This window comes from Pristis pectinata, chromosome 7 (assembly GCF_009764475.1).
Source record: "Pristis pectinata isolate sPriPec2 chromosome 7, sPriPec2.1.pri, whole genome shotgun sequence".
NCBI classification, from domain to species: Eukaryota; Metazoa; Chordata; class Chondrichthyes; order Rhinopristiformes; family Pristidae; genus Pristis; species Pristis pectinata.
The window spans coordinates 41,514,620-41,795,197 of record NC_067411.1 but is presented as its reverse complement, the minus strand read 5'-3'; the positions used below and the strand labels follow the sequence as shown (position 1 = coordinate 41,795,197).

General features: G+C 41.9%; 2 protein-coding genes across 2 annotated transcripts; both read left to right on the top strand.

The window, feature by feature from the left end:
- The first annotated feature begins 67,951 nt into the window (after positions 1-67,951).
- Positions 67,952-254,160, top strand: LOC127572555 (sushi, von Willebrand factor type A, EGF and pentraxin domain-containing protein 1-like). Its single transcript, XM_052019945.1, is given in 57 exon segments — positions 67,952-68,452; positions 83,946-84,201; positions 89,332-89,508; positions 131,284-131,442; positions 133,390-133,569; positions 135,037-135,216; positions 138,049-138,246; positions 139,361-139,479; positions 140,681-140,810; positions 147,519-147,626; positions 148,227-148,358; positions 149,697-149,888; positions 152,563-152,684; positions 153,542-153,653; positions 154,807-155,031; positions 156,853-157,086; positions 160,456-160,617; positions 161,203-161,364; positions 164,423-164,584; positions 164,685-164,770; positions 165,273-165,421; positions 166,367-166,464; positions 166,548-166,612; positions 166,614-166,662; positions 167,812-167,925; positions 169,972-170,123; positions 170,125-170,174; positions 171,740-171,798; positions 171,801-171,878; positions 171,881-171,895; positions 172,713-172,926; positions 174,488-174,661; positions 184,434-184,560; positions 185,522-185,555; positions 185,558-185,644; positions 185,863-186,033; positions 187,204-187,230; positions 187,233-187,360; positions 190,433-190,574; positions 191,354-191,412; positions 191,414-191,443; positions 191,445-191,532; positions 192,122-192,206; positions 195,650-195,841; positions 196,881-197,048; positions 198,481-199,153; positions 201,093-203,941; positions 206,484-206,712; positions 211,539-211,694; positions 214,958-215,021; positions 217,987-218,160; positions 222,660-222,836; positions 228,180-228,350; positions 235,645-235,740; positions 245,449-245,544; positions 246,490-246,583; positions 253,538-254,160. Coding segments are annotated over 57 exon segments (10,965 nt in total). The 3' UTR covers positions 253,572-254,160.
- An 8,580-nt stretch (positions 254,161-262,740) lies between these two features.
- Positions 262,741-275,140, top strand: LOC127572667 (thioredoxin-like). The gene is made up of 5 exons (XM_052020163.1): positions 262,741-262,880; positions 264,852-264,956; positions 267,438-267,497; positions 269,772-269,837; positions 274,931-275,140. Exons 1-5 carry the CDS (start codon positions 262,854-262,856, stop codon positions 274,991-274,993), a joined length of 321 nt encoding a protein of 106 aa, XP_051876123.1. The 5' UTR covers positions 262,741-262,853; the 3' UTR covers positions 274,994-275,140.
- The last annotated feature ends 5,438 nt before the right edge of the window (positions 275,141-280,578 follow it).

Here is a 280,578-nt window from a genome sequence, read left to right as displayed (position 1 = left end):
GGGCTGCTTCAATTAGATTCGGTCATTACTGCCTTGACTTCAGTTGAAATATCTTCTTACGCTGAATCCAGTAGCCTTTGTGTGGAGTCCCACCTGTTTCCTGATTGATGGTGAGTATAGACTTATTTTGGATTGGGAATGCTGGATTATCAGCTTTGCTAGGGGGTGATAACATTGTTTCATTACACATATTTGAGTGCTAGTCAATGCTGCACCTTATTACATAGCAAACTATATTTTGGTGTATTAAATTGTTGACCTAAAAGTCTAATTGGAATTCTTCTACAATTACTGACTGACATGTTTGTGTTTCTGTGCTATTTATTGATTGGAGGTCAAAGGTTTAAGTTGCCAAATTGTAATGGCCATTAATCTATCCTACTTAGAATGAGCTGACAGTGCTGGGGATATTTTTTGACAGAGCTGTGAAAGATCATGAGTCTCTCATCTGTTAAATCAACATTTGCAGCCTATCTGGATGCAGAAGGTGATGCGGTGAACCAGAATAGACACAAACAAAGCAGGCAACAATAAATGAGCTGCTGCAGGTTTAGTTGCCAATGCCACTATTCTTAAAAAGGAAAATCAAAAGTTGAAACACGAAGGTTTTTGTTCCATAGTGCTTCTCACTTCATAAAGTTTTATTTATTATTATTTATACAGCACGGTAACAGGCCCTTCTGGCCCAACGAGTCCACGCCATCCATCTTAAACCCATGTTAACCTACCTGTAAGTCTTTAGAATGTGAGAGTAAACCGGAGCACCTGGAGGAAACCCACGCAGACACGGGGAGAACGTACAAGCTCCTTACAGACAGCAACGGGAATCGAACCCCAATCGCTGGCGCTGTAATAGCATCGTGCTAACCACTACACTACTGTGCCGCCAGTGCAGTGTTTTCAGTGTTTTACAATTAATTCAGTGTTTTACAATGAATGAAGTACTTCTAAAAAGTTATCGAAAGCAGCACTCTTACCTCTCACTCAGAAAGTTGGGGGTTCAAATCCCACTCCAGCTAACCTGGGCTATCCTAGGTTGATGACACTGATGAATGGTCTATCTCCTTCAACACAAAGTGGTTTTCTGTACTGCTACCCCTTAGCTTGAACTTTCACTTTCCAACATTGTTGGAATGCCTGCAATGGTTCCTTGGACCACCCCCACACCCATTCTCCTTCACATCTCATGCAGGTTTTCAGGCTGCCCCACAGAAGTCCTCATCTGACTTCTCTGGGATGGGACAGGTGTGTGAACTCACCCTCTGGGGACTGGCACACTTTCACCTCCACCTGGGCTGCAGTATAGTTGTGTTAGCTGCCATACCATGTGAAGATCCTGCTCCTGAACTACCTATTAATGGGTGCAAGTGTCTCAGGTCGACTGACATGATGTCTCTGAGTGAGGCAGCTCTGCTGCCAAGGGCTGCCCAGATAGTCTTGCTTCTCTATCTGGACTGAGAAAAGTACAAGGGTATGGTCATGGGATGGAGCAGGTGAGAGCAGCATGTTTAAAATATCTGTTTGTAAAGCAGAAGAGACTGTGGGATGAGGGCAGGTGGGGTGTGAGGAGGGTTGGAGATGAGCACACTCCTGTCCTAAATGATCCTCAATCCTCCACTGACCATTGGCCCTCAATAATCTCCAGTCCCCTGCTGACTATTGGCTGTCAATGATCTCCAAACCTCCAATAACAGTCAGCTCTCAATTGTATCCCCTCCTCCAATGACCATTGGCTTTCAATGATCACTGAACCTCCAATAACTATTGGCACTCAATTATATCCAATTCTCCAATGATCACAACCTTTCAGTGATCTCCCAACCTTCCATAATAATTGACGCTGAATTAGCTCCAAATCTCCACTGACCATTGGCTCTGTGACAGCCAAGGTCATGAACATAAGCATCACCCCTTGCCATTCCCTCTGCCGCTCCAGCATGCAGTAGTGACCAGAGAGAGGGGAAAGTGCATATGTGACTGTATGATCACTGTGTGTGTGTGTGTGTGTGTGTGTGTGTGTGTGTGTGTGTGTGTGCACGCGCGCACGTGTGTGTGTGTGAGCATGTGCACGTGTGCGCGCGTGTGTGAGATACCAGCTGTAAGGTTTGAGATGCACTTGTGAGTGTTGGATTGAAGGTATGGATATAGTGGGGCTATTATTGGCAGAGGGCATTCATTGCTGTATCTCTAAACTGGATGTGTCAGACTATTAAACCTCTTCCTGCACAGGGCTATCATTTTGGGTATTTGCCTCCCTTGTCACCTCCTTTCATGGCTCTTGGTATTTTCGTGGGTCCCCTTACATGCAGGAGCTGTCTGCAGGTATGCACCTAGATGTTGAAGTCTGGGTCGGTGAAACAGCCTGCTGCATGTCTATCCTGCCACGAATGCTCTAAGAAACTTCACTCTGAATTCCAGCACTGGTTGCACTGGCCAGTCACCTCCCTTTTAAGAGGTGCAGGAATGCTGCCAATGGCACAGGTTGGTTTTAACTGATGCATTCGACTCCTGGAATCACACTCAACCTGCACTAAGACAACATAGAGATCAATGCCTCCTTATCACACAAGTCCTTAAATAAGGTATAGGCATGAAAATCAGAGTGGCTTCCCTGTATGTGTCCCATTGCAACACAGGCTGTTACATTTCTCACCTGTGTGCTACAAGCTAGTACAATGCCTTTTGGTCTCCTACTTTCTTCACAATTGAAATGGCGAACACTGTAATTTATTAATAAAAATAGAAAATGCTGGAAACACTCAGCAGATCAGACGGTGTCAATGGAAAGAGAAACCAAACCTCAGGTTGAAGACCCCTCATCTGGACTGTTCTGCTGAATGGTCATCAGACTGAAATATTAACTCTATTCCAGATGCTGGCTGACCTGTTGAGTGTTTCCAGCATTTTCTATTTTTATTTTTTGATTTCCAGCATCTGCAGTTTTTGATTTTCAATAATTTATTAGTGTTAAATAAACAACAGGAATAAACAATGTCACGATGCTCTTTAATTGTGATATAAATGGAGCACATTTCCCGTTCATGCCTCATTTTATATTATTTCATGTAGGTCCTATAAATGTGGTGGATACTTGCTTCATCAATGGTGGTTGCACTTGGCTGCTAAACAAGTCCATTGAAACAATGTGCACAAACAGAGCCTTTGCTTTTTATTATCTACAATTTGGAGTCAATCATACAACATACATTTATATAGCTCCTTTAATGTAGCAAAATGTTATCAGGCTAAACTTGATGCTAATTAACAAGAGGAGATATTGGACAGAAGTGACCCAGAGCTTGGTCAAAGTGATAGACCTTAAGGAACATTTTAGGATAGAGAGGTGGAGAACTTTAGGCAAGGAATTCCGGAACTTGGGAAAATGAAAGCCCAGCTGGGGAGATATTCTTGAGAGGAGAGGATATTTTGGGGGTTCCAATGCCTGTGTTTGCTCTCAATTCATGCTTTGCTGGAGAATAGCAAGCCACTTTTATATATACCTAACTGCGAGACCTCTTGCATATTGCTGGCGTGCATAAAACTAGTTCTTTGTTTTATGTTGAAGTTTGAGAACCTTCCTGAAACATGACTGGTACTGAAAGTCAAAGATCTCCAGAGGCTGAAAATCTGAGATGAAGCTGTCTGCTAAAACCACTGGCAGAAATGCAGCTTTGCACAATGTAAATTATCTTATATAACTAGAGTTCCTTTGTCTGGTTAAATTAATGTCTCTGCATTATAATCTTAGCACAAGAGAAACTGAGATACTTTTCTCATTCACAGGACTATGCCACTAACTCAATCACACACAACAATATGTGACGCAAATTAAGAACAATTTCATAAACTGCCTTGCAGGCAACATTCTAATATGCATTCCTTTCTTATTCCTATCTATGTCCCTGCAGAAACCAACCAGAACTCCTAAATATTCATTGTTGCCGTTACTAGCACTAGCTTAGGGATTTATATGCACTATTTGACAATAGAGCACTGGGTGAATTATAAGGGTCCCAACGATGCTCACTTAGTTCATGAAATGGAATAGTAACAGTGTGAATTTGTATTTGAATTTCTCATTTACTGTAGTAAAAGATTTTAAGGTGCCTCACAGAAGTATGAACAAAAAGTTAGCGGCCCATGTTATTCCACCAATGCCTCCACAACCCACAACCTTTCCCAGAAAGGACAAGAAGACCAGATACATGGAACAACACCCCCTCCCAGCTGCACACCATCCTGACTTGGAAAAGTATCCCAGGTCTTTCGCTGTCACTGAGTGTGAGTCCTGGAACCCTCCCCCAAAAGCACTTTGAGGATACCTTCACCTGAAGGACTGCAGCAGTTCAAGAAGGTGGCTCATCACCACCTTCTCAAGGGTAATTCAGATGAGCAATAAATACTAGTTTTGCCAGCCACACACAGATTCTGAAAATGAATCAAAAGAAAAACAAAAACTTGGGACCTTCATAGCTGAAGGCATGACCATTAATGTTGAAACAATGCAAAGATAACCAGCAGCTTGGCCAGAGAGGTAGATTTTAAGGAACAGCTTAATGCAGGAAAAGGAAGTGGAGGCAGAGAGATCAAGCAAGAGAGTTCTGGAGCTTAACACCTCCACAGCTAAAGACATGGACACATATGCAGAACAACTGAATTTTGCGATGCCTGAGAGGCGAGAGATAGAGAACTGTAGTACTCTGGGCATTGTGGAGCTGGAGGGAGGTCATGGAATTGAATGCAAGTATATTTTAAAACCAAGGCATTGCCGAACTAACAGACAATGTTGACATTGATTTAAATGTGCTAGAATCAAAATATAATATTGCATGTGAAATAGAAAATTTTATTTTCATTCACAATGGATTTTCTCTTTAATGCTGCATTAGGAATTGTACAAAAACAACTGGAATAAAAAAAGGGAGTTATAAGAAGCTTATTTGATTTGGCCATTGAGGTAGCGAGTGAGCCATGTGCAGGGTGGAACAACACACTGTATTAGAGCTTCTAACAGCTTGAGGTTTGCAAAGAAACATTAGTACATCAAATCCATGATAATTCAATGGTATAGCATCTTTTTATCCTCTTTTATTTGCCACATCAAAAGAGTGTTATGATTCAAATTTCCAATTTGTAAAAGCCATCTGGGCCAACTGCCTATGTTACATCCTTGCAATTGATATTTCAGCACTTCGTTTTACAAAAACAAACCAACAACTCATGAAGCTAAAATTAAACTTCCATTTCCGGGACAGTTTTATTAAAAGAAAAATAAACTGTTTTTGTTTTTATGCATTGAGAAAGTGCCTAAAAACAGAATTTATTGCATTTCAGTGACATTAAGTGGTTTAAAGACTTGGTGTCAGTGAATTTTTCTGCTTGCAGTCAGACTCTTTCTACCCTCAGGTCATCCAAAATTCTGCCTCCTGTGAATTAAGTTATACCAAATCATCACCCCTACGCTTGCTGATGTTCATTAACACCTAGTTAAGCAAGGTCCCAGTTTAAAAATTGCCACCCTTGTTTTCTAGTCCCTTCATAACTTTACCCCTCCCTATTTTTGTAATTTCATCTAGCCCTGTAACCCGTCAAGATATCTGCACTTCTGACCTCTGGATTGTCCTTGAATTTAATCTCTCCGCCATCAGTTGCCATGCCTCCAGCTGCCAAAGTCTATGGTCTGGAATTTCCTCCCTAACCCTTTCCACTTCTCTTTCTCCCTTTAAGAGGCTCCTTATATCCTACCTCTTTGGCCGTGTTTTTTTGGTCCTCTGCCCTAATATCAACTCATGTGGCTTGATGTCAAATATTGCTGGTTAATCTCTACTGTGAAGTGCCTTGGGGTGTTTCACTGCTTTAAGGTCACAGTATAAATATACATTTTTGTTCTTTTAATCTAAATCACTTGCAGATTTTTTCTAGATGAGTTTTAAACAAAAGATTAGGAAGAAATATGACTAGAAAGGCAATACCTTTTCTGACTGGTTGCTTAAATACACCAAAATATTGACAAATTGTTCCAAGTCTGGGAGACCATTAGAAGGTCAGTTCATAATTACTGGAGAATTTCAAAACGGAAAATAAATTCTTTTAACTACATTGTTTGGTTTTGGAGTGACTATTTAGTTTCTTAAGGCCTGAACACTAAAAGGGCTGATATTTTCAGTGCATTACCAAGGGTGTGCTGCATTGTTGGAGATGCCATCTTTCTGGTGAGATGTTAAACCAAGTTCCTTTCTGCTCTCAGGCTGATGTAAAAGATCTCATGGTCACTGGTCTGATGAAGAGCAAGAGTATCTGGGTCAATATTTTTGCTTTAGTTGTCATCACAAAAGCAGATTACAGGCTTTCCCTGGGCAACAAACAGGTGCCGTTTTTACAGATGTCTATAAGTTGATTTTGTCTGTAAGTAGGAAAATACACAAAAATCACTCAAAATGGTAACCATACCTCCACAGTTTTGTCATGAGTGGCATCAAAAGTACATAAGACTGATGAGAAAGAACAAAAGTGGAGAGAGGTAGATAACTAGTTCTTCCATTCATAGGAATGAACATACACACATAGATCAGACTTCTGAATTTAATAATATTATGGAAGCTCCTTCGTATATACGGCTGTCCATAGGTTGGGTGTTTGCAACCCAGACAGGCATCTATTTGGTTTGAGGGAGATTGCAATGCTCAACTTGGCCACTGCTGTGCCTAAATTAATACAGTGGCTACACTTTAAAAAGTTTCTCATTGGCAGTAAAGTATTTTGGAATTTTGCAAGGTTATGAAAGGTGCTATAGAAATGCAAATCTTTCTCTGACTGCTCCAAGTAGGCAAGTTACCTTCTGAGATAGTCTTGGAGGTACAAAAATACAACTTGTTGGTGTTGATAGAGGATAAATAGGAAGAACTTGCGTTCATATAGTGCCTTGTACAACTTTTGATACACGTTATAAGTGTAAGTACTTCTAATGAAAGGACTACAAGGATTAAATTGTGCACAGCAAGTTTTCACAAACGGTAAAGCAATAAATAGTCAGCCAGTCTGTGTTTTTCAGAAATACTTTTCGAGGGATAAATCTTGGCTCAGAAGAATTCCCCTGTTCTTCTTTGAATGGTGCTATGGTACTTTTTACTTACTCCTGTGTGGGCAGATGGCACCTTGATTTAGCATCTCACTTGAAAAACTGCACCTCTGACAATGGAGCACTCCCTCAGCACTGCCCTGGAGTTTATTCTCAAGCCTTTGGAATGAGTCTGTGAACTCAAGAATCTCGGTCTTGGAGGAGACAGTACAACCCACTGAGTCATAACTGACATAGCTTAAGGTTCTTTAACAAGGGGTATTAAAGCTACCACAAAATTAACATAAGCCAGAGTGCAGAAAGTAATCCATCAAGTTTAGGATGAAGTAATATTGTTATACCAGCTGTGTAGTATTAATAACAGTAACTTATCAGTTTGTGATCATTCAACTTTGAGTGCCCTGATTTAGTTTCTCCACAATATATTTTCACATACTTTTATCACCCATGCGTCAGACTGTTTGCATCAGGATTGACTTCCACCAAGAAATGAATGACAGACTTTAGCAGGTCAAGCTGTGTTGAGGCAAGCATTTTACTGAAAGTGCACAGCCATGGTTCACTGGCAGCTGAGCAGAGATGTGTCAGATTTAGTTTGGATAATGCATTCTCTTCAGCAGTCCCGGACAGCTGACAGCCATTCCCAAAGGGAATATCTGAGGTCAGAGGTTAACTGTCTCAAACTGTCTGCACACTGAACCAACGACCTCGATTTAATGTGTAAAGAAAAGTTGATCGTAAGGCCTCTTTTTTTGGGAATTGTTGCATTTGCAAAATTTCACTATGGGCTGGCTGGTTTATGCAGCGGTGAAGACATTTAGTTTAGCTTTATAAAGAATGAGCAACTTTGTCTGAATCCAGGCTGACAAACTTAAGTGGATCATAAATGGCACCATGATGGGCACTGAAGTTGATTCAGAGCAGCCTGGACCTTCTATGGCTCGATGAATCTGCCTCTGCTCTGCCAATACCACAGCATATTGCCGGAGGGTAATAGAGTTGTGTTTTCCAAGGAAATAGCAGAGCAACACAACTTGGTCAGCAATGCTTGGGTTTCCCTTTCTAAGTACCTCACCTGAAGTAGCTGCACTGCTTACTGTTCTACTTTGGAGACTGCAGTTAGCCTCAGCTTTAAAATCTGACCCTGTTGTGGCACACATGGAAGAATCACTGATACCCAGGAGTCCTTAAGCCTCAGAAAGTGAAGCTAATAAGACAAGGATGCAATGAGTAATCCTGAACACCAATTCCATGTGCACACCTGGCTTGATTCCAAAATAAAATGGTATCTGTTCACAAGTCAAAAATAATCTGTGTTTGTTAGGTAACAAGATATACTTAATATTTAACCAAACTTCTTTTCTATTGGTTAACACTTTGTTCTTCATATATACCAAGAAGGAATGTTGTTTAACATAAAAATTGATCAGCTTGAAAAAGTTTAATTACATGCAATGATGATTAGTTATAGAATGGCAAAGTGATCTGCATTTTATTTACCGTAGTCGGGGAATGGAATGGGCAAGTTGTAGAGCTTGATGCTGCCAGCCAACTGAATCAGTGGCCAAAGCAAACCACTTGTCAGTCTGGAGATGGTTTAGAAGTCCAGCCACTTCTAAACCATCTCCAGACTGACAAATCTTCTCTTTATCACAGAACTGAAAACAGTAAAACAAAAATAATTATAGAGAATGCTGAGCACAACAATCGACCATTCGGCCCAACCACCCCATGCTGTACATGTGTGCCAGACTAGCTTCCTCGTGTAATTCTGCTTCTCACCCCACTAGCATTATCTATTCCTTTCTCTCTCAAGTACTTGTAAGGGGTGCTTCCCCTTAAATAATTTAGTGAAATTTACCGCAATGATTCTCTGTGGCAGTGAGTTCAAGTTGGTAGGTTAATTTGCTGGTGTAAATTACCCCTAGTGTAGGTTGGGTAGGTTGGGGGGGGGGGGGTGGTAGGAGATTCAGAGGGGGGATGATGGACACGTGAGACAGAACAGATTACAGTGAAAAAGGGGAAGGAGTGGGGTTGATGAGTTTGCTCTGAGGGCTGGCGCAGACTCAACTAGACAATTGATCTCCTTCTAAGTCATAAAAATATATGTGAAATGTTCTCCCTTCTCTTTGGATTACTGTACGAGCTGTAGTTTTGGCTTCTCCAACAAATGGCAATATATCCTCTACATCCATCCTATTCAGAATATATCAGGAGTGATGGGGAGACTGATTTTGCTTGTGTGCACTGGAGTCCAAACTAAATTATGTAAAAAGTACTTATAGAGATCAGAACCAAAAGATAAGACAAGATATATTTATTAGTCACGTGTACATCGCAACACACAGTGAAATGCATCTTTTTGCATAGAGTGTTCTGGGGGCAGCCCGCAAGTGTTGCCACGCTTCCAGCACCAACATAGCATGCCCACAACTCCTAACCTGTACATCTTTGGAATGTAGGAAAAAGCCAGAGCACCCGGAGAAAACCCACACAGACATGGGGAGAACGTACAAACTCCTTACAGACAGTGGACGGATTTGAACCCGGGTCGCTGGCGCTGTAAAGCGTTATGCTAACCACTACATTACCGTGCCTGTACCCTAAGCGTTGAGGAGATCACATCATTGTACAGCACTCCAAATGCGATGATATGGAGACCAGAACTGTGCGTGGTAATCCTAGTGTGCTATTTGAGTCAGAAATGTGCATAATGATGCAACTGCAGTCTAACTTAATTTGTTGCCCTAAAGGTACATTGTGATATCATGATCTCTGCTCCCACTAATACTTATTGGAATAGTAGCCTCCCATCTCAGCAGGTCATGGGGTGGGGGAGGATGAGGGCTAGAGGAAATTCAGGTTGCTGTCTTTAAAGACTATCAATAATTTTAACCTTCCAGCTGCAGTCTGGCAGAGCTGTAGGGTAGTGAAGAACTCTCTGCAGGTCTGAGTTCAGTGCAAGATATTGTCTTCACATAGTTCCTTGCAGGAGGTACAGAAGCCTGAAGTCCCACACCACCAGGTTCAGAAACAGTTACTTTCCTACAACTATCAGGTTCTTGAACCGACCTGAACACCTCCTACCTCAGCAATGGAGCACTATAGACCACCCCTTGTATTGCTATGGTCTTGTCTCTGTTTTTTTGGAACAACTGTCTTGTTTTGCATGGTTTTTTCCCTCTTTACTGCCTTGTCTAACTTATGCATAATTTATGTGTTGCCTGAACCTATGTGCCCGTGGTGCTGCTGCAAGCAAGTTTTTCATTGTACCTGTACCTCACCGTACTTGTGCATGTGACAATAAACTTGAATTGTCTTGAGATCTGATGAGACTTTTAAGGAATAGTTTCTATTGGAAGAGCAGGCTGATGAATCTAGAGAATGACACAAAGCTCCTGCAACCCAATGACTCTGACCTTTTGTTCTTCCCCAGATGGAAAATGCAGGAGAGGAAGGTTATCAGGTGTTCATGGGAGAAAATATCTGAAAACTATTTTGAGAGCCGCATGGAAGGAGAAAACAGTGGTCACAAATGCCAACTCCCTCCCATTCCACAGGATTGTTGATCAATGCAGGACCTTTGAACAAGCTGGGACGTTCTGTTGCAGTTGTATAAGTTGATAGTGAGGCCTCACTTGGAGTACTATGTACAGTTTTGGTTGCCCTATTATAGAAAAAAACATGGTTAAACTGGAAAGAGTGCAGAGAAGATTTACAAGGATGTTGCCAGGTCTAGATGGCCTGAATCATAGGGAAAGGTTGGCCAGGATAGGTCTTTATTTCTTGGAACGTAGGAGAATGAGGGGTGACCTTATAGAAGTGTTTAAAATTATGAGAGGCATAGATAAGGTGGACAGTAACAGTCTCTTCCCCAGGGCAGGTGAGTCCAAAATTAGGGGGCATAGCTTTAGGGTGAGAGGGGAAGATTTAAAAGGAACATGAGGGGCAACTTTTTCACGCAGAGGGTGGTGAGTATGTGGAACGAGCTACCAGAGGAGGTGGTTGAGGCAGGTACAATAGTATCATTTAAGAAGCACTTGGATAGGTACATGGATGGGAGGGGCCTGGAGGGATATGGGCTGAACACAGGAAATTGGGACTAGCTGGATGGGCACTGCGGTCAGCATGGACTTGTTGAGCCGAAGGGACTGTATCCTTGCGGCATTGCTCTATGACTCTATGACCTGATGAGAACAAGCAAGATACTAGGCCCCATCTCTGTCTTGTACACTGTGAGCATTGGCACTCTGTAAACACTCTATCTGATTTCCTGCATAAGTCCTGCTTGGCAGTATATTGTCATGCTTAAATGACTCTTCCCTACTTTCTACGTTGGCACTCAGTTGAATAAAACTGACTTGCATGCAAAGTCTTAAATACCCTGTGTCCAAGTCGCCGGGGTGATGGAAGTAGATCCATTACACCAGCTGTCTGATATTACTTAGAAGCCATCCCTCCAACTGTAGCATTGAACCCAACCGTGGAGGCAGTTGTCTGCTTCTGATTCATCACTCGCTTTCATAAAGAAAAATGTTTTAAAAATGGGGATTAATCTCCCCAAATGTTAATTCATATAGCTGACAACCACAACAAAAATATGGGAGTTGCAACCAGATTTTTGAAGCCGATTTATAATTTAAGAGAATCCAGATCGCAGAGACCAGGTTAAGTGCCAGCATTTATCCTGGTCTGACCTTCTCAGGATGATGTCCAGAACAACACAAGGTCTCAGATGAGCCACTGTAGTTTGTGTCAAACAGTGCATCTGTTCAAAAGGAGAGTTCAGATCCCAACAGTCTGGTGATTTGATACATTGGTTTGTGTTCATTCTTCTGAGTCTCCACAATCCTATGCACAAAGACCTAGGCTGATACTTGAGTGCAGCACTAAAGAAGTGCTGCAGTGTTGTAAGAGCAGTATTGGAGATATGCTCTGCGGTTGGCAAGCCAGCATTAAGTGAGTGCTACTCACTTCAGAGTACTGTGGGAATGTTGCACAGTGGATGCTCAATACTGAGGGAGTGAAGCAATGTAGGAGGTCAGTATTGAGGAGAACTCCACAACAGTATGTCAGTACTCAGAGGGTGCCCACTGTCAGCCATCTTTGGGATGAGACAATAATTCAAAACCTTGACTGTCCTCTCAATAAACATCACAAAAACATTTTATTGAGCCACTATTATATCGCTGCTTGTGGGTGCAGGCTGTGTGGAGGTTGATTGTTTTGTTTCCTGCATTGCATTTCCATCACATTATATTATATCCCAACCATTTTACAGCCAATGAAGTACTTTTGAAATGTATTTTACAATCATAACGTAGGAAAAATGGCAGCCAACTGCAGTCCGCAAACTTCCATGGAATGTAATGATTCGACCCCAAGGTTATGCATGAGGGATTTGGTCAACTGTGGAACACTGTGGAGATATTGAGCACTTCCTTGTTCGAATCCCATTCCTAGCAGCATAGAAATCCCACCATTTGCTGACCGAGTTACAAGCAGAACGCCTCGTATATTATGAACACATTTTTGAGGTGTCACCACAGCCAAACCCTCCATGGTCTCACAAAACTGACCTCCTTCCATCAGCCACACCATGTGATGGGAACACATGGAGAGATTTCCATCTTTGTTGTCTGAGTGGCTAGGCCAGCGGCAGGAGCAAAGTCAAGCCCTGACAAAGTGGAGGGTTTCACAAATGATGTGAAGGCAAATAAAACTGCCAAATGCAAAAGTGGTTGAATCTGGCCTGCCAACAAAAACCCACCTCCTCACCAACTCCACTAACAGCTTTACAAGGAAGAACAATATTGTTGCTTGAAATATAGAATCATCTCAATCAGCAACTTAAAAGGTCACAGAAGCACGGTTGCAGTTTGAACCAAGCACGGGGTCACTATTCTTATTTCTAATTTACCCTTAGCAATGTATCCTGCCACCAACGGAGCTTCAATGGCGCAGATATGTATCTGGAAGTTTGGGGAATAGCCTTCTTGGAACTCCCGCCAGTGGCAATAACATCAGGTATTGCACTGTTTGCCTGGGATTTTCTGTCCACCAATGGATGTAAACCACATAACATGGTAGTAGATGGATGCCACTCAGACCTTTGAGTCAATGCCATTTCTCTGTAAGAGTAACACACCCTATCCCACTATTTCACCCTTTCCCAGAAACCCAACAATCTTTTTCCTCCAAGTACAGATCCAATTTGCCTTTGAAACCCATGGATTAATCTGCCTCCACCACCATGCCAGTGAACACGTTCCTGATGCTAACCAGTCGCTCTGTAAAAAAAGTTGTCTTTGGTTCATTTCCCAATCATCTTAAATCTCTGTTGTCTTGTTCTTGACCTGAAATGAGAACAGTTTCTGGCTAGGTTCCTCATTATTTTGAACAATCCTGGAAGATTACAATCATTGCTACTGTGTCCCTTTCTCCTTTCAGTCTTCTCCGCTCTAATGAGAACCATCCCCACTTCTCCAGACTTTCCCCATTATATAGGCCCCTTAACCTGGAAACCATTCTGATAAAGCTTTTCTGCAACCTCTCCAAAGTCTTCACATCCAACCTAAAGTACAGTGCCTGAAATGGACACAGTAGTCCAGTTGTGGCCAACCCAGTGTTTTGTAAAGATTCAACAAAACTTCCTCAGAACATAGAAGATAGAACAGTACAGGAACAGGCCCTTCGACCCATGATGTTGTGGCAAACTAATTAAGCAAATGCTTCTGTACTCTCTCTTTTTATTTATGAAACACATAATCCCATGTGCTTTTAAGCACTTAACTACCACCATCGATAATTCAGGCACATATATTCCCCTTAAAATTAAAGGCTATGTGCTTAAATCCCCAAACACAGACTTGACCACGAATGTCAATGTTAACAACACTACTATACTGAGGAAGTATTGCACTTAAAGTTGCTGTTTTGGATGAGTCATAAAACCAAGATGCCATCTGCCCTCATAGGTGGCCATGCAAGTTCCCAGAGCATTATTTCAAAGAAGACTGAGGAACTTGTCCCATTGTTCCAATTAATATTTATCCTTCACTCCGCAACACAAAACCAGATTATCTCGATGTTTTATATTTCTCTTTTTGGAAGTTTTCTGTGAACAGACTGGCTGTTGCTCTTCCTACACTGCAAAAGTTTAAATATCTCATTGGGTGTAAAATAGTTTGGGGTATCCTGCAATGTTGGAAAGCATTACAGGAATCTAGATCTTTTCTTTCTGGCCCTGACAACATTCCCCATTCTCTTCAGCAATCAGCTGCATTAAATGTTAGAGCAATACTCTTGTTTTTTTTTTGCTGAATGATGTACAAGACGGTTTTTATCAAGATGCAAACATCCTCAGCAACCAATGTCACTTCAGCCTTTACTATTTGCGGGTTTTGATAATTAATTGCAAATATAGGGCCAGAATTTAGCCAAACTGCTGAATGAGCAAAATCCATTGTTTTCCAGACTTGGTCTCACACATTAACTTTCCATGGGATTTGCATGGCAAGTTACTGCAGGTGTGGGTCAGAATCAGGGCAACACATTCCATGAGGCATCTGGGAACCTTATGGGGAGGACAAGCAGCGACTTATCTCCTCAACCAACCAGGCTGACGATTTGTTAACGGTCAGGGTTTGAATGAGGGAATGTCAATTAGAGTAGTGAAGTTAATGTCAACTTATTCCAGAAAGCAAAATAAAAAAAAGCATACACATTGATTTTGTTTAAGTCTCCAACAGAAGGTAAGAGCTGAGGAACTGAGACTCCACATTTATAAAATCTAATATTTGGGGGTTGAGAAGTTGTTTGGAAGTAATTAAGACTTGCTGTACATAGAATGGAATTCACATGCACTCACGTTTTGTGGCATAGTCCTTGATTTTTTTTTATTGATTCATTCACTGGATTTGGACATTGCCCACAAGGCTGGAATTTCATGCCTGTCACTAACTTCCCTTGAACTGAGAGGCTTGCTCGATGTTTTCAGTGGGCAGTTAAAAGTTAACCACAATGCAGTAGGTTCAGCATTACATATGGACCAGATCAGGTAAGGCTAGCAGAGTTCCTTCCCTAAAGAGCATAAGTGAACCAGATGGGTTTTTATGACAAACCAGTAGTTTCAAGGTCATCATTAGTGATAGTAGCTTTTTCATTCCATGTTATTTAACTGGCTGAATTCAAATTCCCCAGCTTCTATACTGGGATTTGAACTCAAGCTTCTGGTCAGTAGATCACACTTCTGATTTACCAGTCCACTTATTTAGTCACTTTGCTACAGCATTATATCCACTACGTTAATAATGAAACATAACAATCTTAAGTTCATATGAATAGACCTTTGCAATCAGTGCTGGGTATGAACTTCCTCCCAGATTTTGACTACTTGATACATACTAACTGTTCTGCCTTCTTTCCTAAATCCATGGCATGAAAATTCCTGTTTCAAAGCAACAGAGATCAGAGAATTACAATGCACAAGGCAGTCACTGGGTCCTTCATGGTCATGTTGACCAACAATGAGATATTGAGACCCTTCCCACCTCTTGGCCCCGAGCTTTGCATTTTACAGTAAACATCTGCTCAGGTACGAAATTAAAACCTAATCCGACCATGGCCAATATGAACAGACCAGAGCATGAGAGCTTATAATGTTTTCCATACCCATCCAACCCAGCGGCATTTGCAGAAACGCAGATGAAAGACTTGCTATGCTGCAAGCACATTGTTATGGATCAAGAACAGAGGACACATAGGATAATAATAAGCATCCAGAGCTGGATGGTATACTGAGCCATATCCACATGGCACAGCCTGACCAAACACAGACTCAAAGGTTCTATCAGAATGTACCCAGTCCAATAAAAACTCAACATGTATCATCGGATCCCACAACCTCAGCCGAGACAGTCAGGCACCATTGTACACCTCTCTCAATGCTCATCCAGCTGTGTTTCCAATGTACAGGGTTTCTGCTTCCAATATCCTTTCTGGCAGAGAATTTGAGATCCCCACCACTCTCTGGCTGAAATAAAATTCCTCACCTTCCTTCTAATCCTTCTACCAATTACCTTAAATCTAACCCCTCATGTTACTGACCTCACTGCCAAGGGAAACTGGCCTTTTCTGTTAACCCTGTCTCCAACTCACATAGTTTTATTCACCTCAGTTAAATTTCTTCTAAGTGCTTTCTTTTCTGAAGAAAATAAGCCTGGCCAATCTCTGGTCACAACTAAAGTTCTCCAGCCCCTGCAACATCTTTGTTAGTCTGCATCCTCTCTGGTACATTTTGCCCTGCAGTGATCAAAGATATTAAGATGAAGCTTCTTCCTACAATGCATAGCCTGAGCGAGCCTTACTGTCAGCCCTTAAAAGGCAGAACATGCTACAATTTTACAAGCTGAATTTATCAATAGCAATGATGAGAAGAGCTTGGCAGAGGACTGAGTGGACATGTGTGATAATTAAAATGTATGATTCCCTTTTAAGCTGTCTTCTTGCAGTTTATGATCCCCTTTCTTTGCAATTCATCAATTATGTAACTGACTCAAGGCTGAAGTTGTTTTGCTTAACCATATTAAGCCATACACTTTCTTTACTTTCCAAGCCCTTAATTCTGTAAAATTGTAACAATCACTCCTTGAAATGTTGATCTGTTCATTGTCTACTGCCTACTAAGCACCAGAACTAGGTGATTCCATATGAATCACTGGAACCAAACTTAACAGGATGTAAGGGCTTAATCTAAGTCAGTATCGAGTGCTCATCCAGAAGTCTCTGACTTTGCACCTGATACTCAACTTCCTATATTGCTGAGTGGAAACTCTGAATGAGTCCATAGAAGGCCTAATGCATGTTGTGCTAATTAAAGCTCATGCCAAAAGCAGTGTACTTTAATTAGCCTGAGGTTCTGTATTTCAGCACCAAGCCAACAGATCATTCATCGTACCCTTCAATATACAAATCAGGACCAAGAATATCAGGAACTAAGAATATTGGGTCAACATCAAACATTCTTATTGGCCGAGGTTTTGCGATTGAGAATGATGGCTGATCTGTCACCGTTCACTGCCTTTCCGCTGCAAAATTGACACAACTTTTGGAGTACATGCATGCTCAGTTAATTACGGAAATACAGAAGCTGCTGTCAATGATTTCCCATTCTCCACAGGGAGCCGCCTTTCCTGGGGCAATCAGAGGAAGTCAGTGATCTGACAAGAACTTTCATGGCAAATATCGATGACGTGAACATCAGGTATTTAGGGTCTATTTTCAGTGTAAAAACACCTGAAAATTTTATGCTTTGTTGTAAATGGTGTAACAAAACTCTTAATGGCAGACTAAGCCATAATTACTATTTAGCAAGCTCCCTAGTCCAATGTAAACCAGTTTTATAATTGTGGATTTCATTTCAAAATATTGTGGATTTTATAATAATGGTTTATTATTTTACATAAAGTTTGTTTATTATATTTCAGCAGCTGCCTCCATCTTGAGTATATTACATGTTCTGAAAGTGTTTAGTGCTTACTTCTGGGAACACTCATTTGGTCAGTTATCTGACAAAGGGTCTTCGACCTGAAACACTAACTCTGCTTCTGTCTCCACAGATACTGCCTGGCCTGCTGAGTGTTTCCAGCATTTTCTGTTTTTGTTTCAGATTTCCAGCATCTGCGATTTCTTGATTTTCAATGCTTATCTCTTCCTGCTTTTCTGCCTGCAAGAACACTTCAATGTGGTTCGCTACTTACGTGCTGACTTCACCAGAGAATCCCATTGAATTGATACCCGACAGTGGTAGATGACAAGGCCCATGCCACGGAGATAGTTGGGTATCAGTGGGGGCATTTCTTCAAGGTCAGCATTGACATTACTTCCACACTCTTCCCAAAATCCAAGCTTTTTTTAAACTTTAAACATTTTAGCTTTCTAGAACTTTTCCTTAAATTGCCCTATTTCTATAATTTTGTTAGCAAGGCTTGATGGCTAGAACTTGGAAATTATTCTCCACTCCAATCTTCCTCTTGACAAATTAAGTTTGCCAGTGATACCCCTTGGAGGTAGCGTTACCTGCATGGCACCAGGGCGAGTGATATCTTGAGGCACCTGGAGAGGTATTTCTCATAGTTCTCATTGCTCTCTTTCATGGGCCATTGGCACTCATTCTAGACAAGAAGGAGGTAGGAAGGGCAATAAACCAGTATTCTAGCAAAAAGGGGTAAATAGGGAGGAAGCAAAGGCTTAGGATGGTGATAGTAGGGGTTGAAAGTGTTTGGGAAGGTTCTACAAGAAATGAAAGAAGCTTAAGTATGTATGAAAGGGAAAGGGAGTGCATAAGACAAACTAAGGAGACTGGAAATAAAAGTTAGAAAAACCCATCATCTTGTTGAATGGCTGAACAGGCTTGAGGGGCCATCTGACATATTCATGCTTCTATTTTTTATGTTCTTGCAACAGATTTTATAGAGTATGTGTAAAAAGTTGGCTTGATAGTATAGAGAGCAGAGCTGCTATTGAGGATTAGTTACAACATTTGCACACAGTGTTTGTAATAAAACAGTGGAATTGGATGTAATGGTATTCCATGAGCAACCAGATGTCAACAACAGAAGAAGCAGGGCTGGGAATTAAACACTGCAGGATGGAATGTAATTAGAGAATATCGAGAGAGAAACAGGAGAGAGGAGAAGTAACTGCACATATTAGAGAAAACAGAATGGCAGTTTAAGAAAATGGGGCATATTCATCAATGAGTGAAATAGAATGCACAGAGTGAGAAAACAAATGCCAAGTTGATGACTAATTGTGGGTTTATCCTGAGATCCCTGCCATCAGAGAAGCCTGTCTCCAGCCAATCCATTCACTCCACACAATGCCACAAAATTATTTAGTGCAAAAGTAACGGGCCCCAATGTCATGTTGTCTGTAGTGCTGAATACTTGCACTCCAGCACTGACCACACCTCTAGTCATACTTCCAGTGCAGTTGTAACACCTGCCCTGCAATATTGAAAATTTGCTCAGATATGCCCCATTCACAAAATGCAGGATGGCCAATCTGCCTATTTATTGCCCTTTCTGTCTGTTCTCAATCATCAGCAAAGTAAATGGAAGATGCTGCTATCAGTGCTATCAACTGGCACCTAATTACCAATAACCCTCTCAACCGTGCTCCGTCTGGGCTCTACCAGAACCTCTCAGCTCCGGACATCATCATGGCCTTGGTCCAATCATGGACCACAGAGCTGAATTCCAGAGGCAAGGTGAGAGTGATTCCCCTTGATATCAAAGCAGTATTTGACAGAGTGTGGCTACAAGGAGTCCTGGTAAAACTAAAGTCAAGGGACAATGGGACTCAATGGAAAAATGTCTCCTCTGGCTGGAATCCAACCTTGCCTTAATATTGGTGGTTGTGGTCTAGGAAGGTCCATCCTCAGATGTTGCTGCAGGGGTTTCTCAGGACAACTATCTTCCAGTGCCAGCTGTCTTCTTTAGATAATGAAGCAGCTCTTGCCTACAGAGAACATCAACTAACTCTTGTCTAGGCTCAGGATGATAAGTGGCAAGGAATAGTTATATCACTAAAATGACAGGCAATGACTATCTTCATCAAGAGATTCATGATATCACTGAATCCATCATCAACAACATCTTGGGGGATCACCGTTGGTCAGGAAATTAATTGGAGCAGTCACATAAATATTGTGGTCACCGGATGAGGTCAGAGGTGGCTTATTCTGCGGAGTGTGACTCACATCCTGATTCCACAAAGTCCACCATCCACACATCAGAAGTCATGGGTGTGATGGAATATTCTGTCTGGATGCATGCTGCTCCAACAACAGAAGTTCACCATAATTCAGGGCAAATAGGAGTGGCCTACTCACCACCCTAAAAATTCACTCTCCCAACCATGGGCACGATGCTACAGATCATAGAACAGTACAGAACAGGAAAAGGCCCTTCTGCTCATGATATCTGTGCCGACCATGATGCCAAATTAAACTACTCCCATCTGCCTACACATAATCTGTATCCCTCTATCCTTTGCCTGTTAAAGTCTCTGTCCAAACACCTCTTATCTGTTTCCACCACTTCCCCTGGCAGCACATTCCAGGCACCTACCACTCTCTGTTTCCCTTGCAAATATCCTTTAAACTTTCCCCCTCATCTTAAACCTGTGCCCTCTAGTATTTTACATTTCCACTCTTGAGAAAAAGATTGTGACTACCTACCCTATCTATGCCTCTCGTTATTTTATATACTTCTATCAGGTCGCCCCTCAGCCTTCAGTGCTTCAGGGAAAAAAATCCAAGTTTGACCAACCTCCTCTTATAGCTGATATTCTCTAATCCTGGCAGTGTATCATCCATAAAATCCATGCAGCACCCTGTAATGTGGTGCAGCAAAGACCCATGAACAGGACAGCACAGTGGCACAGTGGTTAGCAATGATGTCTCAAAGATCCGAAGACCTGGGTTCATCCTGACCCAGGGTGTTGTCTGTGTGGAGTTTGCATGTTTTCCCTGTGAATGTGTGGATTTTGTTCGGGTGTTCTGGTTTCCTCCCACACAGCAAGATATGCTGGTTGATTGAGTAATTTGCCACTGTAAATTGTCCCTAGTGTGCAGGTAGGTGGCAGGAGAAATGGGGGGAGGGGCAATGTTGATGGGGATGTGGGAGAAAAAGTGGGATTGGTGTAGATGAGTGCTTAATGGTCAGTGCAGATGCAAGGGGTCAAATGGCCTCTTTCTGTGCTGCATGAATCTATGACTCTTTAACTATTCAAGATCTGTTGGACAGTGCCCAGTAAATCTGTGATCTCAGATCCAGATTAGTTTATTGTCACATAGACCAGGGTGCAATGAAATTCCTTGTTTGTGTAAAGCTCACAGAGTAAACAGAATACATGGTAATAATGAATGCAACAATAAATACATGAGCGCAAAACAACAAAACGGTGCAAAGAATCTAAGGCAGTCCAAAGTAGTGCAATAAAATACTGAAGTGACAATAATGGAATTATTAAGAATTATCAAGAAGTCAAATTAAGGGTTCAAGAACATGGCAGCACCAGCAGGAAGGGGATGTGAAAGAAGTGATTGGTTTATAAGTCTGATAGCAGTGGGGAAGAAACTGTGCTTGTCTGGTTGACCTGGTCTTTCAAGCTCCTGTTTCTTTTTCCAGAAGATAGAAGAGAGAAAAAGGAATGGCCAGGGTGGCAGGCATCCTTGATGATTCTACCACGAAAAGGGACAAGGAGACCATGAACGGGAAGATCCTCTCTATGTTATATAGCATCCTGACCCAGAAGTATATTGGCTATTCCTTTATCATCACTGGAATCATGGAACTCCCAAGTTGACTCCACTGTGGGTATTCCTTCACTAGAAGGACTGCAGTGGTTCAAGGCATCTCACCACCTCCTTCCCTGGGGAAGTTAGGGATGGGAAACAAATGCTGGAGTTGCCAGTGTTAACCACATCCTGTTAATGAGGACTTCTTCAAAAAACATCAATTTCTCATATTTATAATACTGGATGTTAGTTAGAGAAGAAAATATACAAACAAAAAAGAGAAATAATTAATAAAGATGAAGTAGTAATTAAGGAGGTTTGGAACCACTCCAACATTAGTTGGTCAGAGGAAACAGGTAAAGGAATGGAGGTCCTATGATTTGCATAGAATCCCTTTCCAATATGCAAGGTCCAACAAAGAAGGATTGAATATGGTGTCCAGTAATAGGGAAAGAACCAGTGCAGATATGGAGGATAAAGGAGTAGAACATCTCAGTGAAAGTGACCTTAACATAGTAGTTGGTAGAGTCTGGGAAGGGCCAACAGTGATCATTCAAAGATACCACACTATTCTTCCAATTCCTGCCCCCCCCCCACCCCACCCCACCAGTTGACCACAAGCACAGACTACTGAAAGGCATGATCAGAACTGCAGAACAGTTTATTTACCGAATCTTCACAACCTTCCAACACATTCTCAATTCAAGTATTGCCATCCGGTTTATAATATTGCAGAGGTTTATTTACAGAGCACAAGATTAAATTTGATGACTGTGTAGCCTCTGTTCACAGTCACAAAGTCACTGTGCTAGGCTTCTAATGATAGAACAAAAAAGTTTAGAAATGGCTTCCTTGTTCATAATTATGTCATTCCTCTATGGATGCTTCTGTAAAGGACCCTCAAAACAAACCAGTCTACATTCAACCTGGAATAAAAACAGAAAGTGTTGCAAGTACTCAGCTGGCTAGGCAGCATCTGTGAAGAGAGAAACAGAAGTAATGCTTCTGATCAAGGACCTGTGGTCAGAACTGGAAAAGTGAGAAAATAAGTTGCAGAGAAGGGGAGAGACACAGGGAATGCCGGTGATAGGTGGAGACTAAGGTTGTCCAGGTGACGTAATGCTTTCGGAGCTGTCCGATGAGCAGGTGAATGAGGGCAGGTAAAGAGAAAAAAAGTCCATTAGCCTATGCTGGAACTGTTTTGTTTCTCTCTGCTAACAATAGAGAAAATTAAACCTGATTGAGACATTGTGGATGAAAACAGACACGAGAAAAAATTTCAAGGTAAGGATCAAGGACTTCACTGAGTGTAGAGAGAGGCGAAGGTGAATACAAAGGAAATTTTAAAAAATACAAAGTTAATGATAAAATTAAATGGGCCCTTTAAACAGCACGGGAACAGGCCCATTAAGAGGTAAAGATAAGCAAGATAGCACAATAGCAGAAATGCCAAATAATTATTCTTGGGCTTTCCTAAGAGTAATCAGAAAGAACAGCTGCTAATACATGGACACACTTTCCACTAACTGTTGCAATTGGTAACAAAAACAGAAATTGAAAACCAATAAACCATAAATGCTAGAAATCTAAAATAATAATGGAAAATGTTGGAAATTCTCAGAAGTTGGGTAGCAATTGTGGAAAGAGAAATGGTTATTATTTCAGGTCAGAGAACTCTTCTCAGAATTGGGAAAGTTAGTTTTGAGTTGCAGAGAGGTTTGGGGAGGTTTGGGCAGGACAAAGGAAATATCTCTGATAGGGTGATGCCAGGGTTGCTGTGGTAATATGTCGTTTACAGATGTGTTTGGTTGATAGGTTAATGACATTGTGTGTGTGTGAGAGAGAGAGGGGGGGAGAGAGAGAGGGGGTAGAGAGAGAGGGGGAGAGAGGGGGAAGAGAGGGGGGAGAGGGGGGAGAGAGGGGGAGAGAGAGAAGGGGGGAAGGGGGAGGGGAGGGAAGGGGAGAGAGGGAGGGGAGAGAGAGGAAGAGAGGGGGAGAGAGAGTGGGGGCAAGGGGGAGGAGGGAGAGGGGGAGGAGGGAGAGGGAGGCGGAGAGAGATGGGGGGAGAGAGAGGGGGCGGTGAAAGGGGGGGAGAGAGATATCTCGCTGTTCCTGAGACATAAAACCAATAGGAGGTGACTGAAAATATCCAGCAGATCAGACGGCATCTGTGGACTGAGTGAAATTGAGTTATTAATAATATGAGTGATCTTACCACAGAACTGAAAAAGCAAGTTATTAGAAATTGGTGAATGCAATGTTGGGCTCTAAAGGTTGCAACAAATTCAGACAAAAGAAGAGGTTCTGCTCCTCAAGCTTGCATTACCTTTGTTGCAACAGTGCAGGAGGGCACAGACAGATGGGTCAGAGTAGGAAAAGGATGGAGAAAGAAGGTGATTGGCCACTGGAAGCTCAGGGTTGCTCCTGCAGACTAAACGAAGGTACTCTGCCAAGCAGTCACCCAACTTGGTTTGGCTTCTCCAGTGTAGAAGAGACTACATTGTGAACACCAAAATGCAGTACACTGGATTAGAAGAAGTGCCAGTGAATCGCTGCTTTACTTGAGAGATCAATTTGGGTCCCTGGATGATGGGAAGGGACAAGGTAAAAGGGCAGGTGTTGCATTCTCTGTGGTTGTCTGGGCATGTGCCAGGACACTTGCTGGTGTGCTGGGCATTTTTAGCATTGTCCTTTTTGTCCCAAGTCACAGCAATAACTCTGACCTGCGTTTCACAGGTCTCCTTTTCCCTTGTCTTTCTCTGCCACTGACTACCCTCATTGCTCTATCAACAAGACTGCTCCATAAATAATAGAAACACCTTGGCAACAATGGCCTCACTCCATTAGCGATATTCCCTTTCTCCTATCCAACCCTCCCCCCACCACCTCTGCAACTTAAAACTAATTGCCTAATTTTCTTAGTTCTGATTGGGGTTTTTGACTAGAAATGTTAACTGCTTCTCTTTCCGCACATGCTGCCTGACCTGCTGAATTTTCTAGCATTCTCCCATTTTATTATTGGTAACAAAGATAAATCTTCAGACTCGTTCCATAGTTTGCCTGTCTTGGTCATTGTGTATTGGGCGCTGCCACTGGTCTCAGAGATTACCTCACCTCTCTGACCAACCGTGCTCTTGTTTCATGTGGAAGTGTAGTCACAGTGCCATCTTGTGTTTTATTGCCACCACATTACAATATATTAAACCAAAGCTTGGGTTAAAGAACATACAACTGAAGGAATGAAAAGATATTGCTAGAGCCTGATAGATTTTCAGCCCAAGGTTTTCAAGGAAGTAATTGGGGATGCTTTACCAACAACCTTTCAAAGCTTTCTCGATTTGAGGATTGCCCCTTTAGTTTGGAAAATTCACCAATGTAAAAATGACTGAAGAAAAGCACGAGAGAGAAAAATCAAGAAACTCCAGTCCTGTTATCTGTTGCGGAAGGTTAGTAAGGTCCATTATTAAAGGACTGAGGGAGTGACAGACGATTTCCAAAAATGTGAGCTATTAATGAGAGCAACATTGGTTTGTAAGGGGCCAGTTATATCTAAATTAAGTTTTTGATGAGGCGACTGAAGAAGTGGACAGGGCATGTCAAGAGGTGTAGATTCCATAAACTTCCAAAAGGATTCCTTAAAATTCTACTTAAAACTGTTAACAAAGTTAAGCTTATGAAATTGAAGGTAAATTATGGTGTGGTGTGGTGAAAAGTTAACCATTTTGCACTCCAGTTAGAAGGAAGTAACTAACACAAACCCACAAGCATCCCTGCTGGAGCCTCAGCTATTCAGTGCATTGATTAATGGCTTTGGTAGAGAATCATATAACCACTTCTGTCGATGACACAAGGAATGGTGATAGAATATATAGTGCAGACAAGGGAATGTAATAATACAGACATTGATAGACTGAGTGTGCAAATCCCTGGTGGATGGATTTCATAACTGGCAAATGTGAGGTCATCGATACTGGTTCAAGCAAAGGTAAATCCAAACATCACTTAACTGGTGAAAAGCCAGCAGCAGTGGAGGCTGCAGAGATTCACAAGGTACGTACTCAGTTACTAATATGGAACAGCAGGTAAAAATAGATTGTTCAGAAGTCTATTCAGAATGGGTAAACTCAAGGGCTAGTATATAAAAGGAAGTTTTGTTTCAGCTGTGGTACTCCATTCTTATTTATTCATTCATGGCTTGTTGACATCCACAAGTAATAGTCCCTTAAGTGGAGTGGCTTGTTGGGTCATCTCAGAGACTAGTTATGGGTCAATCTGGATCTGGAGTCACACGTGGGCCAGACCAGGGAGGGAAACAGATATCCTGTGCTGAAGAACACCGGTGCTGGATTTTTATGAAAATGCAATCGTTTCATGTCATCGTGACTGATACCAGATTTTTTAATCCAGTTCTTTGTACGTAAATTCCCAGGACTCAAGTGGGATTCAAACTCACAAACCCATCCTGATACCAATATTATGAAATGATCATCAAACAGCTCTGGAACTTGCTCCCAAGGAAGGATAGATTACCCTTGGAAGAAGAGGAGATTCACCTGAGAATCCCTCATGCAACACAGGAAATGCAGCATTTGTCCTTTTATTTCTTTCCTTCCCACCATCCAGGGATCCAAACAGTCTTTCCAGGTGAAGCAGCATTTCACACGATCTCTTCTAATCTGGCATACTGCATTTGATGTTCACAATGTGGTCTCCTCTATATTGGATAAACCAAGCGTAGATTGGGTGATCTCCACATGGAACACCTGCGTTCATTCTACAGGAGTGACCCTGACCTTCCTGTTTCCTGCCATTGTAGTTCATGATCCCACTCTCACTCTGATCTATAGAGACAGAGCAATTCAGCAAAGATACAGGCCCTTCAGCCCAACGAGTCCATGCCAACCATGGTGTCCACCCAGCTAGTCCCAATTTCCTGCATTTGACCCATATCCCTCTAAGCCCCTCCCCTCCATGTACCTATCCAAGTCCTTCTTAAATGATACTATTGCACCTGCCTCAACTACTTCCTCTAGCAGCTCATATTCACCACCCTCTTGTGCGAAAAAGTTGCCCCTCAGGTCCCTTTTAAATCTTTTCCCTCTCACCCTGAATCTATGCCCCTTAGTGTTGGACTCCCCTACCCTGGGGAAAAGACTGTTACCCTCCACCTTATCTATGCCCCTCATGATTTTATAAATTTCTATAAGAGCACCCCTCATTCTCCTACGCCCCGAGGAATAAAGACCTAGCCTGGCCAACCGCATCTTTATAACCACATCTGTGGCCTCCTAAGCTGTTAAACATGGGTCAATGCAACCTTGTGGAACAGCATTTCATTTTCCATCTAGTCACATTCCAGCCTTCTGGACTCAGTACAGAATTCTCCAATTTTAGGTAACTCACTCTTTCTTTCTGTATCAGAACTGATCACTTCTGCCTGTCAGCATTTTGGCTCAGTTCATTTCTTCCTATGAAGTAGTTGGGCTAATTGGCTGCATCCTACAATCTTACTCTTAGCAGCACATTACACAAAGAAACATAATGGGCTTTCAGCTTCAACCCACTTGGTCTTACCTGTCAGAGATATTCCCTTCCTTCTATCCATCCCTCTCCTACCTTCTCTCTTACTGAAAACTAACTTGTTTGCTCTATTTTACAGTTCTGATGAAGAGTCCCAGACCTGAAATATTAGCTGTTTCTCTTTCTACAAATGCTGAATTTTTCCAGCATTTTCTGTTTTAATCTAGGTAAGTCCCCGGGGCCTGACGGAATATTCCCCAGGCTGCTTCATGAGGCTAGGGAGGAGATGCCTGAACCATTGGCTAGGATCTTTGAGTCCTCGTTGTCCATGGGAATGGTACCGGAGGATGGCGAATGTTGTCCCCTTATTCAAAAAAGGTAGTAGGGATAGTCCAGGGAATTACAGACCAGTGAGCCTTACGTCTGTGGTGGGTAAGCTGCTAGAAAGGATTCTAAGAGATAGGATCTATGATCATTTAGAGAATCATGGACTGATTAAGGACAGCATGGATTTGTGAAGGGAAGATCTTGCCTCATAAGCCTGATAGGGTTCTTTGAGTAAGGTACGAGGAAGATTGATGAGGGTAGTGCAGTAGATGTGGTCTACATGGATTTTAGTAAGGCGTTTGACAAGGTTCCGCATGGTAGGCTTCTTCAGAAGTTCAGAGGCCAAGGGATCCAGGGATGTTGGCCGTGTGGATCCAGAGTGGACAGCCAGTTCCTCTTTCCCAGGGCACCAATGCTCAATACAAGAGGGCATGGCTTTAAGGTAATTGGGGGGGGGGGGGGGAATTCAAGGGAGACGTCAGAGGGAGGTTTTTCACCCAGAGAGTGGTTGGTGCATGGAATGCGCTGCCTGGGGTGGTGGTGGAGGCTGATACGTTGGGCAAGTTCAAGAGATTGTTAGATAAGCATATGGAGGAATTTAAGATAGAAGGATACATGGGAGGAAGGGGTTAGATAGTCTTAGGAGTGGTTTGAAGGTCGGCACAGCATGGTGAGCCGAAGGGCCTGTTTTGTGCTGTATTGTTCTATGGTTCTATGGTCACCAGAATGAGGTGAGGGCCAACAAGTTAATTTATAAAACAATATAAACTAGGCATTTGATCCATGGGATGTAGAAGGTGAGGGTAATTTGATTGGAGTTTAAGGATTTAAAACAAAATTATTAGGATAGAGGGAGAAAAACTCACATTGATGCTGAGATCAAATGGACACAATCTTAAAGTCAAAGCCAGGTCTTCTGGGGAACACATCTTTAAACAAAGCAACAGGGTTTGATTCAATTAAAATATTAACCCTGAGGTCAACAGATTTTCATTGGTCAAGGTAATGGAGGGAAATGGAGCCAAGCCAAATGGATGCAATTAGGTTATAGATTAATGATGTCACTAAATGATAGGAGTATCTCAAGGAGCTGAATGTCCTTTGCCCTGTTCCTGATACGAGATGATATGGATGGATGAAGATACTGGGAGAATTGTCTGGAGGATAAAGGTCTGCTCCCCAAATAGTTTGCTTTGAGCTTAGTTAATTTCCAACCAGTTCAATGTTGACTCTATTCTTGGTGAGGGTTTGCTGTTACATTTCAAGAGCCTTATGGCACCAGCACAGGCTTCAGTGCAAAGCAATGACCTATCAGTGGACCTGGTTATGTTAGTGATCAGTGGTGAGGATTTGTCTATTTTCTCTCTTCGATTCACTACCAAAGCATTTTTCAACCATTGGAATCCTTTCAATGTGTGGTCATAACTTAAAGTGGCAAATATATCAGCCAATTTGCACACAGCATGATATAATCATCAGCAATTTGCTAAAGCCAGATTGTCTACTTTCTGCAGGTCTGAATGAAGTAAAAAATGTTGGTGGGAAGACTGGGGGCAACACGCTGATCTTGTTTGTCAGCGCTCTGGGATCTGGTGCAGTGAATATCCACCTAAGAGGGAGGTAGCAGCAGGAAAGAATGGAACAATGGAGGCAAGAGAGAGATGAAGTGGGGAGAGGGAGAGGGAGAGGCAAGGGGAAGGAAAAAGGGGGAGAGGGAGAAGAAGAGAGGGAGGGAGAAATAGAGGGGAGGGAAAGGGAGGGAGAAATTGGTACATTATTGTCACTCATACTGAGGCACATTGAAAAACATTGATTTGCATGCCATCCATACTTCATCACATCAGTACATCAAGGGAGTACAAGGGAAAACAATAACAGAATGCAGAATATAGTGTTTCAGTTACAGAAAAAGTGCAGAGCAGGTAGACAATAAGGTGCAAGGTCATGATGAGGCACATCGTTAGGTCAAGAGTCCATCTTATCGTACAAGGGGTACATCAAAGAGTCTTATAACAGTAGGATAGAAGCTGTCTGTGAGACTGATGGGACGTGCTTTCAGGCTTTTGTATTTTCTGCCAGATGGGATGGGAGAGAAAACATCCGAGGTGGGTGAGGCCTTTGATTACGTTGGCTGCTTTTCCGAGGCAGCGAGAAGCGTAGACAGAGTCCGTGGAGGGCAACCTGGTCTTTGGTGATGTGCTGTGTCCCCAGCTCTCCGAAGTTTCTTGCGATTTTGGGCAGAGCAGTTGCCATACCAAGCTGTGATGCCTCCGGATAGGAATGGCGGGGGGGGGGGGGGGGGGGGGGAGAAAGGGAGAGAGACAGAGAGAGACACAGTAAAAGTACAAGAGAATGCCAGCAAGGACTGAAAGCAAAGGTAAGGGCCATGGAGAGAGCAGAAATGAAGGAGAGTGAAAGTGAGAGAGTGAAAGTGGGAGCCTGGGAGCCAAAGACAGTGGAAGTGAAAAACAGGAAAAGAAAACGAGAGAGACTGAAAATAAGAGAAAGGGAGAGAAGGACAGCAAGATTGAAGGTCAATGACAAAGAGTGAAAAGAAGAGAGCGTGAAAGAGTGAGAGAGCGGGGAAGAGAAAGATACAGAGAGTGAGAGTGAAACTGACAGGAAAACAGAGACACAGAGACGCTGTCGGAGAGCATAGCCAGCCGATGAGGTAGTTTGAGAGTGTGACTGTGTGAGAGTTCAAGCACAAGAGCAAGTCAGAGGTGTGCAAATGGAAAAGAAAGGGAGAGAAAGACAACGTGAGTGGGCATGAGAAAAGACAAGTGAGCAGCAGGGAAGGAATGAATAAGGAACTTAACTATTTTCCATTCAAAGGGGACAAATAGCTTTTAATGTCAGGTCACAGCGCACAGTGCACCAGTTCTGAAGATTTGTACGGAGACCACAAGATGGAGACATATCACACCAAAAGAGTTAGGGTCTTGCAGGTAATGTTGACACATGGAGCAAACTGCACAGGGATTGTGCATCCGTTGTAGAAACTGCACTATGTTCACATCCTCAGTGAAGGTACAAATTGGATGTTTGCATTTGAGACAGCCGATTGGTGGCAGTGGTTTCTGATGGTGATTTACCCCAATGACTTAAGCAAAAACAGAAAATGCTGGAAACATTCAGCAGGTCAGGCAGAGTCTGTGGAAAGAAAAACAGAGTTAATGTTTCAGGTCAAACTGGAAAAGAGAGAAAAGCAGGAGAAAACTAATTTGTATTTCTCTCCTTCCCAGTTCGACCTGAATCGTTAACTCTGGAATTTAATCCCTTGCAAGGCAATGCATTTTGGGAAGTCATTTAAGCATTTACCATAGCTTCCACATCCTTCCTATAATGAGGCGACCAGAACAGAACACAATACTCCAAGATAGGCTGGTTTTGTTTCCCTGGAGCAAAGGAGGGTAAAGGGTGACTTGATAGAGGTATATAAAATTATAAGAGGCATAGATAGGGTAGATAGTATCTTTTTCCCATGGTAGGGGCGTCAAGAGGGGCATAGGTTTAAAGTGAGAGGAAGGAGTTTTAAAGAGATTTGAGGGGAAAGATTTTACACAGAGAGTGGTCAATATCTGGAACTTGCTGCCAAAGGAGGTGATGGAATCTGATACAATCACTGTTTAAGAGACATGTAGACATACACTTAAATAGGCAAGGCATGGAAGGATATGGATCCTTGCAGCACACAGGCCTTCAATCTGAAAAACAACCATCCACTACCACCCTCTGACTCCTTCCACCAAGCCAATTTTGTATCCAAATGGCTAGATCACCCTGGATTCCCTGCAATCTAACAACCTTCCAGACCAGTCTAGCATGTAGGATCTTGTCAAAGGTTTAGCTTATGATGATATTGAGTGAACTCATTCTAGAGTCCTAAACTTAAGTCAAGACCTTAAGTCTTATTATAAATGTCTACTAGTATTCTCACTTTAGGGAGATTATACTGTATCAACTTATATTTCAAAATTTACTTGACTACTTTAGTCTCTTTTCTGAAGAGGTTTATCTGTCAATAATCACTATTCCAAGCAGTGGGTTCCCCCCTCCCAACCAAGGAGGAGATACTTCCTGCTAACAAAGCAGATTAAATACAGTCATTTGATCTTAAATGGAGCACATCTTATTTTGAGGAGTAAATTCTAACAGTGATTATAATTCTATAAAGGATTTGCAAAACACACACACAATTCTTACAAACTAGAAAAACATACCAATGAATTGTGGACAAACAAGTCATCTGTCGTAGAAAGAATGCTCTGGGAAGAGGTCCTTCTTGGACCAAGGCTGAGAAGTGGATTCACTATCTTCATCTCTGTAACTCCTAATAACCCCTACTACCTTCCAATATTTATATCACTTTTTAATCAATCATCTAGTAATTTAATCTGCAAGCAATATTTCATAATTGCATTGATCAGGTCAATTGGATGGAGCATCTTGATTGGGTTAACAGGGACAATGTTGTTTCTCCTGATTAGATCACAGTCTCAGTTGGGTCAACATGGACAGTATTGTTTCTCTTGATCAGGTCAAGAGGATGAGCAAAGAGTACCAGTTAGGTATTTAAACTATTTAACGATAAACATCTTGAACCTTGGACAGTTTCTTCTGCTGTGCTAAAATGCTGCGGTTAGCAATAAGCATCCTGGGCCTGGACAGTGAGAATCCATCACATGCTAAAGGTCATGTAGACAATGCCAGCCTCCCTGCCTTCATCAGTCTTCCTGGTCACCTTTTCAAAAAAATTGTCTTGTAGGATATTTTATCATCCACTTGAACGAGCAGACAGAAGCTCATCTTAATGTATCATCTGCACCAAAGTGTAAAATGAAGTATTATTCCAGGACCTGTAAAAAACTCTTGCCCAATAAGCATGGCCATTTGGATCCCTTCCCTTTGTACAAAGAGCAGGGGCTATGGGAGTGCATCTGAGTATAGGTCAGGGAGACTACAGGGTCCACCTGAAGAAGTCAGCCTGAACGCTACCCAAATTGGCCCAGGGTAGGAATTCCAAGAGCTTTACAGACAGATTTCCAGAGCTTAGGGCCCAGGCATCTGTGGGCTTGGCTGCCAATGGAGGAACAATCTAGGGATGATCCAGAGAGAAAAAGAGAAGGTAGCATTTCTATGAAATTTGTCACAACCTCAGCAGGTCCCAACAAGCTTTATAACAAATGAAAAATATAGTAAATATATTATTGTAATAAAAGCATTAATGAAAAAATATAATTATTGTTGCAAAATAGGAATCAGCATCGACAATTTGTGCACAGCAAGCTCCCAAAGACATGAAGTGATCATCTACAGACAGTCTGCCCTTTGGATACATATTGCCTGGGACATTGTGAAGAACTCTGCTTTTCAGCTTAATCTCTGGGGATTGTTATGTCCACCAGAGAGCACAGTTGAGCCTGTGGTGTAAGGTCTCAATTATAAGATAGCACCTTTGGCAATGAAGCCCTCCCTCAGCACCTTACAGGCACATCTGCTTGGATCTTTGTGCTCAAGTGCTGAAGGTAGGACCAGAAACCTGAACTTACTGACCCAGAAAGAGAGAATTATCCACTGAGCCACACAGGCCATCACTGGAGGAACTCAGTGATGTCAGGAAGTTGTAAACTAGGCTAAGATTGGAGAGACTGATACTGGACAAGGGATTTAAAAACAAAAATGAAAATTTCAAGGCTCTCTCCACAGCCCTGTCTAGGTGAAATGTGGGATAAAGAGAGTGAAGTAAATGGATGCTAGGCAGTTTCTGTATCAACTCACTTGTTAATAGATATTCATTGTAATCCATTGTAAGGTACACTAAATGGTCAGGAAGATGACATCAAGCAGTAGCACACTGTGTTCCCTTGTAAAAAAGAAATCAGAGAAGGTTTAGTTGTCCCTCAGGAACAATAGATTTGTCTCTTGTTGCACGGCACATTGCTTACTTTCTGAGGTCTCATCCTGCTGAGAAACTGGGTCACAGAGCACTTGTTTTTTTACAGCACTGTCAGATCTAAAGTTGGACTGTATTTCTGATCATTTCCAGGTGATGTCACATCCTTAACAAAACTGGTCTGTGCAGTTTGCATCAGAACCCTCGCCACTGAGTCCAGAAAGCAGCCAACATAATCAAGGACCTATCCCACCCGGGTTATCCTCCCTTCTTCCCTCTCCCATCGAGCACAAGATTCAAAAGCTTGAAAACACATACCACCAGACTCAAGGACAGCTTCTATCCTGTTGTTATCAAACTCTTGAACAGAACTCTCATACGCTAATGATGAATTCTTGATCTCCTAATTTACCTCATGGCACTTACACTTTATTTGTTTACCTGCACTGCACTTTCTCTGTAGCTGCTGCACTATATTCTGCAGAGACACAAAAGATTCTACAGATGCTGGAATCTGGTGCAACACACACAAAAAGGAATAAACAGTCGATGTTCAGGGTTGAGACCCTTCATCAGGACTGGAAAGGAAGAGGGCAGAGGCCAGAATAAGAAGGTTGGGGGAGGGGCACAAGCTGGCAGGTGATAGGTGAGTCCAGGTGAGAGGCTTTTTGTGTGTGTTGCACTATATTCGTCATTCTGCTTTCTTTTTACTACCTCAATGTAATTATGTATGGCATGATCTACCTGAATGGCAGGCAACAAAGTTTTCACTGTATCTCGATGCATGTGACAATAATAAACCAATACCAATAAGTGCATGCTGCACCTCCCTCTGTCAGCACCACACCTCTGATCCTTTTCTGACTGAAATTGGATGTTTCACATTGTTCAAGCGACTGTTGAATAATGGTAGAAAATATACAAGGAAGCCAAGCTGCTAAAACCCCCAAGGATACACAAATTAGGGGGTCCCCATTCTGACCAGCTTTGAGCAATACATCTGATGGACTTGTACTCCAGCGGTCAAAGTATTTGTGCAATCATCTTTCCTTGCCCCCTCATTTATTTATGTCCCTTTACTTTGTGCATCTTGTAGTGATCCCTGCCTTACTGATCATCCCTTGAGCCACTCATGGTGCAGAACTTAGTCAAGGCAATGGGTCGAGTGGGATACATATGCTGAAGGGCTTCTTGTTTCCCCTCCCCGCCTCCGAGTTTTCCCTCACCCCCAGGACACATCAGCGCCTCCTCTTCCTCAGAAGGCTAAGGAAATTCGGCATGTCCCCATTGACTTTCACCAATTGTTATAGATGCACGATAGAGAGCATCCTATCTGGATGCATTATAGCTTGGTCTGGCAACTGCTCTGCCCAGGACCGCAAGAAATTGCAGAGAGTTGTGGACGCAGCTCAGTCCATCATGAAAACCAGCGTCCCCTCTATAATCTCTGTCTACACTTCCTGCTGCCTTGGGAAAGCAGCCAATGTAATCAAAGACCCCTCCCACCAGGCAGAAGATACAAAAGCTTGAAAACACATACCACCAGGCTCAAGGACAACTTCTATCCTGCTGTTATAAGACTCTTGAATGGACCTCTTTTATGTTAAAGATGAACTCTTGACCTCACAATCTACCTCGTCATGGCCCTTGCACCTTATTGACTACCTGCACTATACCTTCAACTTAGGAGGCCATTCAGCTCATTGAGTCTATCCTGACCCTCATCAATACCATTCCCCCACTTATTTCCTTCTAAAGTATTCTCTCTCCCTTGCCCAGTGACACTGCCCTGATTCTGCCACCACCCACCTACACCAGTTGTCATTCACAGTAGCTAGTTAACCTGTCAGTGGGTCTTTGGGAGGTGGGAGGAAATCCAAGCACCTGGGGAACCTGTGTGGTCAGAGAGAGAGGGTGTGAACTTCAGACAGATAAGATATCTTTATTAGTCACATGTACATTGAAACACACAGTGAAATACATCTTTTGCGTTGAGTGTTCTGGGGGCAGCCCGCAAGTCTCGCCATACTTCCGGTGCCAACATAGTATGCCCACAACTTCCTAACCCGTAGGTGTTTGGAATGTGGGAGGAAACCGGAACACCCAGACAAAACCCACGCAGACACAGGGAGAATGTACAAGCTCCTTACAGACAGCGGCGGGAATTAAACCCGGGTCGCTGTCTCTGTAAAACGTTATGCTAGCCGCTACACTACTGCGCACTGGAGGTCAGGATCAAACCTGGATCACTGGAGCCATGAGGTAGCAATGCTGACAGCTGTACCACCCTTATTAAACAGGGCAGGATAAATAAAAAATAAGCATCAGTTTTGCACTGACAAAAAGCAATGCAGTCGATAGTCCTGGTCTTATGCAGTGACAGTCAAAATCATTTGGCACAAGAGCATTCTGACAACAGTGAGAAGCAGAAATAGAATTTGCAACTTGCCCCCTTGACCATCTCTAACAGGATCATGGCCGTGTCAGGTCTGGTCCTTGGTTCCCTCTGTTACCAGTAATCTGTTGATCTTATCTGTTGGGAGGAGAGAAGTCCAAAGAGTCACAACACTCCTCACCCTTGTCCCAAATGGCCGGCCCCTTATCCTAAGGATAAACCTTGGTTAGATCATGGGGATTCAGTCATTATGTTCCACTCAGCAGCCAACCCTTCTGCACACACAATTTTATATTAAACATGACTTTTAAAAAAAACCTTTAATCCCTTGTTGCACACTCTAACAATACAGAAAAGGAAAAGGCAGAAAAGCCTTTCCTTGAAGCCATGGCTCCAGAACACTGAGTGGTCTGTCCATGTCTGTACTGGTCTAGAAGTGGGTCTGCCAATGTCAGACAATGCCAGCTGCTGCGATCCATTGGTTTACGGACTTCAACTTACATCTGGTAAGAATTAGCTGGTTTATGTCTGAACCAGAGCTTCCTTGCCAGAGGAGAAGGTGAAGATATATATACGGGCAGGGCTGGAATTTCATAGAACATAGAACAGTGCAGCACAGGAACATGCCCTTCAGCACACCATATCTGTGTCAACCATTATACCAACTTAAACCACACACCTGCCTGCATATGTCTCTATCCCTCAATTCTCTGTCTGTTCATGTGCCAGTCTTAATGACTCTTAAACATTGCTGTTGTACCTGCTTCCATCACCTCCCCTGGCAGCGCATTCCAGACACTTACCACGCCGTGTAAAAAACTTGCCTGAACATCTTGTTTAAGATTTCACCCTCTCGTCTTAAAGCTATGCCCTCTATTATTTGACATTTCTATTCTGGGAAAAAGACTCTGACCCTCTGCCCTATCTATGCTGCATATAATTTTAGAAATTTCTATCAGGTCTCCCCTCAGCCTCCGACATTCCAGAGAAAACAATCTAAGTTCGTCTAACATCTCCTTGTAGCTAGTACTCTCTAATCCAGGCAACATCCTGGTGAACCACTTTTGCACCCTCCCCAAAGCCTCCACATCCTTCCTGTAATGGAGCAACCAGAACTGCACACAATACTCTATTTCAAGAAGGTTAATTTGAAAAAAAAGTTAGATCCTTGTTGAGAGTGTTCTATAAAAAGGAGTACTATAGGAAAAGGTAGTGGGCACTTTCCAGCACATGTACACCTGAGCACTTGGAAACAGAGTACAAACACGGTGCACATACATCTACTGCAGGTATGTACTATGCACAAACCACAAACAGCACCAGCTGCAAGTGCATGCACCACCCGTGCAGAAAGACATGCACATGTATTACTGGTGCTCACATTATTAACGTGCATTTACGCACATCTGCATGCACTGCATACATGCACTTACATTGTACATGCACTGTGTACATCCATGTAGGCATGCACACACATACATACATGTATGCACACACTAAACCAAAATCACCCAATCATATCCAGTAGCACTGGACATTACAGTTTCCAGTGGCAGGTGAGTTGGTAACCAGAGGACACGAACTTAAAGTACATAAGAACATAAGAAATAGGAGCAGGAGTAGGCCATCTGGCCCATTGAGCCTGTTCTGCCATTCAGTAAGATCACGACTGATCCGGTCATGGGCTCAGATCCACCTGTCTGCCTTTTCCCCATAATCCTTAATTCCCCTATGATGCAAAAATCTATCTAACTGTGTCTTAAATATACTTAATGAGGTAGTCTCTACTGCTTCCCTGGGCAGAGAATTCCACAGATTCACTTCTCTCTGGGAAAAGTAATTTCTCCTCATCTCCGTCCTAAACCTATTCCCCCGAATCTTGAGGCTATGTCCCATAGTCTAGTCTCACCTACCAGTGGAAACAACCTTCCTGCCTCTATCTTATCTATCCCTTTCATAATTTTATATGCTTCTATAAGATCCCCTCTCATTCTTCTGAATTCCAGCGAGTATAGTCCCAGGTGACTCAATCTCTCCTCATAGGCTAACCCCTCATCTCCAGAATCAACCATGTGAACCTCCTCTGCACTACCTCCAAAGCCAGTATATTTTTCCTCAAGTAAGGAGACCAGAAATGCACATGCACTCCGGGTGCAGCCTCACCAGTACCCTGCACAGTTGCAGCTTAACCTCCCTGTTCTTAAATTCAATGAAGGTCAACATTCCGTTTGCCTTCCTGATAACCTGTTGCACCTGCAAACCAACCTTTTGCGATTCATACACAAGTGCTACCAAGTCCCTCTGCACAACAGCATGCTGCAATCTTTCACCATTTAAATAATAATCTGGTTTTCTATGTTTCCTTCCAAAGTGGATGACCTCGCATTTACCAACATTGTACTCCATCTGCCAGACCCTTGCCCACTCACTTAACCTATCTATATCTCTCTGCAGACTCTCCGCATCCTCTGCACAATTTGCTTTTCCACTCAATTTAGTGTCATCAGCAAACTTAGATACACTATACTCAGTCCCCTCTTCCAAATCATTAATGTATATCGTGAACAGTTGCAGGCACAGCACCAACGCCTGCGGCACCCCACTCACCACTGATTGCCAACAAGAGAAGCACTCAGTTATCCCAACTCTCTGCCTTCTATTGGTTAACCAGTCCTCTATCCATACTAATACTTTACTCCCAACTCCATGCATCCTTATCTTATGGATAAGTCTTTCATGCGACACCTTTATCGAATGCCTTCTGGAAATCCAAGTATACAACATCCACCTGTTCCCCTCTATCCACTGCGCTCATTATATCCTCAAAGAACTCCAGTAAGTTTGCCAAACAGGACCTTCCCTTCTTGAATCCATGCTGTGTCTGCCTGATGGCACCACTTCTATCCAGATGTCTCACTATTTCTTCCTTAATGATAGCTTCAAGCATTTTCCCGACAACAGGCATTAAGCTAACTGGCCTATAGTTACCTATCTTTTGTCTACATCCTTTTTTAAACAGTGACAATGTCAAACTGTCTTCCAATCTGCCAGGACCAGCCCAGAATCCAGAGAGTTTTGGTAAATTATCACAAACGCCTATACTATAACTTCTGCCATTTCTTTCAGTACCCTGGGACACATCCCATCAGGACCAGGGGACTTGTCTACCTTTAGGCTCAATAGTTTGCTCATCACTACCTCTTTAGTGACAGCAATTGTATTGAGGTCCTCACCTCCTATTGGATCCATAACATCTCTCTTTGGCATGTTAGACGTGTCCCCCACCATGAAGACCGAGACAAAATAGTCATTCAAGGCCTTGGCTATTTTCACATTGTCCAATATTAATTCCCCTTTCTCATCTTCCAAGGGACAGACTTTCACTTTAGCCACCCTTTTCCACTTTATGTAATTATAAAAACTTTTACTATTGTTTTTATATTTTGTACTAGCTTACTTTTATGATTTATCTTCCCTTTCATAAGGAAGGGAAGCTTGCTTAGTAGTTCTTTGTTCCTATTTAAAGTTTTCTTTATCTTCCCGTTTCCCACTACTCTGGGTGACTTTGTATGCATGAGCTTTTAGCTTGATGTCCTCTCATATTTCCTTAGTTATCTAAGGCTGGCTCTCCCCTCATTACTGTCCTTGCTTTTAACTGGAATATACTTTTGTTGAGCACTGTGAAAAATCTCTTTGCTCCTCACTGTCCCACCATATAGCCTGTGTTTCCAGTCTACGCTAGCCAACTCCTCCCTCATCCCATTGTAGTCTCCCTTGTTTAGGCATAATATACTGGTTTTAGATCGAACTATTGCACCCTCTATTTGAATGAGAAATTCAGTCATACTATGATCGCTCTTTCCAAGAGGATCCCTAGCTACAAGATCGTTAATTTTAACTGTCTCTTTGCACAGGACCAGATCTAAGATAACATTTTCCCTTGTAAGTTCACATGATGTTCAAGAAAGCTACCATGGATGCATTCTATGAAGTCCTCCTCAAGACTGCCTCAGCCAACTTGATTTGCCCAATCTATGTGGAAGTTTAAGTCCCCCATGACAACTGCTGTTCCATTCTTACATGCATTCAATATTTCTTGGTTTATTGCCTGTTCCACTGTAATGTTATTATTCGGTGGCCTATAGATAACTCCCACCGGTGAATTTTTTGCCTTTATTATTCCTAATCTCTACCCAGATGGACTCGATAATCTCCTCCTTAGATCTAAGATAACATTTTCCCTTGTAAATTCACATGATGTTCAAGAAAGCTACCATGGATGCATTCTATGAAGTCCTCCTCAAGACTGCCTCAGCCAACTTGATTTGCCCAATCTATGTGGAAGTTTAAGTCCCCCATGACAACTGCTGTTCCATTCTTACATGCATTCAATATTTCTTGGTTTATTGCCTGTTCCACTGTAATGTTATTATTCGGTGGCCTATAGATAACTCCCACCAGTGAATTTTTTGCCTTTATTATTCCTAATCTCTACCCAGATGGACTCGATAATCTCCTCCTTAGATCTTATATCGTCTCTCACTATTGCCCTGATCTTATTCTTAATTAAGAGTGATACCCCTCCTCCCTTACCTTCCTGCCTATCCTTCCATATTACCTGATACGCTTGGATATTTAATTCCCACTCATCTCCACCCTGTAACCATGTTTGTTATGTATTCTGTAATGGCCACTAAATCATACCCCTTTGTACTGATTTGTGCCACAAGTTCACTGACCTTGTTTCGAATACTATGGGCATTGAGATAAAGTGCCCTTACACTCATTGTGTTTTTAGAATCTAGTAACCTTTGTGTCCTTTGCATTTGACTTTTCTGTATTCCACTCTTATTTTACTCTTTTCTAACTCCTACTCTGGTCTCTGCTTTGCTTCCCTCTGTCTTTCTGCTTGGATTCCCATCCCCCGCCATATTAGTTTAAACAAATAGTAATTGGCAAAAGATTAAGAACGCGGAGGACAAGGTTTTTTTAATGCATCAAGTTATATTGATCTGGGCTTTGCTGCCTGAAAAAGCAATGGAAGCAGTTTCACTGCTCAACTACAAAATGGAACTGGGTAACTAATGGAACTAGGTGAATAATGGAACTGGGTAAACTCTTGCAAAGGAGACATTTGCAGGAGCTGAGAGATTAAGACTAATTGGAAAGCTTTCTGAAAGAGCCAGCACGGGCAGGGCTGGTCAAATGGTCTCTTGTGCGGTGTGATTCTAAGATTAGAACACAATCATGCAAGACAAAAAGTGCATTGTAAAGGCAGTGGGTTAATGTTAAACCCATTAAAATGTTGAAAAGGGGATTTGAAGGAATTGCTTTGTATGTTCACCCATTGATGTAATAGCAGGAACAAAATATTCTAAACAATATGTTTTATTTTAAAATTCCCCTTTCAGTCACAGTGTAAGAAGGGATATATAGTTGTCCACATTGTGCTCCTGACAACATTCGTTTAGTCTGAGTGGGAAAGATACAGAGTCACAAGTCAGTTAGAGCTGCCAGACAGGTAGCCGAGACCATTAAGTAATGTAGATAAAGCTTTGGATTTCATTTCTACAGAGACGAAATTCAGAAACAGAGAAGCTATGTTACATTTCTTTTATACCTTGGCTCTGGTTTCCATATTGTAAGAAAGATGTGAAAGTGAAAATGCAAAAAGGGTTTACAAGAATGACAACAGAACAGAGAGTACAATCATCAAGCAACACTGAGCAAAAGAGTCTCTTTTCACTAGAAAATGAGAGACCAAGATTGTAGGTATAAGAAGATATTTCCAATTGTAAGAGAGACTACAACCAGGATCCATAAATTCAATGAAGAATTCAAAAAAATATCATTAGCCAATGAGTTCCAAGAATGAAGAATTCACTACTGCAGTTAGTGGTTGAGGTGAATAACAGAGGTGAATTAAAGAGGATTGATCATCTGGGTTGAATGGCCATTTTCTTTTCTGTATATATTGTGCCATGCAGTGTAGTTTGATATGTTACCAAGTCACAAGGCATTACAGTGACTACATATACTTTCTTTTAAACTGTCCTGTATGTAAAGCTTTCTTGGTATGCTGTTACACAAGGCTTGCATCCCTCTTGAATATAATGCAGGACTGGAGTGAACTATCTCCATGTCTAACAACTATACGTGACACAATGGGAGATTTCTTCACCAGCACAGCCATGTCTTTATTAGCACTGGACCTAAACATGGTCTTGTCTGCACCCTTTCATCCATAAACAGGGAAAAGATAAAGGTCCTGGTATCTTTTTTTATTTATTCACAAGTTGTGGATGCCACTGGCAATGACAGTATTTGTTGTCAATCTTCATTTGCCCTGAGCTAACAGAGTTAAGAATCAATTACACTTTCTGAAGTCATCTACAGACCAGACCAAGAAAAGATAATAGATGTCCCCTTGACCACCAGCGAAAGGAACAGGGGCACAGACGGATCCACCACCCCCCCCAGCCAGCGACACCACCAGCCTCGCCGCAAGGGGCCCCGCACCCAGGGGGAGACCACTCCCAATATCTGAGCCTGGAATCTGTGAGGCATTTCACCAAAGCTGTGGGCATGAGGGCCCAGGACAAATAAAAATGGACTGTGTGAGTGGTACTGAACTCCAAAAGAGCCATAGAGATAAAACTGGCATCTCTAAACGTGCGCAGTGTGAAGAGCACTGCGCGATGTGTTAACGCCTTGCAGTTCCTCGCCAAGGTAAAGGCAGATGTGACTTTCTTGCAAGAGTGCGGGCTGCCACACCTTCACAACTATCGGAGGTGGTCGTGATGGTGGTCCCACGGACTGTCGGTATGGTCGGGGGGCAATGATTGTCGTGCTTCCGGCCTGGGGATTCTGATGCGGGGGGGGGGGGTGGGGGGGCGGCAACTTCTCAATCACCAAGGTCAGAGAGGTGGTGGGGGGGGGGGGCGGATCCTCATGGCAGATGTGATGTACCGGAACACTCCGCTCCAGTTAATTAATGTGTACGCCTCGCCCATGCAGAGTGAGCGGCTGGCTGTCCTCCAGCAGCTCCCACCGCTGCCGGCAACGTCCCAGCCGGTCGTTCTGGCAGGTGACTTCAACTGCATCATTCATGTGGCTGGACGATCCAGCAGTGCCGACAGCAGACTGGACAGCACCTCTGGACTGGTGGAAACGGTAAAGGGTGCCAAGTTGCTCGACGCCTTCAGCACCCCTGCAGGCAGAGCACAGCCACAACACACCTGGTCAAGATCGGATGGCTCAGCCCGGTCCCGGATCGACTTCCTCTGGGTCGGAGCCAATCACAGTCAGATCCACTGATGTCACGCCGGTGTTCTTCCCTGACCACCGTCTCCTTCGGGCCTCCTGTCACCTATAGGAGTACCAGAAGGCAGGCATGGGGACGTGGAAGTTGAACGTCAAGCTGCTGACCCCAGAAAGCATTGAGGAACTAAAGAGGGATTACGCAGGTTGGAGAACCGTGAAAGCCCTCTTTGACTCCCCTGTGCACTGGTGGGAAGCGATAAAGGAGAACATCAAGAGGTCCTTCATCCGCAGGGGGGTCCAGAAAGCAAAACAGAGTCAGAGGGAACTGTGCCAACTCCAGACAGACCTGCAGCAACTCCTCCTTCTGCAGTCGAGGGGGGTGGATGTGAGGGAGGAACTCAGAGGTGAAGGGCCGGCAAGCCCAGCTCCACGCCTCCAAATCCTCCAAGATTATCTTCTGAGCCAGGGTTCGCTCCGTGGAGCAGGATGAGACGTGCTCACGTTTCTTCTTCCAAAAGGTGCACAGGGGGAGCTCTGTGATTGACAGCCTTAAGGAAGAGGACGGCTCAATAACAGCCTCGCAGATGGACCTATTAAGGGTTAGGGTTAGGGTTAGGGACCCTGCAGATCCTTCTATGCCAGTCTGTACAACAAAAGGCCACAGACAGCACCACCTCCCAGAACTTCCTGTCCGCTATCACGGAGGTCTTAGATGACAGCAAGCGGGAGAGTCTGGACGAACCACTGACCCTGGAGGGGCTGACTGTCTCCGTCCGTTCCTTTGATTCGAATAAAACTCCCGGAAGCGATGGCTTACCGGTGGAGTTGTACTCGGCTCTATGGGACTGGATGGGCCCGGACCTGCTGGAAGTGTACAATACTATGCTTCTGGCTGGCAGCATTTCAGAATCCATGAGGAAGGGCACCATTACCCTCATCTACAAGCAGAAGGGGGAGAGAGGGGACATTAGAAATTGGAGACCCATCTCACTATTGAATGTGGATTATAAGATCCTGTCCAAGGCCATCGCCAACAGGGTCAAATCTGCTCTGGAACAGGTGATCCACCCGGACCAAACCTGAGCTGTACCTCGCAGGAAGATCTTTGACAGCCTCACGCTGCTCAGGGACACCATCGCCTACGTGCAGGATAGAGGGGTGAACACCTGCCTGGTCAGCTTGGACCAGGAGAAGGCCTTCGACAGGATATCACACACGTATACGTTGGACGTGCTCTCCAAAATGGGGAGGGAATCAGGAATTGGATCCAACTGCTCTACACAGACGTCCGTAGCACAGTCCAAATCAATGGGTGGGAAACAGGCAGCTTCCCCATCAAGTCTGGAGTCAGGCAGGGCTGCCCTCTCTCTCCTGTCTTGTTTGTCTGCTGTATAGAACCCTTTTCCGAATCCATCAGGAAGGACGAGAGCACCAGAGGGGTGACATTGCCAGGCAGTGGGGGCACCCAGGTGAAAACCTCCCTGGATATGGACAACGTCACCGTCTTCTGCTCAGACCCAAGGTCAGTTCGCAGATTGATCAGCATCTGCGACCAGTTTGAGTTGGCATCAGGGGCCAGAGTCAACCTCGCGAAGAGCGAGGCCATGCTCTTTGGCAACTGGCCCGAGAAATCCAACGTCCCCTTCACCATCAGGCCTGACTACCCGAAGGTGCTGGGGATCTCGTTCAGAGGAGCTGGGGCATGCAACAAAAATTGGTGGGAGCGGATTAGGAAGGTGAAGCAGAAACTGGGACTGTGGGAACGGTGCTCCCTATTGATAACTGGGAAGAACTTGGACATCAGGTGTGAGGTGCTCTCAGGGCTGCTATACTTGACGCAGGTGTGGCCTGTTCCTCACTCCTCCGGCTTGGAAATCACCCATGCCATCTTCCGGTTCGTCTGGGGATCCAAGGTGGAGCGGGTCTGAGGGATCACCATGCACAAGTCCCTGGACAATGAGGTTAAAGGTGTCCCCAATGTCGCCCTCCTCCTGATGACCACCTTCGTCTGTGGCTGCATCAGACTGTGTGTGGAACCCAAGTACGTGAGCACCAAGTGTCACTACGTACCGAGGTTCTACCTGTCCCTGCTGTTGCAAAGGATGGGCCTGGCCCCGTGGCCACACAACGTCCCAGTCAGCTGGACACTGCCGCACTACCTGTCCTTCGTGGAGAAGTTCTTCCAGACCAACACCTTTGACCACAAGTCCATCAGGCAGTGGTCAGCACGGAACATCCTGCAGACACTGCAGGAGAAGGATTCGATGGATACTGTGGGGTGGTTCCCTGAGCAGGCTCTCCAGACCATCTGGCAGAACGCCTCATCACCAGAACTCACCAACAAGAACCAAGACTTTGCTTGGCTGGCGGTGAGAAGGGCGCTCCCAGTCAGATCCTTCCTGCATGTTCAGAACCTCACTCCCAGCACACGCTGCCCCCCGGGAGGACTGCGCTGGGGACGAGATGGTCGCCCACCTCTTTGCGGGCTGTGGGTTTGAAAGGAGGGTATGGCGAAAGATGCAAGGGTCCTTGTCACGGTTCATCACCAGCAGCTGAGTAACAGAGGATTCTCTGATCTACGGGCTGTTCCTGGGGACACACACAGAGACAGACATCAACTGCTGCTGGAAGGTCATCAACTCGGTGAAAGATGCCCTTTGGTCTGCCCGAAACTTGTTGGTCTTCCAGCACTGTGAGATGTCTGTAGGGGAATGCTGCTGACTGGCACGTTCCAAGCTGCAGGAGTACGTGCTGAGGGACGCACTGAAGCTGGGTGCAGCCAACGCAAAGGCTCGGTGGGGAAGGACTACAGTTTAGGGTTCTTCTGCCTCTGGAGAGGGAGGGGCGGGGTCAGGTGAGAAAGCCCCTAAATGTTGTAAATACAGGACTGGGTAGCCCCCAGGGAGCCACATGTGTGGCATCGGTGCTGTTTCTTATGTAAAAAGGTAACACGAATGAATGATCTGTACAAGAATGTAAAGGCTTGCACTGTTTTATAATTGTATATAGTTGGTCTTTTATTATGAATAAAGTTTATTTTGGACTAAAAAAAACTATTACTGGCTTTCCTTACATTCCAAATGTATGTAATTACTTGAAATTCCTTGAATGGAAAGACATTCAGCAGACTGGGTCAAACTCTCTTGAGTTCATGAGAGTTGATCTCATTAACACAATAGACATAAGATTGATGTTTCCTTGACTGGAATGTCCCGAACTGGGGGACACAGTCTCAAAATAAGGGATCAGCCATTTAAGACTGTGATGAGAAAAAACTCCTTCACCCAGAAGTCAGTGAACTCTTGGAATTCAGTCACTGTCCATACCAAGACAGAAATTGATACATTTTTGTATATTAAGGGTATCAAGAGATATTGGGCTAGTGGTGCTGAGGTAAAAGATCATTCATAATCTTACTGAATGAAGGAACAGGATGGATGGGCCAAAGAGCCTACACCTGCATCAATTGTTATGTTTTCATGTCCTTAACTTGTCCATGAGATGCAAAATTCTCAGGGTATAAACACAACAAGCAAGACAGCCTATGAGCTAATAATCAAAAGCTAATTCTCACCTTCTGAAAATCAGTGGTGAATTTCTTCTATTTCTATTATTTTTATAATCTGTTATTCTCAAATGTGATATTATTCTAATTTATTATCATGATTTATCTTGTGTAAACATCATTCTCTAACCTATTCTCCAAATGTTATTTCTGCAACTGAACATTTTCCATCTGTTTTTAGAAGTGGATGCAGTGCAATGTGTTGCAATGAAATTCATTTAATCAAGGAGGAGAAAGTGAGACAGATGATCCACTCAATGAAGTCTCCGCAATGTGATACAGCAGATAAATCTACTCGGAATGAATTAGAAATTTCCAGCCTGCTTCTAAAACAATTCCCATCTGATTTGTTCTGTTTCTTGTCTAACTGCAGATTAGCCAGGATGTGGTATATAATCTAAACAATGGCTGGAAGTTAGATTCCAAAACTCCATGCCAACATGCCTTGCCTTAGTAATGGAAAGAATAATGTAGACAATAACAGACAAATGGAAAAAGTATCAGTAGCAGGTCGTGGTGTATATTTTCCTCTGAACTTGAAAAATAGCTAGAAACTGGGTCATAAAGTGATGGTTCTCTCTGTGACCTTGACCTGAAAACAGTTGAGATAATGGCAGCCATATATTGTCATGGAACTATAGATTTTGCATTACTGGTGTCAAAGCATATTGAACCACAGCAGTCAATTTGGATTCATATAGTTTCTGTACCATGACAGGATGCATAATATATTTTCCTTTAAATGGATCTGTTGTTTTTGATATCCAGAGGTTATGCTCCCTAATTCAAGGCCAAGGTCAAATCCAGGCCACCAGATAACTGAAAGAGATGCATGATGTATTCCCTAAATTGTTGAAAGAAGAAAAACAAAATCTTAGTCCTGGCTCATTAGAATCCTAAGACGTACATTCAAGTCCCATTCCAAATACCTGAGCACAAAAAGCTGGCTGACACTCAAATGGCAGTACTGAGGGAGTGCTGTCATTCAGATGTGAGACTAATTTGAGGCTGTTTTTACTAAAGTAAAAGATGCTGATGCATTATTTTGAAGAGCAGGGGTTCTCTTTGGTTTCCTGGAGATTATGTGTCCCTCAATTAAGTTATCTGGTCATTGTCACATTTCCACTGCTCACTGAGTCATCGAGTCATATGGCACAGAAACAAGTCCTTCAATTCATCATATCCATGCTGACCAGCAAGCACCCAGCTACACTTACCAGCACTTGATCCACTGCCTTCTTTGCCATGGCAAATCAAGTGCTTAACTAGATAATTCTTAAATGTTGTGAGGGTACCTGCCTCCACCGTCCACTCAGGCAGTGCATTCCAGATTCCAACCACCCTCTTCCTCCAATCCCCCCCAAACCTTTTACCCTTACTCTGAGCTTATGCCCTCTAGTTTTAGACACCTCTACTATGGTGAGAAGTTTCTGATTATTTACCCTATCCATATCCCTCATAATTTTGTATATCTCTATCAGGTCTTCCCTCAGCCTCCTCCACTCCCAGGCTATGCGGTCTCTCCTTGTAATCGAAATGTTCCATCACAGGCAAGGTCCTGGTGAATCTACTCTGTACCTTCTCCAGTACAATAATGTCTTTCCTTTATGTGAATTTACTATGGGTAAATCAGCTTTTGTGTTTCCTACAATGCAACAAATATTACACCTGAAATACTTCTTTGACTGCAAACACCTTGGAACATACTAAGATCATGGTAGACACTGTATAAATGAAAACTTTCTATGTTTTATGGGCATATAATCATTTCACAACTAGCCAGTGCTACTTTATAGAACAGATACTCTTCTCTGGACATATGCCAAGTCGCACTGTTACATTAAATAATTTTACAATCAATCTATTGTTCAAAAGGAAAAAAAATCAAAATGATGATTGTAACAACAAGGTGAGCTGACAATCAAATGTCAGTACCGAGGGAGTGCTGCATTGGTAAAAGTGAGAAACAAGATTTCTAATGAATCAAAATTCTGGTGCAAACCTCCTCTCAGATCCTCCGATAGGTTGGAGTGCACGTTACCATCTATTTATAGAATAACTTTATTGACCACAGTTGGCTCAAGTAACTGGCTGGATTATAGAGTAAGAGAAAGGTCTTTCTGCAATCATAAGCAGCTTTGGTGAGACCACACTTGGAGCTTGGCGTGGAGTTTTCATCTCCTCTGAGAAGGAAGTACTTTGCTGCAACATTGTTTTCAAGCTTGATTCCTGAGATAAGTTTTGTTCTTTCTGCATCTCTTATTTCCCTCTATCTTTTTCCTTTCTTCCTTCTTTTTTCCATGGGGGACTCATGTTGGAGAATATCCACCCAGTTTGGCCTCAATTCAATCAAACGCAGATGAAACGTTGAACCATACTTAACTTGGGGTGGGGGAAGGAGGAGAGGAACGCAGTGGAGGAGACTTCCTGAGCCTTTGCATACATATTGGAGGAATCATGTCAGGTGATTCCCATACCATTTTCATGATTGTTACTTGCTAATTGTCTCTCGACTTTTGTATTCCCTTGCACCCTGTGAGATCTTTGCAAACAAAACTTGTTAACAATATTGTCTAATTAACAGTGTTGTTGGTTCAGGTTTCAGAGGGTACAAGAGAGTACAAACATCAAGAGTGACAAGCCTTAGAGGGTTTTGAACATGATTGGAGGACTGGTCAGCTGCTACACACCCAGCAAAGATGAGGATAAATTCCCAAATCTTCTACTTGCAGAGCACAGCTGTGTACCAGGAGGGGTAATTACTCTGCAACATGATACTTTGAAGGAAGTTCCCTGTGTGGACAGTCGATTACAAAATGTACCCAATGGGAGAGTTGTGAAAGATCACTGATCTGATAAAAACCCACAAAGCAAATAGGTGCCGTTCATGTCACTGATGTGAATATACATCTTTTCACTTTCTCAATAGAAGCAATCTGCACAAGGGAATATATGTTGTACATTCATGAGAACTTCTGCAAAGCAGGTTAAGGTGAACTGGGAGTGAGTCCTATGTAACTGGTGGTCAAAACCAAATGGCTTACCAACCAAATCCAACTTTCAGATTTGTAAAGGTACAGTATTGCCTAACTAAAAACAAAATGCACCCTAATAAATAAAGTATTGGATAAAGGAATTTGAAAGAGTGGATTTAACATTTCATTATAAACATTTCACATTAAACAATTGTTCCTACCACCACTGACTGAACAGTATAACATCTGCAAGGTTCAGACACCTACCAAGGCTTTTTGAACAATATCTCCTTGAAACTTTCTGACTATTAGGAGGACAAGCCGGTTGGCTCATGGGAATATTATCACCCACAAGTTCTCCTCTGAGTTACACACCATCCTGAAAGAAATATTTTACTATTCCTTCGTTATGGCCAGATCTAAATCCTAGAACTTACTGTGAACAGCAATGTGGGCGTAACTTCACTGCAAGGACTGGTTGGACTGGCACAGTTCATAGAGCCAGTTTTCCAATGCCAGCTTAGAATGCTGGCCTTGCCAGCTTCAGTCATAACTCATGCGATTGAATAAAACCTTTCGTAAAAATCCACTGGGTCACTTCAAAGCTTGAAAACTTCAGTGAATTTCACTCCTTGACTGCAATTGACGTAACGTTGCTATTTAATGCAATGGTGTTCACAGATGATATTGACAAAACAATCATGGAGACACTTTGGGGCAGGACTTGTTTTGAGAAATGCTTCAATAATTGATTGTTTGCATGCAATTATAATAATTTTAAGCTGTTTTTTATCTTTGATCAAAACATATTTACTACACATGTTTATTTTACACATGGTTCCAATTAAATACAATATATATTTGCTTGTGATGGAGCAGTGTGGGCATGCATTCCTCTGGCCTGTGTTAAGAATGAAAATGATATCATAAGCAGGAACATAAAAGTTGAATGATTTGCAATGCGTCACAAAGGACTGAGAAACATACTTGGAACTGTAAATATGACAAGATGGTGGCACAGTGGCATAGCCAGTGAAGCTGCTGCCTCACAGCTCCAGCAACCCCAGTTCAGTTCCGACTTCTAGTGCTGTCTGTGCGGAGCAAGCTTGTTCTCCCTGGGGCTGCATGCGTTTCTTCCAGGTGCTCCGGTTTCCTCCTACATCCCAAGGATGTGCAGGTTGGTATGTTAATTTGCCACTGTAAATTGCCTGTATATGTAGGTGAGTGGTAGAATATGGGGTCGGTTGATGTGAATGTGCAGAGCACAAAACAGGATTAGTGCCGGATTAATGTAAATGGGTGTTTGGCAGTAAGTACAGACTTGATGGGCTGAAGGGCCTGTTTCTGGTCAATAAATTTATTGATCAGCTGCTTGTAGATTAGCAAATGAGTTTCAATTTAGATAAATGTGTGATCGTTCATTTTGAAAGAAAGAATAAGAGGGTTGCAAATACCCAGGAAAATAATGGGGGAGATGAGCCAGTGGATTTCCGAGTACAGATGCATAAAATACTAAAGAAAGTGGAGCAAGTTAGTGAGGGCGTAAACAACAAACCAGGGTTCAGTTCTAGAAAGAGATTTGAAATCTCAGAAATAACGTTGAACTTGTTTTGAATTCAGAGACCACATTGGGAGCATTGTGCATTGCAGCAGGAGAGAGGCACGACAAGTATTGGTCATCCGTTGTACTCAATTACAGACATTCAATTTCAATTTTTTTGATTCATTTTTCAGGATATGGATGTCATAGCTAAAGCCAGCCCATATCTCATCCCTGATTGTCCTCGAGAAAGTGTTGGTGTTCAACCTTCTTGAATCCCTGCAGTCCTTCCAGTGAAGTGTCTATTACTGTGCTATTTGTGAGTTCGAGGACTCAGGCTGAGAAACAATAAAGGGTCAGCAATATATTTCCAAGTCAGGTCTGTATTTGGAAGGAACTTACACAAGGCAGTATTCCCATGTGCCAGTTGCCTTTATCCTTCTTTGTGGTAGAGATTGGAACTTTGGAAGGTACTGTTGAAGTTGCCTTGGCATGTAACTGCAGTGCATTTTGCAGATGGTACATACTCCAACAAGTGAGCTCTGATGGGGAGAGACTGAACGTTTGGAATGGTGGATGAGGTTCATTCAATTTTATTGCTTTGTCTTATATACTGTTGAATCTCTTGGAAGTTGTTGAAGCTGCATTCATCCAGGTAAGTGGAGAGTTTTCCACAACAACCCAGACTTATGCTTTATAATTGGTGGAAAGGCTTTGAAGTTTCAGGAGGCGAGTCATCTACTATAGCTTATTCAGCCTCTGCCCTGCTCTTGTAGCTACGGTACCATCCACTCAACACTTCAGGTTGAACATTGCTGCAGATCCTTTAGCCTACGAGCACTACCACAATTAGAGTCAGAGCAGGAAAAAGATCTTAAATCTCAATGCACAGAAAATTTGGAATATGGTTGGTGAATTAATAGCACAAGTAGAAATAAATGGGTTCAGTGCAACAGCTGTTATTGGAGACATGGTTGTCAAATGACCAGGGTTGGAAATTAAAGGAGTTTGTACGTTCTCCCTGTGTCTGCGTGGGTTTCCTCCGGGTGCTCTGGTTTCCTCCCAGATTCCAGAGATGTATGGCAGGGCAGCATGGGCTTAAATGGGTGGCACGGACTCATTGGGACTGAAGGGCCTGTTACCATGCTGTATAAGTAAAGTTTAATAAAGTTTAAACATTTCAGAATATTCAACTTTTAGAAAATGTAGACAAAATGACTAAAGGAGGAGGGGTGGCCTTTATAATAAATTATGAGATAAAGGCAGCAGAAAGAAAGGATCTTAGCTCAGAAAATCTAGAAGCAGGATCAGTTTGTGTGCAGCTAAGAAACAGCAAGAGGCAGAAAACATCAGTGGGACTTTAAGCCATGTAAAGACGATGCAAGCCAAATTAGCAGTAGTGTGGAAAATGAATTCATGGAGTACATAAGAGATGGTCTGAGAAACCAAAAAGAGAACAGACTGTGTTAGACCTGGTGCTGTGCAATGAAAAGTCATTAATTAATGATAAGTGGCATCACGGTAGAGTAGTGGTTAGCATAACACTATTACAGCACCAGCAATCGAGGTTCAGTTCCCGCCACTTTCTGTAAGGAGTTTGTACATTCTCCCCAAGGCTGCATGTGTTTCCTCCGCGTGCTCCAGTTTCCTCTCACATTCTAAAGACATACGGGTTAGTAGGTTAACATGGGTGTAAGTGGGCAGCGCGGGCTCTTTGGGCCAGAAGGGCCCGTTGCCGTGCTGTATAAATAAAGTTTTTTTTAAGAATCTAGTAGTTAAAGGATCTTTAGTGAAGAGTGATCGCATCACAACAGAATTCTATATCAGGGTTGAAAGATCAAGGCCTCAGATCTAACAAGGTAGGTCATGAAGATATAAGACCTGTGTTGCCTGCGGTGGATTGGGGAAATTACATTAAAATGGTATGACAGTAAAAAGTCATGGCTAATATTTTAAAAATTAATTCCTAACTTACAACAAATATATATCTTTAAGGCACAATTGGGAAATTGGTCTAACTGTGAATCTCAGTAGAAGTTATATGTCATACTAGATCAAAGGAGAAGGCTTATAAAGTTGCCAAGAGCAGCAGTGAGGCTAAATATTGAAAAAATTCAGAATACAGGAAAGGAGCATAAAGAAATTGGTAAGGTAAGTGAAAATAGAACACAAGAGTAATCCGGTAAGGGACACAAGAATAGATTATAAATCCTTCTGAGAAATTAAATAGAAATGTTTTGTGTCTGTCTTCAGAGAAAAGACATTGAAAAGTTCCCAGGAATAGGGGTGTAACAATAGGCCAAGAGTGAATGAAGACCTGAAAGAAATTAGCATGAGATGAAGCGATAATATTAGGGATTCATGAATCGCCATTACCAAGACTATCTCTTTTTAATTCTAGATTGACTTTAGCAGAATCAATTCTATATAATGAAAAAGGATATGGAGACACAAAAGGGGCAAAAAAAATTACTGCAATGATATTAAATCCATAAATTAACACTTAAGAGTCTGGGACTCTTTTCACTTTTCTCGGGAACGTTGAGCAGTGACCTCATGATGGGATCAGCTGGGATAAAGGATTAACAGGTTGGATAGACTAGACTTGTATTCCCTTGAGAATGAGAGATTAAGGGCTGATCTAAGGGAGGTGTTTCTAAAGTATCTGATAAACTGGATAGAGGGAAGTTATTTCCTCTGGTGCGAGGGGTCTAGAACAAGGGCCATAACGGTAAAATGCAAGTCTGCCCATTCGGGGCGGAACCAGACAACAGTTCTTCACACAAGGGACAGTGGAACCCTGGCACCCTCTCCCCAAAAATCTTACTGAATCTGGAGGTTAACTGAAAATTTCAGAACCGAGGTTGATAGATTATCGTCACACAAGAGAATTAACGATTGCAAAATCAGGTCAGGCAAATGAGAAACAGATCAGCTGTGATCTAATTATATCTGAATGGTTTCCTATTCCTTCATGTTGCAGTAATTTTTAAGTTGTTGATGATTGTTTGGGAGTGTTTCTACAGGAATGCAACACATTTTTATTCTTGCTGGGATGCGCTGACTGTGGCAAGGACAAGCAAGGCCTGGTAGACTAAACAACTGATCCTCTTGCAAAAGAATGGGCAGCATTAGAGTTCTGGAAACAGTAAGGCTGAGTTCTGTATCTCTACAATGGTGTCTGTTGGGCTCCTGTATCCTGGTTTTGTCAAATGAGCGAGTTCCTCTCTGAACTGTGCATGTTTAGCAAGAAAAACCCACCCCAACTTGAAAATATTCCAGTTGCTCCATTAATCTAACTCTTCGCAGCCTCCAAAGTCTTAAAATCAGCAGAACGTTACTCTGACAGATGATTTGGGGGGGGGGGGGGGGGGGGTGCGGGCAGGTGGATGTGTGGAGATGTTGGAGGGAGGTGTTAGAATTATTGAACCAAAACTCTTTTGAGACATGCTTCAGGTAAGAGATTATTCACCCAGAAGATGAAAAAACAGGGTGAGAAGGAGAGAAGGAAAGGAAACTATTAAGCACTTCCAATGCTTAGGAACTAGAGACTTCTGACATTGGGACTTCATTTTAAGTTTTAAATGTCATGGAGGGTTTGAAAGGGTGAAGAAAGAAAAGCCACTTCTTGGTAAATTGGTTTATTTTTGTCACATGTACTGAGGTATAGTGAAAAACTTTGTTTTGCATGCCATCCATACAGATCAATTTATCAGACCAGTACTTCAAGGTAACACAAGGGAAAACAATAACAGAATGCAGAATATAGTGTTACAGTTACAGAGAAAGTGCAGTGCAGGCAGACAATAAGCTGCAAGGCCATGATGAGGAAGATTGTGAGGTCAAGAGTCCATTTTATTGTACTAGGGGACTGTTGTTATAGTCTTATAACAGCAGGATAGAAGCTGTCCTTGAGCCTGGTGGTTTGTGCTTTCAGGCTTAGTTAGAGTCATCGTCATACAGTCATGCAGCACAGAAGCAGGCCCTTTGGCCCATCATGTCTACACTGACCGTTGCACCTATCTATACTACTCCCATTTACCCACATATGGTCCATAGCCTTCTATGTCTTTGGGATTCAAGTGCTGCCTTGGCAATTCAAGTTATTGAATAATTGGTGATTCTTTGCAAAACTAAAACCCTATTTAGCAACCAAAGTGCTTGGATTGTGAAATACAGAGTAAAGAAATTATAATAGAACGTAGTCTGACTTTGCCTGTACCTAATTCCTTGTTAGCACAATCCAAATCCACGCCATTGTAACCCTCTTTCCAACAAACCCTGCATATTCCCCATGGAACAAATATTCATCAAACTCTATTTTAAATCACCCAAAACAGTTGAATGTTTTTCTACAGAATTAACAAGGATCCGTGACTTTGAAACATTTTATTCCCAAACCAGTAATCTAGATGATGGATTAGAGTTTACAGAGAGAATGAAGCATTCCCCTGTTTCTCATTAAGCTGAGAGTTCTGTGGTCAAGGGCTGTCAGTGCAGAAATAGGGTACGCAAGGTCAGAATTAATTCAGGCAAGTCCAGAGATTAGAAGATATTTCGATCTATCATACTGGGAGAAACAGCAGCAATGGCTGCACAGTTTCCTGTAAGGTTCAAATCAAAACGATGGTAATATCTGGCTGGGCTGAGTGCTGAAGGCAAGTATGGACCCAGATACTCAGTGGGTACAATGATTCAGAGCTGTTTGGATGTGCAGCATGACTGCAGTCTGAGCAGAGAAGTACAGACCTGGTCTTGTGGAACATCCTTCACTCAGGATCTCCCACTGTGCTTTACAATCATTGACGTAACAAATGTGGCAACTATCTTGTACATAGTAAGATCCCATAATCAACAATGAAGCTAATAAGCGAAGTATGGACTGAATTTAACGATATTGACTTGGAGATAAATATTGATTAGGTAGCCGGGGTCTTTCCCTTCCTTTTTCTAATCCAAAATAGGGCCACAGTAATTTGTTCCACCCCCAAGGCAGCAGGCGGTACCTCGGTTTAACATCTCCTCCACCAGTGTAGCAGTCAGTAACACCTTGTGCTCCAGTCCTTAGAGTGAGCATCCAACCCACTAACTACAGACTCCGAGGTGAGTGCAGGAGAACCAGCCCAGTGTTGAATGGTGAAACAGGTAGAACAGATGTTTATCTTGCATGATGGTTTAGGGAGTACTTATGCAGAAGTGATTGAATAAAACAGGATAAAAGCCTCAGCAAGGCAGGACTGTACCTGATGAGTGAGAGGAATAGTCTCTCCTGAGTCACAGCCTCTCTTCACATTATTGTCACAAACCAGCAACAAAAGAAACACACTGAGCATGATTTAGTGTTAAAAACTATTTTATTAATCACTACTTATGATAACATGTAAAATAAAAGTAAAAATGTTAGTATGTTAGAATTCAAAAATGTTAAACCTTGAACGTTAACCCCAAAACTAAACTCGTCGTGTGTGTGTGGGTGGCAAAGTCCAAAACTCCCAGTTCCGGAATGGTTCTTAAAGTTCAGTTCCGCAAGCCATAAGGTGAAACATGAGCAAGGGCTTCTTCAACAACCACCGTTGTCTGAAGATAAGATGTAGATGTAGAAAAACATAGAGAGAGTACATACGAAATCCAAATGTTCCACAATGGAACTCAAACGACACTCCAGTGTTTACTCGGTAGTGACTTCCTCACCCCGAAAAGCATCTGAACCGTGGTCGTCCACACACAAATACCTGTTTCCTTCTACAGGTCAGCAACAAAGTGAACTCCACCGGATTACTTCCAACTTCCATACATGGACTTCAGTGGCAAACACAGTTATTGTTTCTCATCCATCGATAGAGAAAACAAGCAGGCTGGTGTCTCTCTCCCTTCTCTCTCTCTCTCCTTCTTCTTCTTCTAACCTCTTCAACAACGTCATTACGTCCTTTATCTTCTATTGACGTAAACACGCCCCACACACACATACACACACACTCTCTATCTTAAAGGGACTTTCACTGAGTCCGTAACACCTCCCACCTAAAAAAAAATTTTCCTAAGAAAATTTTAACCGCGCATACAGTTAGTAATGTTAATAATTATCATGCTACACAACTACAGACTATCAGATTAGTACAGATACATGTTTCCCATTTAACATCGAGAAAGACAATCAGCAATCACATTATCTTTGCCTTTAATGTGAGTTATCATGAGATCAAACTCTTGCAAAATTAAACTCCAGTTTAACAGCCTTCTGTTCTTGTTTTTGACTCGGCTCAGAAACACCAATGGGTTATGATCTGTATACACAGTCAATGGTTTCTGAGCGGTGCAAACATATACACTGAAATGTTGCAAGGCTAAAACAAGCGACAGTAATTCTTTCTCTATAGTGGAATAATTCTTTTGATGCTCATTAAATTTCTTTGAAAAGTAAGCTACAGGATGGTCAATATCATCAAGGTCACCCTTCTGCAACAACACAGCTCCTGCAGCTTCATCACTGGCATCTACTGCTAATGAAAATGGCTTTTCAAAGTCAGGTGTTTTGAGCACAGGATGGTAGCATAAAATGGCTTTCAGCTTCTCAAATGCTTCTTGACAAGAATCTATCCTTGACAAGGATAAAAGCCTCAGCAAGGCAGGACTGTACCTGATGAGTGAGAGGAATAGTCTCTCCTGAGTCACAGCCTCTCTTCACATTATGAATGAGTCACAGAGCAGAAACAGGCCCTTCAGCCCACCAGGTCTGTACTGACCATCAATTCCCATTTACACTAATTCTATATTCATTTCATTTTTTTTATTCTCCCCACATTCTCATCAACTCCCCCCAGATTCTATCACTAACCCATACACTAGGGTCAATTTACAGTGACCAGTTAACCTACCAGCCCGCATGTCTTTAGGATATGGGAGGAAACCAGAGGACACCCATGTGGTCACAGGGAGAATGCGCAAACTCCCCACAGATAGCACCCAAGGTCAGGATTGAACCTGGGTCTCAGCGACTGTGAGGCAGCTGTTCCGTTAGCTGCACCACTGTGCCCCCAGTGCTGAGTTAATGGTTTATTTACCTTTCAAAGTTTCTGGCATGCAGGCCAGAAATTCTTGACAAGAGCACTCTTTGCATACTTGAAGCAAAGTAAAAATAAGATTAAGGTTATTGCATCGTGCAAAAACATCTTGCATATAATTCTTATAATTATACTGTAATAAGAAATACTCTGCTATGCCTCATTTTTGACTGTAATGGAGCAGAGTTGCATATCGCAAAGGCAGAACAATGATTGTGTGGATTTAATACAATGGTGAAGTAATCCTAACAGCCCTTTGTGGCTGTGAAAGAATGACAGAAATGTGTGTTTAAATACTATATACATGCTGAAAGCACAGCCCCTTGCATACGTTGCTCCTTCTCTTTAAGAAGAAACAGGGCCAATTAAAACCAGATTGAAGAATGTACCAGTTCTAATGGTTACTTCCCTTTGAGCCTGCTTGTCTAAAGGGCTAAATTAATAAGTTACACAACATGTTCAAAATTGGCATAGATCCATGTACAATACAATGTATAAACCTGTGTCAAATTTTGCAATGCTGTCCTTTTATATATCTAAAATATTTAAATTTGAGTTTCATTTCAAAATTTCATTCAATGCTTTACTACCCAAGTTTATTTCTACCTTGTTTCCAGATGAAGTCTTTCTAGCTTCAACTTTGTCATCCTTTGGGTGAGGTGTTAAACTAAAGACCAGTCTCCGAGCCTCTCGAGGGAGTTAAACATGGCTCTATGATATTGAGCAGGGGAGATCTCACCAACTTCCTGGCACATTAGTTGCCACTCAACCAATGCCACTATACCAGATTATCAAGTCATTATCACGTTGGTGTTTGGGATTCCTTGCTGTTTGCAGATTGGTTGTGAATTTCCTACTTTAGTGGCTGTTAAGGGCTTTGAGCAGTCCTGCAGACTTAAAAGGCTGCTAAAGAAATGCATGTCTTTCTTTTTCTTGTACAGATTTACCAAGTGCACAGAGGAAAAGATTCTAGACTGTTTGCAAGACTTCCTTGAAAGAATGCAACCCCAAACCTCTGAGCATCCATGACCAAAGGCCACTCAAAGTGGGGAAAGAACATTTGAGATGGTATTGAGGACTTTGAGTCCAAGCATCAGAAACACGCAAAGCCCAAAAGAAGCATACCACCTCATGAATCACCCACCCATCTATCCCATTTAGCATCTCCTGCCCCACATGTGGCAAAACCCACAGGGCCAACAACGACCTCATCAATCACCTCTGAACTATCAGAGCAAGACACAAAAAGCTGGAGGAACTCAGCATCTTCAGTGTCTTGTGTCTGACCCGCTGAGTTCCTTCAGCTTTTTGTGCCTTGCCCCAAATCCCAGCATCTGCAGTCTCTTGTGTCTCCTCTGAACTATCAGAACTGGAGTCAAAACTAGTCGTCCTTGATCCTGAGTGATTATCTAAGAAAAATAGTTTTTTCACCTACATCCCCCACCCTCCTCAGAGGTTTTAGCCCCTTCACACCACAGTGTTATACCTCAGGACCCCAACCCTGCACTTAACTGAAAGATGGGGGTGGGCAACAAAGCATTGCCCAAATTTTCAGCAGCTCCTTTCCACTCTGATGGTTAGCTGTGGCACAGTAACAGGTCTTGCCAGATCAAATGACCATATCTTTGTCATGAATGGGTGGGAACTCCCTGAAATCAGAGTTTTTCTGCAGGAAACACACAGGCAGTCAGAATCTCCTGTAAAGGAGTGTTCACCAGAAACAGCGTTCATGCATGGGTCAACCCACAAAACACTGGAGGAATTCAGCAGGTCAGGCAGCATCTGTGGAGGGAAATGGACATTCGACTTTTTGGGTCGAGGTCCTTCATCTGGACCCAAAACGTTCATTTCCCTCCACAGATGCTGCCTGACCTGCTGAATTCCTCCAGCATCTTGTGTGTTGTTCCAGATTCCAGCATCTGCAGTCTTTTGTGTCTCCATTCATACGTGGGTGCCTCGCTTAGCACATAGGGTGCATCCCCAGAATGGGAGCACTAATAGAATCAGTGCTAATGGCATCCATTATGGTATATATAGAATAATGCATTACTGACACTGTTGCTGAGCCAGGAACTCAGTGCAGACTCCTACCCTCCCCACTGGTCTGCCAGAAACCTTGCCCAAGGCCCTGCCTTCCTCTGGATCTCCCCCAGCAATGAATCATCCCACAGTTTGGTGACTGTGAGGGCTGGTGTTGGGCGGGCCACAATGAGGGATGGGGCTCAGGCCTTGATGAGCACAGACCACTGCTGGGGATTGACAGTGACTACTGCATGTGTTCCCAGATTCCCTGGATCCTACACTCTCCCTCACCATCACCTATGGTGAAGGCTGCTCTCTCCTCCTCAGTTAGTTTGGCTGCACAACTCTCGTCCAGCCAGAGGTTTGTCTGTGGTAACAAGCTCAACAGCCAGCGACTGTGGGTGCTAATGGAATAGAGTCAAGACCTTAAAATAAGAAATAGAAGCAGGAATAGGCCATTCAGACCACATGTTTGCTTCAATAAGATCACAATGAACCTTTTATCTCTGTGGCACTTTCCTGCACTAACCTCATATCCTTTGATTCCACTAATATCAAAAAATCAATCGTTCTGATTATATCCAAGAATCGGTGACTGAGCCTCTACAGCCCTCTTTCGTGGAACATTCTAAAGATTCACCAGCCTCAAGGTGAACAAAAGTCTTCCCATTTTGGTCTTGAATTCTCTATCCCTGAGTAAAGTTTGTTCCTTAGTTCCAGACACCCTTTCCTGGGGAGAGATCATCCCTGCATCATCCCAGTCAAAACCCGTAAGATCACCTATTACGAGAGTTTAGGCCTAGTCTGTTTAATTTCTCCTCAGACAATAAACCCAGTATCCCAGGAATCAATCTAGTGAACTTCTGTTGTACTCCCTCTATATCATGTATATCCTTCCTTAGGCAGTGTGACTAGACCTGTGCACAATATTCCAGATGCAGTCTCTTCAGGGTCCCATATAATTGGAGCAAGATGTCTCTACTCTTATACTCAAACCTTCTTACTACAAAGACCCACTGAACCGTACAGAGAACGTGGTGAACACGGCAAATGTGCATGTTCACACCTGGGCACATGCACGTGCCTGTCAGTCAGTCGCTCAGCGGATCGATTGTGAGAATGTGGCAAGTATGCATGCACGAGCCAGTATGCATGCACGCACCTGCCAGTCGGTCGCTCCACAAAGCGATGAGGCTCTCCTATGTGCAGAACGTTACTTTTGGTGTGGGACTTTGGGGTCTCATGCACTTTTTGTCTCCGTCGGCCTTCTCGTTGATCTCCAAATGTAAGTTGCTTAGTTTTTTTACTTTGGTTAACGTGACTCAGTAAAAATGTTTATTCTACTGCACCATTGTCATTCTTGCTTCATGCATATGTAACACCCACATACCATTTGTCTCCTCATTTCTTGCTGTTCCTGGTATTGAATTTCAGTAATTCATCTACAAGGGCATACTTTTCAATTATGCACCATTTAAACAATACTCTACCCATCTTGTTTCTTACCCCATACTTTTCCAGATTAAGTTTTATCTGCATGCCAATTCCTGTCTATATCTCTCTGAAGACTCCCTGCATCCTCTTCACAGCCACACTGCCGTCTAAATAAGCATTAAATCGATCAACTTTTGAATACCAAGGGAATCAATGGATATGGGAATCAGGACAGAAAGTGGAGATAAGGTACAGGATCAGCTAGAAATGTGTTGAATGATGGAACAAGCTTTCAAGGGGCTGTGTGACCTCTCCCTACTTCTGTTCCTGAAGTAAAAACAAGATATAAGTTAAGATATCTTTATTAGTCACATGTACATCGAAACACAGTGAAATACACCTTTTGCGTCGAGTGTTCTGGGGACAGCCCGCAAATGTCGCCACGCTTCCGGCGCCAACATAGCATGCCCACAACTTCCTAACCCTTACTTCTTTAGAATGTGGGAGGAAACCAGAGCACCCAGAGGAAACCCACACAGACACGGGGAGAAAGTACCAGCTCCTTACAGACAGTGGCCAGAATTGAACCCAGGTCGCTAACCACTACTCTACCATGAAGCATCTGTATAGATATTTATTCAACTGATACAGGACAAAACTGGAAACAATAGAAGGTTAGATATTTTTGTATTATACCTTGCTAGAACTGTGAGCTGATAATGACTCATCGAGCATCTGGGACTGCCATAGAAAATGGGACCAACATTCCGTACCAGAAACCACTGAGATTTGCTATTATTCCTTCAAGGGTTGTGAAGTGTTGCTGGAAAAGCCAACATTATTGCCCTATTTGTCCTTGAACTTATTCATCCTGAATCAACCAATCTGATATATAGCTTATGTCAAACATTGGTCATAATGGGTAAAATTAACAGATTTTCTTTCCTGCAAGATACTCATGGACCAGATGAGTTTTTAGGTTAATCCAGTGATCTCAGTTATTTACTTATTGCAACACAGAAGGAGGCCACTTGGTCCACTGGGTCCATGCTGACTCCCAGAAGGGCAATCTCATTAGTCTCATTCCTTCTTCTTCCCTGTAGCCCTGTATTTTATCACTTTTGCATACCCATTAATGCCTCTAGGATACTACTTTTCAAGGCCAACTGATGCTCATGTATTTAAGGATTGATTTAGAAATGGAGAAGGAAGCAGAGGAATGGTGGAGAAGAGGACTGGGCGAATTTGAGAGAAAACAGGAGCAGAAAGACAAACGAGTGGCAGAAAAGGAAGTCTGGATGGAGAGAGACAAAAGGTAGACAGAGAGGTACAGTTATAGAAAAGGAATTCAACAAAATATTAAAAACTTCTCTGAAGGATTGCCGCCTGCAGCAATAAGCCTCTACAGTTTCAATTGTTCAGTCTCCATGATTGTGTTTCATGTCAGGACCATAAATCATCTCACTTAAAGGGTCTTTACACTGTGAAGCAAGTTTGATTCGTATTTACTGCTGCTCTTTACTGTTTCTTGATACCCACAGGCAGGGGCAAGCTGCTATTTTTGCAAACTTAACCGCTTAGGAGCATAAATTGTCCAGTGATTCATGGAGATTCTCTACTTATAACCTAATTCTCCCTGACCATAGGTTGCTGGGTGCTTTTATTAATCTTCAATAATGTAAGGTGGAAATATAGAACTTGCTGCTGTTTTTTCAGCAATTATGTGCTGTTTTACCTCATGTCTTTCAGGAAATGTTTAATGCTAAGTTTCCTTAAAGCTGAAGCCAGGATTTATTATCCTAGTCAGATCCACCTTTTCCCAAGCCGCTTTTGATACAGCATTGAGAATGGAAACCCAAACTGAGAGGAAATTTGGGAGGATTCAGATACTTGCCTTCTTAATGAGGTTGCCATTAATTGTGTTCACTTAAAGTGTTGTGACTATTCATGACTCTTTTAAGCATAGCTGTCTTAATCAAGGAGGTGCTCACTTAAAATCAGCCAGGTTTCTGATAAGTGGTGAACTAGGATATGGAAGGTCAGGGCACTGCAATGATAATGCCAATGAATGCAATAGAAAAATTATTAGATCACCCTTTGCTGGAGATAGCTATTGCCTGACACTCTGTGCATGTCTGGGTGTTGTCCAGATCCTGCTGCATGCAGGTATGGGCTGCTTCATTTGGTGAGGACTTGAGAATGGAATTGAACATTGTGCGATCATCAGTGAACGTCCCCACTTATAGTGGAGGAAGGTCATTGCAACTACAACTTTTGATACAAAATTCTCTTCTTTGTTTACAACCCTCCTTTGCTCCTCCCAACTCTGTGATTTCCTCCCACCCTACAACTCATCAGATACCTGCGCTCCTTGAATTCAAACCTCTTAATCTTCCCTGAATTTAATCCCTTATCAACAGGCAGGGAAGGTCCTAAATCTTTGAATTCCCTGCCTGGAGTCCTTTGCCTCTCAACCTCTTTTACTGCTTTTACAAACTCCCTAAAACCAATGTTGTAACTGCCTTCTTATCTTCTTTTGTGGTACCATGACACTTTCTTGCATGTAATGAAGTACCCGGGACATTTTTGCCACATTAGATGTGTTATTTCAATGAGAGTTATATTGTTATTTTCACTGCTAATGTGACAAGTGATTCCAAGCACTAGGGAGTTTCCCTTCGATTCCTATTAAGTAACATTTTATTGAGATCAATTGTTTGGACCAAGACTGTTATGAGATCTGGAGCTGTGTGGTAAAGGCAGAACACAAATCAGACAAGGGTAACCCAGGTTATTGGTGAGTAAGCAGAGTTTGATTGCCCTGTTGACAATATTTTCTTTCACTTAGGTAATGACTGGGAGGAGATGGTAAATAGGGCAGTCATTGACAGGACTGAATTTGTCCTCACTCTGTGCACATGCATACCTGGGCAATTTTCAAAAATTTTGGGGTCAATGCCAGTGTTATAGCTATATCAAAATAGCATGGCTAGAGGTGTGACTAGTTCTGGAGTACAAGACTTCAGCACTGCAGCCGGAATACTGACCTGGCCCACAGCCTTTGCTGTATCGAGTGATCTCAGCCACTTCTTTTTTTATTCCAAAATAAACTTTATTCATAATAAAAGACAAACTATGTACAATAATAAAACAGTGCAAGCCTTTACATTCTTGTACAGATCAATCCTTAGTGTTACCTTTTTATATAAAAAACACAGCACTGATGCCATTTGTGTGGCTCCCTGGGGGCTACCCAGTCCCGTATTTACAATATTTAAGGGGCTTTCTCGCCTGACCCTGCCCCTCTCTCTCCAGTGGCAGAAGAACCCTAAACTGTAGTCCTTCCCCAACGAGCCCTTGCGTTGGCTGCACCCAGCTTCAGTGCGTCCCTCAGCACGTACTCCTGCAGCCTGGAATGTGCCAGTCGGCAGCATTCCCCTACGGACATCTCAACCACTTCTTGATGTCATGCAGACTGAATTGAATTGGTTGTGTTGGCAGGGACCTCAGGAGAAAACCGAAATGGATCATTCCTTTGTCACTTATGGGTGAGGGTGGCTGTGAATACTTTAGCCTTCTTCTTTGCACTGTTGTGCTGTGTCCCATCATCACTGAGGATGGGAATGTTAATGGAGCCTCGTCCTCCATTTGACTGTTTAAATGTCCACCACCTCTGAAGGATCACAGAGCTTTGATCTGGCAGGGGGATCTCTTTGCTCCATCTTCACCTGCTGCTGTTAAAGACGCAAGCAGTCCTTACAGCTGGTGCATCTGGTGCTGCTGCTGGCACTCTGTTCCACACTCCTCACTCAGCGAAGATCAGCTTGTTGTTGATAAAGTGAGGGACATGCTGGGTTGTAAGATTATGGACTGCAGTGATACAGAATTCTGCTCATAGCTATGGCACTCAGTGCTTCATAGATTAACTAATGGTTAGGGTACAATGCAAGAAAATGAAACTTGCCCATTATTCATCCAAGTGAGTAGTGTGCTTCAGCTTCATTTTCACACCTTATCTCTCCTAGTGCTTAATGTCCACTGATTTATTGATCTTGGCCTTGTTATACTCAATAACTGAGTATCCACAGCCCTCTGATTTAAGAGAACAATAAGGATTCAGAGCAATGATGTTTCTCCTCACCTAAGTCTTAAACATTTATAACCTGAAATTCTGCCTTCTATTCTCCTAATAGGGGAATGTCCATTATTCATTCCAAGTGGGTATTATTCAAAAGCCTTTGGGCCCTAAACGCATTGTAAAGCAGTTTCAGAAAAAGTGGCAACATTGGAAGAAGAGGCTGACTGTTGTGGTTATTGTGGTAGAGTTGATGTTATTTGAAGGGAAAAGCCATTGTGATGTGGTGAGAGGAAGACTTCTCTCAAGTTCTATCCCTCTGCAACAAAGCAGTGTCCAGGTTGATTCAGTCTAAATTAAACACTAAATAAAACATAACTATTCTTTAAAAAGGTCGGGATACAAAAGCTCCCCAGAATAGAAGTTTGTCCTCCATTGTAAGCACCAAGCATTCAATGCAATAACACCTGCACAATGCAGTCCACTTCTGAAATTCAATTCCATTGAAGTCAATGGGCTGAATGGCCTTTTACTGCCCTGTATTATTCCATGAGTTGCAGATCTGCCAAAACTCAGCAAGAGTCAGGCAAGAAGAGTCCAGTTGGTTGTCGGTGCCTCCACTATCATTGCACTTCACAAACTAGTGTTCTATCTGACAAGTTATTCAATCCAGGTCAAAGACATTAAAAAAAGGAAATTGATTTATTCACTACCTTTCATAGTGTCTCACAGCCAGCTGAACTCACTGCTATAATGTAGAAAACATGATGGTCAATTTGCACACTGCAAGTTCATGCAAACACCCAAATGGTAAGGTCCAGATAATCATTAAGTAGTATTACCTATTAACTGTTGTCCAGGACACCAGAAAGAATTCCCCTGCTCTCCTTCCAAATAGTACCTGAAGTAGCAGATGGGGCCCAGTTTAACGTCTCAGTTGAAACCAGAATGCAGTGCCTGAGGGAGTGGTGGAGGTAGATGCTCACAACATTTAGGAAATGTCTAGATGCGCACTTGAATCGGCAAGGCATAGAAGGCTACGGATTAAGTACTGGTAAATAGGATTAGTAAATTGGGTGCACAATGATTATCATGTACAAGGTAGGCCGAAGGGCCTGCTTCTGTGCTGGTCAGCTCTATGATTCTAACCTCAGCATTTCTGGTAGTGTAACATTCCCTCAGTACAGTACTTAATGGCAGGCTAAACCTTTTCACTCTGGTCTCTGGCTGGGGGAAGGGGAAGGCTCAGTTTAATATCTCTGAAAGACAACAGTTTTAACAATGACATATGCATTCAGTACTGCTCTGATGTCAGTGTGGATTATTTTGTGCTCGCGAAAGGAATTTGAACCAAGAAACTTCTGACTGCATGTTTGGTCCCTAATAGCATTATTTTGAAGTAAGGCAGGGGAGTCACCACTGGTGTCTTGGCCAATATTCTTCCTTTAATCAACTCCACAGAAACAGATGGCCTGGTCATTACCATATTATTGTTTGTGGGAGCTTGCTGTGTGCGTCCAGGTTAGGTGCTTCGTACATTAAGTGAGTGACCACACTTCAGGAGTACTAAACTGAGTGTAAGGGGCTGTGGGATGTCCTGAAAGGTATGCAATAGCGGCAGTTGTAATGCAAGTTGATTTGGAAAGATGCTGACTGAAATCCCTTTGAAAGTAATAACAGACCACAGAGATGTTTAACAATTCTTGCCAAATGCAATGGGTTAGCAGCTGATATGGCTTTTACCCAACTCTTCCCTCATCCAGTCCCTTAAGCTGCCTGCTAATATGTATAGGGTAAAAGTTATACTGAGAAATAAAACATGTTTTGAAAAGGTTGCTTAAAGTGTCTGCATTTATGGAATGTGTCAATCTACTGTGTTCTTTATCCCCTGGATAGACTGGGAGTTGGAGACTCGGGGGTGGGGTTGGTGGAAGTATTCAGTTTGTTCATCGAGGCTAAATTTAGTTTAAATTAAAAATTATATATTTTTAGTTGCTCTGCTGAAATACTCTGGAAGAAGTACTACTGTTCAAAGGAAAACCAAGTCAATTAAACAATTGCATTTGAAAAGTGCCCAGAGTGTTTTCAATTAAAATGGCACTCTCGGTATCTGGTTTTGCCAGACATATGGGATCAATCAGGAAGTTTGTGCTGATGTTTTCTTTGGGAAATGCTGATAGCTCGACGCATGTGTAGCAGCGACAAGGAATCTCAGTTACTCCAGCCGTACTTATTTTTAAAAAAACCCGCCCTCTCCTTTACTGCTTCAGTGTCAGAGTCATAAAGACACTTAGAGTTTCATCCTATCAGGACCTGACTCCTTGTGCCGATCTCCTGAGAAAGTGAGGGTATAAGAGACGATATCGAGAGAGAGAGGGAGATTACTTTGTCTGAATCTTTTTGCAGAAGAAACTGTACAAAAAGCCTGAGGAGCTCTGCAAAGACTGAATTACAACTCTTATCTTACACTTACCTGCGTTTATTTCTGTTGCATAATGCAGCAGGCTGTAGTCCTCTCCTTACTACTGCATGCCGCCTGCTGCTTAGGCGCTTACGTCCCATTCACTTTCCAGAGGAGGCCTTTCATAGGAAGCACCTATGATCTGAAGGAGCGCCGCAATGCCTTGGACACAGGCACCAACCGGGTGCTCAAGCTGGGTGCCATCTTCAAACGAAACGTACGTAAGCTGAGAGAGAAGAGCAGCAACCTGGACTTAGTTTTCCTGGTGGACGAGTCCTCCAGTGTGGGCAACACCAACTTCGTCAATGAGCTGAAGTTCGTCAAGAAGCTGCTGTCGGACTTCCCCGTAGTACCATCTGCCACTCGGGTGGCAATAGTGACCTTCTCCTCCAAGAACAATGTGGTGCCCAGGGTCGACTACATCTCTGCCCCTCAGTACCACCAGCACAAGTGTTCTCTGCTGAATGAGGAAATCCCCGCCATCAACTACAGGGAGGTGGGACCTTCACAAAGGGAGCCATTCCAGCAAGCAGCAGTAAGGCACTCTCTAGTTTACCATTCATTCTCAGATAGGACAGTGGAGCTAATCTATTGATCAAGAGACAAGAGAGAATTGTAAAAGTGTATAGTAGTTGGTTGAGATGTAAAGGGTCCATCAGAATTGTAGTGGATGAGGGAATGGCCCTTCCATTCAAGAATTGAATAGTTTTCACAGAAATGTTGGTGATTTTATCTCAGGGTTCAGAAGCGTGAAATATTTGAAACTACGTGTGTTATTGTGGAAACATTTTAATTCCAATCTCAGTAGCTGTATGTTAAATCACACTGAGTCCCTTTCACCAATCACCCCTTGCTCACTGACTTGGATTGACTTACTCAGTCATAGTAACCCCTCCAGTTCTCCACCTCTATCTTTCTCCTTTTAACACCTCCCTCTTTGACCAAAGGTTTGGTCACCTGCCCTAATATTTGTGTCAAACTTATTTTGGTAACATTTCTAGGAAGGCGCCAGGGACATTTTACTATGCATGTTGTGATTAATGTGTTATTAATATTGGCTTGTATGAGCATTTTGTGCAACACATTAGTTTGTATGTTCAGTAGAACAGATGTCTAAAGTGCTGGCCTGTTCCCAGTGGCTGCACGAGGCTGATTTAGGACAGTCTGATAATCAAAAGTTGTGTGCTGCCTCACAATCACTTAAATTGCCTGACCAGGAGGATCATTGCAAATCTATTAGACAGACCCAGAGTAGAATGTAATACACAGGCAAGACCAACTCTCCCAGCTGCTGAATGCTTAACTGAAGTGAAATATAAGTCTGAACCTCTAAGTGGGGTTTACACAGTTATCAATAAATTGAAGTTGTTTGGAGTAATATTAGAAGAGAAAAGGATATACCCAATGTGAAACTGATGAAAGAATTTTACCTGTGGCTTAGGAGTAGCATGCTAGACTCTGTATTAGAAGGTTGCTGAGCCAAACCTCAGTCTAGAGATCTGGGCACAATATCTAGGCTGACACCCAGCACAGAGGTTGAGTTAATTGTCAGAGGTGTTGTTGCTTGAATACAATGCTAAATTGTCTCCTCTCTTAAGTGGTTTTAAAAGATCCTAAGGGAGCAGAATATTTTTCCTGGATTTTAAACTGGAGAAACTGGCATTTCCGTCTTTGTAACAATAATGCTATTTCAGTAGCTAAGAACTATGAGACAGCCCAAAATTGTGAATGGTACTTTATGAGTCCATAGCTTTAGTTATATTTTGATTAGTAGATGGAAATCAAGTGTAGCACTTAATCAAATAAATTTGACCGGAGAACTCCCTGCTGTCCTTGAAATAGTGGCATGAGATCATTGGTATCCATCACAGGGGATGACAGAGGTCTTAGTCAAACCTCTCATACAGTGGCACATTCATTTTTGCATTGGAATATCGCCATTAGTTGTGTGGGCAAGTGTCTAAAGTGGGTTTAGAACCTGCAACATTCTGAGTCAAGGCAAGACACCATCCATTGACCCACAACCAACGTTGGAGTTGTTGTATTCTCACCAATGTTACTCCATGGAAGGGAGATGGAATAAGCATTAAAGCGCAGATGCAGTTATGTTAAGTGGCATGACTGACCAGAACTTTGTAGACAATGCACCCACAATTTACTGGTGTGAGCTCCTACAGAGCAAGGGTGTCACTTAGGATTGAATAGGAGGAGGCCATTCAGTCCTTCAAGCCACTTCTACTAAGCAGTTAGATCAGTGCTCATCTGTAACCTAGTGCCATCTAGCTAATATTGGTGCAGTAATCCTTAATATTCTCGTCTGACATAAATCAACCCATTGACCCCCAGAGCTTGACAACTTTAGGCAGAGAGAGATCCAGATTTTCTTAACCCTTTGTATGAAGAATTGCATCCCAACATCACTTTCAAACTACACCCTCACACCCATTGTTCTGAATTTCCCTTTTCTCATTTGCAACTTCACACCCATTGGGAATACTTCTATGTGATTTCTTTTTGTGTCAACAAAGCATTGACTTTATTGAATGTTCGTAACTTGGAGCATAGATTCACAAAATTTCCCCCTCCATATGCATCATTATTAATATGAGTGGAAAGCAGAGTATTTTCAACCATCCATAGCATGTAGGAGAGAGGTGAAGTAACTCAAAAGACGCTGGAGGGTTTTCACTGCACTATACTTAACAAAGGCACTCACTCTTAACCTCAAGGACAAAGGAATAACCTTTAAAAACATTTCAGTCTTTCTCCAAGTCAAATAGCAAATATAGCCTCCCCTCCTTGGACTCTGTCTTTACCTCTCATTGTCTTGGTGAAGCAGCCACAGCATAATCAAAGACCCCACCCACCTGGGACATTCTCTCTTCTCTCCTCTTCCATCAGGTAGAAGATACAGGAGCCTGAGGGCACGTACCACCAGACTTAAGGACAGCTTCTATCCCACTGTGATAAGACCATTGAACGGTTCCCTTATACAATGAGATGGACTATGACCTCACGATCTACCTTGTTGTGACCTTGCACCTTATTGCACTACACTTTTTCTGTAGCTGTGACACTGTACTCTGTACTGTTATTGTTTTTACCTGTACTACATCAATGCACTCTGTACTAACTCAATGTAACTGCACTGTGCAATGAATTGACCTGTACGATCAGTTTGTAAGACAAGCTTTTCACTCTACCTTGGTACAAGTGACAATAATAAACCAATACCAATACCAATATGAGAGGGCTGGCAAAATGTAAACATGATTTTATATTAACTCATTTATGGGATGCAGTATCACTGCCAGCCTGTCCCATTGATCTCATTGGAACATGTACAGTTCTTATGGGGTTCAACAGGTTAGGTGTTTCCTTGGCTTGCCTCCTTGAACCAGAGGTCACAGGCCAAAACTAAGGGTCAGTTACTCAGGACTGACATATCTTTACCCAGTGAGTGGTGAATGTTTGAAAATATCTCCCTGGGAAGACCTTGGAGATTCAGTCATTGAGTAAATTCAGGAGAGACTAATGGATTTTTAAATATTAATGGTCAGTGCATGAAAGTGATGCTGAGGTAAAAGATCTGCCATGATCTTATGGAAGGTGGAACAAGCATGAAGTGGCAAAGAAACCACTCCTTCTTCTATTTCTTATGTACTTATGTCAAACCTGATGCCCTATAAAAGATGATATTGTGCTGCCTCCTTGAATGTGATGAAGGTACCTCCATAATGCTATTATGCAGGGAGTTCCAAAGTTAAGGCAGCAATGATAACGGAATGACGATATTTGTCCAAGTTAGGATAGTGAGTGACTTGGGGTGCACCAATTCTTCTAGATGGTTGTGGTCATGGGGTTTGGAAGGTATGTGGGAATAGATATTATTTTCATAGCTATTGTAACATTTATAAGTATATCTCTACAGTCAACCTGAGGATCATAGAGTCATACAGCAAAGTAACAGGCCCTTTGGCCCACTGTGTCTATGCAGGCCATCAAATCCCTATCTAAACTAGTCTCCTTCACCTGCACTTGGTCCATAGCTTCCTATGCCTTGGCCATTCAAGTGCCTGTCCAGATGCTTCTTAAGTGTTGTGGGATTGCCTACCCCCACCACCCGCTCAAGCAATGCGTTCCAGATTCCACAGATTCTGGGGGAACTTTCTGGGGGAGAGAGGGTGGGGCAGGGGAGGGGGGGAGAGAGGGGGAAAAGAAAGAAGAAAGAGAGAGAGAGAGAGAGAGAGAGAGAGAGAGAGAGAACGAGATGGTTTTCTTCCGTGCTTGACTTTATATATATAATCAACTCACTGCCGGAAGTAAGTTTTTCATTGCATCTGTGCATATATGTACTTGGGCATGTGTCAATAAACTCAACTTTGACTGTGACTTTGACTTTCATGAATAATAAGTTGTAAAGCCCTATTTCCATTGACTTTGTCTAACCACATTGGATGCCTGGGTCCAAATGTCCTCATTTTCAAATCTCACCCCTTTCTTTTCCTTTCCCCAAGAACGTCCCAAGTTTTATTATTGTCCCAGCAGCAATGGTTTATTTTTCATCCATATCCCCTCCACTTGTTCCAGACTAGGCTAATGTCATACCTCTCTGATTCAAGGAACATGCTCTTCAACCATACTTTCCTACCCCCTCTTTGCTCTCTCCCACCAGTTCACACTAGAGTTGTCATCTTGTAAAGCACGCAGATATTACACAATTTTCAAATAAAAATGTAGTGGCAGAATGTCGGGATAAACTTGAGAACAGTCCCAAATTGCTTTGTGCTCCATTCCTATCTCCTTTTCAAGTAGTAGAGTTTCTCAATGCATAATGTTTTACTATGTTCCATCTCCAAGAAATGGGAATTCCATCCCAAGATTAGGTAAGACCAGAAATCTGGGAGTTGAGAATCATAGACTAAATTGACCAATTTACCACTGAAGTAATTACAGATTGGAGAATTAGTGCTAATAGTGTTGTTTCTCCCCCCGTAAATGTATTTCACTTCAAGCACACTTTCCTCCAGAGACTGGTGAGTGCACTCAGATCAGTAACAACTTTGTGAAGACTGATATGTTTAATACATCCTTGCACTGAATGAAATCAATGTTCTGTCTCCAAGGATTTATTTTTGTCATTAGCTCTAGATGGACTGATGCACATTGAGGTCTAACTCACACTCAGCCCTGTTCACCCATCATCTGACCTACATCGACTCACGGTCCAGCAAATTCTCATTGTTGATTATGAATTCCTCCATGACTTCACTCTTCCTTATCGATGTAATCACCTCTGGCTCCAATGCCCTCTGAATCCTCTGTCCCCTCCATTTATGGTCTCTGGCACACCCTGGCTTTTCTTTGCTCTACCATTAGTGGCCAAGTCTTCAGCTGTCTCAGCTCTCAACCCTAAATGCCATCATGAAATCTCTCTACCCCTGCACATCTTCACGTTTACAACACTCCTTAAAAGCTACCTCCTTGAACTTTTAGTCACCTGTCCTGACTTTCCTTCTGTGGCCTTTTGTCCATTTCTGTTTGATAATTGCCACTTGTGAATTGGCTTGTGACATTTAGCTACATTAAACACATTTTTTATTCCTTTTTGGGACGTGCTATCACTGGCAAAGACAACATTTATTGCCCATTCTTAATGCCCTTGAGCAAGTGCTGTTGCAGTCCTACTGGTGAAGGTGTTCCAAAGGTGATATTTTGCAGAGGTTTCCAGGATTAAGACCTGGCAAGAATGAGTATATTTCCAAGTTAGGATGGTTACGACTTGGAAGAGAACCTGCTGGTGATGGTGTTCCCATGCACTTGCTGCCTTTGTTCTCCTTGGTGGTAGAGGTCACAGGTGTGGGAGGTACTGTCAGAGTAGCCTCTGAGGCATGAATCTTACTTGCCACTTCTTAGCCCATGCTGGAATATCATCTGCATCTCACTGCATGCAAGCATGGGTCGCATCATTTGCTGAGGAGTTGCAAATGGAATTGTACATCATGCATTCATGAGCAAACATACCCCCTTCTGACTTTAAAAAGGCCACTGATGAAGCAGCTGGAGATGGTTGGGTCCAGGACACTGACTTGAGAAACTCCGAAGATGATGAGCTGGGGTTGGAATGATTGACATCCAACAACCACAGCCATTTTGTCTTGTGCACAGCATGGCTTCAATCCACTCAGTATTTCCTCCTTGATGCCATTGACTAGGGCTCCCTGATGCCATAAAACCATGTCAAATGCTGCCTTAAAACCATGGGCAATTACTCTCACCTCACATCTGGAAAAAAAATGGCATCAGAGAAAGGTGACTTTTTGTGTGCAGCTTTGCACTGTACTGCTGCTGCAAAACTGCTGCAAAGCAACTAATTTCACGTCATATAAGACAATGATAATAAACCTGATTCTGGTTCTTTGATTCTGATTCAGCTCTTTGGTCCACGATTGATCTAAGTAAGCTTTTTAGAAGCAAGCTGTCAATTTTCAGTACTGTACAGCTCACTCAGAAAGTGGTACTTACCTTAAAGAAGCATCAATACAATTAATTTTTTGCATTTTTAGTATATCCACTATGGATAGTCTTCCCATAGTTACAATATGTGCAGCTTCCAATCACACAATCAGGCAATCTCACAGTACAGAAGGAGGACATCTGGCCCATTGTGCTTGTACCAGCTTGTTGAAAGAGTGGCCCAGTTAATCAGAGTTCTCCATTCATTCCATAGGCTCCTGCAGACATTTTCTTTCCAAGTAGACAAAAAGAGTGCAAGTCCATTTGTTGGCAAGAGCATAAACAGACATCGTCAATAGTAGACAGCAACCAAGAAAACTTATAAGAAATTCAGAAGAAACTGCTTCACCTTGGCCATGGTAGAATGCAGAACTCTTTCCCACAGGGAATAATTGAGGTCATTAGAATACATGGGTGGTTTGGGCTGAATGGCCTGTGAATGGGCTGTAGATTCTATGCAAAGATGTATTTGTACAATTCCTTTTTCAATGTTACCACTAAGTCTGCTTCCACCATTATATCAGGCAGTGCACTCCAAATGACAATGGCTTACTGTATTAAAATAAAAGGCTTCCACAAATTCCCTCTGGCCCTACGCAGAACATTTGGATTCCATCTCACCCGCAGAAGTGAAGAACATCCACCTCATTACGTGTGTTGCTTCAACCAGACGTGTTGCAGTTACTAGCAAAGTTTCAATGTAACTGGGTCATTTCCTGTGGGAGGGTAAAATTCAGAAACTTTGTAGAAAATCAAAATTCTAGGCAATTTCTCTAAGCAATCTGGCAGAACTGTTGCTTCAACATCACATTCCACTTAATTTGTTTCTCACTCATTGCATTTAATGATATATCCACACGTCCATCTTAGAATCCATTTCATTCCAAAGAGTGCTTTGTCATTGCTATCTGTAAATCCTAAAAATCTTCAGCCCTGAGAACTACCTCACTGTACCAGGATAAGAAAATTTAATTATAAACTGATATCATAGATGATTTTAGGTATTAGATGTAAGACATGATTCACAATTCTGGCATTCATACCTTGTGAATGAAGCATGATCACAGCTGTTTGCTTCAGTTTCTATGTTGGAACTCATTATTCCAACATCAGCTCCATGTGTTCCATACTGTGCAGATGCTGGTTATTAGCAAGCACCTATTTTAGGGTAAATACATTTCTTCATGGTCTTATGTCTAATGACTAGAATCTTTTATTTTAATTTTGACCAACTGACTAATAAGAGTTTAAAAGTCAGTGAAACAGATAAAGGTTATTATACCAATAAATACATTGCTTGCTCAGAGTTCAATCTTCACCATCCTTTTTCTGTATTTCTCAAGTGCTTTATCCTTTGAACTAACTTATACTGTTTGCTTTAATTATCATATACGATGATATATTCTTTTTATTGCTGCTCTAAACGTTCTCATTTTCTGCCACAGTGGGCAGCCTTCCTGGGCAATTTTGCCACATCCCTTTATAACCTTGAGATGTCAATAAGACTTGACGTCAAGAGTTTGCTGTTTTCCAGTGGAGGTGATGATCAACCACAACGAGTTCTGAGAAGGTAAATGAGCAGAAACTGCTTCGCAAGGCAGGAGGATCAGTGACCAAACAAGACAGTAGGAAGATGGCTGTCAAAAGATCCAGTTGGGAGATGAGGCAATTTTTTTAAAGCAATGAGTTATGATCTGGACTTAAAGGACAGTGGAACCAGATTCAAAAGGGAATTGAATGAATAGGTGCAGGGTTAGAGCAAAGAGTAGAGGAGTGGAATTAATTGGAGAGATTCAAAGAGCCAGCATGGAGATAATGGGCCAAATGTGTTGCAAGATTCTGTAATTCCATGACACTCTCATTTGATCTGTCTGCCTGCACTACATTTTCTCTGTAACTGTAACACTATATTCTACATTCTGTTATTGCTTTTCCCTTGTACTACCACGATGTACTGATGTGATGAAATGATCTGTATGGATGGCATGCAAAACAAAGTTTTTGACTGTACCTTGGTACATGTGACAAGAATAAACCAATTACCAATTACTCCCAGCAATTTTGCACCTTTGCTCTATAGTTCTGCTCCCTCACAGGGATGTAATACTCCAAAATAATTGGACTGACAATAGCTTATACAGCAGTGAATTCCATTACAAGTTGTTGACTGACCACAGGTGTGGCTATGGCTTTAGCTTACAATACAACCGTGGCCAGAATTCAAAATGTTCATCAGCCATGAAGTAATTCAGGCCATTGCAAGACAACAGAAGGTGTTTTATAGTTATAAGTTTTTCCTCATTAGGTTTGCTGATGTTTTCAAGGAGTTGAAGTTTAGCACTCATATTGTTCACCATTGTAGTAGATATATCTCAAGTAAAACACTTGCAGCTGTGAAAACTGTCACACACTTCAACATATGTCTCACTGCTTTTTCAACAAGTACAAAAGGTTAAAGTTCACTTGTTTACCATTACAAATACAAGGAGGAATTTCTATATTCGGAAGGTCGATCTCAGAGGGCTGTGGAAGCTCCATCAATGAATGTACGCAAGACTGAGATCCACAGATATTTGGATGTTGAGGCAATCATGGAATATGGGATTCAGGGAGGAAAATGGAGCTAAGTTTGTGGATCTACTTGAATGGCATTGACGTGGACCATAAGGTCTATTCTTACTCCTATCACTTATTACCTTCTGCCCTTGTCAATAGTAGCATTACATATCCAATTAAAAGTCATGTGCAATTTTCCACATCTGGTCATTGCTACTTAAAGGTAAATTGGACAATACTTGCTAGAGAGCAACAATGCACCTTCTTGTGATTTGTAAATGGACCAAGTTATCTTTTTGTGTATTCTTTTCACTTAATATAAGCAATATGCTGATAAATTTACTCTGTATAACTTGGCTTTCTTTTCTGATTGACGTATTGCATGATTTTTTTCGGTTAAAATACCTTCTTGTGTTTCAACTCTTTGCTCTCACATTAATTATTTTACACTTTTGCCACATTGAGATCCATTTGCCCAACTGCTTAGTAGATTTCACCAGTGAAATTTCTATTCACATAACCCCTTTACAAAACATCTCAAAGCACTTCACGAGAGCATTACCTAAGAAATTGACTGAGCTACATAGGGCAATATTAGAACAGGGGACCAAAAGATGGGTTAAAGGGTTAGTATTTAAAGAGCACATTAAAGATAGATGAGTGGAAAGGGAAAGGGATGTGTAGGGAGGATCTCCAGACTTTAAGGCCTTGGCAGCTGAAGGCAACAGACATTGAAACAGAGTTACTAAACCTGGAGATGACCAAGAAGTCAAGAGGAGCCAAGCTATCTTGAGCCTTATATAGCAGTGAGGGATGGGAAGGGGTGAGACCATGGGGGGATTTCAATTGTTCTCAATTGCACTAGCCTGATTCATCCACGTTCACATCCAAGAAAGCAATCATCTGTCTATTTCCGAAGTCTGGTGCTGGGCATGCAAATGATGCAGCCTGCCTAATGTAGCTGACCAAATGTAACTAGCCTCACAGCTCCAGCAACTCAGGTTCAATCCTGACCTCTGGTGATGTCTGTGTGGAGTTTGCAGGTTCTCACTGTGGCCATGTGGATTTCCCTCGGGTATTCGGGTTCCCTCCCACATCCTAAAGGTACACAGGAAGGTTAAATGACTGCTGAAAATTACCCCCAATGTAAATAGTTGGGTGGTAGGAGAGGGCAAATAAGAGGGAATAAGTTACAGGGAAATAGTTGGGGGATCATGATGGATGAGGTTACTCTGAGAGTGAGCGAGCCAGCCAGGACTCGATGACCCAAATGGCTTCTTTCTGTGGCATAAGGAAATATGGGAACTCCAATGATTAATGTGTCACAATACACACACTCCTCACCCAATCCAGAAACCAAACCAAAGTAGGATGAAATGATCCAAATAGCCTTTTTCATCCAAAGTTCACTCATGATCCCTCCCTTAACAGTGTGGTGGAAAATACGGCATAGATGGTGATGTGAAAATCATCAGTGTTAACATCAACCAATCATTTGGTCATTGCCACAATGATTTGTGTGGGATCTTGCTGTGCAACAATTGCCCACCCACCTCCATTTTTTCACATTTACAGGATTTCACAAGTATTTCTTTTAGCAAGAAATCCTGGGTTGGTGAAGGCTGCAGTATAATCACAAGTCTTTCTTCCTCTTCAACATCTGACAACACTTGTTCGTGGTAATGTTAAACTGCCAGCAGACGAGAATACACTCAGTGCTGGATACTTGTAGGAAGTGTGCTCCTGTGGGAATGTCTGGAAAATATAGACTCTGAAAGAAAAAAAACGATCTAAAACCTCAAAGATGTACAAGCCCAGCTCCAACAAAACCCATCATTTTGTTTTGAATCCATGTCATTCTGTATTTTTTTTTGTTCTCTGTTTTGATATTTCTCTTTCCTTACATCCTTATTACATAACTTGTACCGCTCCCTAAGGGTGTCAACACTACGGTCCTTCTGACTCAGCCTCTGCAAAGCTATCATCAATACCTTTTACCCTTGATTCAACAGCTACCAGCCCATCTCCACCCAGACCTCCAGTATTAAGCTGATCTATCGCAAAGGATACAGTCTGAATCCCTTCAGTCCTGTCAAAATCACAAAGAATTGATGGTGACTGCAGTTCACAATCCCTCTGTTCCCCTGATTGCTACACATTTTTCCTACATTAGAGCAGTGACTACACTTCAGTGGTTGTAAAGTGGCTGAAAGGGACGTGAAAGGGGCTGAATCAATGCAAGGCTTTCTGGAAGATCAAAACAGGCAGGGCACTCTCTTCATTACCAGTCCCTCTTTTGTTCAACTACAGAAAGAAACTATTCCCGGGGGTAAGAGGATCGTTAACCACAGATTTATGATAATTGGCAAAGGAAATGGAGGCAAGATCAGGAAAATTTTCTTCATCCAGCTAGCTATTGTGTTCTGGAATGCACTGCCTGAAAGAGTGGTGGAAACAGATTCAAGAGCAGTTTTCAAAAGGGGAGTTGGATAAATACTTAAGTGGACAAAAATTTTGCAGGGCTATGAAGAGAGGAACTAACTGGTGACTCTTTTACAGGCACAAGTGCACAGATGGTCTTCTTCTCCATTGTGAAGTAAATAAATCACAAAATCCAATCAGCGTCAATTTAAAACTGCCTGCCTTCTTGTGTAACATCAATTAACAATGATACTTGTGCATAGTTTAATATGCCCTCCTATACAGCACTGGTTGACATTCATTTTGAATGATTTAGTAGAGCAAAGTTTTGTCATTAAATCATTCTGATTTATTGTCAACCATTAACCTTCACAGCATACCAAGCACTACACTCCTGTTGTATTTCATTCCAAAAACATTTAGGACTGTTGGTTCAGAAAGCAGTATTTAGAAAATGTGGTCTTGTTTACAGTCAAGGGGTCAATCGTGTCAATCACAGTGACAGCAAACTCAATGACTGTTCAAGAAACACAGTAATGAATGCCATCAGGTTAACTGATGACAGACAGCAGTCGTGGCTACAAACAAATAATTGAGTTCCAAAAATACAGTTCCTCCAGGATAAAATACAAGGAAATATAATGGTTGCCATGATTTGCCATGAAAGAAAGGAAAGAGGGAAGAAAGGCAGGTTTGCATTTATTGGCCAGAAATTCCATTGAGCTGAATTTTGGAATACGATGAGCTCTTATTTCGGAATGGCATTTCAGTGCTGTCAAGGGAATGAATTTCTAGAGATTAATGTCTTTCATAAATTCAGGATACCCCAAAGCACTTTACAGCCAATGACGTATTTCTGAAGTGTAGTCACTGTTTTAATGTGGGAAATGTGCCAGCCAATAACTACACAACAATGTCCCACAGATAATAATGTGGAAATTGGACGGATTTTTTGCAATATTGGTTGTGGGGTCAATATTGGCTGGCACAATATTGGCTGGTTTTATCTTGAGACCTTTTCTGTCTACTTGAGCAGGCAAATAGTGTCTCACTTCAACATGTCATTCAAAAGGCAGCACCTTCAGCAGTTCAGGACTCCCTCAGGATTCCACAGAAATCATCCTGGGGTTTGTGCTCAGATCTCTGCTGTGGGACATGAATCCACAACCTTCTGAGTCAGAGGAAGGTAAGAGAGAGCAATTGCCAATAAAATGACCTCCAAACAGTAGGATCACTTAAGCTTCTCTCACATTAAACCAATAAGAAAACTGAAACACATCATTCAATCCATGCCCTGCACTCATAGCCACTTGGAGTAGCGCAAAGGGCGCAGCTAGTAGGGCTGCTCCCCCCAGCTTCAGCAACCCAGGTTCAATCCTGACCTCGAGTACTGTCTGTGTGGAGTTTGCACGTTCTCCCCATGTATGTATGGGTTTTCTTTGGATGCTCCAGTTTCCTCCCACATCCCAAAGATGTAGAATAGATTCATTGGTCTGAGTAAATTGCCTCCAGTGTATAGGTGAATGGTAGAACCTGGGGTTGGGGGGGAGTTGATGGGAATGTGGGGAGAATTAAAAAATGGGAATAATGTAAATGGGTTCATGGTGATTGACTTTGACTTCGTGAGGTGAAGGAGGTATAAAGAGCATTTGAGTCTCTGGGCCTGTACTCGATGGAGTTCAGAATGATGAGGGTGGACCTCATCGAAACCTACCAAATACTGAAAGGCCTGGGTAGACTGGACGTGGAGAGGATGTTTCCATTAGTAGGAGAGTCTAGGATCTGAGGGCACAGCCTCAGAACAAAGGGAAATCCCTTTGGAATTGAGATGAGGAGGAATTTCTTCAGCCAGAGGGTGGTGCATTTATAGAATTCGTTACCATGGAGGGCTGTGGAGGCCAAGTCATTGGGTGTATTTAAGGCAGAGACTGATAGGTTTTTGGTTGGTAAGGGGGTTAAGGGTTGCAGGGAGAAGGCGGGAGAATGGGATTGAGAAAAGAAATCAGCCATGATTGAATGGCTGAGCAGACTCGATGGGCAGAATGGGCATGGCCTAATTCTGCTCCTATATCTTATGGTCTTATGGTGTTAGGACCTGTTTCCATGTTATATTACTCTATGCCTATTCCTATGGTATAATGAATGGAGGAATTTCTATCCATGGATTACAATAAGAATGCTCTTTGTGCAAGAGGAGGGTCTACAGGTCTGTGTAAATAAATTTGCCTTCCACTGCTGCATGACAATTTATCTTTAACCTTCTGGTTTTCAACTCCACGTTCACTCTCTAACGTTGTCTGGGACAGGGACGCAGATGCTGACAACCTCTAGTTCTATCTCAGTCAGTGCTCCCAATTCATTCTCAGGAAAGCTCAATTCATGGTTTTTAGCACCTCATACCAAAGTTGAGCATTTGGCTACCCGAAGCATCAGTCACAGTTCAATGGGAAATCCTCTTGCTTCTGAGACAGTGGGAACATTTTGAACACAATAAACAGAGCTGAGGTTTTACCAAGGGAGTCCTACAATCACTGCATTTCAAATGAGACTTTAACGTGAAACACTCTGTCTACTCTCTCAGGTAGGCATAAAATAAATCACATTATTTCAAAGGGGAGTTATCTCTGTTATAACAAACAATCTGAGGGAGGAACTCAGCGGGTCGAGTAGCATCTGTGGAAAGGAATTGTTGACATTTTGGGTCGAAACCCTGCATCAGGTCCTTTCCTCCCACAGGTTCGACCTGCAGAGTTCTTCCAGCAGATTGCTTATTGCTCCAGATTCCAGCATCTGCAGTCTCTTGTGTCTCCAGTTATCTCTGTTGGTCTGGCTAATGCTTATATCCCTCATTAACATCATAAAAAAACAGGTTATCTGTCATTAGCACATTATTGTTTGTGGAATCTTGCTCAAAAGTGACTGCAGCATATCTGACAATACAACGCTGATTATTCTTTGAAGATTACCTCATTGGCTGTAAAATGGCATGGGATGTCCCAAAGCCCAAAAGGCAACTCTTTCTTTTTCTGAGCCCTGCTCCCTCAGGGTGACCTCAGCTGTAGGTTATCTCAATGCCCTGTTTGATCCTGACCCAAGCTCCAAATCCCCATCCAAACTCTTGTCAACTCTGTGACTTCTTTACAATACTAACCTCTCCCTGTGCAAACTAAAGACTACCACCAGTGAATTCAAGTGAACTGAAGACCACTGCCAGTGAATTCAAGTGCACTCGATTTCTCCAGCACCCATCTAAGCAAACTCAGATCCAGAACTGTCGCATCTTCACCCTGACCTGCACAAGATCCCTCACCTTCACCTGCACTGGCTTCCTCCCCCCAGCTGCCAGAATTAAATGATACTGGTTCTCATTTACCAACCTTGCCACACTCACACTCGCTGCAGCCTGGATCAGCAGCCTTTACCAGCATTACATCTTGACCTCTCTTCAGGCTCTTTGCTTGTCCATCAGCTTCCCTCCTCCTCCTCTTCTCCACCAGCTGTAGGAACCCTCAGCTGCTGTAGCCCTGAACCCCTCTATCCCCATCAAACTAAATCTGATCACAACTCCTGGAATCCACAAATGACCCGGCAAGGATTGCTGTTTGTGGAAGTGAATTCCAAATTTCTCTGACCCTTGGCATGTGGAAGTGTCTCCTAACTTCACCCCGAAAGGTCTGGCTCTATTCTGGAGTAATGATTCTTACCCCAGACTCCCCAATCAGTGGGAACACTCTCCCTCTGTCCACCTCATAAGTTCCCGATAATTTCTTGAAAATTTTAATCAAACTTCTAATCATAGGGAATACAACCATAGCTTGTGTAATCCCTCCTCATTAACCCTCGGAATCCAGAAAAGTCTTGATTAAATCTTCACTGCTTTCCCCACATGGCCAATATATTTTTCCTTTGGTGTATTGCTCAGAACTGCTCATAATGCTCTATTTCTGGTCTAAGTGGTGCTTTGCATAATATTAGCATAATTTCTATTCCTTTGAACACCACCCCTCTGGATATAAAATCCTACAATCCTTATCCACATTAGTCTGTGTTATTTTAATTATTTGTGTACATGTGCCCCAAGCCTCTCTGAACCTCCATTGGCTCTAGATCTTTAACACTGCATATTGGGCGGCGCAGTTACACAGCCAGTACAGCCGCTGCCTCGCAGTGCCAGAGACCCAGGTTCAATCCTGACCTTGGGTACTGTCCATGTGGAATATGCACATTATCCCTGTGACTGCATAGCTTTCTTCTGGGTGATCCAGCTTCCTCCCACATCCCACAGACATGCAGGTCAGTGGGTTAAGTGGCCACTGCGAATTAGTCTTGGTGTGTAGATGAGTGGTAAAATCTGGGGGGAGTTGATGAGAATGTGGGGAGAATTTTTAAAAATGGATTAATGGAGGACTAGTGTAAATGGGGGTTTGATAATTGACTCAATGAGCCAAAGGGCCTGTTTCTGTACTGTATATCTCTATGACTCTGTGATGTAAGAAGTTCCCTGTTGTACACTAACCTTCTGCTCTTCGTCCCAGCAAATCCTGCGGCATTCACGGGTGAACTCCACCAAAGTGGTCTTCCTTATCACAGATGGGTACTCCAATGGCGGAGATCCGAGACCAATCGCAGCAGCCTTGCGGGACCTGGGGGTGGAGATCTTCACACTGGGCATCTGGCAGGGCAACATTCGGGAGTTGCATGACATGGCGTCACACCCCAAGGAGGAGCACTGCTACATCCTGCACAGCTTCGCTGAGTTTGAAACTCTGGCTCGAAGGGCTCTTCATGAAGGTAAGTGTCTGCGCCAACTTCAATGCACGACCCAGCATAGAAACACTCAATCTAAATGGTCTATGTCTCCACCAGAACCTAGAAACACTCGGTCCAAGTGGTCTACGACTCCACCAGAGCTTCCTCTACCCTACTTCACCTCTTCCTAACTGCGGATCCTCCTATTCCTTTCTCACCCATGTGTTTATCCTGTTCCCCTTAAACCCAACACTTCTGCCTACCTCAACCAGCCTCCCTGCATTCGTGTAGGGAAGTTTCTACTTAAATTCTGTCTCCCTATTGTGGCCTTCCGTATTTACTCTGCAAGCACTTTCACAGCCTGTCCCCAGTTGGATTCATCAGTGGCATGTTCAACTTCAATAACATCCCTAGGCTGAGTGCACAAGAGGTCTATCCAACTAATAGGGAATAATATCATGTGGTGTCATGCTAGACACCAAGGCAAACCTCTCTCATTGCATTCAGTCAATAAATTACACCATATATGGGAACAAATTTCTCGATTGTTTTTATATTTCTTTTTATAAGTTCATAATTAAACACATATCAGGACATCTTGTCCGACTGCTATAAGGGCAGCAAGTGGCGCAGGAGTTTGTCCTGTTGCCTGACAACTCAAATGGCATAGGTTCAATCCTGACCTCAGGTGCTATCTGTGTGGAGTGTTTCATGTTCTCCCTATGACTGTGTGGGCTTGCTCCGGTTGCTCTGATTTCCTCCACATCTCAAAGGCATGCTGGTAGGTTAATTGGTTGCCACAAATTACCCCTTGGTTTTGTTTGAGGGCAAAAAAAAATTAAAAAAGGGAAAATAACTACAGCCCACAAGGTCTTTGCCAACCACAACGCCACATTAAACTAATTCCATCTGCTTGCACGTGGTCTACATCCCTCCATTCCCTGCCTGTTCATGTGCCTGTCTAAATGCCTCTTAAACATTGCTGTTATTTCTGCTTCCACCACCTCCCCTGGCAGCACGTTCCAGGCACCTACCATTCTCTCTGTAAAAAGCTTGCCTTGTAAAAACTTTCCCCCTCTCACTTTAAAGCTACGCCCTCGAGTATTTGACATTTCCACCCTGGGAAAAAGACTCTAACAATCCTCTCTATTGCCTCTTATAATTTTATATACTTCTATCAACTTGCCCTTCAGTCTCCAATGCTCCAGAAAAAATGATCCAAGTTTGTCCAACCTCTCGTTATAGCTAATACTCTCTAATCCAGACAACATCCTGGTGAACCTCTTTTGCTTCCTCTCAATAGCGTCCGTATCCTTCCTGTAATGCGGCAACGAATACTGCACATAATACTCCATATGTGGCCAAAGAAAAGTTTTATACTGTTGCAACATGACTTGCCAACTTTTGAACAAAATGCCCTGACCATTAATGACAAGTATATTCTTCACCCACTTTACCACCCTATCTACTTGTGTTGCCACTTTCAGGGAGCTATGGACTTGCATCCTAAGATCCCTCTATACATTAATGCTCCTAAGGGTCCTGCCATTTACTCTATACTTTCTCTTACATTGACTTCACAAAGTGCAACACCTCACATTTGTCCAGATTAATTGATGGACATGCCTGAGAGAATGAGTTCTAGGGATACGGAGAATATAAGTTTGCAGACGACACAAGGGTTGGTGATGTTGTGGATAGTGTGGAGGATTGTCGAAGATTGCAGAGGGACATTTATAGGATGCAGAGCTGGGCTGAGAAGTGGCAGATGGAGTTCAATCCGGAGAAGTGTGAGGTGGTACACTTTGGAAGGACAAACACCAAGGCAGAGTACGAGGTAAATTGCAGGATTCTGGGTAGTGTGGAGGAGCAGAGGGATCTGGGGGTTCATATCCACAGATCCCTGAAAGTTGCCTCACAGGTGGATAGGGTAGTTAAGAAATCTTATGGGACGTTAGCATTCATAAGTTGTGGGATCGAGTTTAAGAGCCGCGAGGTAATGATGAAGCTCTACAAAACTCTGGTTAGACCACACTTAGAGTACTGTGTCCAGTTCTGGTCACTTCATTGTAGGAAGGATGTGGAAGCGTTGGAAAGGGTTCAGAGGAGATTTACCAGGATGCTGCCTGGTTTAGAGAGTATACATTATGAGGAGAGACCAAGGGAGCTAGGGCTTTACTCTTTGGAGAGAAGGAGGATGAGAAGAGACATGATAGAGGTATACAAAATATTAAGAGGAATAGACAGAGTGGACATCCAGCGCCTCTTTCCCAGGGCACCAATGCTCAATACAAGAGGGCATGGCTTTAAAGTAATGGGTGGGAAGTTCAAGGGAGATATCAGAGGAGGTTTTTTACCCAGAGAGTGGTTGGGGCGTGGAATGCGCTGCCTGGGGCGGTGGTGAAGGCAGGTACATTAGTCAAATTCAGAGATTGCTAGATAAGCATGTGGAGGAATTTAAAATAGAGGGATATGTGGGAGGAAGGGGTTAGATAGTCTTAGGACTGGGTTTGAAGGTCAGCACAACATGGTGGGCCAAAGGGCCTGTATTGTGCTGTACTGTTCTATGTTCTGTGTTCTAAGGGGAGGGAATGAGAGTTACTGGATTACTCCCCAGAAGCCAACATGGATCTGATGGGCAGAGTGGCCTCCTTTTGTTCCATTGTAGGGATATGGATAGGCTGCATTAAACAATGCAACCTTATCATTCTGGAGTGCCGTCCTTACTCAAATAAACACCCCACATATTGTGACATTGAGGACTATCACTTCTCTAAACTGATTGGGCAGCTCCTCCAAACAGATATGTCAATCATTCATCAATCATCTTATCAGTGTACAATAATAGCTTTTGGAATGTAATATATCGTTTTAAAAATTGACATTAAAATGCTCAAGTAAAGCACAAGTTTGATTATTTGTACTAATTGCTCTGGGTAGCTCTGTCACCTTAGAATCAGAACATGCTGGGCACATCCCACTCCAAAAATTTTAACAATGAACCCACTGAGAGAGTGTGGCAATCTTAGTGGAGCTGACTCTCACATGTAATGTTAAACTAAGGCCACACCTGTTCCTTCATTAAAGATTCCATAGTGTGATTTGAAGACAAATGGGGGACTTCTTCATGTCCCAGGAGAAATATTTACCCTCAATTAATCTTACAAAAGTATGTAATCTGGTTGTTAACTCTTGCTAATTGTGGAGCTTGCTGTGTGCTTATTGGCTGCTGCATTCCCTACAGTGCAACAGTGACTTACACTTTGAAAGTATCTCATTGGTGCAAGTCTTTTTGGGACATGTTTAGTTCATGAGAGGTGCAATAGAATGCAATTTCTTTCTTATGTTACATAATAGACATTCAGTATGTAATGCACTGAAAAAATGAGAATTAATTATGCTTTTGTGTCAATTATCAATTTTCAAAATGATAAAAACCCTTGTGAGTTTTCTAATGTATAATCCTTAATTGGTAACACTTTTAATGTCTCCAGCCCACCGGATTAAGAAAGTGAAAATATATATCTTCTACCACATGCCTTGCCAAGATGGGGAAAGATGTGGCTCTTAACACCAAATCACATTTCGATATACTATCCTTCTCCTTGATCCTTTCTTTTTATTTGACCTTCTTTCTTTGGCCCAGCCTCTTGCCTTTCTTTTAAAAATTCACTTTCTCTTCGACCCACACAAGCACTATAAACAATTTTCTCAGCGGGATTTCTTCAGTGCTTTCCTTTCTCAGGTTGTACACTGAGCCAATTCTCATCCTCAGTGATTTCAGCCTCTATCCAAGTCAGTTTGCTTACCTTCTGGACAGTTTGCTGCCCTCCTACCTGCACCTCACACCCCCCCCCCCCAATTTAATCCTTCCCTCATTATATACTTCCCTATCCAAGTTCCACAGCTACTGCCAAAACTTGACACCTCTCGGTACCTCACATGTATCTCTTAAACACCCAACATTAAGACCTTCAGCCACCCTGCCTGTCTCAGTTCATTTGCTGCTGAAACCCTTATTTGCAGCTGTTCCAGACTCAGCCATTGTAATGCATTCCTGGCCAGTATCCCTGGTTCACTCTCTGTAAATTAGATGCTTTGTCCAAACTTACCCCAAGACAGTCCCATCACCCTTGTGCTTGCTGTCTAACATGCAACTCTGGTTAATCAACATGCTGGTTTTAAAATACTCATCTCTTTTTTCATCAAGCTGGTATCCTTTGTGCTCTTCTAATTGTTGGATCTTAATCACCCCAAATATGTCCGTCCCAATATTGATGGCCATACCATTATACCAAGGCCCTACATTCAGGAGTTCCCTCCATAAACCTCTCCACCCCTCTCTCCTCCTTTAAGAAGCTCCTGAAACCTATCTCCTTAATCAACCTTTCTGTCACCTGTCCTGACATCTTCTTCGGTGGTTTGGTTTCAAATTTTGTTTTATAGTACTTCCATGAAATGCTTAGGACATTTTGAAGGCTTACTAATGTTATATGAATGCAATTTGTTGTTGTAATGGTGATGCCAGTGGCTTGCACGGGATTAAATGCAAGTTCTCAGTTGACCATCTAGCAGGAAAGATCATCCCATTCTCACAACCTGTTCTTCCTACATTTGCATTTTCCAGTTTAAAGCAAAAAGAATGGACAAAATTATACCCAGCCCAAATTCTGTCCAAACCAACTTCTGCAGTTTAAGACAACATGAGCCCATTTCTGAACAGGGCAACTCAGGAGCCAGCACTGTCTCCCACCTCTGAATCAGGTCATGGTTTCAAATCTCATTCCCGAAATGTGTGTACAAGGCTTAGTGCAGTAGTGAGGCAGTGCTGCTCTGTCAAAAGTGCCATCTTTTGGATGAAACATTAAGGCCATGTCTGTCCTTTCATGTGGATTTAACAGTGAGGCAAAAAGCAGGAGAAGTTCCTTGTATCCTGGGCTCACATATGACCCTCATCCAATATTTCTGAAAAACTTGGCTGTTATCCCCAGGCTGTGCACAAACTGGCTGTTATGTTCCTTACACTATAACTGTGACTGCACTTCAGAAGTGCTTCACAGACAGTGAGAAGATTTCACACATACCAAAGTCATTAAAGTTGAAATGGAAAATCACTTTCACAACGATTTCAGCTATCTTTAATATAGAAATAATGCACGTTCTTCTCTGCAGATCTCCCATCTGGGAACTACATCCAGGAATCCCGATCTCGCTGTTCATTCCTCTGTGAGCTGGGCCAGGACTGCTGTGATGTGATGGCGAGCTGTAAGTGTGGCACGAACACAGGCCAGTATGAATGCATCTGCGAGAAAGGCTACTATGGGAAAGGGCTCCAGCACGAGTGCACAGGTAGGAATATCCGTAGCTTCATGGCTTCCAGCCTCCTTTCCCAATGTTTTGCAAAGCACTGGAAGAATCTTTATGTCAGAAAACTGATCTTTTTGATACCCTACTGGAATTAACCATTCAATCTTCTGAATATTTATTTTCTGGACACTTTTTGGAGAAACATCCATATATAGAATTACACAGGCCTCACCAGCTAAACCACTATTATTTAAGCTGCCAATAGAATTTCAATGATCAGCGTTCACCTTGTAGTCAACCAAATTTATTTTTTAAATGTTCTAAATCATATTAAGACAAAAGTTCAGGAATATAAGGAATAGAAGCATGGCTAATCTTTCACTTCAACACTACTTTCTCACTCAGACCCTACATCTTTTGGTTGCTGTCCAAAAATCTATAGGAATGCAGTAAGTCAAGAAGGCAACTCACCACAACCTTCTCAAGGGCAATATGGAAAGGTATGAAATTATAATGGTGGTCATATTCCATGAAAGAAGAAGGAACCCTCTGGTTTGGATAATCTCTTCAACTCAGCATTCACTGAAATAGAAAATTCCAAAAATTCATAAGTCACTATGGAGAAATTTTTTCTCATTTTGTTCTTAACTGTCCTGGTCTGTGTAATCTGGACAGCCTGGTCAAAAGGAACAGCTTCTCCACCTCTACCTTGTTGCTCCTGTTTGTGGTGTTCTGAGGATAGTATTATGTGACCTACTGTGTTCACCACAGCTCATCCAACATAATGTGATAGTCTCTCTGTACTGATCGAACAGCATCTGCAATCAATTTGAGTACCAAGCTAATTTTTCATTTGTGTTTTTCTCTTAAACATTGGGCAGATAAAGTGTTTCATGTTCTGTCAGTACTTTCCCTGGGAAATATATTGATTATCATTGCAAAAATTTTTAATACACGGGGACAGAAAATGTTTAACAATAAAAGTCTAGTTAACATGGAGTGTGCAATAAACTTAATGAACCAGCTGGTCTTTACCTGCCCAATAATTTTACAGGTCTATATACTTACCATGTGTATAGATAAGTCAGAGACTAAAGAAGAGGTTTATCTTGTATATGCATCCTGCAGATAATGGTAACATCTTTCATTGATATAGAGCTTTGAACTAGAAAAATGCCCCAACATGCTTCACAGGAGGATTATCAGTCAAAGGCTGATGATTAGCCACATAAGGAGATAACCAGACAAGTGATGGAAATCTTGATCAAAGAGTGATACTCTAAAGAAGGAAAAAAAATTGGAGAGGATCAGGAGAGAAATTCCAGCTTTTAGGCTCTTGGCAGCTGACAGCATAAATGACACCGAGCCCAGAAATGGAGAAGTGTTGAGATCTCAGAGGTTTGTAGGGCTAAAAGAGGTAACAGAGATAGGTCCAGGTGAGATCTGATAAAAAGGCTGAGAATTTTAAAGTCATGGTGTTGCTTAAACTTTTTTTTGCCAGCAAAGGTCAATAAGTAGGGGAGTGATGGGTGAGCAGGATTCAGTGTGAATTAGGATACAGGCATCAGAATCTGTTTGCAAAAGATGGAACAATGGAGATCAGCCAGGAACGTATTAGAATAGACAGGTCAAGAGGTATTAAGGCAAGCATGAGGATTTCAGCAGCAGATGAGATAAGTCAACATTGTGAAGATGGTGGTATAGATATGAGATCGGAAGCTTAACTGGGTCAATTTCAAACAATTGGCAGGGAGAAGTTTGGAGTCAATACCGAGGGAACAGAGTTGGTGATGGGAACTGATGACTAAGGGTTTTTTTTCCCAGTATTTAGTTGGAGGAAAAGTCTGCCCATCCAATATTGGATGCCAGATCAGCAGTCTGACAGGTTTATTGAATACCATGACACAGGCCAAAATGCTGTAACTGTAGTCAGTAATGAACAGATTAATGCAAAACTCTAACAAAATAAATTGAGCCTTCATTTCAAAATTGTAGTTATAATTTAAAGAATACAGAAAAGATCAAAAACTAAACAATTCATAAGGGCAATACATGCTATTTTGACCTGTGCCACAAATGTTTTATAAAGAATGATGGCCCAAATAATACTAATGATGTATTTAACATAGTTTGAACACTGAATTTTTAAAGGATTATTAATGAAGCTACAGTGCTGCAAATGGAACTCAGAACTTCTTTTGAATACCACTGATTTTAAGGATTTTTTAACGATTTGTGCGATGTAATTATTATTTTGCGGCATTGGGATATATACCAGATTTAACTTTATTTGCTTTGCTTTCTTTCAAAATAAAAGACTCTTTCATCCTTACAATGAATTAATCCTTTGGGAAAGAATACTTGCGGTGAAGCCTTCTGTTGAATCAGCAATTGCTGAATAAAACATTAATTGAGGACAAATGTTCAGGAAAACTAAAATCTCTCATAATAATGAGACCTCACTTTACAATAGCATTACTTAATGGGACTTAACAAATTTTGATTCGATATGTGATGAAAATGATTCTTGATCCAAACAATGACCAAATAAAAACAAAAAATTCTGGAAGCTCTCAGCAAGTCAAGCAGCATCTATTAAAAGAGAAACAGGGTCAACATTTCACACCAATGACTCTTCATCAAAAGCGGGAAAGAGAGAAAACAGGTTAGTTTTAAGGTGGAGAGAACATGGGGTAGGGATGGTTTGGACAAAGGGAGTATGACTGGAAGGGTGAGGTCAGGGTTGCTGCGGGGATATGTTGTAACAGTCATCTAGTTGATGGATTAATGGAAGCAAATGGGGAAAAAATGGAGCAAACCCTATAGGATTAGGACAATTAGAGGGTGAGAATACAGACAAAGGAACATGAAAACATCCAGGGGTGTGAGATAAGTTTGGTAGGTCAGGTTTTACTAGAGAGGAAAGTGGAGCCAATATGGATGACTTGCAGGAATGGCAGATGATCCTTATGGAGAATGTTTGACATACAATGAAGGACAATTAAATGATTCTGATCTAATTGTCATATGACAGAGGAATTGGCTTTGAATGCAAAATCTTTTATCTCTATTTAACATAATATAGTCCAGCCCTTTCTGGCACTTCACTCCCAACATCCACCATCACCGCATCTTCCAAATCTCTCCAAATGGTTCTTCCAACCCACTGCCCCTGCACTTCTTACCCACCCTAGTGTCCCCACATGCCTGTCCCTCCTCCATTGCCCCTGACCTGCAGACCAAACCCCATCCTCCTCTGATCTACCTAAGCCAGCATTAACTGCTGTTACTATGCTGACAGAGAAGAGGGTGAGTAGAGATGGTCAGCCCTGTGTGTTACTGCAGTAAGTTTTGCATCTCATGTACTACCTGTATGTATAAAGCACAATAACATCTTGAACTGACAATAGCTCAGGCAACTGGGGCTTGGTGATTGAATACCAGCCAGCAATAAATATCAAACATTTCATTGCACAGTGTGAAGAAGTGAATGTTTTAACATTTAATAGGCTGCCTGCCCCTTTATGACTTTATAAGGAGGTGAATTTTCTGCAGATCACTCATAATCAGACATTGCCCATACCCTTATTGCCTTATTCTGTCTGTGTTTTATTAGTGCAATGGCTTTGAATTTCCCTTACAATTTGCTATTGGATGTTGGATCAGAATGATTTAGTTGTAGTCTAACACTCTATAAAGAGACTTCTGGTTGATTGATTTATAGGAAGAGTATCTGCAAGCCATAAACCTTTAGGTATGGATTACTGAGGCATTTTCCACTCAGTCACAGTCTCAGGGTAAGGAAATGGCTAATTCAGACTGAAATGGGGAGAAACTAATTTACTTGGATGTAAAACTTTGGAATTCTCTACCCCAGAGGGCTCTGTGCAGTCCAGTGGCTGAGCATTTTCAGGGTGGTATTTCTGGATGTCAAGGGAATCAGAGATAAGGGGAGAGAGCTGGAGAGGATTAGCATGGAACATAACAACCAGTTTGTGCACAGGATTAGCCATGGTCTTAATGAATGGGGGAACAGCAAAGGGGTGGGGAGGGTGGTGTTGCCATTTGGTGTACTCCCACTTCCATTTCTTACATTCTTGTGTTTCTTACATTCCTATTCTTTATCACTTCCAGCTGTCTTGTTCTGGTGGTACTCTCAATGTTCACAATTAGAAAGCTGAAAGAATTGCCTTTAGCCTCAAAAATCCAGGCATTCACTCAGATCAGCTTTCAAGTCTCTACAAAAGTTCAGTGTTAATTTTGGAAAAAATGCAGTAACAGCATCTGATGATCAAATGATGCATGTTAATAGATCTTGAAATATTAGATGAACAAAATTATGCTGTGCCTTTCATATGGTAGTATGTCCCAAGACACACCTCAAAATTTGGTATCAAACCACATGAGGAATTAATGGAACGGAGGCCAAAGGTTGCTCTCCTGGTGCCCAATGACAGGTACACTTCAGAACATGATAATCTTATTTCCTAGGCTGTATTATGAAACAGGAATCTCAACATTCCCTGCACATTGATATGGATACCAATGCAAGTGTGAATGGCAACAAAAGTGTCTGGTCAAATTTCTGAAGTGATACAGTTCACTAGAAGTCTTTGCAATAACATTCCATCCAGAAATAACCAATTTTCATACATAAGTCTCAAAAAAAAAAGCACTGCTCATACTAATTACAATCCAAGACCTCTTATTGCTCCCTGCTACTGGAGGTTTGACAAGTTTGTTGAAGCACAGTGGGGAAGTTTCAGGGATGCTTCACCCACAATCTACCAACATTTATTCCGAAAGTACTCTGAACAATTCACCTTATGTGGGAAAGCTGCATTACTCCACCTTATGAACAGTTTGTAGGAATCAGCCACGAAAACTGACTGCTTCAGGGAAAATCATATCCAGCCAGCCAATGAGCAATCTCCATCTGTCTGGTTTAGCAACTCCAGGTAAATTCAGATTAAGTTAATTGCAGTTAAGTCCAAAATTGCATGTGAAATTCAGGCCTATTTTCATAGCACAGCACCAACTCTGTGCTTTTAGTCAACTTTCTGCACTTTGATCTCATAAGGGTCATTAGAGATACGGGGATGGAAATTCATCTTTGATCACTCCTACACAACAGACAACTTACTGTTGACAGTCTAGTGCACTCCATTCTGCATATTTCATTCCATTTGTCCCAATGAAATACAAATGACACTATGGAGTCATGCAGCATGGAAATGGGCTCTGCAGCCCATGAAGTCTGCGCCAACCATCAACCATCAAGCAACTAATCCTACACTCACCCCATTTTTTTTACATCTTATCAACTCCCCCAAGTTTCTACCACCCACTGCATACTGGGGACAATTTACAGTAGCCAGTTAACCTATCAACACACATATCTTTGGGATGTAGGTGAAATCTGGATCACCCAGAGGAAATCCACACTGTCATGGGGATCTCCAAACTCCACATAGACAGCATCGGAGGTCAGGATTGAATTCAAGACAGTGGAGATGTGAAGCAGCAGCTCTACCAGCTGTGCCACTGTGACACCCCTACAGTGACTGAATGCTTGCTTAGCACCACCAATCAATCTCTAATTCTATCCAGCGGGAGGATTGGATGGGTAAGTAGAATTCAGGTAGAAGATTGGCTGAATGCATAGTGGAGACAATCTAGGTTCAATATAACCTAACCTTGCACTTAATTCTTCCATTCTCAGATCCTAAATCCAGGGATCAATGTCCTGATTATTTTCTGCCTCCTGTACTTCAGGATCTCCCTTGTTTCATCATGGCCAAAACACTGTAGGGTCTTCAAGGTGAAGTCTAACCAGAGCCCATGAGACGCTCTGCCCTGTACCTCATCCAGAGTGTTTAGAAAGAATGAACAACCTACATTTCCTTAGCACCATTCACATTCCTGTCAGGATATACTGAAGAACTTTACAACTGGTTAAGTACTTGGAGAAGTATGGTTAATGTAGGAAAAGCAGCAACTGATTTGTGCGCAGTGAGATCTCACAAAGTGCAATATGATAAAGACTAAATACCTTATTTTCTGCACCTGCATCCACTCCCTGTCCTCCCACCCAAAGTTACCCTTCTGTCACCTTCCACCACAACCGCCTTCACATTTGTGCCAAATTCCATGGGATTTCAGCACTAGAACCATCTCTCTCCCCCCTTTCAGCATTATGTCAGGACTTTTCCCTCCATGATGCCATGGTTCATTCTTCACTCTCCACCAAATCCCACCCCCTTTCTCTCCCAGCAATAGCAGGAGATGCAGCATCTACCCTTTTACTTCTTCCACTCTCATAATCCAGGGATTCAAGTGAAGCAGCCATTCACTTGCACTTCTTCCAATTTACTGTACTGCATTTGATGCTCCTGATGTGGTATCCTCTGCATTGGACAAACCGAAGGCAGATTGAGAGATTGCTTTATAGAATATCTCAATTCAGTTCGCAAAGGTGACCCTGAACTTCCAATTGCCTGTCGTTTTAGTAGTCCATTCCACTGTCATTTTGATCTCTCTGTCTTTGAACTTCTACACTCTTCCAACAAAGCCCAGTGCAGATTCAAGGAACAGCCTCTCATCTTCTGACTTGGTGCCTTTACAGCCCTCAGGACTCAACATTGAGTTCAACAATTTCAGATAATCAGCCTTTCTGAGTTAAATCAGAAAGTCCAGTTCTGTTGAAAGATTATCAACCTGAAATGTTGACTCTGTTTTTCTCTGCACAGCTGTTGTCTGTCCTGCTCAGTACTTCCAGTATTCTTTGTTTTTTTATTTTGAATTTCCAGCATCTGCAGGTTTTCCTCCCAAGTTTATATTTCATCAGTCCAACAATGTTTTTCCTTTTCTCTTCCTCTGTTCTCATTCAACCCTTCTCTTCAAACACATCAGCTGAAATTAACAAACCTTCACCCCCTCTCAATTGACACCATCACAACTTGTGTCTTTCAGTACCTCCTGATCTTCCCTAGCATATAGAGAGAACATACATTTTGTTCTCTCTGCCCCTTTCCTTTCTCTGCTTAAAAGATGTTTAATTTCTAGCTATCTTAATAGATAATCAGCCTGAAGCATCAGCTCTGTTTCTCTCTCCACAGATGCTGCCTGACCTGCTGACCATTTTCAGCATACTCTGTTTCCATTCCAGATTTCCAGCATTTGCAATGTTTTGCTTTACGGAATCAGAAAGAAAGCACAGACCATAAGAAACTGGGTAGTTTGTAAAACTAATGCATAATAGCAAACAACACGACCAATAGGAGATCAAATTATTTAATCAGTCTCAGCTATTTTCATACCATTTTGCAATATGTTTCTCATTTGTTCTATGTTAACTTCCTACTTTTTGTATTTTACATTTATCTACATTAGATTTATTTTTCCATAGTTGTTCCTGCTTATATACCTTGTCTAATATATTCTGTAATCTCACAATTGATTCTTCTAATTCTATTTCCTCTGTTGGGCTTGCACCATGTCTTCTCTTGTGAAGAATTGGAAGAATTAACCATTCCAAATACCTGCTACTTCCTACCAATTCTCAATTTCAACCACATTTGCATCTTGCCCCTCCACTCTGATTGCTATCTTGTTGTTTTGTTTAAGGAGTATTTTTTTACCCTATTTTGTTTAACCTGTGTTGCAAGTTTCCAGGCTTCTCTGCACATTTTAAGGCTGTCTCTGCAACTTCTTGTAATTACTTTGGTGAACTGTCTGTCCTCCAGTGGCTTCTATGTCCCACTGAGTTGGGAGAAAGTCCTTGTTAGATAGGGACACCCCAGTATTTCTCTTTATCTCATCTTTGATTACTTGGTCATTGACCCATTTTAGGGTTAGATTTGTTTTATCTGGACTTATTGGTTTTGGCAGGATATGTATCCTGAATGTTCAGCATAATCATTTTAAACATGTCTCATTGTCTTTCAACCTCCTTGCGTTTCAATCTACTTGTTTCACTTTTTCCCACAGTCCCTTGAATTTAAGCCTTTTTTGAATTGCATACCCAGCTCTTGCTGGTTCTCAGATCATTCAACGTTCAACAGTTGCTATACCCAGTGTTTCTGTGGCTTTATTCTATGTTCATTCTGTGAGAGTAGTATTGGATCAGGGAAAAGTCATAACCCACATCAATGAGGCTTGACCCTAAACCTCTTGGAATTTCTTGGTTTACATTAGATTGATTGGAGCCTCCCATTGAAATAAGGCTTTCAGAGGAGGACTCCACTCATTCGAGGCAAAGTGGCTGGGTGACTGGGGAGAAGAGTTATATCCCAGGATGCTGGAGTGGTGGGGGAGTGGGAGTTGCTGCCTGCATTATCCTTGTGGGTGAAGGAGCATGGTTGACCACCCTGTAGCTGGGTAGAGGGGCTGGGAGGATGGAAGGGAGCAAGTTACCATGGCAACAAGCAAGAAGTCATCAATTCCCTTGAGCTACCAGTTTTCCCAAGAGACTGGAAACCTAGACAAATGGGATTAAATCTAGAAGGCAGGTAAAATATTGGAATATTACAATGAGGGTGTGTACCTCAATTCCTGAGAGGGTTCATTGCCCTGGTTCACCCTGCCCCGAACCTCACCATCCTACTGCAGTTAAAATCAGAATGTACTAAATTGGGGTTGGATGCTAAAATTTCCATCAGCCCATACAATCCAAACTATCCTTTTCTTGTCAGGGTTAAGATTCCCTACATTGCTTCCTTCAGACAGATATTCCCAGCTAAAAATTCTGTATCTAGCAACCAGCAAAATGGAGCAGTTTGTGCTGACTTAAACTGACCAGAACAATTCTTACAGATTACCACACACTGGCCTCACTGATTTTACTGCTTTGCAAGTCATGGCATTCAGCCACCCTGCATATTACCATGCTGCTCCATGTAATCCAACTGAGCCCGTGGACAATCATTGCTGAGCATTCTTAGTTTTTTCTCCTATTGTTGTTCTTGTCTATGTTTAATTAAGCACCAAAGATCTTACTCATTGACAGAGGTTTACCCACATGGACAGACATTGCATTTCTGCAGGCAGTTTTACCTCAAGATAGAATGTTATCACCTGTGAAGTACTTTTGACATATAAAGCATTCCATGACACACCACAGGATCAAATAAAGTGGCAGGTTGATTGGCTGCTGTAAATTTCCCATGTGTAGGTGAGTGGTAGAATCTGGGGGGAGTTGATGGGAATTGGGGGGATGATAGGTTATAGGGAAAGTTAGTCGGGGAATAGGATTGCTTTTATGAGCCAGTATTGACTTGATGAGATGAATGGCCTCCTATGTTGTAAGGAAATATGGAAATATGAAACAAAAATCCTTCAGCCAATTAAAGGTTTTGAGGAGAATATTGAAAGAGGAAAGAAAGATAAGGAGGCAGAGACGTTTAGGAAAATAATTCCAGAGTTTAGGGTAGCTAAACTCAGATAAAGCCATTTCCACTAATGGGAAACCAATAAAATTCAGGAATGCCCAGTAGATGGAATGGGAAGAGTGCAGATATCTCACCATTTAGAGGTTACAGAAACAGTGAATAGATTTGTAAAAAAAAGGGATTGGAACTTAAAACCAGGTGATCTTTAACCAGGAATCAATACTAGTCAGCAAGCATAGGAGTGAAGGGTGAATTGTACTTGGTGCAAGTTAGGACATGGAATGCAAGGTTTTGGATGACCTTGAGTTTACAGAGGGTAGGTTAACAGAGGCTGGACAAGAATGTCCTGGAGTAATATTTGTCTAGAAGTGGAAAGGCAAGAGTTACGGGCAGAGTCAGGTGATTTTATAGAGATGGAAATAGATGATCATTGTGCTAGTGTGGATGTGTGATTCAAGGTTATCTTGAGATAAGCTTGCAACCACACAAGACCAATATTGGAACTGTAGTCCATTGAGTGGATCAAGAGATGTTCTAATTAAGGTGTTTGCAATAATTAGATTAGACTAGAGTAGTTTATTGGCGTATACACCAGGGTGCAATGAAATTCCTTGTTCATGTGAAGCTCACAGAGTAAACAGTACACATGGTAATAATAAATACAACAAACAAACAGCAGAATGGTGCAAAGTATAGTTGCGCCGTCTGAAATAGTGCAAAAACAAATGCTAAAGTGACAATAACAGAATAACCGAGAGCGGTAGAGTTAAGATTACAAGACCGTGTCAGCACCACCGGGAATGGGGTGTGAAAGAGTCTGAAGTGATTGTTAAGTGGGGTAGCCAAGAATAAGGAGGCAAAACAAAATTAATGCCAGGCCATTCAGAGGTGATGACAGCAATCATTCCTTAACACAAAGTGGGGTGGAAATTTGGAACTCTCTCCCCATATAAATTCTTGAGGCTGGGGATCTACTGAAAATATCGTAACTGAGATGAAAAGATTTTTGTTAAGGAAAGCATATTGAAGGTTATAGTGCCAAGGTGACCAGATAGAGGTATAGAACAGATCAGTCAAGATCTAACTGGATGGCAGAGCAGGTTTATGAGGTTCGGTGGTCTCCTGTTCTCATGTCTCAATCTGTCTACCTGCTAAACCCATCAACCTCCTGCTGTAAATCAGAAGGGAGTTACACCTCTGTTCTATCAGACCTCCTGCCTCACCAACAGCACAGTCTGAAAGCCCAAAGTGTGACAAGTGGATTTAGGGGCAATGATGGATTTGGGAATAATATGCATAATGAAAGCACCAAATTCTCATTATTTTCCTATCAGTTGAAAGAAGAGTTAGGCTGCCACCTAGCTGTGGTGGGTGCTAAATCTACCAAGATCCAAGCCACTAGAACTTGCCCTCCTGGTAGGGTCAGTCGTAATGATAAGATTGAGGCAAGGTCCCAGACAAAGTGCAGCCCGGTATAAAATCCTCACTGGCAGAGCAGATGGATGGGACAGAATCAGCTCTCAGCCACTGGGAGGCTGGATGAAGGCTTCAGTGGAAGAGGAAACTCCAGTCATCTTGAACTTGCTTGCTACTGGATGCAAGTGACTTTCCTCCAAACTTTGTGTGTCTGCTGGCGTACTCACCCACATTAAACTCTTTGTGTACTGTCTTCATTCACAGGGAAAGCATTTTTTCTCACCCACAAAGTCCTGTGGCATTGGGAACAAGTGAAGGGCTCCACTGGGAATCGTGTCACAGACCCACATCTAGGAAGTTACCAGAGGCAGGTCATCATGTGCCCCTGGACTGAATGGGAGGGCCTTATAGGCTGCTGTGGCCACAACAAGCAGGCCTTTCGAGGACCACACCTGGTCACCCCATATGGGGAGTAGCTATTACCTTTCTAGTACCACACTAAACCCAAAAGCTGGAAAACCAAATATACAGCAGCATTTGTTGCCTGAAAAGTCTCATGGTACAACATCAATGGCAGTGCTCTCAGTGGGACAAGATGGAGAGAAGAGGGAGGAGAGTAAACCTTCTTTTGGAAGTGAAAACCAACAAGCAGCAGGTAGTTGCTCTTGACTTTGCCACAAATAACCTTCCAGTCAATCATCTGACTGAGCTGCCTGTCGTTATCATTGCCCTCCCCCCCCCCCCACAACTCTGTGCATCCAGCTGGCTGATATTTGTGACCATCATGAATGCATATGAGCCAACTCTTGGTGCTGAAGACAAACAGAAATAATCCTTCCACATCGACCTTGTTAAAGTTCTGTCATCCTTTCCAGAAATGGACAAGGTAATGCTCTATAATGCAAGTTTTCGCAGAGACTCTAACATATGGAAGGGTATCATTGGGAAGGACATTGAGGGCAAGACTAATTTTGATGGTGTTGCTCTCCTCAGCAAATGTGTGAAGCAGAGCCTTAGTGATCACGTACACAATCTTCGGCCAAAGCAACAAACACAGAATAACTCGGCAACACCCCCAATCTAAACAATGGCACCTCGATGTAAGAGACGTTCAAATAACCCACAGCATGAGGGGAGCCACTGATTGCTGTATCGAACACCTCTTGGTGGAATCACTTCCATCAGGATTGCACCAAAACATAGAAATCAACCCAGTTCACAAAGGCAACATCAAAAGACTTTGATTCCCAGTACATCCAGAGAACCTCCAAACACACCTTTGTGAAAAATTGTCCACACATTCACCTGAAATGACAGCACAGATGTTTGAGAAAAAGAAAGCTTTCTGCAACAGGCAAAACCATCCGTCATCCAGTCAGAAGCAAAGGTCTGCCCTTTCGCTTAACCCTGACATTCAAAGGAAGATCTGAGAAATTAAAAGCAATTGATGGGTGGACAAAGCAAAAGAATCCAAGCATTTGCAGATAGACAGGATACCTGTTTTTTTTTGTCTGTAAGGCAAAGATCTGACCTCATCTGGCCACACACCACTGAGATCTGAGGATGGCTGTACCCCTTCTTAAAGACAACAAATTCATCAAAGGGAATCAAGAATTGACTGTGACTGACAACATCACGGACTTCATCCCTCAGCAATCAATCTACACAACTCTTGAAGACTCACCAAGACTGGAGAGGTCCTGAACAACAATTAACTAACATCACCGAAAATGTCTGCCAACTTATCTGTGTCTCCAGGATTGGATTCGTCCTTCACCAGAGGGACCCATGATAAATGTACCTGCAGAAGGGATCACCCTTGACCCCAAACAATCACCACCACGCTGTTGAAGAACTCCATAAGTCCCTTATTTCTATAAGTACTCCAGCTGTGGTTTGCATGTTAATCAGGGAAGAGAGCCAGAAGTATTTATTTCTTCCACAGTCAAAGGGATTTTTGTAAAACTGTCTGCTCCATAATTTTATAACCAAACCATGTGTTGAGTGAGAGTTAACTTGTGCAGGCAGATGAGGCAGAATGAACATTTGGGTTTCTGGTCTCCTTTCTCTACTACTGCAAACTGCACTTTCACTCAGAGTCAGAAAGATTTTGGCTCAGGCCTCAGGACCTCCACACTGTACCACACATCAGCATTTCTGCTGGCTCTGCAGCCTAAACAAATGGTGAGCTGAGCTTAACACAGTCAAACCTGTGCTTTTGATTTCACACAACATGAAAACACTGTGGGTGTTTAGGATTGACAACAACAATCTTTTCTGAAATCCATTTTTATTGCAAAACACCCACATTTATTGCTGTACCAAGAGGTGTGGTGAGCCACCTTCTTAAACCACTAAGGTGGTTTTGGGGAGGGAGTTCCAGGATTTAGAGCCAGCGGTGATGAAGGAATAATAATATATTTCCAAGTCAGGATGGTGGGCAACCTAGAAGGGAACTTGCAAATGGTGGTGCTCCCATGAGCCTGCTAAGCTTGGTGGTCGAGCTCAGGATCTGGGAGGTGTTATTGAGGAAACCACTTGAATTTATGCATTTATTACTGTGACAGCTGTAGCTCTGTGGGTGGGTCTCTCATGCTTGTGGATTCAACTTCTCTTCCAGAATCTGACATAGGGTTGCAAATATGGTACAGTGGTGTAGAGGTTATGTTATATGACTATAAGCAAGAGTCTGGAACAACGTTCAAATCTCACTGTTGTTTTTAAATTCAGTTAATTATGTCATAGTTTAAAAAACCTTTCATTAGGAATCTGAGCCATGAAACCAGCAGATTTTTGCTAAAAAACCCATTCAGTTCATTAGTGTTATGTAGGTAAGGGAATCTATCCTCGTTCCCTGTTCTGGCTTATAAGTGACTCAAGCTCCAAAGCAATACGGACTGATTCTGAAGTGGCCTGGCATTTCATTCAGTGCAATTAGGAATGAGCAATAAATTTTGTCCTTGTCAGTGATGCCCATATCCTGTCAATGAAACCAACAGAAATCAAGGCTGATTTACCAGCGCAGATCTGGGAAGGTGCAGCGGTGTTAGAGGGGATGTCCTACAGATCAGATCATAAACTAAGGCCCAGTCTGCTTCTTGAGCTGGATGTAAAAGATCCAAGTCACTATTTTGAATTAGAGGAGGAAAGTTGTTCCAGACATCTTGTCTCTGAATCAACCCCACTGAAAAAATACAAATTATACTGAGAGACCCTACTTACTGTTAGTTGAAGCTCACTGTGCACGGATTTGCAGCCACATTTCCCACATAGCAACAGTGATCACACTTCAAGAGTACGTAATCGGCCTGTTAAGCACTTGCAATGTTCTGGGGTTGTGAAAAGCTCAATTTAAGTGGTCTTTGTTTTTTTATATATAAATCCCCATAAATGTCTCAAGTGTTTTATGATAACCTTGTCAGAAACCGAGCCATATAAAGGAGACATTAAGACAGGTAACTATAAGCTTGGTCAAAGATTCTATGGAGCCTCTTAGATGATGAGAGAGCGGGGGGAATGCAGAGGGGTTTAGGGAGAAAAGTCTAGAGCTTGGGGCTGCCAATGTAAATTTAGAGTGCAGAGAATACCAGAACTGGTGAAAGGAGAGATCTAGAAGGGCTACCACTATGGGAGTTAAAATTTTAGAACCGTCTTAACTATCTCTGTCCCTATTTGTAGCATTGACCAGTCATGTATCCCGTAGCCTGGAACTAAACATCAAATTTTGCGACACAGGAATTCAGCCGACATAGTCTAAGTCAGTATTTGTGCTCGACATTAACATCCTCCCGCTCCTCATCACCTCACTCTATCAACAGGTCCTCCAGCTTCTCCTTTAGTACATCTTTTCTACTCTTGCCATCGACACCTTACAATGGTGAGTCTCCCACTCTCAGCACTCAGTCACTTAATTGTCTATTGTAAGATTACCCCTAGTGCATAGGTTGAGCAGTAGAATTTGGTGGGGGGGGGCGGTGGGGGGGGGGGGACCATGGATAGAATAAAATGGGATTAGTATAGGCTTAGTGTAAATGGCTGCTTGATGGTTAAGTGGACCAAATGGCCCAGTTCCATGCTATGTGACTGACTTCAATAAATTAGACCATAAACTATAATTATACATAAGCAGAATGATAGAGGCAGTGTTGTAAAGTGGATCAGCCTGCAAAGCTAAAACTTTTCTCACAATGGAGACCTGATTCATTACAATAACCTGTAAGAGGACACAGAACCCATGTAATGCTATGTGTGAGTGTGGATGAGGCAATATCCTTCGCTAAAGACCAGATGTAAATTTTAACTTTACAAATATAATTCATGACATATTTAAATTCTCTATCACCCCTGGAACTGATTAAGCTTCCAGTGTCCAGGCTTTGATCAGCCCCTACCTAAAATGACAATTGACTATTACTCTGATAATAGGAATCTACTTTCCACATTAAAAAGTTTGGACCATCTGAAATAGGTATGTGCCGAAGGCACTCCTTCTCCCTCCCTTTGCATGTCTCTCAGGTCTTCAGCATCATTTTCTCAAGGACAATTTTAGGTGGGAAATAAACACAGGCCTTGCTCAGATTTCCAACAATGAGTAAATAAAAGGTTACACTTAAATTTAATTGGTTATTTTAAATAGTGTATTTTTTTCATTTAAACATACTTTATGGTTAGGTTGGGCAATAAGGCTTATAGGACTGAGGTAAGAAGACATTACTTTATTTAAAAGTTGATGAATCTTTGAAATTCCCTTCTCCAGAGGCTAGGGATACTCCATTGTTGAGGATGGTCAGTGAATCAAAAGGATGTGGGATTGGGCATAACACGATGTGATAAATGGGGGGGCAAGCTCAAAGATGCATATGACGCACTCCTGCTTATATTTCTTTTGCTCTTATGGTACAATGAAGCCCTGTTGAAATTAATGCATCCATGCACTAATACATACCACAGCCATCAGGCAGTGGTGCCTCGGCTGAATGTTGAACTGAGCACTTTTGAGCTTCCAAACTATTCTGGTGATTTCACCCAGCTCTGTCCATGACTTGAGCCTTCTAGATGGTGGAAGGACTTTGAGTCCTTAGAGTGTGAACTATCTGTCAAGGTGGAAACTCCTCTCATCTTTCTGTTACAGCCAAACTCCAATTAAATAAATGCACGTTTGCACTTCGCTGTGCTTTCATAACCATCAGAAAGTTTCTGCAAACTTTCAGAAGTTACAGGCAAAAACGTAATTTAAAGTACCTTAATTCTTTGACTCTTTAACACAAATTTGACACCCAAACAGAATGCAGACCAACCCAAAATGTAAAAATGAAGTGGCAGAGGGATGACCAGTTAGGTCGGCTGATGGACTAAAAGTCCCACCCCAGCACATTCTGCCAGCACAGATATTTTGCAGGGACTTTATTGAAGCTCACTTAAATGAACAATGCTAAATTGTTTCCTTTTTGCCACAGTGTTATCTGATCCCAACCCACAGGAGACTGACTTCAGAATAACACCAATATCAACTCTATTTGTAGTATAAATGAAAATAAATAGTTACAATTCTGTTTATTGTGTGCTCATGGACTTGGCAAGCCTAGTTCAAACAAAATTGCTTCCATTAGTAACTAATCTTCACGCATGCAGAGTGCATAAAGAATTTGGTTTGTTTTTGTAGGAACATTTAATTTTTAATTCTCAGCCATTATCACTACTTAGGACCAACTTATCTTTCTGTTATTAATTCTAAGGAATAGAATTTCATCTTTGCTTATCCCCACAAGTTCAATTCATTATTGCCAAACAAATTCTGTTCCTAGAAATGTACTTTTACAAGCATCAAATCTCATTCCTTCTGATATTAATTACAGTCAGAGATTTGAATTTTTTAAAATTATTTTTCTTTATCACTTTTTCTTTCCCTCCCATCATTTTGTTTCTGTGCACAATTTTACATTGAATTAAATGTTCCAACTTATGCCTTTCTGTTCTAGACTGCAGGGAAGAAACGTATTTTTGCTCAGTGGTGGAAAACCTGTGTGAGCATTGGTCACCAGCTATACTCATTGCCACCCTTTCATTCCACAATGGACAGAACGTGCAGACCCAGATACAACTGGCAGCCAATAATTCCCCACGCATTTGGTGCTGGTGACCGGGCACAAAATGCTTGATCTGATTGGTTGAAGGATTCAACCATGTGGCTTGCCCTGTTCACACCAGCCCCTAATCCTTTGTAGTGGTGATGTTGTTTTCACTGTTAACAATAAATCCAGATTAAATCTGTGGCAAGTACGATTGAAATGGATCATGGAGTCAGATACCTGAAGGAGGCCATTTGCCCTCTCGATTCTGGTGCACGAATTCAGAGAGATGGGTTCAAATCTGACTTTGGTGTTATCTATGTGGAGTTTCCATGTGCTCCACGTGACTGTGTGTGTTTCTCCCAGGGGCTCCAGTTTCCTTCCACATCCCAAAAACATGCTGGTAGGTTAAGCAACTACTGTAGGTTACCCCTTAGTGTAGATAAATAGCAAAAAAAATCAAAGTAGAGTTGATGGGCATGTGGGAGAATAAAATGTAAGGGTACAGGGAAATAAGGAGAACAGGAACTGATGCAATTGCTTTCTTGGGATCCATCATGGACCTGATAGGCTGCATGGCTTCCTCCCATTTGGTAGTAAGTAAAAAAATTGCTACATAGCCCAATCACCGTTCTAACTAAGGTTTGTGTCCTTGTAGGTCAAAGCATTAAGAAGCATAGAAGAACAGGAGCTGGAGTAAACTATTTTTCCTTTGAGCCTGCTCCCCTACTCAAGATGATCATGGCTGATCCTCTGTCTAATTACTATATTCCCATTCTGTCCCCATATTCCTTGAAGTCTTTGTGTCCGGGCATCTATCTATCTCCTTTTTAAATATATTCACTACTTTTACCACCATAGCCTTTGTGGTAGAGAATTCCACAGGTTCACCACTCTGAGTGAAGAAATTGTTCCTCTTCTCAGCCCTAAATGCAATCCCTTGTCCAGAGGCTATGACCCCTTGTTCTAAACATCACAGCCAGGGGAAATATCCTTCCTATACCCAGCCTCATCCAATACTCATCCAAGTACTTTTTAATCAGCTGAGTCCAGATGAAGGGTATGAACACGAAACATCGACTTTCCATTCCTCTCCATAGATGCTACCTGACTTGCTGAGTTCCTCCAGTGCCTCTTGTGTTATTCCAGATACCAGCATCTGCAGTCTCCTGTGTCTCTATTTTTTAATCATGTTGAGGGTTTCTACCACTACCTTATCTACATGTTAAAGACCAACACCTCCTACTGAGTGAAAGATGATTTTCCCAACTCCTTGTTATTTTTTTCATCTATTACCTTACACCTATGCATCTGAGTTTTTGGCCTCATTGCTAAGGGAAATAGGTCCTTCCCATCCATTCTACCCAGATCTCTCTTAAACGTTTCAATTAAATTGCCTCTTTTGCTTAAGTTAAAAGAAAAAAACCAGCCTAACAAGTCTATCCTCATAACCAAAATTCTCTTGCTCTAAAAACAGCCTCTGTACCCTCTCTAGTGCGATCGCATCCTTCCTGGAATGAATGTTGAGATCATCTGTATGTAGCTGACAGCAAGTTACAGGATAGTGATACTTCATCATTTTGATGCTCGACACAACTTTCTACCTACACTCCCGGTGTCAATGAAAAAGTAGCTCTGAGTTGCTTTATATAGGATAGTATGAAAGGAGGCAACAATATAACAGCTGAAAGAACCAGAGGGCCTGAGCGTCACTGGCATGCCTGTGAAGTCTTCCCTGCTGCTTTTATTTCAGAACAGAAGGGGGAAGCTGGGTTGTGTGGTGGGGGGTGGGACTTTAGCCGATTCTAATTCCATGGAAGTTAAGTGGGTGGGCAAGAAGATGACAGTAGGAGTAGAATGTAGGGAAATGTGAAATCATCCATTTTGATGGAAAGGATATGAAAACAGAATTGTTTATAAAAGGTGAGTGACCTGTAAATGTTGGCATGCAGGGGTATTGAGGGTTTTGTCCATGAAGCACAGGAAATTAACTTGAGGGTTAGAGAGTAAATGGTTAAGAACAGGAAGTGCTGAAAATATTCAATGGTTGAGATAGCATCTGTGGAAAGAGAAACAAAATTGATGCTTCTGGTCATCAAAACTGAACTTTCGCTCTCCACAGGTGCTGCCTGACCCATTAAGTATTTCCACCACTCTCTGTTTTTATTCCAGATTTCCAACATTTGCATTATTTGATTGGCAAGGCAAATAGTTTGCCTTTGTTCTGAAGGATTTGGAATTCATGGGCAACTATAGCTTTGAGGTTGGTACTTCATTAAGCACAGTGTCTTGTGATTAGTCACTCTTTGGGCTGTTGTTATTGTCTGTAGAGGCTTGCTGAACCAGTCTGGAGATGTCATTGGAATACACAGTTATGTTGACATGAAATCTCACAGCACAGACAAAGGCCCTTTGGCCCACCAAGCCCATACTGACTGCCAACACCCGTTTACAATAATCCAACACTAATTCCAGACTCCCCCCAGATTCTACCATTCACCTACACACGAGGGCTAATTCACAGTAGCCAATTAACCTACAAACCCACACATCTTTGGGATCTGAGAGGAAGGCAGAGCACCTGGAGGTATCAGGGAGAACATGCAAACTCTGAACGAAGGTCAGGATTGAATCCGGGTTGCTGGAGCTATGAGACAGCAATTCTACTAGAAGCACCACTGTGCCACCCTTGAGCTCTAAATCTGTTCAACTCCTTACCCACAAGATTACATAATGAACCCTGACAGAACAAAAAGGGTGCAACTAAAGTATACTGGAGAATTTCCTGGGATAATAGAGTTGCCCAAAGGGGAAGTTTAGAAGAATGCATTAATTGTCAACCTGAAACATTGACAATTCCCTTCTCCCCACAGAGGCTGCTTGACCCGCTGAGTTCCTCCAGCAGACTGTTTGTTGCTTCAGATTCCAGCATCTGCAGTCTCTTGTGTCACTATTTATATATTCTTGGAACCCCAAAGTTCCTGGGCACCAGAGTAAGCTTCAGGCAATTCTTAAGCATTAAGTAAGGACTTCAAGGCATTGTTCATATCATTATTATTTGATCGAAGAGAAACAGGTTTGAGCATTATCTTGGATCATGTTTGGGCTGATAAATTAAACGTTTATCTTTTCTCCTCTGATGCAAAGGAAGTATAGTCTTCCATAAATAAAATGTTTGCTAATGTAATGTAACAGTGGCCTGTTATGAATTTCTTACAATTATTGTGCAAACACACATGTCAAAATATATACATTTTCTCAAGATAACGATTGACAGTAAACTCCAACAGGGCATCACACTGGGTTGAAATGAACTGGGCAGGACAATATCCGGTACAGAACTGTGTAAGCACATGCATTTGAAGCTGTGTGCTGCCCATTGTTTATAAAGCAGGCTCAACTGTAGCTTTATTTTCCTATTCCCCAACCACTCTTAGTTCGTGTGCTTTAACTTCTCTGAATTTACTGAAATTGTCTGGCTTTTGCCCTTGGCGGTAAAAGCAATAAGCTCTAGTGTGACTTCCGCCAGATGTTTCCAATCCATACCGTCTGCAGGATTGTGTGTTTTGTCTTGGATTCCTGGAATATTGTGAAACGAGGCAGCATGCATTCCAGGGAGCATGATGATTATTTCAAAACTACAATTTTAAACTATGAGTGTAGCTCCACAGCCAGGCAGTAGCACACAGTGAATACTGTAGAGCCCTGAATTTCTCTGAACTTGTATTTACATCGTGCTGATAACGAATAACAATGCTCCAAGGTGCTTATCAGGAATATAATCAGAGATTATCACTAAATGATGTTTGGAGCTTGACCAAAGAGGCAGTTTTTAAGGAGCATCTTAAAGAGGGAGAACATGAGAGAGGAAAAGAGGTCTTGAGAGGGAATTCCATAGCTTAGGAACCCCAGCAGTTGAAGGTATGGCTGCTATTGTAGAGCAATGGAAAATGGGAATGTCCATGTGCCCAGAATAGGCCAAGTGCAGAGATATTGGAGAGGAGTAGAATAGGAGATCATAAAGTGGGATAAAGGAGATTATATTGCATTGTAAATTCTGATTCTAATTCCATCATTAATTGAGGATTGCTCTGGCTTCATTGATATGGTTGACTAGACAAGATTATAGTTCTTTAGAAGTCGTTGGATTTACTTCTGTCTTCTTGCTTTGAACAGAATATGGTATATTGTCTCCTTTAATATATACAATCCAATCATTTACTCATTGAGTTTTTTCACCCTATCACTACATCTGCTTATTAGTTTTGGGACTAAAGGAAAGCAATGTTCTAAAATAATGAGGACCATTGGTAGTTGGGAACTATTGCAAAGACAGTCAGCTTACCAGATTCAAACAACAAATTAAACCATTAAAAAGCTTTCTTTTAATTAATTCACAAGATCTGGGTTTCATTGGATGGACACTGTTTTAATTCCCACCACAAATCATCCTCGTGAAAACTGTGAGCATTCAAATTACAGCATTCTGCATGTGGAAGATACTTTGGAGTTATTGAAGTGTTCCAGGAATAATACTCAGTAAAGATGAAGGAACAACAATATATTTCCAAATCAGGATGGTCTGTGCCTTAGAAGGGAACTTCTAAGATGAAGGTAATGGTGCTTCCATGTGCCTTCTCCTAGCAGTGAGAGTCACATGTTTGGGCGGTACAGTCAAAGAAAACAACTCTGCTTACAATTCTGTCTGTTTCAAACTGAGAAGGTGTTTCCCAGAAGGATGAATCAATAATCCTCTGTGTCTTTATCAGTTCATAGCATTGAATATTCCATTGTCCATTTTAGTGTTTGGCAGAGGTTTTACACAATATTGAAGTGAAGGATTCCTTTTGGGTTCAAAGGAAGCTGGAGAAGTTCAGGATGTATCGAATAAAATTTTATTTTCTGGATTACAAACTATATTGAAATGAGAAATGTTTTACACCGGTTGATTTATTGCATGACACTAAAACCAGGTAAATGCTTATGCAGCCGTTAAAAACTTTGATCACAGCATTCACTTGAGAAGGGTTTCTGATTTCCCTCCATCCAGATGGTGGCTCTGCATCAGAAATATCTACTCTAATCTAATGACATAATGATTATATATTTGTATATTAGTCAGTTTGATTGATGGGGGCAAGGTTCTACACGATTTTGTTCATGTTCCATTGAAAGTTCCAACAAATCCATATTTATTTTTGTCCTTTGTTTATGATTTGAGTGACCCATCTCCAGATTGTAAAATCTCCAAAAATTGATCTCCTTGTCAGCATAAGAACATAAGAAACAGGAGCAGGAGTTGGCCATATGATTCTATGAGCATGCTGCATCACTAAATAAAATCTGATTTTGGCCTCTGTTCCAATTTCCTGTCTTACCCCCATAGCTTTTGACTTCCCAGTAGCTGAGAATTCCAAATTCTATGCTGAAATTTCCAAAGACTCACAACCCTCTAAGAAATTCCTCCTTATCTCCATATTGATAGAAATTATGTGAGTAGTGACTTACAGTTGCATTGTACGTTCTCCTTTCTAATTCCCATATTACATTACCTTTGTGTCATACAGAGGAAGTTGTACGTTAAGGCTGAGAGTGAAATTGGACTCTGGCACTAGTGAGAAATGGCTATAGTTAATCAGCAACTGGTTATACACATGCCTTTTCCTTTCTGCCAACCTCAATGAAAAGAAAGCCGATTATCTTGTGCACCAGCTCAGGAGTATTGTTGCCTCTTACAGTTCTTCACTCAGCATTCTAACTCATTATCATCACATTTAGGGAGAAGCTGCTTCCACTATCCAATCCTTAGATGTGCATATTATTTTCAAACAAACAATCTTGCCCATTACACACCTACAGCTTCAAGGAATGTTCTTACCCACATGCTGTCACAGCATTAGATACAGCACATTATTGATCACCTTGTGCCACATAGTGTACTATCCATACTATAGATGTTATTTACATTACAGAGTAATAATATCATGGCAAATTAATTTGCAACAGTGGAAAATAAACAAGGCTAGACCAAGAGCACATTGTAAAGTAATCCTGGTTGATAATAGAGTAAAGTCACATTTCCAACATTCTTTTTTATTTTGGCTTTCCAGCATCCACAGTATTTTGCTTCTGTATCAATTCAGATTAATATCTTTTTGTCATAAGTGTGACATTATTTTCCAGTTCTCTGCTATCCATTTGTAGGGAATGCTAAAGAAGCAGTATGATAATTTGAAGACAGTGGAGGGTTCAAGAGAAGTAACGGAAGGTAGCATTAGAGGTTGTCAGCAAACATGTGGATGTTGATATTATGTTTCACTGATGATAAACGATTCTTCAGTGTTGAATATTGTGTGCAAGCTTCACTTAACTGTGAAAGGGGGCTTTTAAAAAGTAGATGATTTATTGACACACTTATGTAGTTTCTGCAGGCAAGCAGAATTATGCAAATTGAGGTTTGTGATTACTAACAGAGATGGCCCTGGAGCATGGTGACTCGTTGCAAACTGCTCTCTGCAGATCTATTCATTACTTCTATTATAATCATTCTACTCATTTAAATCTAAATTCTATGACTAAGAATTACTAATAATGTTCTTTTAAATTTACCAACACTTTATTCTGCCTTCTGTTATTGTTTTCCCTTGTACAACCTCAAAGCACTGTTGCAATGAAATGACGATAATAAACCAATTCCATTTGAATGACCAGGAATGGTCACATCATCCAATAACCAGTATAGTTGATACTATAACATGAGATAATGTTCCATACTACAATAACTAAGAACTGTGAAGTTTATTCCATAATTTTTGATGGGAGGAATCACACAATCAGTAGATATTGTGGAACATTCTAAGCAGAGTGTGAGATAGCAATAGAATAGAACTAGCTAGAACAATGAGAAGGAACAATGTCTTGAATATAGTGGCTGCTGTTCCTATTAATGATGGTTATTAGTTAAATATATTTAAATTATCTGAGATCTTTGTACACTTGCTATACTTGTTTTCTTTGGCAGCACTCTTGTCTCTAAATCAAGTTATAGGTTTGTTCCATTCCAGAGACTTAGTACCAAAATCTAGGAGGACATTGAGTGCAGCCCTGAGGGACTGCTGTTGTGTTAAAGAAGCCATCTTTTAATCAAGACCTTAAACCAAGATGCCCTTTAGTGAAAATGAAATTCCCACAGCACAATCTCAAAGCAGAGCTGGGGAATCATCCCAAGTCTTTGGGCCAATATTTAGCTTTCCCTCAATAACATTAAAATGGATTATCTGATCACTTTCAAATTGCATTTTCTGGGATCTTGGATTAATGTTAAATTCAGGTTTTTTGCTATGGGCATATTACCCAGGGTATAAATGCCACGAAAATTAGCTTTTTTTTCAGCAGCAGCACAGTACATCACAAACATAAATTACCAGAAACTTAAATTAACTCTTTGGAGAGAAGGAGGATGAGAGGTGACTTTATAGAGGTGTACAAGATGATAAGGGGCATAGATCGAGTGGACAGTCAGAGACTTTTTCCCAGGGCGAAAATGGCGAACATGAGGGGGCATAATTTTAAGGTGATTGGAGGAAGGTATAAGATGGATGTCAGAGGTAAGTTTTTTAAACAGAGAGTGGCGGGTGCGTGGAACGCACTGCTGGCAGAGGTTGTGGGGGCAGATACATTCAAGAGACTCTTAGATAGCCACATGAATGATAGAGAAATGGAGGGCTATGTGGGAAGGAAGTGTTAGGTAGCTATTAGAACAGGATAAAATGTCGGCACAACATCGTGGGCCGAAGGGCCTGTACTGTGCTGTAATGTTCTATGTTCTGCAACATAAATTATCCATTTATTGCCACGACGCAATAAACAAAAATAACATTACACAACTCAAAAAATACTTCGCTGCCTGGAAAGCACGCTGTGAAAGGTGCAATTGCAATTCACGTCTATTGCAATGCAAATCTTCTTTTCGTTATCCGCACGTTTTGACAAACGTTTCCACCTCTCAACTACATAGCGCGGAGAAGATTGGCAGTGCGAACTCATCACCCAGTAATTAGGTCCCTCCTTCCGGCGGTGGCACTGTAGCGCCTCACTCCCGGCTCCTTGTGAAGAGACCTTTTGTGCACCAACCGACTGCCTCTCTGCTTCCTAAACTCTGAAAAGTTTTGCGGTGCAACTGTACAAAGTCGAAGTGTGATGTATAGAAGTAGGAACAGGGCAAATGGCTTTAACATTGGCACCGGTTCCCATCCCGATATGTCCCGTTGTGGAGGCTGAAGGTTGCACTTGGTCCTGGCTCCCTTCAGTTAGGAGATGTTCGAATCGACGCAAGTTTAGGATGAGTGAAGATCATAGAGCGTGCAAGGTGAGAGGTAGCCGATGGTGGGAATGGGTGGAGGTGTGTGTATAACACAGTTGAGCTTGACAACTTCTCAAGAAGCTCCTTACTTCGTGTAACTGCTTGCATGTGGTGCTGGTGGACATCTGTAAATGACCTGGGTGCGTTCATTGCTGGTGTGTGTGTGTGTGAGTTGACCATCTACAGGGATGGGAGGGGAGATGAAAGGTGGAAGTTTGCCTTTGGTCATCTGTGCTGTGTGTAAGAGTAGTGGCTGCCATTTATACTCATCTCCACCCATTCAGGCCTCTGCTGACTTCAGTGGAGTCCAAGAGCCAATCGCGGGTCGGGTAAAAACACTTGTCAGATGGTTTTACAACTATAGAGCACTGTTTTAAGAGCAGAAAAGGGCTGGAGGAGATTTGCTAGAGGTCTTCACAGTCCTGAAAGTCTTACAGAGTAAATAACAAAAAACAAATTCCATTGATAGCAATCTACCTCACCATGGCCCTTGCATCTTATTTGTCTACCTGCACTGCACTTTCTCTGTAACTGTAACAGTAACAGTATATTCTGCATTCTGTTAATGCCTTTCCCTTTGTGCTACCCCGATATACTTATGTTTGGAATGATCTGTATGGATGGCATGCAAAACAAAGTTTTTTTACTGTATCTCAGTAACTTTGACAATAATTTACCATTACGGTAACCACAAATTTAAAATAATTGGCATTAAAAAACAAAAAGATCATCAATAAAACATATACAGCAAGTTGTGATTAGGAAAAGCATGAAGGTGGTTGAAAAGGTGATGGGAGCTGATTCAACTGGAATGTTCCAAGGGAAATGGATACATATTTGAAGAGGAGACATTTGATGCATTGTGGGGAGGACAGATGAAGTTGGATCACTTTTTCAAAGAGTTAGTACAGGCTGGGTTGAATAGAGTCATAGAGCAATACAGCACTGATACAGGCCCTTCGGCCCAACAAGTCCATGCTGACAACATTGTCCTCCTAGCTGGTAACCAATTTCCTGTGTATGGCCCCTATCCCTCCAGGGCCCCTCCCCTCCATGTACCCATGCAAGTGCTTCTTAAATGATACTATTGTACCTGCCTCAACCACTTCCTTTGGCAGCTCATTCCATATACTCACCACCATCTGCATGAAAAAGTTGCTCCTAAGGCCCCTTTAAATCTTTCCCTTGTCACCCTAAATCTATGCCCCCTGGTTTTGGACTCACCTGCCCTGGGGAAAAGACTGTTACCATCCACCTTATCTATGCCATAACAATTTTAAACACTTCCATAAGGTCACCCCTCATTTTCCTGCGTTCCAAGGAATAAAGAACTGGCCTTGCCAACCTCTCCCTATAGCTCAGACCCTCTAGTCCTGGCAACATCCTCGTAAATCTTTTCTGCACTCTTTCCAGTTTAACCACCTTTCCTATAACAGGGTGACCAAACATGTACACAGTACTCCAAGTGTGGCCTCACCAGCGATGTATACAACTGCAACATAATGTCCCGAATTCTATATACTCAATGTCCTGACTGCTTAAGTCCAGCATGCTAGGCAGGCATGGTAAGGTATCGGTTAGCATTAACGCTTTACAGCGCCAGCGACCCAGGTTCAATTCCGGCCACTCTCTGCAAAGAGTTTGTACGTTCTCCCCGTGTCTGCGTGGGTTTCCTCCGGGTGCTCCGGTTTCCCTCCCACATTCCAAAGACGTACGAGTTAGGAAGTTGTGGGCATGCTATGTTGGCGCTGGAAGCATGGCGACACTTGCAGGCATGCCCCCCAGAACACATACGCAAAAAGATGCATTTCACTGTGTGTTTCGAGTGTATATGTAACTAATAAAGATAGCTTAATAACACCGTTTTCACCACCTGTTTATCAGTGATGCCCTTTCAATGAAAACTATGCACTTGTACTCCTCGATCTCTCTGTTTCATTACACTCCCTAGTGCCCTACCATTCATAGTGTAAGTCCTATACTATGTGTGACTTTCCAAAAATGCATCACCCCACACTTATCTGTATTGAAATCATTTGACACTCCTTGGCCCTCCTTCCCTAACTGATCAAGATGCCCCTGTAATCTTACCAATAACGTTCTTCACTGTCAACAAGACCTCCTAATTTCTTGTCATCTGCCAATTTGTCTGATCAAGCCTTGTGCATTCCACATCCAAATCACTTATATAAGTAACAAATAACAAGGGTCCCAACACCAATCCCTGCGGCACACCACTAGTCACTGGTCTCCATTTCGAGAAATGACTTTCAACCACCGCCCTCTGCTTCCTACCTCCGAGCCAATTTGGCATCCACCTAAATTTTGAATGGCCTCCTCCAATGCAGTAAGATCCTACAAATTTGTTACATTTTGCATACCATTCTGTCAGTGAACATAAGTGGAAAGCTGGTCATAGTCTACTAAAAATGATTCTTCCCTAATGTGTTTAATGATTGCTTCCTGTATTATCTGTCAGGCAGGAATGATATTAATGACGCCTTTCAAATAAATGGGTAACAGTTGACGCTAACTACTTAAAAATACTGGCACTTAAATGTGCAATTTGTTGAAAGCAGTCACAAATGGAGAAATATGTACAATCAATCAAGCTGATGAAATAAACATAGCTTATGCGTTTTTGCTAAATAATGTCAAAGTTGAGGAAGTTTACCCAACTATGTAAAGATATTGAGTAAGCATGTTTACACACAGAGAAGGTGTTAATTTTAACCTTAAATACTGACCAACCTGGCGAAGGGAGTTTGCAGCAACCAACAAGGATAGGACTTGCACCTTAAATTCAAAGCTTTGCCTTTATTTGCTGAAGCTACTCCTGTTAAGATCTCTAATAATGCAATTAAAGTGAGAATAAAAGGTAGGAAAATGTACTTTTGGTACAGTTGGAAAATAGTTGAAGACCTGATGGATGGAGCTGTAGGAGTAGGAGATCATTCAGTTTCTTGAGTGTGTTGCACACACTCATGGACGACATGGTAGTTTGACTTCATCTATCTTCTTTTGTTCCATAACTCGTAACATCCTTTACCAAACAACAAAATCATCAGTCTCAGTTTTGACAGGGTTGGCGTTTCAGGTCGATGGCCTTTAATGGTGAGGGACATTAACTGTGTTCTGTTTTCTGCATTGCTATCTGACTGACTTGAGTGTTTCCCAGCATTTTCTGGTTTTTGTTTCAGCAACAGCATTTTTTGTTTGCTTTTTCGATCCCAAGCCAATTCTGATGTAGTGATGGACACCTGACGGCTGGCCTTGATGCTGTTTCCAGAAGCAGAATTTAAAAAACAATTTGTATAGTTAAATTAAACAATTATTAATACAACATTCAACAGTATTGAAAATCATTTAAATATATTTACTGATGTAAATTATTTTAAAAGCATAACTATTAAGTAAACAAGGGAAACAACTAGTATTCGCTTGCGTTATTAATGAACAGGGCTACACAAGGCGCATCAGTCATTGTTGCCATAAAGCTGAGAGTCCAGATTTTCAGTGAAATTTAAAAACTGAATGTTGGAAAAGCTCCTCAGGCCAGGCAGCATCCGTGGAGAGAGAAGCAGAGTTCATCTTTCAGGTCGAATGGCCTTTCATTAGAACTGAGAAAGTTAGCAATCTATTAAGTTGCAGTGAGAGGTGAAGAGAACAAAAAGAAATGTCTGTGACGTACGATACAGTACCTGTCCTTTTACCTCTTCCCTTGCAACAATCCATGGACCCAAATGCTCCTTCCAGGTGAAGCAATGATTCACTTGTTATAACTTAAAAATTCAGTTCTTTACCAATTTCTTAGGCAGTCCCTTGGGAACCACAGATGATTTGCTTCCACTGTAGTTGACTGTGGGTGGGGGTCCTGACATTCCAGGTCCCGAATTTAAATATTGTGGAGTGGAAGTTGCCTGTGCCTTTTAACCATAAGGTTGCCATTGCTCACCAGACTTGACAGAGTGAGGTCTTGATCCAGTAAGAACAGGGGATCAAGACAACTGAAAGCCAGGCTCAGCTGTTTGGGTAATAATGTTCACATTTTGTGGCATACACTATGCTTGAGAACTAACCAGCATTCCAGAGTGAGCAATTAACAAGTCTTCATCCTCTCACTCTCAGCCAGTTCCTCTATCACTTGTGTCATTCAGTGTCTCTTGCTCTCCGCCCTATCGCAGACATTCCCATTGTTTTCTCTCCACCTGTCCACCTTCTCTACAACCAAAACTTTGATTACTACCTTCTCTCAGTTTTGATGAAGGATCTTCGATCTGAAATGTTACCATTAAATTCATTGATTTCAGATAACCAGTCTTTCCAGTTTGTATCAGAACTATCTACAGCATTAACTGTTCCTCTCTCACAGATGCAGCCTAACCTACTGAATATTTCCAGCATTTTCTGTTTTTGTTTCAGATTTGCAACCTCTTCATTGTTTTGCATTGGGATATGAAAGATAATCTGGCTCGGGTGTCTGGTGTGGGTCTTCTACCCACATCCTCCTGACTTGGATGCGAGTCTGCAATCCACTGAGCCACTAGCTGAAGGAGTTGCAATAAATTGTTATAACTGGCTGTCAGCATTGCTAAGGTAATCAGGTAATGGGGGGGATGGGCACAGTGGTAAGCAGGTAGCATCACCCCGCACCTCCAGTGACCCAGGTTTGATCCTGATCTCCAGTACTGTCTGTGTGGCATTTGCACCGCTCTTTTCTGACTGTGGTGGGTTCCTCCACACTCCCAAAGGTATGCTGGTGAGTAGGCTAATTGGCTACTGTGATTATCCTTTGTGTAGATGGGTTGTAGGAGAATTGGGGAGGGAGGGGGGAGTTGATTATACAGTGGCATGCAAAGTTTGGGCACCCCCGGTCAAAATTTCTGTTACTGTGAATAGCTAAGCGAGTAAAAGATGACCTGATTTCCAAAAGGCATAAAGTTAAAGATGACACATTTCTTTAATACTTTAAGCAAGATTACTTTTTTATTTCCATCTTTACAGTTTCAAAAATAACAAAAAAGGAAAAGGGCCCGAAGCAAAAGTTTGGGCACCCTGCATGGTCAGTACTTAGTAACACCCCCTTTGGCAAGTATCACAGCTTGTAAACGCTTCAGTAGCCAGCTAGAGTCCTTTCAATTCTTGTTTGGGGGATTTTACACCCATTCTTCCTTGCAAAAGGCTTCTAGTTCTGTGAGGTTTCTTCGGCCGTCTTGCATTGCACTGCTCTTTTGAGGTCTGTTCACCAGATTTTCGATGATGTTTAGGTCGGGGGACTGTGAGGACCATGACAAAACCTTCTGCTTGTGCCTCTTGAGATAGTCCATTGTGGATTTTGAAGGTGTATTAGGATCGTTATCCTGTTGTAGAAGCCATCCACTTTTCATCTTCAGCTTTTTTACAGACGGTGTGATGTTTGCTTCCAGAATTTGCTGGTATTTAATTGAATTCATTCTTCCCTCTGCCAGTGAAATGTTCCCTGTGCCACTGGCTGCAACACAAGCCCAAAGCATGATTGTTCCACCGCCGTGCTTAACAGTTGGAGAGGTGTTCTTTTCATGAAATTCTGCACCCTTGTTTCTCCAAACAGACCTTTGCTCGTTGCGGCCAAAAAGTTCTATTTTCACTTCATCAGTTCATAGGACTTGTTTCTAAAATGCATCAGGCTTGTTTAGCTGTTCCTTTGCAAACTTCTGACGCTGAATTTTGTGGTGAGGACACAGGAAAGGTTTTCTTCTGATGACTCTTCCCTGAAGGTCATATTTGTGCAGGTGTCACTGCACAGTAGAACAGTGCACCACCACTCCAGTGTCTGCTAAATCTTCCTAAAGGTCTTTTGCAGTCAAACAGGGGTTTTGATTTGCCTTTCTAGCAATCCTACGAGCAGTTCTCAGAAAGTTTTCTTGGTCTTCCATACCTCAACATGACCTCCACTGTTCCTGTTAACTGCCATTTCTTAATTACTAACTGAGGAAATGGCTACCTGAAAACGCTTTGCTATCTTCTTATAGCCTTCTCCTGCTTTGTGGGCATCATTTATTTTAATTTTCAGAGTGCTAGGTAGCTGCTTAGAGGAGCCCATGGCTGCTGATTGTTGGGACAAGGTTTGAGGAATCGGTATTTATAAAGCTTTGAAATTTGCATCACCTGGTCTTTCCTAACGATGACTGTGAACAATCCATAACCCTAACAAGCTAATGAAGGTCTGAGATCTTGGTAAAAGTTATCTGAGAGCTCAAATCTCTTGGGGTGCCCAAACTTTTCCATGATACTCCTTTCCATTTTTCACTTTAAAATTGTACAAAACAAAAATAATACACTAATCTTGCTTAAAATGTTGAAAAGAATGTTTCGTCTTTAACTTTATGACTTTTGGAGATCAGTTCATCTTCTACTCACTTAACTATTCACAGCAACAGAATTTTTGATCGGGGTGCCCAAACTGTTACATGCCACTGTATGTGTGCGAGGGAATAGTTTGCAGGCAAATAAATTGGCGATTGATGGGATTATTATAAGAGCCAGCATGGATTTGATGGGCTGATTGGCCAAAAAAAGGAAATCACAGCAGACTAAGTGATGTGTGATATCATGTGGCATGAGTGCTTCTGTTAGCATCCCTACCATATTTTGGACTTCATCCCCTCACATTCTCTTGCACGTTCACAGAATTGGTTCCCGACCAATGGCCCAGGGATATAGCTTCATAGGACTCTAGCCTAATATGTTGCACCATCTCATGATCAACAGAAGACCAGAAACAAGGGAGGAAAGTTCTGTCCTGAAGCTGTTCAGTCTCAGTGAGGAGTCTAATTGTTTGTCTACATGTCAGCCAATGTGATGGAATAATGAAGTATGATTTGGTATAGTTCAGATACTGGCCAAACTACTGTTCCACAATAGGTCCCAATACACTGAAAAGCTACACACCAGGATCATGACCACCCAGGAGCACCACAGTGGGACATCAACATATTTCTTTGTTTTGGACAATTTTGTGTTTTTGGTGCTTTGCTTTTCTTCAGTCACAATAAATGAGCCTGAGATCCCAATCTATGGTTTAGTGAAGTAACAGACCCTAAAATACTTAATGCTAAGTCTGTTTTGTCATTTATGTTTAGCGGGGATGCAGAGGGAATAAACAGGAGAAATTCAGAGTTGACAGAGAATTGTTTGCTCTCCCTGTAGGAAATTATTGAGCTTGGACTTGTTCCTGGAAATAAGAGGGAAGCTATTGCGTGCGGATGTGGTCAAATTTGACAAGAGGCATGGTTGATCTTGGCATGATAAGTGATGGCTTTGGCAGGAAAATGTTAAGAGAGGAATTGGCCAGCAGCAGTGCAGTGTGAATCCTAAGTGGCTATCATGACATGAGAGTAACGTTGTAGATTCAGCTGAGGACACAGCAAGAAAGATGGAAAAGAAACAAGATGCCTGTTTATTGATAGGAATAAAGTCATTCACCACCCTAAACATTTACTTCTCTTACTACCTGTAAAACTGCAGTGTGTATCAAGATTCACTACTTCAACTCACGAAGGTATCCTGCACAGCACCTTGGTACCTAAAACAAAAAGGGCACCAGATGCCTATCCAAATCGCATATGATCCTTACTTGAAAATATATTGTCATTACTTCATTATTGTTGTGTCTTAAGAGAGTATTCCCTATCCTAACGGTATTGTGGAGCACTCATGCCACATGGACTGTAATGGACATGGAAGAAGCCTCACCACCATCTTCTCCAGGGCAATTAGGGACAGGCCTTGCCTATGATTCCCATTAATGAAATAAAGAAATTACGCTGGGATCTCTCTGCTGAGTGACAAATGGCTCAACCCTTTTCATTGTCAGATGTCCCTCTCCTGGCAAACATGAGAAGAACATTTCAGAAGACATCCATTGAGGCTGCATATTTCTTGAGCTTTCTCCTAGTTATCCATTGGTCCCTGTACTTTGGCATCTATTCAGAGAACTTCATAGTAACCTGTCTCTATCCTCTGCTATTGTTGCAGCACTGCCACATTATTGACCTGGCCCTGTGCTAATTTCTTTATTATTACTTTGAGTGGAGTGACAAAGGTCGTTAATGTAGCAGCAAGTATAGGGAATGAAACAAATCTATAATTTTACTACTTGAACATTAGAGAAGGGATAATCCATTCATTCTCATGGGTCTGAATGGTCTATTCCCGTTCAACTGGATCAGGGGTGATCTACATTTTAACTCCATCATTTTAGTCCACCGTGATTCTCTTGCCCTTAACATTATAGATCCTCCAAGGAATCCAGAACCTGACTATGCATATTCATAACCAATTGCACGTGTACTAGACATTCAGGTTTGCCTAATGCTGCAATATTCTAACACATCTTGGAGAGACAAGACTGTAGACCGCTCTAAATCTGGAGCAAAAAGCAGAATGCTGGAAGAACTCAGCATGCCAAGCAACATCTGTGGAGACAAAAAGATGGTCAACATTTTGGGTCAAGACCCTGCATCAGTCCTAGCAGGGAAAGTATTACAGTTGTGCATCAGATGAGAAAAGTAATATCTAACCTCTGTGCTGTTTTGACCATTGGGTGTGGGTATTCTGTTACATTGCATGCCTATTACCCACCATTACAACGAAAGACAAAGTGCCCACTTATCAGATTTTAGCCACAGTAACTGACATTGCAAAAAAAAAGTTCTATTGAAAAATGGATTGCTATAATTTTTGATCTGTTCATGTAAAATGTCAAGAGGAAATATCTGCTGTAGTTTGACAAAAGACAATGTCTGTGACAGGTTCTGGAGATTTGCTGGGATTTCCCCTTGTTCATGCATCCTCCACATCCGTTAACACGTTTAACTAGAATGTCTTTTGTGACTGTATTACAACAAACTTTGCATAGCCTTCAAAGCAGATAAATTTTATGTAAATGCTGATCTAATATAGTTTCAGTTGTTATGGGTGTCTGTAAATGTTCGTCTACCTGTTGGTATATGAGTATGTGGAAAAGTAAGCATGTGCATGCATTTTTGTATGGTTACGTATGTGCATGGAAGTCCATGTACATCCACATACATGGATGTGTGTGAATACATGTATACATGAATTGTTTGTGTGCATTTATGTGTGAATAGGTTTTCATGTGTGTGTTTGTAGCTGTAGTCTAGGGAAGCTGTAATGTTAGGTTTGGAACTGAACTGTTGATTCTTTTTTCCCTGATGTTTGCGTTTACTGGCAGTAAATCCCATCTCAAAACTACCACCTTCCCTCCAGGAAAAGCAAAATGTTTGTGCTCCTGTAATTGTCTGAAGTGTTTGTGCAATTATTCACACTGACAGAATTGCAGAGGAATTGTTGTTGCTGTTTCTGTTACCTGATGTCTTGAAATGAATGTCTAGTGAATGCTTTTGGGTCACTAGTCTGAGATTGTTTTGCCTTTGCGATTTGTGGTGGGGATTATCCAACTCTGTCTCTCTCTTGCATTCAGCAAAACTCTTGCTTCTTAATGTCTCCATTATTTCATGGTCTTTTGGACATTTGGTCTGTATGGAAGCTGCAATACACAAGAAGATAAAAGGCTACAGAGAATTGTGGACTTGGCCAGTTCCATTACAGGTACAACTCTCCCCACCATTGAGGACATCTGCAAGAGATGATATCTCAGGAAGGCAGCATCCATCATCAGGGACCCCCCACCATCCGGGCCATGCCCTCTTCTCAATGCTACCATCAGGCAGGAGGTACAGGACCCCGAAGACCCACACCTCAAGGTTCAACAACAACTTCTTCCCCACTGCCATCAGGTTCTTGAACTGTCCTGAAAAACCTTAACACTACCTTGGACTATATTTTTTCCCTCTCTCTCATTATTGCACTAGTTTTATTTTGTTTATTTTGCACACGTGCAAGTTGTATATAATTCATGTTGTTTTAAGTTTATGTGAACTGATGTTTGTCCTTGACCCGTAATGTACTGTGCCACTGTTGCAAAATGCTAATTTTCATGGCACCTATACCATGTGTACGTATGCCTATGACAAGAATAAACTTGAACTTGATTTTCAACAAAGTGATGCATTTTGGTAGGAAAAATCAAGAAAGACAACATAATATAGAAGTGCAACTGGAGCATAACATAATATACTGTAGAAGTGCAACTAAAGGAATATAGCAACTGGGAGAATTGTATATAACTGTATATGGATCCTCAAAGATGATAGGACGGATTAACAAAGTGATTTAAAAGCAAACATGATCCTTAGCTTCCCACCTGTTGAAGACCACTATCATCCCAGTTCCAAAGAAAAGCAAGGTAACATGCCTCAATGACTACCGACCAGTGGTTCTGACATCCACCATCATGAAGTGCTTTGAGAGGCTGGTCATGGCACACATCAACTCCAGCCTCTCAGGCAATCTCGACGCACTACAATTCGCCTATCGCCGAAACAGGTCTACAACGGCTGCCATCTCCCTGGCCCTACACTCAGCTCTGGAGCATCTGGACAGTAAAGACGCCTACGTTAGACAATTGTTTACTGACTACAGCTCTGCCTTCAATACTATAATCCCAAGCAAACTTATCACCAAACTCCGAGACCTAGGACTCAACACCTCCCTCTGTAACTGGATCCTTGACTTTCTAACCAACAGACCGCAATCAGTGAGGATAGGCAGCAATACCTCCGGCACGATTATTCTCAACACTGGTGTCCCACAAGGGTGCATCCTCAGCCCCCTACTCCCTATACACTCATGACTGTGTGGCCAGATTCTTTTCTAACTCCATCTACAAGTTTGCAGATGATACCACCGTCGTAGGCCGTATCTCAAACAGCGATGAGTCAGAGTACAGGAAGGAGATAGAGAGCTTAGTGGAATGGTGTCATGACAACAACCTTTCCCTCAATGTCAACAAAACAAAAGAGCTGGTCATTGACTTCAGGAAAGGGGGTGGTGTACATGCACCTGTCTACATCAATGGTGCTGAGGTCGAGAGGGTTGAGACCTTCAAGTTCCTAGGAGTGAACATCACCAATAGCCTGTCCTGGTCAAATCACGTAGATGCCACGGCCAAGAAAGCTCACCAGTGCCTCTACTTCCTCAGGAGGCTGAAGAAATTTGGTTTGTCCCCTTTGACACTCACCAACTTTTATTGATGCACCATAGAAAGCATCCTATCTGGATGCATCACAGCTTGGTACGGCAACTGCTCTGCCCAGGACCACAAGAAACTGCAGAGAGTTGTGGACACAGCCCAGCACGTCACGGACACCAGCCTCCCCTCCTTGGACTCTGTCTTTACCTCTTGCTGCCTTGGTTAAGCAGCCAGCATAATCAAAGACCCCACCCACCTGGGTCATTCTCTCTTCTCTCCTCTTCCATCAGGTAGAAGATACAGGAGCCTGAAGGCACGTACCACCAGACTTAAGGACAGCTTCTACCCCACTGTGATAAGATCTATTGAACAGTTTCCCTTATACGATGAGATGGACTCTGACCTCACAATCTAACTTGTTGTGACCTTGCACCTTATTGCACTGCACTTCCTCTGTTAGCTGTGACACTTTACTCTGTACTGTTATTGTTTTTACCTGTATACCATTAATGCACTCTGTACTGTGTTAATGAATTGACCTGTACGATCAGTATGCAAGACAAGTTTTTCACTGTACCTCGGTACAAGTGACAATAATTAAACCAATACCAATACCAATAGTTTCATTATCAGAGCCATTTAGTATAAAACTGGGAGCTTATGTTGAAGTCCTATAAAAAGCTAATTCAGCTGTGACTGGAGCATTATGTTCAATACATTATAGGAATGATGTGAATGCCATAGGGAGGATTCAAAACAAGTTGGGTGGAATAGTTCTGGAGGTGAGGAAATTCTGTTACATGGATGAACTGGAAAAGTCAGGATTCTCCTTTGATTAGGGGAAGCTTGGATATGATTTGATAGAAGTGTTCAAAGTCATCGAGTTCAGGCAAAGCAAATGTGAAACGCTCTCTATCTGCTTTGATCCATCCCTTCATTGCTTTGTAATCACTTACGTTCCATTAAAAATAGACCTAATTATTGAGCCTTTCTTTGTGTCAGTATTTCTTCATTCCAGAAACCTTCTAATGAATCTCTGCTGCACCTTCCCTTTGAAGATTTACAGTGCTACTAGGATTAAGAAGCATCAGTTATTGGAGAGACTGAAGAATCTGAGATTGTTATTCTTCTCAGAAGCTTACGGGGAGAAATAGGCTGAAGTCAGTAAACAGGGCAAGGTTGGCAAGTGAACCAATTGCAGACTTGAGGAATTCCTTTATTTCAGCATTTGTTCTAATTTGACAGAAAAGAGTGGCTGAGCAGATTCAATTGTAACATTCAAAAAGGAACTGAATAAATACTTAAACAGTAGAAACCTGCAGGGGCAGGGGGTTGGTTGGAGAGTTCATTCAAAAATAATTGTTCAGCTTCCTGACACAGATCATAAACTTACTGCCATGCACGTTTTTCACTTAGCTCAGTCTCCTGCAATGAAAATGAGCACTACCCTGGCCAGTGGGCATTCTTCACTCCTCTTCCTCACATTCACTCTCAATAGAGTTTTTAAATAGTTTTCATTCTGTCTGTTTGCAAGTACCAGGTTTTGGGTTATTGTTGGGGAGATATTCTGCTATTTCAGCACCTTGGGAAATTAAAACTCCTGTGAGATATTTGAAAATGAGGACCACATATAGTTTATTTCAATAATAAAAACAGAAAATGCTGGAAATACTCAGCAGATCAGGTAGTAGGTATGGAGAGAGGGGCAGAGTTTTCTTCAAGGTGTTTACATTTTTTGGCTCCCTTTTCATCCCATAATGAGTCAGGTAGGCAGGTTACCTCTGCTAAGGCCCCTTTTGTTTTGGGGCTATCATTAATCATATCATTTTATTGTCAATAAATACTATCTATTCGGCAACTGGTGAGTTTGAGCTGGGGCAGGATTACAGGAGGTCAAGCAGCAAACAGTCTTCAGTCTTTAGGAATACCTCCTGATATAAACAATGACAGTGCAGCAAAGGGGGCAGAGAGAACTACATAATACAAATGCGTAAAACCTATCTGACTCATTTAAGGGATTAACTGATGGTAGAACCACCCAATTGCCTCCATTCTGAGTGGGATTTTTGGGGTGAGTTTGTGCATCTATTACTCATCATGATGTAAACTTCTGGTAGGACTGGGTGGACATTCCTCTTGATTTTCCTTCCTTCCTTTTGGAGAGGTTCTATTTAGTAGCTTGTGCACTTATTCCCATGTGTACCATGTCAGTGCTGCACTGTTTCAACTACAAAAAACAGTACTATGGAGCTTCCCTGGAACGTCCAATTCCTATCTAAACACTGAACCTAAATCCAAACAGATTTTCCTGTTCTCCCAAAGTGTTTTGCAGCTAATGAAGTACTTTTGAAATGTGGGAGCCAATTTGCACCTGGCCAGCTCCCACCAGCACTAGTGTGATAATTCCCAGGTACTTTAACTTTTCGAGTATAAGTATCAGTCAGAATACCAGGCATTTCTCTGCTGCTTTGCTTTGAAACTATTCCATGCAATGTTTAGTACCTGCCAGAGAGCAGTAAGGACTTAGTTTAATGACCCATCTGAAAGACACATGATAGTGCAGCACTCTCTCAGTAATACATTCTCTCATAAGGACATGAAAAATAGAAGCCGAAGTAGCCATTAGCCCCCTGTACCTTCTTCACCATCCAATAAAATTATAGTTGATCTTTCACCTTAGTACCATTTTTCTGCATAGCCCATATTCCTTGATTCCCTTATTATATAAAAATTTTACATGGAGTGGGACTTGAATCTGCAACCATCTGACTTGGAGGCAAAAGTGCAACCCACTGAACCATAGCTGACACTAAGCTAAGATGGAGCAACAAATCAAACTCTGCTAAGCATCCATAATTAGCAAACTGAAAATACTGTTCTGCAAAATCGACAACAGTAGTGATTGCAAAATCTCTCCATGGCATTCTTGTTTAAAGGAAGTGAAAACAAAGCCTTTTAGTTGATGAGTAAGGAAAAGTCAGCCAAGGTATTCAGAACGTGTTTAGCTTTCTTTCATTGAACATAACAGAACAAGTATGCATATACAGGCCAAGATTAGGTTCAAACTTAAAAGGATGGCACAAGTGTTCTTATAAAACTGGTCTGGAAGCAATTAAGCAGCAGCTTTGATCAACATGAGACTTTATTTTCAATGCAGAACACCCATGGTTTAACAGATAATCACTGAATGGGGCACTGGGAAAATGTGTTGTTTTTGAGCACTTGTTATTGAAGTCAAACAATTTCAAGCAATCATCAACTTAATATGATTTGGAGTTAATTGGTCCAGAATACTTAAGTCAGATATAAGTGCAATGTGATTTTAAGTGATTTTCCAGAATGAATCTGATGAAATTGTTTATTGGTACATGTCATCTGCAATTTTGTTTAAATACTTAGCAATCAAAGTTAATTGAAGGAATGCAGCAAAAATGAAGAATTACAGCACAGTTCACAACTTAGTGGGGTAAAGAAGAAAGAATGGATTTGCATATACATGCTGTGTTTTATTTTTTTCTGGCTGTCCAAGTTCATAAAATAGAGATATAGTCATTGGTATTATGTAAGAAACAGAGCAGCCAATCTGAGCACAGCAAGCTCCCTGCATTTGATAATGGCCAAATAACTATGAATGATGTTGATTGAGGGAATAAGGGATAAATATTGACCAAGACCTCTTCAAAGTAGTGTCATGTTTCCTTTGAAGTCCACCTCAGAGAGATTTTCAGCTTAACATCTCCACCAAATGTCAATGGTTCTGACATTGTAGCACTTTGTTGGTACTGCACTAAACTGTTGACCTGGATTTTTTCCACATGAAGCAGCAGCAGTTCATTGGTGCAGGAATGCCATATTATAGGATTCTTGGCTACATATATCATTCCCCAATCTGAATCGTTGGGAGTCCAATGAAATGCTTGAACACTTATTTCCTTATAACATGGAGGCCACTCAGCCCGTCGAGTCTATACCAGCTCTCAGAGCAATGCCATCAATCCCATTCCCCGACTTATTTCTCTGTAATTCTCCCTTAGATACCCATTAGGTTCCCTGCAATTTTCCTGTCATTCACCTACACTCGGGGTAATTTACATAGCCAATTGCACTACCAATCAGCACATCTTGGGAATGTAGGAGAAAACCAGAGCACCCAGGAAAAACCCACACTGTCACATGGAGAACGTGCAAACTCCACACAGAGAGAACCAGAGGTGCGGATCATACCTGGGTTGCTGGAGCTAGGAGGCAGCAGCACCAACTGATGCACCAGTATGCCACCCCATTAATTTTCTTACAATTAATACCAAAGACAACTGTGGTTAATTTGAAGCTAACTAATTTTCCCTTTGTTAGCTTGAATTTTGAAGTCAGCAGAGAAGTGACATTTAGGAAAACCTCCACAATGATCTAGAATTCTTTGTGGCGTGAACTTGCACTCTTCCAGTACCTGCTGCTGTTAGGCATCAATTCAACGGGATCTCTGGCACCCAGCTGCTGTAATTCTCATCAAGCAGACTGATCACATTAAATAATTCTCATGGTCTGTAAACCAGGAAGGAAAGACATAATTTTTACCTAATATTTTAAACATATTATGAAAAGATTGGAATATTTGCAAAATTAAGGTACAAACTAAAACTATATCTTTTTCAGAAAAATGTTCATTTTTATTACTTTAAAATCCATTTGGTTTGAAACATTTATGAGGAAATTGTAATTTGGAAATGTTATGTAATATTTTTAAACATTTAATGAAAAGATTGGAGTATTGGCAAGATTAAGGTAGAAACTGAAATATATCTTTTTACAAAATATGTTCATTTTTATTACTTTAATATCCATTTGATTTGAAACATTTATGAGAAAATTGTAATATAGTAACATTAAGTTAGTGTTCTTGCGACAGAGTTTTGTTAAGCTGAAATTACAGTTAAGTACACAATGTAAAAGTTCAAACATACCTCTAGACATCAAATTTTCTGGATAATTTATGACAGGATTAGATTTTAAATACCTGAACTTCTCTGCAGACCACTGTTTTCCCTTGCCTGCACTACAAAACAGCACAGACTGTGAAGGAGTGCTAAATCGCTGCCAGAGGTTACCGCACTAAATATATAAGCATTGAAATTTTGAGTTTGCTGTCAGTTTCACAGTTTAATGACTGTGAGCGCTGATAGTTTTGCTGTCAATTCTGGGCCAATTTTCCTCTAATAAACATTCCTTAATAGAGGTGAAATAAATAGATCTTGACTGAAACGTTTTCAGTCCAGTTTCCTTGGAGAAATGTTTGGAGAAATGTGTACAATCAATTGAACACTAATTCTTTTTCTTGCATTTAATAATAAAAACAGCTGGTAACAATGAAAACAGGACGAGGATTCCAACTGCCTAAGTTAACAAAATCTTGAAGGATATTTATTTTTGTACATGTGTGGTTTGTAATTAAAGCAATTAACATTTTCAATCTGTGTTTCTTTACTCCAGCTTGTCCACCTGGGACCTACAAGTCGGAAGGGAAGCCTGGGGGCATTAGCACCTGCCTCAAATGTCCCGGCGAGCACCGTACCTCCCTACCAGGGAGCACCTCAATCAAGGACTGCATCTGCAAGAAAGGATACAGGCTTGTAGGGCAGGTGTGTCAAGGTGGGTCATGGGGAGGACATGGAATGAAACTTTTCATGAGAATAGCCACCACAGCATCCAGATAATCCTGCACATTAGATCCAAGGTTGCCAGGATTCTCCTGGCAGTCTCCTGGAATTGTACTCTTGGAACACTGCCATCAGATACACCTGGAAAGAAAAGTCTTACTGCAACTGGAGAACATTGTGCTTTTATTTCATTTTCATAGAACATAGAACAATTACAGCACAATTCAGGCCCTTCGGCCCATAAAGCTGTGCCGAACATGTCCCTACCCTAGAAATTATTAGGCTTACCCATAGCCCTCTATTTTACTCAGCTCCATATACCGATCTAACAGTATCTTGAAAGACCCTATAGTGTCAGCCTCCACCATTTCTGGCAGCCCATTCCATGCACTCACCACTGTCTGAGTAAAAAAACTTATCCCTGACATCTCCTCTATATCTGCTCCCCAGCACCTTAAACCTATGTCCTCTTGTGGCCACCATTTCAGCCCTGGGGGAAAACCTCTGACTATCTACCCTATCAATACCTCTCATCATCTCATACACCTCCATCAGGTCCCCCCTCATCCTCCATCTCTCCAAGGAGAAAAGGCCGAGTTCCCTCAACCTGCTTTCATAAGGCATGCTCCGCATCCCAGGCAGCATCCTTGTAAATCTCCTCTGCACCCTCTCTATGGCTTCCACATCTTTCCTGTAGTGAGGCGATCAGAACTGAGCACAGTACTCCAAGTGGGGTCTGACCAGGGACCTATATAGCTGCAACAATACCTCACAGCTCCTAAATTCAATTCCCCGATTGATGAAGGACAATACACCATATGCCTTCTTAACCACAGAGTCAACCTGCGCCGCCACTTTGAGCGTCCTATGGACTCAGACCCCAAGATCCCTCTGGTCCTCCACACTGCCAAGAGTCCTACCATTAAGACTATATTCCGCCAACATATTTGACCTACCAAAATGAACCACGTCACACCTATCTGGGTTGAACTGCATCTGCCACTTCTCAGCCCAACTCTGCATCCTATCTATATCCCTCTGTAACCTCTGACAGCCCTCCAAACTATCCACAACACCCCCAACCTTCGTGTCATCCGCAAACTTACTAACCCACCCCTCCACTTCCTCATCCAGGTCATTTATAAAAGTCACAAATAGTAAGGGTCCCAGTACAGATCCCTGAGGTACACCACTGGTCACCGACCTCCACTCAGAATACGACCCCTCAACAAGACTTTGAAGACTCTGATTTATGAGTGATGGAAATGTGCGGCACAGTGGTGCAACAAGCAGCACTGCTGCCTCATAGCTCCAGCGATCCGAGTTCAATCCTGACTCCCAGTGCTGTCTGCGTGGAGTTTGCACGTCCTCCCTGTGGCCATGTGGGTTTCTTCTGCGTGCTCCAATTTCCTCCCATATACCGAGCAAGTGGGATGGTAGATTAATTGACAACTGTAAATTTTCCCGAGTGTAGGTCCCCTGTGGGTGATAGGGGAAATTGGGTAGGTTGGAGTTGATAGGCATGTGAGAATAGGGTGCAGGGAAAATATGTGGGTAAGTGGGATTGACGGGAAAGCTGGTGGAGACTTGATGGGCCGAATGGTCTCCTCTGAGGAAATACAAGGTAAAACAACGGTTCCACCAACTCTCAAAATTAATCCGGTTGGATTCCCTTTCCAGTGGCTGTGGGAAGTCAGTGTTCCTGCAGGGTAAACCAGTGGTGCATGTGAGTGTGTGAGGAAGTTGGAGGGAGGAGGTCATGTGGCGAAATCTCCAGGAATATATTAAACCACAGGTGAAATGCTAACCAGTAGTGGATGGGTGAAATAAGATAACCTTAGTTTAACCAGCAATGGGTGGTGTAATGTGTTGCATGAAGCAGTGTTTAACTAGCAGTTGATGAGCTAATGTATTAACTTATCTTTATGACCATGAGCAGTGGTCCAGTGCCCAGTGTTGCAGCCACCTCGGAATGGTTACTTCATACAGAACACATGCAATAACCTCTACAATTCTGCATGTGGAATTCGGTGCAGGCTGGGCTTTGACCTCATAGGAACCAGCATTCGCCTGTGTCAATCTAATGGCTTCTGGTCAGGTTCAGACCCCGAATGCAGAGGTAACTATTTAAATAAAGATCTTGTGATAAATTTTGGTTCCTTTCTACTTATTATAATATTTTAGCATTTCAGTTCCATTATTTGCATGATTGGAATGATTGTGTAAATTACAGGATATCTCCTCTTAAAAGGTATCTCAGACAGCTACTGACAACCCTGTAATTTTGCACCATAATAGAGGGGTAGTTTGTACTCCAAACCTGTAATGTGCATGAAAATCCAATTCCTTAACTATATGGCACAGAAGAAGGCCATTGTGCTTGTGCTGGCTCTTTGAAAGAACAATCCAACTAGTCCCCTGCCCTGCTAAGTTTAGTTTTCAAGTTAAATCCAATTCTCTTTTGAAAATCACTATTGGATCTGCTTTCCCTGCTCTTTCAAGCAAAGCTTTCAAAATTTCTTTGCTACACAAAGAAATATTTCATTCTCCACCCCCGAACTTCCCTGGGTTCTTTCCTGAGCCTGTGACCCACAGTTACGCATTGTCCTCCCAGTGGAAACAATTCCTCCCATCAACTCCATGAACACCCCTTCACAATCTTGAATATTTTTCTTTAGTCTTCCTTAACCTTCTCTGAGGAGACATCCCAGTTTCTCTCGTCTTACAGTATAACTTCATCCCCAATAATATCCTAATCAATCTCTGCATCAACACCAAGCTCTTGATGTCTATCCTGAAATGTGTTGCCTGGAATTGGGCATGATACCCTGCTGAAGCGTAACCAGTGATTCTAAGGACATGTTCTTAGACACTGAATTATATTTTGTCAGTCATGACTCAGTGGATAGATTTATCACTCCTGAAGTAGAAGGCTGCAAGCAAAACATATCGAGATGGTCACACCAATGCAGTGCTCAGAAAGTGCTGCACTGTTGGAGGTAGTGTGTTTCAGTTGAGAGATTAAAGTAAGGCCCTGTCTGACCTCCCAGGTGGCTAAATATGATCTTAATGCAGCAGCAGAGCATTCCCTGTTGTGCTGAATATGGTTCAGTGAAGCATATTATCCAGTCATGTTCATTTTGCTGTCCATGGGTGTTTGCTGTGTATAAATCGGCTGCTGCATTTTTTACATTTCTACAGTTACGCTCTGAAAAAGGATTCAATTGTCCTTATGTCATTAAAGATACCATAGAAATACAAGTAGCTTTTCTTTCAAAGTAGTTCAGAAAAAAAAGAGTAAAAATTCATCATGAACTGAGGGGCACAACAGATTGAAATGGATTGACTCCATGTTATATAATGTTCATGATTTTTTTGTTTCATTACAGTCAATGCAATAAGATATCAGGCGCTGAATATAAGGGCCACCAGTCTAATACCGACCGTTTGGTCCCACTGTCCGTGATAAATTTCTACCCCAACTATTTCAGAAATTGCACCTCTTTAAAATAATCCCCATTATTATAGTTTACGTTTTCAAATAGCTCCTAGTTTACTTACTGACTCTCTTCTGCTTTTTGTACAGTTCGCACCTGTCCAAGATTACGTAATCCTGAACATGGATTTATAAACTGCTCAACCCACGACACATCCTACAAGACTGTCTGCCGTGCAACCTGTAAAAAGGGCTATGTATTGGAAGGGAGGTCAAAGCTGACTTGTCTGGCCAACATGATATGGGATGGGAGGGAACCAAAATGTGTTGGTAAGTCCAGTGAACAGTGTATGCTTGTTGGTTTGTGAAGCCATTACTTTTAGTTTGCTGATAATCACTGTATTGTATCCGAATGTAACAACAGGATTTTAATGAATATCTTTGTCAAAAGATGGAGGCCTAGACATTTCTTGGGAGGAACTCCAAAACAAAAACCATTGCTTTGAAGTTGAAAATTGGCTTAACAGTTTTATTCACATTTTACCTGATCTTGACACCCATTGGGAATATCAAGTCCTAACTTTTTAGCAAGATTTCTTATTGCCCTAGCAACTTTTATCCAACATATCTATCCCAACCAACACCCCTAACAATATCAACAGAATGTAACATGCAGAATTCCTCTGTAGTGAGATTTTCAACCTCACTAGCCTGCAAAATAACATTTAATTCACCAAACAACCAGATTTTACTAACCTGGTTTCCCTTGAAACTGTGCTATTTAATGGGCCAACATTCAAAATACATTCTTTCTCCTCACTGAGATCTGTGATCTTCTGTAACCTTAAGTACGTCACAAGCACTTGACTGCCTTTGGGGGTGGTGATCAACTAAATATAGGAAGATATTAATAAACTTGGTCCTCTTGTTTGTAAACGTGTGTTACTTCTATTGATGTAATGATTTGCAGCAGGAAAGATGGGAAGGTTCAACAGTACATGACTTCACAGCATCGATGGAGAAATTCCTATAAACAAAACCCATGCTGAAAGTAGGATCTCAGGTCCTGGGTGATTTCAGAACAAGTGTTTATTGATTATTGTTCTTGATAAGCTAATAAGATAGATATGCTTTCATCACCACAGTCTGATAATTCTTTCTTTCTCCCCTGCAGTGCAATAGTTTAATATCATTCTTACAAATTAATAAGTGTCCTACATTCATATCTATTGTCAGAGCAGAGGCAAAGAACCTTGCCTATAGGAAGGGAAAGTAATGTTAGAATAAAGAAGATAGATCTAGTCTGTCCCTTGGTTACGAATGCCCAACTTGTGGGCACCCATACATACAAATGAGCTCCCATAAATATTATTAAATTCAAATGAAAACCAGTCTTGAAATAAAATCTGTTTACATGTAACCTACCCACAGTAATCAGACATCATTGCCTCTTAAGAACACAGGTTTCCAGTTTCACTGCAGGAGACCACTTAAGAGAGTTGCTTTGGAAATTGATAAGCAATCGCTTCTATTGATACTTGTGCAATGATACATTATTAAACAATGTAACATCCACTGACACTTCAAGTCCATTGAAAACAGTCATTGAGCGTAGGACGTTCTGATTCTGTACCATTGTAACTAGGCAGAGGAAAACAATAAAGAAATGTTCATGTTAATTTGCCCTCATTAACAATGCTATGGAGATATTGTTACCGTATCGAGTTATTTTGTGAATTTTACGATTTATGGACAAAACTGACATGGACGTCTGTAAAAACGGAACTCTTTCGTAACCCTTGGACAGTCTATATGATGAGTGTAATGCAATTTTCTTTCAGGAAGTTATTGAAGTGAAAGATACAGGCATGTATGCTTATTACACTAACAACCTCGCATTAACCCTTTTAATAAAGCAATATTTTTGAATTGAGAAATTCCTGATGACAGTAGCTATCTGATCAGTATGTTAGTAATTTCTTGGTCATTATAACCATGAAAATACTGCCACTAGCAGGTCAACCAGCAAATTACAGCAGAAAACTTGAATGAAGAGGATCAAAGACCATTTGTAGCTAGCATTCCTCCCAGAATGTGACATGCTGCATTCTTGTCACCATCTGCATGTTTGCCAACATCCTGATTTGGAAATCTATTATTTTCTTTTTGCTGTCATTGTGTCTAACTGCTGGAACACTCTATCACATAATACTGTGGGAGTAACTTCACAACTGCTGCCATGGTTCAAGAAAGCAACTCACCATTCATTACCTTCTTAAGATAGACTAGGGTGGGCACTGCACACTGGCAGCACCAACATCTCTTGAGACAGTTTTTAAATGATCTTTGTTTGCACAAAGCACCAGATTGGGAGATGCAGTGGAGACTTTAACAAAATATGATAAGGTATTAATAAACCTGGAGTCAGGGTGTATAATTGTCAAATGAATTTCAAGATAGAGAAATGTGGGTTGTGTATTTTATTAGAAAGAATTGGGAGACCACATACTCCTTAGAAAATGTATCTAACTGAGATTGAGGAATCAAGGGATCGGGAAGAACGGAGAAACACATTATTAGAAGTAGCAACTCCACTGAAAAGGATTATGAAGCCATCATCTATTCATTCAGTAGTAACAGTTCCCAGGATCTGGAAGAGTTTTGCTTACCTTGTGGCATTTCCCTTTCAGAACTTGCAATTAGTTTCAGCACACTTACTTAGGAAAACCTGAGAGTGCAGTTCTGTGAACCTCACAATTGCAACTTTCCCAAACAGCATTAAGGTGGCCCACAAGGTCTTAATCAAAAAGTAAAACAATTTTCACCTCCCGGTCTCCATATAATGAAAAAAGTTAGGGATATTCTAGGGAATGTATAAAAAAGATTTGTAAGCATGACATCAGAGATACTAGTTTATATCTTCCAAGGAGGATTAAACAGGCTGGGATCTTTTCTCTAGGAAAGAGAAGATTGAGGAGTGACCTGAAAGATACTGCTAAGATGACAGGAAGATTTTGATAGGAAAGATGTAAAGAAGATGCTGCTACTTTATTTTGCAAGATTTCCTTATGTTTCAGGCATGATCCAGATTCAAATTATCGTTATTGTTTACGTTAGTTCCTTCTGCACCTTTAAGACCAGTATGTTTTTGCATTTCAACAGAAATCCATTGTCCAGCCATACAAAAGACAGATGATGTGATGGTAGCCCCTCACCTCTGCAGGAAAGCAGCAGTCAAACCAGGGAGTGTGTGTCGTTTGAGCTGTCGCCGTGGTTACAGGCTTTTAGGTGTCATGGAAGAAGTGCGATGCATGAGTAATGGCAAATGGAGTCAGAAACTTCACAAAGCCGTTTGTCGAGGTATCTTTCTACCTTTTTCATCGTACTAAGATAAGAGCTTGATTTTTTGGAATTTTTCATAATATTCACATGAGTAATCAAAACTGTCCTTCGATTTATATTAGTCCATTGTTCCACCGATAACACCATTGCATTGGTGGCTGTGTCTTTAGCTGCCCAGGCCCCACACTCTGCAGTTGCCTCCTCCCCCCACCAACCCCAAGTCTTTCAGCCTTGTTTTCCTCCTAACCTACCTGTGGTTACCTATCGTAATATCACCTTATGAGGGTCGAGGCCAAATTTTTTTCAGTGAAACTCCTTTGAAGCATGTTGGGAGTAATTTGCTCTCTGAAAAGTGCTACTTGAATGCAAATTCTGGCTAGTAACCCTTTGATGAATAATCTTAAGGTTTTATTTTATGAAAAATGCTATATTCTTGTGCTTGTTTTGGAGAAAACGTGGGTTCACATGGAAATGGCAAGAAACAACTGCTAAACTTAAATCTGTGTAGGTCATATAAATGCAAATTGGTTTCACATTGTCTGTTACTAATGAGAGCTTGATATTGTAATGGATTTAAGAGCAGGCTACTTCATTCAATTCATAAAATTTTAAGGTGATTGGCTTAGAGTGAGAATGAACCAAAAGAAGGTTGTTTTAACAACTTTAGTTCTGGTTTACCTTCATTGTTACCGGCTGCAGCTCACGTAATTAATCCCAGTTTATGATCCTTTCATTGGCTCAGTTGGTAACACACTAATCTTTAGGTTAAGAAGTTAGGTCCCACTCCGAGAAGTTGTGCATAAAATCCAGGCTGACATTATATTACATTATCAAGAGAGCAGTGTGGAAGGTAGTGTCTTTTGGAAATGATGTTTAAACAAGGCCCTGTTTGCTCTTCTGGTTAGTATATTATTCCAGTTGATAGGTGAAGGAGGGCAGTTGGAGAGCTTTAGAATGCAATTAAATTGTTCTTGCATGGTGGGGCTGTTCTAATACATTAAAATAAAATGCACAGTAACCAGCAGGTGCCATCCAGTGATCTATTGGTTAAACAACTTTGTGATGTACTTTGGCTACACCATGTTGCTTGAAAGATGGTGATGCTTTTTAATAAAACTGTTTTATTGATTAGATATTGAGGTGCCCCAAATCAGTTGTCCCAAGGAAGTCAAGGTGCAAACGTTAGAACATCAGAAAACAGCAAATGTCACCTGGTTGATACCAGAAGCAAATGATAATTCAGGAGATCAGGTGAGTGCCAAGGTTTCTTTTTTTAGAGGTGAAGTGTTTGGTACCTGGTTTAAGCTTCGTGGATAGTATTCTCATCTTGGAGCCAGAAGGTCTTCAGTATGTAGTTCTTTCTGAGAAAAAGAAAGTTGAGTATAAAATCTGAGCTGAGCATACTGAGGGAGTGCTGCAGTGTCAGAGCTGTCAACTGTCTCTTAATATATTGAACCAAGGGCATCTTTTAAGATAGTTATATAAAAAAAATCCCACATTTACTATTTCATAAAAGTGTGGTGGATGAGGGTGTCCCTGAAAGCCACTTTGATGAGTGAAAAACTGAAAAGAATATAGGTTCAACAAGATAGTGGCATAGCAGTTAGGGCTGTTTCCTCAGGGGTCCAAGGGCCCTGGTTTGATCCTGACCTCGGGTGCTGTCTGTGTGGAGTTTCTATGTTCTCCCAGTGACCACGTGGGTTTAGGCAAAGGAACCTGAGGGGAATTGATGGGCATGTTGATGATGAAAGAGAATAAGTTGCAGAGCTGAGAGAAGAAAGGAAAGAGGGAATGGGACTATTGGAATGCTCTGCTGGGAGCCTGCAAAAACCCAATGGGCCAAATAGCCTCCTGTGTTATAATGTGTAAGTATGCAAGTATATATACTGTAAAATAAATCATATTAATCAACCTTGTTAACTGGAGGATGGGAGTGCAAAGAGATATATCTTTCCTTCCATCTCTTTGCACTCCCATCCTCCAGTTAACAAGGTTTTGAAGTATCATCTAAAGTAACAAGGCCTTGAAGTATCATCTAAAGTACATGGAGTGATCACACAATGTAGGGTTGGTTTTCCTGGAATTTCGGGAGTTAAGTGGTGTCTTCAGAAACGCTTTCAGATTGGTCAGCCAGTCTAAAAATGAAAACCAAGCCATTCAGGAATGACACCTCCACACACAGTTGAAGTTTGGAACTCCGTTCCACAAACACAGGTTGATTTCAGGTCATTTGTTAATTTCAATCTGAGATTGATTGTCCTGTTATATATAAGGTACTAAGGGATTTGGGGAAAAGGCAAGTATGTGGAGTTGGGTCACAGGCTAGCCGTGATCTCATTGCTCAACAGAATATGCTCAAGGAGCCAAATTCTCTTGTTCCTATGTCCTTTATGAAGTTAATTGTTGAATTCACAGGCTCTGTTGATCATTAATCTTTCCCCTCAACTTCAAGGTATTTTTACAAGTTACTCCTGCTGTGATTCCACCCCATCTTTTCCCAATTGGCGAAATCACCATCACATATACAGCAATGGACAAAACTGGGAACAAAGCAAATTGCTCCTTTATTATAAAGGTTATTGGTGAGTAGGCACCGGACATGCTTATTGGTGAGTAGATGCTATTAGTGAATGCTTACACTTGTGATATGACTCCCTTAGTCCTGACCTCTCTGGTTTCATCTGGTCTCCAGTCTCCTTCCTGCTTAGGATAGTGTACGACAGGAAAGGAAGTATGTTATGACTTTGAAGTGATGCTAAATGATTGGGCACCTTGCATAGGTGACTGTTTTCACCCTGACAGGCATTTGGACTGCAGATTTGTTAAACAGCACCAAGTCTGCACTCCATTAAAGACATGCAATGTGCCAAGATTCAAAAATGATAAGGATATGGATTTGTATTCTCTGTCATTCCCAGGAACCTTCCACATCGAGCTGGTAAACATAAACACAGTTTACTGTATTTGACAAAGCTACCAGTAAAGGCAAGTTCAAGGCTTTTCTCTGGACCAATAATAGGGCTAGCATTTATGAGATCAGTACTTAATCTACAGGCCAAGGATAAGAGAGAGATTTCAAACACAACTTGGAAAGCTTTTCTGTGTGGTCCAATATCAGTCAGGGTTGGAGATGACAAATGCAGGGAAACACTTGTCACTGGATGGTTCTCTCACCTGTAATATCCACCCTCCCTTCCCACTGCAGTCTTCCTCATGGCTTCAGCAATACTGATATTGTCATTGCACCTTGATCACCTTTGTCTTTCAGTGGTTCAGCTCCACGTCCTTTAAGTTGTGTCTTAAATCCACCCTATTTTGACATCTCAAGGAGTAGAAATTCATCCTCGGATCCTCGGTCACTAGCTCATAGTAGAGGCATGCACACACTCACGTCTGAGACTGTGCATATGCATTAGTATCCCTAAGGCCTAGTTCTGCCGTAAGTCATCTTCCCACTAGCCCATGACCTGGCTATGTTCAAAACCATGACCAGCCATTACTCACTAAAAGAAGTCATACATAAGCACTTTCATTCCTCAGTATGAAGGTCAGGGGCTGAAATGTCAGGACCCTCACAGCCCCATCACCAACAGACCTGAACATCATGTTACTTTCATGGCCTAGAAACTCAGATGCTATGAGGTTGACATCATTGCCTTGGAACGTGATATGGTAGATAGGAGATGCTAAACTCAAAGAACAAGTCATTGTACACCACCTTCTGGAAGGGCAAAATGGAAGAGGAACGTTGTCTTCAAGTAGTGTGTTTCACTGTCTAGAAAGATGTAGTCAGGCACCTCAACAACTTGGGATCCTCTGACTTGCTCTAAAATGAAACCAACACTCAGTGGTCATCAGCACACACACCCCAAGCCAGGAAGCTATGGCTGAGGCCATGGAGGATTTCTACTCTGACCTTGCAAAAATCCTGACCCACGTCTCAGAGAGAAATAAACTCATCCTCCTAGTGACTTCTTTGTCAGCGTTAAAAAGGATGCAAACCTCTGTAAAGATGTAAGGAAGTTGTGTCATAAGGAGGTAGAGAAGGCTACCTCCACCAGAGTCCTTCTCTTGACAAAATATTTGGAATGTGATCTTGTCCTAAATAACATTCTTTTTTGTCAGGGAGGCAGCACAAGGCCTTATGACCCTGATCCAAGCACTGGAATCTGTTAGATTATGTCATTATCCAAATGGGAGGCCACAAGGAAATCTGTGAAACCTGCACCACAGTAATTACGGATGACTGTTGAATTAACCACTGCCTCATTGTCCTGCTCTCTCTATCAGCCTAACCATGTCATAACAACGGCAACAGAAAAGCTGTCATATAAAAAAATAATGCTGAAGGTTTCAAGATCCCCACAAAGACGCTCTTCTCCAACCGTGCCTCATGAACAGCCTGTCAACTCCTAACCAATGGGATCTATAGAGTGTCCAACACATCTGGACTGCCTTGAAGACTACCATAGTTAGCACCTGAAGAGACTCTTGGCTTCTCCACTAGAAAATACCTGCACCGCTTTGATGAGAACGACCAGGAGAACCACAAGCTAATTAACCACAAATGCAAGGCATTCTTCCATTGAAACTCCTGAAAGCCAAGGTCCAGCAGAAAACCTGTGATCTAAAAGATAGATGATAGAAGATCAAGCAAGGTGCTGCTCACCCCCAATACGTGCGGACTTTTCATCCACATCAAGACCTATGTCCCAAACACCCAAGTTGGGAGGCAGTTCTACTGGAAGGAACACTTCAAAGAATATAACCTTCTATACATGACAAATGTGTCCTTGATGCCATCTCACAGCACGCGACATAAAACTCAGCACGCTCGGGGCTTTAGTGGTACCAGACTGGCAGATTCACTGGGCCAGTGGATGTTATTCCAATCAATACTCCAACACACTTTTAATTCATTTTTCCTTAGATGTTACATAATTGTATAATAAATTTTCTAGTGAACCCAGTGTTTAAAGGGAGCATGGGGAACAGACTCCATGTGTTTAAAGGGAATGTGGGAAACAGAACCCAATGAGATTCAGGGGAGTGTGGAAACGGCCCTGATCAGTTTCAAGGGAGGATGTTAAAGGGAACACAGGAATCAGCACCCAGTGAGCCAGATACTGAACCATTGGGATTTCCGAACAAGGGCATGTTATCAGGGTTTTACTGTCCAGTCTCACCACAACGCAGACCAACAAGGAACCAACTGAAAGGCAACAAGGCCTGGAGAGCAGAGTCTATCCCCCATGAAGTTCTAACACTTGGCAGAGAGAAGCTTAAGAAAAAATAATTGAAAGCCTTGTCTTTCAAATCTGGGAAGAGGAGGATATGCCAGGAACCTCAGATAAATATATCCATGACAATGTTCAAGCAAGGAGAGAAATTCAAAATTACACCAAAAGAGTCTTCCTGCTATCTGCCTCAGGGAAAGTCATTGTCAGAGTCCTCGTCAACTGTCTCCTCCTTGTCATTGAAAAGGTGCTCCCTGAATCATAGTGTGAATGAAATCCAACCAGAGAAAGAGTATATGTGATCTTCACTGCAAAACACAGTGAGCAGTGTCAACAGTGTACATGGCCTATATTGACTTCATAAAAGCCTTTGACTCTGTCAGTTGAGAGGAACCTGGAAGCATCCTTCTTAACTTTGGCTGCCCTAAGAAATTCATCTCTATCCTTCATCTACTACATGAGGGTGAGTAAGCTATGATATTTTTTAAGCAACAGTCCATACCAGAACTAATCTCAGTGCAGGCTGGTATCAAGCACACCTACACACAAGGGGAAGGGAGGGATATGGATCACGTGCAGGCAGATGGCATTAATTTCATTTGGTATCATGGTCGGCAGAGATATTGTGGGCTGAAGGACCTGTTCCTGTGCTGTACTGTTCTATGTTCTCACAATCTTTCTTGCAGCTGTGCTCCACCTCACCTCTAACAAGCTTCCTGGTGGAGTAGACCTAGTCTACAGTACAACTGGAAGACTGTTTAATTTACATTGCCTCCATTCCAGAACTAAAGTCACTACAACTTCATCCAGTGAAACACCGCTTGTGCATGTGCACGTTCAGAGGCCAAGCTCCAAGTCATTGTTGAATCGTTCACTGAAGTGTACAAGAGAATTGGCCTTGCGCTAAGTATCCAAGGAACAAAGATCCTCCATCAACCTGCCTCTGACAATAAAAGTCCATGATAAGACCCTAGAAAAACATAACCTCTTCCATATCTCAGGAGCCAACTCCCATCAAAGGTAGACACCGATGATGAAATTTGCCCGGCTTTGTCCATACATCAAGGTTTCTCCAATTCATTGCAACAACAACCTCACACTCAATGTCAGCAAGACCAAGGAATTGATTGTAAACTTCAGGAAGGGGTAGTCAGTCAGGAAAGCACACATCAGTCCTCATTGCAGGGTCAGCTGTGGAAAGGGTGAGCAGCTTCAAATTCCTGAGCGTCAACATCTCAGAGGATCTGTCCTGGACCCAACATATTGATGCAACCACGAAGAAGGCATGCCAGCGGCTCTACTTCTCTAGGAGTTTGAGGAGATTTGGTATATCACCAAAGACTCTTGCAAATTTCTAAAGATGTCCAATGGAGAGCATTCTGACTGGTTGCATCACTACCTAGTGTGGAGGCTCCAATGCACAGGATCGCAAGAGGCTGCAGAGGGTTGTAGACTCAGCCAGCTCTATCATGGGCACAACCCTCCCCATCATCAAGGATGTGTTCAAGAGGCGATGCCTCGAAGGTGGCATCCATCACCATCCAGGACATACCCTCTTCACATTACTACAATCGGGAAGGAGGTACAGGAGCCTGAAGACCCACACTCAAATGTTTCAGGGACAGCTTCTTCTGCCATCAGATTTCTGAATGGTCCATGAACACTACCTGGTTATCCCTTTTTAATCTGCATTTATTTATTTATTTTGGTAATTTATAGTAATTTTATGTCTTTGCGCTGCATTGTTGCCGCAAAACAACAAATTTCATGTCATCTTAAGTCAGTGATGATAATTCTGATTTGGATTCATCTTTTATACTGCTACTTTTAACTTTAAATCCTTTATTTGGGTCATGATTCTTCTCATTTCCCAGTGCATAAAAACCTTGAAACTGGAATCTGATACATCTGTTTACGATTCTGATAGTTGCTATCATGTGCATCTCACCTGTAGTACAGTGGTTAGTGCTTCTGCCTTTGAAACGAGCTTGTGGTCTCAAGTCCCACTGCAGAGACTTTACAGAAATCTAAGCTGTCATTCCTATTGCATAACTGAGAAAGTGTTGCACTATTGGAGAAATACTAAAGTAAGTGGAAAGCAAAAAATGAGTAAAGGCAACAAACACTGACAATACTCAGCGGATTAGGCAGCATCTGTGGAAAGAGAAACAGAGTTAACATGTCAGGTTGACAACCTTTAGAACAGATTCTGATAGAAGGTTCTTGAACTTTCTGTCTTCACAAAGGCTGCCTGACCTGCTAAGTATCTGCAGAGAAACAGAAGACACTGCAGATGTTGGAATCTGGAGCAACAAAGTGCTGGAGGAACTCAGCGGGTCAGGCAGCATCTGTGGAGGGAAATGGACATTTTGGGTCAAGACCCTTCATCGGGACTGAAAGATAGAGTGGAGATGGCCAGTACAAAGAGGTGAGGGGAAGGGGTGGAGCAAGAGCTGGCAAGTGATAGATAAGATAGCTTTATTAGTCACATGTACATCGAAATACACAGTGAAATGCATCTTCTGTGTAGAGTGATAGGTGGATCCAGGTGAGGAGGGATGATAGATGGAGGAGGGAAGAGTGGAAATAGTGACAGAGGCTGGGAGGTGATAGGTGGAGGTAACAAAGGGCTGCAGATGATGGAATCTGATAGGAGAGGAAGGTGGAGCATGGAACCAAGTGAAGGAGGTGGGGTGGACGATTGGGAGGAGACCCAGTGGGAGGAGTGTGTGGGTGATGGGCAGATGGAGTGCTGGAGGAGGAGAAAGAAGTGGGGTAATTGGGGGGTGGGTTGGGTGTAGGAGGAACTGGGTAGATCGGGAGGAGAGAGAAAAGGGACTGGGGGGGAACAGGTTATCTGAAATAGGAAAATTAAGAATTTCTCCAATTGGAGTATTTGCAGAATTTACTACTGTTACTTCATTAAAGTGACGGTATGTTTGCCTTCTGAACTGACTGTAAAAGATCTTACAGCACTGTTGTAAAAACAAGCAAGGCACTTGGCTGGAGTATTGTGGCTATTATTTAATCCATAGTTACCATCACTTAAGCAGCATTATCTGATCAATCCCGTATTGTGGGATTTGTTTTGTGCAAATTGGCTGCCTGCATTACTGAGGTGTTCCCTCATCCCTCATTTAGTTTCCCCAACAATGCAGCTCATCCTCAGTGGGCCACCAAGTGTAAGAGGTTATTACAGTTCATTTCTGTAGAACATTGGTTTATGATGAACACAATGGAAAAGCAGATAAGTGACATGAAATTGGAAACATGCATTCACAATGTAATCAACCCCTCTGGGACTGAGGCAGAAAGCCCCAACCAGTGTATTCATTGAAATAGAATAACTGCCTCGCCTGGATGCATTCACAGCTGTGATGGCCTCCAGCTCAGTAGCTCCATCTCCTGGATAAACTTAGTAATGACACATGATGAGAATAATTATATTGCTTCATTATGCTGTATTACTTCCCCGGATTAAAAGCCTAAAGTCCAGGACCTAAGTTGCAGTGACAAAACCAAGGCAGTATAAGCAACACTGATCCATTCGGACTTTAACCTGAAATCTTAACTGTTTCTCTTTCCACAGTTGCTGCCTGACCTGCTGAGTTTTTCCAGCATTTTCTGTTTTTATTACTAATCCTTTATAATTCACCGTTGGGCCTCAGGTGAAGTTTTGCAGCAAGATTTGTTCACCACATATTGGGAAAGAAGGAGGGAGAGAGTTCAGAGATTTTATTAAGCTGTTCAAAAGCATGAGGGGTTTTAATACAGTAAACAAAGATATATTGTTCTAGGTGTCAGAAGACTTGGTGACCAGAGGAATCAAAAAGAATTAAGTGAGATGAGGGGAATGTTTTTGTGCACCATTTTTAATATTATGTATAATGCACTGGCTAACCGTGTAATGGAAGAAGCACACACGAGTTTGTTTAGTAACTTCCTTTTGTGCTTTACAAACCACGTAATTTCCACACAACCCTACTTTACTTCTGAGAAGCAGTAAGAAATAGCAGAATTTACTTAGGGGCTGATTTGTTTACATTTCTTTAGATGCTGAACCCCCTGTGATTGACAGGTGCCGCTCACCACCACCCATCCTGACACATGAGGAGACGTATCAGGCCACATGGGAGGAACCACAGTTTTCAGATAATTCAGGTAATGTGATCTGCAGATTTCAGAAATTAGATCAGTTTCATTAAAATTCAAAGTGTACTTATCCAAAGTTAAATAAATACTGTTTGCTTCATCATAGCCGTGCATCAAAGTAGCTATTTCTTAGTATGAAAGAAGCTGTTGGTTCTGAGTTGGGGGTAGGGGGGGAGCTGGAGGAGGGCATTTTCCTCTGTTCATTTAGTAATGACAAAGAAGCCAGCACCTCAGGTCTCTCTCCAGACCACAGTACCATGGGAGGTCAGGGGATGCACTTAGGGCCAGGGCTGGAGGAGGGCAGAGCTATCAGCTTCTAGGGAGCCTTACCGCCACAGACCTTATGGCCTGAAACCCCTTCATCATAAATGCCTCTTCTTACCCCAGGAAGAAATTCTTGGTTAGCTCCTTGATGCAAGCAAGTTATCCCTGCATGTCTGTAGTTCTGTGAAGGGGAGATGATCTGTTCTCCCAGGCTGCGGTCCAGATGGTGAAGACAGGTATCGATCCAAAGATCACATGGATGAACAACCAACCTCATAGGGGCTGCCTTGCCACAAACAGTGAAATGCAGAACTCCATTAATCAGCAGCTTCCATTCACTAATAGGTGCTTCATTAAAGATTAAGAAGACTCATTCAATCGGAGATTTCCTCCCTCGAGGGGAGACAATCGTGCGTTACACTGCAATTGACCCTTCAGGCAATAAGAGGACTTGTGATATCCAGATCATCATCAGAGGTACACAGCAGTGCTATAATTCATGTTGTGAAAAATATAATCATGTTATATTGGTATGGTTACAGTTTTAAGGTAATTCGGAAAACAGCCAAGAGAGAGATGTGAACTTCCTTTCAAAGCAGAGGGTTGCGGAATTTGCTTAAAATGGCAGTGGAACTAAATTCAGTGAAGACTTTCAAAAGGGAAATGAACAAGTACTTGAAGGGGAAAGAATTTGCAAGGTCAGTTGAGGAGGAGCAGGGGAGAAAGGAACAAATTGATGAGCTGTGTTAAATAACCAGCACAGGGTCAATGGGCCAAATAGCCTCTGCTCATTCTGTCAGATTCTGTGATGATTAAATTAAAAAATCTTAACTGGTACAATAACATCCAGAAGCTTGAGATAAAGAAAAAGTGTGAAATTCAATTTTAATGATTGAAATGAGGGTTAGGAACTGGTAGAGAAGATAACAGTGAGTGTTGGATACAACAGTGAGTGTTGGAGTGATTGACTGCTAATGATTGGTCCACTGCTGCACAATTTGTGGTGCTGCCAAAGTTGAATTTTGTCCCTAACTTCATTGCAGAGTATGTGTCATGGAATGGGTGGGATGCAACATACTTAAGGTGACCTTACTAATGAATTCATGTTAAAGGGAATTTTTCCTGTATTCATACATGAATCCACTGGAGTTATTTGGGTCCAGCAGATGTAGGAATGTTGCATGGTTTAGAGGCCAGTGCTGCAAGCCACCCAAATTCTAGCTTTTGTTTATTCATCACTGGCAAGACCAGCATTTATTGCCCATTGTAATTGCCCTGGACGTTGGTGGTGAGCTGCCCTCTTGAACCATTGCAGTCCTTCTGACAAAGGTAATGCCACAATGCTGTTGAATAAGAAGTTACAGGATTTAGGCCTAGCAGCAATGAAGGAACAACATTTTCAAGTCAGGGCGGTATGCGACTAGAGGAGAACCCATAGGTGGTGGTTCTCCTGGTGCCTGAATCCCTTTTCCCTCTTGGTGGGTTTTGGAGGTGCTGTTTGAGGTTGTGGACAACCCACAGCATTGTTATATTTGCCCTTCCTGGTGGTTTTGTCACAGGACAGGGAGCTGCTGTTGAAAAAGCCTTGTCAAGTGGTCACTGTGCATGTTGTGAATTCTACATATAGTGGCCACAATGAGCAATTATTGGAAGAGGTGAATGTTAACGAATCCACTGGCAAGGTAAACTGTTCCTTCGTGATTGTGCCAAGCTTCTTGTGTCGTTACAGCTGAATCCATCCAGGCAAGTGATGTGTAGTCTGGCTAGGATACAATGAGGTCAATCACTTATAATCATACGTGTTTTCCTCAATAGATACTGCTTGTGGAGTACCTTACGTTCCTTTAAACGGAGGCTTCTCCTGTGCTGCTGATGATTTGCGTGTGAATTGTACATTGCACTGCTATGATGGATACGGGCTGGCTGTCGAACCAAGTGAAAGTTACTATTGTGCTCATGATGGCGTGTGGATTCCAGAGCTCTCTTCTGCAAGACCTGATTGCTCCTGTAAGTGACATTGACTATGGAGGACCATGGGTGAGCTTTCCTCCATCAAGTTCTCTTTGAGATTGGTGACACAAATCTGTAAGAATTGTCAGTGTCTGTATCTCAGCAGTTTTGGTAGTGAATGTTTTTCCCATTAGTGGCGGGTTAGAGATCGATTACAAAGCTCAAATGTCATCTGAAATTATTTATTGGGTGAGCTTCACCATCGACTCTGGAACTGATAATTCTGGGAATGGAAGAGAATTAATAATCTCAGACTGCGGTTCTACACATTTTATTGGATGGTGGGGGTTTGGGATTGATTTCGGGAAAAGTCAGCAAGCTCTTGATTTTGTACCCTGGTTTGAAGAAGAGGATAATGTAAAAGAAAGTCTGCAAGAGGAGACTGGAGCTTGGCCAGAGTTGTGGTGAGGAAGCAAGGCGTGTAGAAAGGTGAGGCAGAACTCTGTTCTACTGAGTTCTAACTGCCTGCTTCCTTCTGAATTCTGACAACACCTTATAAGATTTACATTTCCATAATGCTTTTCACAATGACCCAAAGTGTTTCACAGTCAATTATGTACTTTCTTGAAAAGCAGTCATTATTGTAATATAGGAAACAGCAGTCAACCTACGGACAGCAAGCTCCTATTAAACAACAGATTGGATGATTGATTAAGGAATATTGGTCAGAACACCTAGGAGAATTTAACTGTAGTTCTTCACAAAGTGCTGCAGCATCTTCTGTGCCCACACAAGTGAACAAAAGGTGCCTGAGTCCAACATCTTATTAATGCATTTAAGGTGAGAGGGGGAAAGTTCAAAGGAGATGTGCGGGGCAAGTCTTTTACACAGCGATGAGTGCCGGGAATGCTCTGCCTGGGATGGTGGTTGAGGCGAATATGATGGGGGCATTCAAGAAGCTCTTAGATAGGCACATGAATGTGAGGGAACTGGTAGGATATGGACATTGTGTAGGCAGAAGGAATTCATTTAGTTAGGCATTTTATTACTAATGTAATTGGTTCAGCACAACATTGTGTGCCAAAGGGCCTGTTCCTGTGCTGTACTGTTCTATGTTCTATCCCCAACAGTATAGCTCTTCCTCAGTAATGAGGTGGAATGTAAGCCTAGATGTTTGTCTTCAACTTTCTAATGGGCAGCTAGAATCCACAGCTTTCTGTTGTAGAGGCTACCCAGTAAGCCATAGGGGTGTTTCAGAAATTGCCTCTGGTTCATTCTGCATCCATTAATTCCTATTCCTGCTCTCAGTTGGGAGCTAAAAGTCCAAAGAAGAAAATATGGAGATGTAATTGATTATCTTCCTCTTGCTGGCCAACAGCTCATTGAGGGGAAAGTAAATGGTTAATGTCTGACATCTTTGAGACAATTGAGGTCATTGGCTTCCCCACCTGAGATATGTATGTGACTGGTTAAGATGAGAGGGATTGAGACCAGCATGTGAAATTCAGTGTGTGTCTCGTGTAATAGATTGTGAGTATGAAAGTAAAAGTGAGCTTGAAATGAACTGTGAAAACGATTGTGGTGTGAGGTTTGTCTAAGGAGTGTGCTGGTGACTGCAATGGAGACCTGGTTTGAGGGAGGACGAGTGTGAAAATTACTGAGAGTCTCATACAATGGAGTGGAAGACTAACTCTGAAACTGTAGTACAACCAGAATATGAATGTAAAACCATGACTGATTCATATCATCAGTGGCCTTGCCCTTAGCTGCCTAAACTCTAGGTGAAATGCCTCATAATTTTTAACTTCGCTGGCCCCAGATAAACAAATAGATTAGAATTTTTATAAAGTCTTTCACAGCCTTAGGATATCTTAAAGAACCTTGCAGTTCCTAAACTCCTGAAGTTCAGTCGCTGCTATATTGTAGGAAACGTGGCTGCCAAGCTCCCACAAAGAGGAAAGTAACAACAAGGTAATTGGCTAGCAAGTCATCCCTGGTTGGTAGTACTTGGTGTGTTTTGTAGTTACTGGCATCTCTGAATCTTCCTCCCTGTTAGCCCGTTCTTATCAGTAGTAGAAAGATTCTGGAGGAACTCTATTGGGAATAGCTAGAATCTGTGCAGAAGTTGTCTCAGCACTGGTGACGCATGAACATCCAATTCAGCATGGTCTGCAGCTTTTATGTAAATATACATAATATATTATGGTAATCACATTCTGTCCACAGCTAGGTTACACCCAAGTGAAGGACTATTGCTCATCACGTTTAACTCCTGTTTGACACATGGTGATTTTCACTCCAGGTTTCTCCTCTCACCTCCTGGTGAGTTTGGTTCCTTGCTGAGCTGCAGCTCTCCACTCTTGACTCAACCCAGTGACTTTTCCAATTGGCCATAATTAATACAAGATTCTTTGGCAATTCTGCATGTGCACCGGTTGACAGTGGAGGGAATTGCACATGCACTAGATTTTCATCAAACATCCTCCTGGGTACTTTCAGCAGGTATCACAGAATGGTGATCAGGAGCAGGACTGCTCAAGGAAAAGAAGAGCCCTTATACCACAGCTGAGACCTGCAGTATTACAGTAGGCGTGGGTTCCATTGTTGTCCCAAGAGACTAATTGCTTACTGGACATACTTGCTGAGTTATTAGAGGAATGATTTAGAGGCATAATTTGTATTGATATGTGGCCTTTAACGGAATGTTTGACGTCTTTTTGAACCACTGCAGTGAAGCGCCTTGGGAATAATGGCCACAAGAAATTTGAGGTGCAGTACAATGTCAACCGATGTGAAGACTTCACTCTGCTGAACAACTTTGCAAAGGCTTTCAACAACACTATAGCTGAAATGGTAAAACCGTTATTGGTGCTATGTCTTTGAGTGCAGTGTGTTTGAGAGTCTTTTGAATTTCTACCACGGTGCTCAGTTGTTGAGTATGTTAAGAATGGGGAGCAATAGATTTTTGAACATTCAAGTGAGTCAAAGAATCTGGGGATTGGGTACAAAAGTAGACTTTAAGGCATAGGATTGGCCATAATATTGAATGATAGAGCAGGTTCATAGGGCCGTTTGGCCTATTCCTCCCTCCAGCTTTTGCAATCTTATGTTTTCAAAATTACTATCAACAGTTTTCATTTAAATAAAGTACCACATCCCATTGAGTTCCACAGGTATTTTGTCAAACAAAATTTAATGCTAAGCTGGTGAGGAAGAACTAGGGTAGATAGGTAGATTCCAAGGAGTATCTTCAAAGAGGAGAGAGACTTGGAAAGGTTTTGGGAGGGAATGCCAGAGACTAGGCCCAAGGCAGTTGAAAGAACAGCCACGGATTGAGAATGAGGTAAATCAATGATGCACAAGATACCTGAACTGGAAGAAGTCAGAGATCTGGGAGCATTACTGGGCTGGAGGAGATTATAAATACAACGTAATAGTAGGGGGAGCCAGACTCCATCGAGATATTTAAGCACAAGGAAGTGACCTTTGAAATTGAGGCTTTACTGGGGCACTACTGTGCAACAGCTGGTTTCCTACAGCCCTCAAAGCAGACGTACTACCCCACTGTGCATAGATATAACTGGACTTTTATACATGCAGACTGCTTGTTACTGCCTTGAGAGAATAAAACAGGGGTTGGCAGGATTCTAGACATTTCTGATTGCCAAGGTCCTATAGTGATTGTTTTTTCTCTCTTTAAATGTCTTCAGGTTCCATCCCTTTGCGGTGAGGATAATGACATTGAATGTGAAATGGAGGAGTTACCCAAAGTGCAATGCCTGGAGTACAATTATAATTATGAAAATGGTTTTGCCATCATAGGTATTGCATTTGACTTTCATACCATTGTAGTGCAGCATCTGCAAATGAAAATACGTTTGCTATCCAGTTAGCCCCCTCCACTTGAAATACTGAACAGGTCAGATAACATCTCTGGAAGGACGAACACTGTTAACCTTTCAGAGCCAGATGGCAGGTCATTAATCTGTAATGTTAACTTGCTCCACAGATGCTGTCGGACCCAGCTGAGTACTTCCAGTATTATCAGTTTTTATTTCAGATTTCTGGGACCCCAGTAGTTTGCTTTTGTGCACTGTTTTTGTTTGTTGCTTTCAAGTATCTCCTTGAATGTTGGGGGGCAGAGGGAAGGGGAGGCGGAGAAGTTTCGGATGGGGATTTTGGGCCCAGAGTCTAAATATGATATCAGCTTGATTAGGAAACAGAACAGCTGGCAAAGAAGAGAGACAACTTGCAAGTCTGGTTGTACCTGGATGAAGTGAAGCTGCAAGGAAACTTTGTGAATTTCAGGTATAGGACATTAAAAGTTAGCTAGACTGATTTGATGGGAGATGTTGCTAATATGCTTGGATGTATGTTGAAACAGATTGCTCAGGGAGATTACTGGGGCAAGAGGGCTGGGTGATGATAGAATGGTCTTACTGAATGGTGAAACCATCTCAAGAGGCTGAATAGCTTGTTTATGTGCCTTATGTTTATATCAATATAATATTGTGGTTTAGTTAAATATAAGTCGAGTTTGCTTCCTGTTACAATATCTCCTCTCTGCTGCAAACACTCATTGACTTCCTTTTCCCGTGTTATTAAAGAGATTTCTCACAACATTCTGAGAAAAATAACTTTTTATTGCTTCCACTGTTAAGTATTTAAATTTTTTTAAATTTAAAATTTTTTTTAAAATTTTATTTACAGCATGGTAACAGGCCCTTCCAGCCCAACGAGTCCGCACCACCCATTTTAAACCCAATTAACCTACCCGTACGTCTTTGCAATGTGGGAAGAAACCGGAGCGCCCGGAGGAAACCCACGAAGACACGGGAGAACATACAAACTCCTTACAGACAGCGACAGGAATCGAACCCCGATCGCTGACGCTGTGATAGCATCACGCTAACTGCTATGCTACCGTGCCGCCCCTAATTGATCCACACTAACAAGGTATGCATCTTGTCACCAGGGCCAGGCTTATGGGGAGACAATTACGAGCCATTGAATGAAATGGATTACCCTTACGATGAACCGGAGAATTCCCATCGATTACAAAAACGATCAAATAAGCAGGAATTTTTAACTGTGCCTCCTGTGAAGCCACCTCTGAAGACAAAGAGACAATCTAATAGGAGAATTAGCTTCAATGCTCAAGAAATCGATCAAAAGATCAATCTGGTATTTAACATCAGTGGTAAGTACAAAGCTTTAATGATCTGCAACATTTATACATAGTCAGCACAATCATCTAGGATAGTTTGAAGAATCTAGATATTGAACTCAACGAGAATCTTAGGTCCTGATGCTAGGTCTCGACCCGATACGTCAACAATTCCTCCCTCCCCCCCACCCCACAGATGCTGCTCGATCCACTGAGTTCCTCCAGCAGGTTGTTTGTTGCTCCAGATTCAACATCCTGCAGTCTTTTATCTATCCCCATTCAAGTCCACTCTGCCTACCTTACAATGTTTTGCCAACACCATTCAACACTATCATTATGACAGGCAAAAGCACATAGCCGGTTGTGGAAACTCCTTGCGCACAAGACGTGTGCAAAGTGGAATGCAATGGATTTGATTCTATAGTCCAATCATTTTCTTAGGGCAGCACAGTAGCTCAGCAGATAGCGCTGCTGCCCCACAGCTCCTGCAAACCAGATTTGATCCTGATCTCTGGGGCTTGCTCTCTGGAGTTTGCACATTTTCCCTGCAACCATGTGGGTTTCCTCCCACATTCCAAAGATGTGCTGGTTAGTAGGTTATTCGGCTACTGTATATTACGCCTTGTGTAGGTGATTAATAGGAGAATCAGGGTAAAAAAGATGGGCATGCAGAGAGAGTAGCCTACAGGGAAATAAGTGAGGGAATTAGATTACTCTGAGAGCCATCATTAACTCATTGGGACAAATGGTATTGGTTTATTATTGTCACTTGTACCGAGGTACAGTGAAAAACTTGTCTTGCATACCGTTCGTACAGATCAATTCATTACACAGTGCATTGAGGTAATACAGCGTAAAAACAATAACAGAATACAGAGTAAAGTGTCACAGCTACAGGGAAGTGACATAGAATTTAAATTTAAAAGAGTAGAATGATTATAGTAAAAGTAATGAGTAGGTCTGCAGAGAGCAGCTTGCAACGGGTTGCCACGCTCCGGTGCCATCTTGCCATCGGCGTCCTCTTCCATATCAAAAGGAATGAGAGAAATTATCAGCATACATTTGTAAGGATCACACTGATAAAGACTGGTATTTTTATGTCACCACTAATGTGCCTTTCAGGATGTCCCAAAGTATTTTACAGCATTGAAATATTCTTGAAATGTAATTATTTTTGTAATGTGGGAAGCAAGGCAGATAATTTGTGGAGCAAGCTGCCAGAGGAAGTGGTAGAGGCAGGTATAATTATAATGTTTAAAAGACATTTGGACAGGTACATAGTTGGCATGGATGAGTTGGGCTGAAGGGCCTGTTCCCATGCTGCATAACTCTAATTCTATGACTCTAATTTGCTTTTAATAAGCTCTCACAAACAGCAAAATGACAATACCCAGATGATCACTTGTACTGATGCGAGAGAGGGATAAATATTGGTCAGGGCGTCAACAATAACTCACCAGTTTTTCATCAAAATGGCCCCATGGAATCTTTCATCCAGGAGAGGGAATAAATGTCTATTTAGCATCTCATCCAAACAACAAGCATCTCTGATAGCGCAGCACTCGCTACACTGATTGTTCGTATTAGGTTTTTATGCTCAAGTCCCTGAACTGGGTCATGAACCCTTAGACTCTTGACTCAGGAGTGAGTACCTTATTCACCAAGCCACAGCTAACACCACCATGAAGGTATTTACTTTCCCTGATGCTATCAGCACCACTTAGTACCACAGAAACCTAGGAACAGAAGGAAGACCACACTTCTCTGAAGAAGTAACACACTTCGAGGGGAAGCTGAGTTGTGAGAGAACAGGACAGGAATCATGCTTGGATTTTTTTTTTACCCAATTTCCAGCCAGTGTAGCACTGCCAAAAGATCAAAATGACACAGTAGAATCTGATAATCAAAGGCGACTTCTTAGCACCTTGGAACATGTGACAAGCCGGCTGAAAAGAGCATTGGACAATGAACCTCTGTATCAGTTTTCCTTTGGGTCTGAGATGGCCCGGTCAAACAGCAAGTCACTGGAGAGCAACAAAGCAGCCTTATTCTGCAGACCGGGCACTGTGTTAAAGGAGCGCATGTGTGGTAAGAATTTTAGGAGTTTTAATTTGCAGTGAATTAGAAATATTTTAACTTAAAAGGTGTAAATGCTCATTAAATCTTTATGCATTCACTGGACACAGTGTATATTATTAGCGTAATTTCAAATCTTCCCTTTTCCTTTTTGTCTTTCTTCCTTTTTTTCCTTTCTTCTTTCCTTGCCGTTCATCATTTTGATAAGACTTCCAACTCTTCCTAGCTTTTAAGTGACTTTCTCCTTGCTTTGTATTTTTCTATCTTCCATTTATACTGTTGTGGTCAAGGTGCTAAACTCTGCACATTGGCTGGGCTCAGAACCTCACTCACAGTGAATTGTGAAGGTGTTGTGTCAAACCTATGGATAGTATGACCCAGAAATTCGGGCTTGGGCTGTGCTGCCAAAGTTATAGGCCCATATGTTTAACATGTGTCCTGGAGTCATTCCTGCATTGTGATTCTAAATTCATTTCATTTATATGCTCATAGGATAGGGACAAGTCTGGTAAGATGGTGTTTATGCCAAGCCCAAGTTGTCTTGATGGTTTTCATCTACTCTGCAAGACTGAAGCCATATATTTGGAGGGTAGATTCTCTTCACTTAAAGGTCAAAGAAACTCTCAGAGCTTCCATCACACTGATGGTAATATTTTCCATTTACCTGGCTCAGGTGAATCCCATTGAGAGGTCAACTCAATCTTCCAATGAACCAGCTCTAGTATCTGGATGAAGACAGAGAGAACAGTACAGCACATGAACAGGCCCTTCAGCCCACAATGTCTGTGCCATTCATGATGCCAAATTAAACCAAATCCTTTCTGCCTGCACATAGTCCATACCCCTCCATTCATGTGCCTACTTAAAAACCTCTTGATCACCACTACCATATCTACCTCCACCACCACCCCTGGCAGTTCATTCCAGGCACCCACCACTCCCTGTGTAAAAAAAAACTTGCACGCACATCCCCTTTAAACTTGCCCCCTCTCGCCTTAAACCTATGTCCTCTAGTATTCGACATTTCTACCCTGGGGAAAAAGATTCTGGCTGTCTACCCTATTTATGCCTCTCATAATTTAATAAACAATTATCAGGCGTCCCCTCATAGCCAGTGTTCCCACAGAAGCCCAGACAGCACTGGAATCTGCCTCTGCATGGCATTCAGTTGTGAGTGGGGATAAAGGTCAGTGGCAGTTGTCCAGAAGGGAAGCCTACATGGTGAGGGCCAGCTGGTGGGGTGGATGGGGGTCCTGAGTGAGTTATTGGAGAAGAATCATCAAGCATGTGTACTGCCGGTTGCTCTTTCTTGTAACCTGATATCGAAATCCAGACAGAGGCACCCTCTGTGATGTTGGATTTTCATCACTCCACTATGGACAGCTGCATCTTTAGCTATCTAAGCTTGGGAGCTCCCTACCAATGCCCTTCTGCCTCACCCTCCTCTTTTAAGGCCCTCTTTAAAACCTACCTCTGCTAAGCTTTTGATATCCCAATATTTCCCTGTGTAGGTTGATATCAAATTTTATTTAATAATGCTCCTATGTCAAACATTGGTGTTTTAATATGTCAGAGGTTCTCTATAAATGCAGTACTTAGTTATAGGACACATGTAAAGATAACCTGAGAAATCATACTCCTTAAAATGATGAGCCTTTTCTCAAACCTTTGCAACAAGAATTTGTCCCATTATAATTTGCTGCATTTTTATTAATGGAATCCCACAGCAGTCACACAGCATTAAGTACATGTTCTTAATTATTGATATGTTTTATTTTCCTATGCTTTTGTTTTTCCATTAAAAAAGAGCCAGAAAATATTAAGACTGTAATAGGAAGAAACTATCCAGGAGACCTAGAAATCATCAGAAAATAAAAGCAGTTCTGGCAATGTCAGAAAAGTCATCAACTTTAAATGTTAATTCTGTTTCCTTACCACTAATGCTACCTGACTTACTGATTACTTCCAGCATTTTTTTTGTTTCCAAATCAGATTTCCAGCATTTGCAGTTTTGTTTATGCTTTTAGACATCAGAGAAGATGGGCATAAACTTAACTAATCTTTGCCTCACCTGTTAGCATGAGAAGAACCAGTGCTTTTAATGTACATCAGCTCTCTTAGATTAAGGACAAGACTACATTGGAGAGGTGGTCTAGATGTATTGCTAACAAGGGATCCAGGCACGCTTTTGTGCTGTTACCATTTTATGATAACTCGGCACTTTTCAACTGCTTCTGCTATCTAACATTTGTACCCTGAGAATAATAGGAAAGAAAATTAGTACCAACACTCAGTCATGCTCTTGAACCAGAGGAGAACTGCCAGAGCAATTGGGAGTAGTTCAGGCATTCACACCTTTAGCTGAAGGTTCTCAGTGGCCCAGCGACTGGAGTAAATAATGGCTTAGATTGGCCCATTGCCCAGATTGACTACTTGCAGTCCCATGCTTACCTGTGCCAGACCAGTTAGGTTAGACTTGCTGACTGAATCTGTCCTGGCTCTGAAATATGTGGCCCTGATCAGTTACTGGGCCTCAAGTGACATAAGCAGCCATAACCAATCTCTCCCACAAACTTATCTGGAAACCACTGATAGGCAGTAAAACCATGCCTCCAGCATTGCTTTCTGTCAAAGCCATCAAGGATTTTCAGTGCGACTGAATATTCAAGGCATTCATAAACATTTGTGAAATTAACAATAAAAAGATTTTGAAAACGATTAGCTTTTTTTTAAAAAAATAACTAAAAATGTTTAAATAATTAAAAACATTGAAGCAAATGGAAATAATGAAAACAAAATGTAATTTATTCTTACCTATTTTCCCATTAGCCCCATTATCACCAGTTATTTGAATGGGCCCTGGTTTGGCACAGGGTAAGTGCTGTGTCATCTCAGCAAGACCCTGCTCCATGACAGACAATAACCAGAAGATCACTGCTGGGCTCAGCCAGTGAGATCGGGACTCATTTGTGTGCAAGTTCCAAACCTGTCACTATTTACCAGCAAACATTCATTTGGAAAAAGAGACGATAAGGTTTCAAAATGAAATCCAGTCTAATTTATAAGAAAATACTTTGTGGGCTTGTATGCACACAAATGTAATGTTTTTAACAGAAGGCTGTGATTCAAACCAAAACCTCTGGTTGTGAATCTGCTGCAAAACAGGTTTCATACCCCACTCGGAATTCCCTCCCTTTGACTTTAACACTAAGCTTTGCATATAAGAAGGTATAAAACCCAGGATTGCACCTGATTCATTCCAGTTTAGTGATGGCAGGGTAAAATTGTTCCTTATACTGCAGTTCAAATAAATGGACTTAATGTCTTTTGTATGTTGTCTTATGGTCTCTCCCTCTCTCTGCTCTGTGCAAAATCTTATAGTGAACTGCCCTGTGGGGACATTTTACTCACTGGAACACAGGGATTGTGAGAGCTGCTGGATTGGGTCCTATCAGAATTTGGAGGGACAACTGGAATGTAAGATGTGTCCTACTGGAACATCGACCGAGTACATGCACAGCAGGAGCACTGATGAATGCAAGGGTAAGACGCACAGACACTGGCCTAGGTAAACTTTAATAAATGGAACAGAGAACTTTTCCTGCATTGCTGGGAGGCAGGGGAAATTTGAACCCACTAGTAATTCAGTCCAGACACCACATTGCTTTTTTTTAATATTGGAAGTGTCCTAACTCTTAATATAGATACAGAAGTGAAGGAAACCACATTCTTCAGTTTTGCATTGAGCCATCCCTAACCCCTGACTGCTTGAGCCCTACTTTAGTGGCTAAACTGTGGGAGTGTTTGATTTCCAAACACTACAGCTGTCACCATGAATTGTACCAAAACTTACCGATATAAATCAGGTTAAAAAAAATGTTATGTTACATTGAGCTCACAATCTTGAAAGCTGTCATGAAAAAATGAATTTCTGAACCCATTGTAAGACAAATTCAGTTTGCCTTGAGCTCCCTCCAAATAATTAATGAATAGATTGCTTATTTACCCTTTTAAATAATCAAAGAGTAAAACTAAACACAGAAATGTAGATTCTTTCTAAAGTATTTGGAAATAAGATTTTTAAGTTTTATATTCAGCTGTCCACTTTTCTTCACCTTCCTTAATTAGGTCAGTGCAAGCCTGGAACCTACTCTCCAAATGGCCTGGAGACTTGTGAATCATGCCCATTGGGAACCTATCAGCCAGATTATAGTGCAAAGAAGTGCCTTCAGTGTCCAGATAAATTGACCACTGTGAAAAGAGGAGCTATTGAAGTATCTGAATGTGGAGGTAGGTCTCGAGCAATCTTATAGTATTGGCTCTGGCTCAACAGATTGGATTCTTTCAGCTCCGAGTCAGAAGCTTTCAAGTTGAAGTCCCAGTCCAAAGTTTTAAGTGTAAACAAAAACTGAGCTGACTCATCATCAGAGTACCATAGGAATGCTGCACTGTCAGAGTTGCCATCTTTCAGTTGAGCTGACTGACTCTTCAAGTGAATGTAAAAGATCCCATAACATTATTTGAAAGAAACGCACAGAGCGATCCCTGATCCTACGGCCAATGATATCTTAATCAGCATCACAAAAATCTACTACTTAGTTAATCTTGTTGTTATTGTGAGGGCTCCCTATGAACAAGTTGCCTGCCATGCTTCCAACATTACAACAGTGACTATACTTCTTCAATAGTACTTCATTGGCTCTGAAGTATTTGGGATGTCCTAGACTCATGCAAGTGCAATATTAATGCAAGAGTTTATTATAAAGTCTAACAACTTAAAATAGACATTCCCTTTGCTCCACCCATTACCCTCCCCCACCTTCCCTGCCATTTAGACTAATTTGCTATCTCTCTTTTTCAGTTCTGATGAAGGGCTTTTGACATGAAACATTGACTGGTTTCTCTTTCCACAGATGTTGCCTGACCTGCTGAGTTTTTCCAGCATTTTCTGTTTTTCATTTTGGCTTTCCAGCATCTGTACTTTTTTGTTTGATTGCTAAAATAATCATCACATCTGTAAAAGGCAGAATGCCAAATGTTATGAGGATTGAAAGATGTCTAAATTTAGCCAGTAAAGAGGGTCTAGAACTACAAAATCATCAATGCCTCATTTAACCAAGTAGCTAATGACAAAGAAAGGCTTTGTTTCAATGGCATGTAATTTTAATTGTCATTTGTGACTTAACATATTCCCATTGTTTTGTTGATGCCCCAGTGAATAATGGTTACACAATATGAGGTGCTTTCCATCATCCCTGTGCTCAAGGGACTCATCAGCATCCCTACCCCAGGGAAAATCTAAACATGAATCTCAAACAAGATAAAAATTTGATAACTAGGCGTATTGTGTATCTGTGTAAGTATATTTTTAAGAACTGAATGTACCATGTGGTATGGCTTTGTTACATTGTTGTATCAAATACTGCTGTTAGTTGATTATTACTGTCTTCAGTAAAGGATGTTCTATCGATGGCCCTACCTCACTATTCACTAATGCGAACAGCAGCACAGAAGAGCCTACAGATGCTAGACCTAGGTTGAAAGTCCAATGGATGAATGTTAAGCTATACTGCAGTCCCGTTTCACAGGTATTGCATGGTCATCTAAAGCCCTGAGATAATGGGCAAGAGGTCTGATATCATTTCTCACTGGAAGTCTATTGCCTGCCATGTTGGGCAAAGACAAACAAGAAGCATGCAGTTTGTAGACCTTTTGTATTCTTGGATAAAGTAATGAAAACTTGCTGCAACTTAAACACATTATGGACTTTCAGACTCAGAGGACCCAGGTCTCTTACACTCAAATCAGTGGCCCCAGCCTGTCTGCTGCTCCTTAAGAAACCCTCTTCTGTCCTTTATTACCTTCAGACTTCACTATTCCATTGTACACTTGGCCAGCTTCCCTTGTTCTGCCCTCTGTGACTTAAGGTTATCCCAAAGTGTTCTTCCCTCGTCTTAACTCACACCAAGCCCTGTTCAGCAGTCATCCCATCCCAGATGAAGGATCTCAACCTGAAACATCAACTGTCCATTTCCCTCCATCGCTGCCTGACCTGTTGAATTCCTCCAGCATCTTTTATGTTGCTCCCAATTCCAGCATTTGCAGTCTCTTGTGGCTCCATCCCTATCCCTTTTGACCGATATTGACTCTTGGTTAAACAATGCCTCAATTCTAAAGTTATCACCCTTGTTCTCAGATCCCTCCATGGCCCTCATCCTCCCTTATCTCTCTACATTTCTGTCCCAGGTTCCTCAGAAACCACACATGTCTTCAATTCTGTGCTTTTGGTCATTCCCAGATTCTGTTGCTCTGTAATAATCATTTGCACCAAGGCCCTAAGCTCTGGAATTCCTTTCCTACCTTTCCTTCCACCTTAAAATCTACTTCTTTTAAGATGTCAGATTTTGTTTGATTTTGTTGCTTGAGGCATGCTGTTATATTAAAAGTGCTAAATAAATACATCTTGTTATAGTTGCCATGAGACTCTAGAATCAAACGTTAAATTATGCTTTTATTTCATGGGTGTCTTATACATAATATTAGTTGGTGCTTGGAAAACAAGATGAGCTATGAGCATAAAACATTGCCTACAGTTTAGTTTGTGAAAATCCATGATATGTCTTGACATGATAAAGACTTGCTCTTCTATAGCACTTTTCACAACCTCTGGACTCCCCAAGCCCTATGCAGTTGCTGAAGTATGTTTGAAGAGTAGTCACCATTGTAATGCAGGAAATATTGCTACTAATTTGTGCACGAGAGGCTCCCTCAAAAGGCAATGTGATAATGTCCAAATAAGATGATGTTGGTTGAGATATTACTACTGGACTGGACTTCAGGAAGATCTATACTGCTCTTCTGCAATTTATGGGACATTTTGCATCTACATGAGGCACCAGGTGGTTTAAAATCTCATCTGAAAGATGGCACTAATAGGACATGGAACATAGAACAGTAGAACAGAGGAATAAGCCCTTCGGTCCATGATGTCTGTGCCGACTATGATGTTAGTCTAAACTAATCTCATCTGTCTGCACAAGGTCTATATCCATCTAGTCCCTGCCTAATGATGTGTCTGCCTAAATTCCTCTTTAACATTGCTATGGTAAAGATAATGAGGCACTCCCTCACTACTGCACCAGATTGTCAAGCTCATGAAACTGGAGTGGAATTCAGGACCAACTGGCCAAATGATGAAAGTGCTACCTTTGGTACTCGACAGTTGTTTAACCCATAACGGAGTCATAAGGAGAGCAAGAGTACAAGAAGAGGAAATAAAAGTTGTGGTTTCTGTGCAATAAAGTGAGTGTATTAAATTCTGAAACCTTGCCTTTTCCCATATGTATAGTGCCATGTGCTGCAGGTCACGTTTCCCGCTCTGGGATAATGCCCTGCTACCCTTGTCCCAGGGATTACTATCAACCCAACGCAGGGAAGTCGTTCTGTCTGGCCTGTCCATTCTATGGAACAACCACTATCACTGGGGCGACTTCCCGTAGTGATTGCTCTGGTAAGGAGAAAACACACAATTTTTTTGTTAAATGGCAGTGACAGGCATCTAAAATATCTGGAAAACAAATTCTATATAACAACATTTTCTACTTTTCAAGGTTTCAATTCTGGACATATACCAGAAACTGCCAGCCTACTGATACCAACGCCTTTGGAGAGCAGACCAAAATCTAGAGCAAATCAGGTAAAATTTGATTAAAAATATTTAAATGTGAATCACTTTATAAATGTGGTACATAGCATATGATGCAACCTGATATGATAGAGGCATTACATTCCCAAAGACAAATAAAAGGGGAATATCTATCTGAGAGATGGGGAACAAAAATCTTTACACAGTGAGTTTTTAAGATCTGGAATGTACTGTCTGAAAGTGTGATGGATGCAGGTCCTTGTATAACTTTAAGAAATATATAGCAAAAGTATTTGAAGGTAAAAGATTCTCAGGGTTCTGGGCTGAGAGCTGGAGGACATGACCGACTGGATTTTTCTACAAAGAACTAGCAAGTACTCAACAAGCATCATGGCTTCCTTCTCTGATGTACTGATTCTGAAAATATTTTCTCTCAATACCGAAAGCTGATTTTGGAATATGCCCAAGTGTTATTTGAAATTCTTTCATAAATATACCTTTACTGCATAACCTCACAATGGTAAAATTTCCTCTACTGGTTTTGTTTGACTAGTCAGTGCAGAGCACAGGAAGTACCTACCAGGAAGTGCTAGAGCTTGCTCCAGAATCTAATTTTAATTCTAGAAACCTTGTGTTAGTTACATTGATCACAGCCACAAAGTTCTGCGTTTATATTGCACTATCAAAATGTTCCAACGCAAGGTAGGAAATGTGGCATCCCAAGTGTGCACAAGAATCTCCCACAAACAGCAATATGATAATAGCTAGATAATCTGTATATAAACATGTTGACTAAGCAATAAATCTGATAAGGAGATCGTGAAGACCTCTTTGACCTTGGAAGGCAGCAGAACCTCATTTTAATCTCTCTTCTAAAAGGCACTACTTCTGCAAGAGCAGCACTCCCTCAGTTCTGCACATGAAGTGTCAGTTTGTACTTCAAACTCAGGTTCTTGGAGTAGGACTTAGAGCCATAATCTTTTGACAAGACATAGCTGCCCTATCATTTTGAATGCAGTGTATACAACTATTATTGTGAGAGCCTATAAATTAAAAAAATGTAGAAACTACTTTGTTTTCCACATGAAACCAGAAGTATGATATTGTCAAATCCAGACTTGGGTTAATATTGACAAGTCCCATAAAAGCTGCAGCCACAATCCCTATATTTCAGGAAAGGACCACTGACTAAGCAAATGTACCACATGAGAAGTGGGGTAGCATAATGCCGCAGCAGTTAGTGCTTCTTACTCATAGCTTCTGGGGACTGTGTTCGATCCTGACCTGGGGTGTTTTTTGTGGGGAGTTTGCACATTCTCTCCATGACTGTGCGGGTCTCCTTGAGGTGCTCCGATTTCTTCCCATGTCCCAGCGACATGCTGGTTGGTTAGTTTTCTACTGTAAATTAGCTCTTAGTGTAGGTTAATGGCAAAAAGAATTATGGGAGCAAATGAGCATGTTTAAAAGAAAATGAGGTGCAAGGAAATAAGGAGGGGGGAAATTGGACTGATGGGATTGCTCCCCTACGAGCCCACGTGGACTTATTGGGCCAAAAGGCCATCTACTGTGTCATTATAAGACTAAATATTGAAGACCTCAATTTTGGTGAATTGGGGGTAATTATTTTCTTTCTTCTTTTAAATGAAGGAGTTTCAATGATTGCTTCCTGCAGCCATGCCAACATAATGGAAGTTGTGAAAGTATTGGGTCTGGATATGTTTGTGTGTGTCAGCCTGGATTTACTGGTGGGTGTAACATTTCCATACTCCATTCCTCCACACACCACAATCTCGCAAGCATCTCATTTATGTACTGCATTGTGTATTAGGTACCAACTGCGAAACAAATATCAATGAGTGTGCCTCGGACCCCTGCCAGAATAATGCAGCCTGCCAGGGATGGAATTGGAAGGTTTGTGTGTTTGTGTCAGCCTGGTTTTATGGGTAGTCACCTCTCAGGACCTTCTTCTGCTAACATAATGAGAAAGAGTAGATCCCTGCACAGTGTATATATTTGGATACACAAGAGATTCTGCAGATGCTGGAATCATCAAGGGTCTCAGCCCAAAATTTCCCTCCATGGACCTGCTGAGTTCCTCCAGCACTTTGTGTGCATTGTATGTATTAGGATTATTTTTTTCACTAATTACATCAGGAACTTTTTTAATGACAATTGATCACCAGGGTTGCAGCATTCATGGTGCATGAATTAATAAGCAAGTCCAGTGGTGTCTTACCAAAACAGAAGTTTACAAAAGGAATCTCAAGGCAAAGAGGTAACTAGAAAGAATTGCAGCATAGACAGTACTTGAAAGACGCCTGTTGAGCTCACCATGCATATATGCTCCACTTCCTGCAGTAGTCTTTTTAAAAACCTTGCATTCTCTATTTGTTCAATTCATTTACTGCATTTGTTAAAAAGATGTCATCTTTTCTCAGCCATTCCTGTGGCAAAGACTCCATTCTGGGAACTCATCCCAAAAGAAAATTCTCTCCATATTCTGTGTAATAAATCATGACTCCCCACCAAGAAAGAAATGCTTTTTTTCCCTTTTCTCTTTCTGATGGCTTCATTGTTACTTTCATCACACTATGAACTATTACCTGCATAAGCTGTTGAAAATGTTACGCCTTATTGGAATGAGGGGTAACTGAATCTTTAACATCATTCTAGCTTATAATTATTGCCAAGCAGCCTCTTTAGCTCTGAAAGGCTGTGTAGAGCATCATTCCCTCCATTCTATGATAAAGATTATATATTTTTTAAATATTAGAATATTTTAAAAAGTTTTTCTGATATTTCATCTTCTACCTTTATTCCACATGTATATCCTGATGCTGTATTTCACTTTGTGTAAAATGTTAATTAAAATCTTTAATTTTATTTCCTGCTGAGGATTCTTAATTCCAATTGGTTTACTTAACCTGCTAGTTTAACATTGTTCTTAGCTATTAAAGAGTCCTCTTTAAACAGTGATGTTGAAACAGAGAAAATTGGCAGCACATATTCCACTAAATCTTTGTGGGTGGCTTTCTTTGAGATCAATGGCAACCCAAAAAGTCCAGGCAAAAGCTTGTGTTGGTGTCTTCCAGGTCAATTATGTGAAGAAAATCTGAACGAATGCATCTCCCAACCATGCCTTAATGAAGGAAAATGCATTGATGGGATTAATGCTTATTACTGCAAGTGCACTCATGAGTTCAGAGGTAAAATCATATTCAGTCCACTGCACCTTTCAGAAAATAACTCTGAAGAAATAAGCTACAGCCTTTGTTTATTAGTTTATTTAAGGATTGCCCTGTTTTCTAGAATTCTGACATCAATATTATACAGGAAATTTCAGAAGCACCAATTAGGGTGCATTAATGTAGTGACTGGATAGAAATGTATAGCTGAGACATGATTCAGTCCGTCTGGTTCCTGCTGGATCTTGGGCTCCATACTGACTTTTTTTCCATCCAGCATATGCTTCTTTTCCTTTCTCCATCATATTTTTATTTAGTTGTTACTTAAATGCATCTCTGCTATTTGCCCCAGCAACTCCCTATGGCAATGAGTTCCATATTCTCCCCATTCCCTGAGCTAGGAAGTTTCTTCTGTGGGATTATCTTGTGCTTACAGCCCCTAGTTTGATCTCAGCTCGAAACCTCTTCTCCATGTTAACCAGCAAAGCCCTTGGCTTCTTGCCGGAGTAAAGTGGCCCAACCTGTTCAATTTTATGACTTCTCAGTTCTGATTTCATCCTTGTAAATCTAGTTATGTCAATATTCCTCCACCCTTGGAATCCCTTTCTCACTTGACAACTTGACCCATACAAGTTGTCATGAGGATAGGTGAACTGCTGGCATTTTACCTTCTCTGAGGTTATACAATAGAATTCTTGTGTTCATTTTAATTACATAACGGTATATTTTTACTTCATGACTATTCCAGTTTATTCCCGGACAATTGAATTAGCATAATATCTGAATATATAATATATCCCATATACATGGATCTAGAATTGTTGAAATTTGATTGAAAACCTGGCTGGTTCCCTCTTATCTCTTGGGATGGAAAGCTGCCGTCCTCAGCCTTTATATGACTGCAGCTCCACATTACCTGGTTGAACCCTTACCTGCCCCCTTAGGGCCCACCTCCTCATCAGTAACAAGTAGAAGGATGGTCAGTTCCACCCATATCCTGTAAGAGAATAATCAAGTTGGGCTTGGTTAGCTAGACGAGTTCATGTGCTAACAGACTGAGTATGAGTGAGCAAAAAGAATTGATGCTGAAAGAAAGACAGCAGCATCTTTTATGTCCTCTCAAATATCCCACAATGGATTACAATAAATAACTTCTTGAAGTGTAGTCACTGTTTAGAAAATCATTTTTACATAAAACAAACTTCCATGAGAGGATTGTGTTAGAACCAGCTTAAACTGTTTTAGTAGTGTTGTTTAAGGGATAGATATTGTTTAAGATACTGGGGACTACTTAATGCATTAATGTATGAGGAGTATTTGATGGTTTTAATGAGATCCCCTCCTCATCCCCCTGTACTTGATGGAGTTTGGAAGGATGAGGGGGGATCTCATTAAAACCTACCAAATACTGAAAAGTCTGGATAGAGTGGGATGTGGAGAGAATGTTTCCATTAGAAGGAAAGTCTGGGATCCAAGGCACAGCTCAGAATAAAGGGATGTGAATCTGTGGAACTTGTTTGCCACAGAGGGCCATGGAGGCCAAGTCATTGGGTGTATTTAAGAGCAGAAATTGATAGGTTCTTGATTGGTAAGGGAGTTAAGGATTACGGAGGGAAGGCAGGAGAATGGGGTTGACATAAAAAATCAGCCATGATTGAATGGTGGAGCAGGCTCAGTGGGCTGAATGGCCTAATTCTGCTCCTATATCTTATGGTCTTACTCCCATTTTTCTTCAAAATAGTGCCATGGGGTCTTTCATGAAAATCTTAGAAGAATTTCGGTTTAGTGTTTCATCAGAAAAAAAGACATAAATGGAGCACTCCCTTAATCAGCTGAGATCTTTGTGCTCCTGTCTCAGTGGCGGGATTTTAACCCACAACTTTCTGACTCAGAAGATTGCAGCCCCTGAACCATTGCCCACAGTTATAGAGACAAATAAATTCAGAAAATGGGTAATAATCTAGAAATGGTTTTCTGGCACCATCATTAGAGATTCCCTCTACATCTGATTTTGTAAGTTTCAGTTCTTGCTGTAGTTGTTTAAGTATTTCTTTTCCCCCCCCCCAGGAGCCCATTGTGAACAGGATATCGATGAATGCCTTTCAACACCATGCCTCCACAATGGGACATGCCACAACTTGATTGGTGGATTTCATTGTGCGTGCCAGGCCGGTTTCCTGGGTAATACATGTGAGATTAACATCAATGAATGCGCCAGTTTTGCCTTGTCTGAATGGAGGTTCATGCATTGATGGCATCAGTGTCTTCAGGTGAGGATCACTGCCTCACATATTGAGCTGTAATGGATTCTGAGAGGTTAACAGGGCTGGATGCTGAAATTTGTTTTATCTGGTGAGCATAAAGCTGGAGGGATTGTAAACTCAGGATAATGTTCAGCCATTTAGGATTGAGAAGGGGGTATTTATCATCAAAGCATTGTGATCTTTGAAGTTTATCAAACTGGATGTTCAGTCATTAAGTTAGTAGGCATAGATTTCTGTACTCTTGGGGAAATTAAAATATGGAGTGCATCTATATAGTGCCTTGCGCTTCCTTTTCTGGATGATCCAAAAATAAATGTGACATTCTGAACTATAGTCACTGTTGTTAAATGTAGGAATGAAGTGATTAATTTGTGCAGAACAAAGCCCACACTAAAAAAAATATAATAATGACCAAACAATAATTTTATTGATGTTGGCTGATGGATAAGCAGGGCACTGAGGGTTACTTTTTCTTTGAAATGAATAAGGGAAAAATAGTAGTATTTTCCCTGATCGTATTGAACGGCAGAGCAGGCTCAAAGAGCATCATGGCATTCTCCTGTTCCTATTTGTTATGTGATTATTAATTCTTGTTCATTGGTGACTGGGACCTTTTTATTGTTTGTTGTTTGAGTATAACGGGGAATACTTTTGAACATCAGCAGTATTGGACAGATTACAAATTCTCCTTTGCTGAAAAGGATTGAAAAATATCTTTGGAAATCAGGTTGGGTGGAGTTAGATCTCATAGATCTCTTAGCCTCTCCACCTCCCAAAGGTTCTAAAGTTCTTGAGACACACTCACACAGTCATTCTCATTGTTATTTAAAAAGCACACTCTGGCTTGGGCATGGTATGCACAAGAAGTAATCCTGAAGATTGCTCTTCCAATTCTGCATCCTTGTACGTACCTAATTTAATCACCCCTTCTTTAGTGACCTTGCCTTCAGCTACCTCAGTCCTCAGCCATGAAATTCTCCCCATAAACTTCTGTCTTTCCTATTTTCAAGACACCTCTTAGGCCAAATTTTGCTCACTTGGCCTAATATTTCCTCATGTAATTCTCTGTCAAATATTTATTGTTAAGCACCCCTGTGATGCATCCTGTGGCCCTTTTTAACTGTATTAAAGATACTCAAGTGAAACAGGGTTATATATTGAGTTTCAAGCTGTAAATTAAAATTGATGCAAATAATCTAATATGTTTGATTGGGTATTTGCTCATTTTATCCTCCAACAGCTTCACAGTGACTTTGCTACATATGCAACAGCTTTTGCAGATAAGGGCATTTCTACTGTACCTGCAGTTTCGACAGTGGAACAGGAGTTAGCTCATAAACACTTCTTTCTGTTCTTGTTCTCCTGTCACAAATGAGGCATGGCACCGGGAGAAAAGGAAAGGTTAAAGAGCAAAATGATTCACATAGCACTTAGGAAATGTATGACTGACATAAGGATATATGCAGCTTTAGCTGTATCAATGCTGAATGCACCTCAAGGATGCCTTTGTTTTCTATTCATAGATTTTTTTTAAATACTTCTGATTCCTTTTAATTTATTTCTTTACTTAGATGTCAGTGTCCTGTAGGCTACAGTGGCTTGTTCTGTGAAATAGACGTGAATGAATGCGAGTCAATCCATGCCTGAACCAGGGTGTGTGTGTCGACACACTGGACTCGTACATCTGCAAGTGTCCACCCGGCTTCAACGGACCCGATGTGAAATGGGTAAAGTCTTGGGCAGCTCAATTTTATCCGCAATACATTATAATATCAGACCAAAGTTCAATCCAAGTTAACATCATGCATGAGCTGATCCATTGCTATGCTGCAGAGAGATCATGGTGGTTTTGACTTGGATTACAAGTGCAGAGCACACATTATTGAATTGACTGTCCGTTCACATTGCACCCTCATCCGTTTTCAATTATTTCATGTCTCATGGTTCATTACCCTCTTCATGTAAGTTTCAAAGTAAAGAACAGGATCATAGTGATTTATGAAATGGAATGAGGCCCATTGGTGTCTGCTGGCCCAGAAAGCACTATGCAGCCTAATCCCACTTCCCAGCTCTTGGCTTGTATCCTTCTCAGTCATGGCACATGTAGTACTCATCCAGGCCCTTTTTAAGAATGATGAAGGTTTGTGTCTTCACAACCCTACCAAGCAGTGATTTAGATAATACCACCCTCTATCTTCTCATCCTTGTATCATAACCGTAAAACTTACAGTATACCTAGTTATTGATCTATTACCTATCTAGTGCTGTGCACAGTTCTAACATAGGTATCTTTGCTCTAATATTCTACACTAAAGCTGATGGGGAAAGCAGTCCATAAGAAATTATTCCAATTCAGCAGGGTTCTCAAAGATGTAAAGAATAATTGTTTGAAATTGGCATGCCAAAAGCCCTAAATAGGAGCCCCTCAGTTTTATGTATGTTTTAATTCAATTGAGTTGATGTAGTTCTACGTTTGAAATATCGGCTACAGCACCTTTGTTTCCTCACTGCATGTTGCGAGATAATTCTGTCATCTTTCTATAGAGTTATCCTCCAACTTTAACCTGGATTTTGATGTTTCGGGGATCTATGGCTATGTTCTACTGGATAATGGCTTACCAACACTCAGTGCACTTACCTGTGCTTTCTGGATGAAATCTTCTGATACCACGAACTATGGGACTCCAATTTCCTATGCCTTGAATACTGACTGTGACAATGCATTCCTGCTAACAGATTACAATGGTAATTCAACTACGTTAGTAAAAAAAAAAATAATTGCAATTCTTGGTATCATTCACCTAATAGAGAGGGATCTTAAAAGCCTGTTATAATTCAGTCTTTATCTCAAAAACTTGTCCTTTGTAATAAATCTGTACACTGAAGCAAACTTTCTACTCCAAATGGAACCCTTACACAAAGTGTATCTGAGATCAAGAGCCATGAATAAGAAATTATCCACAATGTATAATACTGGTCAACAGTAATCACATGGCTTGTCTACTAATCACACTTTACGCCTTTGAAAAAGTGTAAAGTACCATGTATAGGCTGAAACCATCAGATGGGTTTTCTCATAGGAAGACAAATGCAGAGAAAATAGGAGTTACTGAAATGCAGTGGCTGAGACAGTAAAGTTCACCATAAGGTATTGAAAAGCATCCTAAGAATTTTATAATATGATCTTTAAAATCTCAATAAATAGGATATTTCTAACCCCAAATCTCTAAAATAACCAAGCATCATATATGTTCTGTCTGAAAGTGTTATATAAGACACAATGAAAAATCTCAATTCTTGTTTCAAAACAGTGTTACTGTGTTCTTGAAACTACCATCTATTTTCATTAAAATCATAATCTTTCCATGTTGATATTTTTAAATTGCAATAACCATATTTAATGATTTGAAATATAAAGCTGAATGACTACTGCCAAACATTACTGCTATTAAGTAATATCTTGGATGAAGTAAATATCCACTTTAAAGATGCTTCAACAGTTGAGAATAAGGCTAAGTGCTGAAAACAAAATTATATGCCATAACAGTATTCTCTTTATTAATGGAATAGATTACAGATCATGTTCCTTTGTCACCAACTTAAGGTTCAGAAAACCACTATAATATCATTGTTAATATGCGTTAAACAATTAAATTAACTTAGGAATTGCACTCTTGAATTCTTCTAAAGCTTATAGAAAAGTTCAAAGTATTAAAGGATCAATATGCATTTGGTAGGTAGTTCCTGAATTTTTGACCTTATGATTTTTCCATCACACTCCTGATGTGTCTTATAGATGGTGGAAGGACTTTGGAAAGTTAGGAGATCAGTCACTAAGCACAGAATACCCGGCCTCTGATCTGCTTCTGCTGTTTTTGTTGTATTTATGTGACTTGAATATAAATGATAGGTGGTTAGATTTTCTCATGCTGGAGATGTTGTGAATATTACTTGCCACTTACCAGCCCAGCTTGACTAATGCCCAGGGTCTCCCTTCTTGCAGACACAGACAGCTGGAGGACAATCTGAGGAGTTGTGAATAGAACTAAAATCGTGCAATAATCAGTGAAAATCTCCACTTCTGATCTTGCAATAGAGAGAAAGTTATAGATGAAGCAGCTGAAGTTGGTTGAGCTTAGAAACACTTGCAATATTATATGGATTGACTTACCAAACTGATTTACGAAATCATTTCAAGTAATTTTTCCATGACATTTGTTTCAAGAAGTAATTATTCTGATATATTGATGATATAGTGCAGGTCAAATGGCATTGCCTTCAATGCAGACCTAATTATTCTTTCCCTTTCTCCCAATCAGTTGGGTGTTGTACGTCAACGGCAAGGAGAAGGTAACTGATTGTCCATCAGTTAATGATGGGAAATGGCACCACATTTCCATCACATGGAATAGCACAGGTGGAGCATGGAGAGTTTACATAGATGGAAAAGTGTCTGATGAAGGCAAGGACCTTTCTACTGGAAAAAAGCATCCCAGGTAATACATTGACAGAGCTTCAGTGCAGATGTTTCATTATCAGTTGGTTGCCTTTTCAGAGGTTTAATAAAAAAACTGGAAAATACCCATCTTTATTTGTAAATTGTATTATTTAAGCGTAACAAGTCGTAGAGCTCTTTTGAAATCTAAATGTTAAAAATATTTAAAGTACTAGATTGCTTTAATTCATGTTCTTTGCCTATTCTTGGGGCAAGTTTCATCTGTGTTCCTCCTATTTGTTCGGCCTACAAGATGTTGATAAATTGAAAAGTAAAAATTACAGCCATTCTCATTCTGCTGATGTGATCAAAGTTGCATCCTAACCTGGAAAATCTCAATTTAGATTTACATTCTTTGCAGAATCCTAAACCTCAGATTTGCAATTGGCATCCAAACAATGAGACTGAGGCTGGGGGTTTGTAATATGTCGCTGAACTCTTTCCATTCTGTCACAGTCCTGAGGGATATTTTCAAGTCTTAGCTATTTCAATGATAAAGCAATAGTATGATTTTTAACTTTCTCCCAAAACTTTTCACTTGCATTCCTTGCAAAAAATGGTGATTCCATACCAAACTGATTTTCTTATATAAAGTAGCCTGTGCTTTGCTAGACTGTGTGTCTGAGATAATGGATTCAGAATTGATGATGCACTTTTATTGAGATATCAGTCACACAGTTCAGAAGTTGTCCAATGTACTGTCCTATCTTCTCTAACTAAAACAACAAAACCAAGCCCACACTACATGTAGGCTAACACTGATAGAGAAATGTATCAATGTGTGAGATATACATATTGGCAGTATACTGGAACATGATGGTAAAGTGCTTTTAAAATATGGTTGTAAGAAAAATGTGGGAGTGCAAAGTCTGAAGTATAAGTAGAAAATGTTGCAATTATTTTGCAAATTATTGAATTATGTAGTATAAAGTAACAGAGTTACATTTGATGTCAGTGATCTTCCATCATTTCTGTTTCTCCATAGATTCTGCTGATTTCTGAGTATTTCCAGCACTTCCTAATTCTATTCTCAATAAAAATACAAAGTACTACTTTGTGCTGTGTGTATCTTGCAGTGTGGTGCAGCAGTTTAAAGGGATAGGGAGCACTTTTACTGTTTCAGATCTATGACCACCATTCTTAATTAATTTCTTGGTCATCCAGATTTCCTTGAATACACAATCTTGAATTTTTATCAATAATGATTGATTATATCAATCAAGAGAACTTACTCAAGTCAAAATCCAATAATGTAAAAAGTTACTTCTCCACAGTGCCACAGTTTTGCATCTTCACTGCAATATACCTGCATTCGTATTGTAAATGTAGCTTTAAGTTTATTGGGGCTGCTATTACCTTTAGAAAATTGTCATTTGGTTAATTATAACAACACTGTATTTGCCGTAAAGCCAGTCTGAGTCTGACTGCCACAATAAACCTGACAGTTTCATTGATACTCCCAGCCTCAGTGAGTTTAAATCAACTTTACAATATCAGAAGAACCAAATATACTACACTTACCTTTTCATATGGAATTCCTTCTTTAGCTGGTAGCTATCCCTAAGAAATACAGAAAATGTTCCTTTTAGAGACACAAGAGACCTGCAGATACTGGAATCTGGAGCAAAAAACAAAATGCTTTAGGAACTCAGTGGGTCGAGCAGCATGTGTGGGTATGTGGGAGGGGTGGGGGGAAGTGGGAAAGGAATTGTCAACATTTCAGGTTGAGACCCTGCGTCAGGACAGAGAATGGAGAGGGAAGATAGAGCATAGACTTACATAACATGGAAACAAGCCCTTTGGCCCAACTCGTCCATGCCTATCAAGATGTCTATCCGAGCTAGTCCCATTTGTCTGCATTTGGTGCATTACCCTCTAAACCTTTACCATGTACAAGGTAGCCAATATAAAGAGGAGAGGCAGATGGGTGAGCCTGGGGCCAGTCAATGATAGGTGGACCAAGGAGGGGTGAAGGATGACAGGCAAATGGAGCCAGGTGGAGAAGGGGGAGGGATGGAGTTGGAGATAGCTGCTGGAGAGTGATAAGTGGGAACACAAAGGCAACCAGTGCTGGAATTTGATAAGTAACGAAGGTGATAATGGGAACCATTAGTGGAGAGATGAAGGGCAGATGTAACCAGGAGGAGGGGATCTGATGGATGAAATGAGTGGGTAGTAGGTGGTAGTAGGGTAGGATGAAAATGGGTGATATGGGGGCTAGAGGGGGGCTCATGGGAAAAGGGACAAAAATGAAAGGAACAGAGATGGATTGGAAGGAGAAAGAGAGGAAAACACAGGAGGTAAGGGTTACTTGAAATTGGAAACTCAATGTTCATGCCATTGGTTGTAGACTACCTAGGCAGAATATGAGGTGTTCTAGTTTGCCTTGGGCCTCACTCAGGCAGTGGAGAAGGCTGAGGATGGTCAGGTTGGTGTGGAAATAGGAAGGGGAGTTGAAAATGGCATGCTGCTGGGAACTCGGGATGGACACTGCAGACAGAGCACAAGTGCTCTGCAAACCACGTCACCCAGACTGCACTTTGGGTAGGGAGGCGGAGATGTGGCTAGTGGTGGGATCCTGTTGGAATTGGCGGAAACAAAGGATGATGTGCTGGATGTGGAGGCTAGTAGGGTGAAAAGTGAAGACCAAGGGAACTCTATCTCTGTTCTCTTTGGAGAGAGGGGGATGAGGAAATGCAATAGAGTGCTCCATCAATCACAGCAGAAGAAATGCCACGTTTCCTGAAAAAAGGACATTTCAGATGTCCTGGAATGGAAGGCCTGCTCTTGAGTTCAGATCCAGTGGAGAAGGAGAATCTGGGTGAAAGGGATGGCATCCTTGCAAGAGACAAGATGGGAAGAGGTATAGTCTAAGTAGCTGCGGGGGTCGGTGGGTTTATAGTAAACGTCAGTGGATAGTTTCTTCTACTTAGCACCTTTCACAACCTCAAAACATTCCTGGATGTATAGAAGCCTGAAGTCCCACATGACCAGGTTCAAGAACAGCTACTTCCCTTCAACCACTTGTTCTTGAACCAACCGGAACAACCCTAGTCACTACACTTTAGCAACACTATGTCCACTTTGATCATTTTGCACTAAAATGGACATAGTTTTTTCATTCTAATTCTATTCTTTCTTGTAAAAATTGTGTATAATTTGCGTTTAATTTATGTTTTTCTTGTTAATGCTGCTTATATGATGCTCTGAGCCTGTGATGCTGCTGCAAGTAAGTTTTTCATTGCACTCATGCATACATGTACTTGCGCATACCATATGACAATAAATTTGACTTTGACTTTAACTGTGAATATACTTCATGGTTGCTGTTTTAAGATAGGAAATGAGGCACCAGTTTGCAGGCAGCAGACTCCCAATTTGCAGGCAGCAGACTCCCAATGTTGGTTATGAAATAAGAATCAGAAAGGACACAGGGGAATAACTACCCCCCCGCCCCCCCCCCCCCCCCCATGTCTTCAAAATAGAGCTGTGAGATTTGATATGTCCACCTGAGACAGCAGTAGGTCTTGGTTTAACATCTCGTGGATGAGTCAGCACCTCTGACACCACAGCACTCTCTTGCTGCTGAGCTGAAGTGAATGCCTAAATTTTTGTGTTCGGGTGTCCAGAGTAACAATTGAACCACAACCTTCTGTTGGGGTTAAGAATGGTACTTACTGAGCCACAGCTGACAGCATTCCTTTGGCAGTGTAAAGCAGTTGTTGAACGTGGTTGTTTCTAACCTCCTGCTGAAGCAATAATAATGAAATTAATTGAAGCATGGGAAGTGGTCATCGGAAGGGGATTGAAAAGAGTGGGTTTCATTTGAAACTCTGTGCCATCCCTCAGAACAATTGTGACTTTAGTTTCCCCAAGGACTTTCAATGAAGTGAATAATTAATTGCCAGTTGTTGCCCAGTACTAACATGAATTAATAGATGATTTCAGTTGCATTTCATGAGGAAGCTTTCCCCATGAACCAATAAAAATGGACCAGTGATATGTTGTTTGAAAACAGAAATGCTGGAAGAACTCAGCCAGTCAAGCAGCATCTGTGGAAAGAGAAACTAATCAGCTTTTCAAGTCAGCGATCCTTCGTCCGGACCCTAAACTCTAGCTCTAGCTGAGTTCTTCCAGCATTTCTGCTTATGTTTGTTTTCCATGTATTGTTTAAATACTGAATATGTACAATGAGGAAACAAAGAGGACATGTGAGATTGCTGGTGGCAGATATGCAAAAGGATGTAAAGAGGGCCCTGTTGAGCTGATTGAATTGTGGTGCCACAGCAACAATCTCTCGCTCAGTGTCAGCATATCTAAAGAGCTGATTGTTGACTTCAGGAAGGGGAAGGAGGGTGAACATGCTCCAGTCTACATTGGGAGATCAGCGCCGGAGAGAATCAGCAATTTTAAATTCCTGGGCATTAACATATCAGATGACCTGTCCTGGGCCCAGCACATAGATGCAATCATAAGGAAAGGGCGACAGCGTCTTTACTTTCTCAGGAGGTTAAGGAGGTTAGGCTTGTCACTGAACACTCTTAACAAACATCTACAGATGTACTGTTGAAAGTGTCCTGACTGGTTGTATCATGGTCTGGTACAGCGATTCAAATGCACAGGACATAAGAAGCTGCAGAGAGTAGTGGCCTCTGCCCAATACATCACGGGCACATCCCTCCCCACCACTGGTAGTAGCTACAGGAGGTGCTACCTCAAGAAGGCAACATCTATCATCAGAGATCCCCACCATCCAGGCCATGCCATCTTCTCGCAGCTACCATTGGGCAGGAAGTACAGAAGCCTGAAGTCCCACACCACGAGGTTCAAGAATGGCTACTTCCCTTCAACCATTCGGTTCTTGAACCAGCCAGCACAACCCTAATCACTAGAGTTTAGCAACAGAATTTAAACTAGAATTGTTTAAATTCTGTTGCTAAACTAGAATTGTTGAGACTATTAGGAGTCTCAGGAGACACAGAATCTGTGTCCTCAGGAGACACAGAATAGGAGACACAGAATTGTTGGGGGATGGGATCCGAACTGGAGAGACTGGGGAAGAGGTGTTTGGCTCTCAAATAGAGAAAGCTAGTAGTAGGTACGATAGGCAGGTGATAGAGAAGGGACGGGCTCAGACAGGTTTGAGATGTGTCTATTTTAACGCAAGGAGTATTGTGAACAAGGCAGATGAGCTTGGAGCTTGGATCAATACTTGGAGCTATGATGTGGTGGTCATTACGGAGACTTGGGTGGCTCAGGGACTGGAATGGTTGCTTCAAGTGCCGGGTTTTAGATGTTTCAGAAAGGACAGGGAGGGAGGCAAAAGAGGTGGAGGAGTGGCACTGTTGATCAGAGATAGTGTCATGGCTGTGGAAAAGGTGGACGTCATGGAGGGACTGTGTACTGAGTCTCTGTGGGTGGAGGTTAGGAACAGGAAGGGGTCAATAACTTTACTGGATGTTTTTTATAGGCCGCCCAATAGTAACAGGGATATTGAGGAGCAGATAGGGAAGCAGATCCTAGAAAGGTGCAAGAATAACAGAGTTGTTGTGATAGGGGATTTTAATTTCCCAAACATCGATTGGTATCTCCAGACAGTGAGGGGTTTAGATGGGGTGGAGTTTGTTAAGTGTGTTCAGGAAGGATTCTTGACACAATATGTAGATAGACCTACAAGAGGAGAGGCTCTGCTTGGTTTGGTGTTGGGAAATGAACCTGGTAAGGTGTCAGATCTCTCAGTGGGTGAACATTTTGGTGATAGTGATCATAATTCTATCTCCTTTACGTTAGCACTGGAGAGAGATAGGAACAGACAGACTAGAAAGGCGTTTACTTGGAGTAAAGGGAATTATGAGGCTCTCAGGCAGGAAATTGGAAGATTAAATTGGGAACAGATGTTCTCAGGAAAAAGTACAGAAGAAATGTGGCAAATATTCAGGGGATATTTGTGTGAAGTTTTGCATAGGCATGTTCCAATGAGACAGGGGAGTCACAAGAGGATACAGGAACTGTGGTGTACAAAGGCTATAATAAATCTAGTCAAAAGGAAAATAAAAGCTTACAAAAGGTACAGAGAGCTAGGTAATGTTAGAGATCTGGAAGAGTATAAGGCTAATAGGAAGGAGTTTAAGAAGGAGATTAGGAGAGCCAGAAGGGAGCATGAGAAGGCCTTGGCGGGCAGGATTAAGGAAAACCCCCAAGGCATTCTACAAGTATGTGAAGAGCAAGAGGATAAGATGCGAAAGAATAGGACCTATCAAGTGCAGCAGTGGGAAAGTGTGTATGGATCCGGAAGAAATAGCGGAGGTACTTAATGAATACTTTACGTCACTATTCACTACGGAAAAAGATCTGGGGGATTGTAGTGGGGACTTGCAGCGGGCTGAAAAGCTGGAGCATGTAGATATTAGGAAAGAGGAGGTGCTGAAACTTTTGGAAAGCGTCAAGTTGGATAAGTTGCCGGGACAGGATGAGATGTACCCCAGGCTGCTGTGGGAGGCGAGAGAAGAGATTGCGGAGCCTCTGATGATGATCTTTGCATCGTCGGTGGAGACGGGAGAGGTTCTGGAAGATTGGAGGGTTGCAGATGTTGTTCCCTTATTCAAGAAAGGGAGTAGGGATAGCCCAGGGAATTATAGATCAGTGAGTCTCACCTCAGTGGTTGGTAAGCTAATGGAGAAGATCCTGAGAAGCAGGATTTATGGACATTTGGAGAGGTATAATATGATTAGGAATAGTCAGCATGGCTTTGTCAGGGGCAGGTCCTGCCTTACGAGCCTGATTGAATTTTTTGAGGATGTGACTAAACACATCGATGAAGGGAGAGCAGTAGATGTAGTGTATATGGATTTCAGCAAAGCGTTTGATAAGGTACCCCATGCAAGGCTTATTGAGAAAGTAAGGAGGCATGGGATCTAAGGGGACATTGCAGTGGGGATCTAGAACTGGCTGGCCCACAAAAGGCAAAGAGTTGTTGTTGAAGGGTCGTATTCTGCGTGGAGGTCGGTGACCAGTGGTGTACCTCAGGGATCTGTACTGGGACCCTTGCTCTGATTTTTATAAACGACCTGGATAAGGGAGTGGAGGAGTGGGTTAGTAAGTTTGCGGATGACACAAATGTTGGGGGTGTTGTGGATAGTTTGGAGGGCTGTTAGGGGTTACAGAGGGACATAGATAGGATGCAAAGTTGGGCTGAGAAGTGGCAGATCCAGTTCAACCCAGATAAGTGTGAAGTGGTTCATTTTGGTAAGTCAAATATGATGGCAGAATATAGTCTTAATGGTAGGACTTGGCAGTGTGGAGGATCAGAGGGATCTTGGGGTCCGAGTCCATAGGATGCTCAGAGCGGCTGCGCAGGTTGACTCTGTGGTTAAGAAGGCATATGGTGTATTGTCCTTCATCAATCAGGGAATTGAATTTAGGAGCCGAGAGGTATTGTTGCAGCTATATAGGTCCCTGGTCAGACCCCACTTGGAGTACTGTGCTCAGTTCTGGTTGCCTCACTACAGGAAGGATGTGGAAGCCATAGAAAGGGTGCAGAGGAGATTTACAAGGATGCTGCCTGGAATGCTGAGCATGCCTTATGAAAGCAGGTTGAGGGAACTTGGCCTTTTCTCCTTGGAGCGACGGAGGATGACGGGGGGGACCTGATAGAGGTATATAAGATGATGAGAGGTATTGATCGGGTAGATAGTCAGAGGCTTTTCCCCAGGGCTAAAATGGTGGCCACAAGGCCATAAGGCGCTAGGGAGTAGGTATAGAGGAGATGTCAGGGGTAAGTTTTTTACTCAGAGAGTGGTGAATGCGTGGAATGGGCTGCCAGCAACAGTGGTGGAGGCGGATACAATAGGGTCTTTTAAGAGACTGTTGGATAGGTACATGGAGCTGAGAAAAATAGAGAGCTATGAGTAATTTCTAGGGTAGGGACATGTTCGGCACAGCTTTGTGGGCCGAAGGACCTGAATTGTGCTGTAGTTTTTCTATGTTTCTAACACTATGATCACTTTGCACTAAAATGGACTTTGATTTTTTTTGTTCTAATTGTGTTCTTTCTTGTAAAAATTGTGTATGATTTATATTTAATGTATGTTTTGTGAATGCTGCTTATATGATGCTATCTATGCGCCTGTGATGCTGTTGCAAGTAAGTTTTTCATTGCACCGATGCATACATGTACTTGTGCATATGACAATAAACTCAACTTTGACTTCGAATTTGCTCAAAACCTTTTTTCTTTAAATTGCATTGATATCTTGTGAAGACTTAACAAGTATTTAGTGCTCAAGGGGTCGTGTGACCACCAGGGGGAGCTTGCACTTTACCGAGTGGTTGTGCAGAGTTTAGAAGAAAAAGGCATATTTATGTAGATTTTGACACAGTAAATATCCAATGGAGCTTTTAGGGAACTTTATCAAATAAAATTTTTGTAGGAGCCACAAAAGGTAAGTTTTAAGGAGCATCTTAAAGAAGACGAGGGATTGAATAGCTCCAAGACTTGGGCTGCTGGGAAGGGGGAAGTGGGGAGGTGGTGGAGGTGGAGTGGGGAATTGGGAAAGTGGTGGAATTCTGGACCTTAGGGCTTTGGCAGCATAAGGTGCATCCACCCTGGAGGTTAGAATTGTGATCTTGGTGGGTTGGAAAAAGTTACAGCTGAAGAGGGGTGTGAGGTCCAGCAAGGATGAGTAAAAAAATGGCTGAGCATTTTGAAATCAAAATACTGCTTTACTGGCATTGTCATAATTTCTTATCTATATCCAAGACTATGCATTCAAAGGAACTTGGTTCAGGTCATTGATATGAATCTTTACCTCTTGTTCCCCAGATTTTCTGCTTTTTTAATTATGTATTTAGTCACAAAGTGCCTCAAAACCTCCAGCTGGCTCTTGAAGCAATCCCTCTTCCCTCAGGCCCCATTCTAAGTTTGGCATTACCAACTCTGAGTTGTTCTATCCTGGAGATTCTGTTACGTAGCATCTCATCTCCCACCACCTTGCACCCACTTCTCTCCCCCCACTGATCAACTGACATGTCTATCTCGCACCACATCAATTGAAAACCAAATAGACCCTCTTAGCTGCCAATCAATTGTTTCTTCTGACTTACAGTATTTTTATAAAATTGTCTAAAAATACAATTAGAGCAATATGTCTTTCAAAGTCCATATGGTTTTTTTTCTCCTTGCTGTTGATCCCAGTAGAGATTGTCCTGTAATTCCCAGACACTCTGCGTCCATCCTGAAGGATTAGTAGCCCAGAGCAGATAGGTATATATCTATTTTTTTTCCTTTTAGAAGGCAGAAACTATAGGTAGGTGGAAAGTCAAGTACCAAGTAGTTTTTAAAAAATATTTAACTCGGCACATTTAGAATGGTCATTCCAATACGTTATATTTTCATTATTGGATGTATGCTCAGTAGAATTGGGTTGACTTTTCTCTAAGGATTGTCTTAGGTTTTTCAGGAACTTAAGATTAACTTCCAGAGCCCTATTGAGAGCAACATCGTGAGTGGGGAATAATAGTTTTGCATATTAGTAATTAAAATAATAGAGGTGTGGGTGTTGGGCTGTTTGGCAAGTTGCTAAGTGGGTTGTATGATGAAACCTCCAGGAATAGAGCAGGCAACACAGAAACTGGAGGAGGCCAATCAGTTCCTCAAGCCTGTTCTGCTTTTGAAGATCCATGACATGATCTATGACTTGACTTCATATTCTTCCCATATCTCTTAATATGTTTGTTTGTCCTCGGTCTAATGTTTCCATTTGCGCCTCTTAAGGTGGTGGAGCGCTGGTGCTCGGACAGGAGCAGGATCAAAGAGGGGAAGGCTTCAACCCCGCGGAGTCTTTTGTGGGCTCATTGAGCCAGTTAAATATTTGGGATTATGTTCTGACACCAGAAGAGGTAAGTATGCACTGTGCCACATTTGAAAATACTTGCATTGCTATAGCACTTTCACCTCAAGGTACCCCAAAGTTCTACAACCAACAAAGTACTTCTAAGGTGTAGCTAAATGTGACAACCAATTTTTGCATAAATAGCAAGGTGATAGTGATCAGATGTTCTGTTTTATAGATGTTTTTGAGAGATAGGCCCAGAATAATGCAACAGAAGAGGGAAACACATGAAGGTGAAGGAAATAGAAGGAATATGTTGATATGAATGAGATGAAGAAGGATAGGAGGAGGCTCATGTGGAGCATAAATACCAGTAATGACTTGTTGGGCGGAATGTACTGATTTTATTAATTCCTTAGAATTCTATATGATACAGCAGCCTCCATTAATGGTACAGAGTAAAACAGGTTAAAAGACCATTTTCCAGAAACTAGAGGCTCCTGTAACCAGGAATTAAATGTTGTTCATGGTAATCCAGGAGTGTTTGCCCTGTGCCCACCTCTGGGAAGTTGATTAGACCACAGAACCAAAACGCCAAGAACTACTGAATCGGCCATGCATGTTGAGGCCTTTCCTTCAGTATCACAGAGCAAGTGAAGGAAATCTTGAGGTCCATGGCCTCTCACTAGGGAGAAAAGCTCACGATGAGGAGGTTCAAAAAACGATGATTCGAGGGATCAGGTCAAGGGTCACTCTGGAATTTAACTTGGATGAAAATAAGATAGAGAATTAATTGGGTGAAAATACCCTGGGACTTATTCAGATGGAAATAAACCAAGCAGTTAACTGGGTGGATGTAACAGTGGATTTAACTGTGAAAACAGTTTGAGAGTTTACCTTGGGTGAAATAACCTCTAAAGAAGTGGTAAAAGTAACCTGAGTGAGCTGTTTAAACCAGTTGCATTTTACCAGGTATAATGAATGACTGATTGAAGAAAACAAATTGCTTTTGTTTGTCCCATTCTCAGATAAAATTACTGGCCACTGCCTGCCCTGAAGACCTAAGAAGGGCAATGTCTTAGCTTGGCCTGATTTTCTGTCAGGAATCGTGGGCAGAGTGAAGAAAGATTCCAAGAGTGTTTTCTGTGCGGGTAACTTCTCTCATTACTCATATAACACTTTCCTCACTCTTTCATACAAAGAATTAAAATCCCTCCACCTATTCCCACCCCCTCCACCAGCTCCAGTTTCTTCAATGCTAAATTAATCCTAATTAATCAGCCGGAAAAAGTACCCTTCTTCTTTTCCTTGTGGCTAAGGTCAATTAATTAAGCTATTAATATGTTTACTTTTATTTAATTTCTTTCAGATTGTCCTGTGCTAGAAGGATCTCAGCCAAGTCTCCAGGTGTCAGGTACTGATTTGAAACCAGGGTCAAGGGTTGAGCTGTCCTGTGAACGTGGCTATCATCTTATCGGTGGACAGTGTGCTGCATTGTCGGAACTTGGGAGCATGGAGCTATCAATACCCTATTGTGAAAGTAAGTTGTCACCCATTTCATTTGTACACTAATGAATGGCATAGTGGTACAACTAATAGAGCTGCTGCCTCACAGCTCCAGCGACCTGGGTTCATCTTAACCTTAAATGCTGTCTGTGTGGAGTTTGCACTTTTCCCTTTGCCAATGTGGGTTTCCTCTGGGTATTCTGGTTTCCTCTCACATCCCAAAAACATGTGAATTGGTAGGTTAGTTGGCCACTGTAAATTGTCCCTGTGTGTAGGTGAGTAGTAGAATCTGGGAGGTGTTGATGGGAATGTGGAGAAGCTAGATCACAGGGAAAATTTACAGGGAATGGAATTGCTCTGCACGTTTGCATTGACAGAAATATGGAAATCCTTTAAACTCGATCGCTCAAATGGTGGATGTAATACCCAATGGAAAACTCAGAAGTAAAAGGAAATGGTAGAAAATTCTGTCCAGGTGACTCCAACAGTATATTCCAAACCCGTGAGCTCCATCAACAAGAAGGACAAGGGCAGCAAGAATTTGGGAACATCACCATTTGTGGGTTTCCCCTCCCAAATCACATTCTGACTTGGATATAAAGCACTAGTCCTTCACCATCACTGGATCTGAATCTTAGAGCTCCCTCCTCAAGAGCACGACAGGACCACATTCACCAGAAGGATTGCAACAGTCCAAGATAGCAACTCCCACCAGCTTCTCAAAGGCAGCTACGCATGGCCAATAAATACCCACATCGCAAAAAGAATAACTTAAAAAATATGTTTGTCTGACATCCAGTATTTAATGGACAAAATTTTCCTCCAACTAAATACGAGAATAATTGAAACTGGTCCCCATCACATTCTGTGTTCTCCAGCCACTGAGTCATTGCTCTCCTTATATGCAAAATGAACTACACCATTCATGCCTATGATGCCATATTTAGCCCTAGGCTGACCTTCAGACCCAATATTCATGCAATTACTTCCACCTTCATAGCTCATCTGCTGTTAATCCTCACCCATCCCTTTGCAATGTCTTACCTAGACTATTACAACACACTTCTGGCCAGCCTCCATTGTTCTAAACTCTGACTTGGGTAGATATCCTGCATTATCTGGTTTTGATTTTCCTGAACTTGACTTGTAGTTTTTGTAGGCCAGGAATGTGACTTCTCCTTTTTGCTTTTTATGTGGTTTCCAGGGATTAATTGTGGCTTGCCTCCAGCCTTGACAATGGGAGCTTTACCGCTGAGGACTATCTTTTCGGCAGCACTGTGTCCTACCTGTGCAACAATGGTTACTACCTGCTAGGGGATTACAAACTGTTCTGTGCCGATGATGGAAATTGGTCCGGTGTTGTGGCCTGTCTGCCTTGGTATGTGTGAAGTCATTAAATCTCAAAAGATGAGTAAACTGAAACCAAGGACCAAATCTGATAATTTAAAATGAATTGATGTGTATGACTTAGAAAAGAGATGAGCATTGAACAGTGCCTCAGAACTCAGAACAACCTCAGAAAATCCCACATTATAGCCAATGAAGAGCATTTGTCATGCAATCACCGTTGAAATGTAAAGAAATTTTATAGCTAATTTACATCCAACAAGCTCCCACGAACAGCAAAGAGATGATGATGGGATAATCTGTTTTAATAATTGTGTTTGAATGATATAGGCCTCAACGGCCTGGGAAGAACTTCCTTACTCAGGTTTAGAAATGGTTTCCTCTGGATCCAACAGATTGAGAAGTTGGGGCCTCATTTTAAAGTCTCAAAGAGAAACAGTTTACAAGGGCTGTCACAAGAGCAGGAATGGCTGCTGGATATTCCAGGGTTTAGATGTTTCAAAGGGGACAGGGATGGACGTAAAAGAGGTGGGGAGTGGCTTTGCTGATCAGGGACAGTGTCACTACTGTAGAAAGGCAGAATGTCCTGGGAGGGATCATCTACTGAGTCAGTATGGGTGGAAGTCAGAAAACAGGAAGGCAGTGATCACTCTATTGTGAGTATTCTCCAGACCCCCCAATAGCAGCAGAGACACTGAGGAGCAGATCGAGAGGCAGATTTTGGAGAGGTGCAAAAGTAACAGGGTTGTTGTCATGAGTGATTTCAACTTCCCTAATATTGATTGGCACCTCCTTAGTGTAAAGGCGATAGGTGGGCAGAGTTTGTTAGGTGTGTCCAGGAAGGATTCCAGACACAGTATGTGGACAGGCTAACTAGAGGAGAGGCCATACTGGACCTGGTACTGGGCAATGAACCTGATCAGGTTTCATATCTCTCGGTGGGAGAAACATTTTGGAGATAGTGATCATAGCTTCCTTGACCTTTACCATAGCCTTGGAGAGGGATAGGAGCAGGCGAAATGGGAAAGTATTTAATTGGGCAAGGGGAATTATGATGCTATAAGGCAGGAACATGGGAGCGTAAATTGGGAACAGATGTTCTTGGGCAAGTGCACAGCAGATATGTGGAGGTTGTTTAGGGAGTACTTGCATAGGCTTCTGGATAGGTCTGTCCCACTGAGGCAGGGTAAGGATGGTAGAGTGAAGGAACCATGGTTGACAAGAGATGTAGAATATCTTAAGAGGAAGAAAGAAGCTTCCCTAAGTTTAGAAAGCATGGTTCAGGACAGGGCTCTGGAGAGTTACAAGGTAGCCAGGAGGGAGCTTAAGAATGGACTTAGGAGAGCTAGAAGGGGGCATGAGAAGGCCTTGGCAAGTAGGATTAAGGAACACCCCAAGGCGTATGTGAAGAATAAGAGGATGACTAGAGTGAGAGTAGGGCCGATCAGGGATAAAAGAGGAAATGTGCCTGGAGTCGGAAGAGATAGGGGAGGTCCTTAATGAATACTTTGCTTCAAATATTCACCAGTGAGAGAGACCTTGACATTTGTGAGGATGGCGTACAACAGGCTGATACGCTAGGGCATGTCGACGTGAGGAAAGAGGATGTGCTGGAACTTCTGTAAAACATTAGGATAGATATGTCACAGGGGGCCAGATGGGATATATTCAAGGTCATTACGGGAAGCGAGGGAAAGAGATTGCTGCGCCTTTGGCAATGACCTTTGCGTCATCACTGGCGACAGGAGTAGTGCCAGATGATTGGAGAGTGGAAAAGGTTGTTCCTATGTTTAAGAAAGGGAGTAGGGATATCCCTGGGAATTACAGACCAGTGAGTCTTACTTCAGTGGTGGGCAAATTACTAGAGAAGATTCTTAGAGACAGGATTTATGGGCATTTGGAGAAGCATAGGCTGATTAGGGACAGTCAGCGTGGCTTTGTGAGGGACAGGCCATGCCTCACGAGCCTGATTGAATTCTTTGAGGATGTGACAAAGCACATTGATGAAGGTAGAGCAGTGGATGTGGTGTACATGGATTTTCATAAGGCGTTTGATAAGGTTCCTCATGGAAGGCATTCAGAAAATCAGGAGGCATGGGATCCAGGGAAACTTGGTTTGTGTGGATTCAGAATTGGCTCACCCATAGAAAACAGCGGGTGGTGGTAGATGGAGCGTATTCTGACTGATGGTCGGTGACCAGTGTTGTTCTGCAAGGATCTGTTCTGGGACCCCTGCTCTGTGTGATTTTTATAAATGACTTGGATGAGGATGTGGAAGGGTGGGTTAGTAAGTTTGCTGATGACACAAAGATTGGTAGTGTTGTGGATAGTGTAGAAGTTGCTGTAGGTTACAAGAGGACATTGATAGGATGCAGACCTGGGCTGAGAAATGGCAGATGGAGTTCAACCCGGAAAAGTGTGAAGTGATACACTTTGGAAGATTGAATTTGAAGGCAGAATACAAGGTTAATGGCAGGACTCTTAGCAATGTAGAAGAACAGAGGGATCTTGGGGTCCACGTCCATAGATCCTCAAGGTAGTTGCGCAGGTCAATAGGATTGTTAAGAAGCCATATGGTGTGTTGGCCTTCATTAGTCAGGGTATTGAGTTCAACAGCCACGAAGTAATGTTGCAGCTCTATAGAACCCTGGTTAGAAATGAGGGATGAACACCCCGTGGACCAGTTGGTATCAATGCTGTAAAACCTTTGTAATGCAGTATAAATTCAATACTTTGTGGGGGTGTTTTGGCTTGGAAACTGTTGCTGTGTAAACCTCATCTAACATCCAATCTGCACAATCTTTCAGATCATTGATAAATGGATCTGTCTTTTTTTAAGGCAACTCTGGTACGGCCTGGTATGAGCATAGGCCTTGTTACTGTACCAAGAGCACTGTTACCTCTTTCAAGCCTGAATTCTAAATATTTATGCATTTGAAACAGAAATTATGATAAAACAATATGCACATTTCATTGGAGTTTTTGGAGAGTTTGTCTTTCTTTATGTCGCTACATTTAAATTATATTTGTTTTCTATCTGTGTTGTACCTTGTGCCCATTTTATATCCTCACTCCCAGTTGCTAAGTGTCAATGTTCCCTGTTTCCAGATTTTGATGAATGCGCACTTGGATCAGACTGTGATAAAAGGTCTGAATGCATTAATACCATTGGATCCTACACCTGCACCTGCAGGCCACCATACACCGGCGATGGAAAAAATTGCACTGGTATAGTTGTTGCATGCTTGGCCACACTTATTGCCTGCTCAAAATTTCCTGAGACATCTATGAAAAGTAGGAGCAGGGATAAAGAGACCCTTCCTTGTACGGACATTAGTGAATGAGTTGAGGTTTTAACTTTTGGGATCCGATCCGACAGTTTGTCAGCAAATTTAATGAACTCGATTTGGTTGGTGGGATCTCACCTTCTGGATGACTAATACCAGAACTACCTGATGTTCCTGTAGATGTGAATTATTTTTGCTTGGATTGGGCACAAGGAAATGATTTTATTTCCTTAAAAGAGCAGGAAAAGATAAATAAATCCTTACTCCCTGCATATCCTGTATTGGTTGATGGAATACAGATTAAAACACATAAATTAATTAGTTAGAATATGATAACTACCATAGATACTGTAAATATTTGATGAGGCCCAGAATATTTCTTCAAGGTTAGTAATTCATGAACTGGAAATTCACTTCTTACTGAATGCTTGCAGTGATTTCTTGTTTATTTTAACTATACTAAGAATATTTAATCCCATTTGAAATTGCTTCAATATGTAGTGTGGTGAGGATGTGGTATTTGTTCCCACAGGGAGTGGTTGAAGTGATTAGCAGAAGTGTGTTATGAGAAATCAGTAAAACACATGAAGGATCTGCTGATAGTGTGACATGAAGAAAGATGGGGAGGAGAGTAATGTGAACCATCTGGCATTCTGAGCTCCATTAATCCATGTAGAAAGAGATGAATTCCTTTGCTTTCCTCCTTGTACTATTGTTCAGATCCAATCCAGTGTAAGGACCCTGGGAGACCTGCTCATGGACTAGCCGAGGGTGCTGTGGCACTTTGTTGGTGGTCAGGTGACTTTCTCCTTGTGAAGAAGGCTACCAGCTGAATGGGACAGCAAATATCACATGTATGGAGGACGGGCGGTGGAGTGATGCAGTGCCATGCTGTCAAGGTATGCAGCCCAAGTCACGATTTGATAAATATGAATACACTGGGACTCTTCATTCAGAACAGAGACTGGGGGTGGTCTGATAAAGGTCTTTAAAGTTATGAAGAGGTTTTATAGTTTTGGTGGAGAGGTGATGTTTCCACTTAGAGGAAGCCCACAATAGCAGTCATAAATGCAAGTTAAAATTTGAAAGGAAATTCCAGAGAAACATTTTCGCCCGGTGTGTAGTGGAAGGGAATCTGTGTGTCTCCTCCTTTGGGCCTGGTTGATTCCTGAGGTGCTGAGTTTTGGCGCCGGGACATGGGGGTAGGGGATTATTGGAGGGGTGCCAAACCAAGATGGTGATACTTAATTGGCAGCATGTTTTATACCCATCCTTCTCCCTGATTTTATTTCTTTTGAAGTCAATTGAATAAAGACCAAGGTAAAGAGAGCTCCTAATGCTCATTTCACAATTCGAATTCATCCCATCACCTCCACAATCTGCTTCTTTGATTTCTACATTCCTGTATCTACATTAGCTGCTGGAATTGTGACACTACCACTCTTCATATTATTGTCAGTTTACAGCTATGTTATCTTTCTTTTCTAGCTCGATCCTGTGGCATGCCTGATGTCCCAGTAAACGGTACAACTGAAAGCAATGACTTCACCTATGGTATGAAGGTGGTGTACAGGTACAAAAAGGTCTTTCAAAGTGGATTTCGCTTCTTCGCTCCCTCCCTCCCCTTCTTGCCCTTCGTCAAATGGAAAATACTGGGGATCAGGAGAGAAATACCATTTGGTGAAGTCCTACAAAGCACAAAGGAAGATAGCTGTGGTTGTTTGAAGGCAACCATTTCCAGGACACGACTTAAGGAGATCCCTTGGGGCAGCATTCAGGATCCAATCCTACCTCACCATTGGCTTTCCTACCTTCAAGTGATTCATCTACCCAGGAAATTTGTTTAAATGCCTGCTTGGATAATTATGTGTTAAATCTGAGCCCTTAATGAGGCTTTTGCTAGAATTGAATGTTAGCACTCAATCTCACTGCAGCAGGGGAGAGAAATTGTTACACGATTTTCTCCCTCTCAACTACTTTCTCCTCTACATCAGTACCATCACTCCTCTCTCAACTCTTGAGCCTAGATGAAATGATCTTCACCCTGGGCTAGAAGGCACATCCAGAGCCGCCTTAATATTACTGAAACTGGCATGGAACCTGGTCATTTGTGTGAACTTCTCAACATTCTCCACTCATCATCATTCAGTTTCAGTTACAACATATCAGTTAATTGTTCCTAATTTTTACTCCTCCATGGCTGAAGTCAATGTCCCTTGGCAGGGTTGGTTCCTACTTCTTAGGCAGTCCCTTGAAATCAAGGCTGATTTGGCTTCCACTCTGGCTTTGAGAGTTTGAGACAGATCCTGAGGCCAGAGTGGGAACTGCATACTCTTCTCCAAGTGGGATAGAAAGTGGCAGATGAAGTGAGTAGGTGAGTAGTTTGGGAAGTGGTCTCCTCTTTCTGCTGCTTACTCAGGACTTATGTGTGTTCACAATGTATGGCATCAAGTTTCTCAAAACCTCTCCACTTTGAATGGTCATGGGCCAGAAGTTCCAGGAGTCAGTGGGGATGTTATGTTCTTCAAGGAAGCTTTGAGCATATCCTTGAATCTTTTTCTCTTCTTGCCTCATAAGCTCTGTTTCAACACTCTGATGTCAGGCATATGAACAATGGGGCCCACCCAGTATCGAGTAATGAGGGCTTCAATGCTGGGGATGTTAGCCTGGGAGGGAATGCTGATGTTGTCTGCTTATTCTTCCAGCAAACTTGGAGGAATTTGTAGAGACATCATTGGTGGTATTTTTCCAGTGCCTTAAGGTGCCTGCTGTACTCAGAGTTATAGAGTAGTATAGCACGGAAACAGGCCCTTCGGCCCAACTGGTCCATGCCAACCATCCTCATCTAACCATGCCCATCTAAGCTAATCCCATTTGCCCGTGTTTGGCTCATGTCCCCCTAAACCTTTCCTATCCTTGTACCTGTTCAAGTGTCTTTTAAATGTTGTTAATGTACCTGCCTCAACCACTTCCTCTGGCAGCTCATTCCATATACGGACCACCCTCTGGGTGAAAAAGTTGCCCCTCAGGTTCCTATCAGTCTCCCCTCTCAGTTGAGGTCTCAGAAGCATGTAGAAGGGCAGGAATTACTGCTGCCTGTTGGACCATGAGTTTTGGGCCAAGTTTGAAGTCTCAAATTTCAAATACCCTTTTCCTCAATGAGCCGAAGGTTGTGCTGCCGCATTGAAGGTGGTAGAGAATTTCATCATCACTGTCTGCCTATGCTAAGAGGTGGCTCCTTAGATACAATTCCATCTCTTTGAAAGGTTTTGTCATGAGCCTTTATTGTTGGAGGTCAATGTGTAGCAGCAAGGACAGGTTGATCGAGGATCTTGTTTCTGAGGATGGTAAATGCAAGGCCCATCTCTCGTATGGTGAACAATGCCTTGGGAGCTCGAACTCAGTTGAGCGTCATCTTCATATTGCAGCTCGACTAGTAAGATTCAGGTGACCTTGGATTGTAGTTCCCCTATATTGAACAGTTTCCCATTACTTCTGAAGATTAGCTTCTCTCCCATGGGAGGTTGTTGGAGGTAAGGAGCACATTGCTTTGAGAAAAGTGCTGGGGCATTGATGTGGCCTTATTTGACACCTGTCTTCATTGAGATTGGCTCTGTTGTTGGCATGTTGGTTAGTATCATCGCTTAAGATGCCATTGTGCATTAAGTGTAAGGCGGAGACAAATTTGAGTGGTGTGTTCCACAGACCCTCCAGATTGATGTAGTCAAATGCTTTGAGTTTGAAAAAGGTTGTGCTCTTCTCTGTAGTTTTCCTAGCATTGTTGAGTGATGTTGTTCATGTCATCATGGCCCCAGTGTACATGTATACTTCAGCCTAGCTGGCACAGATCCATCTTTGGACTTCAATATTTAATATTGGTAGATATCTGGAGCAATCAGGCCAGTACTGTCACCTTCTGGGATCAGAAGGACTCAGCAGCAGTAATCTGACATATCTTTCCCCATCTGAGCCCAAACCAGCAATGCCAACAGCACCAGCTCCATCCAGCATTAGGTCATCTGAGATCAGCTTAGTTTTGACAAGCCAGGGATCAGGCCTAGGATCATATTTTCCATGGGGTCAGCCTAAGCCAACTCCTTGTTTACTTCGCACTGTATCTGAAGTCACTTCAGGTTGAATTGCAATTCTGTTCGGCTGCAAAAAGTTGGAGCAATGACAGTCTGCCAAAGCTAGTGACACCAGCTGGCTTCATTTAAAATAATATCATTTAGATTCTGATGACTAGCATGAATTAAATTCAGCTCCTCCTCACTTCTGTTCTTCGGTGATTTTGCTCACGTGTCCAAATCTTCAACATAGTTCTTAAATTTTTGAGAATTTTAAGTATGACACTGAAAACAAACTGGCTGCTGTGTGAAGTATTTGTATGCACCAAGATTCCACAAACTGCAATATGATAATGACTAGATAATCTGTATTGATGATGTTGACTGAGGGCTAAATATTGAACAGGACCTCGGAATAGCTCTCCATCCTCATTTAAACTAGGGCCACAGGATCCTTTACATCCACCTGAGAGGCCAGGCAAGCCTTTGTTTAATCTTTTATCTGAACAGTGCAGCTGTCCCCCTTTACTGGAGTGCCAACCTGGGGTTTTATGTTCATATCTCAGGAATGGACTTACTCAGATCAGGGGCAACAGAGCCTCCCACTGAGAAACACAACGTAACACATGCATGTCCATTCTTGTATATCAAGACACATGTAACCTTAACCATTGGCCTCAGAAACATTACCTCACTTGCAAAAGTTATGATAGATTGTTGAATTTGCAACCACTTGTTATAGTGAATAGAACTTGTGTATTTAAGAGGAATCTGGTTAAATAGATGAAGGATAGGATATGGGAGGTGGATTATCCAGAGGATAAACAATATCATGGGGCTGTTCCTGAGCTGTACAGTTCTATGCAATTCTATATAATGTTTGCCAAAAATGTTTTTTTCCCTCCTTTCCTACCAAAAGAATAAATACCACCTTTCTTCCTTTTTATAGTTGCAATAAGGGATATGTGTTGTCTGGAGCAGCAGAAATCTCTTGTTTAGCTAATGGTAGTTGGAGTCATGAAACACCTACTTGTGAACCTCTGATGTGCCCTACTCCACAGGATACAGACAATGGTAAATACGTCATGAATGGGATCACATATCTCTCCAACGTTACATACATCTGCAACAGTGGATATCAGTAAGTTAACCCATAAATAATAAACTGTAATGCTGCTCATTATCGACACTGAATGTAACCTCCTCCAATATCTCAGTTCTTGACTCTCACATGTTGCCTGTCACCCACTGGTAACTGTGCCATCAGCTTTGTCATAAGCTCTTGAATTCCCTCCTCCCAAAGCATCCCTGTTTCTCTCACTTCATCGGTGCTCCTTAAAGCTCATTGCTTTGTCCCAGCTTTTGGTCATCTACCCTAATATCTCCTGAAATAGAAACAGAAAATGCTGGAAATATTCAACATGTTTTGCTATGCTCGTGAAGAGCAGAACAGAGTTTGCATTTTGATCACCACCCTATGCCACCTGAGCATCGCCAGCAATTTTTGTTTTTACTTCAGACTTCCAACATCTGCTGAATTTTACTTTTGTGTGGCTTGATACCAAATTTTGTCTACTAATCTTCCCGTGGAACACCTTGGGATGTTTTAGCATGCTAAAGATGATAAACAAATACAAGTTGTCTTATAGTTGTTCTGAACTTCTCCATTGGTATTCGGCCATCCCAAAGGCATCAGTGGGGCTTCTTTGCATTTCTGTTTACTGACTTACCTTGTTACCTAGTCTGGCAGTGCCTCAATTTAAAAAAAAATCTCCTCCTTGATTTTCTAATATCCCTTCCTGGTTTCACACCTCCCCTTCTTGCTAATTTGTTCCAACCCTACATCCCTCCTCAATCTCAGAATTCCTAGAATTTTAACTCTTGCAATTTTCACCGTTGTGTCATTGGCAACTGTTCCTTTAGTTCTATAGGCCGTAAGCTCTGGAATTCCCTCTCTAAGCAACTTCATAATTTTTAACCACCCTTACCTCCCTTTAAGGTACTCCTCAAAATATTCTTGTCATCTGTCTTTTGTGGTCCTGAGTCAGATGTTGTTTGATGCCCCTGTGCCTATGGAGATATTTTACTACCTTTATAAGAGGCTACAGTTTTGCATGTTTTCAGAAACACTCGGAGTTCTGATGTATTGTGTTATTATCTACTTTTTTGAATCATTGAAGGTTGCATGGACCAGCTACTTTAATCTGCAACAGCACTGGTCAGTGGAATGACACCCCACCAGTATGTGAGGTCATAACCTGTGGGCCCCCACCATCACTTCCCAGTGCTAATGTTGTTGGAAGCACGTTCACCTTTGGAAGCACCATTTCCTACAGCTGCAAAGAAGGGTAGGACCAGTACCTTTTGCTCTATATATTTTTGTTTTAAAAAATCTCTTGTTCTCAATCAGAAGATCTGGCAGTTAGGATCATAGGAACAGAAGACCATTCTGCCAATGGAGCCTTCTCTTGGGCACTTTGGCATGGGCAATATATATTGACTTTAGCAGTGATGCCCATATTTCATGAGAGAACAAAAAATAATTTCTTTTACCTGGTGAGTAAATACAACTGACTTCCTGAAAGATAGTTAAGATGTTATAACAAATGACTTTCAAAATTGTTGTTAATCTAAATAGGCATTGGAAGAAAGGGCTTGCATTTATAGAGCACCTCCAGATCTTAGCAGCAAAACTTGGTAATCACTGAACCACAGTTGACATCATAACTATATTGAGGTTGCTGTTATACATTGGCCTATAAATTCCTCACACAACTCTGGAAAAACTGGGGTGCTGTGAAAATAGGCCTAACCCAGAGAAGAGCAATTTTGGACCCATCTGCAGGCCTCTCGACATCTGATGAGACATTTGACCCCTGACTTTCCAACAGAATTTTAAAACTTCCTCTGGCATAAAACTCCTCAAATGGTGTCAACAATCGTGTAAAGCACAAAGTTCACCTCCAGTGTAATTTGCAACCTCTCTAGTCTAAAAAACAAGAGTTTTACTTTTACTAACCCAGTTCACCTGAAACTGCACTGTTTACAGAAGTAGCACTCAAACTGCATTCTTTTTCCTCACTGAGATCTGTGACCTCAGCTACATGTTGTCCTGTAGTAGGACTACTTTCTCAGTAAAGTTCAAGGTCACAGTTGCTCTCAGCTTCCTAGCCTCAGGAGCAGGCAGAACAAGTACCAGATTTTCCCTACGTTGCAGGTTTCCCCGGAATTCAACCATTATCAAGTCGGCTCTTGTGTAGTATTACTTTTTACAGAGATCTCTCTGTAATCCTTTTGCTAGGAGCACTTGACTACAGACTTGGACGACTCAGTAGCCCTCTTGCACAAAGAACTTGTCTCTTACAGGCACTGTTCCTAACCAGCCTGTTCAAGTCCCTGTGACATTCTGGGAGCACCTTCTATTATTGCACCATGATTTTAAAAGCAAACTTACTCTCCAGTAGCTGGATGAGTGCTGCTTGTATTGTACATTGGCCTGTTACAGCTGGTTGCCTAAGTAGCAGCCACAAGATAAAGTGCTGGCAACTGTCAGATTTTGCAATCTGTCTGAGACGTGAGACAGAGAGACCTGCCAACACTGTTTAGAGAATCTTGCAATTGAAGATCCCAGTGTTTATGGGACTTTTAAAAACAGTTTTGAAGGTGACACACAACACTGTCTTAATGCCATCAATATATAGTAATGCAAATTCAAGTCTGTAATCTCTTGTTCTGGTATCCGACTTAACCTTTTCTCTGATCATCTCTTTCTTACTGCAGCTATACGTTGCTTGGTGCGGAGACCAAGCAGTGCCTGGCCAGTGGAGTGTGGAGCCACAGCACCGTGCAATGTGTTCCCCTGTCATGTGGCCCAGCTCCAAACATTGACCATGCATTTCCCGAAACGGGTCACCAGCTATTTGGGGACATTGCGATCTACTATTGCACAGATGGGTATAGCATCTCAGGCAACTCACAGTTGGTCTGTGACTCTACGGGAATGTGGGCTCCACCAGAAGGCAAAGCCATGCCACATTGCGTGGCTGACTTCTGCAAGAAACCAACGTTTGCGCTGCATGTGATTTTGGAGACCATTGACAAAGAGAAGTTCCCAGCCGGCTCGCAGGTCATGTACAAGTGTGAGGAAGGCTTCATGTTGAACACCTCTACCACCATTGAGTGTGTCCGCGGTGGCCTGTGGGTCCCCTCTCCATTAAGTGTACAATGCGTCCCCGTGCGCTGCGGGGAGCCGCCAGTCATTGAGCGAGGCCATGTGAGTGGGACCAACTACAGCTTCGGTGCCATTGTGGCCTACAGCTGCAGCAAGGGGTTTTACGTCAAGGGCCACAAGAAGCGAGCGTGCCAGGCAGATGGAGAATGGAGCGGCCGGCTGCCCAGCTGCCAGCCCGTCTCATGTGGAGATCCCCCTCGTCTCACCAACGGACATGTCGAAGTGGGTTTTAATAACATTATAAGTTGTCTCTCATTAGGGGAAACCATACAAAGTAACCAAGGGTAAAAATAGAAAATGATGGAAACTGTAGCATAAATAGAGAGAAGCAGAGTTAATGTTTCTGATTAATGAAACAGTAATTCCACCAATTTCCACAGATGTTGCCTGATCTCTTGTGTGTTTCCACTATTTTCTATTTCCAGTATTTGTAGCATTGTGTTTTAGAAAAATATTAAAGCCTGTTTGGTACTGATCTTTTAATATTAGGTCTCAGGAGCTATGTAGACTCTGACGTCATTAGGACTTGGGTGGGAGACCTCCTGCGAATACCAGGTGTAGTAGGCCCTACCTGGAGAGGAGAGAACTGATAAATGCTCACCTGAGAAGTACCTGTGATACAAATTGCATTGCCCAAACGGGCACTGTAGACTTGGGACAGACCTTAAAATATCTAAGCTTTAGATAGTGAGGCAAAATTGCATTAACTGTTCTAGGATTCACTGAAGTATAAAAGTTTAATGGGTGTGTTTTTAGAATTTACTAATATATTTATATTTTCCACTTATGAGAAAGCCTCGGATAAAAGGATCTAACTTTAAAGACAAAGCTAGACCTTCCTGATAAGAATTTAGGAAACACATTAACATATAGTATATGGCCTACTTCTTATGTTCTTGTACATAGATTGGAAGGAGTATGGACAAGAAACAATGGATGATAACTTGATCAATTATCTTAAATCTGTAGGTATAATGGATTTTTGTCATCCAGTGCATTCAGAGTTAATAGAAATTTGTCCTTGTATGTGTTAATGTAATGTATGCATGTTGACCTTCACTTCTGAAGTTGTTACCATACTTCAACACATATATGTGACTTGAACACACATTTAGCCTGCACAGCAAGACAAATTTCTAGCCCTCGTAGGATCAGGGTATGGATCAGCAAGGAACCTCTTTGCTTTCTCTGCCTTTCATTTTCAAGAACTCGTATTTGTATAGTTCTGTTAGGAAATCTCAGACATCACTTTACAGCCAGTGAAGTACTCTGTTTAAAACTAAAGTCACTTTCAAAATGCAGGAAATGCAGCAAATCAAATGTGTGTAGCCACAAACAGCAAAACCTAATAGTAAAACAGAATGCCGTTCTTAATACAGGTTTATCACAGTAGTGAATATTTTTAAGGTCTCAACAGCATTGAAAATAATGTAGTGCAGCCATAATTTGTACAATGTAGCAAAACATTACACAAAAGTACAATGTAATGTGACCAGAACAGCAAGTGATTTTCTGTAGTACCCAAGTCTCATTTCAGATAAATTAAGAAATGTTTAAAAGACAACAATAATTGTGCAAATTTTTGAAAAGAAACCATTGATATTCATCAAACAGGAAAGTCCTTGTACTCTTAACAATAGCTAAATTGATGGTCAAAGGTACTGCTGGGAAAAAAGGAAAAAGAAAGTTTTCTATTTATTTTTAGAATGTCCCAAAGCATTTTGCAGCCAGTGTTGTATCTTTAAAGTGCACTCACCATTGTAATGTAAACAGTACAGCAGCTAATTTGTGCACAGCAAATTCCCAAAAATAGCAATGTAATAATTGTTTTCCCTGTGATATTGAGCAACAAATATTGCCCAGGACACTGGGTAACTTTTTCCAGTGTTCTTCAAAAAATGCCTTGGGAATTTTTTATACCACCAGACATAACAGACAAGGCACCTGCTGAATGCTTCTTCCAAGGGCTGACACCCCCTAACCTTTGAAGCACTGGCAAATTACCACATTGGAGCCTTGATCTTTGTGCTCAAGCCCTGAAATGGGACTTGAACTCACAACCTTCTGACTTAGAGGCATAAGTGTTACCCACCGAGCCATGGCTGGTGCGATAAGTGACAGCTGGAGAGATAATTTTTTTGTACCTTTTCTTGTATCACAGATTAAGAATGGCACACTGTTTCAGAGTGAGGTCAGGTATTACTGTCATCATGGCTTTCGATTGGTGGGGAGTCCCATTCGTACCTGCCAAGGGAATCGACACTGGCACAGTGAGTCATCCCCTGTCTGCATCCGAGTGAACTGTGGGCTACCTCCAGCCATTAAACACGGACACTTTGTCGGATCTGATTTCAACCTCGACTCGCAAGTCAAGCTCGAATGTGAGGAAGGTTACGTGGTCTCTGGGAAAGCAATAATGACCTGTCAGGAGGACGGCCTGTGGGCTGGAAATCGGCACCCACAGTGCATTCCACTGAGGTGTCCTGAACCATGGTCATTGGGGCGGGAGAGCAATCTGATCGTCCATGAGACCAACACGAGTGGAACTGTTCTGCTGGAATGTGCTGAGGGCTACGTGCTGGAGGGTCCATCGAGTTTGAAGTGTCTGGCATCCCAGCAGTGGAATGACTCATTGCCTATTTGCCAGCCTGTTATCTGTGGGAAGCCTCCAGAGGTTCAGTATGGTGACACTTTGTTTTCCGACCTTCATTTTGGTAGCACTGTCAACTACACCTGTACTGATGGGTTTGTGTTGCGGGGACAGCCATTCCTGACCTGCCAAGCCAACAGAACTTGGGGCCAAGCTGCCCCAGAATGTGTGCCCATCGAATGCCCTCAGCCTGAACTGATCGGGAATGGAATCGTGGACATCCAGGGTCTGACCTATCTCAGCCACGCCGTGTACACCTGCAAGCCAGGCTTCCGTTTAAGAGGGAATGCTACTGTCACCTGTGGTGAGAATGGTGAGTGGCTGGGGGGAAGACCAGTCTGCCAACCAGTTGAATGCCTGACCCCCCAGGAAATTACAAATGGAAGACCCATTTTTGAGAAGTTATATTACCGAGAAACCGTAATGTATGTATGCAATACAGGCTTTAAGCTGGAAGGTCCGGAGAGGCTGACTTGTTTGGAGACAGGGGAGTGGGACGCAGAAGCACCTGTCTGCAAGCTTTTCAAATGTGAACCACCTCAGCTTATAGAGAATGGCTTTGTTGAGGGCTCTGATTATAGCTTCGGTGCTCTCATTTTCTACAGCTGCTTTCCTGGGTTCCATTTGGTTGGTATCTCCATGCGCATCTGTGAGGAATCCTCCTGGTCCAATGTCCCGCCATATTGTGCGCCTGTAGATTGTGGCCTCCCGCCACATATAGATTTCGGAGGGTACTTGGTCATCCGGAATCAGGACGGAGAAGTAAATGGAGGATTTATAAAAAGAAGTGGCTCTGATATCGTAACTAACCTCCTCCCATCAGACCCTGATCCAAAGAAAAGCATTCCTGCTTCCATCTCGGAGCGAGTCCCACACGCAAGCTCCAGTGACAATAAGCAAACGTGGAATAATCCAAATATAGACCTTCAGCAGACTTCCGAGTTCATGGGTGGAACAGTGATTCAGTATTACTGTTACAGCAGCTATGACCTGATAGGGGACCAAGTGTTGGAATGCCAAGAAGACGGCACATGGAATGGGAGTGCACCTGCCTGCCTCCTGATAGAGTGTGAGCTCCCTGTGAAACCAGAAAATGGTTATGTTAAGTTTTCCAGCAACCTGCTTGGAAGCATGATAGAGTACGGGTGTGATCTAGGCCATGAGCTCATTGGCTCAGCCGCCAGGTACTGCACCTCGAACAGTGAATGGAGTAGCACACCTCCCACCTGTCAACTGGTATCATGCGGCTCTCCCAGCCAAATCAGAAATGGCATTGCAAAGGGCAGCAACTACACCTACACCAGCGTGATAGCTTATGACTGTGACTCTGGATTTTATCTAGTTGGACCTGTGCAGAGGACTTGTCAGAGCAATGGGGAATGGAGTGGAGAAGTACCACAATGCGTCCCGATCTCCTGTGGACTACCTCCCATTCCTGACAACGGTAATGTGACCAGATTGGATTACACCTTCCAGAGTCTGGCAAATTACAGTTGCAACAATGGATACCTGGTTAAGGGGATTTGACTCGAAACCTGCCTTGCCAATGGGAGCTGGAGTGGGGAGATGCCACAATGCATATTAGCAGCATGCCCACCACTCACTGCCTTGCTGAATGGCTATATCACAGGATCCGAATTTACCTACGGGAAGGAAATACAGTTCCATTGTACAGATGGTTACTTATTGCTTGGTGCACCAAGCCTTGTGTGTCAGGGAGATGGGAGTTGGAGTGATGTGGTACCGCAATGCACTCCAATCATTTGTGGTCCTCCAGAAGATATCTCCCACGGATTAATCAATGGGTCTAGCTTTAGCTTTGGGGATTCCGTTAAATACATTTGCTTTCATGGATATGAACTGATAGGAACCTCAGTCAGACATTGTCTACAGAATGGGTCATGGAGTGACAATGTTCCAAAATGTGAACCATGCAATTGTCCATATCCGGACATCCATAACGGGTTTACTACAGGTCAAGATTTCAGTTGTGGAAACCTGGTGTTCTTCCAGTGTATGGAGGGCTTTAAGTTACTGGGCCCTTCTCGAGTTCTGTGTGAATCTGGAGGGAAGTGGAATTCAAGCCTTCCTTACTGTGGCCGAATTTCATGTGGTGCACCTCCATTAATACGCAATGCCTTCTTTAACGGGAGCAGTTCCTTGCCTGAGAATGCCGTAGCCTACAACTGTTTCCCTGGCTACACCATGAAAGGGAAGGCTGAAGTGTTCTGCACAGAGAGAGGGAAATGGAGTCAGCCATATCCAACCTGCGTGCCAGTGGCCTGTGGACTACCTCCACCAGTACAGAACGCTGCTGTTTTAGGCGACCAGTACACATTCGGGAGCAGAATTCATTACAGGTTAGCACTATGTTCATTCAGACTTATTTATTAATAATATCCTTTTATATCAATTATATTGTGTCCATTATTGTGTCTGGTATTGGTCCATATTTAAAGGTTGCTTCTGTCCAATATATTTTTAAAAAATTGGACTTCTCAGGCACCTTTTGCAACTTAAGAACATCTCAAAGTGTTTTATAGCCAATTAGATGCTTCTGACTTGTAGACATTGTTGACATATAAGACGCTCGGTAACATAGTCAGTTTGGTCATGGCCAGTTCTCACAAACAGCATGACCAAGTACTCTTTTTGTTTTGGTAGTGGCCAGCACACTACCAGGAACTTAGAGCTCCTCTTCAAAATGGTGCCAGGGATCCTTTACATTCACCTTGGAGACCAGACTCCCAAGTTAGAACCTGGGGCCAAGCTGGTGTGTGTGCACCAGTCAAATGCCTTTGGTCTCGCAGGACTTAATTGAGGTATCTAAAGTTATGATGGAAGCAGATAGAGTAAATGGGAAGAAGCCATTTCCCCTAAAATGGAATCAAATACTAAATGACATAGGTTTAAAGTAATTGGTAGAAGGTTAGAGAGGAGATAAGGAAAATTTTTTTTGCCCTTCGAGGTGGAACTTGCTGAAAGGATAGTAGAGGCAGTAGGCCCCATCACACTTAAGAAGTCATAGATGTAAAGAGCTGTGACCTCCAGGACTATCAATCTAAAGTCAGAATGTGTGAATAGGCTGGATAACTCATAAGGTCAGAATTTTGGAGATGTTCATTGATGATTGTGCAGTTCCATACACAACTCAGCAAATGAAAATCAAAGAAACTGCAGATGCTGGAAATCCGAAATAAAAACAAAAAATGCTGGAAACACTCAGCAGGTCAGGCAATATCCATGGAAAGAGAAACCGTTAACCTTTCAGGTCATCAGATCCCACAGTTCTAATGAAGAATCTCCCATCTGAAATGTTAACTGTTATGCTGTCTGACATGCTGAGTATTTCCAGCATTTTCTATTTTTATTTAAGCAAATGAAGCAAATTTCATTTTTTTATTACAGCAAAATTTGGCAATTTTTATCCGTACCTGCATGTAGCAGGACCTAGGCAACATTCAGGTACGGGTTGATAAGTGACAAGTAACATCTGTGCCACACAAGTGTCAGGCAATAAACGACCATCTCCAACAAGAAATAGTCTAAACTACCTACCCTTGACACTTAATGGCATTCAGTGATATTTAATGGCATTTCCATCACCGAGTCCATGACCATCCACATCCCGTGGGTCACCACTGACCAGAAACTCAACAGGACCAGCCATATAAGAACCATGGCTACAAGATCAAGTCAGAGGCCGGATATCTTGCTGTGACTTACTTGCATTCTGACATCCTGAAATATCTTTCCACCACTACAATATACAAATCAGAAGTATGAAAGGAGTAGAAGGAGATACTGATGGAGTAAGATGAATAGGGGTGGGAGGAAAATCATATGGAAAGTAAACATTTCAATGGATCATGTGGACCAGTTAGCCTGTTTAAATGAAAATTATTCCCAACAGTAATGCCCTAAACCACAAAATGTCTTTCACTCAGTCTGCATCATGAAGATCCTTTAAGAATTCACTTTCAGTAAAACTGTTCAGAAATTTGGCCAATTGTTCTTTTAGTGCAGTAACAAAACTGCACTTTTAGCAGTAGAAATTGGCCTTTGTGAATAACTACAGTGTAGATTTGCCAGAATGATACTTGGACTCAAGGGTGAAATTAGGAGAGATTACACAAACCAGGGGCTTATTAACCTGAAATTTGGAAGGCTAGGAGATGCTTTGATTGAAGTTTTCAATTTATTAGGGGCAAATTGAGTAGAAAAATTGAAAGTTTTTCTGCTACAAGTTAGGAAACAATTCTACATTTAGTGCATGGTGGAAATTTAGAGTGCTCTTTTGTCAGCAGCACTTGTTATAGAATCAATTGTTTTAACTGTGGATAGATTTTTATTAATGGGGTATTAAGGGAGATAAGAAATATGTGAGTATATGGAATTAAGTTACATAGAATGCTAAATACCACCTTCCTGTGGTAGATGAAACCCTTCATAACATTTAAAAAGTGCCTGAAACTGTACTCGAATAGCTGTGACCTGCAAGCTTACAGATCAAGTGCTGAAAGTTGGGATTAGGTTAAGAAACTCTTTCTTGTCTGATCTAGATACAATAGGTTAATGGCCTCCTACTTCGTAAATTTTCCATGACTCTGTTTAGGGCCCTTTTAATGTTTACCAGCAAGACTGGGTTTAATGTCTAATCTGCAATACCTACCTCCAACAGGGGCAACTCTCTCAGTGTCAATCTAGATTTTTGCCTTTGAGGTTTGTGTTTGAACCCATGACTTTCTGTTACAGAGGCAAGAATGCTACCCAATGAACCATGGGAGAGCCATATTGTATATGAAATCATACTTGGAAATAAAATTCAGGAATCAAAACACCAACTTTGGTTTGCAAATACTGAAGAGTGACTTATGCAAAATCACATGTTTTTTCCTGCAGATGTTTAGAGGGCTACATAATGGAATCAGAGAGGGATTCACAAACGTGTTTGGAAGATGGGACCTGGTCCACTCATAGTATTGCATGCAAACCGCAGAACTGCCCCTTGCCATTCACCAGTCAGGCAAATGTTGTTATCTCGGGAACAGTGTTTACAGTCAATGAAAGTATACTGATCTCCTGTGAAGAAGGATACAGACTGTCAGGAGCAAACTTATCTATCTGCCAGGTAAGCTGACTCAGCAGGTTTATTTTACAAATAAGAATTCTGTAGGAATGCAGTCAATCTGCTCTTTATCTTTGTCTGATCATTTGTAAGCATGTGCAATAAACCATGTTGGGCAGAATTATAGGACAGCACCTTTGTGAAGAATGCTCTAGTCATGGTATCAGTGAAAGCATTGTTGTCATTGAAGTGCAGTCAAGGTTGTGGAAAACCTGACAATCTCTCACTCACTACAAGGAGAGATTAACCAGATGATCTGGTTTAGTAACATTTTTTGAGATTAAATATTGACCAAGGCACCAGTGAGAACTCCCTTGCTCTTCTTTAAAATGGAGCAATTTAATCTCTTCTGCAATTTAAGAGGTCAAGCCTCAGCTTTATCTCTCAGTTGATAGGTGGAAGAATCAGTGACAGGGCAGCATTCGTCCAGAACTGCGCTGGAGTATCAGCCTTTGTTCTCAAATCTATAAAGTGGGAGTTGAACCCACAGCTTCTGAATCTGCTGACCCATGGGAAGTTGGTACCGAAGGGGGTGCTGAGGGACTTGGAACTGTGTTGAACCTTGATTCCAATAACAATGCTGTCCATACTGGTGATGATGTACGTTACCTGTCTGTACTCAGCCATTTTAAAACCAGGCAGTGGCAACATAACCGCTACAGCTACAGTTGTAACTCTCAGTAAACAGTACAAAAATGTTGAGGGGAAATTTAAAAATAGCAGGACCCCTCTAGACTCCACAAGGATACAAGCTGAGCAGTGCTCAACACCCTCTGGAATCAGCTCTTCATTACCAACCCTTTTCCCTAACCCCAGGCCCATTTCTGAACCTCTTGCAGCAGCAAGTTTTCGTGGACATCAGTGGTCTCAATGTTGACAGGGGGCTACAAAAACTGGCCAAAGTTGGACTCAAAGCAAATAAAGACTGTGGAGAATTTTATTAACCAGCACAAAATTGTTGATCTCTTGTTGAGCCTTGTTTGCATACAATGCTTAAAAAAATTGTGCTACAGAACAAATTTAACATTTAAGGCGATTGGCAAAAGAACATAGGGAAGGTGAAGAGAATTTGTTTTGGCTCAGAAATGTGCAGTGATCTGGAATATGCAGTGGAAATGCAGTGCGACCAAATTCAAAATAACATCTTAAAAAGGAATTGGGTCAACACCTGAAGGGGAAAATTTTGCAGAACCGTGTGGATAGATGAGATCTAACTGGAGCACTTTTTGAACTAGTGTGCCAGCACCTGCCTCATCTGTGGATGAATACACAAGAAGTGCTGGAGGAACTCAGCAGGTCAGGCAGCATCCATGGAGGGAAATAAACAGTTAATGTTTCAGGCTGAGACCCTTCATCAGGACATGATGAAGGGCCTCAGCCTGAACTGTGGACTGTTTATTTCCCTCCATGGATGCTGCCTGACCTGCTGAGTTTCTCCAGCACTTTTTCTGTGTTGCACCAGATTCCAGCATCTGCAGAATTTTTTGTGTCTTCATCTGTGGAAGATTCTGCAGTTGACACATCCTGTGCAGGCTGAATGGTCTTCCTCAGTGCTGGATGGGTTTATGTTTCAATTATTCTTAGAACACAAAACACAGAACAGTACAGCACTGTATGGGCCCTTTGGCCCACGATGTTGTGCTGACCTATATAAACCTTATCCACATTCAATCTATCCCCCTCTTTACTTCACCTCCCATAACCCTCTTTTTCTTTCATCCATGTGCCTATCTAAGAGTCTCTTAATTCTTGATTGAACTGTTTTCTTTTCAATGCAGTAATTGCCTCAGTGGCTGATAGCTGATAATAAATACACATCTCTATATTGAACCCATACCAGGTTATGGTATTATTCCACATTAGAGCATATGAAATGGAAGCAGCAGTAGGCCATTTGGCCCCTCATGCCTGCTCCACCATTCAAAAAGACCATGGTTAACCTTTTACATCAGCACCACTTTCCTGCACTAACCCATAACTTTGAGGTGGACATTCCTCATGATGACCAGCATAAATTTGCCTATAAGACTTCCTTCTACATTAAGTCACACATACCAATAATCTTACTATATCCATGACCATGGTATCAGATTCAGATCCAGATTAGTTTATTGTTATATATACCAGGGTACTATGAAATTCCTTGCTCACATGAAGCTCATAGAGTAAACAGTATACATGATAATAATAAATACATTAAATACAGTGACAAGTGCTAAACAGTAGAATGGTGCCAAGGTTGGAGTGCAATCTGAAGTAGTACAAAAAGAAGTGCTGAAGTGATAATAATGGAAAACCGAGAGAGGTGGAATTAAGAGTCCGAGAATGTGGCAGCACAACCAGGAAGGGGATGTAAAAGAGGTGATTCCTTCAGAAGTCTGATAGCAGTGGGGGAGAAGCTGTTTTTAAGTCTGGATGTCTGGGCTTTCAAGCTGCTGCATCTTCTCCTAGAAAGTAAAAGAGAGAAAAGAGAATGGCCGGTGGTGGCCGGCTTCCTTGACAAAACTGTTAGCCTTCCTGAAGCAACACACTGTGAAGATGGACTGGATGGAAGGAAGTGACACGCCTGTGATGGATGGGACTGTATTTCCCATTCTCGGCAGGTTCAGCTGCAGCAGCTGGGCTGAGCTATGTAGGCTGGTACCTGGTGACAATTTTGGGAAGGTTTCTTCATTTTCCATAATGTGTGAACACCACACTGTGCATCTGTTGGCCCTGAATGGGTCCCTGCGTAGAATTAAAATGTTTGACAGGCACAAATGTTGTGATTGCTGAACTGAGTCACTCGGAGACTGCAGCTGAGAGATATAAAAGGTCTTTATTCAACATAGCAGATCATCTGGAGAATCTATCTCTCCTCTCACTACACTCAACAGTACTATGATATTTTGTACTTTTTAAACATAAAGACAATAATAAATGATGAACTACAGTTACAATGGCTATAGTTACCTACTTAAGTTCAGTGTTTTGAGTGTAGATGGGTACTTTTGTAGAATTACATATTTACAATGGGAGTACGTCCCACTGGCAGACCCCCTTTGAATATTCAAATACTGGTGGTTAGTCCAAGAACTTCTGAGCACAAACTCCATACACCCAAAGTATACCTCTTCTTACAGTGTTGAGGGATGGCTCCCTGAATATACAAACCGCCGGAATATTAAGCAACAAAACAGACAAGGAATTTCATTGCATAATACCACTTAATGCAGATTCAGATTAGTATATGACAATAAACTAATCTGAATCTGAAACTGTGCATTAAGTGGTAAGGTTGTGCCTTTAACAATGTGTTATTACAAGAGGTGACCGCTTAATGGCTTCCCTGATCTCATCACAGAGCTTTCAATGAGCACCATTTAACATGAACATTCATCTATTGTCTTCCTCTGCATAGTTACAGTGGTATAAAATCAGAATGTCCCACACCCGGTATTTGGTTTCAATGGCCTTAAAGTGTCAGTAGGAGTTAAAGTAGGAACAAGTTTTATTTCTGAAGACTGGTGCTCATTTTAGTTAATGCTTGCTATATCCATGTAATTTCAGAATAATCTCCAACACCATCTACACTTATTAGTATCATGAACTGTTTATTTCATGCCTTTGGAGTTGGAAATAAACACCCTTGTTCAAAGCTCCTGTGTTCTGTAGAAAGACTCCAACCCCATCTTGTATTCAAACTCCACTGTTGGAAATATTAGTTACCAACTAAGCCATGCCAGATACTTATGTTAAAATCTTAAAATATTAAAATCTTCAATGTAAAATGTTGTATAAAATATTTTTGCTTAAACGCGGTGAAATTCTTAAGGTATAAAGCCATTGATAAAGCCAGTACCGTTGAAAGAACAACGTTGTATTTTCCTGGCATGTTGCCAGTGAGGTCCTGCATGATTCGCAGTCAGTGGGGTAGTTTATTTCATGCACACTTAAGGCACATAAATAATTAACAATTTGTATCATAGGAATGAGATGTGGCTTAAATAAGTCAGTCACTCCGTTGCAGGGGCTTCCATAGGTAGTCACAGACTAAACTGGGCCTGACATGGTTGATGAAGAAAGGGCAGACAGCATTTCTTCAGCACTTTTCATCACACCAAGATGTCTGAAAGTGTCATGCAGCTAATTAAGTCATAGTCACTGCTATTACATAGGAAATGTTTTTTATTTATTCAATTATACAACATTTGACAAGCAACTGACAGCATTTTATAACTAAATATTGAGTTTACCAATGCATACATTGCCTTTAGAGGTTGATGTATACCATTGCCTATGTAAGTGTATAGTGGGTACTGGTTAATAGTGTGATGAACAGATTGCCCTTCTCCACATTCCACATAGGGCAATTCTTGAAAAGGAAAATTCCATTTAAAATTATGAACAGGTTTAGACTTGTTAATTTCTAAGCAAAGTGATAAATTAAAATGTAGGCACGACCATCTAAATAAGATTAAGATCCTAATTAGTCACATCTACATCGAAACACACAGTGAAATGTATCTTTTGCGTAGAGTGTTCTGGGGGCAGCCCGCAAGTGTCGCCACGCTTCCGGCATCAACATAGCAAGCCCACAACTTCCTAAGCGTACGTCTTTGGAATGTGGGAGGAAACTGAGCACCCGGAGGAAACCCACACAGACACGGGGAGAACGTACAAACTCCTTACAAACAGCAGCGGGAATTGAACCCAGGTCGCTGGCACTGTAATAGCATTATGCTAACCGCTACAATAGCCCTGAAGGCAAAAAGCTTATTTTTAACATAACTATTTTTCATGTTGACTTTGCATTTATCACTGCATTAATTTAATTTCTGATGTTTCAGCATGATGGTTTCTGGAATCCACCAATTTCTAATGTTATGTGTTCCCCTGTATCCTGCGAGGAACCGCTTCCCCCAGTGCATGGCTCAGTTAAAGGAACAAACCATGAATACAAAGACAGCGTGACATATCAATGTGATATCGGCTATGAGTTACAGGTATCATTTTGTGTTTCGATCGCATAATCTGTGTTTGTTCAAATATGCGTGTACCGGAGTTCAGTCCTAGACATAAGTACTAGGACAGCAATATTTGTTGCTGCTTTTCTAGTTTTAAGCATGAATAATTCCTAAAAGTTTTTATGTTCCAGTAACCAAAAAAAATCCCTATATTCAGGAAATGCTGGAAAATAGTCAACAGATAAAGCAGTGCTTTCTGTTCTTATTTCAGATTTCCAGCATCCACAGGTTCTTTTTTTTTCCATTAACTTTTTTTTTATATTTTATTTACAACGTGGTAACAGGTCCTTCCGGCCCAACGAGTCCGCGCTGCCCATTTTAAACCCAAATTAACCTACCCGTACATCTTTGCAATGTGGGAGGAAACCAGAGCACCCGGAGGAAAACCCACGCAGACACAGGAGAACATACAAAACTCTTACAGACAGCGATGGGAATCGAACCCCGATCGCTGGCGCTGTAATAGCGTCGCGCTAACCGCTACGCTACCGTGCCGCCCAAAAAAGAATTGCCTTGGAAGCGGTGGGATCCCTCTTCATACATTGAATTGAGACAAAAGTAGAAGTAACAGTCTTTTAGCTCTTTTCTACAAGTTACGGCTGTTGCTAATGGATGGTTAGATTAATTGATTCATGGACTTGTATAGCACGGAAACAGGCCCTTCAGCCCAACTCATCCATGCTAACCAAGTTGCCTATCTGCACTGATCACATTTGCCTATGTTTGACCTGTATTCCTCTAAACCTTTCCTATCTGTGTACCTATTCAAATGTATTTCAAATGTTATAATTGTACCCGCTTCTACCACCTCCTTTGGGAACTCATTCCATATACCCACCACCCTCCATGTGGAAAACTTGACCCTCAAATCCCTTTAAATCTTTCCTCTCTCACCTTAAACCTATACCCTCCAGTTTTAGACTTCCCTACCCTGGATAAAAGACTGTTACTATCTTCCCTATATATGCCTTTCCTTATTTTATAAACTGCAGGAAAGGGAAATCGGGAGAACACACACTTTTGATGATTTCAGTCCTGATGAAGGGTCTCAACCCGAAACGTCGACTGTTTATTCCCCTTCATAGTTGCTGCCTGACCTGCTGAGTTCCTCCAGCATTTTGTGTGTGTTGCTCCAGATTCCAGCATCTGCAGAATCTCTTGTGTCTCTGTGTCAATTTGTTATCATCTGTTTTGCCCTATTGCTGAATGTCAGAATCACCAACATATTGTGTCATCCTTGATTCCACATACATTGATCTTCCAGAATGAATTGTTCCAGTCACTGTTCTGTGGCTGGACAGTGAGTGTGGTAGGAGTGGTGGAATGGCTGGGGAGGGTGGTACAATTATTTTGCCACAAGAAATTCATGGAAGAGGGAGGATCCTGCTCATTTTCATGCCCTTCACAGTGAGAGGGTTCAGTACAGCAGTGTTGGAGGACTCGGTGGAGAGGTATGCAGCAACCCAACCAAGCAGGTGGTGAAAGACCAGTGTCAATAGTGTGTCATTTTAGTTCTCCGACTAGCAGAGAAAAATACATTACACATTAAGTTTTTTGTTGGATTGAGATTCAATCTTCCTGCGAGATTCTTTCACCACCTGTTTAGTTGGGTTGCTGCTGCATATCTCTCCACCAACTCCCCCAACACTGCTGGACCCTCCCTCTTTCATAATGTTCTTGTGGCAAAATAATTGTACCACCCTCCCCAGCCATCTCACCACCTCTAAAATACTCGCTGTCTATCCACACAACAGTGACTGGGACGATTCATTCTGGAAGATCAATGTGTGTGGAATCAAGTATGAAAACCTGGGTCATACCTTCAAGCCTAGTATATAGATTACTTGACCAGGCTATCTAAAGTATGTTTCTTAATTGAAAGGTCTCCCAATAAAAGGCTTGCATTTACATAACCCTTTTCATAACTTCAAGGCATTCCAAAATTATTCCATCTTGGCCTCTCAGGCAAAGGAGTGAAACAATGGGCTTGGGGTTCTTGTTTACAATCTCCTACAAGATCAAATCCAGGCAGATTTCTTGCCCTGAAGGACATTGAGTTTTTAACAGATTTCAAACAATACCTTCTGTGGTCTTATTTATTAATACCAGCTTTTCATCTCCTGTTTTTTTAAAGGTGAATTCAAGTTTGCAAACTGCAGTGGTGTGATTTGAAGCTGTGTCTTATTTGTTGGTCCAGCCCTCTGTATTGGTGATCTGGTGGCATAGCACTGCAATACCATGTCCTTTTATATAATATTCACTGTTCACCATCCAGGACCTTGGTCTGTGAATCTTAAAGGTTGCCCTGTGGGTCTGCTGTCCATAATTGGGCCTTTCTATATGTAGTGCGCAATACCTCAGCCAGACCTGACCAAACTATTCTGCTCCAGAGGTCACTAGTGCCAGTATGGAATTCATTCTCCCACCCCTGACCAAGATCAGGTGACTCAACATGGATCAGTGATCGTACCTGTGGATTTTGTTGGTTCACATGGCAACCACTACTGCATAGAAAATTGGCTCACTGCTGAGCAAGTTGTTCTTGATGTTTTTCTAAATGATACTTGCTGCTGTAACCAACTCAGATATTGCGAAAGTATTTTTGCCTAAGGTTTTAAATTCCCATTGTTCAGTGTTCTAAGGTTGGTCAATGTATTGGTACCACCCCATGAGCTTACAAAATTGATGGGCAGGAAAAGATAACAGATATGTGCTGACTGGACTACTATAATTAAATGCTTTCTCCTTCCCCTCCTGCCCAACTCTCTCTTGTAACTATTTAACTCTTGGGAGAGACAAAACACAAAGGGCAAGTTATTTTATTAAACTTAAAATTAATAAGATAACTTGCAGCTAATTTAAGCTTTCAATAGAAAATAAAAAATTTCAGGGTGTTTTATAGACACTGTCAAGCCAACATTTGATACTGTGATCCAAAGAGAGAGATTAGGACAGGTTACCAGAACGTTTATTAGGGGTTTTAAATGGTGCCCTTAAAGAGGGGGATAAAAAGACACATGATTCAGACAGGGACTTCAACAGTAATGGAAAATAATAGTTTGGAAAGTGCCCCACTGACTTTCCTTATTCCTCTGGATTATCACAAACCAGGAGATCACATGGATTAATCACGGGCGCTGATTTTGGACTAACAAAAAATGGGTATTGTACGATTATTTTCCTTCCAGAGGCACAGAATGCTGCCTCTGTTCTCCATTTATTGCTTTTTGTTTTCATTGCAGGGCAGCATGGAAAGATTCTGCCAAGAGGACGGAACGTGGAATGGCACACACACTTCCTGCAGGAGTAAGTAATTCCAGTCAGTAAAGCCACAGTGAAAGGCAGTTTCAGAGCAGCACCTTCTTCTATAATGTGGCTTCAATGGAACGGCAAACGAAATCCCGGGGAGAAATCTCTTGGTCTTCAAAATAATTAGCCAGAATCTTTTACATCTACCTAAAAGAGGAAATGAGGTCTCTGTTTAATGTCTTATTCAAAGATGGTACCTCTATCAGTTCCAGCACTTCCTTTGTGCCACACTGCTGCTTCAGTCTAGATATTTGGTCCAGGTCCCTGGAGGGATCTTGACCCCATGGCTTCTCATTCCAGAGACAGCAGTACCACTCACTGTTGAAGTTGGAATGTTGCCCAAGATGCCAGGAGAATGTTCCAAATTATGTGTGGGGGCTTTGAAATCTTTTTGAAGTAACAACCAAGCTGAGCAGCAGGATAACTCGAGATGCAAATCTCCTTCCTGCTGCCTTGAACTTGCATTAATTAAGCTAAACTAAAATCAACATGCTATCATTACTATAGTGGATTATATTTCAGCATTGAAATATTTAGGGCCATTATTGATTATATATCCTAAATGTTAGTCAATATTGAGTTAATTAACTTATAATCATTGATAAATTCATTTCCAATAGCTAATGCATTTTTATTTAATATGTATGATAGTGCACTTCCAAGGCTGTATCACATTGAAATTATATCATAAATTTGTTATTTCTCAAGTGTTACCCCCAATACTCACATACCCCATCCTAACTCCACAGTATTTGAAAACCGTAGTCTTAAGTTACAATCTACAAATCTTTTAACCTTGTTCAAGTGGAAATGTAATTTACAAATATTGAAGGTCATTCTGTGATTAAAAACATCAATTTGCAAGAGCAAAATGCACAAAATCGTAACAGCTATGCATTCTGTTCCATTTCCAAAGTTCAGTTCTACTGGCTTCAGCAGAGTATAACATGCAGCTGCCTTTATTACATGTCTAGCAAGTGAGACCAAGGATGAATTTTTGCTGCATTGTTTCAGGTTGATGAACTTCTGTCAGAGATCTTCGGGATTAAACAGACAGTGTAATGTGGGGAAACTGGGGAACAGAAGAAACAGAAAAAGTTAAGGCCTGTTGTGAGTAGAATGCAGGAGAAATTAAGTGACATATGGGACGATAATGCAAGGTGGAAGAAGGTAGTGATAGGATAAGTAAGGAACCAAAACACAAGTCTAACAGAGTTATATGTGAGAATAGCTGAATCATGCTTTGAGATTATTGGATGCATGAGACATAATGCACCTAATCGAAAAATGAGGTGCTGTTCCTTGAGCCAAGGTTAAACCTCTTTAACACAGGAAAGGAAATTGAGGAGAGAGTTTGTAGTGTGAGGGAGACACGGAATTATCAGGCCACCAGAAGACCAAGGTCAATTTGGTGGAGGTATTCTTCAAATAGATCACCCAATCCATGATCAACCTCCACATTGAGAAGACCACATTGTGAGCAGTGAATAGAGCTTACTAAATTGGAAGTGGGTCAAACTGCCATTAGCAGGTTATTCTATGATCAGTTCAGACAAAGTCTGAATGAACACAACGGGCTGATATCCTGCTGTGCTCTACGACATCAAGATGGATTAAATTCACTAATGCAGAGTAACGTCTTCACTTCTATCAACTAATTAGTCATGCATTCTTCTGTGGGCTGTGGAGCAGAACATCTAGAGTGAGCAAGAGCATGATTAGGAGATGGGAAGATACTTTAAGATTTAGGAGAAAGGAGGAGGTTCAGCGATTAGATTGGCAAGTCATATTGTGTGCTGGTGCTGGCTACCTGTAGTGTGGAGTTTGCCTCTAGATTTTTTCTTGGCTTGCTTGGCAGCGTGAAGACCAAGTGAACAGTACCAGAAATGAATACAGAAGATGTTGGTTAATGCTCAGCGGGTCAGGGAGCATGTATGGAGAGGGAATGACAGTTAATGTTTTGGTGAATGACCTTTCATCAGAACTTGAAAATTAAAAAAACAATGTTTTAAAGTTGCAGAGAAGGGGAAGATGTGGAGAAACCAAAGGGAATGTCTGTGGTAATGCAGAGACCAAGAAAGGCTGACTTAACAAATAGTGGCTGAGAGTGGCAAAGGTTTGTAAATCATAGCTGCCCTGTCTGGAGAATATGAGTGAGAATACAGGAATGGTTGCCAAAGCTCTGAGACCCAGAGCACTGAGTGGTTGAAAACCTGAAATAACAGAGAATGCTGGGAATATCCAGCAGGTCAGGAAGCATCGGTGGAGAAAAAAAAACAGAGTTAATAGAAGCTGATCATGTTTTTCATGAAATGGGATTAATTCATTGTCTACTGAAAGTAAAACAATCTCAGACCTGACCCTTCACAAAAAGCTTCAGTGTTTAACTGGGCCAGAAGTTTCAGGAGATAAGTGCACTTAACTTTTTTTAAATTGAAATCACCGAGTCTTTAACAGATATAGGGATGTAAGATGTTACTCACCTAGTAGGGCAGCAGATCAGGGCCTTGAACAATCTCAATCAGAAAGTTCTGGGTCCAGGTTCCACCCCAGAGAATCAAGTCTGACTTTCCAGTGGAGCTCTGAAGGAGTGCTACACTGTCCTAAGTGCTGCCCTTTGGATAAGATGTTAACCTGAGGCAAGTATGCCCTCACAAGTGATGTAAGAAATCTGTCGACAATATTTTGAAGAAGGACAAGGAAGCTCTGCATGCAGTGTCGTAACTAATATTATCCCTCAATCAACATCACTGAGAAACAATTATTTGGTCATTTATCTCAGTGTTGTTTTTGGGAATTGACTGTTGTGTTTCCCTCAGAACAATGACCATATTTCAAAAATTCTTTTGGCTTTAAAGATCTCTGGGATGACCTCAAGTCATGTTGGGCTCCGTTGAAATACAGGTCTTTCTTCATATTTTATATGCGACCTCTAAAAATGGAGTTTTGTTTCTTATCTTAGGAATCGTATGTGAGCCACACCCATTGGTGGAAAATGCATTGGCCATTGGAATGGAAGACACCTACATGAGCAACATCAGCTTTGTTTGTAATGTTGGTTACCATCTCATTGGGCCTCAGAACATCACCTGCCTTGCTGACAGGACATGGAGCCAACCTCTTCCCCGCTGCGAGGGTAACTAGCATAATAACTTCTTCTATCTCCTTGCCTAATCATGAGGTAGAATGCCTGATAACATTAAGGTGTTATACACCATTTCATGAGTGATAACCTTGATAGGATTTTATGATCCTATGTAAGGTGAAAAAGGACATGTAGCCCTTCAACAAAATGAAACAGGATGGTCTAGATTTTCCAGTCAGAGGCACCTATCCAATTTAAGGTTGCATGTCAGTGAAACAGTCAGACAATAAAGCAAGAATCAATCAGCTTGGTTACCATCCACTTTATGATGATACATACTTATCACAAGAGTGCGGGCAAGGATTCTTCATTTAAGGGCCACAATAATGTTAAGATAAGTGTAGTTCAGCCGTTTCCTGACTGCTGTTTCCAGCGTAAAGTTATGTTCTTGTATGTCTTGTTGCCATTTCGTCTCATTGTTTTGCTCCAGCCACCTTACTGCCACCAAAGGATTTTCCCCCAATAAAAGTACAATCTCTGTGACATTGGGTAAGCAAAGAACATGACCAACGGAGGAATGCCAGGTGGATGGAGCAGCAGGAGAGGTGCTGTGTGCCCACAGCACCTAAATGGCAACAGACTTATGTCAATTGACAGATGATTTTTTATATTATAAAAGTAAACTTTATTCATAATAAAAAATATATACAAAAGAAGAACCAATGCAAAACTTTTACATTTGTGGTCAATACATTCATTAGTGTTAACTTATTTTTTTAAAACCATAGCTGCATTGCCACTTATGTGGCCCCCTGGAATGATACGTAATTTCATTGTTTGAGAGGCTTCCCCACCCGACTCAGCCCCTCCATGAGCAGTAGCGGAAGGACTATGATTAGACTGTGGTCTTTGAATTGAGCCCCACAATGCCTTTGCATTGACTGCACCCAGCTTCAGTGCATCCCTCAGCATGTACTCCTGCAGCCTGGAATTGTACCAGTCAGCAGCATTCCCTTACGACATCTCACTATGCTGGAAGACCAACTGGTTTCGGGCAGATCAAAGGGCTGGAGTTGATGACCTTCCACTAGCACTTGATGTCTGCCTCAATCAGCAGATGATTGATGGAGGTGATGCTACCCGTCACCACAGCAAACTAGGATAACACATTTTCATTGCATTGGTACTGTATTTGATGTACAGCACAGTCAAGTTCTCCCTAGGAAACACATTAATTACAGTGCTATGTGTTTTCAGTCGCATTGTGTATTACAAAATCAAGGACGGTTTTTGCATGAAGTTTCAGAATCCCTCAACAAGGCTGAGTGACGACACAAAACACAGATTTTTTCACTAGCTTGCTCTCCACTAAGTTATCCCTCTTCCTTCAAAATAAAAGAAAACAACTGCTGGAAATGCACAGCAGGTCAGGCAACACCTGTAAAGAGAAAATGGAGTTAACACCTTTTGCTTCATCAGAACTGGGAAAAATTGAAAATAAAGTAGATTTTAAATTGCAGGGAAAGTGGGAACAATGGAGAGAACAAAAGGGAAAGCCTGTGATAGGGTGTAGATCAGGGTGGACTGAGTGACACAAGTGGTGGTGATGCTGGCTGAAAGAGGGCGATAAAAGGTACTGAATACCAAAAGGTATCTCTAGGTGAAGGGTTACTGGACATGAATGAAATCTGAGATACCAGAAGATGCAAGAGAAAAAAAACCTTGAATGCAGGAATTCTGAAGGCAAGACTGGAAGTGTAGATTAATTTAAATTGCCAAATTCAGTTTGTAACAACGTTGTCATTCCTTGAGTTTGCATTGAGCTTCTTTAGAACAGCGTTGGAGGGTAAGAATAAAGATCAGAGTGGAAACAGAATGGAGAATTAAAGACACAGGCAGCTAGTAGCTCAGGGACACTTGTAGCTGACTGAACAAGGGTGAATCTTTCTTCCAGGTCATTATTGCCTTGTGGCTATTGTTACTGGTGACCATAGTTACTGTGATTGTTATTGTAGTCTGTTCTTTCCCCAAAGCACCTGCCTAGCTGTACCACAGGTTTTTTTTTCAACCATTTTTCAGAGATAATCTTACTGGAAACAGTTGGATATATTATAAAAGTAGTATTAGTCTTAGAAATTCTGATCTTCACTTTTAAGTAAGGTATAAGTAAATTTGATAGAATAATTCCTGGACTGTTGGGTGGTGTTTAGGGCTGATATGCTGCAGTGTTCACAATTTCCTCTCTTTAACTCCTCAGAACAGAAAGTACACTACAAACTCACAGTCATGTCCACTTAATGAGTTGAGAATCAAAATTCTTGTACACAGCCAAAGCCTGTGGGTGGCACATGCTGCTCATTCAGAAATGGGTCTTAACTGGGGAGGTGAGGCCACCTTCATCAATCTTACCTGGTCATAGAGTAATACAGCACGGAAACAGGCCCTTCAGCCCAACCTGTCCATACCGACCAAGATGCCCATCTAAGCTTGTCCCATTTGCACGCGTTTGGCCCACATTCCTCTAAACCTTTCCTAGCCATGTACTTGTCCAAGTGCTTTTAAATGTTGTTAATGTATCTGCCTCAAGCACTTCCTCTGGCAGCTCATTCCATATACGCATCACCCTCTGCATGAAGGAGTTGCCCCCTCGGGTCCCTTATTAATCTTTCCCCTCTCACCTTAAACCTATGCCCTCTAGTTTTTGATTTCCTTTCCCTGGGGAAAAAGACTGTGTGCATTCTCCATATCTATGCTAATCATGATCTTTTACATTTCGATAAGGTCATCCCTCAGTCTCCTATGCTCTAAGTGATAAAGTCTTAGTCTGTCCAACCTCTCCCTGTAATTCAGGCCCTTAAGTCCCGGCAACATTCTTGTAAATCTTCTTTGCACTCTTTCCAGCTGAGAGTCCAAGGCATCTCTTTTTTCAGATAGGTCTACCGATCCATTGGGTAGCTTACAAACTTTCTTAGTGTTTACCATCCTTTGCCTCAGGTACCCCAGTGTCTGACTAAAGACCAATTGCTTGTCCAACTGGTACCAAATCCCATTCCTAGCATAGCATGAACCCCAACTAACTTCCAGTCCTATTGACATCATTGACTCTGACCAGCCTGATCCACCTGAATCTTCCATCTGCCTTGTACCACAGTCCCCATGCCGGGTCACAATCTGCAGCCTAACTGATTTCCTCCAAGCTATATCCCTGAGCAACCGCACCTTAATGCAATGTTTTGGGCACTGAAGAATTTTCAGCCTGGCGTCTGGAAATGATCTGTGTTAAGTTAAATAGAGATTTCTGTTGGATATCCTTATTATCAAAATATCTTTCCTCTCTCTTTGGGCAGTAGGGTGGGTCTTCTATCTGACCTCCTGATCCTGATTGGTCTTTCTCAGAAAAAGCTATAAATTGGGAATTGGAAGGAAGGAAGGAAAAATACAATCACCAGGGAAGTCCCTCGAGTAAACTAGTTGATGAGCAGGTTTTAATTTTACAAAATTCCTTAGATTCAAGAATGGTCCCCGTAGACTGGAAAACAGAAAATATAACTTCCTTCTTCAATAAAAATCAAAAGATGGGAGTAATTGTTCTGAGATACAGTAATACAATTCTAATTGGATTGCTGCATTAAGTTGGATAAAAACAAAAGGCCAGCACATGCAGAGCATGATTTTGTTCAAATTGAGTAATTCTCAGAGATCTTCTGAACAATCACATCATTGTTTTGGAACATAAGTACATGAGGAGTGATGGTCAGATGTCTCAGGTGAATTGTCCTAGGGAAAGTTAGAAATCAAACATTTTAAGTTGCAGAGAAGGAGCAAGGGTCACATTAACAAAGGGAATGTCTGTGAGGGAGTAGAGACCACGAGGGATTGAATGACACACACATTGGTGGTGCTGGCTAAAGGAGGATAGTTTCTCTGGAATTCCAGATAGTATTCATTTAATTGGTGATCAACTTAAACAATAGAAGTAGAAGGGTAAATGCCCTCTCCAAAGTCTAAAAGGATAGCTAATCTTTACCTCACCATACTTCTGTGCCTTGATTCCCTTTGTGTCCAAGAATCTACCAGTCTTTGTATTGATGAAAGATCACTAACCTGAAATGCTAACTCTATTCCTGTCTCCACAGATATTATCTAACTTGATGAATATTTCCAGCATTTTCATTTATTTCAGATTTCCTGCAATATTTTGCTTTCAGCCTTGTATATATTCAACAAGTCAATATCCACAGATCTGTAGGGAAGAGGATTACAATAATCCATAATCCTCCATGTAAAGAAATTTCTCTTTGCTTCTCTCTGAAATACCCTGAGATTGTGACCACTAATTCCAGACTCTCTTCCAGCTGGAGGATACGGCATCTTGCCAACTTGTGTTCCCTGGTTTTAAGCTATTTTTAGATTTCAGGGAGTAACTGCTTGTTTAACTAGCACATTATATAATAATATATCATGGGATGTATTTATTTAACTTGTATTTTGACAATAAGGAAGCATGATATAAATGTGTGAAATGATTTAAATCTGCTCCTTTTTAACAGCAAAACAATGCATAGCCCCTCCTAACATTCCTGAAGGCATCATCCTTTCAGATAGTGTTTTCTATGTAAACCAAGAAGTGACCATTCAGTGCCAGAAAGGTTATCAACTACTTGGGAACTCGGTCATAATCTGTGGTCCTGACCTGACGTGGAGTCCAATCACTGCCACTTGTGAGAGTAAGTAAAGAGATACAATGTTATTTGGCTTGCTAGAGATCTTCTTGTCCCTGTTCTTTCATCGTGCTCCTGCAATATTTTCCCATTTATAGACACTTAACGGTGCCCATTCAAACCTAACTGTTGAATATGTTTCCACTGCCCATTCAAGCAGTGCATTCGTGATCAGAGCAGCTCACTGTGTCATTTTGTCTCATTTACATCCTCCACTCCCAATACCTTCCATTTTTAATTGCCACAATTTTGAAATTCTCTTTTGTTTTCATATCCTTCCATGATCTCATCCTTCCCTTTTTCTTTCACCTCCTAAAGCCAAAAACCATCTGAAATATCTATACTGCCCCAATTTGGGCCAATTTAATCACTCCGTAATGAGTGCAGCTTTGCAGTTCCCTTCTTGCATTTCTTCCACCTCTCTCTTCTTGAAGAAGCTCCATAAAATCTGCCTCTTTTACCAAGCTTTTGATCTTACCCCATTAGTTCTTCAGTTATTTAATCCCATGGGAAAACATTCTTTAGAATGACTCTATGAAACACAGGTTGCCAAACAATACACAAGTGTCTTCTGTCTTTGTTCTCCATTAATCTTTGTTGACAATCCCTCATAGTTGTGGATAGTGTGTCTCAAGAAGAGTTTTGTCCGTGCATCCCAAGATGGTTAATGAGACCAATTTGGATTTGTAGAAACTGCTACAACTAAGCCATGTGTTTCCATTGCTCACTTCCCTCCACCCAACAGAGTAGAGGACCATTGCATTTTACAGAGTATTTGATAATGGGACAATGAGCTTCAGATAAGGGAAGAGAAGGCCTCACTTACATTGAGAAACTGGCTTTATTCACCATGGACAAGGTCAAAAACAGAGGTTCAAAACTATCGAGTGGTTAGACAATTAAGGAGAAAATGTTTCCAGTGGCAAAAGATACTTCAAATCTGTGAGCTTTGATTCATTGACAAAAGAACCAACATCAACAAACTAATTTTATTTGGTGTGCCTAACATACCAGAACAACCCAAGGGAGGGCAGTCAAACAAAATTCAGGTATGGATAATTTTAAATCTGTGTCATAGATCCTCAACCTTATCCATGGAGAATGAAGCCAATTGCTCCATATAGCTGAGGTCCTCCCCTCCCCTATCTGAAGTTCCTCATCCCATTAACAAATAACTCTGTGGAATCAATGTTCCTTTGCTATGTTGGATGGAGGAGTGGAGATACATGGGCAAATTGCAGCAGCATCTACAAATCCCAGCTGTGTTTCATCAGCCATCTTGTGATCCACGAATAAAACTCATTTTGGGGGACATTTATCCACAATTACAAGGGCATGGAGAGCAGAGATGACAAGTGTTTTGTTTGATAACCTATGTGTTTCAGAGAATCATTAGGGTTAGGGTTAGGGTTAGGCCTCACAATTAGCACAAAGAAAACAAAAATGATGCACCAACCTGCACCAAACATACCATACACAGAACTAAACATCTTTTTGAATGGTCAGAGGCTTTCAGTAGTGGACAACTTCACATACCTTGCCAGCATTCTCTCAGGATCAGTCAACATTGATGATGAAGTCAACAACAGGATAGCAAAAGCCAACTCTGCTTTGGAAGACTGAGAAGTGTGGGAATAAAGAGGAATCAACCTACAGACCAAGATGAAGATGTGTTGTGCTGTTGTCATACCCACTTTATGCTTATGAGACATGGACAGTGTATAGCAGACATTTTAGACAGCTCAACCACTTCCACATGAGCTGTCTGCACAGAATACTCCACTTCAAGTGGCAAGACAAGATTCCAGACACACAAATTCTGTCCCAGCATTTACACATTGTTAAAAGAATCACAGATCAAATGGGCAGGATATGGCAGAAGAATGTCTGATGACAGAATGCTAAAGCAGCTACTTTATGGGGAACTGACTGAGGGCAAATGATCACATGGTGGACAGAAAAAGAGATCCAAAGACTCTCTTAGAATATCCCTGAAGAACTTCAGTATGGACACATACCACTGGGAACAACAAGCATTGGATTGTCCTGTTGATCTGCCCACGTAAAAAGCGGTGGTCACTCATATGAGGAAGCTAGAATGATGGAAGCAGAGAGGAAAAGAGAATCTCAAAAACCAAGAACCACTGATGCTACAGCTTCCTGACACCTCTGTCACCTGGAACTTTCGAGCCCAGATTGATCTAGTCAGCCAGCTCCGTACACATCACAACACTATAGGCTTGATACCATAGTCTTAATCGAGAACGAGTGACAAACAGCAACATTAAGAATGTTTTCTCAAGAGATTAAATCATTAAGGTACAATACATACTATGATAAAAACGTATAATCATAGATAATAAGTAATCTATGAATTAATGTCCTCAGCTTTATATTTGTTCTCCAACTCATTGTTAAGGTGAGGTTTGTGATCAAGATCTCAGGGACAGAAATAGTCCTCACAGAGGAAGGGTCATATAGTAACAATTTATCTTCCACATCTCCTTATGCTTCTCTTTTGGGAATTCCCTCGTCTGCATTATTTTTATGATCTCATTTTCTAATGTGAATGCTGGTAACAGTACAAGAAGAACAACATGTAATTGTTTCCATTTAGCCTGAACTATTATCAGCTTCCCACATCCTATAAAACCAATAATGACATTCATCAAGTTCAGAATTATGAATTAACAGCAACCCAAAAAGATCACTGGTACTGCAGAGTCCCCTGTTAAATATTTCCTTATAGGATGGTAAGTTTAACATTTTGCAAAAAGTATGTTATACTTATTGATTCCCAAGGAGTGTGATTTAACTAAGAGATGTCATTTTATTACTTGCACAACTAGACTTGATGTGACAAAGAAAACCAGCACAGTTGCCACATATCTGCAGCATGAGTAAGGCTGCATACTTCCAACTTCATTACATCAGCCAACTCTGCTGTGCTTTAGTTGATCTGCATCTTAAGCCTGCACACAGGTCTTAGTTGTTTGTAGAGTTCACCATTTCAACACACTCCTGGCCAGTGTCCCTCATCCCTAACTCCTCAAACTTGAGATTAGTCTAGTATTCTACTGCCCATGTCGTAACGTACACCATGTCCTGTTCACCCATTACCCCTCAGCTTGCTGACCATAGGGTCCTGATTAAGTGAGATTTGGACTTTCAAAATTTTCACCCTTGATTTCAAATCCCTCTAAGTCCTTGTCCCTCCCTATCTCTGAAAACTTCTCCCGTCCTGTCTCTGCACTCTTTCAATCAAACCCGCTATATCATCCCTGTATTTAATTGCTCCACTTTTGGTGAGCAAGCCTTCAGCAACTCTGGAATACCTTCCCTAAACCTCTCCACCCCTCCATTACTCACTACTAAGAGTTGGATACTCTTAAATCCAACTCTTTGACCTTTGGTGATCTGCCCTAATGTCTCCTTTTATGCTTGGGTATCAATCTTTGATAATCCCTTTTGAAGTGCATGCAGACATTACACAAGAGGCATGACATAAATACAAATTATTATCATTATTGAGGCACTTGTTAGAAATTTCAGGTCCTACAGGAGATATCATGCTGTATTTGTCGAGGCATCTCCAGGATTAGATCCCAATATTTCATTTTGATACATTAGAAGAGCATAGAAGGGAATGTAAATTGGACGTCAACAGGTTCGGGTACTCTTTGAAAGGGTTTTCCAGTTAGTCTGTTTGGGGACCATGCATCACAGGAGCAAGAGAGCCTCACTCAGTCAATGACCCTAAACACACAGGGCCTCCATTTCTCCCATGCCTATCCTCAACTCAGTGGATTTCTTCTCATGGAATGCTTTTAAACTTGGAGTCTCTGTCCGCTACACTGATTTTAAACTCACCAATAGTATTGGAGGGGCCTCAGGAGTTAGCACTGCTGCCCCTGTGAGAGGCAGGCACATTATGCAGAGGGTGAGGGAAGAACATGAGGATCTGGGGAACCCATCCTTGTGCTGCATGAGTGTGGAAGCAGGATTTCTGCTGGTCTACGATCTCAATTCCGTCCCATGCACTAGTTAGGCCTACAAATGCATCTCAAAGCCTAGCACACTGAATCTCCAAACAAGTCTGTTCATCCAAGACCAGAACTCAACAAACATGTTAATTGGAAGTGCGTGGCTGTTTCATGATATGGTTAGATCAGATATTTTTATTAGTCACATGTACATCGAAACACACAGTGAAATGCATCTTTTGTGCAGTGTGTTCTGGGGGCAGCCCACAAGTGTCGCCACGCTTCTGGCAGCAACATAGCATGCCCATAACTTGCTAACCTGTACGTCTTTGGAATGTGGGAGGAAACCGGAGCACCCGGAGGAAACCCACGCAGACACGAGGAGAACGTACAAACTCCTTACAGACAGTAACCGGAATTGAACCAGGGTCGCTGGCGCTGTAATAGCGCTATGCCAACTGCTACACTACCGGATGTGTTCCTCTGTTTATAGTGCTCTTGAATACATTTTGGTGGATTGCACTGACAGTTGCCATGCTGATCGTTCTGTTGCCTTGTTTAGAATGCCTTTGGTTCTATTCTGGTGGTACTCCTTTTAACTGGATCATCTTTCAGGGAGTCACCTCCTACACCTTTCCTTTTCACTTGCCACACCTGTAGAACTTGTGTAAGAGATACATTTTTCAGGTCACCTGATAATGGAAGCCTCTTTGTTTCATGGGAAATACAAAAGTGCAGGAAAACTCAGCAGGTCAAAAATCTGAAACCTTACCTCTGTTTTTCTTTCCACCAATAATGCCTGACCTGCTAAGTATTCCCAGCTATTTCTGTTTTTAATTTTGGGCTTGCAACATCAACAGTTTCATTTTGTCTTTCACAATCCAGATTATGCAATGGAAGGTGTGTATTAGACTATGCAAGTTAACTAAAATACAAACAAAAAGACTTGCCTTTATAAAGCACCTTTCACAGCATCTTTAAAACATCTTTCAGAAATATGTTGCATTTGAAGTGTAGTCAATTTGATAGGAGTATAGGCAACCAAGTTAAAATAGAGCAGGATCCCACTAAACAGCTGAGTTAACTGCATGTGGAAACTGCTAAATTTCAGATCTGTACTTGTTTCCTCACCCCTCCCCCCCCCCCCCCACACACACACACACACACACACCACACACACACACACACACACACACACACACACACACAATAAGCATCGAGCTGCATGTTCCGACGTTGCAGCAACACTTCATAAGCACGTCATTGCTGTAAAGGAACGCCCTAAGAGACACTGTAGAAATGCCAGTCTTTTTTTTCCTCAAGATATTACATGTAATTACTATCTTTTTTTCTTAAAAAAAACTAGAGATATCCTGTGGGGACCCAGTACAAATTCCAAATGGGCTTGTACGAGGAGTACAACACCACATGGGCGACGTAGCAACATACTCGTGCTACAGTGGATATATGCTCGATGGGCACAGAACAAGTAGCTGCCTGCAGAATGGAACGTGGAGCACTCCACCCATTTGCCAAGGTTCTGAAAGTTTCCGTCCTGAACTGCTTGGTGGTTGCAATTCATTATTTAATGGTTGCACTAGAGTAGAAGGCCAGTATCTTTATCCCAGGAAACATCTGGTAGTAGAGGGCATGTATTTAAGGTGAGAGGGGGAAAGTACAAAGGAGAAGTGCAAAGCAGATTTTTTACAGAGAGTGGTAGGGGCCTGGAATGCACTGCCAGGGGTGGTGGTAGAGGCAAATAGCATAGGAGTGTCTAAGAGACTCTTAGATAGGCACATGAATATGCAGAGAAGAGAGGGATATAGTCAATGTGCAGGGAAGAGGGGTGAGATTAATTAGGAGTCATTGGTTTAATTAGTTCAGCACAACAATGTGGGCTGGAGGGCCTGTCCTGTGGTTTATTCTATGTTCTATGTCACCAAAAAAAAGCAAAATTGGGAAATTCTTGCTCTAAGAAAGTGTTATAATGAGTTACCTCCTTTAAGATCTTAAAACCCAACCTGAACATTTCACACACTGCTACATTGTGGGCTACAGCCACAAAATTCACACACTGATTCATGGATCTGTGCCAGGAAAGAAACCTCTCCACTGGCAGCCTGTTGGTTCCATTCTCCCCACTTCCCCCACCCCCCATCATTCTTTCACCACAGTTCCCTTCAAGCATTTACCTTCGATCACGCTTTCAGTCAATGTGTTCCAGCATTTTCTACTGTCCTGTATTACTGTCCAGTGATATCCAATTATTTGTCTTTATAAGATTCAAATGAAACTTGCTATTGACCATTTTGAAGAAAAGTTCATCATACTGATACTAACACAAAGAGGAGGATCATCCACTCAGTTTAAATCAGACATCCTCTGGTTTCTTCCCTTCCACAATTTCCTTTGCTGGTGACCAGGCTTTCAGCTTCCAAGGCTCTAACCTCTGGAATCTCCTCTCTTAACCTCACCACCTCTCTATTTTACATGAACTGCAAAATAGTAAAAAGAAGAGAAGGTAGTTGGCCTTAATGCACTTCGAGCCTGCTCTGACATTCAATAAAATCATGTCTGATCTGATCTTGGCCACAGCTCCATTCTTCTGTCTCTTTCCTCATAACCTCCACAATCTATGAATCTGTCTTGGCACAGAATAGATGCAATGACTCATTTCTTTGTGGTATGGTTTCTACACCACCTCTCTGACTATGCTTTTCATCACTGCCATAATACTACCTTCAGTGGTTAATTGCCTAATATTTGTCTGAATATTCCTTCTGTGAAATGCCCTGGGAAGATCACGACATTAAAAATTATGTAGTAAAGAATGCTGTAGTCACTATGCAAGCTTTGTTGTTCAGATGCTGAAATGAAATTTAAGCAGATATCTCAGGTAATCTTTACATGGAGGGGTATAGTAGGAAAGAACTAAATGTCCAGCACACTCTTAGTCACCTCTTTCAATCATTTTTCTTTAGTTTTAGGTTGTAGACAAAAAAAACTTTTATTGAAAATAAATCAATAGTAGCAAGGACATTGCTTCACAGAGTTTTTGTTTTCAACATGCTTTTTTGCAAGGGAAATCTCCTCAGGGGCACTTGGGGTGTTTCCACCCTCCAATCTGAAGTATTGTCACACCATAAACTTTAGTTATTGGTTTCCAGATTACTCATTGTGTTCAGACCAGAGAAAGAGACACCATTGTTAGGACCAAATCCTTTATTCCCCACCCAAAACTACATGAACTAAGTGGTGCCAAGGGAGAGTACAGTGAGAAAAACAGCAAGGAGGACCTTGCCTTTCTATTCGCACCTTTCATGACCTCAGAATATCTGCAGTGGTGTTGAACTGTAACGTTGGTATAATATACAAAATGTGGCGGCGTATTTATGCCCAACAATCTCTAGAGAAGTGTGATGATGACCATATATTACTTCGTTAATTGATATTGCTTAAGGTATCAAAAAAATTATAAAATGAATAATTTCTTTAGCTAGATTCTGCTCAGTTCCTTTACAAGAGTGTGGCATTGCCTGTATTTTAAATTTCTCACTCTTGTGTTCAAATCCCTCCATGGCCATGCTTCTCCCTAAGTCTGTCATCTCCTCCAGTCTTATGAAGATCTAACATGTCTGTGCTTCTCTATTTCTGGCCTCTTGACTTCCTTTGATGGTCATTCCCTCAACCAAAAGGCCCTAAGTCTAGAATTACCACCCCAAGCCTTTAAGTCTTTCTATCTCCTTTTTTTTTTATCACTTTAAGATGTTTCTTGAAACCCAGTTTTTGACCAGTCCTCTTTATCACCTGGCTAATGTTCTCAAATTCTTAATTTATTGGCTGATAATTGGTTCCTAAAAGATTTCTGGGATATTGTTGCTATATTAAAAGGACTATATAAGTAGAAGGGTTGTGCTTATTTTAGGGTGTGGTAACAGAGAGGGAGAAAAATTTACAGAAAACAATTAAACATGCCGTGCCATACTGTACAATGTAACAGTCCACTGCACCTATATCACTACTCGTCACCGCGCGGATACCTTCCTTGAATAACAATGCCACTTCACCTACTTTCCATTTTTGCCTATTCTTTTGGAACATCAAATAACCTGGAATATTGAGTTCTCAGTCTTAGTCACCCTGCAGCCGTGTATCTGTAACAGTTTTTAAATCAGACTCATTTATTTTTATTTGTATCATCAAGTCACCTACCTTATTACTGTGTCCCTGTAAGTCTCCCAGTTCATGATGCATCACAGTGTCTGAAGTTTGGACCAGTTCATCAACTTTGAGTCAATGTTCTTCAAGTAGCTAACACTTGCTGCACATACAATCATGGTGAACCACAATGCGGTCCACCAATCTCCATATATTGCAACTGCAACACATCATCTGCCCAGATAATTCTGTTCTATTTAAATAATTAGATTGGATTTAACTATTTTAAATGTGTTCTGCTAACACCCTTGATTTAAATCTCTTGACCATTTAGAAGAGACTGGAAAAAAAATGCCCACCAATGACCTACAGATGTCCTGTGATGTCACAAATTGTCAGGCTATGACCGCTCTCCCGGATTTCCACTTCTCACACTCCCTCAGCCTCTCTCTCCTTACATTCCCTCAGCTCCTTGGTCTCCCACTCTGTTCTCTTAGTCTCCCACTCTTTTTCCATGTGATTCAATAAACTATATAAATAATGTATTATTGTTACCATTTGAAATAGGAAAGATTTCTATTTCTTTAGCACCGTTAGAACCTCCAGATAACCCAAAGCGCTTCACACCGAATAAGGTAATGTTGTTTAATCATTGTTGTAGTGCAGGAAACTCAAAACCCAATTTACAGACAGCAGCTCCCACATACAGCTTCAGAGTTTTTCTTTCATCATCCTTTTTTGCAAGGGAAATCTCCTCAGGAGCACTGAGGATGGTGTCACCCTCCACCCTGAAGTATCATCACACCACAAGCTTTAATTATTGGTTTCTAGATTACTCATTGTGACCAGATAAACTGTTTTATTTCAGTGATGTTGATCAAGGGATAAATATTCACAGAGATACTTCTTCCCTAAAACAATTAGAGTAATATGCAGCACGTTAACAGGCCCTTCGGCCCAAATGGTCCATGCCGACCACAGCATCCTTCCTGCTAGTCTCAGTTGCCTACGTTCGGCCCGTAACCCTCTAAGCCCCTCCCCTCCATGTACCTGTCCAAATGCCTCTTAAATGTTGCAATTGTACCCCCCTGAACCACTTCCTCTCACAGCTCATTCCAGGTACTCACTACCCTCTGTGTAAAGAAGTTGCCTCTCAGGTCTCTTTTAAATCTCTCCCCTCTTATCTTGTATCTGTGCCGTCCAGTTTTGGACTCGCCAACCCTGGGGAAAAGACTATGAGCGCCCACCTTATCCATACCCCTCATAATTTTATAAACTTCTATGAGGTCACCCATCATTCTCTGGCACTCCAAGGAATAAAGATCCAGTGTGGCCAACCTCTCCCTATAACTCAGGCCTTCCAGTCCAGGAGGCATCCTCGTAAATCTCTTCTGCACCGTCTCCAGCTTGACAATATCTTTCCTGTAACTGGGTGGCCAAAACTGTACACGATACTCCAAGTGCGGCCTCACCAATGACTTATATAACTGCAACATAATGTCCCTACTTCAAAACCCAATGCCCTGACTGATGAAGGCCAACATGCTAAACCCCTTCTTCACCACCCTGTCTACCTGTGTGGCCACTTTCAGCGAACTGTGCACTTGTACTCCCAGATCACTTTACTCCACAACATTCGTCAGTGCCCTGCCATTCATTGAATAAGTCCTACTCTGGTTTGAATGTCCAAAATATATCACCACACACTTATCTAAGTTGAAATCCATTTGCCATTCCTCAGCCCATTCTCCCTAACGGATCAAGATCACTTTGCAATTCATTGTAACCTGCTTCACTATCAACAAGACCCCCTAATTTGGTATCGTCAGCAAGCTTGCTAATCATGCCATGTATATTCATATCCATGAATAACAGAGGTCCCAACACTGACCCCTGGGGCACCTCACTAGTTACAGGCCTCCAGTCGGAGAATCGACCTTCAAACATCACCCTCTACTTCCTATCATTGAGCCAATTCTGAATCCACCTCGCTAGCTCCCCCTGAATCCCATGCGACCTAACCTTCTAGATCAGCCTACCATGCAGGACCTTGTCAACACCCTTACTAAAGTCCATATAGACATCATCCACTGCCCTACCTTCATCTATCCCCTTAGTTACCTCTTCAAAAAACTCCAAAGATTCGTCAGACATGACCTCCCATGCACAAAACCATGCTGACTATTCCTGATCAGGCCTTGGCTATCCAAGTGATAGTAGATCTTGTTCCTCAGAATTCCCTCCAGTAACTTCTCTGCAGCTGAGGTCAAGGTCACCAGCCTGTAGTTCCCTGGCCTGTCCTTGCTACCCTCTTGAACAATGGAACATTAGCCACCCTCCAGTCTTCTAGAACTTCGCCAGTGGCTAACAACGAAGCAAATATCTCTACAAGCGCCTCCGCGATTTCTTCTGTAGCCTCCTATAAGGTCCAGGGGTGCACTTGGTCAGGCCCTGGGGATTTGCCCACCTAAGTGTGCTTCAAGGCTGCAAGTACTCCTTTCTCTTAATAAGCATATGATCCAAGACCTCACTAATTATTGCCCTTATTTCTTTGGCATCCATGACATACTCCTTAGTAAACACCAAGGAGAAATAGACATTAAAAATCTCAGCCATCTCCTGTGGCTCCACACATCGGCGGCCCTGATGGTCTTTAAGAGGACTTAGTCCCTCCCTAGTCACCCTTTTACTGTTAATATAACTGAAGAACCTCTTGGGATTATCTTTAACCCTGCCTGCCAAATCCATCTTATATCCTCTTTTTGCCCTCCTGATTTCCCTCTTAAGCCTGGTCTTAAACTTTTTATATTCGTCGAGGGATTAATTTGTACCCAGCTGCCTAAACATGATGTACGCTTCCTTCTTTTTCCTGACCAGAGCCTTGGTATCTCTCGTCAGCCAGGGTTCCCTGAACTTGGTATGTCTACCCTTCACCCTAACAGGAATATTGCTGCCCCTGGACTCTTGATATGACCCTTTTAAAAGCCTCCCACTTGCCAACTGTTCCTTTGTCTTTAAATAGAGTCACCCAGTCGACCCCAACTAGATCCTGCCTAATGCCCTCAAAGTTGGCCCTGCTCCAGTTCAGGACTTTAACCTGTGAACCTTTTCTATCTTTTCCCATAACTATTTTAAAACTAATAGAATTGTGGTCACTGGACCCAAAGTGCTCCCCAACTGCCACTCCAGTTACTTGGCCTGCCTAGTTCCTTAAGATGAAATCCAGTATTGCTTGTTCCCGAGTAGGGTTCTCTGTATATTGCATGAGGAAACTGTCATGGATGCCCTGTACAAATTTCACCCCATCCAGGCCCTTTGCACTTTGGGTGACGCAGTCAATACCAGGAAAATTAAATCTCCCACTAGCACTACCCTACTATTCTCACAACTGCGTGCAATTTCTCAACACATCTGCTCCTCAAGTTCCCGCTGACTGTTGGGGGGTCTATAATAGAGCCCTACCAAGGTGACCATCCCCTTCTTATTTCTAAGTTCTACCCAAATGGCCTTGTTAGATGATCCCTCAAGAATATTTTCTCTGCTGTTATGTCCTCTCTTATCAAAAAGGCAACACCCCCTCCACTCTTACCTGTTCCTATGTCATGCCTAAAGTATCGGTATCCTGGAACATTGAGCTGCCAGTCCTGCCCCTCCCTCAACAATGTTTCTGCTATGGCCACAATATCCCAGTCTCTAGAGGCAATCCACACCCTCAGTTCGTCAACCTTCCCTGTTAAGCCCCGTGCATTGAAATAGATGCAATTTAAAGCAGTAGTTCTATCTGCCCTTTTACTGTAAATGTGGCTGTCCTGATTGCTAAGCTTACACGCTTTGGTTGCTGCACGTACCCCTGTCTTCTGACTGACTTCAGTCTCTTGAGTCCCACCCCCTGCCAATCTAGTTTAAACCTTTCCTGGTGGCAAAAGCAAATTTCCCCACTAGGATGTCAGTACCTCTCTGGTTCAAGTGCACCCCATCCCTCTGGTACAGTTCGCCTCTACCCCAGAAGAGATCCCATTGACCCAAGAATCTGAATCCATACCCCCTGCACCAGCTCTTCAGCCACACATTCATCTGGCCTATCTTTCTATTCCTGGACTCAATAGCACGTGGCACCAGGAGTAATCCACAGATCCCTATCCTCGAGGTCCTGCATTTTAATTTTTTTCCTAACTCCCAATACTCATTCTGCAGGACCTCATTCCTTGTTCTTCCTACGTCATTTTTACCAACATGTACAATGGCTGCTCACCCTGCCCCTCAAGAATTTTCTGCAGCCGTTCAGAGACATCCTTGACCCTGGCACCCAGGAGGCAACACACCATCTTGGCATCTCTTCTGCAGCCACAGAATCTCCTGTAAATGATGAATATTGAGAAAGACACCAGGATAACTCACCTGCTACACTTTAAGTTAGTGAAATGGGCATTTTCTCATCTGAAAGAGCCTCATTCTAACTTAAGTGAAATATGGATCATTTGCTATCATTGGATTCACACACTTAACCATCAAGTAGTACTCCTCTGAAGCTGATGTTATATAAATGATCGTACTTCCCTGTAATTTTCAGTAATGTTCAGAACAGTGGAATGAAGAGTTAACTGGAATTCAGCCTATGCTTAATGTTAGAATGTCGCTGAGCTTCACGTTAACCACTGTTTCCACTCCTCCAGCTGTTTGCAGGTTTCCTTGTCAGAACGGGGGAGTTTGCAATAGGCCAAACACCTGCACTTGCCCAGATGGATGGATGGGGCGACTCTGCGAAACACGTATGTATTACCTGAATGACTCATTCCCTTGGCTGCAGCACTACTATTACATCTTATGTAGCTTCACCATTCTGGTTAACATAGCTTTGGTACAACATTGCTGCAGTGACATCAGTACTCAAACATTATGACAATAGAGCTTGAGGGTATAAATTAATAAACTGTGACATAGTCTCTGGTGTGATGCTGTTGTTCTGGATTCTGCAATCCCAACAATATCTGTTGTCTTTAGGCTCAGCTATTCACTTGCTAGCTCTGTTTGGGCACATTCCCAGCCCCTATTCCTCCCACTGATCCATGCTGTAGGCAAACTGTTTTCCCACAGCACATACGAAAACAAAAGTAATTGTAAACCAAGACTGCAGATGCTGGAAATCTGAAATAAGAACAAAATGCCAGAGAGATCCAACAAACCATGCAGCATCTGCAGAGAGAGGCAAAGGGAGTCAAACACCCTGGATCAACTATCTTCAGTCAGAGTGCTAGGAAAATGAACACTGTAATGTGATTGCATGATTCTTGATTAAACTGTGTTGTTTCCTCTACTTCCAATATTTTTATTTGATGTGAAAAGGAAAACATTTTTTTTTGTCCTGATGCATTGAGGCACTGACTTTCATTTTCTGAGGGTTTGTGAATGGATTTTGTATCATCAGCACACATAAGAACAAAGGAAAGTCAGATGCTCCAACATTTCCCTTCCCACAGATGCAACCAGACCTGCTGAGTATTTCCAGCATTCTCTGTTTCGGTAGTATATTAGAACAAGAAATAGAATCAGAACAATCAACCCTCTCATCTGCTCTGCCATTTAATAAGATTATGGCTGATCTTTTACCTCAGCTCTGTTTTGCTATACTGACCCCTTATTCTTTGATTTCATTAATATGCAAAAATCTATCAATCTTTCCTCACTTTATCATGGAAAGAATTGATAAATTAGTTTATTATTGTCACATGTACCTAGGTACAGTGAAAAACTTTGTTTTGCATGCCATCCATACAGATCATTTCATTACAACAGTGTATTGAGGTAGTACAAGGGAAAACGATAACAGAATGCAGAATAAAGTGTTGCAGTTCCAGAGAAAGTGATTAAGAGAATTTCATTAATGAAGCAGCTGATGATAAATATTTCCACGACAGTGTCCTTCTCTTGGACTTGGGGTGATTGACTGCCATGATCCACAGCCATCTTTCTTTCACATTGACTTAAATTTTGCGAGGGCTTTTTGTGCTATTTGCTAAATGCAGCCTTAATGTCAAGCACAATCCACTCTTATCTCACTTTTTGAATTCACCTCTTCTGCCCATGTTTCGACCAAAACTAGAATGAGATCTGGAGCTGAGTGGAACCATAGCTGAGCTTCGATGAGTAGGTTATTGATGAGAAAGTGCCACTTGAGCATGGTCATCACTTTTCTCATGATTGAGAATTGACAATTGGGGCAGTAGTTGGCATGATAGAATTTTTAGTGTCATTTGGGCACAGGATATCACCTGGCCAATGTTCCTTTGTGTCTGGTAGATACCACTTGTGGAACTGTACTAGAACAACTCGGCTGGAGGTGTGCCTGACTCTGGAGCACAAGCCTTCAGGATTGCAGCCAGATGTGTAGACGATGCATCCAGTGTATTTATAAAGATCTTTGATCATATAGGCTGTTTAGACGGCCTTTTCAACTCATCCGTCAGCTTCAAAATCTTGTGTATGTGGAAAGTGAAGAAAGGCTGGGTCCTGGATTTTGGCCAGCCTAACAATGTCAATTGCAGTCTGCTCACCGGGCTTCCCAGCAACACCTTTAAGGGAGGACCAGGGAGAAGGGCAGAGGAGATCAAGAAAGTCACCTGGGTCCACGTAGAGAATGGACTTGTCCCATCTCGATCATATTCACCCCTGTCTCCCCACTTTCACCCACTGTTTTCTCCTTGCTCACTCTCCTCTCCTCTCTCTCTTCCAATACCCTGTCCTCCAGCCCCACCTCTTTTTGCCCCAATACCTCCCCTGCTTCAATCCCCTGCCCTCTCTCCCCTACTGATCTCCAAGCCACCAGCAAGCTACCTTAAGTAAATATGTGATTAGGAAAACTGTGCTTCTTTCAAGTCTTGCAGGCGTGGCACTTCGTTGATTTCCTGAAGCATGTCTGCCTGTCAAATGTACTGACGTACTATGTCAGGAATCACACCCAAAAAAGGCAGAGAATCATCCAGTACTGAAAAGTGGGAAGTAAAGTTCCTCTTTTAAGAGGCACTCTTCTTCAGATTCATTTCTGTAATTCACCAGTTGATTTCATTGTGCTGTATATCTCCAGCATTTTCTGCTTTTATTTCAGATTTACGGCTCTTTATATTTAATCTGGTTTGTGTCTTTGCCTGGTTAGGGTGCCTGAGGCTGTATTTCATGATAGATGAAGATGCCAGCGGGGGCCCACAGTAGGAGGCTGCTTTGGAAAGAGGAACTTTCCCTGTCCTGATGCGGGGTCTCGACCTAAGCATCAACCATCACTCTGCCTCCACAGATGCTGCCTGACCTGCTGAGTTCCTCCAGCAGCTTGTTTTTTTGCTCCAGATCTGCAGTCTCTCATGTCACCAACCTTCCCTGTATCCTGTCTGACAAAGCAACTTAACTCATTCTCTCTGTAACATGCAGTATGAAGGGCGTGCATTTGTATTGCTTCTTTCAGGACATCCAGAATTGATTTACAGCCAATGAAGTATTTTTCAAAATGTGTTGTAAGGATGGAAACATGGCAGACAATTCATGCAGAGCAGTGTGAGAGTAAGCAGATAACTCGCTCCTTCTCGCTGTTGGTTGAATGATAAATGCAGACTGGCACAGCAAGGAGCAGGTTCCTCCATGCCTTAGAAGTAGTACCAGGTGATACATATCCAACTGAGAGGAAACCGGTCAGTTTCTGATGTTGGTTCACGGAGAAATTTTTATCCGAGTCAAAATTTTTGTCATGCCCCACCATGAGCAGGTTGGACTGAAAGACCATTTCAGTGCTGTAAAAATTCCATGTGAAAGTGCATTTTAAAAATAACAAACAGACCTATTAAAGACCATAACCTCAAGTGTAATATCCCCAGGCCCATTTCCCATCAATGTTTTGTGATCTGGAGAATGCCGGCAAGACCAACAATTTATTGCCCATGCATAAATGCCTTTAGAAGGTGCCAGTGAGCCACCTCCTTGAACTGCTGCAGTCCTTCGCTGAAGATATTCCCAAAAGGCCGTTGGGGAGGCAGATTTAAACCAAGTGATGGTGACTCAATTTCCCATTCAGGTTGGTGTGACTTGGACAGCAACGTGCAAGTAGTGGTGTTCCTATGCGTCTCCTATGTTCTTGTCCTTTTTGCAGGCAGGTGTCTTGGACTTAGTACATGCTGTGAGAACTATCTAGGGTATTAGCTACAGCGTAGGCCTGCCCTTGCAGCATAATATTAGGTGTCTGATCCATTTGAGTTTCTGGATAATGGTGAACCCCACATGTTGATGGTCAGGGGCAGGGCAATGGTAATGTCATGGAAGATCATGGTAGGTAGTTAGACTCTGTCTCATTGGAGATAATCATAGCCTGCTATTTGCTTGTTATTTATGAGCCCTGGTACCTGGATGTTACAGGTACGAATTGCATCATTGAAAACTTGAACTGAACATCAGCAAACATTGTCATTTCTGACCTGGTGGAGGAAGATAGGTCATTGATGCAGCTGAAGATGGTTAAGGCACATTGGGCATCTCTCCTGCAAGATTTCTATGGACAAGTCAGGCCCAACTTGTCCTTGGGCCTGAATTTGGTACAGCACCCTCCCGTTTTGTACCCCAACCCCCACCACCCTGTTTACCAAGTCCATGATATCTTTTGAATTAAACTGAGGCCCCATCTGCTCTTTTAGGTGCAAATAAGAGATCCCATAGGCACTATTTTGAAGAAGAGCATTCAACATGCTAAGCACAAGTGATTTGGTCAATACCACGATGTTATTTATGGGAGCTTGTTGTGCCCAAATTGACATTGTAACAGTACTTAATTGATGACAAAGGGTTTGGGGAATGACCAGTCGGTATCTAAGTACAAGTATTTCTTTTTTTTAAACATTATTTATTTACAAAGACAGACATGGTTTTCTAATCATCTGAGATGTGCACTTTATGGGACCTGACCTCTGCAGGAGGAGGCTTAGTAATCCTTTGACTCTTAACCAAAATTAGAATCCAGCATTATGGCTTGAAGAATACACAGTATAACTCCATGGATGCTGCCTGACCTGCTGAGTTCCTCCAGCAATTTTTGTGTATTGTACAGTATAACTCCAGTTATCAGGCACATTCGAGACTCTCGTGATGCCGGACTAGCAGATTTTCTAGATGATTGGATGTTATTTCTATTAATACCCAACACAATTTTAATCCACTTATTTTAGATGCTAGGCCATATTACCAAAATCTTCCAGCGAACCAAGTTATTTTGAAGGGAGCGTGGGCAATAAGTGAAGTGCAGCAAACATCACCTGGTGAGACAGGTGCCCAACCATCAAGATTTCTGGATGGTCAGATAGCTGTTTATCAGAGTTTACTGCACTAATCGTACAAGCAGTTAACCTAGAGCTAATATTTCTGTCTCTACCAGTGTCACAAAAACAGATTGCTTGGCCATTATCACATTGCTGTTTGTGAGAGCCTGTGTGAATTGCTGGCAGTGTTTCCTGCGCTAAAGGAGGGTCAAGTCAAGTGGAGTTTATTGTCATGTGCACAAGTACATGTATGCACAGTGCAATGAAAAACTTACTTGCAGCAGCATCACAGCACATAGCATTAGAGACACAACATTCACAAGAAAAACATAAATATAAATAATATAAAATTAGGCAAGAAAGAACACAATTAGAACAAAAAAAACAGTCCATTGTAGTGCAAAGTGGTCGACTCTTCAAATGTATTTTGTTGAGCTCTAAAGCATTTTGGGGCATCCAGCAGTTGTGAAAAGCCCGAGAGAAATGTTAGTCTTTCTTTACAACTTAGTCAGTTGTTGCATCCAGGCCTATGGCCCTGGCAGTTTACTCAACATTACAGCCAATTCAGCAGAGTGCTGTGCAACTTATGAAGGTTGATGTGAATATGTAACTAAACTTGGAACCAAGTCTGAGCATTTTTCTAGCTCGCCTTTGTTTAAAGTGGCTTGATTGCAGCTCGCTGACACCTGATCCCAGAGTCGTGTGTTAATAATTTACTGGAAGTCTGCTATGTTTCACTGGGTGGAAACAAAAACTGTGTGGACTGCCCGCTGACTGATCTCATACCCATTTTTTCCACAAAACTTAACATAAGTCAAGTCAAGTCAGCTAATCAATTCAACCATAATTGAAAGTCCGCCAGTGCATCCCCTGAGTTAAGTTGCTTGACTTTAGAGTTGCAATCCTTATCAAATAAATCAAAGTCTAGCATGTGATACCAAGGATGAAGACTTCATTTACATAAGGAGGTCAAAAATGTTAGGCCTCTTAGTAGACAGAAGGTTTTAAAGAAAATTAGATAGAAAACTTGAAGGATTTTAATAAAGTAAGGAGGAACTATTTCTGATAACCATTTGGGGGCGTGGTTAACCAGACTGGCAAAAGGCCAGAGGGGTATGTGGAAACTTTTTTTTGCAGTGAGCTGCTGTGATCTAGAATGTGATGCTTGAAAATGGCAGTAGAAGCAGAATTCAATAATAACTTTTGAGAAGGAGTTAGGTAGATAATTCAAAACGAAAACCTTGTGTCAGAGGAAAGAGCAGTGAGAGTGGAATTAATTGAGTTCCCTGAAAGGGTTGGCCCAGGCAAGGGGGAATTCACTGACCTCTGCTCTAATCAAAGAATCTAAATCTAAACCGATCGAAGAGTCCAAATGCCTCATTGATAGAGAGGCTCAACAGCACGGAGCCTGTTTCCTGATTGGAACCTGAAACCATGACTTTCTGGCACCCATTATCCAAGTGTTTTCCAATCTGGTTGGCTCCAAGTATTCCCAAACGTAGCACAGACTTAGAGTGTTGGTCTCTTTTTCTCATCCTTTTTCAACTGCAGCCTTTACCTTGGTCATGCCTGAAACCTTCAATGAGTGGCTTCCCTTTGATCTTGTGGAGGTACTATGACACAGATTTAATCCTAACCCAGGTTTAATCCTAACTTCCAGTGCTGTCTGTGTGGAGTTTACATGTTCTGGCTGTGACCACATGGGTTTCCTCCCTCATTCAAAAGAAGTGTGGGTTGGGAGGTTAATTGGTCACTGTGAGATGCGTGGTAGATTCTGAGAGATTTGATGGGAATGTGAGTAGTATAAAATGGGATTAGTGTAGAAATAGTGTAAATGGGTGCTTAATGGTCACACAGATACAGTGGGGCCAAAGGCCTATATGACTCTATCCTTTTATACTTCTTTAAAACCCTCAATAAAACTTCAATTTTTTTGTTCCTTTTCTTCACTGTCTCTTTTGAATTTTCCTTCTCTTTTAAATTCTTTCATTCCCCTTATTTATTTATCTTTCTGAATCCAACTTAATTCAGATTTACTTCTCCACAAGGTAAATTGGGGTCATACTTTGCATGCATGGAATTCACAATCATCGTTGTAATTTGACTCTCAGACAGAAAATTGAAAAAACTATAGATACTGGAAAATCTGTAATAGAAACAAAATTTGCTGCAAACACTCAGCAGTTTGGGCAGCATCTGTGGAAGGAGAAGCAGTTGAAGTTTCAGATACAGAACTCTTCATTAGAACAGTTGCTGTTCTGATAAAGGGTCCTTCACCTGAAACATTATCATTGCTGTTTCCACAGATGCTACCTGACCTCATCTTTCATAACTTCAGAATGTTATGCAGATATAATGTAGGAAAGTCAGCTGTCAATTTGTGCACAGTTATCTCCCATTGTAATCTGAAATTACTGGTAATGTTTTGGCAATAAATGCTTCAGCATTAAATATTTCCCAGCACAATAGGATAACTCCACTGCTCTGCTTCAAAATGTTTTCTGTTGAACGAAGAGTTGGATGCGGTCCTGGTAGAAATTCTCATCTGAAGACCAGCACCTGTGTTCATGTCTCTGAGTGAGACTTCTGACTCGGAGGTGAGGGTGCCCCACCAAGTCACACTGAGACGTTCCTCATCACATCTCACATCTTGTACAAGGTTCTTTTTCAAATTGCCAAGCAAATGTTGCGATTAATGTAAGTGCTTTGTTTACAGTTCAAACCTCAAGCAATTACTTCAAATTCACCATCACCTTCAGTGCAACTGTGTAGCCTTTAACTGACTGAGGAAAAGGCCGTTTAAAGATCAGGACCTCAAACCTGGCATAAAACTCATGATTTACTGAGCAGTAGTGATCCTTATCCCCTCCCTCCATATACTTCCTCAACCTCTTGCTTCTGCGGTCTGAGGTTCCCATCTGCTTCAAGATGGCATTAATCGTACCAGTGCCCAAGAAGAGCAAGGTGACCTGCCCCAACGACTACTGTCCAGTAGCGCTTACACCCAGCTGTGAGAGGTTGGTTATGGCGCGGATCAACTCCTCCCCCAGGAAGGACCTGGACCCGTTGCAATTTGCTTATCATGACAATAGGTCTACAGCAGATGCTACCTTGCTCTAGACCACCTGGACAACCAGCACATGTATGTCAGGCTGTTGTTCATTGACTACAGCTCAGCATTCAACACAATCATCCCCTCAAAATTTATCATCAAGCTCCAAGACTTGGGCCCTGTACCTCTGTCTGCAATTGGATCCTCGACTTCCTCACTGAGAGATCACAATCAGTGCAGATGAGAAACATCATCTCTTCCTCACTGACCATCAACACAGGCGCAGATCAGTGCCGCATGCTTAGTCCCTGCTCTCCTCTCTCTATACCTATGACTGTTTGGTTAAGCATAGCTCCAACCTCATCTACAAATTCGCCAATAACACCACTGTCGTTGGCAGGATCACAGATGGTGATGAGGCGGCGTACAGGAGTAAGTTAGGTCAGCTGGTTGAGTGGTGTCGTAACAGCAACCTTGCACTCATGGAACTAATTGTGGGCTTTAGGAAAAGGAAGTCAGGCAAACTAGTGCCAGTCTTCATTGAAGAGTCTGCAGTGGAAAGGGTGAGCAGCTTCAAGTTCTTGGGTGTCAACATCTCAGAATACCTATCCTGGACCCAACACATAGATGTAACTACAAAGAAGGTGGGCCAGCATCTTTCTTAGAAGTTTAAGGAGATTTGGCATGTCATCAAAAAACTGCCTGACAAACTTTTACAGATGTACAGTGGAAAGTATTCTGGTTGTATCACAGACTTGTATGGAAACTCCAATGCACAGGAATGCAAGACACTACAGAGAGAGGTGGACTCAGCCAGTTCCATCACAGGTACAGCTCTCCCCACCATTGAGGACCTACAAGAGGTGATGTCTCATGAAGGTAGCACCCATCATCAAGGACCCCCACCATCTGGGACATGCCTCCTTCTTAATGCTGCCATCAGGCAGGAGGTCCAGGAGCTTTAAGACCCACACCTCAAGGTTCAACAACAGCTTCTTCCCCACGACTATTAGGTCATTGAACTGACCTGAAGAACCTTAACACTACCTCGGATTTTATATTTTTTCTCTCTCTCAGTCTTGTACTAGTGTTGTTATGTTTATTTTGCAAATGTGTAGGTTATGTATAATATATGTTAATTTAAGTTTATATTAACTTATGCATGTACTCGTCTTGTAATATACTAAGCTGCTGCTGCAAAAGGGTAATTTTCATGGCATTTAGACCCTGTGTATGTATGCCTCTGACAACAATAAACTTGAACTTGAACTTGTGAGACCTGGAAAAATTGTAGCAAGCACCCCGAGACATTGGAAAAATACCACTGTCTCTGCAAAATCTTCAAATCCTCTGGAAGGAAAGACAAACCAAAGTCAGCACTCTCTCCCCAGCCAACACCACCAACATCAAGGTGAAATTGGTTTATTATTGTCACATGTACTGAGATACATTGAGAAGCCATTCAATGATGTGCTCAAAACCTCCTTGAGAAAGTGCAGTACCGCCACTAATTCCTGGCCCATGACAGTTCAAAATAGCAAAGGAATTTTCAAGATGGCACTGAGAACCTCCAGTCAGTCGGTAGCATACAACAGCGCGGTGTAAACAGCAGAAGGGGTGCACAGCTTCACAAACTACCCACCCAGCCACCCATTGGATACGTAGAGTCTGCGGGTTCCACATTGGCCTTATCAGTCACCTTGGAACTCTGAGAATCAAGTGGAAGCAAGTCATCCTCAATCCTGAGAAGAAGAGAAGTTTCTTTGGCTGGGAGCCTGAATCAATCTTGGCCAACCAGCATAAACCTCTAAGCCTTTAACTGCCAGGCAGTCAACAAATGCCTTGCGCCCTACAGACAGAGTGCATCCTTGATACAAAGTAGGTGTTGAGGGACAACTTAACACCGTGTTTTAAGTGAAACTAATACCTGCCTATATGCCATCTTGGGTTCATGATAATCCCCACAGTATATCCAAAAACGTAATTTAATTGGGGCGTTATATCGAGGGTTACACTGTAATTTTTATTTCTTAGAGTTGTCCCAATGAAGGGGGGGGGGGGGGGGGGGAGTTTGCTGCTGTATAGTGACAGTGTTCTGTATATTCCTGATGTGAACTGTGTCTTTATTTTTTTTCCAGCAATCTGCATTCTGCCATGTCTGAACGGAGGCCTGTGTTCAGCCCCATACCAGTGTGACTGCCCAACAGGCTGGACTGGCTCAAGATGCCATCATGGTAGGGTCACTTCAGACTCTGATAATGTTGCATTGCAAATTAATTGTATTTTTTACCTGTACTACCTCAATGCACTCTGTACTAACTTGATGTAACTGCACTGTGTAATGAATTGACCTGTAAGATCGGTTTGTAAGACAAGTTCTTCACTGTACCTCGGTACAAGTGACAATAATAAACCAATACCAATACCAAACACCATGTTAGCCCATGGTTGGGGCACTGGGTCATTGAAAGAGCTATCCAGTTAGTAATTGGTTTATTATTGTCACATGCACCAAGATACAGTGAAAAGCTTCTGTTTGCGTGCCATCCTGACAGATCATTCCAGATATAAGTACAGCGAGATAGTACAAAAGGAAAAAAAACAATGCAGAATCTTGTGTTATAGTTACAGAGAGAGTGCAATGCAGGTAGACTATTGTCAAGGTGAACCATCTCCCCTGCTCTTTACTCATTTGCCCAGTAATTTATTTCCTTTTCAAGTATTAATCTGATCCCCTGTTGAAAATTTATATAGAATCTGTTCCACGCTTGTCTCAGGCAGCACACTCTAGATTGTAAAAATATTTTTCACTCCCCCTACACACTGGTATTTTGATAATCACCTGTAGCCTGGTTACCCAGCCTCTGCGTCCTTGGTCCATCAAAACTTCTCCTGATTTTGAACCCCTATCCTGAACATCCTTGTGCTGTCTTGTTCACGGGTTGGAGGCAGTTTCCACAAAAGGCAGATGATCAGCAAAATTTTATTCTGCAAAGATTTGCTCATGTCAAGTCAAACTTATCCATGTCTCTCAATTGCCACTGAACTGTGATAGATTAAACAGCAGCAGTTGCTTTTCCATAGGGTATACAGTTTTAAGTTAAAACACAGAGTTCACATGTTAGTTAAAACTGTATTCTTCATCTAGTTTAACTATTGTCACTTCTGCCTTCTGTTAGCGGTGTGTCAGACTCCATGTTTAAACGGTGGCAGATGCATTCGACCAAATCGGTGTCAGTGCTTGCCAATTTGGAGTGGTAGTGACTGTTCCAGGTAAGTTGAGTTTACTTTATTGTAATGTTTCATTAATAGAGTTGGGGAAAACAAGGATTTATAGAATCAGGTCAAATACCAGCCATGATGTCAATGAATGGCAGATCAAGCACAAGACCAGAAAAGCCTTTTCACCATGGTTGTGTACAAGGTGATTTGACTCATTGACCACAGGACTTTACAACACAGAAGCAGGCCATTTGGTCTGTGCAGTGTTTGTGCTCTCCACAGCATGCTAAAGAGGCATCTGTGCTGATTGCCTCCATAAGTGCCGTAGGAAACACAGCAGCAAAGGTGTGCAAGATCCACACACCTGTAGCAAAACAAATGACCAGTTTACCATTGCTACTAGATGAGGGGTAAATGTTGGCTGCAAGAATCTGGGGAACTGCCAGAGATTACCAATAGAGGCACCCTTGCCTCTCTAAGTTAGTTTTATCTTTTGGCTACTGTTCGTCCATTGTTGAAACAGTAACTCTCCCTCACCAACTGATGGGTGTTCCCTTATCATTGAATGCAGTTCCCAAGCTGCCTGAATTGTTGATCCACAATTTTTTTATCTTCTCACTGTCACTTTTCTTGCTATCTGCCTGTTTTGTTGCTTTTTAAGGGTGTTTGAAGTTTTTCACTTCACCACACCATGATTTGAAAAACATGCTGATGGCGAGCTTAAAACAAGAATTGGTTTGTTTGACTCCTTTCAATATTTTTGATCATAGTGAGTAATAATTTAAAGACAATGTTCACCCACAAACATTGTTGCCTTGAAATACCTGTTGGCTTTTAAAAGGAGAGTAAAGGGTAACATGTTCTGTTTGACAGCAGAAATAAAAGATAAATGGATAAAGGCTTTGAGGCAGCTTGCACTGGAATATCCTGTACAGCATTTCTGCTTTATGCCTCCCATTATGTTGAAATACAATTAACAATAACTGTTGCAAGAGCACTCCAGAAATTAGTTGAAATTCTTGAAACAATGGTAGAAGCTGCACCTTTGTTCCTGAGGCAAATTGCTGCAGTGTCCTCAATTGTGAATCACAAGCCGCTGCATATTCAAGAGTAACGTGCACAGGAAACACATGGCAAGTATGGATGAGGAGGGAATGGCAGATATGAAGCCACAGAGAGACAAGGACTCGCTGAGTGTCAGATGGCACCACATCTGTCACTCAACTAGGCCCGTCTCATTACAAAGAATCCACCACTGCTGCTCCAAGGCATCGTGTGCCTGGTTAGGTAACGCTAAGCTATTCTCCTTTTCTTTTTCAATCTTTTTATTAGTTTTCAAATTAATACAGATTAATATATCAATGTTTATACATGTAATACAAAGAGATCAGGAGAACAATCATGACATGGATAATCATAAAGAACATAAAGTATAAAAAAAATCTGTAGATCCAACGATCTGTTAGTGAATGAATATAATATAAAAGAAAAAGATTATTATAAAATATAAAAGAAAGAAAAAAAATCCCCAAAACAATAAGAAAAATTATAAACATATATCAAACCAAACTAAGCTAAAGAAAAAATTTTTTTAAAAAAACAGAAAAAAAAACTGGACTAAAATTTCTCAATAGAAACAGAGCAATATTATGTCATAAACTCCATTCCTCTAAATTGAAAGGTTATTATAAGGGGATCTATATCATGTGGAAAATATTGAATAAATGGACTCCAAACTTTCTCAAATTTAAGCGAGGGATCAACAGTACCACTCCTAATTTTTTCCAAGTTTAAACATGATATAGGTTTGAGAGAACCATTGAAAAGTAGTAGGGGGTATTGGATCCTTCCATTAAGCAAAATGGATTGTTTGGCCATTATGTAACAAAGGCAATCATACGGTTAGCGGAGGCAGATAGATGGCCAGATTCTATCCTTGGTAAACCAAAAATTGCAGTGATAGGATGAGGTGTAAATCGATCTTCAATACATTTGAAATAATGTAAGAATATCTTTCCAATATTTTCCCAAAAGAGGACAGGACCAAAACATATGTGTCAAAGAAGCCACATTCGATTTACATCTGTCACATATAGGACTTATATGTTGATAAAAACGAGCTAGCTTATCTTTTGACATATGGGTCCTGTGAACTACCTTAAACTGTATCAAAGAATGCCTGGCACACATTGAAGATGTATTAACCAAATGAAGAATTTTCTTCCAAGTCTCTGTAGGTAAAGATGTCTGGAGTTCACTTTCCATTCATTCTTAATTTTGTCCAGTGGTTCTGAACGAATTTTCATAATTAAATCATAAATTATTGCTATCAAGCCCTTCTGACAAGGATTAAAACTAAAAAATTTTGTCCGTAATTTCAGGTTGTGTAAGGTGTGGGAAAAGAGGATATAGTAGCTTTTAAAAATTTCTAATTTGCAAATATCGAAAAAAGTGTGATCTAGGCAAATTGTATTTGTTAGACAATTGTTCAAAAGATGAAAAGCAGTTATCAATGAATAAATCACGAAAAACACACTATTCCCTTCCTTTTCCATATGGAAAAAGCTGAGTCAACTCTGGATGGATGAAAGAAAAAATCAGATTGAATGGGACTTGACAGGTTAAAATTTATTCAATCCAAAAAATTTACGAGATTGAAACCATGTTCGTATTGTATATTTAACAATTGGGTTAATCATATGTTTACTTAATTTGGTAAGTGCAAAGGGAGTGAAGCTCCTAAAATAGACAACTAATGAAAATTCAAGTACTGATTGGAACTCAAGGTGTACCCATTTGGGGTGTTGAATTACATCTGAATCTTGTATCCAAAAAATTAAATATCTAATATTGATTGCCCAATAATATAATCTAAAGTTAGGCAAGGCCATACCACCATCCTTTTTTAGTTTTTGTAAATATTTCTTACTTAGCCTTGGGTTTTTATTCTGCCAAATATATGAAAGAATTTTAGAATCAATAGTGTCAAAAAAAAGATTTGGAACAAAAAGTTGGAATCGCTTGAAATAAATATAAAATTTTGGTAAAATATTCATCTTAACCGCATTAATTTGGCCTACCAATGATAGAGACAGTGGGGACCATTTAGTAAATAATTGTTTAACATGGTCAATTAAAGGCCGTAGATTAGCTTTAAATAAGTCCTTGTGTCTTAGTAATTTTAACACCTAAATACATAAATAGTCAGTACCAATCTAAAAGGTAATTGGCTATAAATTGGGATTTGCATATTTAATGGAAAAAGTTCACTCTTATTAAAATTTAATCTATAGCCAGAAAAAACACTAAACTGATCTAATAGTGATAGGACTGCGGGGATAGATTCCTTCGGATTAGAAATATAAAGTAACAGTTATCTGCATAAAGAGATATCTTATGAATCTTCTGTTCACAAGTAATACCACATATATTTGAAGAATCCCGAAGTGCAATAGCCAAAGGTTCTAAAGCAATATCAATAATAAAGGGCTTAACGGGCAGCCTTGTCTAGTGCCTCGAAAAACCTAAACAAAGGAGATCTTTGATTATTAGTAAGTATTGAAGCCGTAGGTGCATAATAAATCATTTTAATCGCAGATATAAACTTAGGACTAAAATGAATTTTTGAAGTGTACTGAATAGATATTCCCATTTGACTCTGTCAAACGCCTTTTCAGCATCTAGTGAAACAACACATTCTGGAATTTGGGATGAAGGGGTATATATTAATATTCATTAATCTCCAAATGTTAAAATGTAGATAACGATTCTGAATAAATCCTGTCTGGTCTTCAGAGATAATTTTCTAATCTCGAGGCCCATATTTTGGAAAATATTTTGGAATCTACATTTAATAAAGTAATAGGTCTATAAGATGCACAATCAGTGGGATCTTTATCCTTTTTAAGAATTAAAGAAATAGTTGCTTCATAGAAAGATTGTGGTAGTTTACCCACTGATAGGGCATCTTTAAAAAATTTTGGCTAACTAGGGAACAAGGATATTAGAAAAGGATTTAAAAAATTCAGCTGTATATCCGTCAGGGCCGGGTGCTTTACCCGAATTCATTGAAAACATTTCTTTATTTCTTCCTCCGAAATGGGAGCATCGAATGTAGAGCGTTCATTTAAAGATAATTGGGGAATCTTCAAATCTCTTAAAAATTCATGTATTAAAGTAGGATCATCAGGGGATTCTGATTGGTATACAGAGGAATAAAATTCTTGAAAGGATTTTGTTAATTTGAACTTGATCTATCGTGTAGGTACCATCGGGTTTACGAATTTTATTAATCTGACGTTTAGATATAGTAGCTTTTCAATTGGTTGGCCAATAATTTACCAGATTTGTCACCATGTATATAAAATTGACTTTTGTTTTTAAGTAGTAGATTTTCAATTGAAGATGTTAATAATAAAACTATGTTGTAGTTGGAGTTCTGTTCTCTTTTTAAAAAGCTCCAAATTAAGAGCAACAGAATATTTTATCGATTTCTTTAATCTTGTCAGCTAATGTACGTATTTCATTATTAGTTCATTTTTTCAATCCAGCGGAATATGAATAATTTGACCACAGATGTATGCTTTAAACGTATCCCATATTATCCCACTAGAGATTTCTTTCAGTAAAATTAGTTAAAAAGAAAAATGAAAATCTGTTCTTTAATAAATTGGACGAAATCTAAGTCTTGTAATAGCGAAGGGTTAAATTGCCATTGTCTGACATCAAAGGATACATCTGGTAATTTAATTGATAATATCAATGGTGCATGATCAGAAATAGCAATTGCATCGTATTTGCTGTCCGTAGTAAGTGGAGCTAATCTAGCATCAATAAAAAAAAATCAATCCTCCAGTAATTATGGTAGACATGAGAAAAGAATGAAAATTCTTTATCAAATGGGTGTAGAAATCTCCAAACATCTAAGATTCCAGATTCAACTAAAAAGGAATTAATAAAGACAGCGGATTTGTTGGAAGTGTAGGATTTGACACAGATCTATCCATCGAAGGGTTTAAACAGCAGTTAAAATCTCCACCCATAATCTCAGTGTATTCATTTAAATTAGGAAATAATGCAAACAAATGTTTAAAAAATTCAGGGTTATCTACATTGGTGCATAAAGATTAACCATAACTTTTTATTATGAAGTAGACCAGTAGTTAATAAAAATCTACCATTTGGGTCTGATATTGTCTCATGATGGACAAACAAATTGAGGAGTCTGTAAAAATAGAAACTTCTTTCACCTTTGCTTGTGAATTTGAATGGAACTGTTGACCCCTCCAAAATCTAAAAAACGTTGATTATCTTTCTTCCTGAGTGTGAGTCTCCTGAACAAAAACGATCTGAGCATTTAATCTATGAAAACTTTAAAGATCTTTTTGCGCTTAAGCAAGTTGTTTAAGCCGTTAACATCCATGAAATAAAATTAATAGTCTTAATCCATTTTAACAGATTAAAAAACATATGGTATGTAAGGGTTTAATCTTGGTATATACGATCTTACCAACAGGAAGAAGTAAAAAAAGTTCAAAGAGGAAATGGATATGATGACAATTTAGGAAATTTGTAGTTTAGTCCCAGAAAAAAAACCTAGAAACAGCCCACCCTCCTCCCCCAACAGCCCAAAAACTGGCCAATAGACAGCCAGAAAAGCTACCCTCTAATTGAATTAACCCCAATTCCATTGGTGGCAGTAGTCCAAATTAACAAATATATAAACCACTCATGCTTAGACTGAGAATGAACAAGATAACCCAAACAGAGATATCGAAATAACAACAAAGTTATGAATTAAACAGAGCCAAAGGACATTAACAGTCAACATTTAAAGAATACAGTTTAATAATTTATTTCAGAAAGAAAGCAACGATCAGTCATTTGGTTAAATTCTTAACTATAATAAAAACAAACATTAAAAATATTAAAAGAAAAAAGAGAGGTTTAAATCTAAAAATTAATTAGATAATAAAGCGAGTAAGTAGTAAATCAAAGGAAAAAACCTGTATCTCTTCCGCATTTAGCTTTTAAAATTAAAAGCTAGTTCAAAAGAAACTGCTCGGCCTCTTGAACAGATTTAAACCATTTACAAGATTAATCAGGTAGTGTAATTCTGAGCCTTGCTTGGGAATAATATTGCAGGATGGTAATTGCTTTGATAGAGACGAGCCATAATTGGTTTGTAGGTCAGCCTTTCTTTCATAACTTCTGGGGCGTAATCTTCAACTATTCGAAACTTCCATTGTTTAAATTGAATCATTCCACGTCCATGAGCGGTACGAATCAAAAGTTCCTTGACGCTGACAAAATGAAATCTCAAAATTACTGGCCGAGGTTTTTGATCCGGAGCAGGTTTGAATCTTAACGCTCTATGAGCTCTGTCCAGAATAGGGTCAGCAGGGAACATATCGGAGCCGAACACATCGACCAAAAGTTTAGAAAAGAATTCTGTGGGGTTACCAGTCTCGGTGTCTTCTGGAAAGTTGAAGATTCTTAAATTTTTCCTCCTGCTGCGTCCTTCCAGGTCGATGATCCTCTGTTGTTGCTTTTCCAGATTTTACTTGGTCGTAATTAAAGCTTTTTCAAGTGAAGGAAGTTTGGCATCTCTCTCTTTACCAGCTTGGTCGAGTTCAGCAATTAGTTGCCTTTGTTTGGCATTCTCCTGGATAAGAGTATTTTGTTTTTCTTCAAAGTCCAACGCTAAGCTATTCTTACCTTTGATTATTCCAGCACAGGCCATTTCCCTCATTTTCATACATTCAAGGCAACCCAAGACTTGGCTGCCTCTGAAATGAATAGAGAGATTTGTCTTCCCTCACACCTGGATTTCATCTTGAATGGACTTAGGTTTAACAGATAGGCTTGGGTAATATCAGCCTGATTTTTGTGCTCCATCATCTGTAGTAGAAACATGACTCCCCATCTTCCAGTTCAGTGCCACCCAATTGTAGAATGCACTGTTGCAGTGTGCCATGTACCTAAATCAGTGTTTCTGTTTTTCAGGAGGAGAAAGTCTACCTACTTTTCCTTCTCATAAAGGCACATCCTGCAAAGACTCTGCATTAACCAAACTACTATGAAACGCAACACCACCGTAGCATTTAACTAAAATGTTATCCATTTAATTGTTTGAAAGCCTGGTATATTTTGATATTTTTCTGTGAAACAAAGCTGTATTTTTTCATATGGTAATATAATTTTTTTAAGAAAATTGTATAATGTTGTAAGGCCTCATTGACAAGTTATGATTTTGAGTTTTTTATACCCATGACTGCTGTAGCTTTCAGACTGGGCTCCAGGTCAAGTGGATTTATTTTAAGTAAGTGGCAGTTGTAAAATCTTAATTCTTGGCGTTTTAATTGTTTTTAAAACCAGAATATTTTTGGCTAGCCTGGCTTTTGCAACTGCAGGTACACCTGTACTCAGCCCCTTTATATTTTCAGACTTAAACCCAAACTAATATAGTTCTATATGTGGGTCTAGATCACATAAAGGCACCCACTGAAACTGCCCCACTCAGTATCTGCTTGAAACAAAATCAGTGAGCTCCAGAGATGGTGATAATAACATCACGTAGCCATTTTTAATTTTACTTAATATGTATATGTGGATTCAGTAAGTGAAATAAATCCTGTATGAACACTTTCTTTCATGCATCATCACTTAAATAAAAACAATAAAGACATAATGACGTGGTTCTGTTGTGACTTTATTTTGCACTTCCATCCAGCAAGTTGACTTCTGTAATAGCCTGCATTTACTTAGCACATCTAACTTAGTAAACAAAAATATCCCAAGACAGTGCACAGCAACGTTCTCAGATAAAATTTAATACCAAGCTACATAAGGGGATGCGGTGCTGAATTCAGCCATTCTAAGTGAAGCCTGGTACTTTCAGAATGTCACATCTGTCACTGTACTGGACTCTACAAAGTGCAAATGACTAAAGACTTGGCTAAACAGGTAGCTTTTAAGGAGCATATTAAAGGAGGATAAAAGGATAGAGCAGATTAGAGAGAGAATTCCAGAGCTTAGATCCTTGGTAGTTGAAGGCACATGCAATTGGAGCAACTAAACTCTGGGATGATCAAGGGACCAGAACTGGAGTGGCAATGGATGAAGGTGGGGAATGGGGAAGTCCACCATTTTCTCTTTCATGCTCTAAACACTAACCAGTGTTCATTAATGCCTCACAGAATCCCACCACTATCTTTTAAATTTTTTATTGCCCTTCACTAATGGCCCCTTGAAAAGGTGCTGATGGTGGTGAGCTTACCTCCTTGAGTTTCAACATAGCAGTAATGGTACAACTAAGCCTTGCTAGACCATATCAGAGGGCATTTAACAGTCAGCCACATGGGGTGGGCCTGCAGTCACATGTAGGCTAGACCAGGTAGGGATGATGTCTTTACTCCCCTGAAAGATATTGGTGAACCAAATGGGTGTTTACAATGATTTGGCAGTTTTTATGAGCATAATTATTCAAACTAGAAATAGTTTTCCAAATTGTTAACTGATTTTAAACTCCACAGCCTCCATCTGAATGATTGGTTTTTGGATTCTTAGTCCAGTACTCTAGACTCCTCTTCCTCATACCCTGCCTCCTCTACGGACCACACTAGGGATTGTCGGAATTCCTCCGGCTCTGCTCTATCTGTTCTAATTATACTTTCCACTCAAGTGCTTCCAAGGTATGTTTTCTTCTGCACTTTCCCCTCCACCGTATTGACAGGGCTCCCAACCATGTCTGTTCCACATCCCACACTTCTGCTCTTACATCTCCCCTTCCATCCAGGAGAGGGTTCACCTTCTCTTCCTTTCCACTCCCATCTGCCTCCACATTCAATAGATCAACATAATTTTCATTCTGATGCCTCTTTCAGACATATCTTTCCCTTTCAGCATTCTGAAGGAGCCATTCCCTCCACAGCTCCCTGGTTCTCATCTTCCCTCTCCGGTAGCACCCATTCCCTTCCCACGCAACCACAGGAGAAGCAACACCTCCCCTTTTAGCCACCAACCCAGGTGAAGCTGCAATTCCCTTCTACTCCTTCCAATCCGGTGCATTGCTTTCAATGCTGATCCATGTGGTCTCCCCTACCATTGAGAAACCAAACTCAGATTGGATGACCACTTTGCAGAACACCTCCATTCAGTCCAAAGGTGATCCCAATCTTGTCGCCTGTCACTTTAACTCTCCATCCCACTCTAACCTGCCTTTGATCTTTACATTGTTCTAATGAAGCCAAACATAAATTTGAGGAACAATGTTCATATTCCAACGAGGCCCACTATAACCTTCAGAACTCAACAGTGAATCCACCAATTTAGGATAACCATCCTTTCCAGTTTGCATCTGAACTGATCAAGCTGTACTGGTAACTTCATTTTCCTCTCTTCACAGCTGCTGCTTGGCCTGCTGAGTATTTTCCAGTATTCACTTTTATTTCAAATTTCCAGCAACCCATTCACAGTTCCAACATTGTTTTATTTTTCTCTCTGTTCTCATTCACCTCCCTCTATCTACACCTCCAGACAGGTTCGCTGCAATTAGCAGTTCTCCACCCTTTCTCAGCCAACAGCACCACCTCTGGTGTCATTCATCTCCCGTGGTCTCCACCCTATCACATGCATTCCCTTTGTTCTCTCTCCAACCCACCTCCTTCCTTGCTACTTTAAAATATGGTCTATTTCTAACTTAGCCGTTCTGATGAACGATCATTGACTTGAAATGTTAACTGTTTCTCTCTCTCTCTCTCTCTCTCTCTCTCTCTCTCTCTCTCTCTCTCTGCAAGATGCTGCATTTTCTGTTTTCAGATTTCCAGTATCTGCAGTATTTTGCTTTCAATTTGCCATAAGACAGTGAAGGATGGAGCAAAGGTTGCAGAGTGGAAGGGATGGAGCAGTTTGAGGAGGAAGGTCATGTGATGCTGCCTGGATTAGAGGGTATGAGCCATACAGAATGATTGGACAAACTTGGGTTGTTCTCCCTGGAGCGTCGGAGGCTGAGGGGAGACCTGATAGAGGTTTTTTTTTAATTATGAGAGGTATAGATAGGTAGACAGAATCTTTTCCCCAGGGTAGAAATGTCATACACCAGAGGACATGCTTTTAAGGTTAGAGGGGGCAAGTTTAAAGGTGACATGAGGGGCAAGTTTTTTACACAGCGAATGGTCGGTGTCTGAAATAGGTTACAGGGAAGCAGGTAGGTTGGTGGAGTTTAAGAGGCTTTTAGATAGACACATGAACATGAAGGGATATGGATGATACACAGGAGGAGGACGTCTAGTATAAATTAGCATCAAGATCAGCACAACATCATGTGCCGAATGGCCTGTCCAGTGCTGTACTGTTCTATGTTTGTTCTATCATGCCACCAGGGACAGGCCAACTCTGGATCTACGCAACATAATGGCCATGTGTGTAGAGGAGTTCCGATTCCAGCACGTTTGGCATCTCTGCACTGCAGGCTATCATACAAGGGCCCCAAGTGAGCACTGCCAGCAAAGATCTCAGCACCAGAGTCAGATTTTGGGGAAAAGCCTGCAGGGTGGACTTGGAACCTCAACCTTGGGTCAGATGTCCACCTTGGGCAGGAGGGTTATGAGGTGGACAGAGGGCTTTGAAGGAAGCTCCCTCATCAGGGGTTGCTCTCTGAGCTGAGGCCTGAGTCCACTGGACTGTCAGGTGGCATTTTCCTTGTTGTAATACCTCAGGAGGTCAATGCACTTGAAAACTTTCACTCATTGACCAGATAATCTTGTATACTGCTTATTCCCATGGTCACCCTATCAGAGACATACCTCCCCCCTGCACTACCCCTGAAGCTTAACAAGCTCTTTTTTCACCTTCCCTTTCTGGCAAAGGGTCTTCAACCTGAAACTTTGGCTCTGTTTCTCTTCCCACAGGGGCGGCCTGACCTGCTGAGTATTTCCAGCATGTTCTGTTTTTATTTCAGATTTCCAGCATCCACAGTATTTATTTGATCTTCTTGAACTTGCATCTTTACCAGGACTTCGACCACCTCCTGCTAAAGTACAGGCAAGTTGAGAAGGCCACACAGCAGACCAGCATTGGACACCTGGATCCTTCAATGAATATCTTAAAAGTCCCTTAAGATGGGAGCGAAGGTGTCAATAATCCATCTATAAAGACAAATTGGATCACTTGGATAAGAAGGTAATGGAAAATAAGTGTGTTTACTAACTACATTTTGGATCAATTACAAAGTTACGACCTATGTCTAAAGGTGCAGTGTAAAAGTTCCTGGGAGTGAACATCACCAACAGCCTGTCCTGGTCAAATCACGTAGATTCCACAGCCAAGAAAGCTCACCAGCGCCTCTACTTCCTCAGGAGGCTAAAGAAATTTGGTTTGTCCCCTTTGACTCTCACCAACTTTTACCGATGCACCATAGAAAGCATCCTATCTGGATGTATCACGGCTTGGTATGGCAACTGCTTTACCCAGGACCGCAAGAAACTGCAGAGAGTTGTGGACACAGCCCAGCGCATCACAGACACCAGCCTCTCCTCCTTGGACTCTGTCTTTACCTCTCAGTGTCTTGGTGAAGCAGCCAGCATAATCAAAGACCCCAGCCACCCGGGACATTCTCTTTCTCTCCTCTTCCATCGGGTAGAAGATACAAGAGCCTAAGGGCACGTACCACCAGACTTAAGAACAGCTTCTACCCCACTGTGATAAGACTATTGAACGGTTCCCTTATACAATGAGATGGACTATGACCTCACGATCTACCTTGTTGTGACCTTGCACCTTATTGCACTGCACTTTCTCTGTAGCTGTGACACTTTACTTTGTGCTGTTATTGTTTTTACCTGTACTACCTCAATGCACTCTGTAGTTACTCAATGTAACTGCACTGTGTAATGAATTGACCTGTACGATCGGTATGCAAGACAAGTTTTTCCACTGTACCTCAGTACAAGTGACAATAATAAACCAATACCCACACCAATACCAAAATGAGTTGTTGCAGGATTGAGTGAGTGTCAGTGGGCCAAGCCTTGCTGAAGCAGGACATCTCGTGCCAAGCCCCTTTAGTTTAAAGCAGAAAAGGAACTGCTGAGGGAACTCAGCAGGTCGAGCAGCATCTGTGGAGACAAAAGAATCGTCAATGTTTCAGGTTGAGACCCTGCACCAGAACTGACACAGGGTCTCAACCCGAAATGTCAACTATCCCTTTGCTTCCACAGATGCTACCTGACCCACTGAGTTCCTCAGCTGCTTGTTCTTTGCTCCAGCCTCCAGCATCTGCGGTCTCTTGTGTCTCCATTTAGTTTGAATCCTTGCAAGACCATTCTATTCAAAAGCATTCTTGCATCACTGGGAAGTGCAAGCAGTCGTCACAGCGAAGGCCACAGGGTGACTGGGACCTCAGTCTATCTCCTTAACTGACGATGACCAAGAAAGAAACAGGGAAATGATGATAATGGAAATCATGTGAAAGAAAACTGCAGATACGGGAAATCTAAAAAAAAACAGGAAATACTGGAAATACTCAGCTGGTCAGGCAGCATCTGTGAGAAACAGGGTTGACATTTCAGATCGAAGACCCATTGTCAGAACTGGGAAGGAAAGAAAAGCTTGTTAGGCTGCAGGGAGGGTGGGGAAGAGAGGTCTCTGATAGAGTAAAACTAGGGTGACCATGGGGATAAGCTGTAAACAAGGTTATATGGTCAATGGAAATTGTTTCTGTGTTGGAAAGGTTGGTTGATATTTCAGGTAAATTACCTGAGCCCTTAGGGTATCGCTCACTGAGAGTAACTTTCCACTCGCTTGCCCTTCCCCCATCCCAGTGATGCCTTTAGTACCTAAGTCTTTATCAGCTCAGCCTTAAATATATTCACAGCACTCTGGAATGGAGAATTCCAGGGATCCACAGGCTGAGTATAGGAAGTTCTGAATAACTAGTTCTCAACTCCTCATTCAGGGTAAAATCCTTTGTGTACTTGGCCATCAAACTCTGCAGCACCAAGTTTAATAGGGATTGATGTACAAATCTGGCAATCTGTGATAAATGCTTGGGAAGCTCCTTCAATCATGTATCCCAACTCCACTGCTCCCCCTCCCCTTCTTGACTCGATCTGCCCATTATCTTTCAACACCCCCTCTCCCCTTTCTGTCCACCAATCAGCTCTGCCCCCTATATCACCATTCCCTCTCTCCTCTTTACACTGCCCATCTCCCCTCTCCACTTTAAGTCCTAATGCAGCATTTCAACCCAAAATATCAACAATTCCTTTCCCCCCAACAAATGCTGCTCGACCCACTGAGTTCCTCCAGCAGATTGTTTGTTGCTCCAGATTCCAGCATCTGCAGTCTCTTGTGTCTGCACTGTTCCTAGTTTCATTGCTGAGTCTGCTTTAACGGTTCGGTTGCCTTTGATGAAATGCAGCTCATCTTATCGACAAAGAACCACTGTGAGCAGATTGTGCACACAGATTTCCCCAAAACTCAGTACTATGACTCACTGCTTAATATTGAACCACTGTACGCCTTGCTTTAATTGCCAGCTACTGATTACAATACGCCCACATTTTCTGATAATCTGACGCTTACCACATGAGCACACTATGCTGAGACTGCATGACTAAGCAAAAAATCTTAACTGCTCCACCTTAAGCTCACTGTCGACAATTGCCAGGGCTCTAGCTCTCCCTAAACCTCCCTACTTCTCCACAATTTGTCAAAGTCAAAGACGAGTTTATTGTCATCTGTCAGAATCAGAATCAGGTTTGTTATTGCTGACTTATACATCATGAAGTTGGTCTTGCAGCAGTAGTACAGTGCAAAGACACAAAATAACTATAAATTACAGAAGAAATAAAAAGTGCAAAAAAAGGAATAACAAGTAGTGTTCATGGATCATTCAGAAATCTGATGGCAGAGGGGAAGAAGCTGTTCATAAAATATTGAGTGTGGGTCTTCAGGCTCCTGTACCTCCTCCCTAAGATAAGATACCTTTATTAGCCACATGCACATCGAAACACACAGTGAAATACATCTCTTTGCATAGAGTGTTCTGGGGGGCAGCCCGCAAGTGTCACCACGCTTCTGGCGCCAACATAGCATGCCCACAACTTCCTAAACTGTATGTCTTTGGAATGTGGGAAGAAACCGGAGCACTCAGAGGAAACCCACACAGACACAGGGAGAATGTACAAACTCCTTACGGACAGTGGCCGGAATCGAATCCAGGTCTCTGGTGCTGTAATAGCGTTACACTAACCGCTACACTACCATGCCTGCCATCTGCCATCCCTGGTGGTAGTAATGAGAAAAGGGCACATCCCTGGTGGTGAGGGTCATTAGTGATGGATGCCACCTTCTTGCTGCACTGCCTCCTAAAGATGTCCTTGATGGTTGTGCCCGTGATGGAGCCAGCTGAGTCTACAACCTTCTGCAGCCTCTTGCGATCCAGCGCAATAGGAACCTCCATACCAGGCTGTGATGCAACTAGTCAAAATGCTCTCCACTGTACATCTATAGAAATTTGCAAGAGTCTTTGGTGACATACCAAATCTCCTCAAGCTCCTAACAAAGTAGAGCTTCTGGTGTGCCTTCTTCATGATTGCATCAATGTGTTGAGCCCAGGGTAGATCCTCTGAGAAGTTGACGCCCAGGTGCACAGGTGCAATGAAAAACTTATTTGCAGCAGCATCACAGGGACATAGCATCATATAAGCAGCATTCACAAGAAAAACATAAATTAAACACAAATAAAATATAAGTTTTACAAGAAAGAATTCAATCAGAACAAAATAAATAAAGTCCATTTTAATCATTTCTAATTTTGTCATTTCTCAGAACGCATCTCTCCACCCAAGCTTTCAGTCAGGTGCCCCATTATCTCAGCACTAGTACGTTGTGTTATTTTGTCTTGGAATGTTTTAAGGAGCTTTGAGGTTACTTTACAAAGGAAGTTGTTAATTGGTGAGAGTGTAATGTTCGTTGTGTGTTTAAGACTGTGAAAGAACTGACCCAGATCGTGCAGGAAGCTACTCCCCAATGCCATCAGCTTTGCTGTTTGATAAAGCTGCTGTCTCACAGCTCCAGCAACCCAGGTACAATGAAAATCACAAAAAATCTGCAGATGCTGGAAATCTAAAATAAAAACAGAATATGCAGTTAATTCTCAGCAGGTCAGGCTGTGTCTCATAGAGACGTACAGTACAGGAACAGGCCCTTCGGCCCATCTAGTCTGCACTAACAATCAACCACCTATTTTCACTAACCCTACATTGATCCTACATTGGTCAGAGCTGGGCCAAAGGGGCTGTTTCTGTGCTGTATAGCTCTATGACTCTATGATCCCATTTTTTTTATTCTCCCCACATTCTTATCAACTCCCCCCAGATTCTGCCACTGATCTATTGGCAATTTACAGTGACCAATTAACTTTCCAACCCACACATCTTTGGGAATGTGGGAGGAATCCAGAGCATCCGGAGGAAACCCACGTGGTCACAGGGAGAACGTGCAAACTCCACATAGATAGCAGCTGAGGTCGGGAATGAACTCAGGTCGCTAGAACTTTGAGGCAGTTGCTCTACTAGATGCTCCACTGTGCTGCCTATATATCTGTGGGAAGAGAAATAGAGGTAATGTTTCAGGTCTAAGACCCTTCATCAGAACTGAGAAGGAGATAAAAGGAAGGGTGGGGGGAGGGCGATGTTTCTGATAGGGTAAAACCGGGTGACCATGGGGATCAGTTGTAAACAAGGTTATCTGGTCGTTGAGTTAATGGGAGCAGTTGGAGAGTGGGAACATAGACAAAAGAACCTAGGCAAAATAATGTAGACCTTGTAAAATACAGAGCAGGAAGGTGTGCCCGGCAGGTCGTGTCCTCTACTCTCAAATGAAAAAAAGCTGAGCCAACATCACTACTGGATGACTGATACAGGCATAAATCAAGTTACCTTAAGTTGTAGAATTCAGTATTCAGTCCAGAATGCCACAATGTGCCCAGACGGAAGATGAAGTACTATTCCTTAAACCTGCAGGAAAATTTAATGGGGAATGGGATTGCTCAGGGAGCTGGTGTAGACTTGATGGGCTGAACGGCCTCCTACATCCGGGGAAACACGTCATTTACTAAATTTACCAAGCCAATGGGGAAGCAGCTTTATTATCCATATTCGGTTGCTATAGCTATTAGTTATAAAGAAAAAGCAGAACTTCCTTTATCTTAAACGGGCGTGTTCCTCCTGTCCTTCCTGAGTATAAATTACAGAGCACTTGGCAGTTTGGCGAGCTTTGCCTAACAGCAAGGGGAAGACAGACATACACAGACACAATGGTTGTGCACCATCTTTGCAATATGGTAAGCTTGAAAGCAACTTTTCAGCCTTAGTGTTCATTTTTGTGAGATTTTTCAGGGTTATTTTAATCTGATGACCTTGGTTCCCCAGGCGGTTCCTTAAACCGTGTTACAAACCATGTGAGGCATCTTAAGGAAAAGGCTGTGCTTGTTAATACAGGGTGTAAAATGTTACTTTTTTGGCTTAAGTATTAAGTCACAGGAATGTTGTGTGTTTACTTTATTTTAACACTAACTATAGAAAGCTACACAGGAAGCCTGTCCTGAGACTTTATTTTGAATCACCTAGAGCGTTCCTGTTGCTTCTGTACCTTTCTCCTTTAAAATGTGTTTGGCCGTGAACTGGATTTGTTTTCATCTCCCGCCCTACAACTCTCAAATATACCAGGGCTTCTCGATCATCCTCGATCTTAATTTCTGCACCATTTGCTGCAGAGATCGCAACCTCTGAGATTCCTTCCCCCGACCCTCTGCTCCGATATGTTGTCCTTTCAAACCTACTTTTCTCACCAGCGTTTGATGTCCCGCCGAGTATTCCCTTGCCCGCTTCTGGCGCCACTCTCTACAACGTTTTACGATGTTGATGACACTATGAATGGAAGTAGTTGCGGCTGAATTAACTTCCGACCACCCTGTTTTGAACAACGCAGACTCTCTCCCGCAGGCTGTGCGTGAGGATTTGTGGGGCTCTCCGTTTAAAGTCTGTTGGTTTTGTATTGGTTGTTTACGGCACCTTCTTTCATCCTCCAAAAGTTTTGGGATTGAACCAGAATTGGGAATAGTTTACTACAGCTCTCCTACAAGGTTTCAATTTTTTTTTAATTTTTAGCACAAAGATGGAAATTACATTTATATAGTAGCTTTAATGAGGCAAAATGTCCCAAAGAACTTCCCAGGAGTGTTATCAAACAACAAAAAGTGACACCAAGACGTAGAAGGAAATGATTAGGGTAGGTGAACTGAAGTTCATTATAGCAGTAGGTTTAAAAGCTGGAAAGAGATGCATCTGAGAAAGCTGTACCTCACATTTTGTTAGCTTGATGGTGTATTGCCTGATGCGTTTTATTTGTGGGTCTTAATTGTGAAAGAGGTGAAGTGTCTGGGTGTGGTGTGGAAGGGAACCGAGTCTGATTGTCGTTCCCTTCCGCACTGCAAAATGGCCTCCCGCGGCATCGCTTTGCTGATTTCGAGAGGGAGGGTATTCAGGGTGTCGACCTGTCTATCTGCTGGGCCGCGCCTTAACAATCTATCATGTTGGAATGTCTTTCGTAACGAGAAAGCAAGACGGATATTTGTCTGTGAAACCCAGAACGTGAAACTAAATCTGACCTCCAACTGATTTATAACCTTCCATCTCACTTGAATGAGCATATAAGTATCTCTGGAGAGCGAAAGTGGTCAATAAACCTTTGTTTCCTTGGACTCGGTTAGTTCTTAACTTTATCTTTAAAATAGTTCATTCATAAATGTATACAGGAAATATAATACAATTGGCACAACCCCTTCCTTAGATTCACAGTGACATCAAGTTAATACATTCACAGTGTCATCAAACCAAAACGTTATTAGAAGCTATGTGTTGTCATTGAAAACGTTGGTTACAGGGGCGGAGCAGAGGATGACTGAGCAACTTTTACTGGATGCGTGCACTTGTTATTAAAGTGGCTCTGTCTTCCGTCAGGAATCAAAATTGTTCTTGTTTCACTTTCAAAGAGGGCCAGTTTAGCTCCCAAATTATTATTTCAGAGGTGCAAGTGGTGCCTGAATTTCACTGTTTGCTGAAGGAAAATCTTTCAGGTATTCTTGTCCCAAGTGAATAGTACTCTTTTGGGGGTGGGGGAGGAATGTATCACCCATTGACTTTGAAGTTCACAGGATACACAGAGCCAAGTAGGCATAACAAGTACCAACTGAGACTCTTTGTTTTAAAAGTACTATTAATTTAACTAAAATAACCTGTTTTTAATCTTTCAGGATGAGCTCACCGCCAAGCTGAAGGAAGCTGGCGACAAGTTGGTTGTTATTGATTTCTACGCGACTTGGTGTGGGCCTTGTAACTATATCAAACCAATATATGCTGTGAGTACTGGCAGATGCAGAATTTGTGACCCAGTCTTCTGAACAGCATGATTATTGCTGAATGACAAAAGCTAACCTTTGAACCCACAAACCTAACCAATATGCCACAACCTTCTGATTAGTGCACAGCATCTTTGGTTCTCTGTGACCCAAAAGGAATTGCAGCTAATTGCTGGTTAACTGCCCATTTATACCACATATTTGGTCCTTGTACAGTTGGTTTATATCTCAGATGTCTCCTTTTAAACTTATTCATCAGGAACTGTTTCTCCTGCTTGTAGCAACAAGCTGCTTCCACCATAATATTTTGCTGCATTAATTGGATAATAGGGTAGTCTGACTTTTAGTTATTCATGGGATGTGGATATTGACAGAAATGCCAACATTTATCATCAATCCTTAATTTTTCCTGAACTGAGGAGGTAGTTAAAAGTCAAGAGTTGCGTATAGGCCGGACCAGATATTGGCATAGTTTGGTTCTTATCACTTCCAACACTGGGTTAATCTAATTACTTGAATTCAAATGTCCCAATTGCCATGCTGGAATTCAGACTCCTGTCTCTTAATCAATGGTCCAGGATTACTGGCTGCCAGTCCAGTAATTTAACCACAGTAACAAGATCTGTGACGTTATTTGGTAAATACTGTTGCCATGGTCAAGGAGATCATAACAAACTAGGAGAAGGAATCAACCATTTGGCCTCTCGAGCCTGTTCCACCTTGCAATAAGATCATGGCTAATCTGCCCCAGGCCTCATCTCCTCTTCTGTGCCAGTTCCCCAAAGCCCTCAATTCCCCAGTCTTTCAAAAATGTATCTACTTCCTCTTTAAATCCCTCCAATAATATAGCCTCCACCCCCTCCCTTCTTCTAAACTCCAAAGAATGTAGATCTATACACATCTACAGTACAAGAGATTGGTGAAGTCACACCTGGAGTGTTGTGTACAGTTTTGGTTACCCTGTTTACACTCACAGTGGAATAGCCTGACAGGGTAGATGTTAAAATGTTTCTACTAGTGGGAGAACAAGGGGATATAGTTACAAGGTAAGGAGGTGGTCATATAAAACAGATATTAGGAACAACTTCTTGCAGAGGGTAGTGAATCTCTGGGAATTGATTCCAGACAAGGTTCCTATCTCCATAACCTTCCCTACTCCAAGGAGAACAATCCCAGTGACATCTCGGAATAGTGGCACTGGTGACACAGCAAGTAGAACTGCTGCCTATTGCTTCCAGTGAACTAGGTTCAATCGTGACCTCTGCTGTCTGTGTGGAGTTTGCATGTTCTCCCTGTGATCACCTGAGTTTCCTTGGGCTGCTGCACTTTCTAACTGGCATCCCAAAGACATACAGGCTGGTAGGTTAGTTGGCCACTGTAAATTATCCTTGATGTGTAGGCAAATTGGGGATTTGATAGGAATGTGGGGAAAATAAAATGGGATTAATGTAACTGTGCTTGGTGTGGGCCAAAGGGCACATTTCTGTGCTGTTTGACATGGGCAATGCAAAGGTGCCGGAGGAACTCAGTGGGTCAGGCAGCATCTATGGAGGGAAATGGACAGGTTGATGTTTTAGGTCAAGACCCTTTGTCCAGACTGGAAAGAAAGAGGGGAGATAGCCAGTATAAAAAGCTGCCAGGTGATGGGTGGATCCAAGTGGGTGGGGAGGTGATAGGCAGGTGAGGGGGCGGGGAGAGTGGGAATGGTATCAGAATGTGGGAGGTGATGGATGGAAGTGACAAAGGGATGAAGAAGATGGAATCTGAGAGGATGGTGGAGCATGGAATAAAGGTGGGGAGGGGACTCGGTGGAAGGAGTGTGTGGGTGATGGGCGGATGGAGATGGTGGGAGCAGGGAAAGAGCTAAGGTGATGGGGGCTAGGAGGAGAGGAAAACAAAAGGTGGTGGGAAGGGGGGAGGGGAGGAAGGAACAGAGGAGAGCAGTTACTAGAAGTTTGAGAATTTGATGTTCCTGCCATCAGGTTGGCAACTGCCCAGGTGGAATATGAGAGTTTGACTCTATGGGTATTGGTTAGTTTAGTTTAAACTGAGATGGTATTCCTAATTTCCACCCCCTTCTCCCCCCCCCCCCACTGTATGGTGGAGCCTTGAACTGAGTGATCTGCTGGGCCATTTCAGAAGGCAGTTGGGTGTGAAGTGCTGGTGTATCCTTTGGGCAAAGAAAACCGGTTTGGCCTGCCTGTGACTCCAGACCCACCACTGTGATTGATTCTTAACCGCCTCATCTGTTAAGTGTCAGTGTCAATCCCTGAAGGGCATGAGTGAAGCAGATAAGTTTTCACAACTGGTGATTAAAGAAAAACCACCCATCAGTACTGCTTTTCAATTGCAGATTTATTGAATTTAAGCCTTTCAACAGTATTTCAAATGTTTTATTTAAGTAACTTAATGTAAAATTAAATGAGAGCATCTGGGAACAAGTATTTCTCGTGTAAGGAATAAATTTACTTTCCTCCCCAGAAATATTCTGAAGAACATACAGATGTGATTTTCTGTTCAGTCGATTCAGATGAAGCTGAGGTAAGTTGGAGAACCTCTGCAAAAACTAAACTTTGTTTAGGTATACATCACAAATATTAAAAATGGGAGATAAATTACTGCAGCTCAATTCTTGGAGGTCTGATCAATGAACGGTGAAATTCTGAAAGTATCAAACCCTGGGAACACCACACTTGGGGTGCTCTACACGGTCCTGGTATTTTAAAAGCATGTAGGGGCTCTGGGGAAGTGGTGATATTCAGAAAGGGCTGAACTGGCTGGGGCCCTTGCCTTAGTGTGACTGAGCTAACATTTGACTTTCTAAAGGTCTTCAGAACTCTGGAGGGATTTGATGGATAGATATTTGGTGGCTCTGTGAGTAGCACCTTTCTTCTGAGTTTAGATCCCACTCTAGAGGTTTGTGTGCTTCTTTCTTAAAAGAAAAACTATCCTGGCCAATGCTCCAGTGCACTTCTGAGGGAATTTTTCCAAATGTTAGACCAAAACCCTGTCTTGTCTTAGCCCAGGAGCTGTAAAAGGTTCTGTGGCACAATTGTGCAGAAGATCATGGGTGTCCTCCTTGGTATCTTGATCAATATTTATCATTCAACCAACATTACTAAAACAGATTATTTGGTCATTTTCATGTTGTTTTGTGAGAGCTTACTGTGCACATTCTGGCTGCTGTGTTTCCCTCATTACATTAGTGACTGCACTTTTGAGTACTTCACTGGCTATAAAAGACTCTGGAATCTCCTGAAGAGACATGTGCCTATTATGGCACGGTAGCATAGCGGTTAGGTAACGCTATTACAGCACTAGCAAACGGAGTTCAATTCCCACTGCTGTCTGTAAGGAGTTTGTATGTTCTCCCCGTGACTGCGTGGGTTTCCTTCAGGTGCTCTGGTTTCCTCACACATTCCAAAGATTTAGGGATTAGTAGGTTAACATGGGTGTAATTGGGTGGTGCAGGCTCGTTGGGCTGGTTACCGTGCTGTATAAATGCAAGTATTTTCTATCTCTCAATACCAGCAGCACAAAAGGTCTCGACGTAAGTGGCTAAATCACTCTGCTCTGCTTTGTTACTAAATTGTACATCTTTCTACATTGCAGCTGACAGCAATTTGTTCACTGATGACCCCATGCTTAACTAGCTCCCTACTAATGCCTGGAATGGTAATTGTGGACTGCATTGGTCCAAGATGTTGACCTTGCCAGAATTCTCACTCACTGCACGAGTGCATCGAGAGCACATACAGAAACCCTGTGCTTCCAACCTGCCTGCCTGCCCCATTTGTGGACGGGTCTGCAGTTCCCACATCGGCCTTTTGGCCAATTCAGAACCCAGAAAGCCAGAGTGGAACCTTGATCCCAAGGGACTGCCGAAGAGGAAGAAGGTGGCAATTGGCTGTCAACCACTTCGCTGGGTCTGAAATCTCCTATAGACCAAACAGGGTTAAGGCAATGTGTTTTCTTCGTGAAGTAGATGGGTTTTTACAACCATTCAATTGGTTAATAGTTACTCTGTTTAATTATTTTTTAATTCTAAAATTTACTTATCACCGTGGCTCTATCATCTACAAAATGCACTTTTGTTAATCACCTAGGCTACTCTGACACCACCTCCCAAACTCTCACCAAGAAAGACCAGGGCTTCAGGCACATGGGAGCACCACCTACAGGTTCCCCTCCAAGTTACACTCTATCCTATCCTGGAAATGTATTCCAGTCGCTACATCACCACTAGATCTAAATTCTGGATCTACCTCTCCAACAGCATTGTGGGAGTTCATGATTCATGAAGGTGGCTCACCACCATCTTCTTTAAGGTATTTAGGATGGGCAATAAATACTGGCCTGGCCTTGCCTTGCCAGCAATGCCTATGTCTTGAATAAAAAGTGGTATTTGAAGTGCCCCAGATACCATAGTGGGATTCAGATAGGATGGGCAGTAACTTCATCAACATGTGACCATGTCCTGAACCTTTGACCTACCAGCTTCCAGTTGAGGACTTTCTCACTAAGCGAAGGCCAAAAAACCTATCAAAGAATTTTTTTTATTGATTTTAAGAAAATGGCCAAATGAAGCAAGGTGAAAGTGGATAGATGGTTATTCAACTTTGGATTCTTCACCATAGATTGCATTGAAGCTGGGTCAGTCTTTTAAAAGGAATTAGAATGTTTGTTGAGTGGTAATTGAGGCAAGCAGGAGCTGGGTGATGTTCATCTAGGCCAGGTCACTAGCAGAAAATTGACAGGTGGAATGCCTTGTTACTGTACTGTATCCTATAATTCTATTAATGTTTGTCCTTTTAGGATATAACTGTGGCTTACGACATCAAGTCTTTGCCGACGTTCATCTTTTTCAAGAAAGAAAAGGAGGTACAATGATATTTTGGTACTTGCAGTGTATTCTCTTAATCACTCCCCTTTTACATGGAGATGTTGGGTGAATTCAGATTTGGTGTGTGTTGGGGCAATGCCAAATGGGAATGGGTTGTGCTATTGCTCAATTTTTCAAACCTCTGGCTGGAAATTCATCTTTGGTTTCTTGCACAAAATATCCATGCCTAGCAATGCTGTACATTGATTTAAGACAGAGTGGGGAGATAATTGAAAACTGCTTAGGATTAGAAAGGATTCAACTCCTGGTTCAGATGAATTTTATTACATATTATTGGAAATAAAGTTAGGGAAGAGACAGGCACTATAAAACATGTTTCTTTAAAAGAAAAGGGAAATGAGTTGGACAACAGATTTAAAAAAAAATAGAATTGTCACTGAGTTGAAAAAGTTAGAACATCTATAAAACTGAAAATAAGAATGTACAGCAATTATTCAAAATGTTTGACCAACCTTTATCAATTTCACTGTAAATGTAATAGAGTAGATAAGGTGCAGTAAGCTTGACAAATTTGGTTTTCAAAGGGCTGTATTAGACTCAGCACTGTGACACAGCCATACCACAAGGTAGCAGCCCCTTTGGCCCATCAAGTCTGTGCTGACCATGTCAAAACATGTGAAGTCAGAGGACTGGTATCAGGGTGTGGCAAACAGACAGAAGTTGGAAGGGAGTGTTAAAGGTGATAATATGGATTGGAAAGAGGTGGGATTCCACAAGGAATGGACTCTGCAGTCCACAATTTGCATAAATGACTTGATTTTTGAAATTGGACGTACAACTTCAAAGTTGGTGGAGAAACCGTGGAGACGGCAAATACAGACCTTTTTTTTAATTGCTGAATGGGTCTGTAATTGTCAAATGCACTTCAATAAAAATTTCTCTGGAAACTGCATAAACAAGGGACAGCTAAACTATGGCCCATGGCAACTTTTGGTTTGTGTGCAAATTGGTATTGGTTTATTATTGTCACTTGTACCAAGGTACAGTGGAAAAACTTGTCTTACATACCACTTTTACAGATCAATTCATTACACAGTGCATTGAGGTAGTGCAGGGTAAAAGCAATAACAGAATACAGAGTAAAGTGTCACAGCTACAGGGAAGTGCATTGCAGGTAGACAATAAGGTGCAAGGTCAAACAAGGTGAATTGTGAGGTCAAGAGTCTTATTTCATCATATAAGGGAACCATTCAATAGTCTTATCACTGGGATAGAAGCTGTCCTTGAGCCTGGTGGTATGTGCCCTCTGGCTGCTGTATCTTCTGCCTGATGGAAGAGAAGAGAGAATGACTTGGGTGGGTGGGGTCTTTGATTATGCTGGCTGCTTCACCAAGGCAGCGAGAGGTATAGACAGTCCATGGAGGGTAGGCTGGTTTGTGTGATGTGCTGGGCTGTGTCCACAACTCTCTGCAGTTTCTTGTGGTCCTGAGCAGAGCAGTTACCATACCAAGCCGTGATGCATCCAGATAGCAATACACAAATCCAGATAGGATGCCTTCTATGGTGCATTGATAAAAGTTGGTGAGTGTCAAAAGGGACATGCCAAATTTCTTTAGCCTCCTGAGGAAGTAGAGGTGCTGGTGAGCTTTCTTGGCTGTGGCATCTGTGTGGTTGGACCAGCACAGGCTATTGGTGGTGATCACTCTGAGGAACTTGAAGCTGTCAACCCTCTCGACCTCAGCACCATTGATATCAACAGATGCATGTGCACCACCCCCTTTCCTGAAGTCAATGACCAGCTCTTTTCTTTTGCTGACATTTGAGGGAAAGGTTGTTGTCATGACACCATTCTACTAAGCTCTCTGTCTCCTTCCTGTACTCTGACTCATCATTATTTGAGATACGGCCCACTATGGTGGTATCATCTGCAAACTTGTGGATGGAGTTAGAGCAGAATCTAGCCATGCAGTCATGAGTATATAGTGAGTAGAGGGCTGAGGATGCAGCCTTGTGGGGCACCAGTGTTGAGAATAATCATGCCAGAGGTGTTGCTGCCTATCCTCACTGATTGCAGTCTGTTGGTCAGAAAGTCAAGGATCCAGTTGCAGAGGAAGGTGTTGAGTCCCAGGTCTCTGAGTTTGGTGATGAGTTTGCTTGGGATTATAGTATTGGAGGCAGAGCTGTAGTCAATAAACAATAGTCTAACATAGGTGATTTTACTGTCCAGATGCTCCAGAGTGTAGGCTGGGGAGATGGTATCCACTGTAGACCTGTTTCAGCAGTAGGCAAATTGGAGTGGGTCAATGTTGTCTGGGAGGTGGGAGTTAATGTGTGCCATGACCAGCCTCTTCAAGTACTTCATGATGGTGGATGTCAGAGCCACCAGTCGGTAGTCATTAAGGCATGTTACCTTGTTTTTCTTGGGTACCAGAATGATAGTGGTATTCCTAAAACAGATGGGAACCTTGGATTGAAGCAGGGAGAGGTTAAATATGTCTGCAAATACCTCTGCTAGCTGATCAGCACAATATCTGAGCACACAGCCAGGGACACCATCTGGGCCAGATGCTTTCCTCGGGTTCACTCTCTGGAAGACTGATCTTGCGTCCTCGACAGTGACCACGGGTTCAGTTGCATTGGAGGCTGTCAGGGTGGGTGGTGACAATCCACTCCCCTTCTGTTCAAAACACACACAAAATGCATTAAGCTCATCAGGAAGGGATGCGCTGTTGTTAACTATGCTGCCCGACTTCATTTTGTAGCCCGTTTATAGCGTGTAAGCCCTGCCACAACTGACAGCTGGTCTGGGACTATATTTTGAACCAGTATTGTCTCTTGGCATTCCTGATAGCTTTCTGGAGGTTGTATCTCGATTTCTTGTAAAGGTCAGGGTCACCTGATTTGAATGCAGCAGTCCTCGACTTCAGTAAGGAGTGGATCTCCCAGTTTCTGGTTTGGGAACACCTGTATTGTCCTCTTTGGTACATAATCTTCAGCATAATTGCTGATAAAGTCCGTGATGGTGATGTACTTGTCAAGGCTAGCAGCTGAGTCTTTGAACATGAACCAGTCCACTGACTCAAAGCAGTCACGTCAAAGCTTATCTGTTTCCTCAGACCAGCGCTGCACGACTCTCTGTAGTGGATCCTCCCATTTCAATTTCTGTTTGTATGCAGGGAGGAGGAGCACAGCCTAGTGGTCAGATTTACCAAAGTGAGGGCGAGGGGTGGCTTGGAAGACATCTTTGATGGTTGTGTAACAATGGTCAAGGGTGTTAGGGCCCCTGGAGGGACAGGAGACATGCTGGTCGTACTTTGGTAACACAATCCTGAGGTTGGCCTGGTTGAAGTCACCTGTAATAATGAAGAGGGCCTCAGGGTATCCTGTCTCAAGGTTGTTGACAATGGAGTACAGTTCACTGAGTGCAGGCTTCATGTCTGTCTGGGGTGGGATGTAGACTGCCATCAGGATAGCTGAAGTGAACTCCCATTGGCAGCTAGTATTGTCAAAGTTGACCTGCGCTTCTGTAAATAATCAGACAACAGCAGAACCAAAGAACTTACGATAAATGCTTTATTAGCTTTCGCTAGCAGGAGTGGGAAAATAAAGAGACAGAGTAAACCATGTAACTCTAACTCTATACCGAGACCCACTCAAAGAAGGCTCGGCTACTGTGTATTTTTATACCCTTTTTCGTGGGAACGCTAGGTGAGAAACTACTCTTACACAGGCAATTGTTTACATAAAGTTTCGAACATAACAAGATATAGGTAAAAAAAACTACTTCTTCCCACTTGCACCTGCTATTAAAACTAGACGTAACTAAATCACACCATAATGAGATCATTCTTTACCTTGAAAATCCTTTCACAGTGAGAACCATACTAAAATGCATACTATTAACCCTTACACTGCCAGTCATTAACCCTTGCATTCCCAGCTACCCTTCACAGTATGGTCGACACTTCACAGTTAGATATTCCAGGCTGGGTGAGCAGGAGCTCGCCAGGACCGTCACATCTGAGCACCACAAGTTATTGATTAAGAAGCAGACCCCTCCGCCTCTAACAATCCATTAGCTGGATTGAGAAGCCCTCGGGCTGTATGGCACAGTCAGGTGAAGCAGGTGTAAGCCACGTTTTGGTGAGACATAGCACACAACAGTCCCTCAGTTCTTTGATAGGTCAGGCTTGCCTATAGTTCATCAACTTTGTTCTCAATGGCCTGAACGTTAGCTAGTACTATGCTGGGAAAGGGGGCCTTGTATCCGTGCTGTTTCAGCCTCACCTGCAGCCCAGCCTTCTTACTATGCTTCTGAGGTAAGTGTCTGCGACTTCTCGGTCCTGGAGTGGAGCTACCTGGTTAGTGATTGTTTAAGGAAAGACCTGGAGCGGATTCGCCTGGACTGGAAGGTAAGTGACTGCTAGTGAACAGACTTGGAAGACCTGGAATGGATTCAGCTGGCCTGTGAGGTAAGTTGTTGTTTCCATACAGGTCTGAAGGTCCTGAAGAGGAGTGATCTGCCCCAGCAGGTAAGTGGGGGTATCTAGTGGAGCCTTGGCATTTGGGACTCTGCCCCGGGTGCTCCATAGGGTTGGACTTCCGATCTGGAGGGGGCCCTGCATCTGGCATCCCTGCAGGTCGTGCGTCAGGTCGGGCCTCAGGACTTCACCTCCGCAGGTGGGGGGGTCAGGACACTGGGGTCACTGTCGGGCGCTCTGGTTAGTCCGGTTCTCAATCTGGGTCCTTGGGTCTCAGCATCGGGAGCTCCAGTGGGATCCGGGAGTCGGGTCTCTGATGGGGTGTCCGTGGGGTTGGCTCTTCACCAAGGCCTCATGCTGTCAAACAGGCCTTCCTCCAAGAGGCCACACCAATGCAGAGATTCCAGGTGCAGTGAGTTGGAGAGGGGATCAGGCTGAGGACATCAGCAATGAGAGAGGAATGGCGGCTGCAAGAAATAATGGAATGTTAAAGAATCTTCAAGGATGATAGTTCTTGGATCCCAGGCAGTGGCCCACATTGGGTTGTGCTCTGTAACACTTTGAATGCCACTCAAGCCGATGTGAGGCTTTTCTTCCACAGGTACTTTGGTCTCATTAAACCAGCTGATTCATCAATGTTGCATTTTCAGGTAGACAAGATTACTGGAGCAGACAAATCACAACTGGAGAGTAAAATCAAGGAATTGGAGTGATGCAACGCCAGAGACACTTTGATGCCTTTTGTAAATTCTTCAGCACCTGTCCCTTCTGTAACATGGATAGGAGCAAAATGAAAGAAATTAATGCACATTGATGTGTTCTAGGATGTAAAATAATAAAAGTGGTGTTACATGATGGTCTTTCTTGTGCATTGTGAACAATGATGTTAAATGTTATATAGTTAGATCCTTGATTGTTTAACCCAGTGACCCTGGGTTCAATTTTGCTGCTGTCTATAAAGAGTTTGCACATTCTCCCCATGTCTGCATGATTTCCTCTGGGTGCTCCAGTTTCTTCCTATGTTCCAAAGACGTACAGGTCGGAGCTGGGCATTGCCTATGTTGGTGCTGGAAGAGTGGTGACACTTGCAGGCTGCCCCCCCCCCCCCCCCCCCCCCCCAGCACGTTCTCAGTAATGCAAAAAGATGCATTTCACTGTGTTTTGATGTACATGACTAATAGGTAAATATCTTAAAGACATGTATGAACAGGTGCAATGTAAAACATACTTGCAGTAGCCTCACAGGCACACAGCAGCATATAAGCAGCATTTACAAGATAAACATAAATTTTACAAGAAAGAATACAGTTAGAACAAAAAAGTCCATTCAGGTCATAGTGTTGCTAAACTCTAATAATTTGGGTTGGGGCCATGCTCGTTGGTTCAAGAACCAAATGGTTGAAGGGAAGTAGCTGTTCTTCCCTTCATCCACTTGTCAGTGGGGAGAGTAAGAGCTTTCTAAGTAAGTGACATTAGAAGCACACAGAGGGCTTCCCTCTGATTATTCATTATGGAACTGGAAACTTACCCTCCCTTGCACATCTAATTTTGCAGTAGAACATCTATTCCACGTTGTTAACAGGGAGTATGACTTAAAGAGGAAAGTGTAAATACAATTGGATCCCCTTCAGTTAAAGAATGGAAATGGTATGTTGGCCTTCACTGAATAAGGTATTGAGAACAGGAGTAAGGATGCCTTGCTACAATTATACAGGGCAATGGTGAGACTACACTTAGAGTATTTTGATTTTTTTTTTACAAAATAAACTTTGTTCATAATAAAAGACAAACTATATACAATTACAAAACCGTGCAAGCCTTTACATTCTCGCACAGATCATTCATTAGTGCTACCTTTTTATATAGAAAACAGCACCGATGCCACACGTGTGGCTCCCTGGAAACTACCCGCTCTCATATTTACAATATTTAGGGGCTTTCTCACCTGACCCCACCCCTCCCTCTCCAGTGGCAGAAGAACCCTAACCTGTAGTCCTTCCCCACCGAGCCTTTACGTTGGCTGCGCCCAGCTTCATTCAGTGTGTCCCTCAGCACGTACTCCTGCAGCCTGGAATGTGCCAGCCAGCAGCATTCCCCTACGGACATCTCGCAGTGCTGGAAGACCAACAAGTTTTCGGGCTGACCAAGGAGCGTCTTTCACCGAGTTGATGACATTCCCGCAGCAGTTGATGTCCGTCTCTGTGTGTGTCCCCAGGAACAGCCCGTAGATCAGAGAATCCTCTGTTACGCTGCTGCTGAGGATGAACCGTGACAAGGACACTTTCATCTTTCGCACACCCTCCTCGCAAACCTACAGCCCACAAAGAGGTGGGCGACCGTCTTGTCCCCAGCACAGTCCTCCCGGGGTCAGTGCATGCTGGGAGTGAGGTTCCAACCATACAGGAAGGATCTGACTGGGAGGACGCCTCTCACCGTAAGGATTTTCTAGCCAGAGAAGTTTTCTAGATTGACTCCTAGACTGCAGTACTGCTGTGTGAAGACACCTTAGGGTCAACACGGCCTGTATTCAACAGAGGTTTAGTAGTGGGAGGGGATGTAAATGAGATGTACAAAGTTCTGGTAAAAGCTCAACAGACTAGATTAGCAGAAGGATGCTTAACCCGGTTGGGGGTCTAGATTGAGGGATCGCAGTCTCAGGATGCAGGACGAGAGAATTGGGACTGAGATGAGAAATTTCCTTGACTGTTGAGGCAGAATTCACTACCACAGAGGGCTGCAGAGGCCAAGTTGCTGAATGTATTACTAGATACAAAAAGATGTCAAGGGCTGTAGGAGAGAGTACGACTTTGATGTTGAGAAAATATGATCACGTCCAATTATCTGAATGGCAGAACAGGCTTGAAGGGCCAACCTAGCCTACAACTATTCAAATTTCCTTTGTTTCTAATTCTTTGTGGGAAAATGTTTTATTCATTTACAGGATTTCGATGTCACTGGCAAGGCTGTTGTTTAATACCATCTCCTAATTACTCTTGAGGGGGGTGATGGAGAGCCATCAGCTTGACCAGCTGTGGTCTGTGTAATGGAGATGCTCCCACGCTGCAGTGTTGAAACTCCAGACACCTGCCGATGAAGGATGGTGTTTGTAGAAGGAACTTGCAGACGCCATTACAGTGTCTCTCTGGTGGAGCAACTGCAGGATGGCTGCACCACAGGAGGCCACTTGGCCTGTTTTTTTACAAAATAAACTTTATTCATCATAAAAAAACAAACCTATATACAACAATAAAACAGTGCAAGCCCTTTACATTCGTGTACGGATCAATCATTAGTGTTACCTTTTTATATACGTATATAAAAAAATACAGCACCGATGCCACTCGTGTGGCTCCCTGGGGTGCTACCCCAATCCCATATTTACAATATTTAAGGGGCTTCCTCGCCTGACCCCGTTCCTCCCTCTCCAGTGGCAGAAGAACTCTAAACTAATAGTCCTTCCCCACCGAGCCCTTGCGTTGGCTGCACCCAGCTTCAGTGCGTCCCTCAGCACGTACTCCTGCAGCCTGGAATGTGCCAGTCGGCAGCATTCCCCTACGGACATCTCGCAGTGCTGGGAGACCAACAAGTTTCAGGCTGACCAGAGGGCGTCTTTCACTGAGTTGATGACCTTCCAGCAGCAGTTGATGTCAGTCTGTGTGTGTGTCCCTGGGAACAGCTCGTAGATCAGAGAATTCTCTGTTACACAGTTGCAGGGGATGAAACGTAACAAGGACCCTTGCATCTTTTGCCACATCCTCCTCGCAAACCCACAGCCCGCAAAGAGGTGGGCGACTGTCTCGTCCCCAGCGCAGTCCTCCCGGGGGCAACATGCACTGGGACTGATGTTTCGACCAGGCAGGAAGGATCTGACTGGGAGGGCTCCTCTCACCACCAGCCAAGCGAGATCTTTGTGCTTGTTGGTGAGTTCTGGTGATGAGGCATTCTGCCAGATGGTCTGGACAATCTGCTCAGGGAACCACCCCACAGTATCCATCGAGTCCTTTCCCTGCAGTGTCTGCAGGATGTTCCGTGCTGACCACTGCCTGATGGACTTGTGGTCAAAGGTGTTGGTCTAGAAGAACTTTTTCACGAAAGACAGGTAGTTGTCCTTAGCCTCAGCCCCTAGCAAATAAATCATGTCAGTCATATTCCCTTTGTGATTCCCCAAAGCCCAGAGATTCTTCTACCTCTCTTCCTTTATGGCGACTCTGATTAATTCTGCTATCACCACCCCAATAGGCAATAGCTCTAGATTATAACAGAAGGTCATGGGTGATGCTGTCACGGAGCATTGGCAAGTATCTGCAATTGCAGATACTGGTGGTGGAGGGAGTGAATGATGTGGTGAATGAGGGGTTGATCGCATGGACTACTTTGTCCTGGATGGCGGTCAAGCTTCCTTGAGTAGGACTCATCCAGACCTTCTGACTTGTGCCTTGTAGATGGTGGGAGGGCATGTGAGGATTCAGGAGGTGAGTCAGTCAAATCACCAATGTATGTAAGAAATAACTAGGCCAAGAAAGACAAAAGTTTCTATGCGAAGAAGAGGACTTCATGCAGCCGTAATGATGGCAGATGCGAACAGCATTTCAGCTTTGGTTCATTGAGTCCTTTCCATAGCAGGAACTCTTGCCTGCTGGCATTGATACCATTCCTTTTCAGATTAGAGTGGAGCTTTGTTTATTGGGATATTGTATTGAGGTGCGGGAGTTAAATTTTCTCTGGGCCTTGTGCTTGGGGCTGCCTGATTAATCATTTGCCTCAACTGGACCCAGCCAACCTTCACCCCCTACACCAGCTTCCACCCTCGGGTTAAAGTGACCCCACCAAGCCAAGTGAGGGCTACCTTTTCTGTGTGGCTGGTACCCTTAAGGATAACACAGTTGCCTGGCAGGACACACTCTAATGTCTCATTCTGATCATTGTGAAGGAGCTTGCTTGTCCCTGGCTATCAATATGCCCACAGGTGGTTTCTTTGCTCCTACTCTGGAATTCCTCCTCAGTGTTAACCAAAGCCTGAGAGTGTGACAGCTGATTGGCTCCTTGTGTTGTGCAGAAGGGTCAAAGGTCAGAGCAGCCCCCATCTTTTACAAAGAAAGATTTGCATTTCTATAGCGCCTTCCATGGCCTTCGGGGGGCCCTTGGCAAATTTAAAGCTAATAAGGACTTTACGAAATACAGTTACTGTTGCATAGTAACAGCTATCAAGTGCCTGCCCACGGAAATGAGATCATAACCTCCTCCACTGCCAGGAGAATTCCAAGCGCAAACTGTTGGGAACAGCACCTCATTTTCCTTCTTGGAACCTTGCAGCCTAACGGCATGAACATTGAATTCTCCCATTTTACTTAATCTCCACCGCCCCTTCCCCACAACCCACCCCCACCCCCCCCACCATGCTTCTTCTCTTCTTCCCTTTTCTAGCCTATCTCTTTCTTCTACCCCTTTTATTCGCTCTCTCCTCACCTTTGACCCATTCCCCAGTGGATCTGCTCTCCCCCTCCCCCCGCACCAGCCTGTCACTATCTCTTACCTGCATCTGTTACTGTGCCCACCCCGCTTCCCCTCTTTGTCCGTCTATCACTGCTCTGCTTTTTCCCTCCTATATATTGGGCTTCCCCCTTTCCTATCTTCAGTCCTGAAGAAGGGTCCTGACCTGAAACGTTAACACCTGCTTTTCTCCACAGATGCTGCCTGGCCTGCTGAGTTCCTCAGCATCATCATGTTTTTCATCTAGATTCCAGCATCTGCAGTCCTTTGTTTCTCTCATAACCAGTTGAACTTCCTATCAATGATGCCAGTTGACTGATAACTATTGCCCATCTCCCCAATAACAAGAGAACCTCTTTGACCATCTTTGAGCATTTAAGTTACAAGAGCGGGAGGGCCCAGTCTTCTTGTCTCCAGAGTTGGTATCTACAGACTCAGGGATGTTTTGTAAGGCTGGATATGAGTTTTCAAGGACTTGGTCTTGTTACAGCCACCTTCCATAAAGTTTATTCCAATGGTAGTGAAAAGGAGCAAACCCAGAAATCTTTTGTGTAACTCTCTGCATGCCAAGGGTTTGAAATTGATAATGCAACAGCAGAGGGACAGACTTTGAGGAAATTCCCTTGCCAGGTCATGGATGAATCATAACTTCTCCAAGCCTGACTTCTCCAAGTTAGTAACTGGGACCAAAAGCAATGGTTTCAGTCTTCCCATAGTCTGAAACCATTGCTATTGGCCCCAGTTACTAACTCTCTAGGAGGGTAAAGCATGGGATTCAATTCCCCTGGGATTCAATTCTTCTTTCTTC

Excerpts from the sequence above, each read along its gene's own strand:
- LOC127572667 (XM_052020163.1), top strand. The coding sequence starts at position 262,854 with ATGGTTGTGCACCATCTTTGCAATATG. Across the intron at positions 267,498-269,771 it reads TCGATTCAGATGAAGCTGAG|GATATAACTGTGGCTTACGA; the intron begins GTAAGTTGGAGA and ends TTGTCCTTTTAG. Across the intron at positions 269,838-274,930 it reads TTTTCAAGAAAGAAAAGGAG|GTAGACAAGATTACTGGAGC; the intron begins GTACAATGATAT and ends TTGCATTTTCAG.